This window comes from Nyctibius grandis, chromosome 8 (genome assembly GCF_013368605.1).
Source record: "Nyctibius grandis isolate bNycGra1 chromosome 8, bNycGra1.pri, whole genome shotgun sequence".
Lineage (NCBI taxonomy): Eukaryota > Metazoa > Chordata > Aves > Nyctibiiformes > Nyctibiidae > Nyctibius > Nyctibius grandis.
The window spans coordinates 33,448,042-33,694,724 of NC_090665.1; the positions used below are offsets into that span (position 1 = coordinate 33,448,042).

The window sequence follows — 246,683 nt, forward strand, 5'->3', positions numbered from 1 at the left end:
CCATATCACACAGGAACGCGTCCAGGTGGGTTTTGAATGTCTCCAGAGAAGGAGACTCCACAACCTCTCTCGGCAGCCTGTTCCAGTGTTCAGTCACCCTCACCGTAAAGAAGTTTTTCCTCATATTTATGTGGAACCTCCTGTGTTCCAGCTTGCACCCATAAGCTTGCATCCCCAAAGAACCCCAGATTTTGAGGAATTTTTACATTTTCCAAACACAGGCATATGTCAGGAGCTGAGTGATCGTGCAAGTGCACACACACAAGATCCAGTTAATATCTTGGAAAATGTTGGTATAATAATTTGTCATTCAATACAACCTAGTGAAAGATTTCTATGATCTTTTCAGCTGTGTGCTAGTGTCAGTAGCTCTCTTTAAAATGTACCTCTAGTCATCCAAACCCAGAAACACAGCAGACTAGGAATGAAACTAGATCCCTGTGGCTGCTTTTTTGTTACTCTCATGCCTAAACATCTTGTTTGTCGTGGATTTGCTCATTAAAGCTACTATTGCTTTCTAGTCATCTCTAGTCTGCCTCTTCCACAGTCACTTCTCTAACAGAAATATTCACAGGGGCAGAATCATTTTAGAGGTGTTAATAGCATGTATCCACAGCAGGAATCGTGAAAACAACCAACTTTGCCATAGAGGTATGACAGCAAAATGCCTCCAAAGGGCACTTGTTTGATTCAGTTTCAGGAAAGCATTTATGATGTCTTTGGGCTGCATACTTCTCATTTTTCTGCACAATATGAGGGTTTTACATCGTTGTGATACTTAACGGTAGCTTATGCAGGAATATTCTTGGTAGTATTGTTTTAGTACTATCACCGGAAATGGGGGAGGAAATGAAATGAAGCACAGGATGATTTTCTGTCTTTTGTCTGCATGAACTCTCAAATCAGGTTGAGTCTGTTCAAATTTCTAAAACATAGTTGCTCTCCTATGGGTATCACGATTAAACTCTCTAGGCTGCTATATCACAGTATCCAATGAAATTAATTATAGTCCCATATTATTAATAATTTGTGATAATAGTGGTACCAAAAATGGCCATAACAGCTCTTAGCTGTGAAAGTTTGGCAGCTGTAACATCCATGGAAAGGTCTCAGGGCAAATGGAAGAAAGCTTGGTTATTCTCCATTCTGCATTACACTATATATCAATACCTTTCGTATAGTAAGTTAAAGCTGATTCAGGCTAGATGTGATTTATGTCGTTCATTTATACTAGATGTTAATTTAAAAAAATCATTTACTTAGTATCAACAAGTGGTTCCTGTGGACTTCCTTTAACCATCATATGCAATTATATATATTTTCATATATCTATATATTCAGAGCTCATTCCCATGTTTCCCAACACAAAACAAAGAATGCATTGATGTGAAAAAAGTCCTCTCAAGAAGCCCAGAGAATACAACTATGTTAAGCAGTTCCCAAAGAAGGTGTAGGCTCTCCATTTAGATTAGTATTCAAAGCAAGTGCTCACATACATGTTGTATTTTTAAGAGCTTTTACACATTTCCTGCTACAAAACTTTCAGGTATTTTCAGCAGCACACAATTTTTGAAGATGTATGTAAGCAATGAAGAATATTTTTTTACACCAAATTCATTGGAAATGAAATATAGCCCTGACCAGTTCCTTATTATTTACTCATTTCTCTCAGATCTCAGAGTCTGAGCAGCGTGACAGCAGGACCTCAGCCTTGGAGGGCCTTTGCACTCCGAGCCAGTGGCTCCCTCACATCGGGTTCTGTACCGGCACTTTGGTTTCTCATGAACCCCCAGCTCCTGTTTGCAGGCAGCTTTTGCAGAGGTGTTTGACTGGAAATGCAGTCACGAGTGGGTTTTTGCCACTACACCCAATCAGTGTAGAGGCACATCTATGGTCCTTTGGCAGTCAGCTGGGGCAGCTGCATATTAGATGAAACTTGCATCTTTTTTAAATGTCCCCGATGTCTTGCTTCTCATTTTGTTTCTAGCATTCCATAGTAAAATGCTGATTCTTATTCCCACATGTAGTGATGATGCTCCTAGGGAAGCCTAAACATTCTTGTGACTATATATGATTACCATACTTGCTGTTTTTATTAATGGATATACTCTTGCAGGGATTATCATAATCAATAACCATATCTGACTGAATCATAGATATTTAATCCAGTGATGGCAACCAATTTCTGTCTAGTGTTAACTTTGAACTTCTGTCAGTCTATAAAACATAATGAAGCATTTGTGATCTCATTCTGGTGGGGAAAAACTCCAGATCAAAAGACACTCGTTTATGTTTCCTTCACTTTATTATTCACAGTTTTCATTCTATAGGCTGTGGTCCACTGGATGAAGATGCTTAATTAACAGTTAGTGAGCTGTGCTTATTTCAGTGAAATCATTAAACAACTTATTTCAAAGATGCCAGATGGATTATGTTTACAGCTAGATTAGCACCCTTGATATATTTTTAAGTGAGGAACCTTAAAAAATACATGTACATTTGCAAGAGGGAGTTAAGAATAGGCTGTGATAAAATTAAAAGGAATGACAGTCAGTGAAGTGTCCCGCCGCACTGCGCTTTAAGCTGAGCATCGCTGACTCTATTTTACTAGAGTAAAGGTGCTCTCTCCTGCCTACCAGTTATGGTCAGTGATACTTGAAATAAAAGAATTACATTAGTATTATCATATTCCACTGAACTGTGAATAAAAAGACTTTGGTCGATAAATAAATATTTACCTCTCAGGGTGCAGGTGACACTGGCACAGCCTGGGCTCCCGTCCGCGGTGCCGGCAGGGCAGCAGGGACCCTGTGGGTCATTTGCACGGGATTTTTAGCCACCCTCCGGCCGATGATGGTGCCAGGGCTGCACGGCGCTGGCCAAGGCGATGCCTGGCAGCGAAGCAGGCGAGGGCGAGGGGCAGCCTGTGGAGCAGGGCCGTGTCCCAGGAGCCAGTGCAGGGAGAGGGAAGGGGAAGGCAGAGCCCCAAGGTGAGGCTACGCACCGCCGGGCACCATGGAGAAACCAGTGCTCCCAGGGGGCCCAGCACTGGCATGAGGACAGACCTGTGCCGTTCCAGTGTAACCACAGTTACACTCAGGTGGGACCTTTCCCTTTTTCTAGCCCATGGTTATCCTTTTAGCAAAGCTAAAATGTGAGAGAAATAACATAAACTTCACACCCAAAGGTAATTTCCACTATATATATTCTTTTGTCACAGAGCAAAGAAAAGGGACCATGCAAAGGATTTTGAGACAACCTTTTTCTTGTTTTTATCTTTTGTTTTGCATTTTTGTGTTGACCTAAACCCACCAATGCACTTTCGTTTTTGATTAGCTCACAAACATTGCTCTCAAGAACACCAGGAGGAAAAAAATTGATTTATTTTACAATAAGGCAATGCCCTGCACTGCCTGGAAAAGTGAAAACTCTGGACAATGTCAGTCCAAACAGTCTTCTCACTTCTTTCTGAGTGAGAACAGTGCAGAGGAAGCAGGCTCTGCACAAAGATGTGATGTATAACCAGCAATGGTAAGTCCAGCAGAAGTGTAAGCAGAAAAATCAAGCTGAATGTTTTAAATCTGGCCATTACAAGTGCCAAGTTTTTGCTCACTGGATGAAAGACCATTGTCAGGTAAGTGGGAAGACAGTAAAAGCTGTGTAGAAACACTTGCCATCAAGCATCAGATCAACACTCACTGTGGAGGTAGCCTGAACAACCACTTTAGAAAAATATCAGAAAATTTCCATGTTTACTTGTTCTGAATTGTATGCCTGATTTACTCACTGTTGGCTAATTGCTGGCCCTGTTATTCCCTCCAGTGACCCAAAGGCTCAGCTTCCCTTTTATTCACATATGATTTTAAAAAAATCCTACTGGATTATTATTAAACATTCAACTGGTGTAAAAAGTAGGAGCCACTCATTTCCCACAGTTATTTATGCTGCATGGATACCGCTTGATAATACATTAACTAATGGAAAGGGCCAGTAGAAATACACCTCTGTCATACATGAAGGATTTTTGAAGTATTTGCTGTATCGCAGAAGTGAAATCTCATTGAGAAATGCAAGAAAAGTGGTTCCTTGGACAATCTAACATTTCAATCATGTCAGATCTCTTCCCTGTGCCTTTGTGGCTTACTCCCTGATTTTCCACTGTATGCCAAAATATCAACACTCAATCCCTCCAAGGAGAATAGGAGAAACTTAAAAACCCTTCTGCAGTGGCTGACAGTTTCAGCCCTTCACTTCAGACTATTTATGACAATTTATGCTCACTAATTTACTACTGCTGCTGCAATCTCAGTATGATTAATAACACAAAGCATGCTTCTTTTTACTAAAAGACTTACTGCAGAGTATCTCAGGCTATCAGCTGGAAACAGCCTCCAAAGGAGGTTTTCTCCCGAGATGAATACAGAAGGCCATTGGAAAACCAAATTAATGTTCCGTGTTCCATGTGTGCTCTGTTCTGTCAGATGAGGTTTCAGTAAATCAGGCTCATCAGCTGCAACTTTTCTCTACTGCCAGAGACCAGATAAAAAATTCAAGGGGCATGTTACTAGTTACGAATTGCCACGGAAGGACAATCCCAGCTGTAACGAAGGGGTATGTTATGGGGGAAGGAGCAGAGCTAGAAACTCTAAATAAGAGAACATACGGCACAAATTATACCATAAGCGCTAAACAAATCTTAAACTGTAAACATCCTCTTGGGTTAAACCTTCTTAGCAACCTTCTGCTGTCTCTGGCATAAGCTGATGGCTCCAGTAAATGTTATTTTACTAAGGCAGTTTATTTTGTTCGGGAGTTTTATGTAAGAAAAGTGACTTGGTTGCTGTGAGAGGCTTCTCGGCAGTGGCACTACCTGCACGTCCCCACGTGTAGGAGGAATGACCAGCCCAGTCTCTGTCCTGAAAGGCTTCAAGCAAATGGGTGGTTGTGTGACAGTAGAAGACGCCTCAGCTCCAGCTCTGCTGGAAATAGTTTGCAGGAGCTTGTCTTTAAGATGGAGCTGCATCTGCGAGTCAGATATGACTTTCTATGGATTATGTCCTCCTGTGCAGAGGAACCTTTCTCAAATCTTTTAAGCTGTTGCCAATTAACTGCAAATCGTATTCCTAACATATGTGGAGGTCCCAGCTGGACTCAGCCAAATAAAGGCACTCTGATAGTGTCTCTGAAGGGCTTTTGATTAACTAAATGTGTCCTATGGTAAGCAGGATCATTACCTGCGCTGTGCATTTTATCTAAATACTCTCGATTTTCAGCAAAATCATCATTAAAATTTACTAAGGGCAGGGAAAATTTTTCTGTGGAATCTTTGCAGATCATTTAGATTTAGTAACATCTCTTTAATAAACAGCACAAACCAGCTTCTGTTGATGCTCTTACTGACTTGAATGATTTAATTTTATGTTTAGAGCACTTTTTTCCTCATTAACTATTATTTATTGTGAATAAAAATCTCATACATGGCACAATACCTCTATACAATGTTCTGAAAATAAAAGACACATGTTCTCTTGACAAAAAACTTTACAGCATAAGGAATCCCTTAAGAGTTTTGTAGCCTGTAAAGATAAAAAGAAGAAAATGTTTTATTTCTGAGGTGGAAAAAAAGAGTTTTTAAAAAAATGTTTAAAAAAATAAGCTAAAATCTTCAGATACTTAAAAATGTGGTTCTCCAACAGACATTAATAACTGTAAATGTGCTGAGTCCTCTGACATGGAATACAAAGTTAATTTCACTAGACAGATAGTAACTAATGAAAAACAAACCTAAGACTATGAGAAAACAAGTGAAAATTTCACATACTTCGTACTATTCATCAATTATTACTGACAGCAGAATGATGTATGAAATGACCATGAACGTCTCGCCAAGGCCAGACTGTGATCTCTACTTCACTTTGATTAAGATGTTCATATTGCTTCTATCTTCTATAATTTACTTTTTAAATTAACTTGTGCTTTAGTTCCATCAGACTGAGTCCCAAAGGGCCTCAGCTTGCAGTGAAACACACCTTTGGAGTATCATGCTCAGGGTAGATGCTCTCAAGTCCTTGATGGTGAAACATGAAGAGGGAGGTCCACCCTCAACCAGGTCCTGACACACGGCTACTTCCCCAGGGCCCCACAAGCAGGAGCCACCACAGTGGTACCAGCCATCGCAAATGCATCCCCAGAAACAGCTGGGCAGACTCTGACGTAGCTTTTTGCAGTCTGACACGAGTTCATCCCCTCTTGCGCACATCTGGTGTGTATTTATGTGCTCTACAATGTGGAAAAGTAAAAGCTAAACATATGGACTTAACCCATTTCACCTAAAGAGGTGAAAAGTGGGTGTTTAGATATTATCAGGTCTCTAGCTGGCAGGCATATATACACTGTGTAAATCTCCCTACACCGGAGGCACCCGTGTGGAAAGGCATCCTCCTAGAGCAGCCAGCAGAGCCCAGCAGATGCATAGGTGTGCTCAGCACCATCAGACCCCAAGGGCAAGCGGTGCGGGAGGAGGACAGACACACGATGTGTCCGCGGAGAAGCCAATAACACCCCAGCATGAAATATTCTCACGCTCTTTCCATGCGCGAGTGCACAAAGATCCAGAAAAACAAACTCGGGCACAGCTCCTTTGGTACAGCGTGTGTTTCAGGTTTTACTGATCACTGCACCTGTTAATAGAAGAATCTCCTCACTAAATTATGTTTTGAGTAAGGATGTCACCTTTACTGAGACAAACCTGGTTTATCAACCAATTGTCCTATTTTGGCCTCAGACTCCGTTTAGCTAAGCAAACCCAGGGCTGGACCTTTCTTTTTGCTGTCATTCAGCACAGTGCAGTGTGCTTCATCCAGGAGAAGCATTCTGGATTTCTGCAGGTCCCAGAAAACCACCAGTTCCACAACATATATCATATTGGAAGATACTGTGATGATGCCCGACATCGGATGTAATTCTGAACCTGCTTTGAAACGTGCCATTTGCAATGACCCACCTCACCATTGCTGCAGGGCGTATCCATGCTGCGGACTGAAGCAGAGCTGCACCTGCTCACTCCCATGTATTTATCCATCTCTCTAAACAGCTGCTTTATTAGCAATTGATGATTCTACTTTAAAAGGTGCTTACAGGAAGGTAGTTTTACCTCATAAATCACTTTAGCATAAAGATGGATGTGCTTTATACAGAAGTGGAGCTTGTGCCTTCTTTTCTTGCTTACTCATATTAACAGGAATGTGTATGCAGATTTTCTATCTCCCAGCAGCTACAATAAATTGCTCTTGGGCACTTGAACCCCTTCCAGCTTGATTTAGAAGTTCAAAGGAAACGTAAATATATATATATATATATTTTTTTTTTCCCCTTCCAAAAGCTGGGTAAATGTTTTAACCCCATGTTAGCAGTTTTAGAAGGTGCTACGGTTTTGATGAGACAGAGCTGTCCTCCCCCGACCCCCTTGCATGTGGGCTGCTGTTCAATAAGCAGGAAAAATGTAAATAACACAGATATGAATAAGACATAAAATACAGATTGATGATTAAATACATTATGGCCCTCTATATGAGAAACAGCCTCAGCAGTAGCCCTAGGTAAAGCTCCAGCTGAGCTGTATTGTCTCTAATTGCAATTGTCAGTCCCAAACAACCAGCTGGTTTCCCTATATCTCCCCCAGGCCTGGGGCAGCCCCCTGTGCTGCTGGGGGGAGCTGCTGAGATGTTCCTCTGCACCACAGCTGCTCTTCAGCTGGGGGAGCGTTGGCCCTGGGCAGTTATTTTGGGTGTCTCTGTAAGAAGCGATGTGGAAGTAAGGCTGTTATTATGTGTTGTGGCTGGAGTGTCATGCTTAGCAGGGTCATGTTTTAACAAAGTTGATTCTTTGTAGAATGATGTTGTGGGGTATTTTTTGTCTTTTTTTGGGCAGAAATAGATGTGCTTCATCCTGCAGTTTCTGATGGTTGGTTAAATGCAGCTGCTAATGGAGATCTTGCACACGGGTAGGGGCTTTGAGTCCTTATTTGGTTCCTCTTTACTATTCTGTTTCCTTTCTCGGCTATGATACTCGCATGTGAATGTCCAGAAACCCATTCTATGTGGTTAAATTGGTTGTTTTGCTGTCTCAGTACCCTGCCACTATAGGTGACTGTACCTGTAGTCATATGTGTGAATATTGCAAAAATGTTTGTACATAGACTTGTGATTGTGAATGTGTGCTTGGGCTTTTTTACTGTCCTTTCTCCCTTACAGTCTTAGTATAGAATAAGGAAAGAAAAAGAGCATTACTAGTTGGTTGTAAAACTTTGGAAAACATCTGACAGAGTGCTGCACTTGTGTTGTGCATGCTGTGTTACTGCCCGCGCGATGCACGGTTCATTCCTTCCTGTCAATTGCAGGATAGTTGTGAAAGGAAATTCAAATATAAACTTTGGTTTCTGTAGCTGGTGAAAAGCAAAAAAAAAAAAAAAAAGGTCCTGTAGGTAAAATACACTGGGCACAGTGTTGATTCCAAATTCTGCCCACTAACTACCTTAGCACATGGCAAATGACTGGTAGATGAAAGGTGACTTTCTCTGCCCGTTCTGGCAGTGGGCAGCTTCGTACCCTGAATTTCCACCACTGAAATCAGTCATGCTACACCAGACAGAGTTGAAGTTCTGCATTATAACTAAATCCCAGCAGTCTGTCATGAAACTCAATCAAGGTGTGTCTGTGTCTCTAGCACAGACCCCATGCTCGAAGGGGGATGCACAGGATCAGAGCTGTTCCCCCAATTCTCCAGTATCTGAGTGATTTACCTTTGTGCAAACAGGAAAAGCATTTGGACTTCTGCCTGCTGAAATAAGTCCTCATTTTTCACATCTAACGTGCCTTTGCCTCAACCTGCATCATCATGAGAATTAGTTTAAACAATTTAAAGATTTCTCCAGAAATGTCTCACTATCTCAGCTACACGTTTTTAGGTGCTGAACAGCTCAGCTTGTTGGGAGCATTCTGATATATTAAGGACCTTCTTTGCCATGTTAAAAATATGGAATATATTCGAGTGAATACAGTATTAGGAAAAAAAACACTTTTTTTGCCTTTAAAGGCAAGATGTTCTTGGTTTGTTTCAGAAAGCTGATAGGCATGTGGGGCCAAATTGGCTGCTGAGACAGACACAGGAGTAACTGTTTTATTTAATGCAATTTTACTCACTAGTAAGATCACCAACTTTGTCCTGCAAATTTATAAGAAATGTTAATGAGCTTTTACAGCTTTCAACAGAAAACTCTAAGGGAAACTTAGAGTTCTGAGAAACTTCTCTGAGAGCAGCTGGTGAGAGTATGGCATGATGCAGAGTATTCCCCATCTCGCCTCATGCCATGTCCTCTGTGGAGGGGCAGACAGACCAACGCCGTGGCCTCTGAGGCACACAGCTAGCTTACTTTCATACTGTTGCAACAGAACAGGCAGTGTTCGATGGCAGGGTAATCAGACTTGCCCTACTGAATCTGTAGCAGATGAGCTGAAACACTGGCATGTAGGTGCATTAAGATAATCTTGGGACTGCTCACTAAATAGTATTAACTTTCATCCCTGCTCACCGCTGGCAGTATTTCCATTCACTGAGCTGGTAATAAAAATATCTCCCATGGTCTTGAAAAGGCAGGAGAAACAATCAGTGAAGAACTGCAAAATAACTAACCCGCTGAATCTGGAATAGCAACATTATTTTTTCTCTCTCCACTGCAGGGAATAAAACAAGGGTGAATTTACCTCTTCCTCCTTTAAATTCATTGCTTAGCAAGAAACTGTATTACAGGAAAGCATTCCCACTGTTTTGGCATGGCTGCGATACTACTTGCTTGTTCTGGGAGTATCATTTTGGTAACATAGGAAAGGAGGAGTGTGATCTTTGGGGAAAGAGGAACTCTAAGGGAAGGGGAGCAATTTTCAGTGTTGTGTTTTGGTGAAAGGAGGCTTTGTCCTGAATGACAACTTGAATCATAAAAAGTTTACTTAAAGATGGCCTTTCTTGGTAAGTAATGCATGCCTTCTCTTTGCTTCCTGCGAAGGCGTCCAAGCACGCTATTTAATTCTCTCCCGCAGTACAGGGGATCGTGTAGGACTGACCCGGCATTACCTGTCCTGGGCATAGGAAGAAATTATCTAAGTAGTGGGGTTTCTGCCCTGCTCTGTGCCACCTGCCATGTTCAGCGCCGGAGATGTCTGGGCGATGGTGCAGCCACGGCTGTGGATTGGGGGAGGCTCTGCTGAGGGCGAGGTGCAGAGCCATGGGCATGTGCTGGGGCAACCCCGGGATCACGGAGGGGCAGGAGGTGGCCCCCACTGCTGCCAAGTCGTTGCAGCACAGGAGCAGGCATGAACCACCATGGGCTTGTCTCCTGCTCCCTGTCAGGCTTCAGGCAGGGGAGAAACCCAACTTTTATTTGCTTTTGATTTAATCAGAACTGCCCTCAAATTAAAGGAGTGTTTTGAAAAAGCAAAGCCTTCAGGAAGAGGCAAAGTGCATACCGAACAGAGCAAAAGGCTTTATTAAGTGCAATTCAACAGTGTGCCTCTTACCCCTATTTGCCCAGGGGTATTGCCTGTTCTTTCACATCCAACCCGTTTAAAAATGCTTTGGGAGATAAATATGCCCATGTCCCCTGTGCCATTGTTGGGAGCAGATGGGCTCTTCCAGAAGCTCCAGTGTACTGAAACCGATATCCCATGGCAAACTGGAGCTGCCTGGTGTGTCACTTAGTGTTCACTACAGGTGTTTGATTTACTCCTGGAACAGGAGCAAAAACAGGATTCAAGGCTAATGGTTAACTTGCACAGAGCTCCTCTTTCATCCAAACCAAATTCCTTCAAACGTTGCAAACTTTGGGATGGCTGCATAATGTAGGTTTTTATGTAAAAGAAATTGCTGAAGGCTCTCTCAGCTTTGATGCTTTCCAGTGGCCCTGTCAGCTTGCATTGACACCTGCATAAAGGAGGAAAATGGCAAATATCTACAATTTCTACCTTCTCACTGAGTGAGACTTGCCAGGTCTGTTAAGTGTCAGAAGGGCTGCACACACAGTTTCTTTGTAGCTGCATATAGCGACTACTATGCAATGGGATTTCACTGAAGAGTGGTGATGTACCAGATGTGTTTGGAGCCTGGCAGGAGTGTGGGTGCCGAGCAGGACCGTGCTGCAAGCTGCAGCCCCACTGCTGCCCCCACGACTGCACACCGAGGAGCTGGTTACTGCTCGGCAGCAAACCTGGGCGAACTGCCCCTCTGCAACTCCTGTCCCGCAATGAAACACAAGGTAATTTGAACTAGTTTGTATCACAGTGAAAATGGATATGCCAGTGATCCACTTTTCTCCCCCCAAACTGCTGTATGGATTCAGTAAGCCTTGCATTTGAGCCTAGACCCTGTCTGTGATCTCCTCACTGTCTGTAAGACTCTGGGAAGGTGTGGATATGACATTTCAGCAATACACAAGCCCCTGATCGCCCTATCCAAATGCAAAAGGTTTTTCTTCCTGTCCTCCGACCCTTGCCAAGGGCACCTGGGTGAGGGCAGGCTCTGGGCAAAGACTGGGGATGCTGGGAGGGGGAGAACGTGCCACTTCTGTAATGGGGCCCACTGCAGGTGCAAGGCACTGCCTGATCTGTGGGCAGACGTGCCATGCCCCCTCCTTCCTTCCTTCTATAAATGGTTTTCTCCTTGATTAGTGGTCTGTCTCACCACTTCTGTTTCGATGGCCTAACTTAGAGCAGGGCTACAAATTTGCACCCCTACAGCCAGCTCAATGTCCTTAATTATATGTGTCTTTATATGTCTAAGGAAAATTTCAGGTTTGAAAATGGATGGAGAGAGGAAGGGTTGCTATATTTGTAGGGCTATGCATTTTTCCCATGTACTATTTCCCATACAGGCATCTGGGGCTGATGCTCCTTTATGGTAAGGCTGCTTTACATGAACACAAAAGGGAGTCTGAAATATGAATAATGGTGTTTTCTGCTAAAGCAATGCTGGGGGTCTGGCAGAAGCAGGAAACCTCCCCAAGTGCAATGGCCCTGTTGTGAGATACTGTCACTGGAACCACCTGCACCCTCCCTCTGTGGGATGCTCAGATGTGCTTCTCATGGAAGTCACATTTGTAACACTGAAGGAGACATCTTGCTTCTCTTGGTTTTGAGAGAGGGATAAAAAGGGAGAACCCCCCAAAAAAAACAAGCCAGTAGAAATTCCTTGCTGTAAAGTGTTTATTCATTGTTCATTACAGTGTTCATTACAAGCTTCCTATTGTACCTGGCCCTTTGTGTAGTTTTTGACATGCAAAAAGTGTCACAGTAAGATGTGGCTTAGAGTCTTGTCTCCTGTTAGTCAAACATCATCTCTTCATGTTCCTCTCAAACATGCCATGTTTTCTGGGCTTACTTACAGTACCTGCACAGATACTTTTTTCCTTTTAGTTTTTTCCATAAACAATCTGTGCAAAGGTCACCAGCCACAAACTGTTGCTGTTTTCAGAATATCTGTAATATTCGTCTGTTCCAATAAGCTTCCTACAAGAAAGTCACAGTTCAATGAAGAGGAAACATGACAAAGCTTTCTCCTTGCTTTTAATGCATCAACCACAGTCTTTTCCATTTCCCCTTCTAAAAAAAAGGCTGGAAAAGTCATCAAGAAGATGCATTCATTCATTTTAAAAAGGCTGTTGAATCAGGAAATGAAATAGAAAAGTAATTTATGCGAGATACTTCCTGGTGTCATTTACTATGTAACATTCTGTGAGATGTTCCTTTGCTTTGTTACCAGTTCGGTTCTGTCCAAGTCCCAAGCCAGACATCAATATTTAATATGCTTTATAGATGTCAACTGTTTTTGTTGGATCATTTATTGCCCTTCTATTAGGGACATAATATCCTAGCAAATGATGAAAAGTACCTGCTGGGCTAAATGAAAATGCCAGATGCAAAGAATTCTTGTTCATTTACAAATGTATTGTAAAGAATGACAATATTTCCTTCGATTTTTCTTGTTAATGTCACTTGTTGGCCGAAGAAGTGTTCCTGAGGAAGTCTGCTCCATGCCTTGTTACTAGATGAGCTGGGGAAAAAAAAAACCTCAGAATGAAGACAACTTGAGCAAAGGTATGAATCCTAGCGCAACTATACTGGCAGTGTGTTCATCTGTAACACGTGCAGCTGATTGACCTGTCCCACAGAGCAAGGCATGAACTGGAGTCCCTGTCCAACTAACTGTCCTGCCTCCTCTGCCCTGTTCATGTCAGCACAGCTTCGTGCCTTGGCCCTTCAGACCTCTGCCATCAGGACTGATGCTGTTGTAGTGCCCGTGTGTGTACTCCATTGCGATGAGGTTAGAAACCAGCAGTAAAACAATATTTCAGCACAGCTGCTTGGTGCTTGCATTTGTCAGGCACAGTGAACCACTCATGTTGGGGAAGACAACAGGGCCCTTCAGGCAGGACATGTGCTGCTGAATTTGAAGAACTGTGATCCTGGTGGAGGTTTTAGACTTCCTCACAATGCTGACTGCTGTTACCCTGAGGATGGCACGGCAACATGCTTTACCTTCAGGCTGGCATGGAAAACAACCCACCAAATCTTTCACCCAAAGTAGCCCAAGATGCAGGAAGGTACAACAGGCTGATACCCCAAGTTTTCCCGTTTCCACTTTTATGTTGGCCTGATACAGTTCTGAATCTTCAAAGACTGAGGTATTTTGCTTACTGGTGGCGTTCTCTCTGTGCTGTTTCACATATACAACTTCCATGTTCAGCAAAAGGAAGGTCCTGGTTCAGAGACTCCAGGTGAGGAACAGGCAAAGGTCTTCTGTGGCGAAAACACAGCTCAGCCCAGAGGCTGCTGAGAGTGCAGTCCATCTGTCTCTGGATCTTCACATAAGGAAGCTGTAAAGAAACCCTGACTGCAAGGTCCTGGAAGTAAACTGCCCATGCTTCATCCTCCCTGAGAAAGCAAACAGTGTCAGGTTCAGGATGAGAAACGTTCTTTCTTCATGAAGAGATCGATGTCCTCCTAAATACATGTGACATTGCTAACTTACAAGTTAGACATGTATCTTCTTCCAGGTTTAAAAGGGTTTGAAGCTGTTTGTATAAAGTTATGGAGTCTATAAACTAACCTTTCAAAGGTTTGGGGCAAACATACTCTCACAATTTTTCTTCACTTGCATGACAGGTCTGCAAAAAAGGCCTGAAAGGTTATTCCAGTACAGAGTAACACCTAACAGTGGAATTAACTATTCTCTAAAGCAGTCACATGTAACTATAACATCTATAAAATCTTGTCTTTGTATCTGAAAAATCAAAGAAGGAAATGTATCTTTTCAGTAAATATTCATACTTGGATGATCTCTGAGATCTTCCCAAAGAAGCTGTTTCAACAGCTAGCACTTTCAGGCTAGTTTTTTTTCCCCTCATGATTTCTCAGGATTTTTTTCCTATTCCTGTCACAGGCACACAAATATTTCACGAAAAATCTTCTTGCACTGAAATGCTTTCAGTTTTAGATGGTGGTGTGTTCACAGAATCAGAGAATCAATCAGATTCTGTGGCTGTTCACAGAATCACAGAATCAATCAGGTTGGAAGAGACCTCTGGGATCATTGAGTCCAACCATTGCCCTGACACCACCATGTCAACTAGACCATGGCACTAAGTGCCATGTCCAATCTTTTCTTAAACACATCCAGAGATGGTGACTCCACCACCTCCCTGGGCAGCCCATTCCAATGTCTAATGACCCTTTCTGAGAAGAAATGCTTCCTAATGTCCAACCTGAACCTCCCCTGGCAAAGCTTGAGGCTATGTCCTCTTGTCCTATCGCTAGTTGCCCGGGAGAAGAGGCTGACTCCCACTTTACTACAACCTCCCTTCAGGTAGTTGTAGACTGCAATAAGGTCATCTCTGAGCCTCCTCTTCTCCAGGCTAAACCACCCCAGCTCCCTCAGCCGTTCCTCATAGTTCAGACCCTTCACCAGCTTGGTCGCCCTCCTCTGGACTCGTTCCAACACCTCAACATCTTTCTTGAAGTGCGAGGCCCAGAACTGGACACAGTATTCAAGGTGCAGTCTCACCAGTGCTGAGTACAGAGGGACGATCACTTCCCTAGACCGGCTGGCTACACTATTCTTAATAGAGGCCAGGATGCCACTGGCCTTTGTGGCCACCTGGGCACACTGCTGGCTCATGTTTAGCCGGCTGTCGATCAGCACCCTCAGGTCTCTTTCCGCTGGGCCGCTTTCTAACCACTCTTCCCCCAGCCTGTAGCGCTGCATGGGGTTGTTGTTGCCAAAGTGTAAGACCCGGCACTTGTTGAACCTCATGCCATTGGTCTCGGCCCATCTATCTAACCTGTCCAGATCCCTCTGTAGGGCCTTCCTACCCTCCAGCGGATCGACACTGCCACCCAGCCTGGTGTCATCTGCAAATTTACTGAGGGTGCACTCAATCCCTACGTCTAGATCATCTATAAAGATACTGAACAGCACCGGCCCCAGAACTGAGCCCTGGGGAACACCGCTAGTGACCGGCCGCCAGTTGGACTTTGCCCCATTCACCACCACTCTCTGGGCTCGGCCACCCAGCCAGTTTTTAACCCATCAAAGAGTCCACCCTTCCAAGCCCTGGGCAGCTAGTTTGTCTAGGAGGATGCTGTGGGAGACAGTGTCGAATGCCTTACTGAAGTCTAGATAGACTACATCCACAGCCCTGCCCTCGTCTACTGAGCGGGTCACTTTGTCATAGAAGGAGATCAGGTTGGTCAAGCAGGACATGCCTTTGATGAATCCATGTTGGCTGGCCCCGATGCCCCGATTGTCCTGCATGTGCCATGTAATGGCACTCAGGATGATCTGTTCCATCACCTTGCTTGGCACCGACGTCAGGCTGACAGGCCTACAGTTCCCTGGATAATGTTCCCTGTTGATAACGTATTGGCAGCTATTGCTTCAGTCATGATGGCACAAAGAAATGAAGAAGTAGTTACATCTCCTTGGTTTTATTGAGGTTAAATCCAAAACACAACCAGGAAACACTTGACCCATCATTCCCCTTGTGGGTATTTGCTGTTTATTTTAAGTATTTGTACATGAAACTGCAAAAGAGCTGAGACATGTCCCTGTGAGATGCCTCTACAGAAAACAAGTTACAATCTGTCTTTCTGAAAAGAACACTGTAGACTGCAACTTTTTTCTTAAATATTCGTATACGTGAAAGCAGTAGGCAGCTTTTTGCAGGTAGAAATACTGAAGAAAAAAGGATGTGTTTGCCCAACTTGACTAAACTTCAAGTAAAACAGGATAGCATGTTTCAGGGTAGCTGCTTACAAGGAGCTGGAGCTGTTAATAAATCAGCAGCTTGAAGTATTTTACTGTTAGCTTTGGGTGCTGGAATATTGTACACAGTCCCTTGATCTGCACCTCCTGGCTGAGCTGCTGCAGAGGTTTGTCCGAGGGTGCCACCAGAGTCAGGGGACAGGCGGTGAATGTGGGGAACAATGGATACCTGTCCCGGCTCCTCGCCTAGGGAGGCAGCTGTGTACCCCAACACAGCCTGGGCATGGCAGGGCAGGGGCGAGCTGCACGTGGTGCCTCTGGCTCCTCTCTGAGGCATCAAAACATATAAGCTTCACTCTCCCATCGCCTCTCCTAATCTATTTTGTGGTAGGCTTTTCTCTGGAGAGTCTGAAATGAGCCAACTTAAAGCAGATCTTTCATCATTGAAACAAGGGACTCATGAATATATCTTGTTTAGGCAAAAAATGAAGGATTCCTAACCACTCTTGATGAAGAGAAGACTTGCAAAGTATGAGCCATATTTCTGAGTGTCATTCCAGAGCAAGGCTTGACTTGATCTACTGAGAGACTAAAACCAATCCCCTAAAACTTGCTTATTTGTAAGTACTTATTTTATTCCTTTACGTATGAAACAGTATCCAGATAACACAAGGTGTCTGGTGGGAAATTTGTAAGTGATTTGCTATTCCTCTCTCACGGTGAATTCCTACTGTAGCACATTCAGGATTGCACAACTGCAAGCTAAAATAAAACTGAAAATATGACAAAGGGAAGCAGACCAAAATAAACCCCTGATGTGAGATGCCATTACCTGTCATTGGGAAAGCAAGTCAAGATTTTCATACAATTGGCTATAACATTTCCTGAGCTAAATTATGCTGCCAACAAACCACATAAAAGTAATCTAACAAATGTCAGAACATCTTGGAAAAAAATAAAACCAAACCCAAACCCCATAAGTACTAGGGCAGGATAGAGCTATTCTATGATCTGTCATGAGAACCAGTGAATGGAGAGCTGTTTCTAACACTTAGAAAGCATCTTGGGCAGCTACAATCTGTCTGGCTAAGCTGACTTAAATATGCTGGCTGGGGAATGGGGGAGGAAGATTCCCTCCCACCCCCAATACGACGGGGAAAAAATTATTTTTAAAATGTTGTCATAGTTCTCTTTGTGTTAGCCATGGCATGTTTCAGCCTCTGAATGACACCGTTGGGTTGCATGTGAGTTCAATATTTTTTATTAAAATGCATATTTTTATTAAATTACTAAAAATATTTCGCCTTTCTATTTAAAATCTCTGTATGCAGTGCTATAACCTGGTATATATTTGAGAAATTTTAAGACAGATGGGTATGCAACATAGTTTAAGAAATGCCAGTGGGAGAGCAAAAAATATCCACATCATTAGAATATGAAAAAGATGAAGTCTATACTTGCATACAACCAGGAGGTAAAACACTGGATCGGTTTGCCAAAGAAACCTTTCCTGATTATGCTGAAATATTTTATGAGAGGTTATCAAAGCATTCCAATGAGGCTATTGCATAACTATTGCATATAAAGGACCACATAACTTAAAACCAAGGCCACATACAAGGTGCAGCTGTATGAATTGCTGTTCAGATGTACAGCATAGTTTGGCTCCCATAACTACCTCTGCGTGTGTTCTTCCCCTCACGGGGAACACAGGAAAGCTCAGCTGTCCATGAATGTGGTGCTTAGGGATATTGTTTAGTGGTGGACTTGGCAGTGTTAGGTTAATGGTTGGACTTGATGATCTTAAAGGACCTTTCCAACCAAAACGATTCTACGAAAGCAGAATACCAGACAAGATGGCAAACAATCTGACTTTACAGCTTTGCACAGCACAAACGAAGGGGGAAAGGGCAGAAAGAGGCACGAGGCACAGGGCTGAGCCCCATGCAGGACATGCGAAATGCAAAAGAATGAGGTTCCCAGTGATTCCTGGGACATGGTCAGGAGGTGCAGCTGAGTTAAATGGGAAATCTAAATGACATCCTATTAGCAGACTATTCCTGGTTTTGTTTTAAAATTGAGCAGGAGTATCGTCTGAGTGTAGTATACTCTGTTTGCAATTCTTTCAGATGCGGGAGCTCAGGCAGACAACAGCAAGCCTGCGCTGTAGAGCCTGGTGTGGTGGTAAAATGTCAATCCAGATCACTGAAGACTAAAAACGTTATCATAACCCCCTGGTATTGTTTGGGAGGATAATTTCTTCACACTTAGGGACTACAGGACAAAAAAGAAGCCCAATGCAATTTGAAGTGCCACCATCCATCAAGCTTTTTGCATTTGCAGCACTTGGAACTACACAGTAACAGACCGGGAAGGAAGCGCTCCCTGCCACAGCACTGTGGGAGAGAGAAAATACAGGTGCAAGGCTGCAAAGGGCCAGGCTCTACTCTGGTATATTTATCTGATATTATCACTGTGGAAAGCAGTTCCTGGGGCAGATGAAGAAGCTACCGAATGAGACAAAACAAGACCACAAGTCTCGCATCCCATGGAGAACCACAGAGTTACTGATAGTGCCTAGCTGAAATCAGGAATTTAGGGGAGAGATTGAGAGCACAGCCAGCATCTATCTCCATCTGCCAGATTTACCTCAAGCTCTGAATGGCCCTCTGCAAAAAGTGCATTTCTGAGAGCAAGAAGGGATCTCAATCGACTGAAAAAACATTGAATTTCCAAGACGATCGCCATATTTTATGGTAACTATCAGCATTTGTTATGTTTTGCATGCATTTGATACTCTGCTTAGAAATAACCGAGTGATACCAAGGGCTGGGGGATAACATACCCCTGCGCTGTGTGCACTTCCCTCTGCGGCCAGCTCCTGTGTCTGCAGCTCGAAAGCACTGCAGGCTGCTCTTACTACCGTGCATTTAGACTCTTAGAAAAACAAAATGGTTTGAATGATATAATTATGAGGGGTTTTTCTGTATTATATTCTTCTGGGAAATACAAGGTGGGAGGATTAGTTAATATTTTAGACTACAGGAGGTAAATCAACAGAGAGGCGTGTATAGAGTGTGTAAGTTCTGTGTAAGTCCACTGCTGTTTAACGGACTGCAGTGAAATATCACAGCACGTGTACACGTAATTATCTCCCAGGCTGGAGACTGGATCCTTAAAGGTTTCCTTGCTACACATTACTTCTCTAAACAAGAGACGGAAATATAATACGATGTTACCAAAGTAGATGATTCATTCTGATATGCTACTTAAAACACGCCAAGGACATCAGCTACAGCTCAGCCAAAAACTCCCTGTCTGAAATAAACATTGATCTGATGGGAGTCCTGCATTAATTTTTAAAACATAACAGCAGGGGGCAAGGAGGGCCAGGGTGCTTCACTGCAAACTGGCTGCTTACACAATAGGAACGAGGTATATTTTCAGTGCTTACTGTTATTGTACTAAATAATTCTCCCCAGAAGCTGTATTTGCAATGGCAAATTTCTGAAGAGTTCTAAGGTTTTTAAGCCTCTTCTTTCAGAATAATTCAGTTTTCAGTAAATAGTCTGGAAAAACACATCCTGCTTTGCACATTGCACATAAGATTGCAGAAAAGTATTTTTAGGGTCATGAGCTAAATTAACATCTGGCTCAATTGATATTTCAGCTGTATTGCATGCATTTGGTCTGGATGTAGCCCATTGCTTATTTTTTGCCCTCAGATTATGCAGTGGCATTTATTCTATATGCATGTAGCATGCAACCTATTCCTAACATCTGAATAAATCTTGGGTTTTCAGTCATCTGGCATACTTGTAAGTTCTCCACATTTTTTATTACTTTGCTTACAACTAATTACTCTGGATACAGCACAGTCTATTTATATGCTTTGTAAACAATCCCTCTTCCAAATACTTTGTGGTATCGTTTTCTTCAGTGTCTTTATGGAAGATTGTCAAATGAGGGAAGCAGCTGAACTGGAGAGGCATAGGAAAGAATGGAAAATAAATCGCCTAATATCAACAAGGAAGTGATAGTCAGTGTTAGCAAATATTTATCTGATAACTATTCTGTTAAATTATTTACAAATTTGGAGTAATATGTTACCTGCTGCTATGCAAAATGAAGATTTGCTTTTTTTCCTGTCAGACTGCCAAGTGAAGTCACTTCAGCACGTACAATCCCACAGCGCAGAACAAGCAGCTTTGGTGCCACGGGGATTCTTCCCGCTACTCGAAGATGGCCTGACAGCAGTGATCAGTCTTTTAGCACTCCTGCAGGCACCAGCATTTCCTCAAAAGTATCATTTACATAATCAAATGATCTTTTTCTTAAAATAGATGCATGTCTTCATCTCTACGGATTAATGCATTGTCTCCAGTTCTGCAGGTAGGACAAGGGCATGCTTGCCTGGCTAGTACATGACATTTCTTCTGTCAATCAGTATGAAGCCCAGAAGGAAGTTTCCTATCCCGAAGTTTGTTAAACCAAAGGCCTTCAAAATCTCTTCCATCCTCCAGAGTGCAGAAGATGGCATTGAGTGAAGGCACGGAGCTGCTGCCGGTTGTCAGAGGCACGTGGGAAATGCTCCTCTTCCCTGTGACCAAGTTCCTGAAATCTGGAGTTCTTGCACAAAACCCATGGGTGCATTTGACAGTTACTGGGATTTTGCAAAGGTAAACTTGCACTATTTTTGGCAATATTTATATTGCCAAAAATGTAGGTTATTTTCATATAAAGAAGTGTGTAACTGAAATATCCAGATGGATTTGAGGAGAGGCTTTTATGTCTTTGAAAATTTAACACTTTTTGATTGCCACTGTTTCCTCAGGAGTCTGCTTTTACAAATGTGGTGTTTTAGGACCTGTGAATATTCCAAATGAGCTGCCCAAATTTTACAGGAAAGCTCCATTTTATAATCAGCCTCATACTGCCCCAGCTATCCCAGTGAATGACAAAAACTAAAACCTCAAATCAAAAAAAAAAATACCCCACCAAAAAAACCCCCAAAACCCCCCCCGAACAAATTTTAAAAACGCACAAAACAAAAACCAAACACATACAGCACCAAAAAAAAAAAATCTAAAAAAAAAACCCTTGTAAAGAATATTAAGCTTAGGGAAATAATTTTCTAATCAATAATGTCACTTCAAGAATAATGCAAATCTTCTGAAAACATCTGGGGTTATTTATCCAACATATTAATGTGTATTTAAACTATAAAAATACTTTCTGAGATAAGAAAGGTTATAGCTGCAGTTCTTTGTAAAGAAATAAAATATTATTTTTTTTTGCAAATTTTTATTAAAATCAATTTTGTTCCAATTCTCCAACAGGCAAATAAGAATGCTGTTATATTTACATATGTAACTTTGAAACCATTGCAAGTTAGCTATCAAAAGAGAGTACTTTGCTTTGGAAAAGAGCAGTTAGCTTACATGTGTTGGCCAACCAATTTAAAGCAAAGCTAAACATCTGATAACCATAAATGCTATTTTTTGTATGCACATTCTAATACCATAAGTACTTAAGACAAAAAAGTGATCCCCAAACTATAAAATAGAAAAAGAACAACCTATAGAATTTTTATGGGTTTTTTTTCCTCTTACTGGTTTTAGAGATGGCTACATTTTGGTCTGTGTGAACATCTGTGTCAGCTGGATGGTTTCAGAAAACTTTAAACAGCCCCAGTAGTTTCTGAAGGGAGGTTAAAAGTACATTGTTGTGCCTGTGTTTGAAAATGGAGACAGAGGTAAGGTTTGGCATCTCCTGCTTCAAAGAAAATGGCTAAAATCTGGCAGTGCAGAAGGTTGTTGTGCCAGCCTGGTGTCTCTTGCCCTGCCATTGCAATTCACACGGTTGTGAGCTTCTCAAAAAGAAGCAAGTTCACTTGTGTCCAGGAGAGACACCTCAGATTTCACCGCTGGAGGTCCTGGGGTGCAACACCCATCTGTCTGTGGAGGATCTGGAGCACCAGAAGGTCGGAGCCCTATGAAAAACAATCCATGATCCTGTAAGGACTCTAGTGTGCAATGTGAGGTTGCAAACAAAAGTTAATGCTGGTACTTTGACAAGTTCTGGACTTCTCAACCTTGATGATGTTCATTCATTAAACTTGCGTGTGTGTTTGGGTCAACATGGTGCAGTTACTCACGTCATCTGTTGTTCAACTTTTGACTATGCCTAAGCCAACGCCAGATAACTAAACAACCATGAGGTTTTTATGGCTCTCTGTAATAAGAATAATCCAGGCACATCTGGCTTAATGAACTTGCCTGATCCAAGCAGAAACAAAGACTCATCTTTCAGATGTATTCATAATTTTCCTCTATTTTTTTTAATCAGTGTTTATAGGAGGATTTTATTCAGTTTTACTTTTTTACAAGACATGAGGGGGGAAGTATTGCCCTGAAATAATTCTGTGCCTGGTGAAAGACCTAGTCCTTTACTTTGTTGCAACAGTAGTTCTTGCTCACATATCTAATAAATTTAAATAACTGAAGAACAAAATTTCATCTCTAAAAATAAGGTGATGAAAATAGCCTATTAAAAATACTATGCTATATTGGTGGTACAGCTGTAAGGGATTTACAAAAATTAATTATATTACTATTGTAAAAATACCAGCATTGAAGTTAACGCCAATGTATTTTGGTCTTGGATTCCACATATTCATCTGTCTGGTATTTTCAGAAAAAGCAATCTACTTAAACTCTCTTTCTCTATAGAAAATTTTTCCTGCCATTGTACATGCCTGATCTAGAATTCTTAATTTGGAAATTAAATGTTCATCAGACAAAAATACCATGTTGTACTTTACAATACTTTTGGCTTTCTTCTTATATCCAGAGATTCCAAGAAAACAAACAACAATAAGCCCTATTTTTTTTCCTTTATTGGGAGCTAAAGAGTACTGGAGAAGTCTGATGATGACTTACTCGTGAAAGAAAAAAAGGTGGGAAATAGTGCAATTTCCGTTTTCATTGATACTCTTAATACCTACTGTGTCTGGAAGCTCCTGTTTTGATGAACGTAATCAACAAAAGTTGTCACATTTAAATTACTCCATTGTTCTGCATGATTTAGGTACACTGTGTCTTAAGAGACTCAGGATATTTAAAAACCACTAGAGAGAATTGGTGGGAAGTTGGAGGAAACTTTCTGACATATCAGAGCAATCGTTTTTTGTTAATGGTTGAGATAACTATATGAAGTTGCTCAAATTATTTATGTTTTTGTGATTAAATTTATCTCTTCCCAAAGATGCAGTTCATAAGTATTCATAGTGTTATGACATTATTTCTCTCTCTTTCAAAGTTTGGGCAGGGAAAATAGAGTTCTTGTGGCTGTCTCAACCAACCACATTTTGCATCATCTTGATGGTCATAAACTGGAGTCTCATGGAATTTTCTGTTTCTATAACTGAGGAGGAAATTCTGGTAAGATTTTTAATATGTGAACAGGTCCTCTTACTTCAAGGCAGAATTTTAATGTGGTGTTAGCCACTGAGCATCAGTAGCTCACCTCTCGTCAGGTGAGAAAGTGGAGGACTGAGGCTTCTGCAAACTCCCCTTGCTGTTGCCAGAAGCTAATTTTGCAGAAGCAAGCCAAAATTGTATTTTAGTTGGTGCAGAAGGACTATCTGGGAACACATTTTTTTTGGCTGCAGGGCAGCACTGTGAAAACCTGCACAGCCCCAGGGCTGGAAGCCGAGATGGTCAAGAAAGACTTTTCCAGGACTAATGAACTGCAGAACGAAGCATCTCCCACAGTTGCTGAGAAAAGGAATGTCTTTAAAAAGGACTGGCCTAATGCGGAGCTCTCTGCGGCTCGGGAATGAAATACTTCTCAGATGACTGCACTGGTTCTTCCAGATGTGTGAGCAATTTTTAGTGCTGATGAGATTTTGCTAGTGGGGTGAGAGCACCATATGAGTGTGGACAGTTTCACTCCAAATGGGCTCCATTTTTATTCTTTTACAGAGAGTTGTTTTCAGGAAATACCTGCAGATTTTATCCTGCAGAAAGATGTCCTATAAGATGTCCCTAAGGGTTTTTTGACTCATCCTTCCAATGTGAAAGGGTGCTATGGAGCACTACCAAGGAGGTCAAGTAAGTGTCCATGGCTGCTATGAGCTAGTGTTTTTTCACATAGGGCAACCATAGCTTTTTATTTTTTTGCAAAAATAGGCTTCTGCTTCCTTTTACTGATGGAGACAGGGCAAGATTTATACAATGACAGAGAATCAGGGCCCTCTGGGGAGAGTTCCTGCCATGGGCAGCAGGCTTTGGGGAGACCTGCTGGGGAAGCCCTGGTGCAGGGGACCCCACCAAGGTTGCTGAATGCCCATGGCAGGAGGTCACAGCCACAACTCCAGTGGAGGAACGCTGGTTAAACACACCTGCTGAGGCCTGTCTTGCTCTCTATCTCTCTCTCAGCACACATCAGTAGAGGTGGTGATTTGGTCCTAGGAATACAGACTCTAAGATGTATTTATGGACTTCACCTACAAGGGGATTTTCAGTTCAATGAGTATCCCAGAAAATACCTCATGTCAAATACATCTTCCCGCCTGTAAGAGTGGGTGTCTCCACTTCCTGCCTGGATGGCAAAACACTCCATCAATGATGGCATAAAGATTAACTAAAAATTAGTGTCATTGTGTTTTCTCTAACTACTTCCCTGTTTTTTCTTTCCCCAGTTGCTCTTAGGCTCCAGAGCCCCTCTTTGAGATGGAAATTTACTGTGCTTTTCTCTTGGCAGTTCGGCCTATTTGGTAATTGGAGTCTTCTTGTTTGGTGAGCCGTTCCCATGGTTCCCACGTTGCACTCGTTCTTGCTCTCGTATTTTCCGTTCCCTTATTACTTTCCTAATAACTGCTTCTCAGGCTTCTCTCTTCCTTTAGTATTTTCTTGTGTGTTTGGCTAGGCTTTTCCTCATTCTTGGTATGGCATACGATGTGCCATCACCGGAACAAGACGTCACAGCCTTTCAGCTGCTAGGTGTGGGGTTGCTCCTCCAGAAGGCTTTGCTTCAGTCGCCCGTTTCAGCTCTCTCCATGAGAGTTTTTACTCTGCTTTATGGTGTGGCTCTGCTATAGCAGTGATTTTCTAAAATGGATGATACCTGGTCTTGTAAATAACTGCAAGTATCTTGGCTTCAGCGAGACACCTTTCTCAGTTGGAGCCGCTGGAGCCTTGTGGTCTGGAGCCTCTGCTCTGTCTTGCGGTTCACTGAGGCTCTCTTCTATTTCTCGCTCCTGGCTGGATATATTCCCCTGTTTCCTTTAACTAAGCATCTTAAGGAATCTCACTAGTCTCTACGGTCATTTGTGGCTTGGCATGTCAGTCCTGACTCTATCATGCCATTTTTTTGCTCTGTGTGCCAGGACCTCTTAAGTTTGGTCCCCTGTACCCGCAGCATCTCTCTTTTCATCTCTCAGCCCCTTCCCCTCACAGGTTTTTGTGTGTTGGTCTTGTAAGGCAGAAAAATCCTCTCCACTCTGAATTCTTCAGAATGGAAATTTATGTTAATTATCTCTTTAGTCTGCTAGTAGAAAATTAGAAGGGATGGGATTAATCTAAGAAGTCATCAACTGTGCTCTTTAAACTCATTTCCAGATTTTTGGTATACTCAAAACTGGGGAACACTGCTTCTGACTAATTCCTTCTATCAGAAGGTAACAGGCAGAACTGGAGAGAGAAGGCAGGTGCTCGTCATTACAATTTCTTTCACTTTGTACAAATACACATGTCTAACGGATTCAGATCTGGAGTCCCCCTTTCTTCAATTTTAGCCGTTTGTTGTCAAAGACATGCTGTAATCCTTTCCATTTCTTGTATTTCTTAATCATATTTGATAGCTTGGTAACTTACTTTAACCGGAGCAATGTGTTAAACTTTTTTTTGGCTGCCACAGAGAGAATTCTAAATAATTTTGCTGAACTAGGTTCCAGCAGTTTTGGTACGTGGCCTAACACCATATATTGTGGTGTGCAGGGAAAATCAGTTCTCCAAAGGGAACTCAATAGCAGTGTGCATCTTCTGCCAAAAATTCCTGATTCTGGGACTGTACCAGGAAACTTGTGTGGGTCCCGTTCTGCTCCTAGTCAAGTCAAAGGTAGAGCTCCAACTGACTGCAGTGGGATAAGGCTCAGGCTCCAACACTCAGTCCTCACATTCCCATTTCGCACATTTTCCTTCAAATTCTTATTAATTTTTTCCTTTATTTTTAGGCTCTGGCAATATACTAATCATTGCTCTCTCCTGTACATTTTCTGGAAGGAGAATCACGGATAGGAACCATTTTCCTCACCTCTTACACTGGTTAAGAGTAGCTCCTGTTCTGTGCCTCAAAGCGTGGCTGGGACTCAGCAGCTGCAACCTGGAGTGACAGATGAGCAAGTTAGATCATGAAAGGAGGAAAAAAAAACGCTGGAAAAGGAGAAAACAAACAGAAGAAGAGCTTGTAATCATGTCAGAAAGGCAAGAAGTGATATCTCAAAAGAATTAATTTTGTATTTCAGTAATTCCTGGGTTTACTTGGAGAGATAAGAGAAATCAAGGGTAGGCTGTGGTCAAGCAGGAGACAGCAGACATGGAAAAATGGGATCTCAGGGCAGTTACCATAGGAAATGAAACTCCAGCGTCACTGTGTTGCAATGAGTGCTAACCCTTTGGGAGCTTGACCATGTCTTTTGGTGTGCCTAAGTATACAGACTGCTATATATAGCTCTGGAAATAAACACATGTAATCTGATAGCTTTAAACATAGTAGGTTTTGCTTATTAGGCTGTAAGAACACTTGGAAGAAGCAAGCATAAGAATAAAACTGATACTGATTTTTGCCATGAGGCTTAGAAGAGATTTGGAGCTCATCTAAAACGCAGGGTGATGGGCAACAAGTTGGGGACTTCTGGACCATTTCCCACAGTGCCACACCCTCACCGGCTGACATGGGGGACGTCACTTCATTTCCTTGTGCTTTTTCATTTGCTTTCTTCATCTGCATTAGATGGTGCTAATTTCTTCTGTTAGGAGCTTCAGCAGCTCTGAAGGATGTTGATATCAAAGCAAAGTAACTAAGCTGCAGAGTAACGTTAGTCACTTCTCAAAAAAAAAAAAAGAAGTGCAAGAGCTGCCAGGCAGAGAGACACAGGGAAGGGAACAAGGAGCATCCCTTGTACATTCCCAACCCATTTGTGGACACATGGCTCAGAGACATGTGAGCTGTGTGCGGCGGGGTGATGGGAGGCCACAGGTAATCCTTCCCCTGCCTGTGCCTCCCCACAGCCTGACCAGCCCTCTGGGCTCCTCGCAGGAGAATAGCCAAGGACCCTGCCCAAACAGCCTAAAGGCTGGGTTCAAATCACAGCAGGGGCTCTAACAAGGACCCAAGGAGCAAAATGCCAAACAGGAGTAAAGTGTCCTACTTTGTGAACTTAATTTTGTAGTTTTGGATATAGAAAACTGAACAACCAATGCTAATGTTTAAACTTTATACTATTTTAAGTCACTGCATAGTCAGGGTCAGCAAAGCTTTATTTATACCCTGTATGTGCAGCTGGCAAGAATCTCAAGTTGTGCCTTCTTCAGTGCAAACACTGCTAGAAAGGGAGAGCTCGGCACGTAATGTCCCCAGCCCATCTCGCCACGTGCTGCAGGTTGGCTCCTGTACTTGTCGATGTGCACTGAAATGAGGGCAGAATTCTCTCCATAATAGCCCTAATGCTGATGCTAAAGGGTTAAGAAATCAACAATATATCTACTGCATACAAGACATCTTATTTAAGGGATTGATAGATTTCATGGAATTGCACCAAACCATTCCAAACCAAATCTGCAATGTACCCATTTTAGTTCATCTTAATGCTAATAAACAAAAACTAAATGAAATATAACACTGCAGTTGTTGGAAGCCATTCAAGTGTGGTTTAAAACAGAACTGCTGACAGACTTTATTGCAGCAGTGTCCAATACCTCCCTGGGCAGGCACTGTGTTCTCTTCAGTGAACCCATGGCAGCCAGTGAGACTCTGTAGATTCTGAATGATTCAAGGTATTGAAAATGAATTTGAGTTTCAAATTAAACTATAATACACTCCGGTGTGTTGCCTGAGAGTAACTTGTTCTCCTATAACTTTGGCTTCTGTTATCCCCAAGAAAATTCACCTGTCTAGGTTTGCTCTTGGTTCCCTCACAATTTCCCCCCCCCCGCCCCAATTTTCTGCCTGTTCCCAACTACCTGGATCACCCAGAAAAGTCCTCCTCAGCTGAGTGGGGCATCCTCAGTGAGAACAATATAAAATCCTTGTCACGTACAACCTTTATTTGTGCCTTATCACTTGTCTTGTTTTCTGCTGTTTGGGAATATGTTCGGGTTTATTTCATGTTGCCTTTCTCCATCTTACCTACAACCTGAAGGTCTTTGCTGCAGGTCTGATGTGAAATCTTCGTTCTTGCAACACCCAGCAAGAGCCAAATACCACAATTCTAACTCACATCGAATTTCTGCTTAGATCAATGGAAGTTTTGCCTAAGTAATGCTGCAGGATTTGACCACAGGTTTGCTGTACAGTGTGTATTACAACATCTGGTATTGTTTAACTCTACCTTGTTTGTTTTGAGAGACAGCTTGCATAAAGATATCTTATGGGATAAAGTTACCTTGTCCCAGTAACACAGTCTATTGTAAGAAAACTGAAAATTAAAGCTAAAAAGACCTTTGTGTCTTTAGGAAGAAGACGGTGAAGAGCGTCGTGTTTCTTTTGGCATTGTAATGCTACCAAATTACATCTGCTCTTCAAACATTTTCCAGAGGAATGATTGCTGGACCCCACTCTAGTTATACTCGAGATGCAAAACCTCCAGCACACTCAGCTTTTTCTCCTTATACCATTTCATCATCTCTCTTCTCCCCCGCCTCCGTCCCCACATTTTAATTTCACTTGCAGCTTCCTGCCGAGCCTTCCCAGCTGAAGCCGAGCGGGAACCGGAGGCGCTCCTCGCCCTTCGGACGCACTAAACGCCATCACCTGTCTGCCTCTTCCCCCCATCGCTGCCAGCCGGACCGGGCGCACCTGGGACGCCGCACCGCTCTCCCTCCGCGGCCCCGCCGGGGCTTCGGCGGACGGCGCTCGGCTCGGCGCGGCACTGCGCGCCCCGCGGCTGCCGGCGGGTGCGGCTCCGCGCCCGGGGGGGACCTGCGCGGGGCAGCGCGCCCCATGCGCGGCCGGGGTCCGGCCCGCCTCGGGGGCCGTGTCTGCTGATGTAATCGCCAGGCAGCCGGCGCTGAAACCCAACACCGAGGCGGGCGGGAGGACCGCCGGTGCGGGGCAGGCGGCTCCAGGGCCGCTCCTCCGCCTGACTCCGTGGGCAGCCGCGGGGCTCCCCTGCCGCCCGGCCCCCGGCGCCCCCCCCCGCCCCGCCCCCGCGGGCCGTACGCTGGCCGCCGTCGGGCTTGCGCGGAGCTCGGCGGAGCGCTTGCGGCCGGCGGGGTTCCATGGACAGGACCTGAGCCTGCGGCGGCGCGGCGCTGGGCTCCGGCTTTCCCTCGGATCTCCGCTGCCCGGGCAAATGCATACAAATGCATTTGGGAGCCGAGAGGACAAGGCGAGGACGCATCTCTCCCGCGGCACGAACGTAAGCGGGAGCCGGGGAGGCGTGACGGCGGGCCCCGCTCCTCCGGCCGGCGGCGACGGGGCGCACCGCACCGCCAGCCCAGTGCGAGGCGGGGGGCTCGGCCGCGGGGCTGGCAGGGGATGGGGCTGCGGCTCAGCTCTTCTCCCGGGGGCAGAGGACGGTGGCCCGGGTGGGCTGTGCCCCACCGCTACCCCCCGAGCTCCAGCTGTAGCCCCGCGAGGTCCCGGGTGCCCCGGGAGGACCGGCGGGGGCTGCGGGGTTGCCGGTGGCTGTGCGTCTCTCGCCCTCGCACGGCCCTAGCCCTTCCAGGTGCTCGCCCTTGTCTCTCCTGTCCCTCTTGCTTTCCTGGATGTTCCCGGTCCCATCCAGCACCCTCGTGCCATCCTTCCCCCGTCCGAGCCGACGCCCCGGCGGGCAGCCTGGCCATGGGGAGCCCGCCCCGGGGAGGGTTACGCAGGTGTGTGGCCCCCGGGGAGCGGTGGCAGCCTCACCTGAGAGCCAGTGCAGCCCTGCTCCCCGAGGGGGGGACCGGGACCCCGGGGGAGAGTGTGCCTCTGCACCGCCAGTAACCTGTCTGCTCGTCCTCCCTGTTGGTACCTAGCTATTAAAGCGAAGAGACAAAACCTGCAGAATTTACGTTTAAGAGCTGAGGCTACTCTCTTAATAAGAGGTGACCAGATGAGGTGCCCTGTATTTACGTGCTTCTGCAATAGGCGTAGGTATTTCTAGTGTGTGGTCATCTACGATGCAAAGGCAGAGCTCAGCTCTCCTCTAAAGTTTGCCTAAAGGCAGCCTAGGCAAGATGATTGTGAGCTTCTGATAGTTGTAATGATATTCTAGAGGTATGTGTCTCTTTTTTTGTAAGGTGCTTATTTTCTTCTGGCTGTGGCTTCAATTAAGTTTACTGTGAGCTCCGAGCAGGACAGAGAAGGATTTGTTTTGTGTTATAGTGAGGATTATGCTGCTCAAGCATGGCTCGTGTATAATCTGGGTGCGCTTGAATGCTTATGAGCAGTTTGGTGGCTGCCTGAAGGTGGTCTTCCTGGGAGATCTGTGTGTTTAATGGCTGTGTCTGAGGGACTTCAGGAATTGTCGGAGTGCAATTTAAAAAATGGTTTTATTTGATATCTGTAAAAGGATATTGCTGATAGAGAAACATGAATTACAGTAAAGTAGTACAGTAGCACAGATGCAGTTTACCCAAGTTCAAGATCTGAGATCACGTCAGACTATATATCTATGTGCTTCTATATAGACAAAATTAATCTCGTTTACCTAATTTACTTGAGTAGAGAGAAAGCAACCTGGTTACTTGCCTGTGTTAAGAAATCAGAAGTCTTCGCAAAAGGATCAGGTTTCCTTAGCATATATGAAACCAGTCAATCCCTTGCAGCCTAGACCATCTTTTTGTGGTTCTAAAATCACATCTTTTAAATTAATTTTCTCCTTTTAGAAATACTAACAGAGTTGACTGCTCTTCTGGATGTGGTAGTTTCTCATCTTAAGCCAAATGCTGCCCAGAGAGTGGCTGGGCGTTTTTTTTCTCCAAAGCACAGCACTGTTGTAGGACTCCTCTTAGGTCACTGCTCCTCAGGGGGAAAGGGCAATATATCTGTTGATCCTCTGCCTCTCATGTTATCTTGTGTGTCTCCCTTTTTCCCTTCTTTCAAATTGTGAACGTGCAGCAAAGGATTCAGGTGTTTCTCCCTCTCTGGTTAGGTGCACAGTGGCATCCGTGCCCAAAGGACATGCAGCTATCACCTGGGAGAGGCTGTGGAAGTTGTTGTGTCCCCTCAAACCAAGTTGACTGTAGGTCTCTTAAAACTTGGAAGCAGCACTGGCCCTGCTGGCTGATCTCATTATAGCACAAAGGAAGATATCTTTCTTTTCAGATCTTGAAAGATAAGGTTTTGAACAGTTTGGGGTCTTTGAGAAGCCTAGGGTATCTCTGTCCACAAGGTGCTATCACCTTTCCCAAAACTCTCCTCAGACCTGACAGACACAAACTGGGCCATTCTCCTCAGCAGTCCTCAGAGGAGATCTAATGAAGTAATGCATGTGGGGCAGGTGCTGGTATTTAAAAAATCATCACTGATGAGCCTGGAGTTGAACGCAGCCCTTGAGTTTAGTGTGTTCTGCATCTGTGCCAGTTACACTGGGAACAGGTTTCCTGCCTTCCCTAGCAGCCAGCTGGTGGTATTTCTTCCTTTTAAATTTGAGGTTTAGCAAACTGGCCTGGAATGAAGAGGATGCTGTTACCCTGCACCACTGTGCACTGACCAAACCTGAGCTCTGTACGCTGCTGAATAGTCTTCAGAGGGCAAATTTTGCATCGTTGCTTGCCTCAACTTGCTTTGAAGCTTATCAGTTTCCTCATCCATCTGTCACCCTAATGGAAAAACATAAACAGAGATAGTCGCTGTCCACTCATAGGAAGAGGCAAACAGCCACAAGATGTCAAGGATTATCAGAAAGAAAAGCTCTATTTTAAGTGGTAGAATAGCTCAACCACATTTGATAGTGCCTTCCTCCAAACACTTATATAGTTGCCCTCAGCTTGTGCTTGCATGTAAATAGGAGAGAGGATGAAAAGGTAGGAGGAGGGGAGGAAGCTCAAGAGATACCTGGCTCTAGGGCAGGACATAGCCAAGGGGTATTGAAACAGCTTCATGTGTGATGTTAAACAGGGAAAAATAGCCACCATTTGAATCAGCTGGAGTCTCCCTGCCACATGCTTTTGCATTTTTCTATTGTGTCCCAACAGTGCAAGTCTCCTCAAGAGCCAGGGGCTCAGCTGAGGCAGGCGGTCCAGGGTTTCTGCATGCTGCTTGCTTTGTTCCTTGCAGCTATGGCAGATGATGGATCAAGCCACTTACACATTGCACAGCAGGGAGCCTGGTGGCTTAGTGGCAGTGCTCCTGTGAGAATGGAGACTGAGAACTGGCTGCTCTGCAGCTTTTAGTGCAAAGAGTGGTGATCTTGACCAAGAGGGAAGGGTTTGCATGAACAGATTCTCTCAGAAAGACAGAATTTCATTTTTTCGTCTTCAGCCATGGAGGACTCCCTTGTACAACTTCACTTTAGCTTGCACATGGTTTCATTTACAAAAAGGTTTACTTGTGAAAAAAAGTAGAAGGAAGACTAACTTTTCCCACGCATTATGGGACCTCCAGCCCCATGGTTCTCTCTGGTCCCTGTTTTTTCTCTTAGCTGATCACTCATCTGTTCTTGACATTAGCTGGGGAGTACTGTGTAAGCCAGACATTTGTCTTTACCTCGCACTAAATGTTTCTGTATATCCTTTACATCTGTGTAATTTACAGCCCTGGGAGCATTTTGGAATTTCTTGCCTTCCTACAACATTTGCTGGGAGGTGACAGAGGCAGATACCTGACACACAGCTTGTCCCTGGCTAACGTTGCAGAAGAGGCTGTTGTAATGTTAAGAGGAGTAACCTCTGCGTTTTGGGCTCTGGGGTTCTTTGAACATCCCGACTTCAGAGTTAGCTAAAACGTCTATTACTGCTTTTAATTGTGAATCTATTTTGCACCCATGAAAGTCAAATAAATAAATAGTTGTCCTGAGTTTTAGCTGATACAGTGCAATGCCTGGGCTTACTTCCTAACGCAGCTATCTCCTGTCACTGATCTTCTCATTACATCAAAAGATGATGCATTGTGTGACACAGAAACTACTTACTTGTGAAATAATGCCAGAACTTGAATTCTGGTCTTCAAAGCTGAAAAAACGAAGCGAGTGTCCCGTTGCTGATCTGCTGTTTGGACAGCAGTCAATATTAGGTCTTTTGCAGGAGTGGCAGAACTGCTCCAGTAGACGTTTCATGGCTGTAGCAGGAGTAAGCCTGAAGACAGGAATAGCTAGGGACTGCAGGGGTCAATTAAAAAACATGCCCTTACAAGCATGTAGGGATTTATAAGGTGGAGTTTCCACCCCACTCTTTCTGTGATCGGAACTGGAGCAATGATGTGTATTTTTGAATATCCTATACTTTCTGTGCATTTTCTTCTGAAAAACATGATGTATCTACAGTTTTACGGCGGCAATACCAGTGACAAAATATTACCCTATCATGTCTTACTATTCCTTAAATTATTCATTTGTTCTGGTTGCCAAAACTTAAGCAAGTTTTGAAGAATGCTGCCGGAGATTCTTTAAGATATATCATAGCAGGAAAAATGTTTAGTCTGATTTTTACAAAGCTTCTCTTCCCTGCCCCTGTAATTTGCAATCCTGTTTAAACAAGTGCTTTCCCTGAAAATCAGCGTGGCAATGTGTGAATTCAGTCCAGGCTGCTATCAGCTGGGAAAGGAAAGGACAGCAAAGAGGTTTGCCGGCTGGAGAGTGGGTGGTACTGGATAGTGCACTTTTTTAATTGTTGTTTGAACCAACACACCTGTAAGGAATGGGAATTGGTTGGGTCTATAATGCTTTGTTTCTCCTCCCAGCATTTGCCATGGGTGTTTTTCCTTGTAACAGGAATTGGCTCAGCCAGTGGGTTTTGGTGGGGAAGTGTCTATCAAGGGCTGGGCTTGGGGAGGGTGTGGTTGAGAACTACCTGCTGCTTGGGTTGGACTGGACTGGGGAGGGGGCCCTCAAGAAGCAGGGGCAGCAGCTGCGGGTACCTCCTTCCCTAAGGGGGATGTGTTTTGAAAACTGGGGTGAAACCCCACAGTAAAACTGCCGAAGTGAGAGGAGGGTAAGTAATCAAGCCCATCTTCTGCTAGCTCAGTGAATTTTGACTCTTTTTCTTTATTTCACTGAGGAAATTGAGTGATAAAACCAGATTTTTTCCTTTGTGGTTTTCATGCACTTGGGTGTTTCTGGAATGTTTGAATTGATTTTTCAGTAACTACTGTTCTATATATATGTGTTGTATACATATATATAAAAATATTTAAATCATAGCATGATTTCTTGTCATTGTAGCATTTACGCATATGTTATCCTCTGAGCTGAAGGTAACCTGGCAGTGAACACTCGATGGAAGGAACTTGTCTGTTATTGCTGTTTGAACCACATGTTCCTGTCTAAAGTGGTGGGGTTTTCTTCCTGAATGTTTTATGCTGTGCAAACCTGACTAATTAGCTGGCAAAGCTACCTCATATGAAGTTACAGGTGTTTAGTTGCAACTGTGTTACTTTCAAATACTGGTTATTCCAGATATTCAAGTGCTCTCTGGCATGGTCCAGCAAATGCTTTTAGTGAGTCTGATGTTTAATATTATGAAAAGTCAATGAGGTTACACATGTTAATGAGCAAGAGGGCTGAGCTGAGGCTTGAGCGTGAGTCGGGTAGTCAGTATCAGAACTACATGTCTGATATTTTAGAAATATTTATTCTTAGCGCTAAATAGATATAGGTTACTATTATTGTTACATACGTCTGTTTCTGTGCCTGGAAGTCCAACATTAACAGAAAACACATGTCTCATTTATTAAAAGATTCAGTCACTGATAAGAGTGTGATTAGATGCCAATCTGGCTAATATGACAATTGAATGAAAATTAGTAGACAGTCTGTTTTTAACCATGGTGAAAATTTATTCCTTGCCCAACACCCAACACTTTGCCAATGGTGTCTTTATTTAAAGTCTATTTCGAGCACATGATCTATATCAACCTTATATATGTTCATTGGAGTCAGTGGGCCTATGGTACCGATCAGTAGTGCACTTTTCTATCTGAGCATGAAGTTTTAGCTCAAAATGTAATGGGATTTTTTTACTTTTTGTGAAGAGCATGTCTTGTTTGTGACATGACAGAATTTTATCATACAGGAACAAAAGTGTGACACAACATTTTCATTTATGGTAAAATGGTGTGATATACTGACAAGACTGATAGCAGGTACACTGGGACAAAAGTATCTAATGATGTCTATAGGCATTAACTTGTCATTTGTTTTATAGTTTCTTTATAGTAATGTTTTTTTTCTTTCCAGGAAGAAATTTACTACATAGCAGCATTCATATTTGAAGGCTGCTGCAAGAAAATATAAACCAGATGCAGTTACTTTATTAATAAAAAACAGTGTAAAATATATGTACTATATATGAGGGCATACATAATCCTTGATCTTTGTGTAAAATGCCTTCTCAGCGTTCATGCAAAGTTGTAAACTTTGATGGCTTTGATCCAGGACTTGCTGAATGGTATCCTGCCATTGACTTTGGACACTGAATCAAGCTACTAATTCCTGGGAGTTCTGAAACTTTAGATGTTTTCTTACAAGTTCTTTTCTTTCTTTCCCTTTTAGGAAAACTCTCCTTTTTATTGCAATATGTGTAGCTGTGGGTGTTGCACAAGTACCCAAACAAGGTGAGAGCATTTTTTTTTATAACAGGATATTTGTTACTAGATTAAAAGAGTAAACGGCTATTGTTACAAGTGACCTTAAGTTCAGTTCCTTAATGGTGACTTAAAGAAAATACCAACTACAGCATAATGAGAGCAAAAGTTTAAAGTATCCAGTTTGGAAAAGATGACCTTTTGAAAATTACTCAGATTTTCTGTCTATGAAATTGCTTACATATTTAAGCAAGCTCTTCATAAAAGAGACGCCTTGTACAGTGAAAAGGCTTTGATTGTGTCTTCACTGCAAGTGGGTGTCCTTGGGGGTGGCAAGCTATGACTGAGTTACCTTTGCACTTAGGGCTGTGCAAGCAAACCACTGCATATAATAAAGGCTTAGTCTAGGCTGGCATCATTAAAGCAAAAAGTGAAATTGTGTGTTCATTTGGTTTTGCATTCAGATGCAGATGTTAGTGAGGAAATAGGGTTGTCTTGTTTTTAGTTTCTTTTTTGATCTGCCAGCTGTTATAACTGCAGCAGATGTGCAGCTTGCACTAGAGGCTGCTGTGGGAATAGTAGTGTCCTGAAGCGGTGGAGGCTAACATGCCATTTAGTCATCTCTTATCTGCCAGGAGAGTGGCAGTGTCAGTTCTCTGCCATGTTCCTTCACCATACAGGTGAAGCAAGAAATGGGCCATCCTTGGCTGGTATGTTAACTGCAACTGCTCAGCTATTCAGCATTCACAAACAGCTGGGTTGCACGGTTAAGACAAGTCTCGTTCCTGATAACGTTTTGCTAGAGCTCTGTGGGATATCTCAGCAGCCTCCCACCATTATTCTCACCAATGCCTTTTTCCTTCCCATCGTTCCCTGTGGCTGGCAAAGCTTGCTTTTTTTCTTCAGGTTTTTTTTTTTCCTATTTTCTTTGTGGTTTTGCCTTCCATTAGTTGCTTGTTGTTTGCCTGGTAAGACTGGTTGTTGATTTTTCACATTCAGCTCAATGGGGGACATATGCTTTGTGATGATGGGATTTTCCCAGATTTTTCTAATAGCTGAGCCAAGCTCTCATCAGAGGAGGGGCAGCACCTGCGTGCAGCCTGCCCTGCTCCAGGCCTGCAGGGATGGAAAGGGAGAGGCTGTTTTAGGGTGGCTGTTTGCACTTTCCTGCTGCAGCGGCAGCAGGTGAGGGATGCCGGAGACAGGTGCGCAGCGATGGTTTGTTGTCATCCCTCCAGCCCACCCTCCTCCTATGCAAAGAATAAACAATTTCCCTCACTCCTTATGTGCCTCAGCCTGAGAATTCTTTTCTAATGAAACTTCTGGTGAGGACTGTGAAGGCTACAGGACTGGGGGGGTGGCAGTGGCAGTGGGTGCAGTCTGAGGGTTATTTGCCTCTCATCTGAGAGCACTTCTGTGCACAGAGCTTCACAGAAAGGGGGTAAAGCCTCCAGACTTGACATGCTTATATTTGATTATTTTTTATTTTGTGACCAGCAGATGAAGGAGCTTTCCTACTCTTTTTTTTTTTTTTTTTTTTTAAATTACTCAACAGCATTTCTAGATAGCCATATGAGAAACCTTGCTGATTGGAAACTCCCATCCACCCTCAGTGCACAGATCCCGTACACAACTTCATTTTCAAGTACTTGCTTGGGATCAAAACGATGCGTTGAACCTTGATGCAACTTTCTGTCCAGGGGTGAATTTGTCCGTCATGCGCTTTATTTGCACGGTGTGTAAACAAGGTTGTAAAAAGCAGTTCAGAGAACAGCAGACTGAGGAAACCTCCTTAAAAAAGAAAAAAAAAAAAAAGAGCATCTCAAGTCTTCAGTCTCAGTATATAACCTGCAGAGCTATCATTATTCCATTTGCAGTGCTTAGAGTTTGTCCAGGAACAGGATTGTCTGCCCATTAGGAATATGTTAACACTTACGTTGTTATTAAAACTTCCTTGGCAGTTGTATCTTGAAAAAAGAGTATTCTGCCAAATATGAAGATGCTAGCTAGAGTAATGAACATTCCTTCTCTCCTGAGCTGATGGAACAGCCTGTGCATGCTTTACTTGAGAAGCTATGCCTTGTTCATTGTGGTAGGCTGCTATGAATTGTGTTCAGTGAAATATATGTAAAGATGCAGCCTCAGCCTTTAGGAATAGTACTTTGAGTGTGGCTCAAGGACCTATAGAATCAATGTATATTGTTCGCTTTCCTATGCCAGTCACTCAGCCTGGTGTCCGGGAGAGCATTGGTTGCAGCCAGGTATCTTAATTTACCCAACTGCAGATGCAGCATCACCTGAGAAACGGGCAGCCTGATGCGTAACTACTCTCAGTTCTGGTGGAGCTGACTGATGAATGACCCTTGTCTTTCCCTTACCCATACTGGTAAAGGGAAATTGAGTAATGTGTATACTAGGATGGCTGAAATGGAGAGAGCACCCCAAATAGCCTCCCTTCAGGGTAGTCATGACTATGGAGGTATGTGGAAAATGAACAAGAGAGGGTGAACAGAATAGGACTGTGGAACGATTAAATAGTCAAATCCCCTCATCCCTCCCCAGTTCCTTTTTGGGCTTTTTTTGTGCCACAAGAGGGTCAGAAGATTTTTTTTTACCAAAGCCCATGTTAGGTTTTCCTTCCCCTCATGATGCAGTAAGGTTGTGAATTTTTAAAGTCCTCCTAGAAAGTGGAAGGAAAGCACTTGACACCAAAAAACAAAACAACTTTTCCTTCAAGAAGATGAGCCATTACAATTTGGGGGATTGATGGGTTGATTGAACAGTAAGTGAAGACAGATGTTGTGCAGACATGGGTAAACAAAGACAACTGACTACTGATAGATAAAGAAAATAGTGGTTGTCATGCTGGGAGGAACTGTTGAGGGGGTTGCCTGCTCCCAAAACCCTGTGTACTGCCAAGAGCTTCTGAAAGCCTTAAAATAAAATAAAAATACATGTTGGACCAGAAATGAAATGACTGGCCAAAAAAGTTTGGAACAGCCTTTTGGCTTGACGGTGGGTTAACAGGCAGCAAGTCAGCAAGGAATAATTAGTTGATACTTAATCTTTTGCTGTCATTTTTCACACAGCATTTCTTTGTGTTTAGCTGTCTCAAGACCTGTCATTGTTCACAGAAATCTGTTTGCAGGGTGTGGAGAATGTTTTTCCTTTACATAATAACTTTTAAACAATGTGCTGTTTTCAAATTGGAACTGCCAAAATTTTGGCAATTTTGCTTGCAGTTGGAGATTTAGTAGTGATACTCTTGAGTGTCATTTTAAAATTGACTGTTTTAAGCCAGTTTAAGTTCAAGCTTTATGTGTTATACTTCAATTTATAATACTTTGGACAGATAACATGCATTGTTATTTTTAAATACAAATATATAATTACAAATATTTTAAAATACAAGAACTTGCCAAATATTTCAGGTTAGACTGTGATACTTAGGCACAACCTTAGGTTAGGTTATTAGCTATTCTCCTCTGTGCAGTCAGCTGGCCCAGCCAGCACACAGAATTGCTGCAGTGGTGTCCCCAGCCTTGGGATAATATTTGCATGCAATGCTCTGCATTGCCCAGAGCTCAGGACCTGTGTTTCTTCTTAGTTTACACAAGGGCAATACAAGCACAGCTTTCTCTTCCATAACTACATGCAGAGCACACAGGACCGGGGTCCTGGGAAAGTGTGGTGGTTCATTAGCAGATGCATTGTACTTCAAAGCTCTACTATAGCCTGACCTCTGTTATCAGTTTGACAGATAAAAATACAGCCATAGTAAATTCATTGCTCTGAGGCAAAACATCTTGAGAAACTGGCGTACACGCGACTTTCTGCAAAGATATGCTTTATCCATACCTCTGTCTGTGCTGGCTGCCCGCCAGGATAATCTTGGCACGTCCATGAATCTCAAGCATGACTAGAAACACTACAAGGTGTGTAATTAATTTTCAAGATGTACAGTGCATTCAGGTTGATGCTTTTGGTTCCAGTTTATAAACCACTCTCAAGGAAATCTCAGGCTCTTTTTATAATTTACCACTGAAACTCAGCCAACGTCTGTCTGTTCTTAAAAGTTTGCTGTGAATACATTCAGTAAACAGAGAGAGGGAAGAGTGGGAAAGGAAACCTTTTATCCACTAAAAGAGTGAACATCCATTTGTTTCAGCTGCTCTTTTCTCTCAATATAGCAGAGAATCCTTTACTCTTCTTTCTTACTCCAGATTTCTGTTATGTGATTTAATAGCTTTATTTAGTTCATATAAGCACAATGTGCATAGTAAAAGTACCCTCAGCTAAATGCTATGGCAAGTGCCAGTCTCTTCCCAGTCAGGCTTGTTAGATCAGTGCAACTGTTAGATACTACTAGTAATTTTTAATATAGGTAGTTCATGGAAGCTTAGGCCAGCCAGTTGTTCCGGTTAGGGGGAAAAAAAGATGATATCGTATGCGTCTGTGCAATGCTGTTTATGAAAACTACAATGTTCAGTTTCCCTTTGTGCAGAAAATGGGAAAGTTTAGGTTAGAGGGAACTCGAACTCATCTGGTCCTACCTCCTGCTGAGATCAGGGTCGCTGTCGAAGTTAGTTCAGGTTGTTGGGTCCTGTCCAGTTGGGCTTTGAAAATCTGTGAGAATGGAGATTACGCAGTGTCTCTGTCCCCTTGGTCCAGCCCTTAAGAACTTTTGCGGTGAGAATGCTTTTTCTTTGTATGGAGCTGGAATTTCTTGTGTTGCAGCTTGTGCCCGTTACTCCTCAGCTTTTCTTTGTTTTCCCTATAACCCCAAGTCAGATAATGGACAATTGTAATTAGATTCCCCCAAACCTTCCCATCTCCAGGCCAAGCAAATGTAGCTCCTGCAGCCTTTTCTCTTGTGTGCTTTAGCCCCCAATCTTCTTGTCTCTTATTTCCATGATTGCGTTTTGCCCCAGTCTCTGCAGTATTTCTGTGGCACCTTTCGCAAACACCCAGACAAGGCAGTTTTACCAATCAGTGCCGTAAGCGCTCTCTTATGTTGCGACCGTACAGGAAGACCCCTGGGGACATGCAGTTTAGCTCTTATTCAAGCCTTTGTAGTGTGTCTGTTTCGCTGCATCATAAAGGATCTAACAGTGTCTTTATATTCATCCTGAAGGAAGAAGGTGTTTATGCCCACCAACTCCAACATGCCTAAATCTGATTTAGGCAATACCAAATGTATTCGGTCATCTTTGACCATTGATATACCCTTTAGAAGGAAAGTGGCTTTGATTTCTTACCCCAGGTCAGATATGATTTCGGTTTATCAGGGGGCTAGATAATTGTATTTCTACCCATTAGGTATGAAGATATTTATCCAGGTAAAAGATGGAGATACTTTAAGGTCCAGGCTAAGGAAAGGGCTAAAGCACAAAGCTCACATTATACAAGACAGTAGAGAATCCAACAGTGAAAACACCAGTGCCCATTCTGCTCTGTAGGAAGATCTCCTATCTGGACTTCTATATGCCAAAGCCAAATCTATAGGACATAAATCAGTAAGACAGCTGGTTTCTCTGTCTGCTTAACGTCCACTGCTGTCTCCTGCTGTGGAGTGCACTCTTAGTTCAATATCTTGTCTGGGTAGCTGCAGCCTTGCATTCACTGGGAGGACAGACAAGCCAGAAGATGGGAGCACTGCCCCTTGGGTCCTGACATTTCTCCTTGCTCCTCACCACTTCTGCTTCTGCAGAGTTCATCTCATCCCTGACCCTAACAAGTAAACTGTGTTGAGGGAATGGAGGCAGCGGCACACTCAGTTGCATCTCCCCTTGGAAAGATCTTTGTTTTCTTTTTGTCTGACTAACTTTGGCACAGATACATTCAATCAAGGGTGGTCCCACAGGGAAAACAATTCCCGTTGAAGCCAGCTCTGTAATGGCACAGGGCCTTGCTTGGCAGGAGGAAAGCTCCCTGGTGGAAGCACAGGAATTCTTCCCGGGTACCAGTTGCATTACTTCTGCCAGCACATAGTAGCTACTACGCAAGGCTCAGCTTTGTATTTTGCTTTGAGCCAGTGGCTATCTTCTGGTGCTCCACTGAGATTTTACTGTGTTGTAAATAGCTTGTCCCTTCTTAAAAACAAAGCAACCCTCCCCCCAAATACTTTCCTTTTAAACTTTTTTGGTAAAGAGGAAAAGCATGGTTTTATTGCAGAAGGTTTTTGCAAAAGAAAAAGTTAAAAAAAAAAAAAAAATCATCTGCTCAAAGAGTAGGCAGGATTAGCCAAATAAATAAGGAACTAAGAAATTGTGTTCGTTGACGACTGTGAAAAATTTGAAGACAGCAAATGGGGGATTTTCAGTTTCGTAATTGAACTAACCTACAATGGGCACTATGTGGACCTTTCTATGTGTGTTTCTTTTTTTTAAAGATGAAAATTTTGTTCTGGCTTTAATTATTTGTTTGATTTATGTGAAAGATTGGTGTGCTTTACACTAGGGATTTGGTGGCCTTGCTGTGTGCAGTATATATGCTCTGGGAAGTACAGATTTGTTAAGATGTTTGGCGTACATTTGTTTATATGGATCTGAATTTATAATTCTTGTAAACAGAATCAACAGTATGCCTTTATTTCTTTTTACAGCAATAGATGTTCTTCATCAACTAGGCCTTGTGAAAGATGTTCAACAGCCCTCAGAGACGACAGTGCCCTCAGCATCATCTCTGTTACCTCAGGGTGTTCGTCTAACTGTATCGGGAGTTGTACTAACAAGTGATGCACATATTGAGTCCCCCATCACTCAAGTCATACCATCAAATCTAGGGCATCAGTTCACCATATTAGTTGGGTTGTACTCTTACAGAGTAAATAATGCTTTCCTTTTCAGTATTAGGAACAAAAGTAGACTGCAGTTTGGTGTCCAGTTGCTGCCGAGAAAGGTAGTAGTGTACATTGGAGGGAAGCAGTCTGTATACTTTGATTATAGTGTTCATAATGAACAATGGCATTTGTTTGCCATTGATGTTCGAGACAAGACTGTCTCAGTACTTGCTGAGTGTGGAAAGAAGTACTATAGCAGGGAAATACTTTCTGAAGTGGAGACATTTGATTTGGATGGTTTATTTACCCTGGGAAGGATGAACTCTCGCTCTGTCAGCTTTGAAGGAGTTATATGTCAGCTAGATATTATTCCTTCTGCAGAAGCCTCTGCAAACTATTGCAAATATGTGAAACAGCAGTGTCGCCAGGCTGAAACGTATCGATCTCCACTAGGAGCTCCACATGTGTCAGATGGGCTGGATGTTTTTTCAAAGATGATGATTGATGAGAAAAACCAGTCAAAAGGCATATCGGTTTATAGAAGAGAAGAAACATCAAACATTCCTGTTACCAGTGTTGCTTGGATTCACTTTCTGTCAGAATACTTTGAGTCAAGAAACGTCTCTGCATCGGAGTTTCCAGAGGCTAAACCTCTGTTGCTGGAAGCTTGGCTTGAAACCGAACTCCAGGAGAATGTCAATCTGCCTCTTCATCAGCAGGAGATGAGCAAAAAAAGAAATGTCTCTAAAACCCCCGCAGGATCATATCCAAATACTTCAGATAATACCACAGAAGATTCAGGCAGACAAAGTGAGCCTTCTCTGGTCTCCCCTGTAAAACAGAGTAAAACTAAAAGCAAGGGAATGGACAAAGCTAAACAGCATTTAGATGAACCAAGCAAAAAGCAGCAAATCTTCAACACAACCCTGTACAGTTTGCCTGCTGACCTCTCTCTGGATAATCAGCTCAGTCCAGGGCAGGAAGGTGCATTTGATGCTGATGGGACTTATCACACGGAAAACAGTTATGACATTGGTATTGATAATTATGCTTATGACTATGAAGATCTTGACAAAATGTTTGAAATGGGAAGTGTCAGAGGTCCAAAGGGGGAAACTGGACCTCCTGTAAGTTATCTTTACTACTCTTTTTACTATAGTGCAGCAACATACATTTAACAGAGGCTTTGAAAGAAACTTCACAAAGCATGCCAAAGCTGTGACTGCAACTTCTCCTGGCTATACTGTACAAATGCTTGTCTGCCTTAAGTGTGTCTCTTTCCCGCATGTAACTTTGGTGTAAGTGGTGTATATTTTTATTTCCTGGCAGAATACGAAGACATTCAAGACATATTCTGGTGAAGTGGTAGGCAACCCAGACTTCTTTAAAATTTTAAATGCAGCCAGATGTATGTAAGTGCTAATTATGGAGACTGCTCACTTAATGAAATGACAGGATAAATTAATACAGTACACAAATGTAGACACTGATTGATGAAAAGAACAACCAGACTGTTTGGAAGACTGACACAATTCTCTCAGTTGAGCAATGCTATCAAAATTCATAATTGTAAAAAGAGACCGATTGCAGAATCTGGACTGGTAAAACCATTTGTAACCCAAGGTTAGTGGTCATGCAAATCTGCATGTAAAATGAGTTTTAGAACAGTCTTACAAATTTGTGGCATTTTTTCAGGTTGCAGGGTAAGCAATCCCTGAAAAAATTGCAAATGCGCAGTAGTGCTTTTAATAGCAGCTTGTTTGTCCTTATTGTGTGCACAGGCTCAAACCTTTTAAGACATAAAAATGGGAACAATATATATGAAGCTACAGACAAGAAAGAACAGCAGTTCCTGCTTAGCCTGGGAAATATAATAGTTAGTGCTTGTTTGTTTGGTTAAAATTTTTAAACCATAGCATGGAACAGATAATTCCACTTACTCCCTTTTTTTTTTCTGTGTGTGTGCATTTGTGGTTATTACTGGAAAGCAATTTGATATGTGTTAAGCAGCTCCTAATATATATTTGAACATGCCCATAAATGTATTGCATGTATTCTTTCATCACTGAAATATTTTTTTCTTAAGGTAGTCAGCAAGTGAAAAGCTATTTAAAAGTTCAATTTTTACTCTAAACGGATCCAGATGCAAAGGGATTGTTACACAATTGAAAAATGTGTTAACAAGTAACTCACATTAGTCCAGGGGTGCTCTTGCTTCATCTTTTCTGAATGTGAAGTCAGTAATTTTTTTCTATTTTTTGTCCCTTATGATAGTATTTATGGGGACATATCACTAAGTACATAGTTGTCATCAACATGAGGTTAATTTCAATTTTTGGAGCTCAGGATGTTTAGTAACTGCTAATGGAAGCTTTTAATTTTGGCACATAGCTTGTACGTTGTGATTTCAGTCAGTTACAGCCAACAAAGTTAAATCCATTCTTTTTTATGTGGCACAGAAATGGCTGCTGATAATGCTGTTGGTTGTTTGCCTTACTAAGAAACTCCAATCGAATGCCGTGGGGTTTTTTCTAGGTGGAGGCACTATACATACAGTGTTAAAGTTGTCTATATTGCCATTTTCTATGCTTCTCTTACAGACTGGGAACGCAGAAGTTTGTCTCGTCTAGGAAGGCAGTTAGAGCAGACCTTGTGTTTGGTATAGTCTGTAGCAATGAATATGGTGTATTTGTGCTGAAGTGTTTTGCTGGGTCAGGATTTAAATAATGTCCAAGGTCTTAGAGGTCTGTGGCAGAGCTGGGAAGTTGATCTAGACCTTTGTAGGCACTAGTTTGGCTGAAGGGGCCAGCAGCACCCACTGAAACAGAGGCAAAGCTAAAGCATTGTATTGCCAGAGTGGTTGATGCTAAAGGGAGAAGACGCCTCTGCATGGCCTTTTCCACACAAGCTTTTGTCAAGAATTGTGCTCCGCGGAGGCTGTGTGGCACGCTACCTGCCACTGTTGTTGGCCACAGACTTGAAGAGGTGGTATTGGTTTGCTTTCTCACTCTAGTACACCCATGTAGAGAAGACCAGAGATAATCCAGCTTTTATCTGTGTGGCTCTAACACTTTAATACATACGTACCCACAGAGTCTTATCAGTGGGAAGCCTAAAAAAGCAACACTGAGGAACTTGCAAAGTTCCCTTGCAGCAAAAAATCCTGATAAGGCATGAATCCCCCCCTTTTTTTTTTTTCTTCTTTCATTATGTTGTGGTTGGTTTGAACCTTCTTTCAAGATTTCAACACAGAAATAATGTTCGTTCTATTGGAGTTGACAGGCAAGAACTAGCTTTTGTGGTTCTTAAACTCCTCAGCTTAGTTTTAGCTTTTAATCACCTACCAGAACTGATTGTTGCCTTATACAATTAAGCTCCTTGTATTCCATGATCCCACATCATGGGAATTCACCCACCACTGCAAAGCAGGGCTCCAGAATTCAGGCTTTCATTTATTGATAGCATATGGAAAAGGGCACCCATTTCTTCAAAACTATTAAGACCCTGATTAAAATTCTAGCAGTTGCAGTGACCGAAATCACCTACAAAAATATAAAGTGAGTTTAAAGTGGAACAGTGTGGTCTCCTGAACCACTAGTTTAGAGGGAAAGCTGCTCCATTCCTCTGATGAACCACTCCTTTTTGTGCTGCAGAGGGTTTTGGCACTCTATAAGGATTTAAAAAAATAAATGTGGTGTGTATTTTTAACTATTTAACTTTCAAACTGATATTTTTCATTGCACAGTCCTAAAGCAGTTTGCAGTAGCATGATACATAGTCCCGTACTGGTAGGAGGAGGTGTTGATATGAGCCGAAGAGCTGATTTAGGTTAGTTGCTGGTAGGTAATTGCATCTGCAGGACTGTCTGCATAGAATTTTGCTTCCTGTGAGAAATGAGCTAGGAATTAGTTTTCTCTATTGGAAAAGCTTTCTGGATTATGAAGACACTCAGCCAGGAGGAGAAATAGTAGAAGACCAAAAGGTGGTGTTCCTTAGGCTATCTAGTTGGTAAAGAGAAGCAGTCTGGAGATATTGCCAGGAGAAATTGGAATTGCAAGCCCTGAATTAGCGAGAATTGAGTCCTGGATGAGACGTTCGTGTTCCAACCAGGAGGTGTGAGGGTGAGAACTCAGAGAGGGTGATTCAGAGATCCTAAATGTGGTGCTGAATAAACAGCAGTAAGGGTAGCGTCAGCAGAGTTTTCACTCTTAGTTTATTTCTCAGTTGAACAAAATTGCTTGCTGAGGCTCTCCCTCGCCACAGGAGATATATTGGGCAGTTAATCACTTTCTTGCATTTTAGCTCTGCAGGTAACCCTCACATTTCCCTACCCAGGCTGAGAAATCTATCTTGGTATCTGCTGATGCAGATAAAAACTTAAGATTCTTGCTGATTTTTTTTTTTTAGTAGCAAAAAGATAATGTTAGTCTTAAATATTTAAACATTTCTTTTAATTCACATGAAACTGATGCAGTTTCCCTATCTTCTGCACAACAATATTGAAAAGCTTTAATCCATAACCTGATATATTCCTCTGATGTTGATGACATTGCTTTGGCTGTTGTAGGAATTCTGAACGGAGAAAGGGAAAGACTTCCACAGCTGTAAAGAAAGGTTAATCATACACGAGTGACTGCCTGCTCTAGGGCGTTTGGAAAGAGAGGTGTATGGGGTTTTATCATTTCCAGTGAAATGAAAATGAAGCAAGAAGGAAAAATAGGTGGACATTCATGTTTGGTAGGATCCCTGTTGCTCAATAATTAAATTAATATCTGTATGAAATAATGTTTTTAAAAGGTAGACAAAGCATTCTAGGAGTAGGTAGAAGAACTCTTGAGTGACAGAATCGAAATTCCAGATGGCCTGAAACTGATGGGATGAAACTTAGTGCGATAGTACAGAAATTAAAAGTACAAATAGAGAACGGGGGAGTTACTGGTTAAGCAGGCAGATGAGGCTAATGGTGTGATGTTATAGTGCACTAGAGAATAAATGCATCTTATCACTATGATGCTTGATACATTACTAGGAGTGGTGAGTATCAGAGGCTGTTTTTCTACTGGCTTGGGTATGCTGAGGCTGCAGGTTGGAGAAGTGTCCTCAGTTTTGGATGAAGAGCTTTAAAAAGGGTGTAGATGGACTGGAAGGATTGCAGAAGGTTGCAGTAACAGTGGCACAGTTATAGAAAATATGATTCTGAGCAAAGGTTAAAACAAAAGTGTGTTTAGTAATGAAAGTAAGGGACAAATGTTATAGTTCTGCAAAGGGTGAGGTAATAAAGTCACTTTTTTTGCTTGTTCACAGAAAGCATGGTGAGACAGAGTAGGAAAATTTAGGTGGGACATAAGGAAAACGTGGCTAATCAAAGTGATACCTGCACAACAGAACAAGTGATATTAGCAATGTTAGAAGTGGAATTTCCTTTCATGGAGAGTTTTTTGGAAGGGGTTTGGAGCCTGTTGTTTCTATTTACTTCCTTGCTGTATTTCAGATATTTTGGTGATAATGTGCAGAAAGGTTCATGTCTGTCTTGTTTTGCTGAAGGACTGCCTGCCTTAGGTATGTGATGGATCAAGCGTTAAACTCATGTTTCTTTTATTTAGTCTTTTAAAAAAGTGTTTGAGGTGAGCTGAGGTTGAGGTGTAGTCAAATGCCTTTTAAAGAGAAACTTCGTAGTTGTTTTGCAAGAGAAACTTCAGTGAATGATTTGGGTATTGAATGGCAACAGGATCAGCATATACCTGTGCAGAAGTTCTAACTACTTAATGCAGAATTTACTGCTGTGCATCTGAACTCTTAGGGGCTTGTTATATGTAAATGAAATGCTTCCTATTACCTCTGGCATAGGGCAAGTTTAAAACACATGCATCTGTAGAAGGGTTTCGGTATTCTAGAAAACGTCTGTGAATGTTCATCATTACTTTCATCCCAATGACCATTTGCAAGGTAGTGAAAAATTCTGGAAGAGTAGCGTCTACTTTTATTATCTCAGGATTATGCCGTGACTGTTTGGAACTTGAGCTTCTCCCCTCAATAGCTAAGTGAAATATTTACTAAGGACAGTAAGTGGTAATACCTTTCTTAAGGTACATATGATCAGTTTTGAGCAAACAGATCTTATTAAATAAATGAATTTAAAATTTGCATCAGTAATATTTACAAGAAGTCACTTCTTTTTTTTTGGTGGTGGTTAAAATGTCAAATGCAAAATCCCACATCAACAGTTTCAATTGCTTAAGGTTTGTTTAATTACTGTTGCCAGTAGTTGGAGGAAAAGCTATTCAAACAAATGACTAATTCCTTGGTTTAAGAGAGATTGGCTTACTCTCAGAAGTTGACTTCTGTGGCTTACATGGGTGCCTAAGAGGCATAAATAGCTTTCTAGCTAATATAAAAACAGTCACGCGGATTTAAAGTTGTAGTTGCTTTCACAGGTTGAAGTACATAGGGTGGAATAACTTCTCACTAGTCAGAAAAGCATTTCCAGGAAGACTTACGTATGCTCTACTAAGTCTCCTGCCAGCAGAGATGTTGCTTGAGTTCCAGGGAGGAGTCTAAGCTGGAGGTTAAGGAGTGACGTACTCTGGTTAAGGAAAGTCCTTGTTAATACTTTGATCAGACACCTGGATTGCTGGTGCTAATTGCTAATTATTGTTAACCAGAGATTTCATCTGCAATGGTTGACTTTGTTTTAGAAAACCTTGAGAAAGCATTATTCATCTCTGGTTGCATAGTTCAAAATATATTTTACTGCTTCTTTTAGGGGTTGCTGAGGGCTTGGTTGTGATTAGATTTTCTAATCACAGAAAATGAGAGAGAATTACTTAAGAATTAGTGTAATCAAAGTGAGGGGTGTTTTCTGGTGGGTGTTTTTTTGCAAAGGAATTTTAAAAAATTTAAAAGGCACATAGGGAAAAATGTTCTCATTGCCCTCATTCAATAAATCAGCAGCAAAGATCAGGGATGTTAATAAATACTAAGATTTCTGTTAGAAAACTGGTGGGGTTTGTCTATTAATGTATGTTTAAGGAGATGTAGAGCGCGTCTGAAACGGGGATAGAGAAAAACTTTGTACCACAAATCACAAAAGAATGCACAGTAGCTGCAGCTATTTTACTTAATAGAAAATGTTTCCCTTTGTAGTCTGAGGATAATTTTCTAAGCAAAGTGCACGTCTTAACTTACAGTTTGAGAGGAGAGATCAGAAAGCATACTACTTCAGCAGTGGCAGGGTGGGAACGCTCTGTGCCGTTTCAGGTACATTTTTGGACCTGGAAAAAGAATGCCAGGTCAGGAGCTTTCCACGTGTCTGCTACATTTTTTTTTTTTGTTATTAAACACAGTTATGGTCTTTTTACTCTAGAAAAATAAGAGGATGCTAGTGAGCATTTATGCAATCATGGTAAATAGCAAACCTCCTGTGTTGAAAGTATGACATGTTATGGTTTGACCTAAAGACCAGGACTGTTAACAGACTTGTGTCTTCTAAATTACGCAGAAAGGGAAGCGTAGGTATGAACATGCAAATATTACCAACTATAAACAGGCAGTTGCACTACAGTTAGACTCCTAAGATTATTACGATTTATTGGAGAGGAAAATATTTTTTTTTTCTTCCTCAGAACAACAGTTTTCCCCAGAATTATCCAAAGTGGTCTGTATTTTGGCCAAATGTATGTTATTGGCTTGACAATGCCTAAGCCCATAATCAGCACCATCTTCTCAGCCAGTGACATTCTGTCTCCAAAGAAAAAGAAATATAACTTCCACAAAACTTTAGGTTTTTAAAAATGCAACTTTTGTCTTAATAAAATGGTTTGTTGATTGCTAATAAAGCCCCCCAAAGGGTGTTTGTCTTTTTTTCCCTTCTCCCTTCCCCTCCCTCCCCCCTTTCTTTTTCCTTTTTTGCAAAGCCTGCGAGTTGGCCATTTCAGCCATCATAGTTGCCCTTCTGATTTCCCTGGTATCCCTGCCAGCTTTTAGCAGTGTTTGGTGATGGGCAGTATGATATTCAGTGTTTTGCCTAGTGCCTCAGCTGAGAGGCTGTAGTATATACAGAACATGGGAGTGCAAGGAAGCCTGGTTGAAAAGGGAAGCTGAACCCCTTCCTGCGATCATCAACTGACCTCCTTTGTGAGGTCTGACTTTCTTGATGCCCATCTTTCCTTGCGGTGGGTGTACTTGGTTTCTGTTAAAGCTGGGACTCACTCTGCTGGCATTTGGATGGGAGCTGAATTTACCCGTAAGAACATTGTATGCCTCCTTAGGACTCAAGTGTGATAGATGAAATAGAATATAAATTAGTGCAGATTTTAGTCTAGAGCTCTCATTTGTATTTGAGTACAATGAAATAGATCCTGGGGTTTTGAATGTGAACAGCAATCACATACGAAAAAGGAAAGATTTCTATGGTCAAAACAACTAGATCTACAGAGGGTGGTACACTATCTAATATTCTTATAGTTACTAATAATCTAATTTGTTTGCAAAAGATACATCTGGTTACATACTAGCATTTTTTTAAAAATCTGCATTTTTTCTTTAAAAAGAATGATATTCATTATATACAAGGGTGAACATGCTACCAGTTATCCTTATCAAAAGCTTTTAACAGGAAACTGAACAATCCTTTGTCCATGTTTATTTTCTTCTATTTCATGTCTCTCTTTTCTGTGAGGTGGTATCTCATTTTTTCAGTTACCCCTGACTTTTCTAAAATGTGTTTCGCATGCCAGCATACTTATTGAAAAGGCTTAATTATTCTCTATTCTTTGTTTTGAAATACAGTGTGCTTGCTTGTTTCTAATCCTGAAACTTGATCTCTTTTTCCTGTAATACAAATACACTTAAGTAAAAGTTACTATCTAGATCGTTAGCTCCAATTCCTCTGACACAAGATACCTTCTAAACAGAAATCTGATTTAAAGCCAGATTAAAAACACATGAGCTTGTAGTTTGGGAATTGGTTTTCAAGTTGAGAAGGTCTGCACCAGCAGAAGGTCATCAGTTAGAAGATCTGGTCTGATTCAGACTTGTGATACTGTCCTTGTATTGGGTTTTAGCCTCAACTGTTTTGATTTTCTGTCATCAGGGTCCTCCAGGTCCTCCAGGTTTACCTGGTCCATCAGGAAAGAGAGGTCCTCGGGTGAGTAAAACAGCTATGTTCTTCTGTAGCTCTAGGCAGGTCACTGATAATCAAGTGGAGTTTGCATCATTTTGTTTTTCTCAACTTTATACGCTTTGTGATTATGAAAGTGTATGATTCTTAATATTTGACAGGTTAAAGTAAGGCAAAGCAAACAGGTTTTTTTCTGCTGTGAGCCTCCAGCATGGTTCATTCTGTGTATGGGTGCGTACAAAGAGCACTGTTACGTTTGTACCTAGCTTTTGCTGCTCACAATATTAACATTTAGTTTTTCCATGCTGCTCCCATCTGCTGCAATCTAAGGTCATGTTCATTTGCTTTTGTAAGGAGGGGGAGTAAGCAATGCATGCCACAGCCACAGAGGAGCAGGCAGTGGATACAAAATTAACCACTGCAAGACAGACGGGGAAAAAAACACTCCCAAAAAATCTGTTTTGGTCTCTTGTGTTACAGCAGTGTAATAAAAGGGGTGAAAGATATCTGGGTAGTTTGCCCAAGAAATGAGCTACAGTAGCAAGCATTGACTTATTTTGTGTGACTGGGTGCACCCCAACATGAGCAGGGACAGCAGCCTTGCCATGTGCCAGGGGACAGAGCACAGGCTGTGCTGCAGTGAGCAGAAACCTGTGCCCCAGCTGCTGAGAGCGTGGTAGAAGCCTGCACCACCACAAGGACTAGTTGGCAGGGCAAAAGAGGGTAAATCCCCTCTGGTAAATCTGTGCTTGCACAATTACGTACAAAAAAAGTGCTTGAGGAGTCACTGAGGTCGTGGTTGATTTGGGGAGTTTTAGGGGAAGGGTGGCTGGAAGGAACAGGTTAGCATTTGTTATGTAGAAGATTTTGGGCCATAGTATTTGGGAATGTAAGTTGTTATGGCTGGAGTACGCTCATCTAGGGAAATCGCAAGTGGGAGATAAGGAAATAGTTTATATGAAAGCTCAGCAGACGTGTGGGAGGGGTTTTGACTTGGCCTTTGAGGAACATTTATACAAGCTGCTGCTCAGTAGTGTTGAACATCCTGTGCTTTGCTGGCTTTCAAAACTTGGTCTGACTGGGTAGGAAAGTGCACTGGTCAAAGGAGCTGGAAACCAAACTGGTGCTTTAGAGCAGTTGGAGATAAGGGAATGGACAAGACACATTTAAAAGTATAAAATGAAAAGCATTGCTTTGAATCCATGTCTTCCTGACTTCTTGGGTCCTTTTTTCAAATTATCTTTCTACACAAGAGCTGACAGTTTCTACAGTTCTGCTTTTTATGTTGCAAAGCGCCTCTGTTGAGGGTGCTTCTGCATTGCAGGCAAGATGCCACATACCCAAGTCGGTCCTCACAAGTGGGAAGCTGTCTTGGTTTAGAGAAGGCTGCCCGTATGTTTAAAGCCATGCCTGTTGCTGAGATCTCTTATCTTGTTCTGTTTTTGGTGTGTGGGTTTTTTTTTTTTCTGCAGGTCTTTTTTTTACAGGTATAGAGTACTTAAGAGCACAGTGCTCTACTGCATGAGTTTTCTGAATTAATTACTGAGTAGCACATGCTTTCTGATGTGAGGAGACAGCTTACAATAGGGTGCCTGAAAAAGCATGGAAATGTCCAAGGTCAATATTTACCAGTAGCTCTGAGTTTAAAATACATACTTATATGAGCCAAGAAAGCCTGTAAACTATTTGATCAAAGAAATAAATTTTTTTGAAATGCCAGTGCTCTTTGGTTTGCACAATACTGATAAATCCAAGCAAGTACAGCTAGTGAAGATATATGGTATGATAGAGGAGTTTTTTGAGCCAAAAGCACATAATACCCTGTTGATGCAAAGTTCATCTCCATATCTACCAGTCTGCCCTGTGATGTCTGTCTTCCTTCACATGAGCTGCCATTTGTGATCCTGAAATGTGACTTGAGGTGTCAAAGGGAAGTAGCAGAGCTACATTGCCCAGTCCTTCTTCAGGGTCTGTTGGGTGTGTGTCCAAACCTGATCCTGACAGATTCACATGGGTTGCATACTTTGGGCATGGTATCAATGCCTGATTAATGGTTAGAGTTTTCCATTAAAAACTGATTTTGATCTATGTAATTCTATGGCAGAGAAGTCTACATCTGACAGTTAAGATTTTCTAAGTGTCTTGGCTTGTTCTGAGTTTCTCAATAATGAAATTTCAGCAATTTCAGCATTCGTCAGTGATGAGATGAAATTCCACTGATGCCTGTCATTTCACAAGGATGCTTTTGCACCTCTATGTTGCAGTACTATGCCCCAAGACAATAATATTGCAAGCAGCAAAAGCTAGGAGCCACTTCAGCACTACGTTGGCACTTTCTATGTTTCTTTTATCCTAAAATCCCTGAGAATGCCTCCGAAGTTGCCAGTGTGCAAATGAATCTCTCAAACAGCACATGGGATTAGCATTTCTGTGGAGTTATGTTAACATTGTCATTAGTGAAAGGGAGCACTTAACAAATACAGCTTTCAGTGTTACTGCAAGGCGTAACTGGTAAATTCAGTCTCATGAGGGAAAGACAAATACCAAGTTTCTCTGTTGTAAGACCACTGAATACATGAGAAAGCTGAAAAGGATTATTATTTTTTTTGGTATTTGGATTAATTGTTTGGATGAAATTTTGACCTTAGTGAATTCAACAAAAGCTTTGTTGCTGACTTACCAGGCACAGGTTTTCACCAGTTTGGTCCTTCAGTGTTTGGAAGATGAGTAGCTGCTGACAGCCGTTATAACAAATATTTTCCCTAATGTGCAGTTTGTCAAGGAGTGAAGATTGCTGAGTGTATTGCAGGAACAGAAGCTTATCCTGGAAGGCATAGATAGTCCTGATAGCCTCTTCTATTCCTGGAATGGTTTAAGTCCAACACTTGCAGTAACAAGCCCATTTTCTACACTGGCTGTGGGAGAATCTGTTTCATGAAGGGTTTTTGTCTGTGATTTGTTTAGAGAAGGTGGAATACACTGCTTTGAGTCATCTTTTAAGTCAGCAAGAACTGATCCACTTCCTTCTCTTTGCAGTGTGTAGCTGGGTACCTCAGAATGTGATTTTTCCAGTTTTTATCCCATGCCTCCAAGTTTTGTAGCTGGAGAGCAACATTGCAGTGACTGTGTGCCAAATACCTGTTAAGAATTACTTGGGAAGACAATAAAAACTGACATTTTTAAAAGAAAGGGAAGTACTAAACTTCACTTTAAGTTTTTAAGATGATGTGCGTGTCTTATTTTTTGAGAATCCTTTAAAAATCCCAGCCAGTTCTTCTAAAAGCAACAATGATGCAGTAAAATGATTCTGTGCAAACTGTTCACACTTGTTCAGTGGAGTATTGAATAATCCCACTCTTTTTTGGTTTTCTTGTTTTTTTTTTTTATAGGGTATTCCAGGACCACATGGTAATCCAGGTTTGCCAGGATTGCCAGGTCCAAAGGTGAGTTAATTTATCCATGTTGCCTTGTAAATACATGAACTTCTTAATGACTTCTTGGAAGCCCCAAAACTGTTTCCTATAATAGAAGGAATTTGCCTTTTTTGGTTTACAGATGGAGACTGTTACTGTAAACATATTTTAATGAAATGTAATCAATCAAATTGAACTTCAAATCAAAACAAAATAGCAGTTTATTTGGGGTGGGGTGGGGGGGTACCCTGTGTGTGCAGAATGATGACCTGGAAACTCTTATCCATGCAAGTAGTCTGTACTTCCCAAAAGAGTTCCTGTAAATCAGCTTGGCCTCTTTGAAGAATTTAAGTGAGAATAAACATTTCATTGCTGTAACCTTTTACCTTGCCTTTTTTTTTTTTTTAAAAAAAAGGAAGAAAAATAGACTGTCATTGTCTATAATTTCCTTTTTTTGTTAGTGCCCAACCTTTGATATTTAAATATTCTAATATTTTAGACATTATCACTTGATTAATATGCTAGAATAATTTTCTGAAGATTTATGGATGTGATATTTGAAACCAAAGAAAAAATACTAGACTGGAAGCTCAAATAAAATCCTTCAAACTTGTGTAACAGAGGCCCTTTAAATAGATTTGACAGATTTGTGCAGTTGCAGAATGCCTTCAACTCATATTTAGTTTGGACAATTTGATAGATATGTTAGGAAAAAAACAGCAGCACCCATGATTTGTTTTAGTACGATTCCTAATGGCAGGAATCTGACCTGTCATGACAGGTGTTAAAAACTGCTTGAGGACATAAAAAAAAAAATTTTAATAAAGCTTTCACTGTCAAACACCGTAAAACCAAGTGACTCTATTTTGTGTGTGTGCTTTTGTTCTTGTCTAGTTCTATAGGAACAGTTAAACTTAGAGATTCATAATTAATTTTTACAGTTATGCTGGCTGTATAATAGAATACATTGATAGGAAAATAATTGTAACCAATTACTCCTAGCATTTGTTTTATAAGGTATTTCCTCCTCCACTGACTCATGATTCTGATCAGTTCTGTCTCTGTCTCCATGATTTTAAGAATCGAAGAATTGTATATGTGTATATGTACCTATATGTATATTTTATATAAAATATGTATATATTACTAGGTGCTTAGCAATCTCATTTCTGTTAGACTGTAAATTATCCTTTCAATACAAGTATATTCTGAAGCACTTTTACATAAAAATCAGCTAGGTGCTAACCAAGCTTAGACCGTGAAGATCCAGTTGATCCACACTGACTGTGTAAGCTGAAACAAAACACACTTTTGATTTAAAACATTGCAGATGAGTTACAACAATTTTCTGGCAGTAAATTAGGTCAGAATTTTATTCTGCCTTTGAGATCCAAGTGTTTTTCCCTCCTGTGCTGAAGCATCCTTTATGCATTTGCTTTTGAAGCATGGAACAACATTAGCTAATACCCTTACAGTGTAGTATCCAGCCCTCAGTGTGTGCCAGCAGTTCCAGCTGATAGCTGATGTCCTCAGCGTTTAATTCCTGATAAAGAGTTGATGGGTGTTTTTAAAGTATTCATGAGGTTTGGCTGTATTCCCACCTCTCTGAAAAATGGATTAATTAAGAAAATATAGTTCGTGGATTCTGGCACTGTTATAACTACACTATAATGTTACATAGATTAAATAATGAAGTGGTTTATTTTATCCTCACATCTTGACCTGTGATGATGTTAATCCACAACTGAAGGCTATGCATAACTATGGCTGTTTGGTTTTTAGATTAAAAATAATAAGGAATTAATTATGCTTTTAAGGGAAAGGAAAGGTGATGCATAAGTTATCAGGAGGCCTGTGTTTTAAGTAACCAAGAGCTGATCACAATTTTATTACAACTCTTAGTTTAATATGCCTGCGTTGGAAAATGGAAGCAGAGGACAGATTGGAGTTGTTCAAGGAATGTAACTATTTACCTTGCAAAAGGTAAATCAGCTGGAAAATACTCTGATAACTCCTGCCATGGTGAAGAACTGGGTGTTCTCTGTGACCTGACACATCAGTTTAACACAACAGATTCATTTTGCCATATTTCCAGTCTTTATTTAGTATTCAAGAAGTTTAGTTACTCAAGTGGCCTCACGTGTACAAACCTTAACTGCAGAGGGAAGGATAGCCCCGGATCTGCAGTACCGTACGCAAGAGGGGGATCGGGCCCCGTTGCACTTTGAGTGAAAGCCCTGTGTGTTATAGCTGTGCAATGGCTGACTGTCAGGAAGCCTCGAGCTGCTTGTCTTGTACGTCCCTCTGAGCATCCAGTGTTGCCCTTGAGATTAGGACTGTGCTGTCAATGTCTAAACAGCTGGTTTTTTCCAACTTTAGCTCTCCTTCAATGAAGGGTATGTATCATCCTTAATCTAGCACTGCTGTGAGATAACTGTAGTAGTAACATTTATTTCCTTGGCTATGTAAAACGCATTTTTGAGTGAGAAGAGTAGATCTTGATGCTTGTGAGTAACACCCAGTGTTACTCCGCAGCTTTGAAATCAAGAGCACTGTTGTGGCCTGTGCCATTTATATGAGCAGGTCAATGAAATGTTAATGCCTTTTGCACACAGCTTTTAGTCTGAATTAGGCCAAGGTGTTCCCCATTTCCTCCTCAGTTACTCTATTTTCAGTTATTAGGGCATGAATGTGGTTTTAGGCTCTGGGAACTCCCCAGGTGGCCGCTCGGTCAGCGTGAAGCAGTTCACCCAGGGCTGTCCCAGGAGGTGCCCTTTGCTGTTGACTCCTATTTTAGGGGCGGTGAATTCAAGGGTGCGGGTTTGCGGTGGCAGAGCTGCCTGTAGCTGATAGATCTGCAGGGCTGGCTGCCAGCCCCAGCTGCTCCTGGCCAGCCCCGGCTCCAGGCCCATGGCAGCCCCCAGGCCTCTGTGGTGTGTCGGCCTGCGGTGCCTGGTGCTTCGTGTGGCAGCGGGATTTGAAATGGGAGAGATTGATGTTCCAGTGCCCTTCCCCTCTCTGCGGCCTAGTCTTGGATGCAGACAGTAATTCCCGGCCAAGAATGATGAGCCGTCTCATCTGCTAGGAAGTAATTGGTAATTGAACAGAGGCCTTTGCTGCATGTTTACAGCTCTCTCCTTCCCAGCCGTGATGTCGGTGCTGCATGGGGCAGGTACCGAGTGTGAGGAAGCCTGGACAAGATGATAATCAATGCAGTAACACAGCCTGATAATCATGCACGGTGTTTGGGGAATAGGTGGTGTCCTGAAGTCATGGAGACACGGGGAGAGCATTTCAGCTGGGGTGTCTGCTGTAATCCTGCTCTGATTTACCAGTAAAATCTGCTTATCAAAAGTTTTTGTGACATTATAAAATTTGGAAAATGTAAATCTCATTTTGATGTGAACTCCCGCTAACATTTTGTTGTAGTTCTTTACTGAAAAAAAAAAAAGAGGAAAAAAATCTGTAATAACGTGCATTTTATATGAATATTCCCCCTCCTCTTGCCATAACAGTAGACAATATTTGTTTTCACATGTATTATTAAAAACTCTGATGATATTAATGAACTTGATTTCTCTGTGACAGGGCCCTAAAGGAGACCCAGGATTCTCTCCAGGACAGGCAAAACGTGGAGAAAAGGTAATATTTTCTTCATTATAGAAAAATGTTTTGTCTGTCCCATTCTTTTGTTGAAGTCTTGTTTAATATTCAGACAAGTTATAACAGCAGAATGCTTTGTATTTACTGTCATGCTGGTGTATTTTGACACTTAATTATGTGAGACTGACCAGTGCAGACACAGGTGATGGAATGAACCGAAGACAAATAAAAAATTACATTCAAAGCTGAAACTTAAGTTATATATTTGATTTCATTTATAAAAATAAAAAAATTAAAAGGGAAGTACGTTTAGAATAATGAAATTGAATTCTGTTCACACTGATATAACAAAGTACAGATTTCAGTTTTCTTTAGTACCTTGCATTAGTCCAGAGAGTTGTGTAAGACAGACAAAATTTGGTGATGACAAGTGCACACATTAAGTGTTGTGTTGTATTTAACCACTTTTTTTAACAGACTCTTGATGCTAAGATTTGTCCTTTCACTTCAGACGCTTTTCCTGCTAGTTCCTCCTAAGCCACTTTAGCCAAACTAGCGGTTGCTCTCTCTGCTCGAAATATTTGAGTATAAATATTTAAAGTGGTTCTTCATAGAAACTGTGGCTTGAAAGCTTGTAATTATTTAATTTTTAGCTTGCAAATCTACTGACTATGTACAAAACTTAAAAATCAGTGTGATAATACTAAAAATGTAATTGTATGTTTGCATTCTAATGGATTAGCCTATGCTATATCTTTTAGAATATCTTGTATTTATGCTAAGTTTTATTAAGAGCCTTTGCTAGTAGTTCACTTGTGGAACATTTGTGCTAAGTAGAAAACACTGTAGGAATCCAGGACCACTCTCCCTAATGAAGCAAGTATTAGCAAATAACTATTGTTTACCAGCTGCTGATGTGTACATAAAGTAACGTAGTTTTTTGATGCACACATTCTGTCAAACCCTAATATTCACAAATATGTATTTTCAATGTTAAAGAGTTCCTGAGCAAAATTCAGAAATGTGCCTGTTGATGCACTGATAAGAAACTGAAGAGCAAGTTTTGTAGAAATAGCAACATTATTTTAATCTAAACAGCTTTTGCTTTTGGAAATCTAATCATAGTGTTGTGAGCTATACATGTCTACATGAAACTCAAGGTATATTATTTGTCATGAGCCCAAGCTGCCACAGAACAGTCTAAAGCCCACCCATGTATATGTATAACCTACACCTAAATACATATAAAATGCATCTATAATCCAAAAATATGGCATTGATATGCATTTTTATAGTTCTCACTATTTTGAGTTCTTAATTTTTCACCCAAGTCAAATTTGCTTACCTTAAGTAATGGACCTGGATTTACTTTAATGCTAAGTCACTTCCAGGATCTGTTCCTTGACTCATTGAATTTGAATTTGGGCACTAATCCTGAAAGAGTGAGACTCTTCATTGTCAGTCCTGAGCAAGAAAAAAAAAAAAACTGGAACAGCCTTCCCTCCTCCCCCATCTACAACAACCATAAAAAAAAATTATCTTTTTCCATCTTCCTAGCATTTGAGATGCTCTAATTCTCATTCATGTATACCATAATGTAATTCTGAAGTGTAAAGAGCTTGAATGAGAATAGCCGTATGCCACCATAACACCTTTGTTTGTATGCATCTTTCATGTTGTCTTTTACACAGATTAGATTTACACCATGTTTTATGCAGCACATACCGTAATGGTGTCCTGATTTCTGTTTGAGGATTGTTGGCATAACAGTAGCACAAGCAATAAACCGTAGTAGTTATATATTAATTTGAAGTGAAACCACTTACTTCTGAGGGAAGGATTATCTCAAGAATTGTCTAGCTTCTGCACACTCATTAATTTGGCTAAAAGTAAATGTTGTGAGGTTGTGAACTAAGTCAGTTCTAGCCATGATTTGGCCATGTTGTGTGATGCAGAAGCATGCATGTTGCAGCAGGTGGTTGCAATTGAGGAACTGTTGCGGTTTCAGGTTTTTCCTTCAAAAAAAAAAACCAAAACACCACAACAAACCTGTGCCTGATAAAACAACATTAGCTACTTCTTCACATTAAATGTTGAAGAATACGGAGAGGATATGAAGTCCTGCATGTTTATAGGCCTGTGTCATGTTCCAGTGAAACAATGATTCTTGATGTTTTTGTTGTATAGGGTGATCTGGGCCCCATAGGCTTTCCAGGCCCACCTGGGATCAAAGGCCAGAAGGTAAGATTCTGTTTCCATTTTCATGTAACCCTCCCTGGCTCAAATCAATGGCCATCAGGTGGATGTCTGGTGGTCAAGAGGTGATAGAAGGGCTTTAGGCTTGCTGTTGGTACTGTGACTGTCTACTGTGTCAGACTCCAGGGCCAACAGTGCAAAACCTTCCCTTGCAACTAAATATAAGTCTGCACTACTACAAAAAAAAATTGCATTACACCTGTTAACAGTTAAAAGTATTTCATGCTCAATGTTTTTAATGACAACTCCACAATTTTAAATTAAAAGCCCATCAGTTTTAAATAACTGATCTTTAGTCATTGCTTTTCAATGTACATAAAGACGTTAACACACTGTTAGCTCATTGTGATCTCAGAAATTATTTGCAAAGGAATGTGAGAACAGGTAGCTGTGAAGTAAACCAGCTGCAAGAAAAAACTGCAGGAAAATCAAGTACTTCCATTTTTGTTTTGTACCCCAGTACTACTGGGGAATTGCTAGAATATTGAATAAATAACAAATTTCCGATATTCTTTCTCATCCAGGTAAAAAGGAAGATTAAAAAATACTACATATGAGTTAATGGTGTCCCAAATTCTATTTGATTTTGACAGTCAGCTTGTGTTAACTGAGTATTTCTAAGCAGTGAGATATTTGATAGCTAATAAAAACTCTAATGTTCTTCCAGATACTTTTAATAGTGTAATACAAATCTATGTTCATTTCATGGCAATTACTTTTTATCATATTGACTTTTGTCAGTGTTTTCCTGAAATACCTAGAAAATTGAGGTTTTTTCTTTATGGAATTCATTTCCCGTTAACTGGAGTGGTGGCTTTGGAGAGGAGGATGCGCTGTAATGCCTGCTGCCCTCTGCTGGGTGTGATTGCCCCACTCCAGGGCGGCTGTGGCTATGGAGGAAACTGTTTAACAAGTTTTCTAATTAGAATTTGCCTGGTTCTGAACTTCCTCTGCAACGTTATGTGGTGCTTATACAAAAACCTGTGTTGCAGAAGTTTGAGGCAAGTGTGCATATTGTTTTCACTTTTTTTGACAAGAATGACTTTGAGAAGCCATATTCCATGTGCATTTGGTTCTATTTTTCTGAATATCTGAGATAACGTTAGGAGAGTTTCTCGGAAACTCTTCTTAGAAACATTTTACCCCCCCAAAAAAAGATTTTTGAAGCCCTCAGTGCAATAGAACAGCACTAGTAAACTACTGTTTTGGATTAGAACTATAAAATGATGTGTTTCTTTTTATAAAGCTGAGAATCTACAGATTTTTTTTAGTGAGATAGTAAAACAAACGTATGTTAATAATAAAGACTCTGGGAACAGATTATTCTGATTGACTTTATTTTTCATTACATGCCATGTGTTGAAGTATGTATCCTTGTGGTTGCATATAAAATAGGACATATTTCTCATGCCTGTAACAAACATTGTAAAAAGCAAAATTTTGCTTGGGGTAGGGCTCCAAATTTGTTCTAGCGTAAGAACAGAAAATTGAGTGTTTATGAAGTGTTTAGGGGCCTGTTTCTTGCAGGCATCTTTTGAAGCAGAGAAGCAATGGCAGATAGAGTTAGTTTGAGGAGAGTGCTGTTTCCAGAGCAGTTACATGATCTCATATCTGGAGCTGTCTTGGCAGGACCATCTTTAAATGAGCACTCAAAACTTCCCTTGTATCAGTCCAGAGACCTCACAGAGCAGAAGCCTTCTCTTTCCTCCTCTCCCCAGAAAGGGCCTACTTCATTGTACAGACAGGCGAGTACTTGCCTCTGCTAGCCAGAGTACTGGGGGGTAGATTGTTAGCCAAAGGACAGCACACCTGGGTGTTAACTTGCCTGGGATCATGCCAATAAGTTAGAATGGCTGTAGTGCCTGTGTGGTTTGCAGGTACTTTACAATGACATTGGAAAAGATTTTTAAAAAGATTGGCTACGATTTTTGGGCTACCTTTATCCCCCATCTAATATGTGTTTAACAGTAAATCACAGGAATCTGGATCTGTAAAATCCTGATTCTTATCAGAATTCACATACTAAAGTATGGTAAGACGTGTTGAAGGAAAAAACTTGGTTGCAAGCTGAGAAGGGCTCTGTGTTTCCTTTTGTCTTTACTTTTGCATTCTGTAAAGGGTAAGGCAGACAGATAAATTTCAAAGCAGTACTTGTGATGATGTTAACATTATACTACCAAGTGTCTCCTGCTGCTTCTCGTAGAGAGGGCAATTTTCCTTGAGCAGGAGGAAGCTTCAATTCTGTGAGAGAAATTCCTCTACTGAATTAGATGGAGAAGATGTCCATCTTCTATATGTATGTTTGGGGGTTTTTTTAAGTGATATTTCCATTCCATAGGATATTTGGGCTGAGAGATGCTAGGTGAAATCTTAGTTGTGTTAATAAACATCAGCAAACAAGATAGAATGGAGCTATGAAGAAAAAAAAGAAAAAAAACCCAAACCATTTGCTGATGAAGACGTTTTTCCAAAACTGGATGCCATGTGGTGACAACGTGGAGCTGATAAGTAAGCATTGCAAAGGCTACTGTGACAGTGCTTGGAAATCTGTTTATATGCTCGACTTACCCCATGCCCAGAAAATTTTTTTTCTGTCACTTTTCAAAGACTAATATCTCTCTGTAGTTGATGGTTGTAGCATTAGGTATAACACTTCACCTACTGATTTTTAGAGGTTACAGAAACTTCTTGGCTCTCTAGAAAAGTTGCTGGTGTTGTGCCCGATGTATTTTAATAACAAATGCATAGAAATTCTAATAAAACTCAATGGGCACCAGTAAGATGGAAAGACTTGGCTTGAACAGTCGTTGCTGTTATGATTTAACATCTACATTTTGCTATATACAGACTTCACTCAGTCTGGGTCCCACTGTGCTAGGCACATGGTAGAAGTCAGACACTTAAACTTGCTATGAAGTCTTTTCTGAGTCGTATTAGTTGGCAGTAAAGTTTTTTCTCTCACGCAGACGAAAGTGTTCTTTCAACTTGCTGTGTTTTTGTAATGTGCTTGAAGTCTGTATTGATGTAATTGGAAGCTTCAAACCTTTCTCTTCCACATTGAGCTTTTAAATCAGAGCATTAATCTTCATTCGAAATTGGGAGGTATTTCATTTTGCAAACCAGTGCATGTGAACTTGTGTTCTTGTTTACGTTCATCTTAGCTCAGAGCAAGATGGGTCTTATTTATAAGGGTATGCTCAAGAATACCAACCCAAACTAATAAAAAACTAAGAATTTTAAGAGGATTAGCTAAGTCACAGGAAAGGAAACCCCTATGTGAAAACTCTCTCTTTGGAATGATACTAATTTTAGCATGGTTTAGCTTCATTTCCAACCAGCATTAAGTGAGTTAAAATGAATTATGGCCATGTTAACTCTGAATAAGAATATGGGCATAGTACTCTAAAATATGAGATCAGAGCAGTTTTCCTCTGGCAGAAGTAAGATGCTGTTGTGTAGAAACATGCGTGCCAGTAATCAGCTCTTCTTCATATCACAGTTCCTTGTGTGCCTTCTTTTGAGATTGTCCATGCAGGTGTTAATCAGCAAAACTGACTCACTTTGAAACTAAATTGTGATAAACTTCTCTTTGAGTGTTTCTGTGCTTAACAACATTTGATTTCCTTTTCTCCTTGTACAGAAATAATAAACTACTGAGAGATCTCTTTTAGCAACACATACTTTAGTTGATCATTTAAGCATAGAGAGAGAGAGGATAAAATTCTGAAATGGATAAAACTCATGAAATAGAGAATGAGCTGGGACTGTAAAAAAACTGTGTGGCTTTCTGAGGCACATTTTGAAAGCTAAAGGTGAGTTACTGGCTTATGCTGGCATCTTTAGTTCTGCTTTAGCAATTCAATAAAAAATTTGGCTTTAGGCATGTGTTAATATAGTAAATTGGGATATTTCATATTAACTGGTTTGTCCAACGTCAGCTCCTGGCTATCTGTGACAGGTTTTTTTTTTTTCCCCTCCAACAGTAATGCAGACCTGCTTCCTTAGATACAAGATAACATGTATAAATTAGTTAGACTTAAGCTGCATGAGAGGATTGAAGCCAGAATACATTATAATTTTGCAAACTGGCAATGCCCCCTGTGTGATTAGCAAAATGAAAGGACGCACCTGCTGTGTTGGGTTTTGAGAAAATGAGGCCTTTGAGTTTCTTAATGAGTACATCTCTTTTGGATCAAGATTCCTCAAGCCAAGCCTATAATAGCAAAATTGCAAATTTTGAAGCCTTACAGAAATCATTCTCTTCTATTATCTAAAATTATCACCAAGCAAAATCATTCCATCTTTTAATTTTGTATATGATAATAAAATTAATTTCATGCAGAAATACTCTTATGGTCACACAGAAGCTTATCCAAAACTTTGGCATACCTGATGTTCTGAAATCAGTTGCAGAGTTCCTTCTTATTACAGTGGGTCTCAAGTCTCTACTGACTAATGAGTATCATCATGCTGCAAGGCAGCCAGATGTTTGACATCAGCCAAGACACTCCTGCTACTCAGTCAATGTCTTTGAGGCCAATTTTATGATAGATTTCTGTCCAGAATAAGGATTGTTTTGGTCTTCCTCTTTCAACCTGCAGCTTTTGGAACTTGTGTATTCCCAGTACCTCTTGCAAAGGTGTGGAGACCAGACAACTTGGCGTCTGCATCAATCATGAAACTGTTACAGCCTCCCTTTTAGGCCAGCTTGTCTGGGTATGTTTAGTGCAGTATAAAGGCATCCAAGAAGGTGGTTTCCCTTTCAAGTGTACTGATGCAGATGGCAGGTTCCAGCTTCATTTTTAATTATGTTTTTTCTTTAAGAGCTAAAATATGCATGAAATGGTCAATTCACAGGGAGTAAAGTTTGATGGCTTCATGATTCCAGCACCACAGGGAAGATTTCTGGTATGAGGAACAGGCTATTCTCCATACTGATATAAATTTCATCATATAAGGGCTGGAATTTGTTCATTATTAATTTTAAAAGAGATATCATGTGTCCTGGAAGGTCTGTCTGTCTTGAGAGTATCCTAGAATAGTTTGGGATGACTCTTTACTTATACCCCTCCTCTGAACTGCCTTGTTCAGAAAGGGCATTGTGACAAGGATTTGGAATGGGGAAATGTACTGCACTGAATCCAGTTCTTCAGTTTCAGCAACAACTGGTGACAGCATCCCATGTACTCTTTTATTTAAAAGAGTACAAGTCTGGAAGTGTCTTTAAGCATGTTGATATCTTGTATTGTCCAAACTGCCATGAAGATTTCTTACTCCTTTTCTATAACTCAGCTTTCGTATGCGCTGCTAAATGTAAACCACACTAATGCTGCAGGCAAACAAGCTTGGATAATTTTTTTTCTTGATAAACTGAGATTGGAGTAGGAAAAAAAGGTCCATTTTGTGTGTTTAACTGTATTTATCACATATCTATTTCTCTACCTGCAGGGTCTTAAGGGTTATCTGGGACTGCAAGGGCCACGGGGTGAGCAGGTAAGTGATGAAAGCACAGTACGCTATACTCTACAGATGAACAATTGAGGATGGAAGAACACATAATCCAATACAAGTGTTCAGTGTAAGCAATCAGTGTAAATTACTGTCTGCTTAAGGAAATACTTGATAGCTTTAAACAAGAATTCAGATTATTTAGAGATCGGTGTGGTAAAAAATAGTCTAAATGAAATGGAAAAAAAACAGTTTGGTTTTCTTCAGCTATCACACTGGCTTGGCAGAGGCTGGTGTATAATTCTTGTTAGAGGCACAGTTCGGATTCTCTCAAAACCTCTACTGATTTAATGCATTTTGAATCTCCTAGCACGCAGAAAATGAAATGGTTATTTAGTGCTTTTTCTCACTTCCATGTCAGTTCAAGGAGCAATCTGAATGTAAATTTCAAAGGCATCCAATTGCTGATGCGTCTTGTTAGCATTAACAAGGCTCCTAATGGCAGTGTAGATGGAAGCATGGGTCTCCTTTTGGATGACACTGAAAGGGAAATGGTGATGATAACAGATGATAGACACCTGCAGGGAGATGAAAATCATTAACATCATCCATGACTTTAATGAGTTTTATACACAAATCTTAACTGAATGAGTGGTGATTTTTATGCCCACAGGCATTTTTTTGTGATGACTATAATTTAGCAATGAGATAGAGATAGCCAGTGGGAAAAAGTCATTCTTAACATCAGGAGAAGAGTGTCTCAATCTTTGAAGAAGTTGCAGGTAAGGAGTAATCAGTTACCATGGAGGGGAAAAAGCGAAGCTTGCAGTGAAAATTCTGCTCGTTATTTGTGCAGTCAAGCATATAAGTTCCTTCAAAGGCAATTCATGTTCAAGAATGTGAAAACTGGTGATGTGCAACGATTTGATATCTCAGTGTTCACATACTACTTCATTATTATCACTTAGAAAATACTCTGACATAACTTTTAAGAGAACTCTTTGGGTGAGTTTTATTTTGCATGTAGTTCTTACTGCTGGTATTTTCAGGCCTGGCTGGTGAAAGTGATGAGTTAGACCGGTTACTTGTCAGCTGTAGCACCTACCTGTGTTTGTAGTTTTTAGAAGCTTGTACAGCGAGGATTGACATTCCTCTGAATTTGAATTGTGGAACTCCTTGAACAGCTGGTAACAAAGGAAAAGTTTTGAAAGATAAGTTGTAAATGGAATGATTCTACGGCTTCTTTAGTTTTTTCATATATGCATATTTTGAGGTACAGCTGAGCCAAAATAGGAGACCATGGATCTTAGTTCCATGACAGAACATCTGTCAGAAGATGAATCACTACCGGCTGAAAGCATGTGACAGAATCATCTCAATGGCAGCTCATTTAAACAAAAAATACTGCAATCCCTTTTTGCATCTGCACTTCTGAGTTCTGCTTCCTGAGACTGCTGTTTCACCATAAATCAGCTGTGAACAGCTCAGAGAGGAAGCCCTGATCCATTGGTGTGGTAACACTGACATGTGACAGTGGGTGGAAGGGTCAGGCTGGGAGACTGTCCAATTTATGGACTTGGCTTGTTTAAAATAAAATTAACTGAACAGGGGTAGGTGGAGCTTTCTATGTCTTGGTAATGGGCCTGTGGCATTTGGCACCATTTCAGAAAAGCACATTTTTCTGAAAATAAACAGTCAGATGCACAGATGTTAAAAAATAAAAAAAAACAACAACAAAAATGACTTGGATTTGATTAGGAGGAAGAAGATGGAGAGAAGTTCTATACATTCATGACTAATTCAGTCCTATATTGACCTGAATCTGGAAAAAAACAAAAAAAAATGGCTTTGAAAGGACATAAGGATTCTTCTTTAATGAAACATTTAACACATTTGTTCAAATACAGCTAAGACCAGTGCAGTTACTTCATTGTAAGGACCTGTCTCCTATAGTCCTCTTCAATTACTTTTTATAAATAGCATCAGTGTTTTCATTATGAAAATAAAGGGTGCACTGTTGTATTTCACAAAATCTTAATTACTTTTCTTGTTATGCTTTTTAAAGGATATGTAACTGAAATTGGTGGAGTTACTTATGTATGATGAGTACATTTTAGGGTGTTGCTGTGTAGCTTGCTCAAAAAACAATTTTTCCATGAGCTTAAGCTGTGTCGAATGACTAGATGTCGAAAGAGAAATGATAAAACAAATAAACTCGAAAACATGATATTAAACCTATTTATTATTTCCTTTATTTTTCCCACCTCTTTTTCCACTTAGGGAATTCCAGGAATGGCTGGCAATATTGGGGCAGTTGGTTACCCTGGCAGGCAGGTGCAGTAACTATACTAATGTCTTTGTAGTTTTGGGGGTTTTGTTGTTTGTTCTTTTCAAAAATACCATATCTGACTCATTTGGAACTACTAATAGCATAAATGTATTTGTTTACATCCTGTCACTGATCTTGAAACAAACCTCTTTCACAGGTAGTGCCCTTTAGGTAATGTTGAGTCTTGTGGCTTTTAAACTTGGATGGGTTAGATGCAGTAATGCTGTACCTTTCTGGAATACATAAATGACATGACCAAAGTACTGAATGTCTAAACACTTCATGCTCCTTCATAAACCTCTTGTTTCTGTGTTTTACCTTCATATTTCAAGTCCAGAAGCAATAGGAAACAGCCTGTTGTAGAATAGTTCCTCCTGATTTTCACCAATGTATTTATTTCACTGAAACTATTTCTTTAGCCCTTTGGAGAAATAGAACATTAAAAGATTTTCTTTATCTTTCCCATTCAGATATTTGAGAAGGAGAACCAATAAAGCCAGAAAGCATCTTTCTATAAACACAAGCACTTACATAAATATTGATTTTTTTTTTTTAATTTAAATATAAGCTAACAGATACCTCAGTCCAGTAATACAAATAACAGTCCAGTAATACAAATAAGACATAAAGTAGAAATAGTCTTTTTTTTTTTTTTTTTTTTCCCCATATAAAGGTATATGAGCCAAATTCAACAATTGCTTTTGTGGTTTTGTGTCTGCTTAAAGGGTGAATTTGACCAATACTTCAGTGTTTTATTGGGTTAGGTTTGTAATGGCTATATATTTTTAAAATTCCATTACAATATTTTATATAGTAATGGATGATAATATGTTTGTGTTGAATCACATAAAATGTTTGGAGCATTTGGACTACTTGTGCTATTCTGACATTAGCTTGAAAATAATTGGAAATGTGTCCAAATACAAAAGCTTTTAAAAAATCCTGTGAAATTATGTCACTGTAATGCCAGACCACTGGGTCTGGAAAAAAATTTCCTCCCAGAAGAAATAGTTTTAATGTAAAGGAAGTTTCAGTCATTGTCTAAGTTTCAGCTGTGAATTAATGGGAGACCTTTCTGAACAAGGTTCCAAGGGACTGCTTGATGACACCTTCTTCAATCTTAATTTTAAGAATATGTTGCCAGTTCACAGTTAACAAATGCTGTTACGGTTCTTTTAAATAGAGCATATCTGTTGTTTAAAATGAAGTACAACTCACGTCTTTTTGTAATAGGGCTTAGCTGGACCAGAAGGTAACCCAGGTCCTAAAGGTGTAAGAGTAAGTAAGCATTTTAAGCGTTTTGGCATGCATGTATATTTTTACCCATAAAGTACTTAAGAAAGGGGATGAGGAATTTCATTCAGCTCTGCCAGTTGTATGCCCGCTGAACCACTCTGTCTTTACAGAACCTACAAATGAGAAAACATAGTGTTTCTTTCAAAATACATGTCAGGATTTAATTTTTTTTTTTTCCATGGTGAGCAGCATAGAGCAGTCTTCCATTGTCACCCTTCCTCTCACGTGGAATGCATGCAGGCAAGAGAAAGAAAGCAATACTGAATGTGGGTGTGTGAGAGCTGGGAGTGAAGAAGAGCAGACGTTTCCTGCCTGAAGCATTATTTCCATAAGGGAAGCTGTCAAGAAGGGAGACGTATCTGACGTTTGCAATCTGTAACAGCTACAGAAGTTGATAAAGGGAAACTGTCTTGTCACATAAAAACCATAAAAGTGATCTTGAGATTTTACAATGTTGTAGTTGTAGTCATGTATATCCCAGGGACTGAAGGCTCTTAATGCTCTGCTGATTCAAGGTTTGCTTTTGATAATTCTTGGAGGTAAAATAGGTTGGCTTTCTTCTGTTTTGTTTGTTTTGTATTTTTTTTAATAGGCATATGTGCATGCCTGTGCATGCCTAGACATGCTTATGAGTGTATAAGTATTTTTTCAGACTGACTCTCGCCATCAGGCAGTAGACTGAGTTTCCAGAAACTTGCATGTTGCTGGATGCATCTAGGATTTGAAGGAGCCTTTTGTTATGTGCTTTCAGGCCCTCAGCTCATGTTGTACAGGTTGATGAATGGTGTGCTGTGTTCCCAAGTATCTATTAAAATAATATTATTGTGTCGCTAGATTTGCTTTTGTCCAGTTTTTTTTAATGTAGTTACTAAAGGTCTTCACCTGCAGCAGCTTCTTAAAACATATGTCTGTTTTTTTTGGAGTGGGTTTTTTTGATGTCAGCTTCATTACAGTGATGGGAAAAATTAGTTTGTCAGGATCAAGCTCCAACAGATATTGCACCCTCAGGGATTGTATCTTTTACATCAGTTTATTTTTGCTCAGATTCTCAGTGCATTTTGTCTCATTCTACCCTCAACCAACAAGACATTAAGTGATCCCAGTCACTTCCTGAAAAGTTACTACTTCTCTGTTTACACAAAGCTAAAAATGGCAAACGTATGAGTAATTTTAGGGAAAAACACCTGTCAGGTCTTAAGGCTAAGTCCTGTATATGAATTCTACAAGCAACTTCTAATAAAAGTGATGATGCAGCCCTGTTGAGACCAGCTACTGTGCCATGGAGGTGTGCAGCGACATGATACAAAGTATCTTCAGAGCTTTAAGTTTAGAACATTCCAGCAATCAAACTACACTCTGCTTCTCAGCTGTTTTAAGAAACTGTAGAAAAAAGTGCCTTTGTTTTCCTTAATCTCATTAGGGCTGGATGACAAGATGGGCACTATCTGTCATAATTTACACAAAAACAAAAAAAAAAAAGACCACAAAACCCCAGGTCGTTACCATCAGAGGACTGGATTGAGAGACATGGAGGCAAGGGATTCTTTTTATAATAACTAATAACATTTTTGTTCCAATCTCAGTTTGAATCTGGTAGTGCAGAATCCATCTCTACTGCTTTTTTTTGTAAATTGTACTATCATTTCTGCTGAGTCAACAGTGTGTTTCTATGTCCGTACAACTGATTATATGAGAGGATCTATTTCTGACTTTCTGAGGGGAAGGTGGGAGAGAAATGCGTTGTGACTGAACTTTAAGAAAAACATTCTGCTTGTGACAAGGTGAACTTTCTAGGACTCTTGCATATAGCAGTGATCATACAGTGTTATTGAAGGCGAGAACATCTTTTCTGATGTATTTCATGAATAAGGTTAACTTCAGCAGCTTTTTCGTATTTCGTTTAATAAATAAGGTCTCCGATGCAACTTCGTCTTACTGAAACACTTTCTTAGTACTTCTTTATTAATTGATTCTGTACCCTTATAATAGGAAATTGGTTTTGCTGTTGGTTGCAGAGTAAATCCTAGTCACATTTAAGTTGATTGAACTTCACTGGTAATTTCAAATGAGCCTGAATTTAATTCCCTGGATTTTGATCCCACAGCTGGCCAATACTGAGGGACAAGCAGTGTTGGTGGGAGGCAGCCTTGTAATCAAGAATTGTTCTTATGTTTTTAGGGTTTCATTGGACCTCCAGGTGTGGCAGGACAACCAGGACCTGAAGGCGAAAGGGTAGGTTTAATGGAACATTAATGAAATACTGATGTTTGGGTGGTAATGCAATATATGTTAGAATGGGGAAAAAATATACAAAGTATAACCATTCATTTGAGCCTTTGTCTAAAAGCAAAACTGATGTGGAAGAAATTAAATAAACAGATCATATCTAATTAGTCTAATCAATTAAATGCACTGGTGCTAAAGATAAGTGGGGAGCATCTGTAAATTATTATTTGAATTTAATCTAGAGCTGCAAGGATTAGGGGTATTTTTTTCTTACCACCACGGTCCATAATGAGCATTTTTCATTGAAGCAATTTCGTTCAGTCAATAATTAATATTTGTCGGTTGTCAGATGGTGTTTGCAATAAAACTGGTCATGGAAATCTTAATTTCTGTCACTCTGTGTTTGAGCTTTTTCTTGCTTCTCTTGAGCACAAAGGACATCTGGCCATGTACTTTGATGGAAGCAGGTATGGCCCTTCTTCATAGCTGTTCTAATGTGGCCACAGTAAAGACAAGTGAAGTTTGTGTTTCTGCCCTCCCCGTTATAGGACATTGTCTCTATGATTCTTTGCTCAAATCTTTTTTTTTAATGCTGCTGCTTCTCACACTGTCTTCTCCAATCAAATGCAGGTTTAATTACTTGAATTTAGGCTATTGAAGAAAAGAAAACCTACTTATAATGGGTTATTTTTTCTCAGGGCATCCCAGGCTTCCGTGGAAAAAGAGGTCCTAAAGGGAGACAGGTAGAGCTTCTAGCACTTGTTAAAATTTCTGCTGCCAATGTAAATGCACCTCTAATTCGCTCTGTAACTTTAATCAGCTGAAAAATGTTAGTTTTATGTTTTCCATATATGACTTTCTATTGTTTCCACTTAGTACTTTACAGTACTGCAAATTTTGTGCCGATTGTAACTACTAGATGTTCTGAAGTAAGGAAGACTTAATATGATGAGCTTTATGGCTAGTTACTGATATCAGCTACCTGAGGGTTAAAAGATTACAGAAGCACATAAATATATTCTGTAAAATTAGTGTTAGCACAAGGTACAGATACGATGCAAGTTTCATAAGTCTGATTTTGGTGTTGGTTTGAATGAAAATCAGCTGCTTCTAACGTCTGATATTTCTGGACTATTGTAAATTAAAGCTGTCCTCTACTTAACATATATTTCTACAGCTGAGAATAAACACAAATCTGCCAAGTATACATTATGAATGTTTACATATTTCCTGTGGTATATCTTCAATGCCAAGTGTTTAGTTTTCTGCTGCAACCTTATTATTTTAGGTCTTTGAAGCTATCCAGGAGTTTCCACTTTTAACTTGCTTGTGGTTTGAGATTGGAAACTCCGATAGCGTTCTCCAGTCGTGCAGTCCGTTGCGCTCAGCAGTTCAGATGACTTCTATCTAGCACGTTGAACAAGCTTGTTCCATAGTAGTTGTGTGATTACCATCTTTTGGCCCTTAACGTATGCTATGAAAGTTGTGGAGAATTTTTTGTTTTGTTTTCTGTGTGATCTAACACCAGCCAAAAAAGGCACTAGCTCAATAGAGTTTCTTTTGATGTAAAGAAAGGCAAGCAGAGAAAAGTGTCATTAAGTTGATAGCCTGCTCTTTCTGAAGCTGCTATCAAATTTTTAAGGTATAAAATCAAAGTAAGAATCTGTTTTTTAATTATTCAGCTAGCAGGACAGGGTGTTCCTGTGCTTGTTGACCATATTGTAGTTTGCTTATGATTAGAATCAAACACTGGTTTGTGCATCTAAGTGTTGGACAAGAAAGGGGTCTGTGCCATCAGTACCTTGCAGTAGGTGGCAGTGTGTTGTGCTGGTGAGTCACATGCAGCGTTTAAGAAGAACCACCTGGATGGAAAGCAAAGGCTTGTGCTCAGTATGGAAAAGGAAGAGGAGGTGACAGCAGGGTATTCTGAAAACATGTTCTGCATTATAATCTCATTCTCAGTGGCAGGTTTCACTGAGGCTTCTGATTGCCTGTGTAGTAGTTTGTTTCAATCTGTAACACTTGGTGCTGTGCATGCTGTGGTAAGCAGTTAATTTTCACCTACAATAAAAGCACATCTTCTATTAGTGCCAGGCTATGCTCTGATACGGACTTTTATTTATACAAATCAATTCAGAGAGGTTTCACATAGGTGACAGAGCACCAAAAGCACCTCTTCACAATGTCCATGGTTACCTTCATTCAGTACTGACTCCTCTGTAATGTTGTCATTTCCTTGATCCCAAGGTTCATTCCAAATCCTTCCTATGATCTATAAAGTACTTATTTGACCAAAGGCTACTAATATAGGGACCAAACCAGGAGAGCAATCATGTGGGAACCTGGCTTAAAGTACTTTGCTAGATCACAAGCTTAGAGAATGTGTGTTATTTTAACCCCAGACAATGATAGGTGTGATGACACAGTCTTTCAACACAGTGTCCCAGAGTTAACACCACTGGTGCTTTGGGGCAGGGCACTGTCACTAAAGGAAATTTGGCATTGGAATTGCATAGTGCCTGAAGTCAGGCTCCTCACTTTGTGTTCTAGGATGTAGCTTATTTCTTTGGACAAAACTTCTGTCAATAATAATACTTAGGGAAGAAAAGAAACCTGTCTGACTGGCAGAGATCCTTCTGAAAGAAAACAGATCCAAAATACAATCTCATTCTTGGAAAGTATTATTAAAGTATAAGAAAAGTGGATTGTTGTCCTGGTTTCATTGGGATTTTGTTTCAGTTTGTGGACAGCCGTGGTGATCAAGGCAATTAGCAGCTAAATCCAGAGCAGTTTACCCAGGCTGGCCCACAGGTGTATTCTATATCATTAACAATCAAGCTCACTATAAAAGGGAGGGCTTGCTGGGGAGAGAGGGGGCTGATTTTGCTCTCCTCTATTCTGGCCTCCCTTTTTCCTCATTGCTGAGGACTGGTATTCCTGGACAACCTGCTGCAACCCTGTAGCTAAGTATACTTTTGTGTGTTTTGTGTTAGCATTTATATTGGTTTCTTTATTTTATTAAATCTGTTTAATTTTAACCCACGAGTCTCCCTCTTTTTCCCAATTTCCTTCCTCTGTTGAGGAAGGGACACTGGGTGAGAGAAAAGCTGCTATTGTTTAGCCCCGGGTGTGGGCTAAATGAAGACAATTGTACAAGGGACTGTAGACTTACAATTCAAAATGCTACTACTTAGCAGGTTTATTGAATAGTTATTAATATTTGTAACATCTCTGGCATATTTGAAATGAAACAAAGTATTCAATTACCAAGATATTTATTGTGAAGATTATAGAGTGAGGATTTGTTTGAATTTTAGGTTAGTTTTGCATACAATATGCTTTAAAGAAAATACTTCATAGTAAAAGCATATGTATTCAATTTCTTTGCATTGTATGGCTGTGATATGAAATTTGGCTAGTTCTGCAGTATTTTTAATGTGCTATCTGTTCTGTTAGTATGATGCATAGTGCTTTTATGTACCTAGTTTGACCACATTTGGGGGAATGTTTTTACATAGTTTTCTTCTATATGGGATTAGTTACAACCAGTGGTCAATGTGACAGAACAGACCTTGTAAATTATACCAAGAATTTATTAATAAAGTCCATTGTAAATGTAAGAACAGCTCAGCTTCTGTTTCATATTGAAATTATGACTAGTCATCCTTTATATGCTTTATAGTAATGTTCAGTGATAATATTGATGTAATAAAACACTTGTTGCACAGTAGTATTAATAGATTATTTCCAATGTTAGACTTTTCTGACAGTTCTATGTTGCATTTTCCTTTAATTTTTCTACTTACTAAGATAGTTTTATCAGCATCAGTTAGAAGACACATGCTCTTGAGAATGGGATTAGGATGACTGTGGGTAATCTGTCCCTTTTGTAACTCATGCTATGCTGGGTTCCTGCTGTATATAAACCATCATCTGTGACCTGCATCTATGATCTGGTGGCTGGTAAAACTGTCCCATTGCGTCCTCCATTTCACTTTTGATGCCTCGTTTGTGTGTTTTTTAAAAAAAAAAAAATTTACTCATTATATTCTTCCAACATCTACCAATGGTAAGCAGTACAACCAAAATATTATGCTATTACGGAAAGGGTAGTAAATTAATCTTTGTCTACATCCTATCAGCTGGTAGCTTTTAACAACATAGGCACTGTCAAATATCCATTTTGCATGTGTGAAATTTTACAGTGTGTTTTCAGAGTTGTGCAAAAATTTGGCCAATGGTGTACAGATTGAGAATCAATGAAATCTGCTTTTTTGATCATTAGCCTATGAACCTCTACTGTTTAAATAATAAGACAGTAATGATATAAAGACCTGTACTGTCAGATCTTAGAGTTATGCCTATAGATTCTTATTTGTAAGTTCCTTGATCAGATCCTGAATAAAAATTTCATTGTTGTGAGATGCATTTCCTATCTTTTGCTTTCCTGAATATGCAGGAGAATGCAGAAAAAACTCCAATCAAAATCAACCCAAAAGATGGTACAGGGAATGTTAAGCACATCTCGGATTAATTCACATTATCATGCATGATGATGGGAATTAAGAGCCTATTAAATTGTTACAACATATTGTTTTAGCAGTGTCTGTGCATATATATACACACATAAAATGCTGCCTTAACTTTTATAGAATTTTGGTTTAAGTTATTACTAAAGCCAAATATGGCATAAGCAGTGCTTAAACTACTTTGGTTTATTATATGATTTTTCCACCTCCTTGCTGCAGTTTTATATTGTCTTCCTGACTGCTGTTCATATAATATTGTATGATGATGCATATTCCCCATTCCGTTAAGGAAAGACACTGCTGTACTAAGTCCTGAGCCGGACAGCTATGTGGATGTCATCCAAACAAGGCAGATTAAAAAGGCCAAACTAATTGTACCTTTGACCTGCAGCAGGTTTGAACACAGTCTTACAGAGGTGAAAGGTTAATGCCTTAAAGTACTGTTCCTGATACACAGGGAGGGGTAAAAAGACATTTAAACATTGAAAAGACAAAGAGTATTTCATGTAAAAATTAGTGTAAGGATGGAATTTGCTCCTTTTCCCATGGAAATGGACTAGTAATGCTCTGGTGCTTTGTGGCTGATTTCTTGAGGTCAATGCATTTATCTCAGTACTCTAATACTGTGCAAGATTTTTCAGTTCCAGGAAAAGTCTCTTTCCTGTGAGTGCCTTAGCTTGGATTTTTTCCAGGCAGAATCCCTTTCCAGCTTGGTATTTTGCAAATTTTGTGGTACAAGTGTGGTAGACACTTGCTCTTCTATGGACCTTACAATGTAATTAAAAAGGATGTTGACTGCTCTGGAGATCTGTGCTCCATTGTTTCTCCTAACTTTATACAGTGATAGGAATCATGAAAATATTGCATGGTGCTGCTTCAAAGTAGTAGTGTGAGTTTGCTATTAGCTTCATATGGCTCTTCCAGAGAAACAGAGAGATCTGCCTGGCAATAGTACACTGATAAAAATTAATTTAAAAAAACAAAACAAAACAAACCGCTTTTCCTCAGGAGCTCATGTTCTTCTACAGTGGGCAACACTAGAAAGAAGTAAAACAATTTGTGAAACTCTGAGAGGAAGCAGGAAAGGTTAGAGACACTGAAGTGGATTTCCATTTCATTTTGCTTCTCAAGCGAGAAATGGAAATTCTGTTTCAAAGTTTGATGATTAACTTGGCTAGTCAGATGTCTTCCCTGTCCTGATAATATAGTCTCTGAAGTCAAAACTCTGATAAAATGAATGAGGCTTTTCCATGTCTTGTTTGCGTTATTGTTTCAGTCTCTAGATGCAGACTAAGGCAAGTGTTCACGTTGGTAAGGACAGTGTTGTGAAAGATGAAAAATTTGATTTCTAATGAACATGTGTCACACTGAGACTGCAACCATTAATATTTGGGGAAGAGTAAGGCAAGAACAAAAGCCAGATGTTTTAGTGAATGGTGTAGGTAACAGGAAAAAATGTTTGAAGTAAAAATACTAAATAGGAAAAGAGACTCCCAGCACACAGTTTAAGTAATACTTATTTAATATTGCTCTTAAAGCATTCAGTCATCTGATTTTGCTCTATGCTTACATTGTGTATAGTTATATCTTTTTTGGTTATGATTTTAGGAGACAAATACCACTACTCTATTTTATTCATTTGAACTGTGCAGCTGAAACCTTCTGCTTCTCCCATTCCTCCATCTCTCTCCCTGAATCCACTGGCTGCTGTCTTAATTTCTAATATCTATAGGAATTCAGTGTTCAGACCACCCTTCATGTCTTGGATAATAAAGAACAAGTGATCTCTCTTCTGCTTTAGGGTTTTCCAGGTGACTTTGGAAATAGAGGCCCCCCCGGTCCAGATGGGAAGCCTGTGAGTATCAAATTGTGTGTTGATTAACATGATAAAATTTGTAACATTTAATATTAAGTCCCCTCCCAAATGGAAAGTCTTTTGCCTCGGAAACAATGTCTTGAAGTCCGCAGGAAGATTTTGGACTGTTAACCTTTCCATGGAAATTGCTAGTATAGTACTGTAATAAGCAATGGTATAAAAAAAGAGAGAAAAGAATGAGAAAGCTGCTGAGAGAGCACAGTTTCCACTGATGCATCTGCTGACTACTTTGAGAATCAGATGTCTTACTGTCCTCATTGCATTACTGATGAATGTTTTGTCTTCAAAAATTCTTGCATTGGATATGACTTTGTGTTGTTTATGTAAACCAATATTCTAAGATCACCTTAACAAAATGGGATTCTGCACGTGTGTGTGCCAAAACCCTAGCTTTCATATGATTATGCATTTGATAGTTGATTTCATCCTTTGAACTGTTACTGAATACAATTATGCTAGTATGTCATTTAGTGCATTATAATCAGTATGATAACAGCTTTGTCCTTGGTAGCATGTGCAGGCTAAACTGCTTTCGTGGTATGGTATTCAAACTGTGGGACAGTCATGTCACTTCACTGGCTGCCCTCAAATGAGCTTTGCTGTCTTGTATTTGTAAGGAAGCTCTGGATACAGACTCCAAACTCAGGTTTCCTTTGGTATGAGAAATGAGTGACAGGGCTTTGGGTCAGACAGCAAAGAGCAATAAGTGCTGGGCAAAAGAGCAGCTGATTGAATCTGTTTTTATTGTTGGATGCTCCTTTGGAAACTGCTGTCAGTTTGTGTCTGGAGGTTGCTCTGATATGGACCAGTCAGCAACTGGGCAGAGATAGATGGTCTCCTTTTTGAAGGCCTGCCCTTTCCTGACACCCATTTTAGAAACTTATTTTAGAAAAGCTTACATGGATTTTGCTGGTGGGTTATTGACGTTTGGTGTCAACGTTTTGGAACACGGGGAAAAAAAATATTTTGTATTTCTGGTCTGTGAGGCAAAGTTCCCCTTGTGGGAATGTCAAGTGATGTCAGTATGGTGCTTTTCATCTTGAAAGCCATCTGAGGGGTTGTGAGTGTCACCAGCTGCTTTGCAAAGGTGAGTTCTTCCTTCCCCTCCTGGCACTCCCAAGTCTCCTTCCTTTCCTGATGAAGCAAATATGCTCTTTCCGTGAGATCTGCAGAACAACAGTACTTTAATAGAAACAAGCTTAGAAAGCCTGGATCTGAAATTAGACTTGTGCTTTACAAAAAAGCCTGTTTAACATAAGCATTTCCAAACAAGTTCCTTCTAATCTGCCAAGACAGCTGCTGATCTTATTGCCTTCTCAGACAGGCAGCAACCCCTCTCCCCTCCTCCCCAAAAATTGCCCTGCAGGGCTCTGTTCAGGCAAGGAGCTGCAGCTGCAGGGGGCTGCAATGCTAATAGGATATTTACAGAGTCTGTTTGTGAGCTGACAGTGGAGAGTGGGGGCTGCCTGGGAGGCCTGTGGTGGCAGGAACTTGAAGGGAAGATGTTTAATCCCATGTGCTGACTTGACACTAATGACATTTGCCTCCATGCCTAACTTCTTCTGCTTAACAGAGTAATGCTATCCTTCATTTCCACAACACCCTCTCAGCTCTCTGAGGATGTAAGTCTGCCTTGGAGGATGTTCCTAGAACATTCAGCTTCCCCTGTGCTTAGTTTGGAGCAGGTTGGAGGGAGGTAGGCACCAGAGGAGGTAAGAGAGCACAAAGGTATCCTCTGTGCCATGCCCAACAGCCATGCCCTGTTGGACAGCTTCGGAATGGGCTCAGATTTGCTTGCATCAAAATTCACCTTCACTGTGGATGCTGATGGCCTGCAGTGAACCCTATGTATGATTTCCATTGAGTAGCAGGTCTCAGGTGTTGGGACAACCTGTGTGAAGCATGGTGACCTGGAGGGCTGCAATACTCCTTTCACACAGGGAAAAGAGACTTGGCATCTGTTTTCCGTGGTATTCAGAATTTTAGTCTCTGCAGAGTATAACCTGAGTGCAACAGAGGCAATAGTAGAGTACTGTTGAATTTGTTACTTCTACATAAAGTACAAATACTGTAGTTTGTATCAAGAAATAATTTTTCATAAAGAGAGTGTAGCCTTTAATTTGCAAAGGTCTTTCTATGAACTGAGCCGGTGTTCTATTTATCTTCCAAAGGAATCTCAATAGTGGGTCTTTTCTATCCCCCCAAAAAATTCTTTTTTCTTCTTCCCACTTGAAATATCATGGTAACGAATCTCATATTCCTTGGTAATGCAGAAATGATTTCATGATGCAAAGATCTCGAGATTAATTCCACAATCAGGGATTTTAATAAGCGTGTTTCCCTATACAGTGATAAGCTGTCTTTCTTCAGGAACTCTCTATAAAAATCCCAATTGACTTGCTTTGCAGATCACTTTTGTTTATCTTATCACTGGGAATTTTTTAAGATGGTAAAATTCAGGTAATCTAAAATTAATTTTCTTTGAAGGGAATTGTTGGTGGTGTTGGTCCTCCTGGATTTCCAGGACTAAGAGTGAGTACAATTTTATAACTTATTTTAATATGGCTTCATTAGAGTATTTGTCTTGTATGTTTGTGATATAATAAAAACAAATAGAAGAATCCAGGGATGTAAAGAGATTTTGTTATAGTTAGCCATGATTTTAATTAAAGTCACTGTACAAAACTGCTGTTATATTGCTGGTGTGGAGTACCTTCTATACTTGGTTTGGATTTGTATGCTTATTTCTGATCTGGTGTGTCTGGGTTTTTTATTTGAAGTAACCAAGTTTGCTAGTTTATACCCCTAAAGCCAGCGTTACTTTTTGAAAAAGTGCAATACTTCCAAAAGGTTTAACATCCATAGCCCTCATTCATTCCTGTATATGGCTACCAAATTCTAAGCAGAATTAATTCCTTAGCAAAATTACTTTATCTGTATACAGTAGCATATTCAAATTTTTTTTATGCGATGCTCATTATGGAGTTGCAAGCTGTAGTTGTATAAATACAGTTGTGCTAGAGAAGCTCTGTGACACTAATGAGTCCTACAGGAGGTGGGAAACACTGGTACTCTCATACCATGTAGTCTTACTCACTTATTTTAAGTAATTCATGTGTTTACTGATAGAGGACCTGGATTTGATTCTTGATGTTGGCTCAATCAAGGCTGGCTTCCCAGCTGTGTTCATAGTTCATAACATGTGGGAGAAAATAGCATGTTTACACTTGAATTAAGAAAGCCATGATTGTCTCCAGTGGGTTTTTTGATATCTGGAGATCTGAAACATTCTTGATAAGTTTGTTAGTTTACACTGATGGTCATCTAACTTTTCCTTTGAAGAATGACAGTTGAGTTCCATTATTATTATCTTTTTAATGATATGTTGATAACAAAAAATATTCCTATAAGAAGTCCCTTGCTGCCTGATTGGGATTGTTATGGCATTGCTATAGTGGAGACACACAAGCTTGTTCAAGGAACCCCTATGGCTTCCAGCCTTCATCATGCAAATGTGACTCATTGTGTACTTGTCAGTTGACATATTTGAGCCAACTGAACAACTCATGAGACTAGAGGTTGCACTCTGGAGAATTTGTTTTGAATTGTAGCAAGAACTTTGATAATTGTACAAATGCATCTGAGGTTTTTAAAAAAGCGTTCTATATATCACTTCTAAAAAGATACTGTTACTGATTATTTTGACTAAAACTTAGTCAGCAGTTTATCCCTTCCTAGAATTCATGAACATAAATATTTGCATGGTCAAAGCTCCATTTGCCACGTTGCTGAGTTGCAGTCACTTACACAGAGAGACTGAGTGTCAGTAATTTTTTGTGAAATACAGAAATTATTTTCAATCACCAGGCCAAAGCCTTTGCCACTTGTACATAGCCAAAATACAACCATAATGAGAGCTATTTCTTGGAAAAAAAAAATTTGATGGCATATTTAGATTTTGACCAGCATGAAATCAATAGTTGTTTTGCCTGTGGACTCTATAGAGTGAACTGCCATCTCTCGTTTATATATGGGACACTTTTGCACAGTTCCAGCTGTGTAAAAGAGCATTGATTGCGTACCCATGTGCTCTACATAATTTGTATTCAAAGTAAGGACAAGAAAGTAAAGTATAGAAACTGACATTTCTTTCTTCATTATGTACAATTATTAAGCTAATTCTTCCTATGTATAGTTTTTAGTTTCACAATGTGGCAATTTGGAATGGGACTTTTACAGGGAATGCGCTGATATTCCCATCTTTTATTGGAAAGAGAGTTTGACCCCCAGAACTGTTAGAAAATTTTACATCATCTGCAGCTCCATTTGACTGCAAGGAATTAGGGGTCTTTTATGGAGCAGAGAGCTCCTTTGATCCCTACACTTGTGTGTTTGTAGCTGAGGTGTGTGTATATATACTGAAAAACAATGACATTTTGGGAGGCAGAAATAATGTTGCAAATGAGCTTCGGTCTTAATAGAGTTTAGTGCTTGGGATGACAAATGTGTGAACAAAAATAGGTATGGACAAGTGCTTATGATGTAGAAATGTGGCTCCGTAAAGGTAAGGTCATTGTACATCCTTCTGACAGCTTAATAGATGTTATGGATATGTTTGGGTGTTTTTAAAGGTATCTTCTTTTATTTAGCTAAGACGCATTAGCTTTGCTGCTCTGGGGCAGTTAACTCTCTGTGGTTGATAAGACCTTACCAGTACAGTAAGATTTTGCAATTGCGGAAAATGGCCCAGCAACTTTTCCTGCAGATTTCTGAACGCCCTTTGGAAGGTTCCAAAGCATCAGCAAATCTAGTTGAGGTTTTGAAATAACATCGGAACATGGCTAAACAGGACTTTAGTATCTAGTGGCATGAGTCTTTTGTGGATACTGACAAAGTGTATAGGCATCAGTAAAATTTACTGCACACCTCTGTGTTGCTCCATTACATCATACTAGTTACTCTGGTTCCCACTTTTCCAGTCAGTAAGATAATTGGAAGAGCTGTGCTTTGTTCCAGAGTTTCTTTACAAGGGACCATTACGCTGTTTAAACTGTAGCAGAATTTCGCCAAGACCCCAGAGGAATTTCAGGTGACCCCAGCATCCCCAAGTACAGCTTGTGTGGTGCAGCCCTGTTCCTTGACCACACCTGCTCTCCAAATGCGTTTGTGCACCCTGGCCTCTGTTTTCACAGGGCTCTTATTCAGGCAGATGCTAGTGGTCATCCAAAACGGAGTAAAGAACTAGAGACCTCGATGTTTGTTCTAAAATACTTAGTCAATTATAACACATTATACTATTACAAGATGCAATATTGAACGTGAGATTAACTATATTATTCTGGCACAAACCAACAGCATTAATTGAAGTAGCTTGTCCAGCCCAGCTATATGCAGTGTCAAGAGCTAATTGTATTTTTGTGTTTGTTCATGAGAACAACGGCAAAGTGAGCAGCATCAGCAAGCTGAGTCCAAAAATTCCTTCCTTCCGTGATTATTTTTAAATATACAAAGCTGTTACCAAGTTAAGAGTTTTGACTGGCTGAGCAGTCAGTTTCTCAAGATGCGCAAGGCCATGAGTTTTAATAAGATGAAGACTTTCAGAAAATTTACGACTACAGTTATAAGAGCTAGCTTTGCTTTTTACAGTTTTTTTTTCTTTAAGAAAAAATAACCCCTAACACTAGGAAGCATTATTTTTCCTTTTCTGGCATATTATCTTTTTGACAGGTAAAAGCAATTTTGTTTAGTCTCACTTGTCACATAGAAATGGTGGAAAAGGTACACTTTATGTAGCTGAAGTAATTTTTGTTTTCTATCTGTCAGCAAGTTTTAACCAAACTGATAAGCATGTGCTAACATATAGCAAGGCTATTGTAGATGGAGGACAATTTTAAAAACTGTCAGACTTACTAATTCAACTCTTTTCTTACCAGTGAGATCATTTTTCAGTTTTATTTTTGTGTAGTTCCAGTTATTTGCTGTTAATTAGGTCAGCCAATATCTCTGGAGACTGTGACAGGAGTTTCATTAACCTGAATTTTGGACAGCTGTTTTTGAACTTCTTCCCATTGCCTTTGTAAGCTAAATTTCCCAGCTTGGTATCCCTCTGATTTTTTCAATCAATGCTACTGTTACAATAAGTATGGATTTCAATGTACAGTATCATTAGTACAGAAATGCCTTGCTGAACTAAAATGCATAGCACAAGTAAGAGACAGCAGTGTAAACAGTTTATCTTGACATCAGCTAACATGACAGAATATATCATTTAAGCAGTCATGGAAAGCTAAAGCAATATAGAGTGACAATTTTCCTGAGAGCTTTACCAAGCACCATTGAGATGCTAAGTCATCAGTCTTCCTTTTTCTTCAGTGAGCCATGAGTCTGATGATGGCTGCAGAAGAATGTTTTTGTTAACGTAGCTGAAAGAGTCTCCAGAGAATAATAACGTGTGCTGAACTGGAAATCAGTAGGGGTTCATCTCATCTTTTCCATGTCACTCTCAGCAAGTGGTGAAAGATTTCTGTATTCACATTTGTTGCTAAATTCTTGCATAGCCACAGAGGTATAACACCACCTTTTTTTTTTTTTTTCCAGAGGTACAATAGGCAGAAAGTAGATAAGCTTTTCCCTCTGTAATAGTTTTAGCTATTGCTAAATCATTTCTTATGTTTAGCTCACCATCTTTCATTAATATTATTGCTGTTGTGGTGTTGATCTTTTAAGAGTCTTAAATTTTTTCATTTCTGGTTCACTTTTCTTTTTCGAGTCATAAAACTGTCCATGTAAATCCCAGAAAGCAGAGATGTAGTAAGGGCTTTGAAGGTACATGAGAGCAGAAAAAGTTAGCCTGCCTGTCAGAACTTAGGTTAAGTTTGCACACTTGATATTTTGGAAGAATCCCATCTCTTTTTTTTTTTTTAACTTGTAGAAGTCACTGAGAGATGAGAAATCCTAGTAGAAGTCACTTTTTATGGCACTACTCATGGTAGAATAATTCCTTTAAGCCAAATTCGATTCTTACAGAGTAGTGATGTCATGTAACCCTAAGGACAGAGGGAGTAGCCACCGAATGTGCAGCTGCAGTACAAAAGAAGGCTTCCGTATTCTGCATTACCTAATGCACTGCTATCCTCTCTTGAGTACATTATCTGCAGTAAAAGAGGGAAGTTTGGTTTCTTGTGTTTCTGCTGATGTGGTTGGGAACTGTAAAGGTGGAAGGCTTATAATATGGATACTTTTTTTCCCAAGAAATTAGCCTGAAAAAGATTCTGGTTTCTCTGTGGTGCAGAAAATGCTACTTTCTGTTACCAGTCTTTAAATTACTCCATTTCATCAAATGTTTAATGCAGTCACCTTTCTTGCTGTCTTGTAGGGAGGCATTGGGCCAGCAGGACTGAATGGACCATCAGGAATTCCAGGGCCCACGGTATGGTGCTAAATGATCCCGCAGCCCGGTGCATATGCCGCTTTCCAAATTATAGACAAACATTGGATTTTTGTTTTCTTCATTTTAATAGGGTCTCCCAGGGAGTGTGGGACAGCCTGGAATGAAAGGTGATCAGGTGATTTAAATATTTTCATTATGTTAGAGATATGTAGTTCTTTCAGACTCCTTTCATTAAATTTTGAGCAAAATAATGTACTTAACAAAACCATTCCTTTTTCCTTTTGATTTCTTTTCTCTTCTGACTTTTATTTTTTAAAATTACTTCAGTCTCACAATCCGGTACTTTAGACAAACTTACTTCTGGACAGAGCACTTGCTACTGGGCATAACAATATCCAGTGCTGTGTCTATAGGGTTTCCTGGAGGGGGTGCTTCTGTGCAACATCTTACATTGTCATTCAAAGATCTGTATTAATTTTAAATACTAAATATTGAATTCATCTTTCTCATTCTTTAATTCTGATAACTACCCCATTTTAAGCCGCATACATAAAATAATATGTTGTTTAGGGTGAACACGGCCTTCCAGGAGAGCCAGGAGACCAGGGGTACCCAGGAGACAAGGTAATTTATAATTGCATTGTTTTACAAAATTGTCCAATTTCAGCAACTTTATCAGGATTCTGAGTCTCTTAAAATGCAACAAGTCAGTTACATAAGAGTAGAATGCAGTAGTAAAAGTTACCGGATACCACTGAATTAACATATTTTTTAAGAAATGCTGTGCTAATTAAAGCTTCCTTATGGAAAGTAGTGAACAAGGACGAGTAAAGGACATGGGCAGAATTCTGGCTGCTGTATGTTCAGAGATGCATCAAAAAAGAAGAGAATTATGGTATGATCTGAAACCTGCGAAGAAACTGTTGTAAAAGATATTTTTCCCTTGAACTTTGAGGTTCATCTGCAGCTCACCTGGACCAACTGTGTTAGCAACAGCACATGGTCTGGCATGCTCCTTCATATCATGAAACTGAGATAAATAAGTATCTGCTTTCCCGTTTGGCTAGTACATCAGAAGTCACTGAAATAGCACATCCTGTGAGAACTCTTGATGAACGTTAAATGCTCGAGACATTTCTCATCCCGCAGAATTGTCTTGAAGCCTGTTTCAGGTGGCAAAGTGTAGCAATCTGTTGCATCCAACATAACACAACAATACGTTTTCATGTGTATTTAATAGCTTGCTTTTTTCAGGGTGCTCTTGGTTTACCAGGACCCCCAGGGATCAGAGGAAAGCCAGGACCCCCAGTGAGTATACACATTGATTTTTGCTCTCAATATATCACTATATGTTGTTATATTTCTTTGTATCTTATGTTCACACTGCATGTAATCCTCTAGAAGCTGCCTAATTCAAAATGCACAAAGAATAAGGTCTAAGCTGCTTTTATTTCTAGTGACTGGTTAGTGAGTGAGTCAGATCGTAACATATGAGATTTTATTACAGAGAACAATATACGTGTCAAATTTTAATACGGGAGTGCTAAGGATATTAGATATTCTGTGACAGTCGCTTTGTAGGGGAATAGACATGTCGGTAATGTTTGAAACAAATACACTGAGAGCTTTGGGAGCTGCCAAGATGACCATTTGGGCTAGCTGGATTTGGAGAGAGTGTGGGAAATCTCATTAATAATGGCCAGTCATTTCTCACAGGGATGGGTGTAGTCATGAATTCCAGTACTTACTGATTTTTAGCAACTTTAAAGGCATATGTGCAGTGCTGCCACTTCTGCTGGGTGGTTTGTAAATGTTGAGGCAGAAAAGGCATTGCCCAGGGTTACCTGGCTTTTTCCTCACCTGTTTTTAGCACTATCTGCCTCTTCGGTGTATAATTAAAAGCTGCCAATACTTAACACTGTCAAAGAATTAATCACTCCAGTGTCAGCTTTCTTATATGCAATCAAGCCACTATCTGATAAACCTGCTTAGACCTTGTGAATGTTATAGGCCCTTAAACTCAACAAAAAATACTCAGATAATTTATGATATAAACACTAATCCTGCAAAAAACTTAAACAAATTTGCTTAAGCTTAGATGGGAAAACTCTGCCTTTTTGCCTTCAAAGATATAAACATTTTCATTCATGTGAATTAACTCATTCCTGAACAGTTGTGGATTTTAAGCACAAACTGAATGTGACCAACTTCTTGACTTATGTTAAATTAAGATATGAGACCTTAGTCCTGCAAGTAGTATAATATTTAGCTTTGTAAATACGTTTACGGTAAAATCATTTATGTTAAAAATTAAAAAAAGATTTTCCAGGTCAGGCTTTAGTTTTGCTCAAGGAACTCCTGGTTATGGCAGCAGGAGCAGAAAACTTTTAAAAATGTGGAAGAACAGATATAATTTAGAGAAATATTTTGGTCAGTTTTTAGATGTGTCAGTGTTTGTATATAATGAAGTCACTATAACATGTGGATAGAACCTAATTTTATTATTATTAATCACAAACCCGACATTTCTTTGGCCATGATTGCATACTTAAACTATATAGGTAAGTAAGTAAACCAATATCTGTAATAGTTACTTCCTGGACTTTTAAATAATACATAGTTTTTATTGTGAAAACAGCGATGTATTTCAAGGTTTTTTATATGACTATTTGGACCATCTCGAAACTCCTAATTTTATTTGTCTAAAGCTAATTTGCATTTTTTGTTGTGATTTCAGAGTTATGAAGAACTAGTCTTAATTGAATCCAAAAAGAGGCAGTTATAAAATTTCCTATTTAGTGAAAAAGTCAGCTTGACACTTTTGTTGATTTCTTATTGATAAATGTTTTTTAAATCTCCATAAAAATCTGTTGTTAAAAAAAAATTATCATCAAAAATCTAACTTTGGATTTTTTTAAGGGGAAAATTGGAGATCCTGGATCCAGTGGACCATTGGGTCCTCCAGGACCTGAGGTAAGAAATTGCTTGATAGAGGTAAATTGAACACCATTTAGTTCTAAATTGCAAAAATCAGAGGCAAATGGGTTTGCTTCACAACAGATTGTTGTCTTAGTTGAATTAGAATGTACTTTTTATTTCATCATATCCAATTAATTCATTCTCCTACATAAAGTACAAAAGATTCTAGTTTATAATTTTTAATGCAAAATATTAATACACAGGATCTTTGAATATAAAGTAGTTCCTCATTTGCCTGTGTAGTTAGGATTTACCCTCTTTTGAATCCAAGTGTTATTGAGAACACCTTGAATGAGGCTCATGTGATTTCTCAGGCACACTTCCATTCATGAATTCTACAGCATGTTTACAAATGAGATTTTCTAAGCCTGGTTGCATATTTATCTCTTACAAAATAACTTTATTTTCGAGGAATGCAAAGAATGAACACCAATTGCATAGGAAACATTGCCAAGCAGTTGAATCTAGCAGTGCAGTTGCCTAAGCACTGTAAAGTACTGTGGAAGTGTACACAGAAACTAAGTCAGTCTCTGGTTTGTTCCATTTCGGTGCTTTTTGGCATTTATACCATGGGCTGTAGGAAAAAATGCTGTGGACTGTACAGGAAAGACATATGCATACACAGACACATGTATATTTGTTGGAAAGATGAAAGCAAAAAATGCAGATTTTTCTTTGTAATCAGCCTCCTCCAATGGACTTTGGTTTTGGTTTTGTTTTTGTTGTTTGTTTTTTTTTTTAAATAGTACTGGAAGGTACATATTAGCAGTGATTGTTGTTCTGGCACAAGATACAGCAATTCTGGGAGCGTGTCTCCTCAAACCAAGGCTCAATATTCCTACCTTTTTTTTAAGAGGGAGCCCAAGTCCTCTAATCCGCAAAGAACAAATTATTTGGGTTTATTACTTTGTTGTTATAGCTCCTCTGAATCCTAAAGAACACACTTTCTTATTGGACATGAGCCCTCATTGAGAGAAATCTCACTGGGAAATGTGTTGTAGGAACACAAGATGGTCTTTTCAGAATCACAGAATCACAGAATCAACCAGGTTGGAAGAGACCTCAGGGATCATCGAGTCCAACCGTTGCCCTGACACCACCCTGTCAACTAGACCATGGCACTAAGTGCCATGTCCAGTCTTTTCTTATGACTCCACCACCGCCCTGGGCAGCCCATTATGTTTTAGTCAATGGGAAGAGAGTATTTTCACACCCTTCAGATAGAATGAAAAAGGCACAAAGCCTGTCCATGCTGCCTACAGCTGCCTCCATCTGTGGCTCAGCATTTTAGATGTTGTGAGCCTCTTTGCTGTTAGCAAAAGAGATCCTTGCATCATCTCTTCGTATAGCTTCCAGCAAGGGAGACCTGTGGCAGCTTAATATCAAATTGCTGGTCTTGAAGCCTGTGTCCTGATGACTCTGACGCCTATCGTGGTAGTCCTTCATAGTTCCTTATTCCAACCCAGGCATGCTATTCATTTGGGCCTGGGGAAAAATTCATCATTTGGGGCTAGTACCCTCAGAGCAGATACAGATGGGAAAACCTGCTGTCTGAAAAGCTCAGCATTTCCTTTTGCTCAGGGGCGCAGAATTACTTCAGCCATTAGAAGGCAAATAAAGTGCTTTATGTTAGGTAATTAAAGCTTGAGTGTCCAGGTATTTTCCTTTGAATAATTGTCTGCAAAATGTCAGGTTTAAAACTACAAAGCAATGTTTCTCTTAACTTCAGTCACATGGGACAGATCCAAATAAGGTAAAAGAAGCTTTGCCTTCTTTTACTTCATAAAAACATGGTCACCATATGGCAAAATAGCAGAAATAGAAGGGAGGTAGGACAGCAGTATACCAGAATCTTGAACAAACTGGAACTTCTAGAAGTTCTATAACAAAAGGAATAAAAAAAAAAAAACCAGCTTAAAACTGAAGATTGTATCTTACTCTCCTGTTACTTTGTCTTATAAAAATAAGCTAGTTGTTGTGACCAGAAGCTATTTAGACACAACTGGATATATGAAGTATGAACAATTAGTGCAGATTTTCCTACAAGTAAAAGCCTGCTGTCGTATATCTAATCATGTTTCTTCTTCCAAAAACAGACAGCTAGTAGGTCAGACAGGGCTTCTTTCCTTGTTCCTATTTCATTATCTGAATGATCAGACTTCCCATGAACCCATGTAGAAACCAGACTTTACAACCTATACTATGTGTTCCTCTTGATGTTTCTGGAAAAGACAGAATGTCACAAATTAGTGTCTTAGAATCATAGAATAGTTTGGCTTGGAAGAAACCTTTAAAGGTCATCTAGTCCAACCCCCCTGCAGTGAGCAGGGACATCTTTAACCAGATCAGGTTGCTCAGAGCCCCGTCCAACCTGACCTTGAATGTTTCCAGGGATGGGGCATCTACCACCTCTGTGGGCAACCTGTTGCAGTGTTTCACCACCCTCATTGTAAAAAATGTCTTCCTTACACCTAGGCTAAATCTACTCTCTTTGAGATTAAAACCATTACCCCTTGTCCTATCATAACAGGCCCTGCTAAAAAGTTTGTGCCCATTTTTCTTACAAGACCCCTTTAAGTACTGAAAGGCTGCAATAAGGTCTCCCCGGAGCTTTCTCTTCTTCAGGCTGAAAAACCCCAGCTCTCTCAGGCTTTCTTCATAGGAGAGGTGCTCCAGCCCTCTGATCGCTTTTGTGGCCCTCCTCTGGACCTGCTCAATAGGTCCATGTCCTTCTTATGTTGGGGGCCCCAGAGCTGGATGCAGTACTCCAGTTGGGGTCTAATGAGAGCAGAGTAGAGGGAGATAATCACCTCCCTCAACCTGCTGGTCACGCTGCTTTTCATGCAGCCCAGGATACGGTTGGCCTTCTGCGCTGTGAGCACACATTGCCGGCTCATGTCCAACTTTTCATCCACCAGTATGCCCAAGTCCTTCTCAGGGCTGCTCTCAATGCCTTCATCCCCCAGCCTGTATTGATACCAGGGGTTGCCCTGACCCACGTGCAGGACCTTGCACTTGGCCTTGTTGAACCTCATGAGGTTCACATGGGCCCACTTCTCCCCCTTGCAAGGGGAGTACTTTGAATTTGGTATGGACTTGACAACCCATACCATATGCCTTTTAGGAAAGATTTTATTAAAAAGGAAAAAAAAACCAAAACAAAACAAAGGCTGTGTTGGGATTTGTTGGGCATTGCTGTGAGCAGGAGGAACAAGGCTGTGTCTGCCCAGTGGCAGAACCTGTCAGATCCTACTTCAAATTGTGTCTCCCTTCTTTGTTCAAGACTAAGACAATGGGATTTATAAATGTGCCCTGTCCCCATGTTCAAGTTTGTTTTGGGTACATGTGAAAGAAGAAACTGGGAATTCTTTGGTCTCTCCAATTACCCATTTGAGTATGTGTTTCATTTCCAGTATAAAGAATAAGCAGTCATATCCCTAATTTTCCTCCTGTGTAAACAGCTGTAAATCAGGCACTACAGCAGCTGAAGTCTATAGTTATCTCTGCACACAACAGTGGGAGCAGGCCTGGCAGGCTTCATTCATCCTCTCAGGTTTTTGGCTTTTTATATGCAGGTCAGCAGTGAATTGCTCCCTAAATCTTTCCTCTGCAGCTGTGCAGCCTGGGTACACTAGATCAGAGTTGAAATAAGCCACCCACTCACAGCCAGGGTCTGTTTGAGAACTGCAGTGCTGATGGGCAGGAGTGAGTAGAGGGAGGGACAGAGGTCTCATGCTCGCTCTCTGGGCGGCCATACGAGGGTTGGCTGCCAAGTGCATTTTTTTCAGTGCAGAAGTCCTGCGGAATCAAGCCAAATTCTCTTCTGGGTATGTTGCTGCAGAGCCAGGGTCTGTCGCATGCCTGAATGTGTGCTGCTCACAAAGCATTGGATATCTTTTGTGAGCACTTTATGGAGAATATTCTTCATCAGTTTACACATTTTCCTGCTTTGTCATGCATCTAAAAATGAACAGCCAAATTTTCAACTTTCTAGAGAGCTCTATTTTATTGGTACGACAACTGGAAAGTGCTGGTCTGACTGTTAACCCACAACGCCTGTGTTTACTGTGCATGATGAAGTATGTAATGCTTATTGTTAATGTGAATGAAATTAGACAAGGTTTTAACAGGTTTCCACGTGTCTTCAGAATATTTTATAGTTAAATTTTGCTCTACAAATCGCGTTTAATTATCCCTCAAGAATGAGGGTGATAGTTTCCTTCAGATGTGCCTTCAGATGTGCTCTGACCATTATAAATAGGTTTCATCTGGAGCAGAGGGAGCATTAGTCATTATCTTCAATAGAACTTTTTTCATCTGTGCAGCATTTTGATCTGAAGTTGTTAGCTTATTCTTTCAGGAAGGTACTCATGGGATTCAGCTGGTATGTTTCATGCTCAAGGCAATAGCATTACAAAAGAAAGGATACATTCAAATAATAGCAAACAGTCAAAAAGGCACGTATTTTGTAAGTGAATCACTGGCTTCTTTGACTTGTTCATTTAAAAAAAAGAATTTATTTTTAATGCATGTTTTATTTTATCACATGATGTTTTGAGGTTGTGTAAACAATGCGATGAGTGCCATGATAACGTAGCCTTCTGTTTCAGTACTGCATCAAATAACTTGCATGCAAATGACTTGATGGAAATATAGAAATACAGTCTCGCATATAAATTTGAAATTTCTGCCTCACTATTTCAGTCTGGCCTTAGTTTAGACATGGTCTGATCTGTATGGGCACGCAGTTGTTAGCATAGAAGCAACACGCAGTGAAATAATCCTCGTGCAAGAGAACAGAGTTCCTCTTGCACGGCTATTATTTCACTGACTGTGGGTTACTAGTCTCTTATCTAAGGTTTAAAGTTAGGAATACTTGATTTTCAAAATGCACAGAATTGTTCCTCATGACTTTTCTCTGTATTCAGGCTTTGCTGAACCCTTCTGTCACTTACATCATTAGAAGCATGCCTGAAAGAAGACCTGTTCCTCAGACCTTAGTCATTTAACTGTTATTGGAGGACTTATAAAATATTCAGGCTTGGTTTTGTGTTAAAATAAATACATAATTGGTATTTCTGTCCATTATGAAATGCCCAAATTTGGTGCTTGTTTTCACCATAAGTCAGAACAAAATTTTAAAATATGTCTCCCTGCTTAGCATTTTTATACGTATTGGAAAGTTCCACAAAAGTATCCATTGATGTTGAATGACTGGCTTGATTTGAGTCTTGTGAAAGTAACTGATCAGTTGGCTGAGGTCTACCTGGGTCATGATTACCCAACAGACCACCTCTTCTGGGGTGCACCTTGTGGGTTGACTACTGGAAGTCTTCAGAGACTGTTAAACAGAGTTCAACAGCAAGCGTAGCTCTAGCCAAACCGTGCCCAAGCTCCCTCTAGAAATCTTGTCTGATCCTTGGAGCGGGTCTGCACTGAAGTTCTTACCAAAGCTCTTAATTTTTCACGTTGTAGATTTACAGAATGCTTCAAGATTTGGCCCTTAATATGTTGATTGGTGGCTGGTGCTGCAGTACTGGTCAATCACGTGAATCACCAGCCACCTTCTTGGCTATCAAGCAGCCAAGCAGGTCAGTGAAGGACATTTTGAAAGGTTGGTGTAGGGCCTTGCTATATAGATACTACTTGTTGTAAATACAATGATTCTAATGTGTGTTGCATATAATATGTAGATGCACTAGATGATGGCTTTAAAGAATGATGTGTCACATTTGGAGAACTGATGACTTTAAGTCTCTCACAAGAAAATCAATTACTAGTGTTTCAGTGAGCATGGCTGAACAGATCTGCCACGTGCAATTATACAAAAGCACAAAGCAACATCAGCATCACTTTACTGACATCATAGCAACAGTAAATTGCAAAGCTTTCCTGTATTGCATGCTGTAATCCATGATTGCCCTTTTTTTCTGTTCTCTGACAAATTGCAATTGTACAGTTGTAATTTGTACTGTTAGATTCCTTCCTCCACCCTTTCCAAAATCAGAATTGAAGATTTGTAGGAAAAAAATTAAGGTTTTGTCTCTGCCCTTTAAAAATGCTGGCATTAAACTTTGGCTAGATTGGCACACACAGAAGAAAGCTCATTTCAAATCTTTTTTTTTTCTTACTGTTTTCCTCTTTGTACTTGGCATTTGCACTGATACTGTCACACAGTTGTACAAATGGCAAAGAGAAAAGTCCTGTAACTGTGAATACTGACGTTTCTAAAATTATGTAGAGAAAAAAAATAGATCTTTTTCTTAATTGAATTGTATCTCTGCATAGTGTGTCCTTTCAGAAGAATAATAAACACTTCTTATTTGAGAGTACAAGATCACAGTTCGTTTTCTCAGTTTAGAGAGATGGTAGTTTTACGCAGAAGTCTTCCTTTAGTAATTTGGTAATTAGTAATAATTAATACCTAATACCTAATAAGGTATCTTGTTGAACTTCAGTAGCTGTATCCAGTCAGTATTGCTTCTGAAAATTCGTTCTAAATTCTCATTAAAATGAAACACAGCATGTAATTGCATGAAATAATATCGGAGCAGGGAAACCTGGCAACTGAAGGGACTATCACAGTTCCTGGAGAGGTTTTTGCTCTGTGGTGCCCTTCCACCAACGCTTGTGTGCTGATCCCATTGAGGGCTGCTGGGGAGCTAGAGGGCATGAAGGTCAGTGACTAATAGCAATGCTGGCAAGTATTGTGTGGAAACAGCTTGGAGTGAGTGGGATTCTGTAAATGTAAGAGAATCCCTAGTGGAAATGGAGTGTAATTTCCAAACATTTCCATGTTAGCAGCAACACAGGAAAACAAACAAGAGAAAAGCCACAGCTTTTGCAGATCCCTCATTTCTGAGGCACTGACTTCAGGACAAAAAGACATGCCCTGACATAGTAAGAGTCTGATCATCCTGCATTTTTTGTTAATTAAAGATTATATAGATAAATGAGAGCAATAAATATGTTAATTTTGTGTTTAAATATATTCAGTATAAAAAGCAACACTTTCACAGCAAGGTTAAAGTGCATTTATGTTGAGATAGTTGGTACTTCAGGTTTTTCTGACACCACCTCTAGTTTGATTAAACTGAGTGAACTCTAAAGTGCTTTGCTGGCAAAAGGCCACATTTGCAGCAAGATTTTGAAAATAATTTGTAATCTACCAGCTGCCAGGCTTCTGGCTGATGGGAAATAAGAATCTACACTTTGCATTTCCTCAGTAGACGTCATAATATTGAGTGATATTTTGTTCCAGATAATCTCTGCTGAAAATTATGTTGCAGCTGGAAACTGTACATTGATCTCCTGGACTTTCACTTATGGAAGAATAATAAATGTTTAATCTGGAGTAGCTTCACAGGAAGCTGTCTGCTGAACAACTCTTGGCAAATTCAGATATAGGTAGAAATGTATGCCACTTCCCTACTCAGAATCTGAATGGCAAACGCCATTGCTGAGGTGTTTTAAGAACTCCTTTCTGGTTCATTCTTTTTCTGGAATTGTCTTAAGTGTCTGTGTTCTGGATTATTACAGTTATCTCGTGGGTTATTAACGTGAGAATGTCTTGGAAATAGTGTTCTAATGCTGCCATAGCATCTGCATTTTCTCCGTGGTTGTGCTTGAGAAGAAAAGACAAAATCCAGCTTTACAGCAAAGACAAAAATGATGAAGATTTTAAACTTTTAAATACATTGCTAGTGTTGATGCTCTCAGGCCAGTAGCTCTCTCTCATCCTAAGACTTTGCCTGACATGGAAAGGTTTCCAAATGTCATAATTGTTCTAACTGTGATAGTGTTTGTCAATACTTATATCTCATAGTTCTTACTGAATTCCTTCTAGAAGTATTTATGCAAATAAATAAATAAAGTAGACATATTCCCTTATAAAAGTATAAGAATCTTTCTAAATAGGCATTCTACTTGGCAGATTGTTTTCTGGAATGTTTATTGCCATGAGGGAAATTGTCTTTGTGTCAGCATTTAGCACTTGTTCACACATTAGAAAGTTAAAGATTTACAGATGTACAAAACTGCCCACCCCTAAATAACTATTTAATGTCTGTAAATAAGCAAATTTTAAATTAAAAAGGATGAGTTAGCAACTTCCAAAGAATTGACCTAACTCTTCAGGGTGTTTCAGTAGATAAGCGTGGTCAGGATTTTTTAAAAAATCCTCTTATGAACTGTATAGAAATCTACGTTGATATAAGGGGGTACTTCAGATGTCAGTCTGGGTGCCTTGGTCACATGTAAATAATATGCTCTGTGCCACCTAGAGGCATGCTGGAGTTGTTGCACATCTATACTAGTAGTTACTGCTTTATGGTAAAAAGAAATTACCACTGTGATGTTTTGTGAAATGCTGTGTGTAAGGGTTGTTCTGCTTACTCTGAAAACTCGGATCAGTTCTTTTTTACTCTTTAGTGGTTTGCTTTAGTACTCATTAGGATTCAAGTGCTAAAACATTTTTTTAAAGAAATCATAATTCTGTTTCATGTTTTTATACATTTTTTATTTAATATATAGACACACCTAAAAATATTTGCATTCCATCTGAATCTCTACTTGTAAGTCTCTCTGCATCCTGTTAAGAACAGGTTATAGAAAGCAAATAAAACAAAGCCCTACAAGTAAGAGCAGTGATTCCCTAAATACTTTTAAAATTTTATTATAATGTGGCAGTTGAGGGTGAAATAATATTTTTCTTTTAAACTTCCTGCTTTAGTAGGATTTCTCTTTCCCTTTCTTATAAGTTTTTTTGTGATTAGCATCAGCTAACTATGAATAATCATGAGAAATGTTTATTACCTGTATTTGAAGCTTAGCTGTTCTGGAAGAATAGAGTATGGTTAACTACTCTTCACCTAGTGAGGCTTTTTTTTTTTTTTTTAATACCTCTTTCCTGCATAGAGAGCCTAAAAAGTGACTCTTGAAGCTTTAATGATGACATGTATTAGCCTGCATTAGTATGGAAGGGGTGCCAGAGAGAATTTCATGCTGGAAGTTCTTTGAGATGTTCTTTAAATTGTTCTGAACATGTATGATGCTTTCATTTCCATTATTGGAAAAGTATGCATGCAAAGAGTTAATATTTATAATTTTTTTCACTGAATGTTTATGAAATTTAACTGTATAAGGGTTAGCAGCATCATTTTTGTTTCCTTAAAATACACTCATTCCTTATAAAGAATCTAGTTGTAGCACTGGATTCCTCTGACATAGACATATCCTCATGGTGTCCCACTCAGTGCCTACTGGGCAGATGGTTTGGGGTGATAATTTTAGTTGATTAATTTCCTTGGCATATTCATTTTTTTCTTTACCAACAGCTGGACCTGTACCACACTTATTTCACAAAGGCATATTCTGAATAACACTACATGCTGGTGACCTTCAGTTACTGCCAGCCAGACCTGGATTAGCACCTGCTGATTTGGAGGCAAAAGGCTTTCTACTCTTTTCTTAATCTTGCATTGATCTCGTCCTTAAAGTGCAACCAAGGATCAAAGGGCTTCAGCTGCTCTCTGTTTTAAAAAATAGTTGAACTCATGAGTACAGGACCTGGTGCTGGCTCCTTTGTGGGTTTTTTTGTGCATCAAGACCAATCCAGTGGTTTAATTTCAAACGTTGCTTAGTGGATAAAAAAATCATATGCTAAGAGAAATGAAATCCATACTGACATCTGCTAAATTGAGTTTAATGAAAGCTGCCTAAAATCTGTCACTTATCCAAGTCTTTTGAAGGAAACTTAATGGATTTTGACATTTTGGGGATGGTAGAACAAATCTATTTCTTGTCTCAGTGATTCAGGTTTGTTAAATGAATGAACAGAATCAAAACAAGTACATTGGAAACATTCCTACACTGTAAATCATTTGTCTGTATGATTTCTTTAGGGTTTTCCAGGAGACATTGGTGTACCTGGATTAAATGGCCCTGAAGGACCTAAGGTAAGACTATATGAAAACTTATTCATAATAACAATAAACACTATAAATCTCTGAGGAAAAGCTCTGAGATGGACACTGGCATTATGAGAAAATAATCTTGCTGACAAAATACATGTTCTTTGCCTCAGGTATTTATATGAGGAAATTAATCTGCTGTTTAATGCTGTCCACACAGTTATGAAGGTAATTACTGTGTTAGATGGAAGCATGTATGGCAAGTTAAGTGCAAGGAAATTTGGAGAAAACACTGTGTAGCTAGGAAGTAGCATATATTTCAGCTATATTAGTCTCACCTGAGTAATACAGAATTTTTTTTAACAAATTTTGAAAGAAATAGTAGATAAAGATATGGAAAAATGGATAAAATTCACACCCCAGATTAAATAATGGATAAAATAATATATATTATAATAACAATGGATAAAATTTATCTACCAAAAAATTACTGTGCCAGGTTAATTTAGCCTCTGTTCTTTAGTAGACTAATATTTTAGACCAAGCTTGGGAAATAATTCACTTGTATAGAGTTTTCAATGAAGCTTTGGATAAAAGCACATATGGGAAATTTTTGTTTTAAAATGGAAAAGGTAGAGACTAGTACAAAGAGTGCAGATGGGCCATAAATTAACCCAGAGGAAGGTGATTGAATAATATCTAGAGATTCATTACTTGTTGTTGAAAGGCAAGTACCAATTAAATTCCTCGCTCACCAGCCTTGAGACTATTCTTGCATTGTACTTTCACTGGTAAATAGACACAAGAATGCTGGAATTAAATTTGTATATGAAACAGAGTTGAGCATCTTTAGATAATCTTAAAAACTGCACTTTGTACTAATTCTTCCATTTCTGTTACTTCAGACTGATGCATGCAGGGACTAAAACAATAAATCCTACTGTAAACTTAGAGCTTCACGCCTGGCAAGAAGAAAAGCACTGCTAGATCTCTCTGAAATAAAAGCACAATAAGGCAGTTAGAAATTCAGTGAAATTCTAGAACACGTGAGGCAAGGTGTCTCGTTAATGCCACTGCACAAAGTACAAGAAGACTTTATTCAAGTAGTACACACAGTTCTGGGCATTTGTGTTCCAGAAGGACTCAATCAAGTGGGACTAGATGCAGAAAAGGATACTTGAATGACTGTATTCTGAGAGGCAGTTTATTTGTCCTACCAAAATGAAGGGCCTTTTTGAGCTTTGTAAGTAAACCAGAGGGCAGAACTGTGCAAGACCAACAATATCATTGCTCCAAGGACAAAACATGCAAGTTGTCTGTGAATAAACAGAGATGGAAATTATAAGATTTTCCATCAACAGAGTTGTGAAATGCTGTGGCAGACTACTCAAGAAAATATAGGACAGGGAGCAGTAAATAGTTTAAAGATATAGTTTTATCTGTACTTTGAAGATTGTAAAAATCCCTCCATAACCAAAGTTAATCATTCTTGAGAACATCAAGAGCCTTGTCCCAAAATAGCTCAGACATGAATTTACTAGGAAGGCTGAGAACTCACTATCTGATGTAGTAAACTGGGGAGAAGTTAAAATACATTTCCAGACAGGTGTGGACTTTTTGTTTAGTTCTTATTTATTGCTTTGCTAACTTGTTTGCATGTATGTAATGTTAGCAGCCTTATATGAATAAGTGTTATCTGACCATTGCAGTGGTAGTTGCTCCTGTGTTTCTGAATTACTAGGGCACTTAAAAAAACCTTTTGATGCAAGACTGTGTCTAGGGTCTAGGGGAAACAGAAGAGAAATACAACAGTTCTTGAACTGCAGATCAGATTTAATCCTCCAAGCTGATACATGGATGATGTAACTGAGATCTAGTCCCTGCTACCCAGTTTCTTCACAGAGATCACATTATTCCACATTATATCCAAAGTGTTAAATTAGATGTTTTTGTTAGAATTGGGTTGATGTTGAAGGCATACATTACTGATCTATTGCCTTTTCACAGATTCCAGCAAAAAAGTACTAAAAGGTAGCCTACAAAGTTAAAGATTCTGTATTCCTTTGATACAGAAATTGCATAGCTGAACAAGGTTCAGTGGTCTCTGGCACATTTGGTCTTAGAGACAAAAAGCTTAGACAGCCTGCTCTAATCAGGGAGAATTGATGGCTTACATTTGAGAACGAAGATTACCAAACTGGAAAAATTCTTACACTGCTCCTAGTACAAAGGAGAAGGGCTGCATAACACTGGAAATGTTTGGCTTTTGGGATTCCCAGCTGTCTTGTGTTGACTGCAGTTTTAAAAATTTTCCTTCAGCTTTTATTTTTAGAAAACTGTTCTTACTGTGCTGCCTTTTTCCTCATGTTTTTGTTTATGCTTCCTCAGAAGCAATACCCATTTTATAAGCCAAGAAAGCAGGGTAAGCTTTATTTTTTAGCAGTTGGCACAGGAGAAATTCAGCCTCTTGGTGGAAAGTTTTAAGCTCTGTGAGTGTGATCAGCCATCTCTAAATACTAGCAGAAGTTCTGGATTGTCAATTTTCACTAAATTACTGCAGCAATCAGCAAATCTGACCTCTCTAAAATAATGTTGAAAGGATTCATTACGTAATTTGGTCTACAGCACATTACTCAGCTTGGAAACAATATTTTAGAAGATGTTTGATCTTGATCCACCACTTTTTTTTGAAAAAAAAGCATACTTACATTTAAGAGAAGGGAATAAAAATGGTTTTAAGAAGCTCAGAAATAATTTAGTTTGTTTCCTGTGTTATTCTGGCAAGTATTTATGCTCTGTAACAGAGAAAAGTGAGAGGAAAAGGTGGTCAGAATATGCTGACTACAACTGTAGGTTTTCCAGGAGTGTGTGTTGTACCATGGAAGTAGTTGAGAACTTCCTCTGCTCATTTATGTTTGTTTGGATAACACATTTAATAGAAGTGGCTATTAGGAGTTACACCACTTCTGGAAAGGATGGTCAGCTGGGAAGTTATATATGTGAAATACAGGATACCCCCATTTGCTGACTCCCACAGTTTTTTCCAGACACTTTGGCACATCTCTGATGACTACCTTCATTTTCTGTTTGTTGCCTAAAACCTGAAAGGGCAGGTGGAAATTTCATTTAGTCTTAATATTCATTTTACAGTCTGGGACTTTTTTCCAGATCCAGTTAAATGCAGTGGAAGGGTGTGTACAGTAGCAGTGTTGCTAACATTTCCACTGTGCAATTACGTTGTCCTCAAAGCCGTATCTCCTAATGTGCTTTGCTGTTAGAATAAAACAACAGTTCTGTCAATGAAAAATTTTCATGACTAACTACACAGGAAAAAAAAAAAGCCCTCCTGTCACTGCTATGGTGGTATGTCAAGCAGCAGTCCACCCCAGTCTTTCCCAAGACTGATGGGCTCTTTGATGAAACTCAGTACCTTGAGGTGACTTGTTCAGTTTTCTGTTCCATTTTACTTTGCGTGCTAAGTAAACTGTTACTGGACCAATGCCTGCACCTTCTGTCTAGACTTCAGCTTCGTTAGTAAGAAATTAATAAGGCTTACACTTGGAACTTTCTCACCATTGCTTTCTTCAGAGGCTAATCATATCTCTCCTAAAGGGCAGTTTCTTTGTTCTTGTTGCTTTATCTGATATTGTTAAGATTAGCTTTCCCAGAACATTAATATGTTTACACAGATATTTTTTTTGTCCTACGCCAGGTCAAGTGCTTTTCCCAATTACTACCATTCTAATTGGGATAACCGAGATTTTTGACACACTGCTAGCTGTGAAGTCATTTAAACAAAGTTATGAAAATGTTGGTGTGAGCAGTCCTGAAAACTCAGAGTTGGCAGAGGATAAGGTGCTTTATCTCTAGGAAGCTGATTGTAACCCTGACAGAAAAATAAGGGCTGAAAATCAAAAGTAGTTTTGGACAAGCTAGTAGTTTAAATTCACTTTGTAGTTAATTTCCATTGCAATGTTGTCGTCACATGTTATGCTAAAGACTACCTAAATCAAAGACCTACAAGAGTTATATTGGTTCTGCTTTAATCTTAATATGATGACACCATGTCTTTATGTCTTCAAAAAAGAGGAATTGTTCTTTTATGAGCTCCAATATTTTCTTATTTCCTTTTCAAAAAGACAAAAGAAAAAAGCTTCAGAAAAATCTATGCAGTAAAGTTGGTAAGATACTCAGTTTTACAGCAGATGTTAAAATTCTGCTGCATCTTCTCCTGGCTTCTTAAGGGAAATCCTAAAAGCAATGGTAAGAAATGAGGTCTACTTCCTCAGTTCTGTATCTCTGTCAAGGTTTGTAAGAGGAGAGAAACTAGACCAACCTGACTGTTAGTTGATATAAGTCCTCACTGTGTTTATTTGGGTCTTTAGGGACTTCTGGGTGACCGAGGGCCTCCAGGGCCACAAGGCCCCAAAGGAGTTGAGGTAAGATTGAAAAATTATCCAATCAAGACATTATGTTTAAAAGAAAAAGTCGTGAGGGATAAGGGGGGTTAGACAACAATGGTTAGCTGTTTATGGTGGTGTCATGCAAAATTTCAAGTTTCTTTTGCATTTTGTCAGGTGTTGCAAAGAGGTTTTAGCAGCCTTATGGGGCTGTGCATCCATTATGTGGTTTATTTTAGTTATTTCAGTGGAATCTCAGATAGTATGTGTCCAGAGTTGGATATGTTTTTTTTAGATAAACTGGGGAGATGGGAGGTGGGGGGTGGTATGGGGACAGAAACCATACATCAATTTAATTACAGTAGCCTAATACACTTCAGTAAACAGTTAGACCCCTATTAACTGAAGGGGGAGGACGGGGCGGAAGGCAGCTCTTCATCTTATAAATTTATTGAGTATTTTTAATTCATCATCATAAAAATAAAAACTCATGTCTCAGGCTAGAAGTAATTAACATTAGAAATAATTTAATCCGTGATTCTGGGGATAGACCTCTAGACTTCCAAGTATCTTAATTATGGGCTTCTGTGACAGATGTTGAGCGAGTAAAAGCTAATAGCGGCAAAATGAACTGTTTAGTTAGAAGCCAGGAAGCTGCAGAGAGGATTTCTCAATTCCTCTGTTTCCTGTTGCTTGTAATTGAAAAGGCTGTGTACCACTTCCTCCAGAACCTGGAGAAGATCTTCCATATGGAGGAGAATCAGTGAACCATAAAACGATCACAGCATGACATCCTGGCATGGCATTGATATAAATCCATACTTTAATATAACTGTGTAATGAGTGAACCCTGAAGAGTTAATACTGCAGTTCCCCATCATGCATAATTATATCAGTGCACTGTGCAGCACAGGCACAGTGTCTAATGTCTTCTGTTATGCACCTGCCAAGCCTGACCCCCAGCCTCCCTCCATCCCTGAGAAAAGACAAGGATAAACCACGGCAAAATGGCTTGGCTAACTTAGTGGCTGTGCCATAGCAGCATGGAAGAGAAAAGCAGGAATGTTCGTGCTGCTTTTGTAATCATGAAGTGTCAAATGCTGCTAGAAGAGAGCAACTGCAGGGCAGAGAGGTTGACCCGTCATTGCTTTGTCTCTCCTTGTGCAAAATTGTGAATATATTGCTATAATGATAGGTATACGAACAGTTTCACAGTCTTTCTGGCTGCATCTAGTGGCTATATAGGGCATGGCTTTCCGGCTAATTAATTTGTGTGAAATCAGATTTGTCTCTCTTATAGTGTTTCTATCAGACTTGGACTCATACAAATACATATGAAGCAAATTTAAGATGATATAATAAACATTAAAAGTTATCTGGAGATTTTCTTTTTTAAAGCTAGAGTTGGCATCAAGATTATTGAAGTCCTAATTTCTTTTAGGGAGAAGTAGGACCAGCTGGACCTGTTGGAGGAGTTGGCCCAAGAGTAAGTATAAGTAATTTTATTAGGGCAGACTATTCTTCCGCAGAAGTACAGCTTTAAAAGGTAAATTTACTGAGAGAAGTGACGGTGTTAAAATGACATCTCCTGAATAAATGTCTCTTTCCTCAGCACATGCTCAAAGCAGAGCTGGGAGGAGAAATGGATTTCCATACAAAAGATTTGAAAGGAAATCACAGCCATGGTACACAAACTAAAATTTTTGAAAAGGAAAGAGTCAATAACAAATTACTTATGGTACTCCTCGGAGACAGATGAAACCACCATGCACTTCCTAGGGACTGAACCAGCGGATATATCAAAATACTTAAATTGAGGAAGAACCCACCATGAGACTTGGCTCACAGGGAGAAATATAAAGGACTGATGCTTTAAGAAATCATTTTCAAACTGATCTGGTAGACAGTTGCTGAAAATAGTAAAGCTGGAATGTCACAATGCTGCTTGTGCTGACATGTTTTAAAAGATAAAATTTTAAAACTAACAACCAATTTTGTTAGTTATAAAAATGTACTAATGTCTAAGAGTATTTTAGTAGACTTGAAGCTTATTTTTAGAAGAATTCTAAGCTAAAAATGAATACTAGCCTGCACAAGGGACTATGGGAGTGTCGCTAAGTTTATTGAAAGCAATATGATCTTCTGCCTTTACTTTATTTGCTTATGTGTGGTAATCCTTGGCTTGGTCTTCATTTTGGAGGACTTCCTATTTCTTGCATGAACTTGGAAGGTCTTTCCCATTGTTTCCCAGTTCTAGAGTGGATCTATTCCTATGTCATTTTTTCCTGTTCATTAGCTAGTCAAAGCTTGGAATTTACTTTCTGTTAGAAATAATATTAAAATGCTTATTTGGCACATGGATTAGGTGTTTAAAACAAAATGAAACAAACCCCAAACAAAAAACAACCCCAACAAGCCCAGAAAACTTTTTTTTTTGGCTGAGGAAAACGTGCAAAAAATTGAACAGAATTTCAAAACACTTTGTGACTCAGTTCAATATTCAGTTTAATCTGCCTGAGCTTCTGCCAAGAGCCTCATGGAAATTTTTATTTTGGCTGCATCATACTTTGGGTCTCCTTCTTGGGCAGGGCTTCATGGCTGGACAGCATCTCCCATGTTGTGCTGTGGCAATCAGAAAAGAAGAAGCTGCAGCAGGTGACTCACGGGCAGTGAGACACCTATCTTCACATTCTCTGCGTCATCGGGCTTTCACAGGCCACCATCAGCTGGTGTCAGAGTGACCCAAGAGGAAAAGTTTCTGTGTAACCTAGCAAACTGAAATATTTTTAATCTATGTTGGGTCAGCTTGACCTAAATTATTTTGGTTTTGATTTCTCTCAATGGGGAATGTGCACACCATTGGCATGTCTTATGGCTCCCTGGTTTCTCTCTCTCACAACAAGCTGTTGAGAGAAAATTGTGTGGGCCACAGGGCTGCTGTCTCTAGACGTTTTTTAGTAGCTTGCTGGCTAACATCCCCTCCTGAAATGAGAGGTAGTGGAAATGGGAATTTTGCTTGATGAGAGGGAGCCCTGCCTGTTCTTTCCCTCTTATCTCTCCTGGATTCTACTGCTTCTGTTGGCTCCAGCTGTTTCACAGCTCCAGGCCAACTTGTTCACACTGCTGCTCTGAAGTCTGCTCCCATCTCTGCTTGTCCTTGTTTCTTCACTCCCACTTGTAATGTAGACTGTGTGATTGCACTGGGGAGAGAGAGTCCCAATCATGAAGTTGTTAAATCTGATATAGTTTAGCAGGACTGAGTCAGTAAGCTGCTGAACACATCTGTCTTTTTAAATTATGCTTGCTTGATTGCAATTTCACAATCATTTGATTTACATAGGCTTTGTTTCCATTTGAAACATCTACATCTGAAAGTAAATGCTATCAGAACTGTGTTGTCACTGTACTAATTAGCCATGGGGGCAAGGGAGATTTCTGAGAGGGACGCAAAGAAGTGGTCTGACCATGCATGGCCCTGAGGCACCATCAGCTGTCAGCTAATGCCTTTAGCTGACAGGTATGTCTCCAACTTGTTTTTTGCAGCCTCAAGGGGTGGGGATTTTTCATTCTCCTTGGCAATCTGCTTCAGTCCTTTCCATGTTTTACAGACTTTCTTTCCTAATGTCTAGCCACTGTTATCCTGACTTTCTTAGGGTTTGTCTAAACTAGATAAAGTATCCTTGTAGGTGATGAATTGTAAACCTTTGATTATTCTTATGAAACTGTTCTAGTTTTCTCTTGGACAGTAACGGAGCAGGTTTCTAGTGCTTCTGGAATTCCTCATCTCTTCTATTGTGTGGTTTTCAGGTCAAAGTGTTCAGCCCCCACTTCAGGTTTATGCATGTGCCAAGCAAGCAGCCATAAATTTTCACCTCATTTTTCTCCCTCCCCTGCCCTTGTTTGACATTTGCTTTAAAAAAAGTGCAGGAGACCAAGAACCCCTGGGACCCACCTGACCAGTGCTGCCAGCAAAATAGGTCATCCTCTACAGAAGGTGAATATGAACCTGCGCTCTGGTTCTCAGGTCCCAACTTGGAAAAGAATTCCCATATATCTAAAACAACTGGAGCCAAAACTGAGGATGCTTCCCTGCTTACTCAGGCTGTATCTCAGGTTCCACAGAGCTCAGCCTGTTTCAGTTTAGGAAGAGGTTTTTGAGCTGAATCTGATCACACGACTTGATTTTTTCATTCATTCCTTTCCAAACGTTCCCACCCATTCTATTCCAAAGCCAAATACTTACAATCTCATAAATTAATCCTTCTAAATCAAAAAATGGTGATTCTTTTTATTTGTCCTGTGAAAATACAGTAGATGCCACATTAAAGAAGTGACTGTGTTTATTCAGTTTCCTCCCAATTAACTCTTTCTCAAAGGCTATCCAAATATTAACACTGTAACTGTCAGTGTAGCTCAGCTCAGTCACTGCAAGCATTGCTGCATTTTATTTTTTTTTTTTGTATCTTCATTGCTGGAGCAGAAAATGCCTTTAAAGGAGGGGAGGGAGATTGTTTTAAACCAGAATGTAAAAAGGAATTGTTTGGAGCTGATTCCTTTCTGAGATAAGTGTGTAAAACAAAAGCTGGTATTTATATAGTTATAAGGTGAGCAGTTCTTCCTGAAGACGGAGGAAAGTGCATTCAAAACTGCCCCACTCCCCCAGTGCAGTATTTTCTGAAGATGGCATATAGCTTTCTGTGGGCTGAAGGCATGTGTAGAGCTTGTGGAGGGATGGGAATAGAGTGATAGTGAGAGATATTTATATTAAAATATACATGCCTATATCAACCCATTTTGAGATGAAAGGAAGCACAGGTGGTTGCTGCTCCCTGAAAGGGAAGGGCAGATCTTTCAGCTCATATTTTAGGAAACAGACATTTCCTTTGGGATTACCCTGCCCTGGAAGAGTAATTTTCTCAGGGGATTGCAAGCAGAAAAACAGCAATCCCTAGTTTAAACTTCTGTCAGTGGCTTTTCCTCCACGTGTAATTTACAGTTGTATTGCATTTCTGTTTAAAGCCAAATCTCTGTGTTTCAAATTGCTTTACCAGTTAAATCCACTTGTCCCATTTTCTGATCAGCTTGCATCCGTTGTGTGTGTCCTTTGCAGCTAGTCCACAGCAGGAGTACTACAGCTAAGAAACCTTTATAAGTTGTAACTCCAATTCAGTTCTGATAGGACTAAAATTATCAAAGTAGTTAATAGGGGCCACTAGTTTTCTTTCAATTAATTTAATTTAAAACATTTTTATGTTACAGTCTCACTCTCTAGAAAGACCTTAAGGTTCTTGCTGCAAAATAGTTAAACAGTGTGTAGTAACCTGCAGAAGCCCATCACTTGTTTTTTGCTAAGCCTTGTGGAAAGACATGACTTGCTTTATCTGGGTCCCTCAGAACTTCTCTTCACAGTCTTTTCTCCCTACATTCCTAGCTGTGCTGTGTTTTAATCCATTGGCAAAAGCAAAAGTCTATTCCTAAAGCAGTGATATTTATTGGAACTTGTAAGGCAAAATGAAATCACGCAGGCAGGCAGAGAGAGAACAAGAGAGATAAAAAGGATTAATATGAGAAGTCATGGGACCTACTAAGACAATATAATTTTAAGCCGTATAGAGAATTCTCAGATGCCCAGAAACTAACACACATGTTGTGCTCTGAAAGACAGGCACAGAGCAGCCAGAGCAAAAAAGCCAAATGGAAAAATCCCATCTTTTTTGAAGAAACCTGTTTGTTACCTGTTGCTTTAGTTGATCTTGTCTCAGGACAACTGATGTGGAAAGGAAGGCTCTCATTACAGAGTCCTGTGATTGAAATTACTCAGTCTGCTGAAACAACAGCTGATAATTTCCTTTTAGCAGAAATCTGCATCTTTTTGATACTGAATCATTAAAATGTTGAATTAATTTTCTTTCTCCAGTTGTCAGGCTTCAGCGATCTCGTTAGCAACTTGCTCAAGAACCAGATCCAGTCCATTGGACCTTTACTTCTGGGCTAGGGTCTTTGTCCCAGAGCAGATGGGGAAAGTGTGTCTGGGCAGGGCCATGCTGTTCAGATAACCAAATGGTTAGGCCATGTTTTATGTTGTAGAGGAAGTAAAGTGTGCCTGGAGGGAAAACGACCTCCTAAAAGTGAGACATAATTAAGTTATAAACATTTAATTGAAAATTCAGGAGAAAAGCATTCTGGTTTTTATGCCTTTATGGGTGTGTGAGTGACAACAGAGGGAGGGATGTATGTTATAAAATGCTTCAAAGATCTTGTCACTTCATGGCTGCCTGTTCTGATTGATGTTACTGTATTTCTTACAGGTAACAATGTTATTAACTGAGTATCATAGCAACAAGATCTATCAGCAGCAAAATGCTAGTGGAGGGAGATGAGGCTTAAAATAATCAATTTGATGAACAAAGAGGAGAGGGTATTTGAGCTGATTTTGTCTGGTTGAGGAAGGACAGTTATGACACCAGTCCTTGAAGACTAAGCTTCAAATTCTGTTAGTGTGAGTCCCTGTTCTGCTGGAATTAGCTGGGAGAGAACATGACCTTGCCTTTTGTCTCCTTAACATGTTTTTTAAAGCAAAATTTAAATGTGTTTGATTTTTGGATTGCGACTGGTTTTCCTCACTGTTAACCACTGTAACAGTTAATACAGATTCTGCTTACTGTGCTAGTATTTGCTGTAGTGTATTTTCAGATGTGGATTTATAAATACACTAGCTTCAAATGTTGGTATTAAATATTGCTAAAATGTACATTTTTGAGTGCACATATTTTGATAAATACAGAGATTGGGATGAAATTATCTTTTAAAAATAAAATATTTACAATATTGTATTCTAATCATTATTTTAGGGAAAGCCAGGACAGAAGGGTTATGTAGGTGATCCTGGACTGGAAGGTTTGAAGGTAAGTGATGGTTTTATATATGAAATAAAATGTGTTTGAAGTATCAACTGTGTACAATTATACACTGCTAAATACAGTGGCATGCCAGTGAAAGGATATGAGTACACATGCTTCCATGTAATATAAATGTATATCATACTGGTGATTCTGCTTTCTTGCAAGATCTCATTTTGGAAAAGAAGGAAATTATGCAGCTCCAGGAGACAGGGATGTGCGAGCAAAGACAGCACCTACTAAAATGAGATCTAGCTGCCTGGGGATGTGAGGGTGGCTGGGCCTGGGGGGCAACAAGGGACCCCCGAACCCCCCCCATTGCACTGGCAGGACTTCGGGGGTGTGAGGGGGGGATGAGATGAAGTGCTGCAGTTTGAAAGAGGAGCTTGTGGCAGCAGAATTTCTCAGTGCCGAGTTGCAATTTGAGTAAACAGTACCCAGATCACTGCTCATCGGGGCACTGAGATTATAGTCGTGGTCAGATAATTAGTAGTGCAGATATACCCAGCTTCCACTTGTAAAATACATAGCAAAATGTTCCAGAGTTACATAATGTGACCAGCAGTGTTATTAAGGAGAACAGAGTTAATCTAATACTTAATGCCAGTTACAGGCTTTTGGGGAGAGGGGGAGAAGCTTGTTAAAATGTAATTCAAATGTCAATTTTCCTATTATAATATTTCATAGCAAAATTAAAGTTATCAGTAGTGTCCACAGGTAACATTTACTTTTGAAGCAGTTGTGAAATAATGAAGGTAACTTGCTGAAAGGAAGATTTAAATAAAACTAAATAATTCATTTATAGTATTTTCTGACTTCATGTATTTAGTGAGCTTTTAATACATAGTCTTCATTTTTGTGGGCAAGTCCTAAATAGATTAGGACAGAGCTTACATCTTTTTACAAAATCAAAATCAGACACTGACAAAATTAAATTTTTGCTGGTTGCTTTATTTTAGCGTTTAAAGTTTTAAGTGGCAGATGTAATTTAGAAAATAAAGAGGATCCTAGGAAAATAGAGGACTTTAATATGCACATATGAAAGAAATTAATTTTCTAATGAACTACATCATCTGTTTTCTATATTTAACAGGGAGAACAAGGAGACCAAGGAAACCTTGGAAAAACTGGTGAAGCAGTAAGCTTGAATTCTCTTTCTGGATTTATTTTTAATTCTATGTTTATCTGAGAGTGACCGTGTAATTTGTTGCAGTAACTTTCTGCTGAAGTTTGCCTTTCTTTGAAGATGTAGTATGTTGGCTATACCTTTGTACTCTTTCAGAATCATACTATTTAAAGACATTCCCCATTTTAAGTATTTTCCAGAGTTAATTCTGCTTTTTTCCTAATAGGTCGAGTGAACATTACAGGTAGTGGTAGGGATCTTCCAAAGCACGTTTGAGTGAATGAACCTTTTCCAGTGAAATCATTTGAAAGGCTACATTTAGCCTGAGATGTATTTTGCAGACTTGTTCTGTCTGCCCTCCATAAAATCACAGAGCTCAAGGTGACCTTGAGGTGACACGTAGTCCATCCTTGACTGTCTAGGCAGCATTGGTTATCTTTATATCACTCCTGACAAATATTTGGCTAACCAGTTATAAAAAGCTCTAAGAACGAAGGCTCCATGACCTGCAGGCAGCCCAAGGCTTCTCTAATTTTAAAAAGTTGTTCTTATTGTGTAACCTGCCTCCCTTCTGCTGGAAGGTGGTTAAGGCCAATGGTAGAACACCAAAAGGAGAGAGCCTTTCAAACATATTCAGCAGAACTCCCAGGAAGACCTTTCAAAATTCCTTCCCTTCACTTTATTCACCACTGTAATCTGTAACAGTTAAGATTTCCCCCTAAGTAAATTGAAAAGTACTAGCAGGAAGAGGATGGTTTTTCTCGTATGCAGAAATGGTTTTCCAGATGTGAGTCCTGATGCAAAATACTCACCTCTGTACACTTTGGACACAGTTTTTACTTCCAGCTTCTCACCAGCTTCTGTTTGTAATAAGTAATTTTTCTTTTCCTTGTTGTGCAGAGAGAATACAAACTTCTTAATTCACAGATAAATCCACTCCCTGCTATTCAGTATTGGGTCTGGTGGCATACATGATGTCTCCAGGACATCTCTGGAATCAAACACACCAGACCAAAAAAAAAAAAAAAAAAGTTTAAAACCAGAAAGACAAAGTACAAGAGCAAAGTATAAATGCTACTAGCTGCTGTGACAGATTTTGAGGTGGAGCCTAAAAGAAGGTATGGAGTAAGGCATCTGTCTTTATTGATGCCTTGTGAAGTTTGTGTTACCAGTTGCTTGGTGACACCAAACACAAAGAGGGGTTTGTACAAATAGCACTAAACAATGTGCAATTACTGTACAGTTTATTTAATAGTAAAAGCAAAGAGAAAAAGAAATTACTAAAAAGTTGATAGGAAGTGTAATAAAATTCTGTGTGTATGGTTTCTTCCTTCTGCACCACCACCTTCCCCCCCACTTCTGGCTTATCTACTGTTTGTTGTTTATTCATGATCTTTATTTACCAAGTTTTTCAAATTACAGAATCTGATGCATACTTTCAAGCCCATGGTTGAAATATATGATACTGTTTTTTTAGCAATGGGGAATCCATCACAGTATTCTAGTTCTCCAAAAGAAAACTAGTGCATTTCTTGAATAAGCTGTCAAAAGAAGCAATTTTGCAATAATAAATCCTGTAAATGTTGAATTCGTAGCAAATTATTACATGAAGCACATGTGCGTGTCTGCTATTGATACCAAAGGGTTGGACCAATATTTTTCTTCTGTTTCTTTCCATTTTCTTACTTTTCCTGGTATCATCCATCTTCTGTCATTGACTAATACATCCGTCACTGCTGCCTGAGGTGCCAAAATAGTTATTGCTTTTCTGGAGCAGCTTTTCCAGGTCAAGTACTGCTTAATATCTGCTTAGAAAAATACAGATGGCAACTGTGCACAAGCAGGGAAGTTTCAACAGCAGGAGCTTGGACCATAATGCTTGGTTATTCAGTCTAGTAAGATGGGATATGTGCTGAAATACGCAGCACATTGTCAATAGGCTAGAAGCCATATTGTCCAACATTTCTTTAGTCACACGAAGCTGCTGACTCTTCAGAGCACATTTCTGCTGAAGTATTTCTGGATGCTTGTCCAGTGTGGAAACTGAGTAGACTAAATTTATAAAATGTTGACTGTGCATATAAGCTTAAAATGGCACACATATTAATACTAGATCAGGAATGTGCCTAAGATCAAACTTCAGGCACTATTCCTTAACCAAGTCCTACAACAAAAACTGTTTCTCTGGCTACAGCATATGCGCTGTTTAAAGGGGAAGGTGGGCAGGTTCAGGTGGTCCTGCTTGGCGAAGCAGAGCCCAAAGCTGCGGTAGGACCCAGCAGCTGTCCTTTGCTGCAAGATATTCAGTTACCTGCAGGACATCAGATCCAATTGAAAAGGAATTGGTTAAGATAGTGAGAAGTAAGGGACAGCAGGTGGAGCAAATTTTCACTGCTGATGAGACACAATCTTTTGGAAGTCATGCCAAAGGAAACAACCCTCAGTTACTGAGAAAATTGCCCTTATATTGGGGGGGAGGAAAATCACACTTTTTTTGGCATGTGCAACTGGATTTTGTATGCTTAGATCAGATGCTATCCAGTGATAGACAGAAAACATTTGAAACCAGTTTCAAGCATCTCATACAAATGACCTGTCTGTGTTAAAGTGTCAGGGATGATTTAAGAAAATGATTCATTGCTCAACTTTTATGGCACAAAATTGAATTCATCTGAGCTTAAAACAGTTGTTTCTCAGGATTGTATTACTGTTTGGTAATACTGATGTTCACACAGACTGGGCCACACTGAACAACTAAGTGCGAATGAATTCCAATTTCTCCTTGCCAGCTCCATGACAAAGATTCAGCCCTTGGCCCATACACTTCTGAATTAGAAATCACTGACATTTATACACATATTGAGACAGAGTGCAAGGGTAGAACTGTCAGCTGCAGCATGTAGAGCTGGTGTCAAAAGGACAAACTAAAATCAGCAGAGTTCATGGACACAAATACTGGAAAAATAATCTTCAAAGACCCAGAGAAGTTACATGTCAGCAAGTGTGCCCATTTGCAAATAGGTTTTGAAACAGCAAAAAAAAAAACCAAGCTGAAATGAGAAGTGCTTCTCCCCATAGTCTGCCTCAAAAAAAGCTAAAAAGAATCAAAGTTACGGTCCAGCAGAGAAAAAAAAGTGAGATTCAGGCTGTCAGTGGCAGGTCCACAGCAGGCTGAAAATGGTCAGCCTGTGAGAGTCTGTGGGAAGGCAAGAAAACACTGCAGTCAGGCCATGTGCCTAGGAGTTGAGTGGCTTTTGAGAAGAATTCCCATAAAGCAATTACTACATCTCCTGCAGAGGTAAAAATTAGGTGGATTAGGCACCAGGGATGCTTAATTCGTGGAGAATGGAAACTGCAATTCCTCCTTCTTGAAGAAAAGATTAAATGAGCTTTAACTGATGTTTTCAGGATGCTCAATAGAGGTTGTTCTTTGAACTATTGTGGAAAGTCGGGGCTTTGGGGATATGCAAATAAGAATTGTAAGCCATAGGCCAAAAGAAAAGTCAATTGAGGAAAACCTTTTTTTTTTCAAAGACTGGTGAGTGCATGGGGCATTGCCAAGGGCTTCAGAAGAAGGAACTAGTTCAGCTGCTTTCAGAAACCTCTTGGGTACAGATTAATGTAAGTTCTATGAAGATCTTACAGTGAATGGTAATAATGATACTTCATAGAATCATAGAATGGTTTGGGTTGGAAGGGACCTTAAATATCATCTAGTTCCAACCCACTGCCATGGGCAGGGACACCTTCCACTAGACCAGGTTTCTCAGAGCCCTGTCCAGCCTGGCCTTGAACACCTGCAGGGAGGGGGCTATTTTAGCAATAATCAAGGATAAGTTGTTCCAGCATGCTTTAAACTTATTGAATAATGGTGTAGGTATCAGCACACATTCAGTCTTTTCACTGTTTGTCCCTTTTACTGTCTATCCGAATTTAACTGAAGTATTTAATGTACTCTAGTGGTTTGGGAAGAAAAATATAGAGGAATAGTATCTGCACATGGCATCTGCAGTTTGGCTTCCAAGGTTTTGCCAGTGGGCACATCCTGCTGCCACTTCATAAGCTAGCTTCCTTTAAATGCAAGTGTTTCTCTGCGTAACGCGTTCAAACAGAATTACCCTACCTTACACTGATGTTACTGGAAGCAAAATTCAACCCATTTATTTCTTTCCTAAAACTGTAGTAGACTAAGCAACGGTGCCAGTATATTTTGCCTTTTAAATATCCAGGTAGTTGCAGTTTTGACTCCTTTGAAAAACTGAGTGAAGCATCAGCTGCAAGGTACAAATATGGTACGTCTCTGCTTTCACTTGTCTTCTCCACTGGCAGTAACAAAGCATAGATTTTCACTCAGATTATCGCCACTGGTTGACTACCAAGTAACTTTCTTAACAGACAGAAAATGCCAATGAAACAGTTGGCCAGATCTCAGTGTCAAAAAGAAGAAAACAGCATCTGCCTTTCAAATATCATGCTTCCCAATATAATCCTTGGTAAAGCAGCTACACATCTTGTGGTCAATTCATAACAGTTTTAGTACTGTGGTTATGAGGTAGGAAATAGTTTCTAAAGTTTGGTGGAACCACCAGCTTGAATAATAAAAAAGAACCACACAAACAAAGCCAGGATCGCTATGTGGCATATGTACTGCAGTTAGCACAGCTGTCAGCCAAGAGCTCCTCATCTGTGAAGGTCTGACATGGGACCATTTTCTAGTTCACATTTTGATAATTCAAACTAACATGCCATTAGAGGTCAAATGTAGTATTAGTCACTAAGGGATTCAAAAGTAACTAATTCAGTAATTGAACTGGTAGTAAACTTTAAGTAAACTGGCATCAGTTTACTTCATATTCTTTATTTAGTCTTTCAAATAACTCAAATCATTAGAGTTTCTTCTTTCTGTGAGAAAATACATCCTCAAAAATCGATCCTATTTCCTAGTGGTCTAGAGACAGGGCTTTCTTTAAAACTTCTGGTTACTCTTACCTCTAAGTGCACGATACTAACAGCTGCTCCATTCAGTTCATACCTGATACTGGTACAGTAGTAAGCAAATATTCTACACAAAGACTCTATTGAAAGTCTTTGGTTTCAAAAGCCTGTCTGTGGTTCAGCAATATACTATTTTTGGTGAGATAAAAAATAGTCACACAAAAGCACTGATCTGATACAAATTCACCCAGAAATCTATGACTAGCAGGGCTTTTTTTTTATTCCAGAGCAGGTGTCATCTGTCCATGACACCACCTTTCTCACAGATCAGCTACCTTTTGTTCTAGAACAGATGATACGAAGCCCAAATAGCAGCTAGTGTAAGCCCTGGATCATGCTTTCTTCATAATTTTTGTCCAGGCCTGATCTGGGTCACATCTGTTATGACTATGCATGCACAGATCCAGTATTAGTGCCTATGATACCAGGGTCCAGATGGGTTGGTTTAAAAAAGTATTTGTAAGTACTATTACGTCTGGCTAGCAAAACTGAGCTTAGATTAACATTTATTTCATAGAACTTCATTTTTATAATATTATGAGTTATAGAGGTATTTTTCTATTTATCAACTGGATATGAAATAGTAGAAGTTGATTGTTAGAGCATCTACTTTTTTTCCTCTTCTTGTCCCTCCCCTTTGGTTGTCTTTTTAACATAGGTAGTTGGCTTGAATCTTCAAGGATCCTCAAGTAAATTTTGATCTGCTTAAATCAAACCTAAATGTTATCTCATTTTGGGTTTGTTTGAGTATTATGCCAAAATGTATAAAGTCCTTCACGAAGTATGAAGCTGTTGGGCTCTTAAAGAAATGTTTAAGGAGGAATCTTAATGAGCAGGCAGCAATTATGATATCGCTGAATGCTCGATCTGGAGTGAAGTGATTCAGCACAGAGTCAGGACAAATTTTAATGAAAATGAATTGGAAATACCAAAAGAAGTTCATAGAGAAATGTTAATATGGCAAGATAATATTTTTGAATTATTTGTGTCATCTCATTAAATGTTGTTGAATAAAAATGTTTGAAAATGCTAATTCTACATAACATTGGGTTGCAAATTTTCAGTTAACACAGAAGAACGTGTTAATGTACAACCTGACAGGTAACTGCTTCACAGAAATGTTTGAAACCAGCTGAATATTCATTTCTCACTACCAAGCTTTTCAAGGATTACTCCATACTTGGGTTTGCATTAAGCAAACAATGTGTTTTCAATTATTCAACTACAGTCCAGTTTCTAACACAGAGCATATGCTCTGGCAAGATGGTTTTGTCTTTCTCGGGCGTATGTTGGTTGTGAGGTCTGGTATCTGATTAATTTTCCGCAAAAATGCTCCTGTGAAGAAGGTTTCTAAAATGCTGTTATTGTCACTGAAGAGTTTTATGCAAATCCTTGTAAAAGAAAGTTTGACTATTTCTTTAATAAGGTTTAAAACCATGATGATTTTTTAAAAAACATTTCAGGGTTTTTCGCTTTACTTTTCTGTTGCTTAATACATTCAATTTGATTTTTGGAATCCACCACTGGTCCCCAAAGGATTGAAAGGATGCTGGAAGACACTGACTCAACAAACCTGCTTTGGACTGTATTCATCCTCTTATGTAAGAATGAGAGAGAGTTGAAACCTCAATCTAATCTCAGTGGCTGGTCTCTATAATGAACCAATTCAAATCTGAGATTTAAGGAGCCACATGATCTTTAGGAAAGTCCATAGGGGAAACATGACTTTATGGCTAATGTATTGATGGAACAAGGTGTTTTGCTCTCTGATTGCACTTTCTCTTCACTGTATACTACTAATTGTTTTAAGGACTAAAATTATATTCCCAAGTAAGCTTTTTCACACACAGACCCCTTACCTTTGCATGTACCTGCCCTAGCTTTATCTCGGTCTCAGACACTTGCCCTCTGTTTTGGGTGGAGGAGTGGAAGAGAATTTAGTTAACCTGCCATGAACTACTTTCCCCTTCATTCCTCTTGAAGTCTCTCTTGCCTTTACCATTTTACTAACTTCAGTTCTTGTCTTCTTGACTATCCCTACATTTCTACTTCCACTCATGCGGAGGTTTTTTCCTATCCTTTATATCAATAAAAATCCACTTTCTTCTTTTAGCATTTTTACTGTAAATTTTCTTTATTTAACTGCTTTCTTCTGAGGAACAACCAGTGTCTAGGAAACTTGCTACTTAATAGCCAACTTTTATCCTCCCTCTGGAAGGTGGTGTAGGCTGGACCTAATGTGCTGGGTAATACAACAGCACATTCACAATCACTGCTTCCTAGTCATTCCTTCTCTTTCAGACCAGAGTAACTAAGTCAGAAAGACAATACGTTTGAATTGAAAAGGAGACTTGATCAGGGGCTGTATAGTAAAAGCTTCACTGCTGGTGCAAGGCACAGCTACCTATCTTTCTAATCAGCATCTTCAGACCTGTAAACAGTGTGGTGTTGGCTGGGAGATCAGGAGTGTTTCTGTGGAAGGAGAACAGATCTGAGTTACATCTTGACTCTGATTACATCTTCTGTCCTTTCTGGAGTAAGAGAATCAAAATGATTAGGCTTTAGCCTTTTGAAACTGTCCCTCCACACCCCTTATCTTGATGAGCAAGAGTAAAGGGTAATTCTTTGTCTCACAGATTTCTGCCTGGTGCTGAGGCCCACTGTTGGCCATGACTGGTAGCAGTGGTAGCTCTCGTTCTCAGAGTTCGTCACAAAAGTCCCTCATTCCTGCCAGTGACGTCTGGGCATCACCTTAGTGCCAATATCGCCAGGACCAATCTTTGGCCGCTGCCAAGAGACATCTCAGTTCTGACATATAATACACAAGTTCTCACACATAATACATCAGTCCAGCAGCCACAGAGAGGCCTGTTTATCTCTTTAGCCCCTTCCAGAAAGTAGTTTGTGCCAGTGTTGTCAGCCTCAAAGGCAGCTGTATCAAGGGCTTATTGCAATATATTTAAATGATGAGATTTCTAGAGGAGCTAGCAGTCCAAGAAAATAGGATGCCATCATAAAGCTTAGTTACTTTGCACCTGTTATGTTAAAGTACTTGAGGCTGAACTCTATTGAAATTATACAGGTAAAAGCTAAAAAAATGCTGGGTTTTTTTTTCAAAGGCAGAGATCTCAGACTAGAATGTCGTCTTTCTGCTGTGACATTATTTCTATGGAATAAACTGCTACTAGGCTCTTGAAAGGAATATGAGCTGTCTAGTGAGCTCAGAAGTAACGCTTTTTTAAAAAAAAAAAAATCACTTAAGTGCCAAGGTAGTGCTGCTTAAGCTAGCACGTTCCTACATGTGTGGATATAGTAATGCCAATATCTGAATTGCCATTTTATTTGCACTTTTTAAAGTGCAAACGATTTTTGCTTTTTAAAGTGTTACAGACGTGGTACAGTTGTGTATTATGTCACTACTAGGAGCCTCCACATTTCTGCCATCTTTCATGAGCAGTCATGCGATGTACTCTGCGCACCTATTGCTTTTTATTCAAGCTCACTTCTTCGTATTTTTCTCAACTGGGGCCTTGCACTGTAATTTTTTTTTCTTTTATGTTTAATAATAAAGGGAGTGTTGCAAGCACTTGTGAATAAGCTTTTTAAAAGTACTTCCTCTCATGTTTCCTATTCCATATGGTGGTACTTGTTCTATGCAGTGGAAATTTGTGGGAGAGCCTCAGGAGAGAGTTACTTCATTTTTAAAAGGACTGGAAGACTCTAATCCCTGACTTCAAAGGCATTTGGGGCTACAACACTTAAAGGGGAAATTCTGACAACACCTGATCCCATGTCATTTTTGTTTTGACTGACTTTTACTTGGTTGCACAGAATATATTCCCCTTGAAATCTGTGGTCAGACTGAAGCACTAACAGAGCAATTATCACCTTTTATTGTATGTTTCTAAAGCTTCTAGCACTGCAAGACTGAGCTCAGTGGCAGACCTTAGGTGGTAGCACAGTATGATGATTAAATTAACGTAATTTCTTTTCAAGCAGTAACCATTTACTGTTGGTGTGTCTAGATGCAGTGATCCTCCCGCATGGATTGGAAGCCAGGTTAGCTTGTGCAGTCCTCACTTCCCCACAGGAGCACTTACACAAATAGACCAGTGGTTCTCTGGGATGAAGAAATGTGCCGTGCTCTGCTGCCGGGTGGCTGGGGAGCTGCCAACCATGAACTGGTATGGATATTGTACTAACAAAAGTCTGCTTACTTTTTGTACAGGGGTCAGCTGGCTTACCTGGAGAAACTGGGCCATCTGGAAGCCTTGGTGAAAAGGTATAATAACGTATCTGACTACTTAGCAGCAAAAATCAGCTTTGAAAACTATTGGGGTGATAAAATACTGGTGAGAGATTGTTTACTGACTACTGACAAAGCTAATATTCATGCAGCTATTTCAGAGCACAGGGATGTAATAAATGGTAGCACAAATGCTGTTATTTGAGGTATGTATCTGGTATCCTTGATTTTTCTTGGCAATGAATTTAGAGCTGATAGATTTGATATCTTGTTCGTATTATGGCACTTACTTTACTATCCACTGCTATTGATTCACAGAAACTGGCATAAATTATAGTTCTTTTATATAGTACTCACTGGTCGTGCACTGCTACATAATGAAAAGACAAAAGTAGAAGGGTTAAAATTTGGCTGTATGCATTAACTGAGTAAAGAAGACAACATTGTTAGTTTTGTCTGCTGTGCATTAACAGTTGTGTTTATGAAAGTAAAGTCTGGCAGACAATGTGACTAGAACAGTATAAATAGCCTAAGCATATTTGACATGATTTTATTTAGGTGAAGTATTTTAAAACTGAAAAACAGGAAACTATTACTGGACTGCATGTCAGCTTCAGTTATAATAATAACATAATTGTTTGTCGGAATGATCCAGCACCATTTATATTTATTCCCTGCAGGGCTGAATTGTTTCACCTAGACTGATGGCTGCTATTTAGATATTTTATTGTGAAAGTCTTAATAATGTATTAGAACTTCCATGAAAATCTGATGATAATTTATATAATCTATGAAAGTAAATATATCAGTGGAAAGCACTGCTTGTTAAAACTAAAATTTAGACAAGTCTCGTATGGTTTTAATCATAATATCACCTTAGAATTCAGTGTCAAAGGATTCTTGTTCTTTATAATTATGCTTGGCCCAACAAAGATTACCTTGGGATACTACTGCTAGTTTAGCTAGGAGGGAAAAGGCAGTAAAAGACTAATTAATCTATCAGCAAATGGAAGCAAACTTCTTCATGGTGCAAGAATTGTTGTCATTGCTATGCTGTTTCTGTAGAATTTATCATCTTCCTCTTTCATGGATTAAACAGTACAATGTAAACATGCTATGTGGATTTAAATGACAAACATACTTCCAGCATAATTATTTTAAAGATATGTGTCGTAACAGTATGCAACATAAAATATAGCATTATCACTATGTCATGTGTACTATCTGCAATAAAAGTGTAATATTTGTATGGCGATGGTCTACAGCCAAGCCTGGTGTTTGGGCTGGATGTTATATGAATAAAAGGCGAGAAAGTGTGTAAGACAAGAAAGAGACCCTTCCTACCTCCCCTACTCCAGTTGCTTCTGCAACTGCTGAAGGGCTGGTCTTGCTTTTGGATACGAGCTTTCCTAACACATACTGAAGAAATGAGGAACAAAATTTTGGTTTTTGCTTTTTTTTTTTGTGGTGAATTTTATGGATTAAAGAACATAACTATAAATGTGATGCACCCAACAGAGAGAAAAGGGATCTGCTAGCTGCAGTTTGCAAAGGCTGATGTACCAAATCTCTTCTTCAGTCTTTTAGGAAATGGGAAGACAGAGAAATTCAGTTTTAACATCTTTTCAAAATATGGGCGGGCTTGTAGGAGGAAGGAGTACAGAAATTCAACAAAAGTTATTTTCTTTTTAATTTTTTGTTAAAGGGAGAGCGAGGCAGTCCAGGACCAGTAGGTCCTCCTGGAGAGAAAGGTGTCATGGTAAGTCACAAACAATGTAGAATCTGTAATTATGTTACTTACAAAGGCACTTTCCTTTCCAAAATACTAATAAATTCTCACTCTTCTGATGGTGCAAGATTTATGGAAAAGAGTAGTATTTATGATGTGTTGTTCCTAGAAAGTTTCATTTAGCAGCTTTATCCCTTCTGTGGAAATGACATTGTAAGGTGATCTGCTGAATGAAGCAGCCGAGCAACTGCATTTTTGAAAAATGGCTCTAAGCAGACTCAAATAAAAAATTAAACACAATTAATTGAAAGGAGACATAAATAAAGGAGGGAAAGTAAATGAATGATCTCCTGTGTAGACTGGCTTAATGCATGTTATTCTAATAGACAGACTGGTAACCAGCATCACCTCTAATTCCAGTGCACAGCAGTACCCAGACAGCCCCTGGGTGCCACTCTGGTGGGAGGACAGGCTTCCTGACAACACCACTTGTCCTAAATCAGGACACAACATTTCATGCAGCATTGGACAATCTAGAGGCAACTGTCATGTTAAGCAGGTTGTTGGGGCACAGAAGTAAAAAGCTATACACATGTGCCCATTGTCACATTCATGTTGAAGTCCTCAAGGAGGAGTGGTTAGGGTTTGGTTGTGTGTTTGCTAGCGAGCACTGTGATGGCTCCAGAATGTATAGTGAATGCATTTTGTCTTGGCTAGTCTGCCCACACCAGGATGTGTCCACTTTCTGTTCCCGCTGTCACAGCCTTGACGTGAGGATTTTGAAATTCATCTGGAACTCAGCAGCAGATTGTTTCAGTAAATCCCTGTTAGATAGTGCCTGTGTAAGGGAAAATTTCTTAGGTTGCTTTAATGATTACTGTGATATATCCAAACAAATATCTGTTTTCTGAACAAAATTTTGGGAACAAATTTTGCAAGATTAAACACTTTATTAATTTACCTCCAATTTTTCAGGTAAGTGACTGGATTTGTTATTGTTTTTGTAATAACAATTTTGATAAAAATGTTCTGTCTTTTCTATATTTATTTCAATTCTAGGGCTACCCAGGACCTCCAGGAGGCCCTGGACCTGTGGGACCAGAAGGATTACCTGTAGGTATAGAGTGGTGCTTTGGTTTGACATAAAATGTACCATTTTCAAGTTGTCTTTTTGCTCTGTAGAAGCTAAGAATGGTTTCTAATTTGTACTGCAGTCTATAGAACTGTCATGAAAACTTACCCACCCGGACACAAATCTGTTCATCTGCTCTTTCCCAGGATGATCCATGACAGATGGGAAAACTAATTGTATCGTTTACTCATCCATTTAAAAATTACTCTGTTGAGACAAGTAGGGAAATAGAATTTTTTAAGGACGGTTTATAATTGCACAACAATTTTATTATTAATTCTTTGATGCCTAATATAACTTAAATATATTCATTATGTGTTTAGTTTCATTGTTAAAAATAAATTCTATTCTAATTTGCTGTGTATAGTTGTGTTATAATTGGGCTACTATGGGTCTTCAGTACAGACAAAAACTGAATCTTTTATCACAAATTACTAGGTTTTTTTAACGTAATGTTGCTGAAATACAGGTATCCTTTAGCAGTTTTGGGATGTTGGACAGCAGTAATTCGTCCCAACTGTCGTATCATGATTTCTCATTCAGAATAAAGTTACATAGAGTCTCTTATTTAGATTTTTCTAGATAAATTATACTAACACAATTAATTGAATTTGAACCATGAGTGAAAGTGATTGATCTGTATTGGTTGCATTGACTATTGCTCGGTGTGCGTGAGCCTTGTGATTTTCATAAATCTGTGTACAGAAGATAATGAATAATGAGTTTATTTGACATGTAGGGACCTTCAGGGACAAGAGGACCACCAGGGCCACAAGGACCGAAGGGAAGAAGAGTAAGTAACATTGCTGTTTCATGTTACTTAGAGCAGAGAGTCGTGTGTGTTGCCAATATGAATCTGAAGTGTAGCCCATGTATAGTTGCTTCCTTTGAACTCTGTTCTCCGGTCTCAAGCCATTTGTACTGAAGTCAGACTGATAATACTTGTGTTTCCATGTAGGAAGCTATATGAATCTTCATTTCTCCTCACATTACAGTTAAATGGGGTTTTGCCATTGATTTCAGCTGAGAGCAGGACCAGAACCAAAATGGCTGCTAGCCTTATTTTCTGTATACATAAATAGGCAAGTGTTGGCATTTTTAACTGCCATTGGACTGTTTCAATATTTTACGGACTATTTTCTTTATCTACATGTCATTTATGTCTTTGGAAAGACAGTCAAAATCACCCAAACGTAGTTCTGAGAGAGGAAGAAGCAAAGTCAGAAGATCGTGTAAGGTAGAATCTCAAACCTCTGGTTAGATTGTCATTTCCATTTCATGCATTTTTATCAGGGAAATGGGAACCATTTTTTTCACTGTATACAAAACACTAATCCAAAGCCCACATAAGCAAAGAGGGAGTCTGTCCATATCAATTTGTGTGAGCATTTGACCACAATGCATAAAATCAGCATCAGTGAAAGTATTGCAGTTTGTTACTTGGGGATGGTTGGCTACATGGTTATCATACACACTTTTCTTCATAAACCCCACCAGTCACTTGCACTTCCTGTCTGGAGTTTTTTTGGTCATGTTTTTGCAGTCTGAGCTCAAGGTGGCTGCAGGAAGTGCTTGCAGTTTGTAGTATAGATGGGTTTGGTTGCAGCATGAGCAAGTGCATTCTAACTGGATTTATGGAGCTTGTCGAGAATAGCAGTGAAGATGCACCCTTCTAACATCGGCCTCACATAGCAGTTTGACAGCATATCCAGGCTTCCTATGAGATTTGTACAACTCGTACTAGTGTCTGGACCAGTACTTACCACTCATTGCTGATAAAGTCCCCTGAATCCTTGTCAGTGAGATGATTTTATTGGCTTCTTTCTGTCATAGGAAGCAGAAACTTTTGTTGCTGCTACAGAAAAATGCAATTATAGCTTTCCTTTATCCTCGTTTGTTATTGATACATATGTTTTCTCAGAAAATACACAGTAAAATTTGAAACATTGTAAGATCTGGAGGTTTTACTCCAGTTAAGCATTTACTCCAGAAGCACGCATTGCATTTTAAATAAGGCTTTAAATATCTTTGATCTTTGAATATTTATTGTATCTGAAATAGGTGATATTTTGAAATATACAATATTTTGAATATTCTGTATATTCAAAATATACAATGCTTAGCAACTTTGCAGTACGCTACAGGATTATTCATAAGAGAAGCTTCACGTGTTTCAAATGAATCTTCCTTCTTTAGTATGGTTTCCTCCTCCTTCAGAAGAAATCTGTTTTAATTTACCTCTTTGTTCATGGTGCAGTTTGTAGGAACAATTTGTGAAATGTAGCATATGAAATGTATAATTTCTGTTAAAAGTCTGCAATAGTGGTTCTGGGTTACCCTGTATTAGAGAGGTTTCCAGCTGGCAATGCCAAGTGTTTGGGTTTGGGGATGCTTTTTTTTTTTTGTTTCAGACATAGGGTAAAATTTATCCCAGACTTCAGTTTCCTTAAATGAGTGAAGCAGATTTGAGCATATATCTACATACACTTCGAACTTCTTGTGCTTGTCTGAAGTACCTATTAGTAGGAGATTTGTCCGAGTCTGGGTTTTGGGATTAAGGAAGCTATTATCTCAGCATCTTATGCAAAACGACAGACCCACCATCATCAGAGAGAATCTGTATGGCCTTCTGAAAATAGCCTTCACTTTTCCCTTACAATAGATGCGTTTTTGAAAAGTGTACTTAAAAGGATATATTAGTAAAAACATCTTTCTGGGGAATTAATTTGCTAATTTAATAATAGAAATTTTAATTTAATAATGAATTATCTGAAAAAAAAACCACAAAACCCACAAATTTGTATACAGTAAGAAATATTCAGTATTACTTTGATAATTTTACAGGCAGAAATAGCAAATGCTTCCCACATCTCACAGGTCACCTGCTTATTTTCTGAACTGAATATGTCACACATATGTAATCTATCAGTGCTCAGAAAAGTGCGTTTATTGAGGCCTGTTTGTCAGGCAAAGCTGAAATGCAGATATATTTGTTTATGCAACGTATCTAACAAAGATATGAAAAAGAAACCTTAATCAGCTACAGAAGGTGAGAATCCACTCGCGCTGATAAGCACAGTGAACTACCAAGAACTGGTGTAAGCGGGATCGTCCAACCCCAGGCATCAGGTAGCAAAGTAGCTCCTGAAGTGTTCAAAAGGTGCTTATAGAAATGTGTTCAGTGGAGAGAGGCTCTAGGGGCTCCTGGGAGCCCTATGTTAGTAACTAAGGCAGCCTTCTGACAGGAGTGGGAATCTCTGCTTTGGTTTAGAGGCACGAAGGGAAAAAAAGCCTTTTTGCTTCACAAGCAGATTTGAAAATGTAAATCAAAACAGAAATTGAAAGCAATTGTGAGGCTGAAAAGAAGTAGCAGCTTGGCACCACTTTTTCTTCAGTGGCCTGATTCAGTGAAACAAATGGGTGCCTTGCCCCTCTGTGATTTCAGCAGGAGCATGGCTGAAAGTGAAATACATGCTGAAGAGTTATACTGAGTCAGGACACGCAAGCCAGGGCATCAGATGAGGAGTACGCATATGCAGTCATTTGCACTGTAAAATGCTGATGTTTGAGCTTCATCTAAAAATGAAAATCCCTTGGGCCCTATCGGTCCACCACAGTTTGTTTGATTGGTGGCCTGTAGGATGGCAGTGAGTTAGAAGGCTAGCTCAGAAGTAATTTGGTGTAAATAGTTGTCTCCGAGATTGGTACTGAACTGCTACAGGTTGTACATTTTAATTCCTCTGCACATAGTATTCCCCTCTAAACTCCTCCTCTGATCCTTCCCTCCTGGCAAGTCTGTCTGCCAGCATCACCAGAGCTGGTGTCAGAGCCAAGCTACTGACATGAACGTGAGTCCTCTCCCTGCAGGCTCTCCTCCCTCCCAGCAGCATCTGCTAGCTGATGATTGTTCTTACAGGGGAACGACTTATTTTCATTTAGATTCTATTTTGAAGGTAGGAGATAGTTTTTATTTAAGGAGTGTCACATCTTCTGCCAACTGAGACAGGAATCTTTGAGGGAGTCTGTGTCTCTGATTTTGGCAGCACATCATGGAGTACATTGCTTATAATTAAAGATCACTCAAAATAAATCCCAAACATCCCAAGTTCTGTGGAAGTCCCAGTTTGGAGCTGTGGTTTATGCCTCCATCCAGCATGACTGGGAATGCTTCATGGAAGGGGGAGTCTCAGAGCAGACTCAGATCTTCAGGCTCTGCGAACAAACTCCCACTGAAGCCACGGAGAATTTTGTCTACTCTCAGACCCAAAGTGGAATCTTGCATGAGGCAAATATCTGGGGGCCCCTGAAACCTGGGGTTTGTCATCACTGGATTCAGAAAGAGAAGTGTCAGAATCACGAGCTCTGTGTGGCAGGCCTTGGAAAAATGCATACCACAGTCACATACAGAAGTTAAATAGAAGCATATGGAAATTCCCCTTTGTTGTGTACTGAAACAAAAACGTATCCCGTCTTCACAGCTGGAATCTGCAGGAAGTCTTAAGAGCGCTGACCCTCTACTTCTGCACTGTCACAGAGTAGAATTTCTCCATCTCATAAATTCTGGACCTTTCAGCAACCAGTTCACATCCAAGATTACCCAGCAGCCTATTTCTGCCTGAGAGTATCCAGCTCTGTCTCTAGTACACCCGGGAGTTCTGGCCAGCTGAAGGCAGGCTGTCTGGGAGTCTATGGAGTATCTCGCTGTCAGGGAATTTGGGGGGATATGCCACTGAGCACAGTGCTAGCACAGAGCTTCCTCAGCTCATGCTCGAGACTTGATGCACTTCAGCTGGAATCATGTGAAAGGTTGGGTCCTTTTGTGACCCACATTTTATTTTTTAGTGTTAATTTCATGAAAACACAGAGGGGGAACACTGCTTTGTAGATACTTCAATGGCACAATGCCACTCTGGGTGGTGGGAATATCTGTATCTAAGAGAAGGAATTTCTCTCCATGACCAGAAGGAAGAAATACATTAGTCTGGAAGGCATGCTGGTAGCAGTGTAGGCAGCCATGAAGCCATTGCTGCATGGTTTTTTGTTGTTCTTGTTTGCTAATGTATGGAGGAGAAAACCACAATGACAGAGACTGGTTCTGCTTTTAGTTCATGCCATAATCTCTGACTAACACAACTGTAGCTTTTAATTTGAGAGGAAGAGGTCCTGTATCATTAGATTCATTTCATGAGTGAGACCTACACAAAATTCTCAATAGCTGCTAAGATTCTTAGCAGTTAGTATTCTTCAGGCTCATGCTTGGTGTTTTAAAGCTCAAAAGCAATAATTTTTCTGCTTTTACTTTCCTTGAATGCAACTCACGAAATTCAATTTTGAAAATGCAGATAAATGACATAATGAAGTGCTGTAAGTTTGGGGTCAGGCAACAGCAGCTTATGTCTGTGGCAGCCAGGAGGGTTATCTCTGCTTCAGTTGTGTCTGTACTGGCATGAAGAACCTCAGTTACCTAAGGACATCAGCCCTCAGTTTTAATGAGTGATATCTTTCATACTTCTCACAGCAGGGAATAGGGAACCTAGAAAAATGTGTGCACTTCAGGGTTATGTGAAACAAGTGGCCAGTGTGCTTTGTGATACATCAATAGCTGAGTGTGTTTATCTGTCTTAATTGTTCAAAGGAAGTGAGACTAAAATTGATGTAATTTTCTAATATTCTTCCATGTCAACCACCAAAAAAGAGAAGTAGCTACATAGTGTGTTTGTTATTTTCACTCTTCTTATATGTAGGAGGCAGGATGAGAAAGAACAAAAAGAGTTAACTGATGCTTCTTGCCTTCTTAGATGAACTTTTTCTCAGATTATCATCCTAGAGTTTTCAATGTAATATGTTCCATTTTAGAAACAAAGCTGAACCCATGCCAAAGAAAAAAAGTAGTAGCAGTCGTTTGGCAGCCTTACTCCCCAGCTCTGTTGCAACCTAAATTAAATAACAGCAGGCAAATCGTGTGTATCTCTTATTCTGTACTAGCTACAGTAGGAAATGATACAGATCCAATTAATCTGTGCCAATAATGAGTCACACCATACTATTTAGAGGAATGTTATGGTGTGCTTTTGTTAGAATATTAAATTGCCTTTCCCTCGGATTCACGCAGTCTGTTCTGTGGATGGCTAAAGGCAGGCATGGCCCAGAGCCAGAAGCTGAGCATCGTGTTGGTTTCTGTTACTTTTTTTTCAATCAAAATTATATAGTAGAACACTGGTGTTTTGAATGGTAGGCCTTTTAGCATGGTTATTAGAGATCAAATCAGTTGTCATTCTCTTCCTAATGTGTTCACAGAATTTATCTGTTAATATTATTAATGATAGAAGATAAAACCTAGAAAGAAATTTCTTTATTACGCATATCTGTACAATCAAAATGTGTCCCATTTTCTCCTTGAATATTTAATTTTGAGATTCTATCCCCTGATCAGCCCTGTGGAGGACGCACAAAGACAAATGACAGGTCACATATCTAAAAAGTCTGAGAAACACTAAAACTATCCTGCAGTTGCTCAGCTTAACACTTTCAATTTCCCCCTTCCTATGTTGCCCTTGGTGATTCCTCCACAGCTCTTCCATGAGCTTCTCTCCCATTCAAACCCCCCAGCTTAATGACCTGTCCTCACTCCATCTCAAAGTTTCCTCCTGTCCCTTCTCATCCTGTTCTTTGAGACATTTCACGTGAAAGGAACATCAGATCATGGGACTCTAAACCTGCTTAGTCTGCCTTGCATTTTCACCACAACCCATTTTGTGTGCATTATAGATAGCAGTTACAGAAAAAGTGCAGAGCAGTAACCTGACAATAATTTGATCAAGATGTTTAACTATCTTTTAATTATGCTATATAATAATTCAGTAATTGAGCTTACACAGTTACATAATCTTAACGTGAGGCCCAGTCTTGTTCTTATAAAGGCCTTCATCACCCTTGAAAACACCATTAGTGATTTGGTTCTGATCTCTGAGTGCATTGAAGTCACCAGGAGTTTTTTTCCACAGACTTCAGTATCCTTTGGCTTGGGACCTTTACTTTGAGAGCCATGCAGCAACCCAGTGTGTTGTCTTCTGTAGCCTCTTTTCTCCTCTAGCTTTAAAAAAATGCCTGTACATACTCAGTCCTGGCTTAGACCAAAACAAGAAAGGTGGTCAGGCTAACCCAAGGATTGCCTTGCAAAACCTGTGTCTCAAGCTACTGAGGTATCAAAAGTATTCAGACAGCTTTCCCTGCCTATTCATTTTCCCTTTCCTATGGTTTCTATGTGTTCCTCGTGCTGGCCAGAAGCAGCAGTGCTGAAATGCTGATGGGTAAGCTTGTGGTGGGATATTTCTGGCTCTGCCAGAGGTTGTAACTATATATCAGCTCACAGGAAAGGCCTTTTCTGGAGAGATTTCTGTTTCAGGAGAAAAGCCTAAATGATTCTGGATACACATTGTTCCTGGGTTACCAGTCAGACATTTCTTTCACTGTAGCTCCAGTGCTTACCATCTGTTCTGGTAGAGGTTTAGATGTGCATCAGTAAACACAGCCAGAAGGAACAGAATTCTGCTATATTTTTGTCTCAAAAAATTCAAGAGGGACATGGAAGTCACAGACGTTTTTGAGGGGAAAGTAATCTAAATAAAATCAGATGTGCTTCCAACAAAGTCATTTTACAAGCCCCTGTTATTACCTATTAGAAAAGTATTACAGCTCCCTGGAAATCAGTCATGATTGCTTGCCCTGAACTATAAACTGTAGCCCGAGATGTAAGGTTCTTTACAACTCAGAAATGCACTCTGAAAATGCAGATCGTTTTCCTCTAGGCACTGCCATAGCAGTGTACTAGTTCCCTCTGACTCCAGCCCAGCTCAGATGCCACCAGGAAAGCTGTTGTGTCTCATCCTTCCACTGCATACTGCTGTAAAGAGCCTGCCTCTGTCTTGATACTTATGTAGCTCTTGCTTTAAAGCAGTCGTTGGTTTTAGGTCGTTATTAACTGGTTTTAATTTTATTTTCTATACCCAAACAGTCATGGTGTTTAGAATTATGGAAATAATCTCCTAAGTCAGCATGGATAAAATATTCTTTTCCATTTTGCTCATGATCTATTTTAAGGATTTTTCATTTGCTTGTAAACTAATGGATTTAGATTTCCAGTCTTAAATAATAATTTCTGAATGTTTTGGCAATAAATATTTGTCATATTGTAATACAATAATATAACAGGTTATCTTTGTTCATGTATTGGTTATAAAAAGTCAATTTACAAGAGACATTTTAGTCTAACAATAGAGCAGTTCACTATGCAAAATTATAGATTCCTTTTAATCTTGCCCCTTAATGGAAGAACTTTATCTACCTGTTTTAGAATCTTACTAGCAAGCTGGATTTTTGCATATACGACTTATACTATGCTCAAAAGCAAGCACTCCTTATAACCAGTGCTCATCTAAATTCTTCTAAATATGTGTCTGTTGCATGCATACAAGGTGGATGGAAAAAGAGAGCAGAAAATATCAGCCTGCAAGCTGGCTCCAACATTTTGTTTACATATTTTTCAAAAAACCTTTCTTATTAAATTCATATTTCAGCAAACCAGAAACTTATTTTATTCTTTGAAGCTTTATTTCAAACTTAACATACAATGAAAATTGGCTTTTGTGCTAGCAAAACATGTTTCCCCTCTCCTATAGCTTAGGTTGCATCTCCATGATGATAACAAAAAATAATGCATGATTAATATTCCAAATCACTTGTTCGATATTCAGGGGCCAAGAGGTCTAGACGGTCCTCCAGGAGAACCAGGAACACAAGGCATTAAGGTGAGTGCTTGCATTGCTCAGTACTGTACAAAACATTGAGACAGACCATAACAGATAAGAAAACAAACAAACAAACAACCCAGCATGCCAGAAGCCATAAAGTTCCATTTAATCCAGGAGATTTGCAAATTTCTGCCTTCTTCAGGTACTTCCTTATTATGGTATTAAGCCCATCTAAGCCTGAATCTGCACTTTTTGCAGTTACCCAGCATTTCAACTGACAGCAACTGTATGCAGCTTACCTCACAAATGCACATAGAATTAACACATTGTTGATTATTTATCAGGGAGAAAGAGGCGATCCAGGAAAGAAAGGAGTTCCTGGGCTCATTGTAAGTATTGGAGCCAATATTTGTAATAATCCTTAACACAGTTACTGTTAATTTCTGAGCTGTGTTTGGAAATTATTTGAAGCCAGCATTGTCTTTCAATATTTCTCTTTGACCAGGGTAAAGCTGGAAATCCAGGAGAAAGAGGAGATCAGGGTGCACTTGTGAGTATGAAATTCTCTAGTATTTCTACCAAAAAAAAAAAAATCCACAAAATCTCATACTTTTTCACACTCGGATGAGGCAATTTGTCTACTTTAGAGCAGCTGGAAAACTGACAGTGTGGTTTGCATTTATTCATACAAAGAATCAGGGGCAGAAGTGAGAGTAAGTGTGAACATGGTCTAGTTTGCTACAAGACCAGTGTTTTCATGGATGATGGTCCACAGAATACAACATGATAGCAAATTGCAGCAGAAGAAATGGCCATTGTAGTTAGTAGGAAGGTCATAGAAGTTGGTTTGTTTTTTTTCGTTTGATTGTAGTTTTAAGGGAGAAAGTCATTGTGACATGGAAAAATAAGTCTTCAATAGATTTTAGAGTAGATGTGTACTATCAATGTTGGGATAAATGTAGAAAAGTGTGTAAAATGTATGTCATGTAGGAGAAAAATCCTCCTTTTAGGGCTTCTTTCAATGGAAATCTAACATGTTCTATTTGAGGCTTTCTTTTTACAAAGGTTACCAGTCAGTCCAAATTGTATTGGATTTTCAATAAGGAAGAAGGCAGAAAAGCAGAAACAAAACATTAATGGTGGTGATTTTGAGCTAAAATTGAGACTCAAAATGTTGGTTGTCACTGTACTTCTCTTACCTCTTCTGCTCAGATTTAGGAGCTTGTTGTGTCACCTTTGACATGATGGGTTTTCATTTCCTCTTCATTCACTAGGACTTTTAGATGGATTTATATATGCAGAAATTAATGAAGCAAAACCTCATTAGGTTGAAATGATGGGAATTAGTACATTTATTGCAAAGTACAAGATACTGCTCTATTTCTCCTACAGCTACAGTTTCTAGACAAGAGTCTGAGACAGATACGCTGTGAGCCAGGTTGAGCAGAAAGAAAAGTGGGCTGTGAACCTTACTGATGATCTCAAATACAGTTTGTAGAGCAGAACGCTCATAACATTGTGTTTAGGCCCAGTTTGTGCACACAAGCAGTGTGTGAATCTAAGGAGAATGATGAGGAACTAGTAAATCGTGGGTCAGCTAAGATCCATCCCCATGTAAAAGAAACTGAGGAAGGGTTTACTCAGGGCTCCCTTACCTGCCACAGGAGCTAGTGATGTGGTAATGCATGTAAACCAGAAGAAAAGGCTGCACATATTTCTTGGGTATTTCTGAGCAAGTAATTGAGTGAGCAGAAATAAGGGAGGAAGTGGCTTTTCACAGAATATGAAACAGCTTGTTTCCAATGGTTTTTGTATTTTCTTTTAATCTTCCAGGGTTTGCTTGGGCCTCCCGGAACCACAGGAGACAGGGGACCAATGGGAGAGCCAGTAAGTTGATCCTTATGCCTGCTTAAGAATTTTTCCACATATTATACTGAATTCCCTAGTAACTCAAGTTCCGTTTTAACAAGATTCAGTGTTGCCAGCTGTGGTTAGATAGGAATTGTGGTGTAATTGTTCCAAAACTGCAGGGCTAGAGTCTGCCTCCCTTGCTTAGCGTAACGTTTCATAAGGAAACCTGTTAATCATGTTGGGAAGCACTGTAGTAAGGGGTGCACAACATAAGAGAGCATGGCAGAATCTGGACCACAATATTATGTGGCTTTATGCTGCATTGAGGTAGACATCTACATCGTGGATTTTGTAAATGTATGTGCCGATACAGATATTAGTGGTATTTTTTTCAGGCAAATGTTAGGATAGTAATTCAGGAAGAGACTGTTATAATAAACCTCAGACATTCCTCTGCTGGATGGATCCTTGTTCTGATTGTTATTATTTCAAAGCCATGCTCACTTTATGTGGCTAATATTGTGCCAGAAGATCATGCAGAATCTGCAGCAAATATATGCAAAGTGCTGCAAGGTGTAGTCATGACAGTATTGCATCAACATCTCTGGGGGTAAATCAGATTACGTAAATACAGTGAAAGAGTGTGTGCTGTCCTAGGGGAACTTGGGAGAAGGCTGCTCTTTTATAGTGCAGAAATATAACAGAGTTGTCAAAAACTGTGTTTTCATTGCTTCTGAAAAGTTATTTTGCACATCAAATGATATATAGTTAATTTAAATCTTGAAAGTGAACTATTGATATAAAGTATGTTATTTCTACTAATTATTATTATTATTTCTAATATTATTAAATACTATTTCTACTAATCCATAGGCTGACATGCTTACAGAAAGCCATTGCACATTTTTGGGGCTAGAAAAATAGCAACATTTATTTTGGTAAATTTCCTTTTGGATATAATTGCCTACTTAACTTGACCTGCCAACTTGTAGGAGTGGTATTTTCTAACAGTTATTGGATTCCTATCACTTTGTTTCTTTCATTTATTTTATCTAATCTTCATGTTGTTACATCTGAGAGAGTCATACAATGCAAGGCTTATACATAAAATTCCTGCCATTTTCTGGTCAAGTGTGAATTTTCATATATATAGAATGACTAGCAGCCTTATCTAATCTAAGTCGTCTGCTCTTGAGCAACCTACATTTCTGTTGTGCTCATCATCGTAGAATCTACATGTGCAGTGTCAGGAGTAAGAGAAGTTTATCCTGGGAACAGGGTACCTTTTCTTTCAAGCGCTGAAAGAGTAAAATATCTTCGGAAAATGGTCTGTGGAGCTAGAAAGAAGTGAGGAAAATGACACAAGATGTTATGGAATGAAACGTGTGGCTCTTTTTTTAACTGCACATCCAAGCACCTTGATTTCATCTTCTGTCAACTAGTCGCTACATGAAATCCAGCTGCTGAAGCAGTTTCTCTGGCCCTCTCACTAGTTCTGCACAGAGCAGAAAAACTCTAATTATTTGTGGAGGAGCAGAGAAACGTAAGCAATTAGAACTATTTGTAGTAATGTGCTTGATCCAAATTACACTCTAACTTTACCTACTTGTCAGACATTTCAGTAGAAAAAGGAGTCCCTATATTGCTATAAATTTTTGGCTTCTGAAATTCCCTCAAAGTCTCGGGGGAAAGATAGATTACCAATCCAGCAGACTTAGCTCTCTGGTAATATTATGAAGAAATGTTTGACTCATGGGTCAAACTGAAGCTTTGTGACACTTGCCTAGTGGAATGCCATGGAGTTGCTGAAAAAAAACCCCAATGGACTTAGTGTAGGGCCAACTGAATTCTCAATGGAAAATTAACTGCAGTTTCAGTTGTTCACACCTAAATTAAGCTATAGGGTAAAATATATGCATCTGCTGAAATCCTCTCAGTAATATGCAGTTTACTTTGTTGTCACAAGGGACGAATATACTCACATTATCACTGCCAAGTCATCAGGAGGAGCAAAACCATATGCATAGTCTGTAAGAGGAAGTGAAACAAAAAATGAGTAAATATTTGCTTAAAAGGCTTATATATATATGTATATATATAAAAATATGGGTAGCAGCATCTTTCTTTTACATAAGAATAATAGATCAACAACATGTTTTGAATTTAGAATGTACTTAAAGACAGATGAGTCCTAAAGGGGTAAATGGATATGAACTTTCTGAAAGTTCAAAGACTGGATACATCCAGAGGGTTGATTTGTCTTGACATACATTCATAGTGTCTGTGGAATCAGCTGTAAACTGTTACAGGCAACCTCTACCCCACAGCACACAAATCCTGCTCTGTGAGCAGAGATGGACAATCTAACATGCAGAGAATTCGAGCATGCTGCTTTAGGAAATGACCCCTAGGTGTTACTGCAATAAATTTATTACTTAAGGTAGGGCTTATAAGAAAATGCTCATAGTATAGTTGCCAATATTACCAAAAAGGCTCCAGCCTTTAGTCCATTACACCTCAGTGACTGTCCTGTATAAACATTGCTAAATCCATAGTGAAGCACACAGTAGTTGTTTTCAGTTAATTCCATACCAGACTGTAGGCTTTTCCACAAAGCAAACCAGACAGTCTAACAAACCTTAATTAAACAAAGTCTCAGTTAATCAAGAGGAGAGCTTAGTTTAGATAATAATTTACTTTTGGTCTAAAAGAAGAGACATCTGTGCTATTATTTGAAATCTGTTATTTCAGTGTGTCAAGATTGGCAATGAAGTCTTCAGTACTGTATGCCGTCATGGTACTTATACACACTGTTGGATTCAGGAGGAAAGAATGAAATACACTTCTTTATGCCAATTGGAAGAGTTCTGAAGAGACAAAGTCAAGACTATACAATGTAATTTAATGTTAATTGAATGATGCATCCAAAATTTTGTTTAATGCCAGGGTCCAAGAGGACAACCAGGGGATGCTGGCCCTATGGGAGAAATGGGTTTTGAGGTGAGCTTTTAATCATTTCTATAGTAATTACAAACACCCAAGCAACTAAATGAGCCTGGACAATGTATTTAGAAACTACTTTTTTAATTATCTGCAGCTGACTTAAATACTATAAGCTGCTGAGAGACTCTCTTACTTAAAACTGTTACAAAAAAAAAAGGTCTAAAATAAGTAGCTTTTTATGTTGCGAGCACTGTCTTTGGGCATACGTTCATGACATCTGCACCTAGAAGATGAATGTTTAGTTGAGCAAATGACTTTTTTTTTTTTTTTGGAAACACTATTCTCCTTGCAGTTAGACAGTAAAACAGCATTAATCATATGTATTAATCATATGTCCTTGCAAATGGTAGATGAAGCAAAGCAGCTGCAGGCAGTCTTCTTGCTGACTTTTGCTTCTATTTTTTGCTTTGTTTTTAATATCTCTTTGAAAGAAATATGATAGAATGTATTAGCCACATTTGCAATGAAGTAGCTGAGGGATGAGCTCACTTAGAACAGAAGGGATTTGGCATATTCTAAGAAACGTGCTTCTTCAGTTACCCAAAATCGAGTCTTCTGACTGACTTTGAAAAAGGTTTAAATGTAAACTTTACAAGCAGCAATCTGGTACCATTAACTCTTTAAGGGCTGAAGACTCCAAAAAGAGCTTTGTTCTCCAAAGGCTGTATCTACTTGGCTCCAAGCCTAAATAGCGATGAAGTTGTCAGTCAGATTTACAAAAGATAGACCCACAGCGCAGTTCCTGAACTCCTCCTGTACCCTCCTTTCTTGTCTTCTGTTGGACTCTAGTAAGAACAAAGAACTGTGTTGTTTTAATTTGATTTTTCAGACACACATCTTTCTTAGTGTTCTCATGCCATTTTTCTGCTTCAACTTTGGCTGTATTACTTGATGTTTGCAGAATTATTATTGGTGACCATGTGTAACAGTAGCTCTTGTGCCATGCAGGGACCTCCTGGCCATGAAGGAGAACCTGGCCTTCAGGGAGAACCAGGCGCAAAGGTAAATGTTGAAATTATTCTCTCTTGTGCTGTTTAAATTTTCAGATTTCCCTAAAAGCAAATCGGAGTTATCTGATTCATTAGCCAAGTAGGTAGTGATACAGGAAATGAGTCATTAAGAAATATTGTTATTGTCATGATGACTGCATTATCTGTAAACCTCATCATTGTTAGGAATATTGTCCCTTAAAATCCAATTAATTATTTTTCTTGTGGTATTCCAGGGAGACATTGGACCTGCTGGGAAGGCTGGAGAACCAGGCGACCAAGGTTTAAGGGTAAGCTATGGATGCAAATCTTCTTCCAAAAAGGAAAGTATGTTATGAATGTGTCAGAAATGCAGGTTGAGAAACCTTGATTTGTCAGAAGAATTCAGTAAGAAGCTAGTTTCTGATACCTTTTAAAAAAAATTGTAATATTGTAGCAAGTTAAAAAGAGTATTGAATATAATGTTGAAATATTTCGAAGTGCCTCATGTTACTGAGAGACGTGAACGGGTGGTTTGATCATGAAGGTAAATCCAAGGGTGTCCAGCCCAGCTGTTAAGATGACAGCACACAATAAAGCTGTGTACGGATACCCAGTCTAGGTGAGATAATGGGAACATTGCAGTCTCAGCAGAGCAGGGTTTCTCTCTGTACCACCATCGAAAGCAGCTGATTTGCTTCTGGTGCTGTGGATGGCTCATTCAGCACTTGGTTTTACCAAGCACTTGTGCCCCTGCTTACTCTTCCTGTGCGTCTTACCCCCCTACATCTGGCCCAAACAGTTGCATACCTTTCAAGGCTGAAAAAAACCTTTTAAAGTGCTAGAACCAGATTTTATCCAGGACGCTTTTAAAAGACCGTAAACTATCTCCTTTCAGACTTAAGTCTTACCGTTGAGCTCTCTTGTTCCATTAGCTCCTTGCTGTCATCTTTTCCTCCTGCCAAAAATCTCCAGCGAGGTTCTTTCCCCAATTCTGCCTGTCCTTGGAGAAGAGTAATTCCTGGTACTGGTCCGTAGTGGGTGCTCTGGACTTAACCATACCACTATGTCTGAATAGTATGTTATTAGTATAGGGCAGCTCGTGTTTGCTTTTTTACTGTCTGCATCAAAAGTTACAAGTTGTCAATGTCTTCACCTGAGAAAGGCAAAGATTCTAAAATGTCACGGTGCCAATACTGTTGGTAAATGAGTTTTTCATGGCCCTAAACTGAGTCACTAAACATACCAATATAGTAGTTATCCACATAAACATGGAAGCTTCAGGACAGAATAGGTATATTTTTGAGGTTACTGTAATTACATGTTGTATACTCTGAAGCCAAACAATCTCAGTGCCACTGTCCAAATCTCCAGTGTTATATGGGCATAGTATTGACTCATTTTTCTAATGTTGATCATCTTTTATGTTTTCCTGTGTTCTGTTACTCTCTCACTGTAAATTAGTGAAAAATTAAGACAGATCAACTATAACAGCAACATAAAAGTTGTCCAAAAGAAAATAAGCATGTGTAAAACTAGCCTAAGTTCTTCCAAGGTGGTACTTCGATGTCGAGTTTAGGCAATAACTTTGTTTTCAAATGTTACTTTCTATAAGGGTGAACCAGGACCTCCAGGAGAAGATGGTGTTCAAGGAAAAGATGGCCCAAAGGTACATTAAGTTTCTGTAGCAGATGCAAAGCAGTCATATCAGCTTAAGGACCCAAATATCTTTTTTTTTGTTTTTCCTCCTATATCACCAGGTCAACAGACCCCAGTTGAGTGCACTTAGTTTTAACATAGGAGTCCCTGTATATTATAGGCTTTCCTCTGCCTTTTAAGTGCATACCCACCCTGCAAAGGCTGCAAATTTGAATGGCTTCATAGAGAAATGCAAGCTGGAGAACTGAGTACAGCTTATTTTTGTGGTGACTATCATGCTGGAGAGAGCAAGCCCAAGGCTGCTCTGCTCCCTGCGTTGGATCAATGCTGTGCCAGGGACTGTGGCAGGTGCCAGGACAGGGGATGTCACAGAGGACACCCTTCAGGTAGTTGGCAATGAATGAGGCAAATTCTGGCTGTAGGAGTGTATGAATGAGGTAGAAAGGGCTTTATCCTAACTTGGAGCCTGATCTGAATTTGACTGGTGAGATTCCCATCAGTTTTAGTGTCCTTTTTGTCAAACTTGAAGACTCAGAATTCAGTTTCCTCAAGAAGTAATTCTGTAGCAGCAGTTTGACTAAGCTTTTTTTTTTTTTTTGCTTTGTTTTAGGGAGATCCTGGAGACCAGGGACTTCTTGGAGAAGCTGGTGAAAAAGGAGAGATGGGATTACCAGGTATTGCTGGACCCCCTGGTGAACCTGGCATAATGGGCATTCCTGTAAGTGTTTTCCAGTTTAAGTGGACTTTTTGTTTATTTGCTTTTTGTAATTATTCTTTTTAACTTTCCTTGCTTCTTTTATTTTTTATTTTCTGATTTTTCTATTGCAATTAGAGATGGCTGTCTTTAAATTAGCTTGCATCCCTTTTCTGTGTGCTTCAGCTTTTCAGGGTTGGTAGAGAGAAGAGACAAATGCTTTTCCTATCTTTAAATCTGGGACCTCTTAGCAGATAGTGATTCCTTACCACTTGTCATCCAGACACATACAGCACACAACCTGTAGCCTCTCACTTCAGATCTCTTCTCTCCAGACAACCTTGTCATTACTCTCTATCCTCACCTTCATTTGGAGACTGTGAGCAATCTCAAGGTATTAAATCATTCTTTAAATTTTAAAAACAGCCAAAGAAATTGGCAAGATGCTTAAACTAGCATAAATTGTGCTGTAAGATCTTTCATTGTTTTGTATCGCTTTCCCTACTCATGGCTTTGTTTACTGTCCCAGGGCTATCTAGTTTTTAGTTTAGATTAAAAGTTCCTTGGGGCAAAGAACTGCAATTTTGAGCAGCTTGTAAATGATGAAGCGTTAGACCTTAGAGCACACAAGATTTGGCTTCAATTTAAGATTTTGTGCTTATGTTCTTACCACATACATGCTTAACTGTCATTCCTTTTAATAAACCTTAACAACAAAAGGAAGGTCTAAAAATAACATTTCTAGAAAAAGTGACATCCTGAACTTTGAGGTTTCTTTACTTACAAAATTGCAGCACAGACACCAGCAGCACAGGATTTCTTAAAGTGTTGGGGTGGATTATAGTGCCTTCTCTGGTAAGGAACACAAGGCAGGTCAGCAGTGACTTAAAACCAGTATCACATGATAGATATCAGATAATCCAAGTGATTCCTGCTGTTGATTCCTGATCAGTTGGATGGCCTGCCTTTCCTAACAGTGGTCTTTCTACACTGCAGCCAAGGTGTTGTAAAGACAATGTTATGGATGCTGTCCATCCTGCGTTGGAACTGACTTCCAGAAATTAGGGTCTATCATGCTGGGCAGCGCTACTTCGGATGACAGTTCTGTGCTGTGGTGTGATGTCATGTCTTTGCTGGACCTTCTCTTTTTATCTTGTCAATCACCCTGTAATGAGGCATATGCTGTAAAAAGTAAGGAGAGAGAAGAAAGGAAGAATTTCATTGTTCCGTTTTGTTCTTAAAATACATTTATTCTTTAACTAACCTTCACCAGCTTTGTTGCCCTTCTTTGGACACGCTCCAGCAGCTCAATGTCCTCCTTGTAGTGAGGGGCCCAAAACTCAACACGGTATTCAAGGTACGGCCTTACCAGTGCCAAGTACAGGGGGATGACCACTTCCCTTGTCCTGTTGGCCACGCTATTTCTGATACAAGCCAGGATGCTGCTGGCCTTCTTGGCCACCTGGGCACACTGCTGGCTCATATTCAGCCAGCTATCGATCAACACCCCCAGGTCCTTTTCCACCAGGCAGCTTTCCAGCCACTCTTCCCCAAGCCTGTAGCAGTGCATGGGGTTGTTGTGACCCAAGTGCAGGACCCGACACTTGGCCTTGTTGAATCTCATACAGTTGGCCTCGGCCCGTCTATCCAACCTGTCCAGATCCCTCTGCAGAGCCTTCCTACGCTCAAGCAGATCAACACTCCTGCCCAACTTGGTGTCATCTGCAAACTTACTGAGGGTGCACTCGATCCCCTCATCCAGATGATTGATAAAGACATTGAACAGAACTGGCCCCAACAACCAAGACAATTCTGTGATTCTGTGATTTTGGTGCCTCTGTGAAAAGAATTAAATAAACATATTAAGAGGGCACCAGTTGCCATAGACAACTGAAACAGAGATTGCAGATGGAGAGAAATGGCAGCAAGCGTACATAGGTCAAACAGTAAACGAGCATTGGGATCTGTAGTCAACATTGTTATATCAGTTCACGTATTTGTTCTGGCATCACTCCTAGCAGTCAAAAATCCATCTATAAAATCTGTTTTGCTGAAGTTTTATGCAACTTCTTAACGTGAACTAATATTTTGGAGCACAGTTTCCAAAGCAAGTATATAGCCTCAAGTCAGACATCAGATTCCCTTACCAAAAATCACCATGTTCTCATTCACAGTCCTCTGGCTGCCTTCTCTATAGCTCTTGTGTGATGATGGAGTCTGAGTAAACATTAGTTGGAGAGCCAGCTGTCAACGGCTGTGAGCACTGTCCCCTCTGTTCTCTAAGCATGTGTTACAATCTGCTGTCTTTAGTCCTGGGTTCTTCACAGTGAACTACTCTCCTAGCGAAGGAAAAAAATGCTCTTTTAGTTGTCAGCATGTTTAGAGTGCTACAATTTTGTTTCTGATACAATGATATCACCCTGACTTTTTTTTTTTCCTCTTTTGGGTTGGCAGTTCTGGAGAAGCTTGAAAGTTTCATACATTGAAATCATCATAAAACAGCTCAGCCCTGGCATATCTACATTGTATGTAATTATACTTGCATACAGTAAACAACATCAGGAGTGCTGCTGTGCCTCAGTGAGACAGGCGGGTCTGGCAATTCGATGTTTGGGAGGATGTGGTTAGCGGGGGATTTTTCACATTTCTGTTCCACACATTCCAAAGGCGGCTGCAGAGCTGCCTCCCTCCCCACTCATCCTCCCTGGCGTCTGGGAGTGTTCACATCATGGTTTTGGTTTGACCTCCTGCTAGGGATATGGACAGATCATAACATCCTGGTCTAAACATGGAAATCACAGAATCATAGAATGGTTTCCTATAATTGTTTCGTAGAATCAGTTTCCTATAATCCTAATTGGATTCCTAATATTCCTAATAATAATTCCTAATTGGTTTCATAGGATTAGTTTCCTATAATCAATTGTCTGAGGGTTTTATTGAGAGTGAGAGTGATATTACATTTTCCCTAAACAAAAGCTTACAAAGCAACAAATAAGCTTCACAAATCAGTTTAAACTGTATTTACCCTGAGGTATCATCACAATGACTCAAAAAAACCCAAATATATTTCCCTTTATCCAAAACTGAAGCTAAATTACCTCTTCTAACTCACAGAGCTTTTGGGTAAATTGAAACTGGTGAGCAGTGGACACATCCAGCCCTTTGGTAGGGCAGTTTTTGAAGTGACCCAGAGGGCAGCGGGGCTGTAGCTCCATTGCACCCTTCATCTGCAGGCAGCACACCCAATTACACAGTCACCAAGAGCTGGGCAGTGGTAGGCACCAGCACTTACTGAGTTAGGTCTCTGCTCCACAAAAAGTTGTGTCAGGGCTCTGCTCTTCACACTTGACAGCCCTAAGTTTTTCTTAGTTTTCCTCTGGTTATGTATTGTATTTCTCTAAATCCAGTGGTTGTCCTTAAGCAATTTTATTCCTAAAGTAATATTTTCTGTGTAGACAAGACTTATTGGGTTTTTTCCCCCTATTTTCAGTGCATTTTCATTAGTTGGATAAGTGATCCCTGATGCTTGTGCAGTTGTTTCTGCTGTAACTTGAAATAGTCCCTACTAACTTGCTCACAGCCACAGTTAATGGGAATTTTTCCTCCCACCTATCTGCATTACAAAAGCCTGCTAAGTTATGCAATTTGGAGCATGGTTTAAACATGTTTCTAGGCCTTTCAATCATTACTTTTTCTCTCTAATAAATTTACAGGGCCCCGAAGGAACACCAGGAAATCCAGGCCAGAGGGGCCGTTTAGGAAAGAAGGTAGTATTTTTCATCTTCCTCAATTCCCTTCTTTTTATCTGAAACTCGAATTTACATCACAAAATAATGCCATTGAACCAAGTCTATCCTGTTCTATGCCATGCTTCAAGCCAGGTTTTTTTTTGTTGCTAGCCATAGCAATTAGAATTGTCATCATTCTGCAATCAATAACATTCAGGACCTTCAGAAATTTAAATTTGTATCAGGATGTGATTTTGCAACTCAGAACTGTTTCTGCTGCTATCAAAAAGTGTTAAGCTTTGGCTAAAACAAGACAAAAAATAATAGAAAGGCTTTAGCAGAGGGTTTTTTTCACTGCAGAGTTCTGGTTTCAGACATTCTAAGAACCACAGTAAATGACATATGTAAATGTAATACTCCTGTTAAATAATGCTGTTACACACTTTGGTTAAGTGTAAACTGTGTTTTGAAATTTAGTATCAATCTCTTATTATTTTTAATACAATAACACCAACAGGGGGAAAAGGGGCAGCTTGGCCCTCCTGGAGAAATTGGACCTGCTGGTGACTCTGGCCAACCTGGAGAAATTGGTCCCAAAGGTGCAAGAGGAACTCGAGGTCCCATGGTTTGTACAAAACTTGCTGATTTAAGAGCTCATGTATTTCAGGTTTAGCAGAATCATGTTTCTCCATGGGGAGAGGCAAGTCACAGCTGTAGCATGTATAAATATTTTTTGAAGTAGCTGGAGATGCAGGCAGTGTCCTTCCCAGCCTGTGCATCCCTATTCATGCCGTGGTTGTTCAGCATCAGAATGAGACCTGTGCACCTTTCTAGACAGAAACCCTGGCCATGGACCTGGAAGGAGTCATCTCATGCTCTGGTCAGGTTCCTGATCTGACAGTCAGAGGAGCAGGATGGCAGGGCATGCCATGGAATACTCATGCCCCCTGTATAACATGTATAACGTGCCCCCACATATAGTCCACATATAACCTCACTGCTGTGGTTGTTTCTTAAGCCTTTCCAGTTCCAAGAACAGAAATCATGGGGTTTGCTATTACATAAAATAAGCCTTAGCCATGGCTGAAACAAAGCATTTCAGATGAGGTCTGCTACTCCTGTTGAATGGGAACCTCATCCAAAGTTAACTGAATTAAGCATATTTCCATTAACTTTGAGCTCCTTTCATCACAAGCTCCCCAAGCTTGCCCCACACTGTGTGACAGATGCACAGACACATGCAGCCTCCGCACTAGTGAGGCAATGTGCCCATCTCACTGCTCCAGGGCCCAGTCCTGTGGCCACTGAATGCAGCACTGTGTCCCTGAACACATTTAAGTACAGAAGTAAAGTAACTATCTAATGGCCAATATTTTAAAGAGAAGGACTCAGCTTCCTAAGATGAGGACTATCCTCAGCTTCTTTGGCATACTTAGCATTTATAAACAGAGTTCCTCCACACCTCTGAAAGCTTGGTTCCTTTTGATCTTAACTACGCACAGGGATTATAAGGTTAGGACTGAAAATATTGACCATTTTTTCCACAGAACAGGGAAAAGCCCAGTATTCTTTATGAAATGAAGTTGGACCTAACAAGGAAGTTGTCTGTGGTTCTCAAATCTCAATATTTGAAGATTTTTCCAAGTGATAACTTTATAAAGTAGGCATTGTTGTAACATTTTACAAGGGAGCTCATTTTTCTATCACTGATTATTGCATTTAACAGGGACACCTAGGAGGAATGGGACCTGAAGGAGAGCCAGGAATTCCAGGTTATGGGGTGAGTTTTTCACTGAATTCATGTACACATACATCCCTAAGTCTGTGGTACTCTAAATAATTTCAAATGTCATGGAGATCTGTATAGAGAATACACAAGTATCTTCAGGAGTGTCAGATACTCACATGTTTATATGACACGTGGTTGCCTACTTGGAAATGTTAGCCTTAAGCAATGATGACCGTTTTTGTGAGTTCACTAGCAGTTGTTTTTTACCACAGATTTGAAACCCTTGTTTGTCCAATGTATCTCACCCCTTGTGAATAACGTTCCTATAAAACTACTACAGCTATTCATTATAAAGAGAGTTCAGCAAGCACCACCACCTCTGCTTACTGTCTGGCCAGGCAGTTTCCCTTTCAGTAACAGAAACCCATTGAATGAGGTTAGTTGAAGGACATAAAGATATTGTGGCTTTCACTGAAAAATAATTATGATCATCATCATAGATGGATTGAGTCCTGCCCTTACAGACCAGACTGCCATGTCCTTTTTCTGAACAGAAACTTCCATCAGTGGCCTTAACCCTGAAGCAAGAACCAGTCTGTCTCCCCTCATGTGCATCAAGCCCTGCCAGAACGTTTGGTTTCCCACTGTGCACAGAACTTTTCCTGCACACAATACGTTTTCTGTCTGGCCCATTAATTTTGTGCCACATCACTATTTAACATTATTAGCAAGCAGCAAAAAAATAATAGTAACAAGCAGCTAAAAGAAAGTTTGGAATTAATTATTTCTTTAATTATTTGTTTTGGAACTGATTTTTGTTTTGTTTGCTTCTTTAAGGGTCACCAGGGTCCTCCAGGGCTCCCAGGGCCCCCAGGACCCAAAGGAGAAAAGGTATGAAGATGGACTATACTGTCTTACAGTTTGAGTAATTATAAAGGGAGAAAATGTTACTGCATGCTCAGTTTTCCACAGCATGCAGCAGAAGCCACTGTTTGCAATATTTGTTAGTATTTTGAGAGAATATGCAAAACTAGGGAAATGGATCATTCAGAGGCAGAGTTCCAAATTATACAGTTGAAATGTTTCAGGTTTTAAAACACAAGGTACCCATTGTGAGAAACACATTCTATTGTAGCAGATAGCACCACTGCCCTTAGCGAGCACTGCTGACAGAAATAATCCGTGCGGAACCAGCTAAGTGTTTACTTAGCTTTAAGCCTGTGAGTACACCCACGGATTTTGCTGAAACTCCAACTAAGATGGACAAAGGTCTGTGCTTAATATAAAATGTTAGGGGCAGGACGTTGCCTCAGTGCTGCTATTTTAGTGTCAAATTCACTGTTGTTCTTTTAAGCCTCAAATCCTGCAAACAGATTTGTATGCTGACTGAAGTCTTTGTGGCCTCAAGCAGGTACAAGGATTCCCTTCATGAAGATTAGGTTGGAGTTGTACCAGACAGAGAAATACATTCTTCTGTTAGAGCCAGTTTTGCAATTAATACTGCTAACAGGCAATTAGTGGTTGATATTATAAATAGGTTCCGATAAAATTTTCAGAAACAATAACTGAAAACTAAATTGCTGGGAGCTAGGTGTCTAGTTTGCATGGTCACTTCTGAAAAAGCACTTTGATGCACTTTGGAAACCTTTAATCATATTTAAAATGTGACCCGCTTTGCATTAAATATTGGTAAACATCATCTGGAATAGATAGCTTTTTGTCTATTACTTTGGATGACAGTTGTTTTGTATTTAAAATTTAATAGAGTTCAGGCTGAATGTTGGAGTCTTTCTGTACACTTGTTAGTCTGTATTAAGTATATTTCTGAAAACAGTGGAAGAAATTTTCTTTTTTCCTCTTGTCAAATACCCTGTTTATCCTTTTTTTCATTAAAAAAAGAAATGATTACATGGACATTGTTCACTTTTTTTTTTATAGCTGCCTTTGAGAATAGAGCAAATACTTAGCTTTTTTAGTCTTAAATGTCTTTGGGACATTTAAGTGCATGTTAAAATGGAGTTACTATTTCCACTGTATTAAAACCCATAAGCATCATATTCACTTTTAGCATTTATATAATATACTCTCTGGGTGATTATTAGCATTTGAACATGTGTGCATAGTAGACACGGTTGAATTTCCAAGTTAATATTTTTTTAATACTTTGTTTTAGGGTTACCCAGGCGAAGACAATACAGTCCTTGGACCACCTGGGCCCATAGGTGAACCAGTAGGTCTTTCTTTCTCAAAAAAATTGTATCAGTGCCTCTCAAGACAAGAGACTATGCAGGTTCTTTCTGAAACTTTATATTACTGTCTCAAGAGTCAGTACCTCCTTGTACAAAAATGTAGAATCATAGTCCTTTAATCAGTAATCCCTCTCTGAAAAATGCAGTCATGTGCTCTTTCTTGCTTAAGAGTATGTGCCCTGTGTTTAATTACACTAATGCCATTAGTCTGTGTTTAGACCAGCACATTTTGGAACAAAATTTTACCCTCTCTGTTTATCCTGAAGTATACCTAATTGCTTTACTAACCAGAATCACAGAATCACAGAATGTTAGGGAAGGGACCTCGAAAGATCATCTAGTCCAATCCTCCTTCCGGAGCAGGATTACCTAGATCATATCACACAGGAACGCGTCCAGGTGGGTTTTGAACGTCTCCAGAGAAGGAGACTCCACAACCTCTCTGGGCAGCCTGTTCCAGTGTTCAGTTACCCTCACCGTAAAGAAGTTTTTCCTCATATTTATGTGGAACCTCCTGTGTTCCAGCTTGCACCCATTGCCCCTTGTCCTGTCAAGGGATGTCACTGAGAAGAGCCTGGCTCCATCCTCATGACACTTGCCCTTTACATATTTATAAACATTAATGAGGTCACCCCTCAGTCTCCTCTTCTCCAAGCTAAAGGGACCCAGCTCCCTCAGCCTCTCCTCATAAGGGAGATGTTCCACCCCCTTAATCATCTTCGTGGCTCTGCCAGAACAGAAATATGTTTTGACTTATTTCATTGTCACTACAAAGCTAATATAGCTGCTTTAGAGAGACCTGCATTTTGTAACCATTTTTTTACTGAATTCGTATATGGGGTATCTCTCTGCAGCAATTACGAACATGTCCAAAAAGAAATGCCATCTCAAAATCTTATTCAATTATTTCATGTTCAGGCTTTGATTGTGCCAGAAGTAATACTTGTACAGCCTACTTCTCTTCAGGTTAATCTTAATATTTATACCTCATGTCCTCAAAAGGCAGGACTATAAGACCCTGATATAACTGAAGACAGAGTCTGGACTAGGTTCTTAATTATGGTAACACATGAGAGAAGAGACTCCAGCCAATTCTGTTGTAGCCAAACCGGCTCTGTAACGCTGTCTGCTCAAACGTTGCAAGCAGGGCCTTTCCACCTTGTGGATTCCATCTAGGAAACGTTCCATGAGGCTGCTGAAACCTTGGAGCATATACAAGCAGTTGCATAATAGTATCTATTGGTGGATATGCCCTAGAAGTGGCTGATCTATTCATTTGTGAACTGTAGAGATGCATTGCAGTTACTGGTGCCTGGCCAGTTTTTCATTATGTGCCTTTACTTGAGACAGGTGGGAAAAAGACAGTCCCTTATTATTTCATGTAATGATTGGCTGGATGTCTTTCGGAAAGTCTTAGCCACTCTTACTTTCTATGGGCATGATTCCCTATCCTGTAATTTTTCCTTTGACTGAGATTTGGTCCATTTGCTGCAATAAGAGTTAAAATTCTGGGGAAAAATCTCATTTCTTGTGGGACTGGAGTAAGGGCCTTTCCCTAAAGTAGAGCTAGCGAGGTGTCTGAATGCAGCAGGAAGAACCACATGATTCACAAAAATCACTCTGTTCCCTCTCCTTCTGTGCAGTCCTCATATGTGTGAGGTGTGCTGAGGGATTGAAATTGCCTTTTTATTAGGACAAACTTCAAAATTAAAGCAGATTCTGAGTACAGCAAGTCATTTCAGAAAAGAACCCAATTTTTCACGTGTTGTCTTACAGAAACTGTAAGAGTTTTCCTCACATCTCTTGAAAACAGTCTCTCTTCATTTATTCATGGAGCTTTTTAATTCAAATATCATATATATATGGGTATAAACCTGGAGAAGTTCTACTGAGGTCAATACTCCTGTTTCAGTTATGCCCACGTGAGATTTATGTTTTTGCTTCTAGTCTTCAGTTGCAAATATTTTAGTCAGTGGCTACTGTCTGACTGCAATACATTTTGTTTGGAAAAAAATCATGTTTATTCCTTTAGACAAGCTACCTTTAGTATTTGTAATCCTCAGTTCCTTCTCGTTGGTTAGTCTGTTTTGAAAGAAATCCAAGCTTTCTTTTGGAAAGAATTATTTCAGTTCAGCTCTCACATTTTGCCCTTTGGTTTTCTCTCTAGGGTCCTAGTGGTGAACATGGAGATAGAGGAGAACCTGGTGATGAAGGCTACAAGGTAATACCTCTTGCTTTTTATTCTTTTAATTTGAACATGGTGTGCTATGCATACATGTAGAGTAATGTAGCAGAAGTTTCATCTTCTTTCACAAGTGTGCAGAGATGTACTTGCTGGTGCTTCACTGCACTGACGAGCTCTTAAAACACACTGGAGCATGTCCTTTTATGAGGAGAAGTTGAGAGAGCTGGGACTCACAAGCTGGAGAAGAGAAGGCTTGGGCGATTTTAATGTGTATAAATATGTAATGGGAGGGAATGAAAATGAGGAGCCAGACTCATCTCAGTAGTGTCCAGTGACAGGGCAAGAGGCAAAGGGCACAAACTGAAATGCATGAAATTCCTTTCAAATGCAAGAAAATGCTTTTTTACTGTGAGGATGACTGAGCACCAGAACAGGCTGCCCAGAGAGGTTGTGGAGTCTCCATCCTTGGAAATACTCAAAACCTGACCAGACAGGGTCCTGGACAACCTTTTCTACTGGGCCCTGGTTGAGAAGGTGGGAGTTGCACTAGATGATCTCAAGAGGTCTCTTTCAACCTAAACAATTCTGTAATTCTGTAATACTGAATGAATTAACATTTTTCTCTGAAATTGAACCACTATTTCTTTGTAAATCTAATCCTAATAATTATTCATTAATTGTATTCGGTCTTTCAGCATATACAAATTGGATGGTAACTCATGCTAATCACTGATGCAGTTTGTTTCCTGAAATATAAAAGAAACAGTCCTTGACATGGAATATCGTGTTTAAGTTACACGGATAATACAGATAGACATAGTAACAAATCAATGAACTGAATATGATCTTTGCTTACAGAAGTGCAGAAACGTTTAAACAATATGTAATTCCCACTTGCAGTTTGGAGTAGAGAATTTAAAGCAGAAAAACTCCCTAAGGTCTCATCTCAGGAGAGCTGAGCATACTTTATCTAGGTAATGTCAGTGAAGCTGGGGCCACCCAGCACCTCGCAAGATGGGCTTTACAAGGAAATCTATAGCTCACTGAGCGTGACATCCTGAGTTACTTGTGTTGCAATATGTTATATTTTCTGCTTCCCAGGGTCATATAGGTCTTCCAGGGCTTAGAGGACCTATTGGACAACAGGGGCCTCCCGTAAGTGTTTCAAACAAGTGAGATTTCTCTATTGGCTGTTGAAAATATGTTTTCATCTGCATTCAAATGATTCTTTTTATTTATTTAATATATGTTCTTTCCAAAGGGAGAGCCAGGTGAATTGGGAGAGCAAGGACCAAAAGGAGAAAGAGGTTCAGAAGTAAGTAGCAAAAAGTAAAGCAAAACTGCACTTAATTGGAATTTGTATGTTTTTACTGTTCACTGACTATCCTTGGAAAACTGTTATATAAGGCTAAAACTCAGTGTTTGGGTTTCCTTTTCGCACCTGCAGGGAGAGTGAAAATATAGAATGAAAAATTGCATAATGATCTGGGATAGTAAATATGTGTTATTTGATAGGTAAGTGGGTTTGCTTTGGAGTGATACAAAGCTTTACGAGAGGCTCTTGTGGAAACATTTGAGTAATATTCAATTATACCTTAAATGGAGTTCCTTGTGGCTAAGTAACTCAGAAGACACCCAGGATTTTACTGCTCTAATCTGTAAATGGAGCCTCCTGGAACTGCACTGCACTGAATTTTCAGAGACCTGGAAATAAGGAATTTGCTACAGAATAGTAGAGGAATAATGACAGAGCAAGTCATGAAAAAAAATCAAAGACTAAATCTTTTCCTTTAGAAAGATTAGTTCGTCTTGGTGGTGTGTTGAAAATTGCCAGAAGTATTTTATATTCTCCCATGGTGTGAATTTCATTGGCTTTTGAGATTTCAAAAGATTTAGGCTAAAAGATTTCTTACAATACCAACTGCCATTGCAACCTAAATGAGATATTTTGTCTGAGAAGTTCCATAGCGCAACTCTAATGTTAGAGTTCCAAAATTTTCTAGGTAAATACAAGAATCTGTAGTAGATTAGGAATGGGGAGCAACAGAAAGGAAACCTGATGTGAAGACTTTGTCAGCATGTCCTCTAGCCATGCACTCAGATGTATTGCCTTTGACAAACTACTCACAGCACAGGATAGAATTTGTCATTCCTCTGCCTTTCCCTTGAAGAATGTGTTCTTTGTATTGCAAATGCCCCTCAGATTAAAACTGCCATTTGCAAATATGGAACCAATATCCAGCCTGGATCAACCTACAAGAGCCTGAAGGTTTGCGCAAAAATGTTAATAGTGAAAATATTCATACGGTCTTAACTCCAGTGGCACAACTGGTGCTGCTATAGAAAGCCTTACAAAGCCAATCCAATAAACTGCAATGCTGAATCATCTGGGTTTACTTTACATGCATTCAGAAATTTTGATGAAAACAACATAAAGTTCTTTGAATATACACGTTCCAGTTCTGATTGGTGGACTTTTTTTATGCCTTTCTTAACAAAAAGGCACTAAATTAAGGAATAGAACAAAATTTTGCTGATTTTATCGTATTTACATAAATTATAAAACATTTACACTTACAATGACCTTAGCTTTTTCACTTTATTGCATGTTATGTAATATTGTAGCACAGTAGTTTAGCATCACTTTTGCTTTAAGAACAGTGTTTAATATAATTAATCCAGAAAATCTTGGAAGCTTTTTTCTACTTGATCTATGCTGACAAGTGTTATTCTTGTCCCTGCTGTCCAAGTGGTTGTATCTTTTAGAGGTAGGATAAAATTCACACCATAGATCTTTATATTCCATGAAGAATATCTTATAAACAAAATTCTCTGACATGGTTTTGACCCATTCTGAGCTTTTCTTCCTTGGTGCTTGGCCTTCTGTGACACTAAACCACTTAAGAGAATGTTACCTGCTATCAGCATCACTCAGTTTTCTAACACTACAGATTCCTAGATCAGTCAAGACAAAAAAAAAGTCTTGTTTTAAGTAAATTTTATCTTTTGTGTACATCTTAGATAAAAAGAACGTTCCCATATGTGACGCTATTTTTTTTTTGAGTATTCTCTTCCACGCACACTCAGTGCATCTCCATTGCCTACTTTTCAGGACTTCCCTTTTTACAAGGAACGGGATGTGCTCTAAAAGCATACTTCCTTTCAGAGGAGTGGCTGAAAGAGGAGAAATTGCCAGATTCATAGTGAAAAACTTTTTATGCCTATTGTTGAAAAACTTCTGAAAACTACACTTTACCAGTTGGGGAAAGGGAAAAACACATACAATTCTACCAAAAATGTATTCACTTCTACTTGAAAAACTTTCTGCTGTCTCCTGAAATGGAAATTATCTGGTCCAAAGCCAGGCAATGTGAACATGTGTACTTGAGGGGAACAAATCTCAGCTGCTCTTAGGGTATTGAGTTTAAGACATTTGTCGGTTCACAAGTATTTGTAACTTTTAGGGACCCACAGGGAAGAAAGGAGCAACAGGTCAGAGAGGCAAACCTGGAATTCCTGTAAGTAACAAAATTCTACAGTCTATCTACAGGTTATAAAACAAAGAAAATAATAACTAATAAAACCAAAATTGAGTCGTGCCAGTGGTACCAGCAAGTTTTATGCTCATGCTAAAGAACCTTCTTCTTATCCAGGAAGTGTAAAGGAACCCCTGTGAAAATAATAATAATTTTTGAAATTATGTTAAATTATACTGAATTCTAGTCAGTTAGTACATGGAAGTGAATTGCAGCTAATATAACAACACAGTCCTTCCCACTTGTAAAGTTACTTAGTTAGATCATTTTTGCATGTAGTCCATGTGCAAGTTATCACATTATATTGCACAGAGCTCCCATCAGTTCTGTGAACAGCTGCAGCCTGCAGAAGCCTGGATCCATAAGTCCATGATGGATATGGCTGGCAGATCCCTTGAGGCTTACTTCTTTCTCTCGCTTGCCCTGAGCTGAAAATGTAATGCTCTTTCTTGAGTTACTGTAGAGAAGCTAACTTGCACCTCTTTCTCCCTGAGGGAGAAAAAAGAGCAGGAAGCAGTAGGTGTTCTGTAAACATAACCAAGAACAAAATGCATCAAGCTATTTTGGTCCCCTAATAAATACCACACAAGCACATATTGTAAATCTCTTTTACTACCTTACATCAAAACATTGTCAGTAACCAGAGAAATGCAGCTGCTTCACAGAGCTTGTACCTGCTGGGCAGAGTGCAATAAGAGCCTTTTGAAGGCAAGGAGACTGTCTTTTGTAAATACTCAGCTCTTCCCTCTGGAGGACTGCAGAAAGCGTGCATTTGGCAGGCAAAGGAAAAGAGGGAAAGGCAAGACATACAGAAAAGTGAGGAGGAGAAGACAGTATAACTGGAACTTGAGGAAGTGTCAGAGCACATCTTAAGTGCAAGATAATTCAACAACCAGAAGTTAGAAATAAGATTAAGATGGCATGTTTTCCTATATTCTATATGGCTGTTGTTAACTATACTTTTTCAAAAGATATGTGTTGTAGTTAGCCTATTTTAGATTTCTGAGACATGCGTTCATATGGAGATAAATGCAGAACTCCAAGCCTGTTAAAATAGCCTATGTTAGTCTAAAGGGAAATTATTGTAAAGAAAAAATCACTGTTCCTTTGATGGATGTGGCATTAGGCTTTTCCATGCAAGTATAGCAACAGTTAGCACAAACTTGTCTAATTAGAAGTTTGTATGTGTATTTGATATGTACAAATTTGAACAGCATAATTGTGCAAATGTACAATGCAGAGTGTCTAGCAAAATGAAGGCCGAAAAGACATATGGTGGTTTTATTACAGGGATAAATAGATTACTGTTAGGTTTCCTTGCTTCATTTTAAGAATCAACACTCTCAGCCACCTTCAGGCCTGGCATGCAGAGGGGCTGGCCACATGGTTTCAGCTGAAGTTGCTCAGAGCCCACAGCGCAGCAGATCTAAGGTTAAGCCAGTAGCATTTCAAACCAAACATCTTAACTCAGAGCCCCCTCTGTGAGTATTCATCTGTGTCACTGGGTCTATTACTATGGAGGGTTTAGGAAATCCTGTGACTGAAATCTAGTTCTGTGATGGTGAAGATGAAGAGAGCCTACAGTGCTGTATTTGATTTGAATCTGTTTCAAGGGAAAACCGGGGCCAGCAGGGCAGAAAGGAGCAGTTGGGTACCCTGGACCAGAAGGCCTTCCTGGGAACCCTGGCAAGCCGGGGCTGTCAGGGAAGCCTGGCCCTAAGGTAAGTTGCTTTCCACATTGCCCCTCTTTGTGTCATTTCGCATTACAAATTTTCTAAGGTTAGGGTATTTAAACAGAAGGAACTATCCTCAGTTCCTTGAGCATCTTGAAAAGGCTATTAGCCCAGTTCTTTGTTTTCTTTCTCTTTTGCTCCTGATATTCTGGCCAGGATGAAAGGTTAGCATAAGGGAAGTGTGCTGTGAGAAGAACTATTTCATTAGCATACATTAGTAGTAACTACAGCTAAGTGAAAATGCTTTCTTAATGAGAGAGGCTTCACGGTTCTGTTCCTGAAAATGTGTCATAGACCCCAACTGAGGCTATTTCCTCTCAGGCCCTGAGATAATCCCACATTTTCCTTATTGTCTTTGAGTTTGTAACCCGTGTCTCTTTACCTAACCAATTCTGAAGCTTTGCCCAAAACCAGTGAAGAAGAATATTAGGTACCCGAGGTAGCTGGGAATATTCTTGGAAACGGGTTTTTTGTCTCTCTGTGCTTTGCTGTGAACCAAGGGTGGTGACCTGCTGCCTGCTGCTTCTGGGAGCAGAGACACAGCTCTTCACTTGTTCACTCTAGAGAGGAGGGAGCAAATTCCTTTAGTTGTTTTCATTGTTGAAAGTCTGATCACTTTGATTTCAGGTATGGTATTTCTCAGTAGTTATACTTAGAAGGACTAGTAATTGTTATAAAAGGATGCTAAGTTAGATTTGGTGTTAGGAATTAATCAAGGTGCTGAATGAGGCACCTCTATTACAAGTATAAATTTGCCTATCTGATTGAACAAAGAGACAATTAAACAAGTTACCTGTAGGGAGCAGATGTATCCTAGTCGAGCCTCTCCAGTTTTGGATAATGTCCTTCTCTTTCAAGTACTTAAAATTCTTTGGAGTTGGATTTAGGATTATCGCCCCAAAGAATTCTTACATTTTTGCCTTTCCACTCAAAATGTCATCTTTCATATTAAAATCTATTCTATTACTCCATATTAACAATATATAGTAGCATTACAATTTGTAATAGAGGCTTGTAACTTATTTTTGCCACAATGAATAAAAAGAACAGGACTTTTGCTATCAGTTTATCAGTCCATCAGGCTATAAGCCACAGTAGCAAAAATATTCAAAAGCTCTTAAAATCCCATTTAATATAAAAATCCTGTTTTCTGTAACCCTTTTACTTCTATGAATGCTTAACAGAATGTCATATGAAGTAAGAAAGAAGATATATATATATATGTATATATTTTTACTAAATAACCACAAAAACATTCATTTGGATGGTAGTAAATTTCCATTTTATATTTTTTAAAATGTCAAAATTGGCTTAACTCCGTGTACTCAGTAACTTGTCTTTTCATTAAGAAATAGTAGCTTTTGTTTATTGTCTGATGTTCTCATACATTTTCATAACAAATATTCTGCTCTTTCTTGATGTGGTAAAGTTATTGTGTATTAATCCCTACAGAGTGTACACAATCATACTAATATTATCAGTATGGCTGGTATTTATAAATAAGCAGGTTGAATTTTGAATGTTTCTGTGGGAAGGTAGTCTCATTTTCTTTCTTGGCATGGAGTTCCTTCTTTAAAAAAAATGAATACTGTGAATCTCAACTATATTTTCAGCCCATCTGTAGTGAATGAATCCAGCATCTTGTTTTTATCAGAAGGAGCTCCTTATTGTAAGCTCAGAATCCTCAGACATCACACAACACTCATCCAAGAACTATCTCAAGGAGTCATCTTCTATAATTAACAGAGATTAGTGCTCTCTTCCTGCATATTTCAAAATAGAGTTAGAAAAGAGTTAAATAGGGATCAGTGCTAAAGGCTATTAATCTGAACATGCAGATTTTCAGATTTCGGAAAAATTTTAGGTCTCTCATAAACTCTTCTGTATGATTCCCTGTGGGAGGTAAAAGCGGCCATGCCCATGAGTGCTTCCATATATACTTGAATGCACAATTACCGTGGACAGAAGATGGCTTACTATCCAACTGGGCAACTATTCCTATTTAGGAGGGTGCTAATAGGGAAGATGCCTTGCATAAGCCCAAAGAGGCAATTGATTCTCTTGAATGTTCTCAGAAGTCTTTCAAGGTCTAGGTAGGTGATCCCACACAAATGACATCACGATATATTTAAGGTAGGACAGAACAAGGTTTAAGATGAATACTGAGCTTAACAACTGCAATGGGCTGTGGCATGGTTAGCATTTGCTTTGCTGATAGTCAGTGACTTGTTAAACTATAATAACCTGACTCCTCGGGATCCTCAATCCACCCCACAGTTAAAGCACATGTAGCTTTGTTGCTAAGTGTGATGGGGCTTTGCTTTTGGAATATTAGCAGAAATCTAGATAATACTGCTGATCATTGTCTTTCCATATATTTTGATGTACTAATAATGTGTGTCCATATATACAGAAAGCATTAAGTGGCTTTGATTTTACGTTATATGCCTTTTTTAGCATACAATGAAAAAACATGTTTGGCTGTTCTGCTTGTAATCAATTATTTTCAATTTAAGGGTAATAAAGGAAACTCAGGCTTACCAGGTCTGGCAGGTTATCCTGGAGCTCGAGGTCCCAAGGGATTGCCAGGCATGCCAGGGCCCATGGGAGCACCCGGACTAAAGGTACACACATGAGATCTTGTTGTTTAATACAGTGCTGGTGATATTGCTTAGTCTTCATACTACATCCAGTGATTGTGGAACCACCATGCTACTGTTAATCATATGAGTAATTGACATCAAAACTTATTTGAAGGGTAAGACTGCAAGTTGTGCTGACCTTGTTTCTATAAACTGTAATTTGAAAACAGAGTTCCCATCCATCTGGATGCTATTCCCAACTCCAGAAGCCATTCAAAATGCTTTGTATTTATTCACCCAAAGCTTTAGGGCCAAATATTTCCTGACTTTTCTTTTCAAACTTCTGTAACTATTAGAACAGTCCGGATGTTTTGAACATCTAAGCAATCTGTTAACAGAGAAGTACTGTAATTTCAAGCCTGAGTACCAAGGTTGGGAGCTAACAAGCATGTCTGGGATGTTCATTTATCATAGGACTTAAACTGTTCTTGTTCAGCCCTGTCAGAAAGAAATAAATCTGAGAGTGCTCCATTTTCCAGGCAGTTCCAGGTACCCAACACTAGCATATCCTCAGCTTCTACTGATAATATTCATTAGACTTATTTCAGTGGTAAAAGAAGCAAAGAATGGAAACATTACAGATAATTTTCTCTATTTAGAATAGGATTTTTCATCTAAAGTAATGATTTGCAATGCTCTGATATTTTATTGGTAAGCAGTTTTTAAAACCTTAAATTACTTGAAAACTGGGGGAGGGAAATACTGTCTGTCTTTGTTATCTTTTCGTGGAAATATGTTAGTATAAACTGTATTCACTATTTGTAGTGTTTATTGCCAGTGCTCCTAGTCTGGATTTTACTCCTTTGTCTAGACGATGAGCCGTAGGAGGTAGTTCCTGCTCAGAAATGCTTGCAATCTAAAAAAGACAAGGAATAGATGAGGTAGGGGAAAACGGTTGCCACATTGTGCAAAATAAATGTTAAGAGTGGACATACCAAGTCAGTCTGTCAGTCAGTCTGTCGTTGTTAAAGCAGAAAGGTAATACCTAGGAAAGAGCATAAGCACAAAGCAAGCATGCAAGGTGTATATTCCCAGCCTTAATTGCAGCTCAGCAACCTCCTGAGCTAGACATGGTTTCTACGTTTTTGATAGTCCTCAGAGGATTTCTCTTGCATGAACTTGGCTAGTTTCCATTTGAATCGATGCAAACGTTTAGTCTAACAGCAAGGAGTTCCACAACTATACTATGCCTTGCTCAGAGGATTACTTTTTAAATTTACTTCTAAGCTTCCTGTTCTGTATTTCATTTTGTATATTTTAGGTCTTGCACTGGGAGATACCATACTGGATATGATCCAGTATGTATGGGTTTTGTATGTTTCCAAGTCAAGGAAGAGTCAAGTCACATTTGCATTTTAGTGAAAGTATAATTATTGAAAGCATTCCTGATGGAAACAAAATTAATAGAGTAGGTTTATTTCTTACGGAGAAAGCATGTTCCACACTTCCGCCAGGAAACCAATCTTTACATTTATAACTGTCATAATTGTAATAAAGGATATATTATCTTCTTATTGACAGGGTGAGAAAGGGCTTCTGGGTCATCCAGGAAAGCGAGGCAAAAGAGGCCTTCCAGGACCACAAGGTGACCAAGGACCAGCAGGAGACGCTGGGCTGAAAGGACAGACTGTATGTAATCACAGCTGTTGATGCGAAACAAACCATCCAAGAGTTACCAGCGTGACACGATAATAAGGATGCCTGCTTCTATTACAGGGAGAAGATGGAGATCAAGGTCTAATGGGGTTTCAAGGATTCCCAGGTCCAAAAGTATGTGCCCATTATTTTCTGTTAGATCTTAAGTCATTTAGAGAGTGATAACATTAGGAAAGCATAGAATTAATCAGCTTTAACAATAATTTGTTCAAAATCTGTCTGAACTGTTGGAACATTGTAGGCAGAACTGTATACTCCATGTCCAAAGATTAATGTTCTGGGTCAGCGCGCTTGGTATTTTCACTGTTACTGCTCTTAGAAAATGATCTTATTTCCAATGTTTACAAGAGATTGAAACAAGTGGATATTAATGTTCACATTTGACTAAACTGTTCCTTTGCATTTTCAGGGTCCTGCAGGAGACATTGGCTTAGTTGGAATTCTGGGCCCAAAAGGTCCAACAGGCCAAGTTGTAAGTGTTTCACTCCATGAGAGAGATTGTCAGGATGGCTTGCAAGTGGCACATGTTTTTAATTTAGGCAATCATCTTTTTTCGTATTAACAAGGCCGGAACTCCTTAGCCAAACCTTTCTGTCTGAGACTATGACTTCACTAGAAGCCCTTTGCCTGGACTGCGACACTGCTGTGGTTGCAACATGGGTACACGTACACAAGCAGAGCTGGGCCCTCAATCTTGAAGGAAAAAAGCAAGCTCTGCTGACAAAGTGTGGCTCTCCTAGTATGGTTTTATCTATACAAGTATCCTTATCGCTGTCATATCTTTGTCTATTGGGGTTGGAAATTCTCTTTCTTCTTACTGGCAACAATGCTGGTTGTATAGCTGTCCTACCGCAAAACAAAAAAGGGTCAAACTTTGCACGCAGTAAGACAGAGTGGTGCTCGGGCAATATTGATTAACAGGTAGTCTTTTTTTAATAAATATTTTCTTTTTATCTATAAGGTTACTAACTTGCATTAGCTTATCCTTCATGACACCATATTCATGACATTCGACTTTGCTACTCACCAAAAATGTGGAAGCATCTTTAGTATTTTGTAATATTGGGGAGTGTGCATCCAGCTTACAGCATCAAGTGAAAAAGGGGGAAAGGTTGCAGCATGGAAGGCTTTACTACAAAACGTTCTTCTCTTACTGCTGCCATTGCCATCACAAAACCGAGTTAGTTCGGTTAACCAGATGCAGAGCACTAGCTTTAGGGGCCTGTTCTAATAGCTGCTTTCTTTTTCTAAACATTCCTATACAAGATAAAGACTGGAAATTAGCAGTTTGCTCTAAGTGAAATGGAACAGGAAAGTAACATTTTAGCAGTACTTACTGGCAGCCTTACAAGAGTACTTGTGGGCAGTAATAGAGCTCAAGATATAGTTGATTCTATAGTAGCTCAATAAATATGTGGTCTTTGGTAATCAGAGTACTTAAGTTTCCACTGGTTTTAGTGTATCAACTTCCACATAAAAGAATGTGTGTGGGCGTTCCAAGCATAACTATTACTAACTATTAAAATAATTACCTTGCTGATTTTTTAGCAATGTACACTCAATATTCAGAAAGAGAGAATCACCATGATCTTTTGGCTATTCACCAGGGCTGTGCACTGAGCAACTTTAAACCAGGACACATCATGAGGATTTTCTTCATTTTGAAAACATGATGGACTAATAAATTCTTTGCTTGTTTACAGGGATATATTGGCCCTGTTGGTCAAGAAGGCATAACAGGCCCAACTGGCAGGCCTGTAAGTTTCCCTTCTCTTCTGCATAATTTGGTTATTTCTCCTACCCTTATTTTTAATAACCTGTTTTGCAATGAGCAACCTTCTCATTTTTCTATTTGCAAATAGCAGACAGCAGGACTATCTTCATATTATATCATGCTGGTGAGCTAACATATGTGACTCCAGCATCTGTGATACAAACAAGAAAAAAAACACAACAAAAAACAATGACAAAAAAGTCATTGCAATGGCCTTCTGAGTAGAGTATACAGAGGGCATGTCTACAGGGGCAGTGGGTGAGTCAAGGTCTAAACCAGCATGTAGTAACTACCACCTGGATATTCTTTCTCAGCCTTAGGTCTGAGACATCTAGAGAATATCCACACTTTGTTTCAATGTAGTTTATTTTTTATGTGTTGACTGGGCTAAACCATCCAGAGTGCTCCTCTAGACATGCTAAGAGTGACCACAAGGCCTGTTGGGATGTCCCAAGTGCTGGTGAGGTCCCTCTTACAACTGAAACATCATCTTTGCCTTTCTGACAACCTTCAGTGCTCCCCAGGTTCCCTGCAGTGGGGGAGCTCTGCCCTTATCCCTGTTTCCATCCCTTGTTGCACTCCCTGTGCCAGAGGCAGAGCAGTGTTCTGCCAGGGCACCCTCTGGCTCATGTCTGCAGACTACCCAGCCATGTAAGGTAGTTTTTAGAAGCTCTTTGTACCACCCAAGTTCCTCTGTCTGATCAGCAAGACTTGGAGTGAATGAGAATGTCTAAAAATTGAAATAATAATCATTAAAATATCAGGAATATATAATAAAAGTAATAAATACAAATATTTACAAGGGAAAAAGAAAGAAGTGAAATGTTCCTTCTATAATGATTCTTTCCACCTGTTGGGAAAAAGTGCTTTAAGTCTTGCTGCTCTCTTTTCAGTCCCACTCACGAGGAAAACTTTACAGTTGCCTATACTTGTATGAAGGCTTTTAATAGACTTCATATTGAATGTAATAGTTTGCCATTATCATTTAAGAAAGCATTACAGCTGAAGACTACTTTTATGTATTATGAAATGCTGCCATCAAGATGCAAAATTATTCCAGAGAAGAATTGTAAGATTTTTACTGTCTTTGGAAACACAGTTTAAGTGCAAAACTAGCTAAAAATGCCATGGAGACAGAAAAACAGTGTCTACTCTGACTGTGAGAGGAGAACTAATGGGGTAATAATAGCAGATACGTAAGCGATGGATTTGTTCGGTGATGTGAGTGAGTACAGAGTTTTGTTCTCAACTATCAAGATGGTGAAGCACTGATCTATTACTGTGGATCAAATTGTAGAGAGTACAGCTGATTGACAGGGAGAACACTGACGGTTAAAATTACTGAGAAAAAACATATTTACAGTCTGAAGTCAGTTTTCCACATATAGAAATTAAAAGTTGTTTTTAAGTAATTTATTTTTATGATAGTACAGAAAAATTAAAGCCCCAGACTTGTAAATACTTCCACAGATGAGACTGGACTTTTCATGTGAGCAGAATAGCTCTCATGGATATTAATTTGCTTATTTCAGTCCTAGGCAGCCAGAAAGCATACTGCATTAACAGCTTCTCTTTCTTACAGGGACCGAGAGGTGAAAAGGGCACAAGGGGCGAAATGGTAAGATGAAACAACTTTTGTGCTTTCATTTTTTTGGCTGTGTAAAAAGTATTCCTGTGTTACTCTGAATGTACTCTTGCACGCTCTGAACGCCAGAGAGTCGTGTTGTGCTCCTGGAGAGTGCTGGCCAAGAAAGCTGGTAGCATGAGTCAAAAGTCTGACCTTTTCTTGTTCAAGTTGCCTTACGTAGATGTGCCCGGTGAGTGTGTGCTGTGGGCTTCTATTCCCTTATGGGAATAGAAGAAGATTGGAGTTTTGGCCTCTGAACTTCTGTACTAGCCATCAAATTGAGCGATTAAAGAATTAAAGAGCACACTATATGATGGCCCCTGATCATATAGCAGTCACATACTTCAAATCTGTCCCAGTTCAGATCTAAAGGAAAAATCCTTTGTCACGTTTGTCGTCAATGCTCCAGTGCCTCACAGCACAGCATGCATACACATGTTCATACGTCTATATCATCTTGTAGAGGGAGAAGCTCGGGGGAAGCCTGGAGCTGAGGATGGGTGTCTACGCAACACATGCCAGCTGTAGTAGCAGTAGGCAGCACTGACAGGTTATGAAGTTGCTTGCTCTCAGTAAGAACATTACATTAGTTTTTGTACATTAATGAATGCTGGATTTTATTTTTTAAAAATTGTGTTAGAGCTAGTAAAGCCTTCAATTAATAATGACTATGTGAAAAGCCAGTGTCAATTTATCATATTGACAGAAAATATGAATACAATGATACCTATGGCATTACTTTCTATGACAGGTTTATAATTAGTTCCTTTTCCACTAACTGGCCAATGTCATCTTGTTCCTGTTGCTGTTACTCTGCCTTCCATCCCACTTCACTTAAAATCATTTAGTTTCTCGTGTCTTATTGTATTTTGCTTTTAGCAGCCACCTGTGTGCAATTCCAAGCTAACTGCCGTATGAAAGTTTTGAAAAATAAATCAGAAATATTAAAAATTGCTTAAAGAATTAAGGCTTGGAACTAAGCTTGCTGTACGTGTCTTGGGGAACTTTCCTCTCATTCTAATCCTCTTGAGGCCATTCCTATCTCAGAGTAAGGAAAACTAGGTTCTTAGTTTGTGCTGTATTAACCATCTTAACTGTCTTTTTCTCCTGTTCGTTCATAAAAATTGCTATAACAGCATAGAGCTAAAAATGCTGACACTTAAAAAATAATAATACAAACCATCCAAAACAGTGAACAAGAAACACCTGTTTCCATTATTGGTGCTAGTGCTTAAGAAGTTATTTCCTAAATAAGTTCTAGAATTCATCAAGATGAATTACTCTCCTAAGACCGTCTTCGGAAGAAGAATGTTTAATTTTAAATCATACCTAGTGGCATTAGTTTATGTTAAGTAGCCAAGAAAAGGATTTATTTCCAACTATTTTCAGATACAAAGGAGAGAAAATTATTTTCATCCAACTGTGTATTCCCAGCTTGCATTTCTACCTTTAAAATTAATACTGGCATTCTTCCTAGAATTACAAAGATTTTAACTTTTTTGTGGCAGTCCAAGTTTTAGTTACAGTTTTTAGTCTGTCAGGGATACAGTGTTCATTGCTAGAAAGAAATATCCTTTTATCCCTGAAAAACATGGAATGTAAAATCTTATCTCCTTGTTGAAGTCCGTGGTGAACCAAAGTTCAGGTCCTGTAGGCTATTTCTGGAGAAAAATTTATAGACTCAGAAACAAGTTTGTTGGAAAATTTTAATCAAAATTATTTTTCAATTCAAAATATTCATATCACTGTGGAACATTTAGAAAAATATGGAATACATTTTGGAATATTGTTTCAGAATTCTGACATTTCTGAAAGTGTGTTTTCATTTTCTTATTTTTTTTTTTTAAATTTCATGGCATGTCACATAATGAATGATGATATAGAGTCACAGGATAATCGAGATTGTAAGGGATCTCAAGACATTTCTAGAGCAACCTCCTGTTTACAAAAGGGTCAGCTCTGAGATCAGACCATGTTGCTCAGGGCTTTATGCAGCCAGGTCTTGAAAACTTCCAGGGATGGAGATTGGATAATCTCTTTGGGCAGTGTGTTCCAGTGCGTGACTATCCTCAAGGTGAAAAATATGACATGATAAGGCATAATCTGTAATTTTCTATTAGGATCTCTTATATTAGATTTACTGTCATTAATGGCAGCTACTACACTGTATTGTGTACCAGACTGTTATATTGTAGGGTTTTACTATGCTTTACCCATTCTGAGATATGGTGACTTCACATCAAAATGACAAAAATGGTCAGGGAAAACTTAACATTACTTATTCGTGATAAAAATAATTTGTTTCTTGGAAAATTTCAAAATTCATGGAAAATATGGAAGTCCTCGGGATTGCTCATGTTTTCAAAGTTAAGCATATGTATCATTGCACGTAAAATCAAGGCCTTATGGGAATAGAAGAAGATTGGAGTTTTGGCCTCTGAACTTCTGTACTAGCCATCAAATTGAGTGATTAAAGAATTAAAGAGCACACTAAAACTAACTGTTCTATTCTCTGCTTTTGTTATTATGAACTGGAATTACACCTTTCTCACTTAAATTCTAATGTGATGAAAGGGTAAATTAAGTAGATTTGTAAAGGTAATCCTGTACATTCCAGTAAAACATTTAGCAATTAACTTAATCCATGAAAAGTGTAATTTAACCTTATTTTGCTGCTCTACAACAGAAGGAAAGAACATTTAGAACTTCTCCACAGGAATTTCAATACACTATGTGCAGTCTCGTTATATTTTAAAGGCTTGTAAAGGTTATTGATATAGCCCTGTGAAGTTTCAATGAATTTAAGAAATGTAACATCCCCAGAAGTAGTTTATTATATTTAACAAATATTTACCGTTTTTTTTCACATGGGTTTTATTGGCAAGGAGACAGTGAATCAAGACAAACACACTCCTCATTTGCAAAATACCTTAAATTCATTGGAACAGTGCAGGTTTTGATTTTTTTAAAATATTCAGTTCTATCTCAGAAACCACTATGAATTTGAACTGTTCTCATCCCAAGACTTTTGGAGTCTTAAAATTGTGACACATGCCAAGAACACAGAATATTAAGTGAAGCATTCAGTCATCTGAAAAATCCCCTGGAATGTCTAAATCTCAGCATCCTCAGAACAAGGACATCTATTCATTAGAGAGCAGCCGTTACTTAGGGACAAACTGTTGAAGACTTTGTGCCTCGCCTTGACTTGGTATTTGCATTATCAAGTCCTGACCCAAGATAAACAAGTATGTCCTTACACTGTCAAATTCATTTCTCGAGTTTCTTTTTCCACACTTTCTCTTTCATTTTATACCAAACATACCTCACCAAGCACGATCATACAGTTCAGTAATATATTCACATGGGATTGAAGGTATCCTGCAGCTGTCTAACAGCACTTGAGTTGCTGATCTGATTAATTAAATGTGGAGGTCAGCCTTCTCAGCTGGCATACAACCGTGTAGCGTTGTGAAACCCTGTTGATTTGCAACAGCTGAGGGACCACCCCAAAATAGTGAATGTCATCGCTGCAAACTCATCTCTCATCAGTTTTGTGATAATTTAATAGCAACAATATTATTTGGTGCATATTTAATAGTAACAAGATTTCAAAGAAAATTTCAGGCTGGGCAATAATCAAACTCAGAAGAGTGAAGGGAAGCTAGGTTCTTGCCACAAGTAAGAGGGCTTTTGCTGGAATAGCTTATTGTGCTCGAGTAATTGGTACAAGCAGCACTGGCTAAGGAGTGTTTTGCTTAAATTAACTCTGGTATGTTAAAAGGTTTTACTAATACCTGGTGCAGGTCTGGCATATGCCTTTCATTCCTCTTCCTCTTTTACTCGTATTAAGGCACTGCCACCTTTTCTTTTCCTTGTCATTGTTCTTGCTATTGTTTATGTTACAGCAGCTCCTAGAGGCTGTGAGTATGTAGAGATTGAAGAAGAGAATCTAACAGAAACACAAATATCACTGTATATTAATAAATATTAATAATGATTCCATCTTAATGTGAATAGTTGCTCAAAGAAAGGATAATTCAGATGGAATTATTGTTTTTAGGAGGGTCTGTGTCCAACCCTAAGGCAAGTCTAAAACTTAGATTTAAGACTACGTGCATTGTAGGCACCACAAGCTAGGGAAAAGCAGCCATTGCTTCTCCTCCTCTCCTCCCCACTGCATCATCCTACACACGAAAATGATGCCACTTACAATGAGGAAATAAGGCCATAATTTCTTGAATATGAAGGAAGCCTGAAATATCACTGTTCAACAATGAAATAACATGTTCTGGCTGAAAACTGACACTGTTAATAAATGCCTAGTAGGTACTCATGGAGTAAAGCAGAATGGTTAGTTTTTTACAACTACCCATAACATTATTTACAATGCTTTTATGACCATCCCTTGTGGTACCGGCAACATGCATATAATGCTGGCACAATGTATAGCGCATTATATATTAATACTTTGTTTGGCTTGTAGTGTTCCCTTAATATCAAAAGTAATTGGATAAACAAGTAACCAGACAGCCCAGCAATTCTAACAGGAATATTCACGTGTTAACAGAGTACGGTACAATAGTAGCTAGTAATCTACAGCTTTACCAAAACCGGTCTTCCTCATTCTACCTGTTGTGGCATTTTTTTGATTTTAAAAATACATTAATATAAAAGCAGAGATGTTCATCTATCACTGTTGCATTTTATCTCCATTTATTCTAGGGGCCTCAGGGACCTCAGGGCCAGCCAGGGCCACCAGTAAGTGCATAAAAAACATGAATGCATTTTTCTGTTGTGATTGCATTATATAAGTAGGTGAAGCACCTAATATCTGGTTTCTCTCATATTGCAGGGACCACCTGGACCACCAGGACCAAGAGTACGTTTAGCAACATCCTAAGTTCTGTAACAACCCTAACCTACAATACAGTCCTTTTTTGAAAGTGAAAATAGCAGGATCCTCTTCAAATGCATTTATTGTTCCATCACTGCAGATGAAATGCAAATACATTTTTGTACAACTTCCATCACTACAGTAATACATTTTTTGAACCTTCCATCTTACACTGTCAGTTCTGTTCTGCCATGCTGTTGAGCCCTCAACAGGCAACACTCATGGACATGCTCATACTTTTGACATGGGTTAACTCTGTCACACTCTGAAAGGTTTTTCTCCTGTTCTGCATTTGAACACTCTGAAAGATAGCAACAGATATTTTGTGCTATTTCTGGCCCAGATGTTCTCCCTATATATGTATATACACACACAGAGATTTAGTTTGTTAGGGGACTGTGCCAGTTAGGACAGACTCAGTATCTGAAGTGACCTAAAGCTATACTGATATATGTAATCTGAGAACACAGTGCAAGAACTAGATGCTTGTCTGGGTGACTTAATTATTTAAAAATAAACAAACCTGTTGTCCGGGTCTGGTGTATATGTCACACAAAGTGCAGAGAATGAAGATACGCAAGAAACAGGCTTCCTCCTTCAGAGGCTTGTTTGTCAGTCTTGGTATTTGTTTATGCATCATGAAGACTACTTTGATCTGTCAGCTGCTGATGGCTGATTGAGATATTCTTTGTGTCCTTCTTTGTAAAGGAATAACGCCTTTTCACACTTGCCTGGATTGGTTTTCTTAAGTATATAAATTAAATGGCTGGGAGGAATAAGTTGGGACATTAGTCTGTAACAACTATTATAGTATCTTTTTTCCAGGTTCCAGGAGTATGATCATTAAATTGGTTATGAGGGTACTAATAAAAAATCAAATATGCTTTTTCTGTATGCATGCTTGCATTCTTTGGAAATGGAAGGGAGGATCCTATTTTAAAACTGAGTGTTTACAATGAATTATTTTCTAAAATGACGAAATAATGAAGCTATTGTGTATGTTGCTATAGTGCTCAAAGAATTTACCACCTGCATTTTAGAATATTCCTGTTCATCTTTTTATATTCTGAAATATCTTTTTTCAGAAACATGTGGACATCAATGCTGCTGTTCAAGCTTTGATTCAGTCAAATGCTGCACTGCAGATGGAGGTAATATGTTTGAATGTATCTACATTGTCATACAGGGTAGGTAATTATAATTATATTTTTTTTAGGACAGAACAGGACTTCTTTAAAAAGACTTAATTTAAAATGAATCATGGATAGCAAGTAGTTACTGTAGAACATAATTGAACATGCTAGGATTTATAGGATACAATTGAAATGAAGTTAAGAAAAACAGCAGCATTTCTCATTTATTGTCATGATCGGCAGTAATGGAAATTTATTGACTATCACACATAGCGGACTGCATCTGTTCAGCCACAGGTAGTGATAGTGGCATTTAGGCCTTGATCTGAAAAATACTGACATATATGTCAGTATTGTGGTCTGGATGATTGGGTAGTGAGGTGGATTGTGAACTGGCTGAAGGAAAGAAGCCAGAGAGTGGTGGTCAATGGGACTGAGTCCAGTTGGAGGTCTGTGTCTAGCGGAGTCCCTCAGGGGTCGGTACTGGGACCAGTACTATTCAATATATTCATTAATGACTTGGATGAGGGAATAGAGTGCACTGTCAGCAAGTTTGCTGATGACACAAAACTGGGAGGAGTGGCTGATGCGCCGGAAGGCTGCGCAGCCATTCAGAGAGACCTGGACAGGCTGGAGAGTTGGGCGGGGAGAAATTTAATGAAATATAACAAGGGCAAGTGTAGAGTCCTGCATCTGGGCAAGAACAACCCCATGTACCAGTACAAGTTGGGGGCAGACCTGTTGGAGACCAGCGTAGGGGAAAGGGACTTGGGGGTCCTAGTGGACAGCAGGGTGACCATGAGCCAGCAGTGTGCCCTTGTGGCCAAGAAGGCCAATGGCATCCTGGGGTGTATTAGAAGGGGTGTGGTTAGCAGGTCAAGAGAGGTTCTCCTCCCCCTCTACTCTGCCCTGGTGAGGCCGCATCTGGAATATTGTGTCCAGTTCTGGGCACCTCGGTTCAAGAAGGACAGGGAACTGCTAGAGAGAGTCCAGCACAGAGCCACGAAGATGATTAAGGGAGTGGAACATCTCCCTTATGAGGAGAGGCTGAGGGAGCTGGGTCTCTTTAGCTTAGAGAAGAGGAGACTGAGGGGTGACCTCATTAATGCTTATAAATATGTAAAGGGCAAGTGTCATGAGGATGGAGCCAGGCTCTTCTCAGTGACATCCCTTGACAGGACAAGGGGCAATGGGTGCAAGCTGGAACACAGGAGGTTCCACATAAATATGAGGAAAAACTTCTTTACGGTGAGGGTGACTGAACACTGGAACAGGCTGCCCAGAGAGGTTGTGGAGTCTCCTTCTCTGGAGACATTCAAAACCCACCTGGACGCGTTCCTGTGTGATATGGTCTAGGTAATCCTGCTCCGGCAGGGGGATTGGACTAGATGATCTTTCGAGGTCCCTTCCAATCCCTAATGTTCTGTGATTCTGTGTGATATGTAAATGTGTTGTCCCATTGACTGCAAGAAAATTCCTTACGTGGATGAAGTCAAATATATTTGCATATATTTTCTAGGTTAAAACTAAGAGTAGATTTCACTGTTCAAAATCTTAAACTGCAAAGTATGGTTCAAAAATGCACTAATTTTTTTCTTTTTTCTTTTTTTTCCTGTATCCACATTTTTATGTCAACGTGTCATAATGACATATTTGCATGATCTTAACCTGCCTATAACTTCACTGCTCTGATAATTTTAATAAAATGTACTAATGTGTTCATTGGCATGTGTTATTCTTACCCTGTTTTGTATGGCTGATTGCATGCATTATAAATACTTCACTTCTGTCTGGCTATTCAATGGCCATTTGACTTTTACTGCGTATACTGTTGTGATACTTCTTTGTGGTAACACGTTTGCTAATGGTCCTTGGCAGAAATACCAGAATACTGAAGTAACTTTACTAGATCACAGTACAGAGATATTCAAAACGCTGCACTACCTTAGCAATTTACTGCACAGCATCAAGAACCCCCTTGGCACACGGGATAACCCAGCACGCATCTGCAGGGATTTGCTTAACTGTGAACGTAAAGTGGCAGATGGTAAGTGTCCACTTCCATTAAAGCTTGAACACAACTAGGCTTTGAAATGTGTTGCTTCCAAATGTTACTTTCTACATCAAAATTTTAATGTGTAGATTTTTTATTATATTGTTGCATTGCACCTGTCACGGCTATCTTTATCTTTGTTTAAGACAAAATTTCTGAATTTAAAGATGAAAGGATGTAGCTACCAAATATTATATAGATATTAGAGACATATTATATATATAAGCAAACAAAAGCGTCCAGAAAATTTGAAACTGAATCCAATTTTGTGATTAAAAGTTTCCAGAGTATTTATAGCTAATCTGTAATGAATTTTGTGTGGATCAGATTCTAGATTCCTAATGAGAAAATTGTATAGAACACACTACACTCTCAGATACACTGACAGTTCTTGTATCCCAGAAGATCATGAATCAATATTTCAATTCAAAAATAATTATTTAAACCTGTAATGTCAATACTGTGATATAATACCGTTTGTGACTGGCTAATAAAGTAAGAAATACCTGTAAATATCCCTATTAACAAGCTAAGGAGGAAAGGGGAAATGAAGTTAGAAGTTACAGGGTAATTACTGGATCAATTCTTTAAGACTCTAGTAGAGATGAGCCTAACTCTTATTAGAACTGTGCTCTCCTAAATAAATCTCAGTCCTTTGGGGCCACAGCAGTCACTGACACAGTCCTCCACTTCAGAGGATTACACACACCCATATAAATTGTAGAGCACAGGCTTGCCCATATTTAACCATAAACTAAGGGAAGCTAAATCCTGGTATAATTTACATGTGTCCTGTTTCTCTTATTGGACCAAATCGCATGGATTCACAATGGCAAATATTCCTTATTACGATCACTGGATATGTCATGTAGAAGGGCCCAATGGGAGCAAGGTAGTGGAGAAAGAAAGGATCTTCAAGATCCTGTGAGAGCAAGAGAATTTACATCGGTATTTTACATTCCTGAATATATTCTCTGTATAAAGTCAAGCCCGAAGGAAAAAAGTTAAGTGTTGATAGAGCAGACTCAAATACCGTGTGTTCTCACTAGTTAGCTGTAGAAAGAGAAAACATTTTTGAAACTATGACAGTATTCAAAAGTCATTGTATATGAAATCAAATTGAATGGTTATGATAATTTTGCTCAGTATCTGTTATTAGTAGAATTATAATAGTGAAAAGACTTTCATATTCCTTTTCTTCGATTTCCTAGTGAAGCTATGGTGATAATGTATCTAATACTTTTTGGCAAGTATGAATATTTTAGCAGATTGCTTAGTAACAATTATATTTTGGTTTTATTTTTCATCTGGGAATATATACTAATAGGAAAATACTGGATTGACCCAAATATTGGATGTTCTTCTGATGCCATTGAAGTTTTCTGCAACTTCACTGCAGGTGGTCAGACATGTCTAACACCACTTTCTGTGACAAAGGTATGGATTGCTTCCAGAGAGACTGTATCTGTGCTGGAACTCCGGACAAATGAATGCTTATTGACTTAACTCATGAAAAGATGTTAGATTTCAGGGGTTTTTTAATGTGCATCTTTGTGGAAGGACATGTTATATATTCTGTTACAGAAGTTACAGATCTTCTGGAGACAATGTATGTTAGTGTAAGTCTCACTTTGTTCATTTACTCACCTTCCATGCTGATAGAATTATTTTGTTTTGCTTTATACTTTTCTATACAAAGCATAAAAATAACCCTGAAATGCTTCTAAGCTACATTAGTAATTCATCACTCAGCAGTTAAGTGTAGAGACGCTGAGGTCATTGCAATGGGAAGGAAGAAAATTATGACTACTTTTCAACACTTAGCTACTTTTAAATGCCATTAGGCAGAGACTGGCTTCCTTCATATCATTATTCCTTGCTCCTCTTTAGCATGTAGTCCTTAAACCCTCGAGAATAGAAATTTTGTATTTCTGGAGTTTTGCATATACACTGTAGTCATTGAAGAGCATCAGAAATACCATAAAGTTCCCATATGCATTCCTACATTTGGAAGATCCCTGAATATGATCTAGTCTTCGAGAAATTATTGTTGAGTAATGAGTAACTATATTTTCTGTCTAAAATCAAAATATACTTACGAATTTTTAGATTTTTAATGGGATGTAGGTATTGCCAGAACCTGTGGTCTGAGATGACTAAACAGCAGAAGGATGTGGCCACAGTTAAAACACTGCTGCTGATAATATCTTTCTTTGAATCACAAAATCATTTGTTTCAGTTTCCTTATTTAAAAAGTGTTTTCTGCCTAGCTGTGTTTCAACAATGTTGTAAGCATTAGCAAATGTTTATATTTAAGCTTTGAAAATGTCCTATGAAAGCTCCTGTTTATAGTAATCGCTATAATAGAACCGAACAGCTCTCCTGAAAACACAAATCGGGCTCTTTGGCATCAATCCCAATGTATAAACATGTATACACGCTCCCGTGCCTGAACAGCACACATGTATGTCCATGTCACTTTGTGCTGTTGTGGCCATTCAGCATAGCCCAGCTGTAAGCCTAACAATGCATTTCTCTTTGAACTTAGCTGGAGTTCGGCGTTGGAAAAGTGCAGATGAACTTCCTTCATTTACTGAGCTCAGAAGCAACCCATAGCATCACAGTTCATTGTCTGAACACACCAACGTGGGGATTAAATAAAGCAGGTGGCCAGAAAACATCTGTTAGCTTCAAAGGATGGAATGGTCAAATATTTAAAGCAAATACGCTACTTGAACCGAAAGTGCTTATGGATGAATGCATGGTAAATACTTTTTAGCAGTAGCATTATTAAAACCATAATAGAGTTACTGTTTAGACATTATTAACTTTCTGCAACTAAATAACAATCAATTAGATTCATGTCCCTTGAAGCTTACTTCTTACATTGTTCTGCATATGTCTTTATATGCCGACCTTTTGATATTGAATTCAACATCTACCCAAGCATAAAAGCAATTGCAGTAATACAGGGTATCTGTACTTGCTGTTTGCATTGAGTGTCATGTATTTCAAGACTCTACTAAGACAATGGAGAGAGATCAGAACAGAAACAAGGAGGTCCTCCAGGAAACTTTAGGAACAGTTATTCTCAAATGAAAATTCAGGCTTCTGTAAGAGTTCTGTTGAGGTTATCTAACACAAAATCTCAGGTTCAAACAGGCTGGAAATTATTTTTTGGACAACTAAATATCTTTAAATTCATTGACTATGAGTCAATTGTTTGGTTATTTAATAAAATAATGATGATTGGTAATGGACTCCATGGCTAACAAAAATATTAAATCGTATTTGTATTTAGGAAAAATTGGAAGAGCTTATTAATTTTCTAATGCTTATTAGATTACTCCACTCAGCAAGTTGTGAGCCATTTGGTAAATGTCTTGGTAGCACGCTATGAAATACAGCAGCCAAGCACTTTACACTTTCAGTATTTTATAGCTCTACTGTCATTTACAGTAACGAAAGACCTGAGACAGGTTCCATATTGATACAGGGGTGTCAAGTGAGATTTTTAATCTCAAGACAGAAAGTGGTTTTATTGAGGCACTTTGAAGCTGTTATGCTTCTGACCTTTATTAGCACATGCTAATGAGATGCTCTGGCCTGTGTCATGCAGCTAAGGTGCAGCCATTGAAGCCCATTTTCCCCACCTCCTAGTCTGTTTGGGAGTGTTTTAATCCCTGAGAAAAATTAAGGCATACAGTGATGGCTATTCAGAAGTGCTATTTTTCTGTGATTCCAAATATCAAGACACTCCCAGCCTCAGACAATGTTATAATGTTATTTTATGATTTGTATAAGGTATCAATTTTTTACTGAGATTTTTAAAGGATTAGAATAATCAATATGAAGTTCATGGCAAAAATGCAGCTCTCATTCTCTACAGTTATTCTTCAAGGGCCTACAAAGTCATTCAAGTGCCTGTAGAGTTCTTAACCTGAGACCTACTGTTCCAATTGGGAGGTGAATTTAGCAAGAGATCTAAGAGTCTGTATGAGCTCGGGACTGCTTGCAGAGTGACAGGCACTCTGCTCTGAGGCCTGTTGCACTGTGTCTGCATCCACTCCAGCTGCATTCTGGGCTGGGCTTTTTTTTACAGTTACAGTTTTGCCAGGAGTGCCCATGGTGTTGCATGGGAGAAATGGCATTTGTTAAATTACACAGGTTTTTTTAGAAACTGCTGGGAGAAGAAATGTTTCCATACACTTCTCCTCCTCTTGCTCTTTAGGCAAAATTTTCCATTTGTGCTTTGAAGCTCATCTTTGATATGAATCTAATATTCAGCTTATGTATGTTGCAGATTGAAGATGGCAGCTGGCATAAGACACAGTTCTTTTTTCACACTCAGGACACTAATCAGCTTCCAGTTGTTCAAGTTAACGCACTTCCTCATCTCAAACCAGGACAGCAGCACTTCATAGAAAGTGGTTCAGTGTGCTTCCTTTAAGGTTTCTGCCCTGGTTTTTTTTTTTTTTTTGCATCAACATGGAATTGCTGCATAGATTGAATGCAAAAGTAATGATCCATTACAGGCCTAATTACTAGGAAACTGAAGAATCGTTTTTGAACAGTGTTGGTTAAAGAACCTCAGGAAGAAAAAGACTTCCTCCTAAGGAGAAATGGCATTGAAAAGGAAAAGAAAGAAAGAGAAGACTACAACAATTTTCATAAAGTATTTTTTTAAAAAAAAAAGATTGGTGCTTTCTTGTGTAATTTCCTGGAACTGAGTATCTGAACATGGAATTTTTCAGGACCTCTAGTGTTCTTAGCAACCTCTTTAACAGCACTGCAAAAAAAAACATCCCAAGGAAAGCTGGAGACATACAATACTAAGGAGCAATACTGGCTAATGCTCCTAAATGTGCAATAGCTTATATATGAAAAGTGAATTATGCCACAGTACAATACGTCTGCTTAAACATTGTTCTATTTTAGTCCTTTGTGGACACATACATCTTAACAGATGGCACACTACCTCTTCTGTGTTTCCTGTCCGTGTTGCCTTGGTGCTCTTTGTAACACAAGGTGCTTGTGGCTTTATCAGAGATTGAGTCCCATTTTATCTTTCAGACTGTATGTGCTGGTTACATCAGGATATGTTTCTGTTGTAAAGGTACTTATTTTAAATCGTTGGTCACATCCTTCACTACAATGAAAACATTATTTAAGTGGATTTCTTGTTTAAAATATTTTTGTGTACTGTTGTGGAAATGGTATATGAGACAGCACATTGTATATTATGCATATAGTCAGAACAGTTAGCTTTACAGCCATTGTAAAAATTGTTGTAGAAGAGCTACCTACAGTAGTTTTGAGTTTTAGATTCTGTATTTCAGTTAACATTTTGAATGCCAAAGGTGTCTTAAGATTATATATTGTGTATATATTTTGTAACTTGTGAAGAAAAGCTAGTACAGCATGTCTTCTGAATGGCTGCTGTTAAATTATAATCAGCATTTCATCAACCTAGAAATTCCATTTTTTGCATTATTAGGTCATTTCAAGTTTTTTAAATTAAGCCTAAAATGTTCAACCATCTTTTTTTTTATTAAAAAAACAACAATTTTACCATTAGGAAAAGCACTCTTTATAACGAGGTGTCTCTACCTGTTATTAGTCCAAAGTTTGTTCAGTAGTACACAGCAAGATGACACCAGATTATACTGGGAAGCAGGGGAGTGTTCAAACAACTTGTTTAACTGTCTTGATCCGCAGCAAACCGTACTTACTAAAGTATAATAAAATAAGCTTCCAAGCTCGCTGTTTGTCTTCTGCTATTCTGTTTCACATTGTATAGTTCATTCTTAGAAACAATGAAAATCCTCTAGAAGGGCGCTTGTTAGCTGGTGATGCTTCCTTTACCAAGAGGGGAACACACAGGCTTCGTGCTGTGGAATACTGTGAGAGAGACAGTGTTTCCTTTTACAAGGTAATGTACATGTACATCCCATTTTACATTTTATATCGAAGCATCAGTTTTGTTCCCTTTGAGAAAATCTGATAAAATTAAAGACAAAGCAAGCTTACAGAGTGGTGATAAAGGTTAGAGAAAATGTCTCACTTTTTGCATTTTCAAGATCATTACACTCTGGCAGCATCACTTGACATTTGCTCTTAGTTTGGCTGTGGAGCTGATGTTGTGACAAATGGAATTTTTTTTTTTTTTTTGTAAGAATGTCATCTTTTAGAAAATGTTCTTCTTTGTGTATATTTTTATTAGTCTTATTGCCCTATTTTTTTAAATTCTTTATAGCCTGTATTTATGGTTTATATTAGCATGTCTCAGAAATTACCTATTTAAAAAAAAATAGCTTGAAGTACTATAAGGCTGCTCAGATGTAAGTATGTGCATTTCTGTAATTGAGGCAAAAATGCACACCCCATGCAGACAGCACAATGAACCTGTGCAGCGGGACACTGACCAATAACACCGTACCATGTCGCTGGAGTTGCAGGTTGCTGGAAACATCTGGCTGAAAGCACCCTGTTTGACAGTATACATGTCTAGGGTGCAGTGTGGGTTCTGGAAAGCCTCTTGTATTCAGACATCTTTACCAGCGCTCCTGAAAGCATTGGCGGGAGATCTCTCACAATTTTGTCCCACCATCTTAACACGTACCTGTACTCTGCAATTAATATTTTATTGTTTCTGAGGTGGTCACCCACTTTGTTACCCTTAATTTTAGAGCAAGCCCTGATCTAGACTTGAGTCTTTGTCAGAATCCTTTTATCCCTTTTCCTTTTATTGTTATTTTTCATGGTTAAAAATCCATTAAAAAGCACCTGGCAAGTAGGGCTTTGAACCTGCCTAAAGCCGGAGGCATAAAGCTTAAACGCTTCTCCCCTGCCCAGGGGCAAGGCCCGGCGCTGGCGGCGGGGGCCCGCGGCGCGGCAGGGTGCGGGTGCCGCCATGCAGGAGCCGCCAGGCGGCGCCGCCACCCAGGAAAGGCCGCGGCCGCGGCCGCGCCCCCCCGGCCAGGCCCCGTCGAGCACCGCGTGTGGAGGCGGTGCCGCCACCCAGGAAAGGCCGCGGCCGCGCCCCCCCGGCCAGGCCCCGTCGAGCACCGCGTGTGGAGGCGGCGCCGACGCAGCCATGGCGGAGCAGGAAGGCCCCGAGAGCGCTCGGCGGTCGGCGGTCGGGCGGAAGATGTCCCTGCAGAGGTAGGGGCATGGGCAGGGTGCGGGACTGCACCCCGGAGCGTCTTCTGGGCTCCTGCAGAGGCCCGTGGCTGCTGAGCCTCACGGCCGGCTGGGCTCCGGGAGCGCCTTCCTCGGGCTCCGCGAGAACTCGGGGCCGCCGAAGGGAGCGGCTGCGCCGGCCTCTCCTCACGCAGCGCCGCCGCCGGGGCCTCCGCGGGGCCTGCTGCGGGCCAGGGCTGCCCCCTCTCCGCCCTCGGGGCGCCGGGGCCCCAGGGAACGCAGGTGCCGGAGGCGGGCGGCATCGCTGCCTTCTGCCCTGCAGCCCCCGCGCGTTCTCGTTCCTCCTCTGAGTGTCCGGAGAGGAGTAGCCTTCCCTGCGATGGGCGTTACCGCTTCGGTACTGGGCGGCTTCGGTTCCGTATCGGTGAGGGGCCTGTTCGTGGGCGGGGGGGGGGTTTTGTCCTGGGTGGTGGCGTCTGCTGTTGCGTGTTAATCGGGGTCTGCACGGGGGTGAGGCGGGGCAAAGCTTTCTGGCATGGCAGCTGAACCGCTAACGTGCGTTGGGCGCTGTGGAGGCATTTTAAAAAAGAAAGAAGGCGTCCTTGTTCAGAGTATTTCCTGTTTCTGTTTTGCAGTGTATGAAACACTTTTTTTCTGTTCTTATAACACTTCGTGCTGCCAGTACACAGAGCCACCTTCTCGTCCGGAGATGGTACTGCTGAGCGTGTCCTTCGCGCCTCCACTGTCAGCTAGCAGCGAGCGTGTGGTGGGGAGAGAAGGAACAATATTTTGAGGCTTACATTTTTTCTCTAGTAGTTAAAAGTGGTGGATTTGTGCCGTTCTTGAAAACTTTATTGATGTGGGGGGAGGATTATTTCCCTTCCCTATTTGTCAGAGTGCTGATTATTTAAGTTAATATATCAAAAACTTTTTCCTAAGAATAGGAGAAACGCCTGTTGTAATAGCCTAGTCAAAAAGCAGAACGTTATATTTGTAGAGGAAATTTTTTTTAATGTAATAAGGTAATATTTGTTAGCTATGTTTATAAAGCTTACATGTTGATCCTGAGAGGTTTCTTGAGTTTGGGGCTTGCACTGCTAACAGCCAGAAGTTGTTTTGCTGATGATATTGTCATTGTTCTTCTGTTTCATTGAAAAAATGGGATGCAGTGTTCAGGTTTTAGTATGAATCCTCAACGTTTATTTTCCATCTGCCTAAAACTGGGAGCATTATAAACTGGCACGGTACGATGCATGTTATAGGTGGTGTAAATGGAGAAAAGCATGATGCAACTGGGCCACAAAGCATAAACTGATACAGCCTTGCTGTGCTTCCAGCTCTGCAGTTAGCATGGGGTTTGTCTCTTTCTTTCAAGTATCTGCGCTGTGTTTTTATAGGCAAGACCCCTGCATGCATTTGGAGGTATTCCCCATAGCTCGCGTTATTTTGTCTGTCACCTTATCTAATCCAGGGTATTTATATTTTCTTTTTCTCCTTTCAAAGTGCAGGTGACATTTTCTGAAAATGCCAATGATGGCATGGTGCCTGGTAGTTGAGCAGGCACCTTCCCAGGCCAGTCAGGCATAAAGATGCTGCTTTATTAAGAGGTACTTTTTACTTCTTTCAGATGTGAAACATGTAGTGAAGAGGAAGCTAAGTACAGATGTCCACGATGCATGAAATATTCGTGCAGGTATCTGTTATCTGAATTAAACTGTTTTGGTTTTTTTCCCACTCGTGTGCTGAATGTGGCATGTTAATATTTTTATTTTTGTCATTTCAGTCTGTTGTGCGTAAAGAAGCATAAGCTTTCACTGAGCTGTAATGGAGTCAGGGATAAAACAGCATTTGTGTCTATAAATGAATTTACTGACTTGAACCTTCTGAGCGGTAAGAATATTCCCTGTGCTTTTTGAAATGCGTTGTTTTTTCTACGTTAGCACTCATTTTTCCTTGTTCTTTTTTTACCTTCAGATTATCGTTTCCTGGAAGATGTAGGAAGAACAGCTGATGCTGCTGCTCGACATCCTACTGTGCATGGTCCAACAACAAAAAAACATGTAAGTTTTCAATTAGCAGCTTGGTCTGTTGGAGTTAGGGTTGACTACCTTGAAATTCCTACTGAGGCAGTCCCAGTCCAGATTTCAGAGCTGATACCTCTCTTACAAAGGTGTGAATGACCCTGAATTTTAGAGCCAGAGATCAAAAGAAGTCTCTAGGTTTATGTAGTAATAGAATCGATGTCTATGTCCAATTGCGTAGAAGAATAGATTGCTGACAGTGTACATTCTTAATATTGATGCATGACCACTCGTGCTGTTTGATGATAGATGTGTGTTAAGAAAGCCTGAATGTTTCCTTCCACCTCCACAACATTTTTGAATTTTTAAGTACAAAATTCCCAGGTAAACAATGGATTTGTTAATTGCCTAAAAGTTATTACATGCTTCCCCATATTCCAAATGAAGGCAACTAGAGTTCTGCAAAGAATAAATCTAAGCAACAATGAAGTAAAAGCCAGCCTTCTAAGGATGAGAGCGGATTTTTGTTGAAACTCCTCCAATTCCAGTAAAGCATTGTTGAGGTCACAGAAATGTATGGCATTTCCTGAGAGTCCTATGATGATAAACTGTGAAGACTAAGATCAAGAAGGAAAAAAAGCAAAACCAAAAACGGTAAAACAAAATCTGCTCCAAAATACTTTGATTCATTGATATGTTACAGAAAGGCATCAGTGCCATGTTGTTTTCCAGTCTTGTGAAGCTGTCTTTAAATATAGCATTAAACTTGGTTGGAGAAAACTCACATTGATGAGAAAGTAAATTCAGAAGACTCCAGTTGTCTCTCAGGCTGTGGGTGTACATAGCACCATGATGTCTTGAAAACATGTGCTGAAGTTGGCAAGATGCTACATAGGTAGCAGTTTTTAGGGTGTGGTAGTAGGCAGGTTTATGGGATATCCTTAGTGCTACCTTCAAATTGGTATTTGTCGGAGTGGCTGAGATGGTGCTTGTGCATCCATTCTGCTAGTGGGGTTATAGCCCAAAAAACAGCTCCGTGGGTGGTATTACACCCACAATGGCTGGCTGTGGCTTTTACGGTATGTTAAAGAACTTTTACTGTAAAGAGGTCATTGGCATGTTGTTTCTTAAGCATGGAGAAACTTCACCTGAAAATGTTTCAGACGGTTTCTAGGCTTACTTTATTAACTTTTTCATTCATGATGTTTTTTTAAAAAGTCAAAGAAAGCACTTCATTGAATGTGGCCTTTTCTACAATTTTCCTGTAATCCTGTCAGCATTACTCTTTTATTGTTTAACTTTCAGGTTTTGAATATATTACTCAGATTTAAAAAAAAAATGTTTTTATTTTTTGCTAGTTATATTGTTTGAGAAACAAAGCTCGGAAGTGTGATATTGACCTGAGAACGCTTCCCGTCGGATTTACAAAAAGAAGAGAAAATTCAACCACCTTCAATTCTGTGTGAGTCTTTAGTCGGTTATAGTCAGCAATATTTTGTTTTCACTGAACGCATAATGGTGAGAATCTGAGTTCATACCGATATGCTTGTTTTTAAAATCTGTTAGGTGCGCGATTTTTACAAAAGCTATCTAGATTTTATATTTCATGCTGTAGGTTTTCATTTCGTAGGCACTTTGAGCTCAGTTTAACAGCTTACGCAATTCATGCTTATTTTGAAAAATACCAACACTGAGTAACAGGAGGAAGAATCAGCGCAGTTGTGTTTCCATCTTTTAATTTACGTTGAGTTTTGCTGCTGGAAAAAGAAGACACTTCTTCGAAGGTTTATGATAGAGGATTGATATAGAATAATTGCAAAAATCCCTCTCTGAAAAGGCTGACTTCAAGTCTGGAGAGGGGCTTCCAGTACAGTTACATCTGTTGGGTGCTATATTAGGAGTTGCTGTGCTGGAGGATGTGGATATTTGATATGGCACAGCTTGGAGAGACAAATGCAGGCAGATATGAATTCAGGAAAAAAGCTAAGAAGACTTTAAGCGTTCTCCCCTTTAACCCACCCTGTGGGCTTTCTCTGATATCCAGACCTTGTATTTTAAAGTATTTTCGCGGTAAAAATAAAAAACTTAATTACAAAGTATTTAGTTATGGCAGGAAACGGGTCTCGAGTTCAGCTTGATGATCTGCTGGGAGCAAATACAGATGCTGCTGAGCTGCTCACGGCAGCCAGCGGTGGCAGCAGCCCGGTGGCCCAGCCGCCTGTCCCCTCACGGCCCCGCCGCCTGTCCCCTCACGGCCCTCGCCATTCTCCCGTCAGGACGCGCTTTCCCGCCCTTCTGCGAAGCGCGCGGGGCGGCGCTGGGCGCAGACCAGCCAGCAGGTGTCGCTCTCCGACAAGGCAGTGACCGCCCTGGACGTGGCCGGGCGGGCCCGCCTGTGTCCGTCCTGCGCTGGGGCGAAGCACCGCTGTGTGGTTTTGCAGGTGTCTTAATTTTTATGAGAACATAAGGCATAAAACAGATGTGTAGGTGTAAAGTTTTAAAGTTACGTATTTTACGGGTTGTGCTAGAGAAAACCCAGGGTGGACCAATGGAAAGGAAGGAAATCTGGGGCATTTTCTCCTCCCTCTACCCCAAATTTATGCATCACTGAGGTTCTCAGAACAGACCAGGTCATAGCCCCAGACCTTTCAGGTGTTTAGTCATGAGGCTGTCTGCCTCTGCACTGACTTTTCTTTTCCTTGGCCACATGCTCTGCCTTTTACAGGTATCTTGTGTTTGTCTCATGCTGTTGGAGTACCTCAGGCTTAGAGCTGATTTTAACTTTCCTGGCGAATTTCCTTAATGTTGTGGATAAAACAACATAAATATCCTTAGGAGTACAGGGTAAGGAGTAGTCTTAAAGAGTCAGAGTGAGAGCAGAAAGCCCAGGCATGCTGGGATCAATAGCTAAGAGGAGGACAGAACAACAGAAAAGGAACACATACAGGGGGGTTTGACACTATTGGGAAGATCCTGGGCATGGTACAGTACTGAACTGACAGAAATTTGCCTTCATGTACTGTATTTTTCAGTTCTTTTTCTCTAGAAAGTCTTTTTGGGTACATACTGAAGTGTAGCTTGCATTGGGAACAAGTTAAGCTTTGAGCAGATTACGTTTTCACACCTATCATGCTTTATGTTGTTTAACAGAAGCAGATTTAAAAACTAAGAGGATGGCACAAGGAAGGTGACTTATTGGCAAACAGGCATGGAAATATTTCACAGGCTGCTGGGAGAATGCCTTACAGCTTTTTGTCAACCAGAGTCTTGGGGTATTTTGTTGTTGTTTTGGAATGCTAGGCTGTCTGGGACTTTTGCATCCCATCAGAAAGAACGTGATAACGTTCTCTGTTCTTAAGAAGATAGGAAGTAACTGTATCTTTCCTGTAAATGCTGTCTAAGGGTATGGAATACGCTCAGTGAGTACTACACAAACGATGTGTTTCCTCTCTTTTGCTGCTACTGTTATTCACGCAGTAGTGGGCTGTTTGAACTCAGTGATGCAGATTAAAAATTAACCTTTTGTTTTGGTTTTTTTTCTTTAATTGGCACGTTTTGCTTATTCTCCTTAAATGGGTTCCTGAGGAATCAAACCTCAGGTTTGATCAAACCAGTGAGTATCAGCCATTTAACACCTATCCTATGTGACTTCATGACACCCATAACATTTTGTTGAATATTACATTCAAAGGGGGTAAAGCTGTGCAAATAGTTTCGTTATACAAGCTTAACACCTGACATTGGATAGGGTCTGGTGTGTCTACTGTTCTCTGCATCTGAACCCCTTCTCATGCTGTTTGTCAGTCGAGATTTGTAGAGGGGTTGCTCCAGAGGGTGGAGGTTGGAAGCTGCTCGACGTATGTGCGTGGAAAGCTGAGAACAGCCTACCTTAGCTAGGTAGGGAAAATTAAAATTAATTGTTTGAAGTGTTGCTGATCTTGAGAATTTACCAAGGAGTTATCTGAGCTGGGTTTTGGGCTAATATTGCACTGTCAGAGCTGTTAAACTTGAATTTAGTTGTTACTTAGTACATAGTTTTGCTTGCTTTCTAGGACCCACCAAAGTAAGTTCCCAGGCAAAGGAACACTACTCTGGAGTGATCAGAGAGCAGGATGTTCATGCATTTCAGTAGATCAGTAGCTTTTCAGAACATCCCCACATGAAGACGAGTACTGGCTGAGTTCTCTACCTGAGATTTTTTTTTTCTTTAAGCAATTGAAATGTTTCATTCTCACAGTGAATCTGATGGTAATTTCGTTTATTTGCAGAAGTTAAAGAGGACAGTAGTTTTATTCTTTAAAGATTATTACAGTTTGGGTTACTCAGCCTTGGCGGTTTCCCTTTGATTTACACAGGACTCTCAGTTCAAGCCTGGCGTGTTTGATTATTGCAACACATATGGTTAGTAACATCTCCTGCTGTTGGGAGGCCCCTTGATAGAACACCATATGCGTACAAAGAAAGCGTGCTTCAGTTTTTTCGTTGATTGTCTTGCTGTTTACTGTAACTAGGAAACATATGAACTTTCAGTAGAAATATGTCAGTTTTGCTGTTCATACGTCAAATCCAGGAATTAGCTTGATGAAGATGCAAAAAAATGCAGACATCCTCTTTTGTGTGCTGCTGTTAGAAGTGCAACAAAGTCAATTTGGTGCTGTGGGAAAGACTGTGGATGTTGTCTACCTAGCCTTCAGTAAAGCCTTTGACACTGGTTCCCACAGCATTCTCCTGGAGAAACTGGCTGCTCATGGCTTGGATGGGCATATGCTTCACTGGGTAAAAAACTGGCTGGATGGCCAGGCCCAAAGAGTTGAGGTGAATGGAGTTAAATCCAGCTGGCGACCAGTCACGAGTGGTGTTCCCCAGGGCTCAGTATCGGGGCCAGTTCTCTTTAATATCTTTATCAGTGATCTGGATGAGGGGATCGAGTGCACCTTCAGTAAGTTTGCAAACGACACCAAGTTGGGCAGGAGTGTTGATCTGCTTGAGCGTAGGAAGGCTCTGCAGAGGGATCTGGACAGGTTGGATTGATGGGCTGAGGCCACTGTATGAGGTTCAACAAGGCGAAGTGTCGGGTCCTGCACTTGGGGCACAACAACCCCATGTACCGCTACAGGCTTGGGGAAGAGTGGCTGGAAAGCTACCTGGTTGAAAAGGACCTGGGGGTGTTGATCAATGGCCAGCTGAATATGAGCCAGCAGTGTGCCCAGGTGGCCAAGAAGGCCAACAGCATCCTGGCTTGTATCAGAAATAGTGTGGCCAGCAGGACTAGGGAAGTGATCGTCCCCCTATACTGAGCACTGGTGAGGCTGCACCTCGAATACTGTGTCCAGTTTTGGGCCCCTCACTGCAAGAAAGACATTGAGGTGCTGGAGAGAGTCCAAAGAAGGGCAATAAAGCTGGTGAATGGTCTAGAGCACAAGTGTCATGAGGAGCAGCTGAGGGAACTGGGGTTGTTTAATCTGGAGAAAAGGAGGCTCAGGGGAGACCTTATCGCTCTCTACAGCTACCTGAAAAGGAGGTTTTAGCGAGGTGGGTGTTGGTCTCTTTTCCCAAGTAACAAGTAATAGGACAAGAGGAAACAGCCTCAAGTTGCGTTAGGGGAGGTTTGGATTGGATATCAGGAACAATTTCTTCACGGAAAGGGTTGTCAAGCATTGGAACAGGCTGCCCAGGGAAGTGGTGGAGTCACCATCCCTGGAGGTATTTAAAAGACGTGTACATGTGGTGCTTAGGGACAAGGTTTAGTGGTGGACTTGGCAGTGCTGGGTTAACAGTTGGACTTGATCATCTTAAAGGTCTTTTCCAACCAAAACGATTCTGTGATTCTAGGAACACAGAGTTGGGGAAGGGAGGGGGATGAAGTCATCACACTTCTGCATGGTCTTTTATCTTAAACTTTATTTTCTTTAATCTGTAAGAGAATCTAGTCACTTACTGTGACTGAATCTTCGTTGCTTAAGAAAGTTAAGAAAGGCATTATTATCCAAAGGTGTAGATAGTGAACGCCCAGTATTTCAATTAAACTTCAGTGCGTTAGGTGAGAGTACTGGGTGTTGTCAAATGAAAGGATAACTGGTCGTTCATTAAACTTCTTTATGTCCTTTTCATCTCTTCTAACAATTCAAAATAACATAGACAGGAAGTACCTAGAGTATTTGTGCTTTGATGCAAGATGTCCTGTATACTATTTTTAGAACATTTTAAGAATATGAATTGCTAAATAGAAACAAAATAATCAGTGAATCACTATCTTTGACAGGCTGTCAGTGAAGTACTTCTGCAGAGCCAGAACTGGGATTGGTATCTTAAGATGTGATGAATCTGGAAATTTTTGTCAATATATATTTTATCTTGCATATATATATACACACACACATTTTAAAAGGTTTTATATAGATAAAACCTTCTACTGCAGTCTAGGCAAAATTACCTGTTCAGAAGAAACCTAGGTAAGAAAGTTAAGCTTTATGAGATATTTCGTAAATGTTTTAAGAAATACATAAATATTGGACCCTTCTAAAAATCTGCCAAGGCACTTAACTGATATGTTCAAGTCCCAGACTCCTTTGTCCTTTAATTCCCAGCAGCTGTACTGCCTACACCCACAGTACTTGGAGCATCTTCCTAGGTACTGCATTAACTATAAAAGATGGTGAAAATTTTTGCAGTTGTCCTGAGAGCTAGCTGAAGGTAACAGCCACTTTGTATATACTGCTGCTGTCTTTGTAACATCAGAAATAAAAATCTTCCAGTTGTTGCTGTGGAAAATTTAAAAATCGTTTACCTGTTGTTCTGTGAAAACTACAGTTGATGGTAGAAAATATTTTTTTTTAAGTTTTAGGAGAAATGAAAGGGAGACAGTTACTTTGATTTAGAAGAACAGCAATTGCAAAACAGCCTGTGCACTTCTGAACATAATTTGCGGCTACATCTCGGGCAGGGGAAGAGGTGCTTGGCTCCTCTTTTTCCCTCTGACCAGTTTCCGTGCTTCTGAAGTAGCCAAAATAGGATGTGAAGCCAAGCAATGCAGGAATGGGCTATGATGCTCCTTTTACTGACATCAAGGATGTGCTTGTGCCTCATCCAGATCTCTGCCGTTTGGTAGTCCTATAGTTGGTGCCTTGGTATTCAAGAAAACCGTGGAGTGGCGTTACATGGCAGCTGAGCGGCCTGGAACACTTCATGCAGTGAGCTGTTACTCAACTGCAGATGACTTGCTTAATAAAACATTTTCATTTAGAAAATGAACATAGTACATGTCAGTTGTACTTGAAGGAAATACCACCCCAATGAGCCGTAATGGAAAATGAAGTCAGTGGGATCTGGAGCCAGGATATCTAATTTTAATCAGAACTTGTTGTGAAGCAGCTTTGATAGCATCTACAGTTGACATCAAGTTCTCTAACTGGGCAGAGATCAGTGATGGTGAGGGATGCTTCACTTTAATAACAGGCAGGTTGTTTTTCAAGACTTCATTGTACAGTGAAGAGTATGAGACTATTCCAGTTCTAAGCTGCTTTTTTCCTTGCCTCCTTCTGCCCAGTTCTTAATCTGTCTTCTTTCTGCTTGCCATTTACTTTCAGGCAAAAGTACTTTGAAGAGAGATTAAGTAATTCACTGCAGTTTTGGTGTTAGCATGCTGCAAAAAAAACAACATTTCTGTTTTTCCAAAGTGAAACTTTTTGACAAGTAATGATCTTTTTAACGTCAGTGTTCAGGCTCCCTGATTTATAGCTCTTTCGTGCACTATTCTGAAGACTAGATTGTGCCTGGAAGGGGGAGGGAGGGCGAAAGTCTGAAAAGATCCCTCTTAAGCTGATTATACAGCTGCAGCGATGAGCTGAATCTGCCTCAGTGAGCCCACAGGGAACTGGTCTTGCATGTGAAATCAGGATGTGCTGTGTGACGACCGTTTCTGCAGACACAAAAGAGTATTCCTAACAACAGGCAGCAGATAGCTAGAAGTACTTCTGGAACATTTCTTTTTCAAGTGCCTGTGTTAGAGCCCTCTAGGCCACATACATGTTTCTGTGAGCTGTGTCATGGTTTGTCTGTTTCCACTTGGGAGAGGAAGATTTGCAGTGCTCCCATTGCTTTGTCTGTCTTGATTTAAAAATTTGACAGAAAGAAAGCCCATATCACAGGAGAGGTTGGTCACTTAGAGTAGGTAAACATGGCTTGTTTGAAAGAAGATGTACTAAAGTCTCCTTGAGAAGGTACTTTGAATTAATACCGTGTTAAATGCCAGATATTAACATATGTCTGAAAGAGGAATCACAAGTTTGTAATCACAAATCAATTGAACTGGTTCCACGACCCCGTTGATATTCCAGTTTGTTCTATGCATACGGTAGCGTTGATGCTTCCTTCAGTTGTCAAGGTGAAGAATTGCAAAACCTTGTTTCACTCATCTTGCAAAAAACTTCCAAAATTCCACTCACTGATTTTGAGTTATTTCAAAACCTTTTCCAGTTTGGTAATTTAAGACGGTATCATACCAATATGCAAAATAGCATAAAATCTGTGAGGCAAGATACCATGTCAGCTTCTGGTTATATACGCTATGTAATTAATAATGTTTTCTGTGTTATCCTCCGGCTCTGGTCATACAATCTTCTTAACCTATTTCAGACCTAATGTGCTCTGACTTCACCTTCTTATTTAAGGAAGGTTCTCTCATTCTCAGCTTTAACAAACATGACCAGATAGAGCAGAAGAATCACAAGGCGTTGTTGCACACCTCTGCTGAGTCACATGCTGCTTTGGGGAGCTTGGCCTTCATTAGTTCTTTTTATTCTAGTTATTAGCTCCTTGGAGCTAGGGTTCTTGCTTGCTCTTTTCTCAGTAAACACTAGCACTTCTGATTTGATTTATACCACAGGAAGTATAATTCAGCTGTAAAGCTCAGTTTTCTCCTAGGAATAACTAGATAAGGGAATGATTACTTATTCTATAAGAGCACTTTTTGTAAAGTGCTTGCATTTAAAAATTGGTATGATAGTTAATTGAACTTAGCAGCTAACTTGTTTACTGTTTTGCTACTGGATGCACACGTACTTGTCTCTGCAGCCAGCTAGAACCTGCTGGATAATGTTTCATCTGCCTGATAAACAAGTTAAACAACGTGTTGGAACAACAGTGTTTCCTTTTAATTGTAGTACCAGAATCTTTGCATAACTGATGGTGATTATCCTGGATATAATGATTCCTTGGTCTTAAGTAGTGTAAAAAAAAAAAAATAATAAAAAAGGGGGGAGGAGTACCATTAGATATTGCTGTGCTTCATATAGATGTCTGGCCTCTGATTTCTAAATGGTAGTAGTTCACTCCTTCTTATTCCAGATCTTTAGTGTTTGAGTGTAAAATTCTGAACCAGAGCAAAGGGCCATGCACCTCCGTTTTAGACTGTGCTTTTTCTTAGAAGATTTCTTTTAGAAATAAGGTGTTACAGTCACCATACCAAATGGGAGACTTTGGAGCAATGAGAGGAAAAATCCTTTGTCTTAAGTTAATATTGGCTTCCGCAGCATTTCTGCAGATGAGTAAAAAGGCAAAAAGAGATTTCCTAATCTAGCGAAGTATCCTCTAAGTAATACTGCCTTTCTTAAGATGATATTGCACTGGAACCATGATTCAATAGCTTCTATTCTCAGGTATTAATTATGCTAGCTGGAAAGGGAAGATGTGTCTTAAAACTAACAAACTGGAGAAGGGAACATGATATCAATTTTGGTCTCCACAGAAAGCTTCCTGATCTTTCTGTAAAACATCTTTCTAACTTCAGTTCTCCATGTTATGCCAAAATGTGTGATAATGTCCCTGCCCATGACACGCTTTCTATTTAGGCAATCACTGCTGTGAAAAATCGAGTCCCCTATTTTATGTAGAACCTGGCCTCAACTGGGACCTCTGGCTATTATTGTTGCACAGGTTTGGCAATCTGTCCTGGGTGATGTGCCAAAAAGCATTTTCCTTTTCTGAAAGTAAAGGGCAGCTATACATCTAGAAAGTCAGCTGGAAGATATTCCCTTTTAAAATGTGAAATGCTGTTGATCAGTTAATTGATCATCTTACCTGTATTTATAAGGAACAGATTTTTATCCCATGAGGACTTGAAATTTAGCAGGATCTGGGAGCAGCGCATCTTTCAAAGCGCCTCTCAGCTTCTCTGCATGGCCCTTTTACTCTTTGAAAATGCCATTCAAAATCTTGACTATATATTTTCTTCTGCACCCATGTCGTAGGCTACTGAGCTTTATCGTAGAAAAAAAAGTAGTAGTTACCAGCTAATATTAAGAATATGCATTTCTTTTTCTTTTTAGGGAGAAAAAGTTCTACTGGCATTTGAAGCTCCTATTTCCTCACTGTAATGCTGAATACACTTTAAAAAGGTACAGAGCTTGAAAAACAGGTTTTTATAAAGTTTAAATTATTCTGCTGAAATTGAACTGCAAAATATTTTGATCAGTTCTTATCTATTTCTGTTACATAAGGTAAAATCTAATATTATTTATAGTCTTAATTAAAAGGGCATTTAAATTGAAAAAAATACTTTAAAGTTGTGTAGTCCTTTCCTCTTTGAAAGCTATCAGGCTTTTCAAATCGGGCAAAATGTTTGATTGCTCGTCCTTTTCTCTAGGTAAACAGAGCAGCTTGTATATTCATGACAGCAATATCCCATACACCTAACATACTCTGTTCTCATGGAGCAGATGTTCAGCAAGATTTGCCATCCCTCCTTGCCCGCACACTGGAGCTGACCTTCATATAGGATGAAATGGTTGCGTTGTTTGCTTTGTAGGAAATCCCACAAGCACATTTTGCAAAGGCCAAAAAATAAGCTTTTGTTGACAGATCTTTCTCCTTTTTTCCTAGCCTGAAGGGGGATGAGAAGTATGCCTTGTCTGCTTCTAGCGCTGTAGGAACAGCATGTTTCTGCTGCAGGGTTAGAAACTAGAGATACGCATCTGTTTACTCCATGTAGATGCCATTGAAGTCCCAGTGTTGAAATTGAGATAAAGCTGTCAATTAGCTATGCTGTATTGATACACATTTATGATCTTCCCGTAAACTACTCAGTTGTGTCACTGTAGCATGCAAATATACAGCTTCCTCCAAATGACTCGGATAATAGATTTTTGTGTACGTGATGAACCACGTCTTATGTATTTGATTTTTATCTTTGGTGAAAGGGTGCCTGATGATAAAACACTCGCTGATATCCTTAAGCCGTACATTGATCCAGTGGAGTCAGATCCTGTAGTTTGTCAAAGGTAAGTATTGAATAACTTTTCTATCTAGTTCATCAAATGCACTAATAAAAGAATGGAACGGTTCTGAATAAATTACTTAAACTAGCTGCAGTTTCAGCATGCAGAGCTGAGTTCCCAGTCAGCAGTACATCTTTAATTCCTATGATGAAAACCATCCTAACATTCACCAGCCAACTAACCCTGGAGTACAGCCACCACATTTAAACCAGGAAAAGATTAAGACATTGACTCATGGCATAAAGATCAAATAAAGCAACTGTAATTCTAAAAAATGTAACCATAATTAAACTCAGTGGGGGTGACAGTGAACCTTTTCTTTGGAGTAATTAGAAAAACATACTAGTAATTTCAGCCCTCATTTATAGGAAGTACTTAGTATGTGGCAAATTATTGTCTTTATGAAGAAATATATACTTTTGGCTGTTGACATGCAAAAGATATCCATCTCTTAAGCATGCTAGGAAGAAAAGTAATTGTGCATCATTTTTTCTTTATCTTTGTTGCATATTCTTTTTTTTTTCCAGATTAAAAATCTATGCAGTGTCTCCTCAGTCAGATGTACAAATTTTAATGAAAATAGAAAACAGGAAACAAAACTCTGTCAGGTAAGGTGGGTCTTCAGTTTGTGTGCTTCTTAATTAAAAATAGCAAAAAGAAAGAATACATTTCTTAGTCTTCGATATTACAAATGGAGATTACATAACCTGATGGATTAAACTTCAGTGAGTGATTACCAGCCATCTGAAAAATTATTCAGCAAAAAAGTTATTTCTTTGTCTTTTAATATGTCAACACTGAAGTTTCTGTGCAGTTACTGAGTAGGAAATTCAGCTGACTCATACTTGGACAATTTAAGAAGCTAGGGCACTCACAGCTACATTGGTCGAGTAGCGAGTGTGCCTGTACCTGAGCTGCTTCAGCAGCAGTCCATGCAAATGTAACAATGTCTGCAGCGAAGCTAGGTTTGTGTTAAAATGCGAAATTACTGTATTGACCAGCAGAAATGTAGACATCCATTCCCTTCTGCAAGTTCCTCTATGGATATGTTAACCTTCCCAAGAGAGTTGAAGTGATAGTTGAGGAGAGCTGTCTTTTTAAATTACTGCAGCAAAAATTATGTGCTTATCAGCATCCAGTCACTACATTTGAAATAACACATTTTTCTCCAAGTTACTAGCTCATCACTCTTCATGTTACCATATTTCTGGGTGTGGGCTTTTAAGTCTCCAGAATTCATACTTGTGCAGTATTGTTTTCTTTGTTTCCAGAACAGACAATAATCTTGAACTTCAGAATTAAACTTTAAAGAAATAATTTTTGTTGGTATAAATACCATTTTGAACACTCCACCCTGTTGTCATTGTTACTGAAAAGGATATGTTCCAGCTTAATATCATAGCTTATTGTGGTTGACCAGTGATTTCTAGTTAGGGTTCTTAAAAGTACATTCTTTTCTTCAAATGTAACAAATATGCTTTTCTTCAAATGTAAATAATATGCTTCCCTGAAGCATGGTATATTATTTCTGATGGGGAAAAAAAGTATATTAAAAAAATTTTAGTTGTAACTGAGCTTCCTGTTTGCACTGTATTTTTTCCCAGTAAATACTATTCAGAAATGTTTAATGTACTTTGAAATTCAAGCCCCAAACTCTTCATGGTTTTGATTTTTTTCTCTTTGCAATCGTTACTTGAATTGTGGTTATAACATTTGCCATCAGAGTTGTCAGCTAGAAACCTGTTGGTTTTAAGTGAAATGTCTGGACTGATTTCCATTTATTCAAGAATAGCTAAATTGTAAGTGTTTAGGGGGAAAATATAGAAATGCTGGTATTGTGAGCTGCCCTGGAAAAAAGTTCATTGCAGAAGCACCTGGGCAGATGAAGTTTTCTCACTTCTCTGTCTTTCTACTGTGTTTCCCAGTGCTCCGTGAAGGGCTGTTCAGCACAGGCTGTATGTGCTGTTGCACCCATGTAAAGAAGCTCTTCTAGAGCTCAGCTCCGGGAAATGAGATCAGAAACAATTTCCCATTTTTAAAATATTTTTAACAGACTATTCTGCTCATCTGTTAATAGTGGTACTCTGGACAGGTTCCCAGAGCATGAGCAACCTCTGTCCCTTTCTCAAGTAATTAACTCAAGCTAATGCAGCAAAACCTGAAAATGCATTCAGTGTTACTGCTGTACATCTTCCTGCCGTACGTGATTGGAAAGGCACTGTTCAAGCAATGATACTGAATATTCGCTTGTATTTAAAAAATACAGTAATTTATACACAGATGGGTTTTAGGTGTTATTTTAGTGCTTGGTTTTTCATATTTCTTTTTTTAGAAAGGAAGAAAAAAATTGCTTTTGTAATAGCAGGTAAGTTCACCTTTTAATCTTCTGAAGTAGGGTATGTAAGTTGCATAGAAGGCTTGGGAAAGAAACCAATTCAGTATCAAAGTGGAGCATCTCCTGGGCTGATCAATTTCTTTTGTTACTGAACCATTTTCCTCTTCTGAAATCTGTGTAATGCTTCCTTAGCTCACGGGTTTGTTGAGAGCTTAATGAATTCTTTTTCATTAAGCTTTTTAGAAGAATCTCAGGAGTTGTGCTACACTTAAATATCCTTAGGTTTGAGCCCCATCTGTATTCCCAGAATCAGCTATGTTGGTTGATAACAAAGTCACAGTCATTAGTATTTATCCCACTTAGTGAATGTAAAGTTTAAAAAGAACTGTAGAAAGTTCAAATAGAAAAGTTTTTTGACTTGAGGAATGCAGCTTCTCACTTGGAAATTACGTGAATCTTTTCATATAAGTTGGTGGAGCAGGCTTGGCTGTGGCAGTGCAGACAGGTCAAGGAAGCAGCATATTGAAAGAAAATTCCACTTCTGAAAGGAAAGAACAAAGTTTGTTTGAAACGGTGGGACTGCTATGTCAGCAGAAAAGCATCTTCTGTCGGCATAAGCTGTGTCTCTGCCAGCAGGCGCTCTCAGCGCGGTTATGCCAGTGTAGTTGTTGTGACAAAGGCTCTATGAGAGAATTTAAATTTTTACTGTAGTTGCATTACAGTTAAGTAGTAGAGAATTTATTTTGATTTCTTCTCCTTTGGCTACTCCCCAGTTAAATTAATTTGAGGTTTATGACTCTCATTTTATAAATCAATATCTGGAGTTGCAATGGCAGTACTTGCGATTGAAAGGGGACCGGCTTGCAGCTTAGCGGTGTTGGTGTGGAACAAAAGCTGAGCGCAGACAGAGCTCTCTCACATTTCTTTATCCACGTTTCTTTAACAGCAGAGAGCTGTTAACTGCTGGTTTGTGTAGCCTTTAGTGCCACTGTCAGCTCAGAGTAATTTCTCATCCTGTGCCACCTCATTCTGCGTGATTTTAGGCTGTATGTTCCTGTATGGCAAAATCCTCTTCCATCACTCTGTGGGCAGACTGGAGGAGTAGGATTGGTGTAGTCTACTAATCCATGCAACTCTACATAAATGTTGTGTTATCCAAAACTTCCTCTGTGCCCACCAGAAAAATTCCTTCTCCACAAGAACTAGATAAAAGAAAGGCTGTAAATATACGTTGTTGAATCGGATGTTGTTTTTAGGCTTAGCAGAACCTTTTGAAAAAAATACTTTTCATAGTTACAATTACGTATTATTGAGGAAGTGCAGTGGTGTTTCAGAGAACATCTAAGCAGGATTATTATGGGTTATAAAATGTTAGTCTTCTAGTTTTAAGATAAGTATGTTACAGAAGGATTTTAGTATTTCCTGCAATTGTTTATGAAACAGGAGTTTGTGGTTTAGTTCTGGCTGTTTTCTGTGTTTCACAGCAAATGGCCCTTTTAGTTTGAAGGTCCTTTGCAGAATGCTTTAAATTTTTTGGTTTTTCTTTTTTCCTTTCTCCAGAAATATAAATTAGCCATTGTGGTACAGATTTCTGCTTCTTTACAGGAATTCTGCAGAACTTCAGAAAGCAACTGGATAAATCCACTGTGTGCAGATATCATGGAGAGCTGCCAAACAACGTGGTGCTTGCTTGCTTCTTGCTAGGTGCAAGGGTTATAATAGTTTTCCATTTTGTGGTGCTTGCCTGCATCACCTGTTATGCAATATTTAGTTGGTGGTTAGTGTCCATTCTTTCCTCGGCTGTAACTGTTCCAAGAAAGGTTTAACTGCTGCCTCTTGGATCACTTTTACAGTCCACATTCTTTTATAAAGTAGACTTTTCTTTCTTCAGGATAAATTAGTGTCCTGACTGTCTTAAGTCCTTTATTTGGGATGCCTTCAAAGTGACTTCATATGGTAAGAGTATTGCTTTTTCCACTAAGGAAACGAAAGATGCAACTGCCAAATTATACAGTCTGGTTTGGGAAATACACCTTATTTTCCTGAGAATTGCCTTATTAGGCTTTGTGTAACAACAACAAAAAAAAAAGGCCAAACCAACCCCCCAAAAAAGAATTCTGAAATCCAACAGACCTTTGATATTTGTTATAAGTAAGTTAACAGTCAGAGTTGGCTTTTTCATAACTACAGATATTTAATGAAAAAGTTATTTACTCATCTTTATCATATAAAATGATCCTATTTCCAGAAGAGCAATAACTGCAGCAGACTTGGTTTATAGTAAATATTTTAATCTAAGAGACAATTAATTAAATAAATCTTAATGAGGTTAAACCACAAACAGAATATCTCTTTTATTGGGTTCAGTAATACATTGCATGAATCTAGTTTAGATAGTCACCTGTCTTTAATCACATGCATTTAGTTTAATGGAATTTAAAAATAATGCCTTCTTAAACATCAATGTTAGGTCTTTTATATAGTAATTTTCTTTTTTGCCTGTTGATATATTAAGAATGTCCTGTGAATGTTGTTTCAGAATAAGTTGTTGTAGAAGACGGTTTGGGATTGAAAATAGCAGTAGGCACTGACAGAATATTTAGGTGCTTGGAAAATTTAGTCTGGGTAGCCGTAAAAGCTTTGCAAAGCCCACTGCTTTCAATGGACCATGTCCTTCAAGAAGCTGGAGTACAGAGCAATACCAGACTGTATCCTGTAGCTTTCCCCTTGTAAAACTGCCACACTGTACAGGGATGCGTATAGAATCAGTTGTAGCATTAGTTTTTATATCAGTAGTACTGGTGCAGCTCATGCTTCATTACTCAGAAAGCCAAAAATATCAAAAGCATTTTTGTACCAGCTCCAGCATCAAGGGGCTTCTTACTCTCTGTGGTGACATTGGCTGGTGCACATGAGAATACTGGCATGTTTGCCACTTAATTCTTGTGGACCACAGGGAAGAAAATCTGCTAAACAAGTATCAGAGGTTCTTCTCTACTAAATGCCATTGCTTTATGGTGGTGAACCCATATTTTGCTTTAACTGATCCAATGCAGTTGCTTCCCAGAAGGCTGGATGATGTTAGTAATTTTGGAGCACTTCCCTGTCTCAAGATCAGCTGGCAGAAATGAGTTATTTCCTTGGATGAATGAGTTCTGTGCTCAAAGAGAATTTTCTTTTGTAGTCTATTGTTTTTAAATAACTAAGGGTTAGATCACATTAGTAGGTCGCAGTAGTCACAGTAACAGATTTAGGAAGATGAAGTAAGTTTTTTGCTTTAGTGTGTGCAGATTGCCAACAGACTTTTAGAAAATCGTCTTGAAATTCAAAGAATAATATAAATGTAATGGAACCAGATCTCTTTATATGTAGTACTTACATTGGATTATTTCTTTTCCTGTCATTAAAAATGTCTATCTGCTTTGTCAGCAATTTTAAATATTTATATGCTATATTTAAATACATTGCAGATAGCCTCAAATATTGATAGCATTAATTTTTTTCCTTAATTCTTCATACCATCTTCCTAGGGCACTTCGTTCTGCATTATCATTTGTGAGTAACTTCATGTAAAACCAACAGAGCTTATAGTCTTTGCTTTCTGCTTTTCATACATAACTCAGTTGCTTTAAAAAAATCACTGTTATTAGTGTAATGCATGGATCAGTTCTTTTTATCATCATATTACAACCTCATTTCAAAAATACTACTTAATCTAGCAAAACAAATATACTGGAATTGGCACATTTCAAGCATTTCCTCCTCTGCTTTTTCTGCAAATGTTGAAAAGTGTGGGGTGGTTTATTTCAGATTCTCTAGCCTTACGTAGGAAGCAATTTCTCTTCACATTTGTGTAGTACGTGGTATACATGAGACAGGAACTAAGGATACAAATCCCTGGCTGAACTGCTGGCCTTGGCATGAGTTGGAACAGACCCCAAGCTGGCTTTAACCTATGCCAGCAGAAGATTGACAGTAGAATTCATTACTCCTCTGTAGCTCGCAGCAGCTGGCACAAAAGCAGCTCTGCCAGCTTTACAAAAGCAGGGAGCTGGCTTACAATAGTCATTCTTCACTGCACCGCTGTAGTCAGGCTCTGGCGACTTTGTGCTGTTCAAGGGGAAATAGAATTTGGTCTGTAGTCTGTTTCTTAAACACAGTGCTTCTGTGTATTAATACTTGCTGCAGTTTTTTCCCAGAGTGTTGGGTTTTGTTTTGTGGGATTTTTTTATTAAAACTTCAGCTTTTCTTACTGAATACTTTGTTATGTTTTCTTGTAGGTCATTTCAGGCTTTCTAGTTTTGTTACTGCAGCCATTTCAGTGTCATTTTTCACTTGCTCCTTTATCTGAACATCACTCTCTCTGCTGACAAAAGTGATGCAGAGCAACAGATGCCAGGACACGCAGCTTTTACTGTAAAAAATAGTCACTTTTCCTTCCGATCTACTTACAGTTTTCATTGAAATCCTGTATTACACAACATAGATGGAAGTCAGAAAACTAGTCATTGCTGAGTATGAGAAGTATGTATGGTCTGAATCTGTAGCATGCATAGCTAGATGTTTGTGATGTCTGACTACAGTTACTTGACCTTTGAGAAGATTTTTGGGATGATTCCAAAAAATCCTGAATTTGTCCATCTTACTATCTTGAGCAATCATTCATTTTTTTTCTTGAAAGGGATTCCTTTATGAACCAGTAGGCGCCTGTTTTTTAAAGTAACAATCCAGCGTTTTGTAACCCATGCTGAATTCTTTTGGATGAACTGTTTATAATTAATGGCATTGCATTAGAATTTCTGGAGCGTCCAAGCTAGAGAGTCACTGAGCAAGACATCTATTGCACAAAGATTTATTTGAAATTATAGGCTCCGCTCCAAAATTCTGCACTCTGTGTTGGAGCAAGTTAGATCCAGACCACTTACGGAGGAGAAATTTGTGAGTAAGGTGGAGAATGAGATAACAATAAAAGTGTTAGTGTTGGCTTCAGCCAGTGGTTTGTCCTGTCTAGTCATCTAGTGGTGTTCTGTAAGCACCTCAGGCAGACCTGAAGACCTTCAGACCCTTCACACTTGCAAAGCAGGTAGGCAGACCCCAAATTCTAAAATATAAAGAAAACTACACAGTAGCCTCTTTTCTGCATCATAACTGGGCTTGAAGCATGGGAGCAGCATACCCAGCATATGCACAGCCAGATTTTCTCTCCTTTCTCTGAGGAAGTGTACATCTAGGAAAGGCTGTTTTAAGAACAAATCTTACAGTTTGCTCCAGCCTGATATCTCTCCTAGGGAGCAGAGAGGAACTTGCCTGTATGTATGTACTATGTAACATACGCAGAGTATGGAAAATGCCTTCATGGAAGTCCGTGTACTGTGTGGCATGCACATATAAGGCAGACTTGAAGCGAAGAAGACAGGCCATGAAGTCTAAGTGAAGTCTGCAGTTGGAAAAAACCCATTGAATAATCCGTTGCCTCTTGGCTGGGGGAAGGAGCTGGTAAAAATGGGCTGCAGAGAGCAGAAATAATGTTCAAATCGTTTGTCCTATTCCAGTCTAGCATAAGTGTTGTGAGATGTATCAAGGGGTTTAATTCAACTGTATCTGTCTGGGTTGCTGTTAAAATATTTTTCGGAAGGAAAAAGGATTTGCTGCTAGTTTCTTGGAAGAAAAAGACACAGTGAGTTGCTGACTTAAAGTTAGCTGAGTTTCTCAATTTTGGGGACCAGGCAGCATAGGGAGGCTGGAGTAAGAGGCTTCTAGAAGCAGATACAAACTCGTTCACATTTGAGGGCAGTTGAAGGGATAGGCTGAGCTTGGAAGCTGCAGCGCTGTGAAACATGGCAGCATAGCCATCAGCATTTTCACAGAGGCGGAGTGGAGGAGAACCTCTTCATGTTCCAGTCAGGAAGGAGAAAACTTGTTATTTCCTGCTGATGCTGCCAAGGGGAATCCCTGTGTTTTTTCTCTTTCTTGACGGAAATGAGCTAGGGCTGATTGTTTCGACCTTGCCAAGGAGGGAATTGACCTTCCTGCTTGTTTGCCAAGAAAATAATTTGTTTCCTTTAGTTCATAGCTTTTCCTTTTCATTGTAAAGCACTAGTAACCCCTTAATGGAATGTTTCTGGTGCTGTGATTCCCATGCAAATAAGTATAAATTTGTGGATATGTTTCCACCATTTAGTAGAGAGTGTTAGAGGTATTCAGGCTATCTCCATATGAGCTAAATTTGGAAGTTAGAATTTTCTATCTAGGGATCTGAAATTACAGAAGTATCAGTTCTTCCTGTTCCTGAAGTGGAGGTTCATCAGATTAACCCAAGTGTAATAACAGCAGTATTGCCAATTTACAAGGACTGATTTCTCATCAGTTTTATATTTCTGTTTATTTTATCAGTGCACTGCTTACTTATGTTAATTTGTCAAATGAGATTTGACCTATTAGTTTTCTGAACTTGATGTATTAAGAGTTTTTCTTTGCATCCTTTGGTATTCCTTGGTACACCCTCCACCTCTAAAATTATATACAGTAATGTTTCATGAGGCTGTGTAACAGAAGTACTATAATTAAAGTAGACTTGCAACATTCGTTTTTTCTCCGTGATCATGCCAGTATTTTATTAATGGTACAAGTTACATATTTTGACTTCACTGTATTTTTGGGGACTCACCCACAGCTTTCACTTGTACTAAAGATGCCACTAATATCTTTTCAGTTTTTGAAACTTCAAGCACTCATCTTCAGTAGTCAATTCACTCTCTTTTTAATAACTTCTTCCTTGTGAAATCTCATATTCCCTTTAGGCCTTTTGCTGATCATTAACTCATTAGGCTGTTTTATTTCTTTATCTCGGGCATACAGTAGCTTTACATGATTGTGGTATACCCTTTTTCGGTATGTCTGCTCTATACCACTTAAAGATTTGTAAACCTTGAGCTTTTTGAGCAGTTTGTGAAGCTGCCTGGCTTCGCAAAGTAAGTGAATTCCTGTTTGGGTAAGGGGCTAATGCTGTGATGCACTTGAATTACAGCATCTTTACTTGTTGATGGATTTTGTTACTACTTTTCGTTATGTCTTATGAGATGGGGAAAGTATTTGCTTTCTTGAAATTCAATATCACTTCTGTATTCTTCAAACCAAATTCTACTGGATCCAAGAAGCTGACATTTGCTAGTTTCACATTTTCCTTCTGTTTTGTCATACTTTCTCCCGTAACTAAAAGATGCAGAATGGTTTGTACTTCAGTTAATCTTTACATCTTTATTGTGCATCCTGAATTCTTTTACCACATCACTTAATGCTCAGTCCACTAAATTGTTGCAGCAGATGCCTTATCTGCTTTATGGGTTTTGCCATCAATTGATATATTTTTCCATCATTGTCATTAAACTACTTTTACTGTGTATTCCTCTTTGTGCAATTGCCTCATTCTCAAGAGGTTTAAACAAGGACAGCCTTTGTGCTTCTATGGTGACATACTTGTAATATTATTTTGCTTGCCTCTTCTTTCCATTAACTATTTTGTATATTTTCTAGGGTAAAAGTGAACAAACCATTAAATCTTTCTGGACATCTACTATTCTGACACATAATTTATGTGACAATTGGTGTTCCTGCTGTCTTCACCTGAGTGCTACTTTTCTTTTCTTCCAGGATGTTTTTTAACTCCCTGAAATGCATTTGTAAGAAGAGGGCTTTTGTGGTTTGTGGGGTTTTTTTGTTTGGGGTTTTTTTTTCCACATTTTACACTTTAGTTTTCAGCAGTTCTTAGATTTCCCTAGTGGAGGTGTCTCTTGTGGCCCATAAGAGAGAGGAGACCATGGGTTGTTACAGCTTGTCTTAATACGGTCTTTGTTTGAGGATGATCTATGGCCAAAATGTGGCAAGGAAAAAGGAACAGCTTCATGGTTTTCTTGTTATTTGGAAGTGCCTTTATGTATTCTGTGTATGTAGGTGATGGTGATAAAGGAGGTATTAGGAGATGATGATAATGTATAAGATGTTTTCCTGGTATGGTGGCAACTTTTCTTCCTCTGCTTTTTTAGTTGGTTCCTGGCAGGACTTGTGGGCCAAATGGTTGATAAGAGAAGGTTTCTTGTCCTAATTTTACTTTTTTCAGGAAAAGGACATCTGTGATTGAACAGGAAAGGACATCTGTTACTTAAGATGGGGATCTGACTTGAAAAGGGATTGGCCAGGCAACTCATCTGTATTGGTATAGGTTGAGCTATGCAGGTATCGACAGTATGGAGGAGAGGTTAGTGAACACTTGTTGAGGCAAATTATGGAGGTCCTAGACTGGGAGAAAAACTGTAGACCAAGACTGGAGGGAAGAGCTAGCAGGTTTTAAAATACTTGTGTAAACTGTAGTATAATTTTCTTTCATATTAAAATATTAACTTGAACTTGGTTCTTGTCCCCCTTCCTTAAAAGAGTGTTCAAGCAGAGTAGTCTTTCATATTGTTCAGCTGTTGATAAGAATTAGGTGTAAGGGAAGTGTTATGGCAAGTCATTTCCTTTTTTTGTTTCTAAGGTATCTGCTTTTTTACTCATTGAATTTTCTAATTCTTTTTCACACATACGGACTAACAAAATTCACTGTGTTCCAGATTTCTAGAATGTCAAATTCTAGTGACAAAATTAAATATAAAAATTGTGGATTATTTCGATACATTGTATTTACTTTCTGCCATATGACTTTCCTTTCATACCTAATTCAAGAGTGCATTTCACAACTTCCATGTTCACCAAATCATAACCACACGAAGAGGTTATTCACCACTTAGGAATGAAAGTCCATCTGCTAGTTATTATCTTTGCTGTGCTGCAGCACTTCAGAATGAGTGCTTGGGAGAGACTTTAAATGCTGTACCCAGTCTTTGCTCTCTTCTAGGCAAATGCAGATGCCTAGGAAATGCCACCCTCTTTTGTTTGACGGGGAAAAAAATCTTTGTTCTTCCCATAAGTTAGCAGAAGTTTGGTTGTGGGTTTTTAGGACTAGGCCCAAGATAGACAGCATGATTTATTTTATCTGAATTATGCCAAGTAAATACCTCGATGTTTCCACTCAGTTCTAGAAAGAAAAATCATCTTTGTTTGAAATATATGCAAGGGTTTTAGTTGATCTCTCTCACAGGAAAATTATTAACATCATTATACAAATATGCATTTTAGTAATATTTACAATTATTTAGTTAAAACTTGTTTGTTCTCTTTTCAGTGTCTAGAAGACTAAAGCAATAACATGGTTACAATTTATCTTTAATTCCCAGATTGCAGATTTCTCTCTATTATTATTAAAATCAAAGTTCCTGTAGATGACATTCAGGAAAACCTGATCAGCAGGGAATTTCCTGCTGTCTGAATTCATGGAGACAAGTTATGCCACTGCGATGATAGCCACAGGCTCCATTTGAGGGGAGCTGCTTGTGATGCAGTGACCTAATGCGGCATTCCTGCCTGTGGGAGACAGATTAGGAGACTGAATTGTTGAATTCCTGGAAGGTGGTGGAATAACTATAGATAGTGAAACTATCCTTTGCAGAAACTCATAGATGCTATCAGAAGTACAGAGCCACATTAATTTCAGCGTTTTGTGAAAGGTAACAAAGCCATTCGTGGAGTGAATATAACAGAGTATATGGGAACTGATGTGGGCTTGTTAAATTTTCTCAATTGTCACAATTTTTGTAGGCTTTTAAACTGCCTGCTGGCAGGCAAATTTTATTTATTTTTTTTGTCCCTTAAAAAGCAGTTATTGTTATTTCATTCCATCTAAAATCAAAAGGTGTTGTCTGCCAAGATTGTCTCTTTGTGGTCCTTATAAATGGAGTCATCTCATTAAGAAGAAATCCAGGCCTATTTCTTGCTTTGTGACATGGGCATAAAGCCTTGCTTAGGGCAAGAAAATGATCAGGAAAGCGTATTATTAGATGGTGGGTGTTGGACAAGGAGGCTGAGGGGAATGTATGGAAGGGAGAGAGAAAATATGTGGGAAGTAAATATCAGGGAGGGAAGAAGACGGAGAGAGAGGGTGCAAAGGGAAGTCCCACTGAATACAGGGATCAGGAAGCTGCAGCGCAGATAATTTGTATGAACTGGGCAGTGGGAGAAAAGGGAAAGCAGGGGGAGGGTTTAAAAGAAAGATGTGAAGATGGGGTGTTAAGGCAGTGGTTCTGTCAGGGTGATCAGTTTCTTTGGAGCCAGGCTTATCTTCAAATCCATCGTGTCATGAAGGGCTGAAGGAGCTTGTTTAGGATGGCAGCCTTAGTTAAGTTGGTTCTTGCAACTGGCCTTGAAGCATGGAAGAGTCTGAGTGAAAGGACAGGCTTACTCTGGTGGTCATTCATTTTACTGGGTTGTCACTTGAAATGCGCAGTGAAGGAAGGGCCTGAAGAAGGTTGCAGCTCGTTACGGGTTCTTACTGAGCAGGCTACGCAGTCCGAGTGATACAGGACAAGTAGATAAAAATGGTGATAAAAGAATATATGGTAATACCTGATTACCAGGTTCTCCCTGCTCTACCTCTGACCTGGGGTGAGACCAGTTCCCTGCAAATACATAGGAGGACCTCCATTCCAGTGTTACCTTGCATCCTCACCAGCTCATCCTGGTGACTAGTCAGTACAGAAAGTTACAAGACTTGTAAAAATGCCATTTCATTTCATTTTTCTCCAAACAGGTCTAGCCTTTTTGTAAGTAAAAAAATTGTGTGTGTATATAGGCTTCTGGAAAAGCCTTACAGGGCAGTCTTCTTTTGCCCATAGGTCTGTGTTGTTCACCCCCTGAGGTATGACTTTGTTCTAGTTCTGGGATAAAATTGGGAAGGTTTTTATCGTGACTGAGTCTTTCAGAGAGAACCTGAAAAATCAGTCTTGCTTAGGAGCCATGCTGTATTAGACTTTGGAATTGAGTGACGAGTATTAGTTTTCTTCTGAGATCTTTTGAGCATGCACAGTCAAGGAAGAGATTGGCAGGTGGATTAGCAGAAAACCTCAACTTGCACTTGTGTATAAAGTAGGGAATGTGGTAGACTGAGGTCTTTTGGATAGCACAGACACTAACAGCGAAGTTCAAAAAAGAGAAGCATTAAGCTCCTTTGTTGTATTCTCCCTGAAGATTACAGCCCACATTATGCACTAAAAATTTAGATGTTTTCTCTGTCACTGTCAACCAATAAAATTTACTTGAAAAAAAACAAAAAAAATATGATAAAGCTCTGACTCGGTGATCTAACACTCCAGTAATTTACTATCATAAAATAGTTTTAAGTACAAATGTTTTATCTTATGCCAAGCTGGACGCTAAAGATGTTTTGTCTAAAACATGAGATAATGGAAAGTGTATTGTGGCATGTGAATTACTTTAGCCTCTTGGTGGTAAATGTTTGCTTAACCAGAAAAGAATGTGTTGAGGTCCTTGCCAAAGGAAAGGTATTGCCATACTTTGCATTTAGAGTACTGTAAATAAAGCAGTAAATATGTTCCTGTTCAGTAAATATGTTCCTGTTCATGTGTGTTAATCTACAAGTTATGAATGCATTCATTTAATGAGAAGTGTAATATACTGTTATCCCTTTTAAAGGGTTTCAGTAAGAAGAGGTCATAATTACTTCGGGTTGAGAGAAACATGAGACCAAATTTTTTCATGATGATTGAAGTTGAATATGAGAGAGAAATAGTTTTTACTCAAACGAAGTTTCCCATAAATCCCAAGTACTCAAATCCTGTTTACCTTCAATATTCTTTTTGTGTGCTGACTCCTCTGATGTACTGTTCTTAATCACACATTAGTGTAAATCATAAAGTATATAATTTCCTTCACCCATCCGGTGTTGTTTTTGGCAAAAGAAAACCCAACTGCATAGTATGTTAATGATCAGAGAAGGCAGAGCAGCTATGGGAAATACTCCACTTATTGCCCACGGTGTATTTTGGTTTTGAACTTCATTTGCCTTTAACTGATACAATAGCTTAGTAGTAATTTAATAATGCTGATTACAGAAAGAATTGCATAACTGAGATTGCAGTGTAATAATATCAGAGCATATGTTGGATGCCGCAGTTACAGCAAGTGAAAGCAACAGGGTTTCTCTTACAGCAGAGGGCTTTGAAATATCCCTTCTTTTCCCCAAAATCCCACATCCAGGTTTCCAGTTAGAGAGCTGGGAGAGAATATTACAGTTCTAGGAAATAATTGTGGAGAAGATGCTAAGTTTACGTTTTATTACTGTAGCATCATTTGTTATGTACCTTCACGTAGGTGAAGAGGAGCCCTTTTCTGGGAAAGGACTGCGCATCCGAGGCATGTGCTCTTGTAGCACACACATATGTGGGGATTCGTACAGGGAGTTTCTTGCAGATGGTGCTGTAAGCAGAGATTTTCTTAGGCATAAATGGGGATATCGTACCATCTTTTAGAAATTATTGCCCCAGTGTTCTGTGTATCAGAGCCCTTACTTCTACAAAAACTCTTAAGTGCTTTGCTTTAGTAGTTGTTCAGATATGCTTTTTATTTCATCTTCCCAGTACTTCACTGATAATTGATAAGCAAACGTGATAAATAAGGTACAATACTAACCATGTAAGTTAAACCTGTAGTGTTAAAGCCCGTAAGTAGAACATTAAGTGTTATTTTTAATTTATAATCTGATTTTGGTAAATATATCCATTTTGATTACCAAAATCAGATATGGACATAGGGTTAAGAAATTCATTAAGAACTTGTAAAACATTTCAGCCCTTAGAGAAATTTGACTTCGATTCTCCTCTTGTTCTTATGTTTAGATATTAGCATGGGTTTAAAAAATTATGTAGTTGGATAATAAGACCGGAGATGTAATTTGAATCATAAGATAGTTCTTCTGAACATGATATCATCTGAAAATCCTGTGAATTGACAGAAAGCTTTCTTCTCTCCCCCCCTGGACAGTGTATATTATGGCCTTGGTAGTATTAAAATCCAAAATAAACTTCCCTGTTATTTTTAAGGTACAATGAACTGGATGCCAGTAGAAGCCTCCTAGACAATTTGAAAGGCAAAGTAATAATTGAGTATCCAACGTTTTTTGTGGTCTTGAAAACATTGAAGAATGACATGGTGGTTCTTGGCCAAGGTAAGCATATATTTATTTCCTGTTATGCTATACTTAGCTATTTTAGTTAAATAAGCAATAATTAAGGATACACCTATTAATAATGCCAGGAATGTGCAGTATGTCTTGTATTTCCCTCTGAATCTAAAAGATTGCTATAAAAAAGCTGTTATGATTGCTCTGTCTTAAAACTGCTGGCCGATGGCTTACATCCATAAGCTGTATTTTATGTGTTTTCCCTAACTTTGTTTACTGGTGCTTGATTCTTTTTTTGTATATTTTTAGCCACTAAAGAAAAACAACGCTTCAGACTTGTGCTAAATTTTGTATGTAGCAAAGTTTGACAGAGTTGATTATTTGTAAAAGATCAAGCTGTCAGGGAAGATGAGTTTTAAGTTAAGCCTGCTAATCATACAAAGGAATCATTCTCCATTATTTCCTAGCATAACTCCTAACATTGGACAAATAATTCTGATTACAGGATAGTTATTATAAATCATAATGGCAAAGTAGCTTTTCGAGTGGGTTAAAAGCACAATGTTATCTTTCAAAAAGTACTTAGTTGAGGGGGAGCTTTCATCTTGGAGTTAACTTAGATGAGAGTCCAGGTCTAGCAGGAATTTGTACTTCAGTTTTGAAGTTAATTTCCATCTTTCTCCCCAGTGTAAAGGCTTCATGTCCCAGCTTCGCTTTCTGCAGCTGCTGATGCAGGGAACTGGTTCCTTTGTCTCTTAGTCCCCCAGCTAGTCACCTTAGTTACCACATTCCATATTTGTCAGGGATGAGCCAGTCTGTTCATTTTTTACAGATTTCTGAGGAAAAGCTTTATGAAAGAAAATGTTTTGCAAAGAAAAAGAAATATGTTTGCAATGGCTGTTCCCTGCAACAACTCAATCATGGCTCTATGTGAATGTAATTTGACTGAATAAATATGAGACTTAGAATATTGTACCAGCGATATCAAACTTCCATGGATCTTTGCTGTTCTGACTAGATGACACTAAGTGATCCATTGGAGCAGTCTGCTCTCAAAGAAAAGGCATGCAGATGTTTCTTGTGGTATGTACTGCAAGAGCTTCTGAGGGCGAGACACTGCACCAGGGGATGAGGTAGGAGTCTTGTCTGAGCAACTAGGTCCACTGATATTCACCCTAGGAGTGCAGATGTGTATACTGGAATACAAGGAAGCTAGGTACTTTCAGTTTATCCATTATTTCTTGATCTAGGTCCCTTGCCTTTCAGTAGGCAGCCATACCCCTATGATTTAGATGTCAGGAGGGCATTACAATTGATTGACTCATAAACTTAATCTGAATATGGTGGTTGTCATTGTCTCCTGAGCTAGTAGGGAGATTGTCCTTTTAAGGGTATAGATTCAAATAAGTGTTGACTGAACGACTACATTTTGAGGTCGTGCTGCCGCAGCAACCAACTGATTCTGTAAAAGGCAGAGTAGAAGGGCAAAGGGAAGAGAGAGCCAGTAACAGCTGGGGAAATGCCAATAACTCTGTCACAGGGCAGTGCAAGTGTGTGTCTTCAAGATGATGACCTTCCTCTGCTGCAGGGATCATTCAGTTAGCAGTCATCCCTGAAGCTGGTATTCAAGGAACACTGGCAGCTATTTCAGGTTTTGGGAACCATTAATTTCCTTATTTTTTTTTTATCTGTTTCTATAGATTCCATAAAAATCAAGTGCATAGCTCTCTGTTGAGGTGTGTTGGATACAAGATAGCAAAATATTATAGCTAATGGCAAAAATAACGTGATTTACACAACTTCTATCATAATTTATTTTTGTACACCTTAGTTAACATATTAACACTTCAGCTTTGAGTTTGGTTTAGACCCTGTGTTCTTGGAGCTTTTACTGGTAAGAGTGGAAGCCTGCCACAGTAACTCTAGATTCTTTCAGGAAAAGCGTGTTCAGAATGTGAATATAAAAACATGAGGACTTCTTTGTTGCTGTTACTCCACTTGCAGACAAAATACCACTTTTGTTGAAGTGTGGCAGAATCATTGTACTCTTGTGTGTCATCTTTAAAGAATAAAGGAGAAAAAACAGTATTTAGTTTGCTTTACCAGTTGTATCCACAGATAGTTGCTAAGAGTGGAAGTCTTGGGTTCACCTCCAGACTCTCCAAGGAGAAGTCTGTTGTAATCAGAGAGGTGCTTTAGCCCACTCCCGTCTCCCAAGAGGTGACCTTTCAGCTGCAGCATCTTGTGTGTTACTTGCAGTCCAGCTTCTTGAACACATATAGCTTTTTGTGTCAGTTGCACGCTCCTCCTAAGCCATCCATCCTGCTCTTGCTTATCCTGTCTCTGCCAATACTGCTTTTTCTTTCTGCCTGCCTTCTCCATGCGCACCCGGAGGGACACTTGTCTCGGAGTGCCTGTCCGGCTGACCTCCCCTTGGCATTCCAGGCAAACAGCTGCTGCATTGATGAACAGATGTCTGGCAGGGTGTCTGCTGGAGCACAGGGGCTTCGACTGCCATAGCCCTCCAGGGTCTGTTTTCAAAGGACCCAAGCTAGAACAAGAAACAAAGTCGCTAAAATGATGTTTCTTTAACTGAGCAGTCTCAGACCTACCCCCTTCCCCAGGAAGAAAGGAGGCAAGTTTTCATAGCCCCACCAACAGGCACGTGCTGGGGAAAGATCACCATTCTCCTCTGCGATTCAAGTTACTACCCGCAAAGACTCAGGGAGAGCTAGAGCTGGACACCTTCCAAGAGAGACTCCTATCCTTGTTCTCAGAAATGGCTGGAGTATTTTGGCTGAAACTTTCAAAAAAATAAGGAAAGTAAGGATTGAGGAAGGAAACTGGCACTGTAAAATTTAAACCCAGAGTTTAAATTTTTACTTCATAAGTAAACTGCAGACAGTTTTATGGTGTGAAGTACTGGGCAATCTTTATTTATAGGCAGTGCTATCAAAACCATAAAAATACGTTCTTTTTGAGTGAAGACAATCTATAATTCCTGTTAAATAAAACTTACTGTAACAGACTAAACTAAAGCTAAAATTTGTCTGTTGAGCTTCACTGTGAGTCAGAAGATTGCCACATTCTTTTATGTGATGTTTTGATGGTTGACTTGCTTATAGCAAAAACTACAGGTGCTCTGATTTCAGCATACAAGGTCAGTCATGGCTGAAGATAGTAGGGGATTATAGAAGCTTTCACAGGACTTAGGGGCAAAAACAATCCTTACTTTGTGCATTACTCAGTACATATCTGGCATATAAATGTTAATTGATTATACACTAGATTTAATGTAGACAAAATGTGACCTCCGATGCTTCTGGGTGAAATGCTTCTATTTTCTTGAACAAATTCCATTGAAACTGTACAGGTGCACACTGTGTCCTATGTATTATCCATGTTTCCCAGCTGTAGAACTTCTCTTGACAACACAGTAGCTATACTGCATCAGCTCCCTTTTGGTAACGTTTCCTTAATGAAGCATCTGACACTAAATGCTCGAAAACTTCTTTAAATTCATAGTCTGATCAAATACTGAAAATAACAATGAGAGCAGAGTGTGAATCATGGGCCTACTTTGCTGTAGTTTATTTTTGTGCTGCTTGAGTGCCACCGACCAGTGGCATTTGGTGACCTCACCACAAGGTGACCGGGGTCAGTGCTTGTTAAAAGGAGGAGTCTCAGGGTGTGAGGCTGAAGACCAGTTTGGGAAATGAGTGTTTCACAATATGATCTCGGCAGCCCACAACAGCCGTGTCCTAAAGCATAAGTTATGGTGCAGCTTTAACCTCATCAGCCTTAGCTCATGGATTCACGCAACTTAACACCATCTTTGGGATGCTGGGACATGTGGAGGGAGTACATAGGTGCATGATCTTAATTTTCCATTTTCATTTAGAATTTCTCAGTAGTTCCCCATCTGAAATGCTGATAAAAGTGTAGATGATTTATAACTCATTACAGTTGTGATATATATGTAGCAACCCAGAAAACAACATTTAAAAGAAATAAGCCAAGAGAACAATTTTAAATTCTCCGTGGATGAAGAGGAAGAGTGTGTGGGATACGTACAATGCTTACCTACCTACTTGACTGAAAGACCAAGATTTAAAAACTAAAAGAAATTCTCAGCATTGTCTTGCTTTCTTCTTCAACAACAACACCCTACCCAGGGCTTTATCCCATCTTATGAGACTGGTTATGTCTTATGAAATAGCTGTCTTCAAGGAAAGTGTGATTAAAAGGAAAAGAAGATACGAAACTGCTTCTGTTTGATGAGCAAACAGCATTGCTGAAACTAATTGCTTGCTTGTTTGTTTGTTTGTGTCCTACACCCTCAGATGCCAGTGAACCTGCAGAGAACTCGGACAGTGAAAGTTCATCCCTTTCATCTATGGAAGAAGGGGAAATTCGGGACAGTTCATGACGGTTCTTTGAGAGAAGAGGGTGGAATGAGCCTTTTATTTTTTTTTTTTTAATTTAATTAAATTTTTTTTATACAACTGCGTTCTCAGAGGTTTGGTTTGGCTTCCTTTACTAAAGGCAGCACTTCCAAACTGCCTGCCTATTTTTAGATGTAGGAGTGCATATTTAGGGATGTAAATGAAGAGATGGGGAATTGCTTGTTCCAGAAAAAAATGATATTCTTATTTAATTGCACCCTTTTGTGCATGTATCTTTAGTAAATCAGAGTAACCCACATTTAAAGTTTCTAAGTTAGTTTCAACAATATCTTTTTTCCTTTTACCCTAACAGCTCTGATTTCTGAGTTTTAAATATCACATATTTGTATTTTTATGTGGACTTGAGTCTTAATGCTTAAACTTACTGAAAAAAACACTGGTGTTTCATTAGATTAATTTTCTTTTAGGGTATTTCTTTGTCATGCTGAGCTGCTGCAAATGATCTTACTTAACTTTTGACTTTAAGCTTCTGTGATGACATTTTGGGTGCCTGATGCAATATGGTTTTTTTTCTTACTTGGTTGCATCTTGTTTAATGTGTTAAGGACAGGTCAAACCACGTTTTCAGAGTGGCGTGTTGCTGTATGTTTGATCTTCTACCCTAATCTTGTAAATTAGCATGGGTTTTAAAATCAACAGAAATGGACACATAGTGTCACTAGTGCTAATATGTTGGACTTCTAAACAATGCTTATGTTATGCATCTGGTATTACTAGTTTACCTACTGAAGGCAAGTATGGTAAATATTTACTGGAATATCAACTAAATTTACCTACTTAAAAACAAATAAACCTTAAAAAAAAAAAAAAGCCCTGTACTGTATCATCTGCTGACAGTAGAGATGTGTTGTTAGCTTCTGAGAAGATTGCTAGATCCCAGACCACTTACCACTCTAAGTCCCCCATGTCTGTGGGGTCTGTTGGAGGATGAGAACAGCGTGTGCTGCGAGCGGTGTGAGACAGGTAGGCCCGTCTGCACACTTGCACTAGGGAGTTCTCAGGGATCAGCATAGGTGTTTGGGGTTAGTTTGCAAGGGTCTAGCTAAGTCAGCATTTGTAAAGTCTTAAGGACATGATCACTTTGTAGACAGGTCTATGAGGTTGTTGCTGCCATCGTTGTTACCCCAGTCGGTTTGTCTCCTGCTTGAGACTAGCACCTTTGTGACAAAAGTTGGCGGTATGAGATGCACGCTAAACTACCATGAAGGTGATTTTTCAATCCTAAGTGTCCTTCCTGCCAGTGCTGACATTGTGGGTAGAAAGACAACAGAAAGCAGTGAGGGAACTTGTTAACAGGAGGCTGTGACATCAATGTGGGAGAGGGCTGGGGCTTCCAGACTCTCAGTCTAGGCTTCAGGGCACCAGGTTGTCGGCACCTCACCAGTCATGCTGCGTGGAGAGGATTTGTGAGATGTTCAGTTTTAGAAGTTATTTTTTTCACACCTTTGCAAACAAATTGTCATTAAAAAATTGTTCACCATGCCATCCAAGTACTGAAGTTTGGAAAGAGCATCAGACCTCTGTAGTCACATACTACTTTTTCTCACAGCAGTATCACGTGTCCTTTCCCTTGTGTGTTTTGCAACCCCTGGTAAAACAGGGAAGTTTTTCTTCGTGCCTGGCAGTAGCCACCTGTGCTCTATTTTCTTTTTTAGTCATTGTTGGTCCTCTGCCCACCTCTTGTTTCAATGTTTGTTTTTTTAACGCTTTTTAAAGGACCAGGATTCCTAGCTATAGGTGCTGCTTTCATATTTTTGCAGTTCAGTGAAAGTGAATAAACTTTTCCTAATCAGTGATTACTGCATGCTGACTTGGTAGCCACAAATTACTTTAAACCAGTCTTGAACCCATTCATAATAAGACCGATAAAAGAGCAGAACAGCAAAACTGCCACAGTTCATTTGCCAGAAAATGTTTCATCTGGAGTAAAAGCGTGGCAATTCTGTTAAGATTCATAGCACAGTGGAAATTAGAGTGCTGCAAGTATTCGTGTTGATCTGCATGTGTGTGTGATTAGTCTTTGGCATTTTGCATTACTCTCCTACACTCTTGGAGGTTTTCATTAATTGTATGAAAGGGTTTGCCTGTGGTTCTTTTTTCTTACATAAATCTAGTTTAAGCTTCCTTGTGAGTCAAACGCAACCGTAATTTGTTATTTAAATTAAGATGCTGTTAGATCTATCCTTCAGATTTAAATCTTTTCCTACCTGAAAGAAGGTTTTAAAAAATGATTAAGGAGCATTCCTGTGGTGGTTACTAGAACTGAAATTTCCCAAACAAAGCTGGGAATCAGCTTCCGGAGTTGAATCAAATTGAGAGTAAAAGGCCTTGGTAGCATTTGCCATTCATTCCCAGGTTACTATTTACCTATTTTTATTTGGTTTTGATATGGGTTACACTAGTTTGAGCAATGGTGATTCATCAAATGCAAGCCAAGATGAAATTCATATATTCAGTTTTGCTAAACTTTTTCAATATTTGTTTATAAAAATGAATTAAAATTATGGTCTCTGGCTAAAAGCACAGCCTTACTGATGACAGGTGACCAGTGCAGGCCCTGCAACAGTAGTAGTTCTTCATAATAATAAGGTTACTGATATAATGAAAGTTTATGCACTCTTTGGATAGGCAGATGGTTTTTAAGACTTTCATAGGCAGTTAGGGGAAGTTTTTTATTCCTTTCTGAGTGACTTAACCCAGAACGAGCATCTTGTAGTAAACTGAAGAGAGAAAATGTCTTCTTTAAAAGCCATATTTTTAAATTTCCGGTCAAGCACTTTGAAGACACGGAGCTGAGGCTGCCTGGAAGACTTCAGTTCTGTCTGTTTTGAAAACATACTATTGTAATCATATTATACGAGGATCCCTAGAGGACTTTGCCTTGATTCAGCGCAGATGATGTCTGTGAATCAAAACTGTGCGATGTTGTTTTAATCTTCATCATTCAACACCAGCTTGCGCTGAGTGCTTGATTTTATGCCTACTACGCTTACTCATTTATTGTCCTCTATAAACTACTTGTCACAGAAAGAACAAGCTGTGTGTGTGTAGCGTTGCTACGGCATTTCTTTGAATGTTTAGACTTCAGGTTTCAAACCCTGAACCCTCACAGCGTGCTTGAGCTGAAGGACCATCAGCTTACAAAGCAAAGAGTAGAGTCTCTTGTGCTGAATGAACATGCTACTTAAAAAAATTAAGAGCTTAATGAAGTAATCCCTTTCACAAGCCATGAAGGACAAAAATAGAGCATAGCTAAGTGCATAGCAATAGCTGAGAGGTAGGCTTGAGTCAGCCATGTGAGAGAACTTGGTTCTTTTCCTTTTTTGTATAACTTCCTGGAGGTATGAGGCATAAGTTACTGAGTTATCATGGGTAAACAACGTTATATCCCCTGTCAGTGTAACAGCTACGTTTTGAATGAACACATCTGAATTCTAGGTTTTACTGCATTTATTTCCACATTAGGAATTGTTGATCGGTAGAGGAAAAGAGGGTCGTGCCGCAAAATGTGTGGTTGGCGCTAGGTCTTGGAGGCATGCCGGAGCAATTGTTACTCCAGTGGAACACTGCATTTTATTTTGCATTAGGAGTAAAACTGTTTACCATGCAGAACACACACTCTAGTCTAAAGAAATACATATTTTTTTTAAGTTCACTGTAGTGCTGATAGGAAGTCCAACCTACAGGTTGTGTATAAGCAGAGCTGAGATTCAGACCTTGCCCTGCCAGATACGGCTGTTCTCTATTGACATCTGTAGGAAGTGAGAACGTATAACACGTTGCAAGAGCAAGCTTTCAAAGAGTAAATACACAGCTGTGATGATGTAACTTCAGGCCATATTTGGTCACACACATTTCATTCTTTCTTAAGTCCCACGCTCTTTTCCTGAAAACATTTATTCTTCCTCCCTCCAAAGGAAAAAATATCTTGAATTTGTGTTTATGTTGTTGCTATGACATTCAGTTAAACTGTATGCAGATGCAGGTTCTGTTAATAAGAGAAAAAAAAATGAACTGTGTACTTCAGTGAACAAAGATTACCCTGTGTTTGTGTTAAAATGTTGCTATGGCAGTGCATATGGTTTTATTTGGTGGAAATTTGTGGTGAAATGGAAGGAAGTCACATGTATGCAAGACAAACAAGAAATGGCAGCAAAACCAACACGAAATAAATACTGAAACTGAAAGGGAAGTTGCAGATGACATGTAAAACCAGGAAAAAACAAGGATAGTTGTTTTGCTGCCTGTGTGTGATTTGACAACAGAAGTATGTTCCCCTGTGTCTTGCTGGGTCTCAGTGACCCGGCGGACAGTGACTTAGCTCTAATGATGCTTTTATGGCGAGAGGTTCTTTCCCTTGTTGGCTCTGTGCATTGTCACACTTTTTTGTTTTGGAAGCAAAGTTCCACTGGCTTGGCCTGATTTCACCACTGCTAACTTTTCCTGCTGAAAAGCATTTCCAGGCTATCTCATTGCAGTAGGCTTTTTAGCAGGAAAAGTCAATAGAGTGATAAAATATGGAAAGCTACTAGAGCCTTGCCTACCTTTGGGGCAAGGGGGAGGTCTTTGTGGACTTAACAGTCCCTATTAGTGATAGAAACAGTGGATTTTTCTTTCTTTTTAACTGGCACGGTAGTCCTCATATTTACCTAATCCTTTTGCATTAGGCTCCTTTTTTGCATCAGTTGCATCACTACAGCTGTTTGTGGGGTTGCGTGACAAATCAGAGCAGGTTAAAAATAATCTGCCAAAGCAGCAGGGATAGAAACGAGAGGGGAGAGGGAGTCTTGATTTAGAGAAGAAATTACCAGACTGGGAGCTGACTGGTTCCTGTGTGATCCCAGCTGGTGGAGAAAGCAAAAGTGGTTTTAAAATCACATTGCCACTTTCTTCCTGTCATCCCAGTTCTGCCTCAAGAAGGAGGAAGATGTGACTGTGAAAGCTGCTGATTGTCTTTCCACACCTTGCTTCCAGGCTTTCTGCTGAATCGTATAGTAGCCCCAGAACTTGCCCATTTTGCGAAGAGTGCCAACAGGGAGTAGAGATGTGTCCAAGTGAGGTAAAAATTAAGTTGGTGGATGAGGTATAGATATTCAGGAAAAAGAGCAGATGGGGTGGCGTTAAAAGCTTGCCTGAGAAATCCCCATCACGTTCGTATCTAAACTCTCAGTGGTATCTCTTTGTTGACCTTTCTTCCCAACCTCTGCTTTCAGCTGTGCTTGGGCATTCATATTGATTGTAATGGGATTGTTCCACTACAGCATGAGTATCCACTTCTGTAGAGTAAAATATATTTTGCTGGTTTAAGTTCTTGTTAATAGACTCACTCATTATATAGCCGTGACGTCTTGATGTCTGATTTTGACAAATTCATGAGCTAATTAGGATCTAACCTGGTTGGTTTGAGATGCTCAAGGAAATCAGCAGCTTCTGAGAAGCTGGTGTCTTTGACTCAGACGATCTCCTGGGCTCCTTGTGATCTGGTGTTCAACCAGTGTTCTCCAAATATTGCTGGACTACACTGCTGACTGTTAAACTGATACCTATAATGGAGTCCTTCAGTCATTCTTACTGAAACTGCATTAATCATGAGGTTAAGTTGTTAGCATGTCCTAGCTAGATTCCCATGTGGGCAAATCTATGCACTCTACCATTTCTTCTGTCTCGTAAATGAAAACCGTACAAAATCTTGTGTAATCTTTTCCTTCTGGATGGTTGCTACATTCCATCCCATAAGTGTACTTCAAGACAGATGAAGTTGCTTACGTGAATGGTGCCTTGGAGTCTTTCAGGATCTTCTCCAATATAAATTGTGTATGCAGAAGTCATAGCTCTATAGTTTTTCTGGAGGAAAAAAATTGTAGCGTACTGGATACCATTTATTCAGTTTCTTGGTGTTTGGTCTTTACAGGGTAATAGACACAGATGCTTATTGTATCATTTTGTTGGTTGAAGTCGTCTTCTACAGGATTTATATTTTCAAGACATCAAGTCTCACTGCAGTTCAATACAGTTCAGTCATTCATGAGTTGAAATGCATGTATAGGTATCTCCAAAGCTAGTTGTATGTTATTGCTTTCACCGTGGCACCTCCACATTTGTATGTGCTATTTTATACATAGCTATGTAACGTGGAGAAAAAAATTGTGAAGATGAAAATAGGGACATGTCTGCGTGAAAAAAACAGGCTTGAGGCAGAGCAGCTGATAAAACTACACAGCCTTCCTGTGCTGTGTGCTCAGCACTCTGGGCACTGCATGGAAATACTCACACGGATTAAACAGGAGTAAACTAAAATGTGCACGTGCATCAAAGTGCTTTTCTGCAGGATCAGCTCAGAAGGGCCAGCATCTGGCAAGAGCAAGCCTCTGGTGTGACAAGTTTAACTGCTTCTGTGTAGTTTTGACTGCAGGTAGGTTTGACTTCCAACCCTGAATGACTGCTCACTGCAAACTTCCTTGTTTCAGTCCTCAAGACCTGTGCAGCTGTAGCTCAGAAAGTCTCCTGTGTACCCAAATCTGTGGCAGAGCTCCCTGTCTGGAGCATGGGGGGATTCATGCAGCTCCAGTGGACTGTGAGCACGGGAAATCCTCGTGCAGCAATCCCACCAATCCACAGTGTCTCTGCCTGTTCCCGCACAGCCCACATGCTGCCTCGGCTTCCCGCCAGCAGCGGGGAGATGGGCCTGATTCCCAGAAGGTGTTCACCCGAGGGTCAGAGAGACCAGTGGGGACTGCTTTGCTTGGACTCCACAGTAATTTATGTATGGAGCATAGAGGTTCTCATGGCTCAGCTCAGCGAGGGTTAATTAACAGCTTGGCTGTCCCACTGTCAGTAAGATGTTAGCTTTTCCTCCACCCGCTGCTCATTCAGGAGAGAGAGCTGGCAGCATCCCATGAGAGAGGATTTAATGTCATTGTGGAAGTCTGTTTTCTGCGTACTCCTGCTTTTATTTTCCTTCCTGTGATGCAGCACGCACGGAAGCAGAAACTTCACTGTGTTGTGTTCATTAGTAGGGAAGATGTTATATGTAACCCTGATACTATAGTGGTTACCACCATCAAACCCTTGTAAATAAGCGTGCTGAATACAAGGATATGCGTTTCTTCGGTCCCAAAGCTGTAGTTTGACAATGCTCCTTTTGGCGGCAGCACCAGCTTCAGAACTGCCCCATGCCACCACACTCCATCCTCGGGTGACCCCAGCACTTGCCGCAGTACCGCTGGGTCGGGGGGCTGCGTGACAAACCGGAGCAGCTTCAAATTAAACAGCCAAAGGACCAGGGGCAGACAGAGGGGAGAGGTGGGACAGCTGAAGCAGGGGCTGCTGTGGAGAGGAGAGTGCCTGCAGGCTTCGGTACCGTTGCTCGTCCTGGTGTGCCAGGGCTCCCCAGAGAAGCCCGGGGGTCTCCTGGAGTCTGCCTGGCTTGAAGGAGCTGCACACAGTGCAGGGGGCTTTATTTTCAGGGTTTGAACTGCTTGACAGCCTGGCATTGAAGTGTGCTGAAAACTTACTGTTTCTTGTCACGTACATTATTTATTATGTTCCTAACTCTTCATCTTTCAGTATTCATCTTGGAGAAGGATTTTGATATTTTAGTTTTTGACCAAGAAGTAAAATTATAGTTGTGCTCATTAACCTTACCTATAAGCCCTGCTGATTGCACTTCAAGGAACTCATGTTTTTATCATTTATGTTTTCATGTCTAGTATTTAGGCTTTTTCCTCCTGGAACAACAGAGGGGTATAAAGATTTCAAAGCAAGGGCAATGATACATAAAAAACTACACTGATTCCTTTTACAGCATTGCAAATTGTGGGTTTGAGTAGTTTTGCTGTGTAATTGTGAAATGCAGAAAGTGAAGAGAGGACTAATGGATGATGATCAGCTGGTGCGAGATCCCAGCTCTGGAAGACTTGCAGTTCATTTTAGCGGGGTTCATTCCCTCTCTTTATAGCAGGATAATTTCATTTAGTATGTTTTACTCTTAAGTTTGCACGAGCTGCTCCTGCAGCCCTTATTCTCCCAACAGTACGTTTTTTTCTAGTGAGCAGATTACAGAACCGCCCCTCTACTTGATGAAACATGGAAAGCCCAAAGTTGCAGGTTGTAAAATCCAGGGCCTGGTGAGAGCCACACTTGAGGCAGGAGTTGGAAGGGCCACTTTTGTTTGTATACGGTGCGTGCGTTACAGACATACAGTCTACACATATAGTATAGTCACATGTATATGTAATTTTTCGGGGAGCTGTTACTTACGTTGTTTGGAGATGGGTGTCATTCAAGTGTGACAGTGGGGATGGCGAGGAATGCGCGTGCAGCTGCTGTCTGAGCAGTGTGCTCTGTTCCTCTTCCTCTCTCTGTGCGGTAACCCAACAGGTAAACCCGATGCTTTCCCAGTGAGCGGCTGAGGTAGTGACGTGTTCCCTGCGAGATGGAAGTAGAAGCCAAACAAAAGCACTTCACTGCATTTTACACCTTTACTGTCAACAAATATTGTACAGACAAGTTTAAATACAGCTCAGAGTGGTGGCCAGGTGGTGAATTCCAAAACAGCTCAAGGTTTGAATGCCTTCGGGGAGAGAACTTGACTGAGCAGAAGAGAGACGGCTGTAATTTCTCAGGCAAAGCATCAGCTGCCAGAGATGAGCTGCTGAGATATTTGGCTGTTTATTTTATTGAAATATTTATGTCTAATGAAAAGTTGACTCTTAACCACTTCTGCATCTAACTATATGGCACTGGATGACACCCTTCAGAATTCTAAAACCTCAAAAATCAGTCTCTATTGTTGATGAGAAGTAGCTTTCTTACTAAAGACTATGGGAGGGTATTTTGCCAGAGAACTAACCAGTGACAAGGAGGAGGGAAAAAAAATGCTGCTGCAGGTTTCCTTTCAGTCTTCTCTGTAGCACAGCTTTATGCTCACCAGCATAGTACAGATGTTTGTTTGATGCTGCTTTCTCAGATCCTCTAGTTCATTTTTTTAAATGTCATTTTCTTACTGCGTGCCAGCTATCTATCTTACGATTCCCTCAGCCAAATGTCATCCGTGTCCCACAGTATAAAGTGTAATTACACATTTAAAAAGTGGGAAGGGGAGGTGAGGAAAAGAGTGGCTGCTTTGCCTTTTACTCTATTGGAGAAGTACTTGAAATTCCTCACATTCTTCTCCTGTTAACAGTATGTTTACTTTTCATCACTGGGTTATTAGGATTAACAAAAGTCATTGCTTCAAGTTTATTTAATTTGAATTTAGTAAAAGCAACCCACCTCCTGCAGACTGTAGGAAACATTCTTCTGCCACAGAAATGTATTAATTTGCAAAAAGCAGCCATCAAAAAATGCGAGACCTGTGACCACTTCCACCCCAATGTTCAACATCACCATGCATGCACTGCATTCTAATGAAGTACCTTACGGTGCAAATTCCAGGATGGTTTGAATAATCTGACAGTCTAATTAACATTTCAGTCTCCCTATCAAACATTTGCTTTCAATGCCAAGAAGCTTCTTCTGTATATACTTTCCAGAACATGTGGTTGCAGACTGCCTGCACCACTTCAAAACATCATTTACCCAGAGAATTAGACTCAGCTTTCTTGTTCATTGCTGCAGCTAGAGTAGAGCTTGTTTTAATTTTCAGAGAATCTAAGCTTTTCAGAATTCAGTTTTTACAGAAAGCTCTTGCATTTGCTGTATTTAAGTCTGTTGCCTAGCAGAATGCTCTACTAAGAGTAGCTAGGTAAATATTTCTTTATTAAATGATTAATTCCATAAATAAATTCTTTTAATTCATTGAATATAAAATTAAAATCATTTACAACTTATTCCAGTATTACAGGGGCTGGAAAGGGTAAAAAAAAAAAAAACAAACCTCAAAAAAAGCTACAGTTTGATAAATAAAATACTCAGCTTTAAAACAACTGATTTCTGTTTGCTATTAAACTACAGTTGGTACATAATAGCTGCCACTGTGAACACCCCACAAGTGCCCACCTCAGGAAGGAATGTAACTTCCAACTTGGTTGGGAAAGGGTGGGAGAAGATGGAGGGAGGGTAGAAGCCTAGTGTTAAATTGAAGAGGATAGAAAAAGTTTTCATAACCGGAACAAAACATTGATCACTTACAAACAGAAAACAGTATATAATTAGGTAAGGTGCTCCAAAAAGAAGCAGTAAAGTTGCTCCAGTACTATGAAGCTTTAAGTATGCTTAAATCTCTGCTGCATTAGTGTCCAGTTGCACAGTGCGCTCCCGTAACATCTCAATGTTGCCCTCCAATGGGCAAGGCACCATTTCCATCAAAGGTCCTTTCTCCGTGGCTGGTTACTTCAAAATTCTCTTTCGCATCCCACCCCACACACAACTTAGTCCCTAAATTTGTGAATGTCATTGACTAGTCTGTAGTAGGGATAAGCTTCATGCGCATGTGGACAGTTGTAGTTGCATCTGCAGGACTGGATCATCATGACACTCTTGGTGAAGGTTTCTCCATCATCGCAGCGGAACCTGATCTTGACAGTCCTGGTATGCTGAGGCGTACAGCACCTGCCATCCACGCAGGAGCCACAGTACTTGGGGCGGTACTTCTTCACGCTGGAACATCCGGCATAAGTAAACTTCACTGGGGATGGGGACTTCTTAGTCTTGGTACATTTTTTCCCCTTCTGTAAAGGAGGGGCAATAGTATTATTAGCAGGAGATTCTTCTCCAGCCTTTACCCTCTACCCAAAGCAGTTTGGAAAGAAGAGAAGGCCCAGAAGAGTGTGTATTTACCTTTAGGGAGGCATAGCTAGGCTGGCCACATGGCCTCACTTCACATATCCTGGTCTCTTTGATGAGCCTGCAGTGAGGATTGTCGTTGGTAACCCTTGTGGAGATGCCAGTTCCACACGTCTTTGAGCACTGGGACCAGGAGGTTGTTTGCACAATGCATTTGGGACTCTCAAAAGCTCGGCTTTGTGGCTCAGATCCAAAAACTGAAAAAGAAAAGGAGGGCTTAGCCTAAATACATCCTCTCACGGATGTATTTCTTTCCATTGGGGTCTAACCAGTTGCATAGCCATCCTCCCACCCCATCCCCTTAACTGGCACTGTCACACAGATTAGCCCATACTCACCAGGTAGCATTTTCAGGCCTCCTTTCACAATGGCAATTAGCTCATTGTTCCTGGTTAGTTCGCCTTCGGAATCATCCAGGCCAAACTCTTTGCTGAAGAAGCCTTCCAGCTCATCTAGCACATCCTTGCTGTCATCACAGACCCACTCTTCACAGCACTGCCCGGGGACTTTGACCAGCCGGGGGCTGGGACAGCCCAGGTTAGGGAGAGAGAGCTCTTGCGGGCAGAGCGGGATGCAGCCCACAGCTCCATCTATGCACGTACACTGGTGTTTACAGTTGGGCTGGAAGCTTTCGCCGTTCTGGTAGATTTTGGAGTTATATTCACACGGTCTCCCCTCGGATTGCGCTGCAGAGATCAACAGAGAGGGAAAGGGGGGAGTCAGCGGTGGGAACCGCTTGTTTAAGCGCAGGTATTTGCTGGTCTGTTAAATTCACTTTACGGTGGAGCTCCCTACAACCCCCCGGAGACGCGGGGCCAGAACAATAAGTTAGTCAGGAATCACTTTTCCTTATGTGCGTTTAGCGGAGCCCAGACATACTGAATCGCATTCCAGACTGCTGAAGTCATGTGCCTTTCTGCCAAGCTACCAACAACAAAGCATCACCATACATGGCCTCGAAATTACTAAACTTCGGCACCGCGGGGACCCGGGTTTCTCCCGCGGGGCAGGCAGAGGGCCGGCCGCTTACCTCTGCAGATGCCCTTCAGCGCGGCGGGGCTGGCGCCGAAGTTGCACTCCAGCCCCTTGGTGTGGTCGCACGGCTGCGCCCGGCTGCAGTCCTCGTTCAGCTGCTTGGCGCAGACCTTGCAGCAGCCGCAGCCGTCCGGCACCAGCCCCACGCCCGGGGCGCACTGCGGCACGGCCGCCGGGCACTGGCAGACGGCGGGGCAGGGCGAGCCCAGAGCCTGCGGAGCGGAGCAGAGCGGCGGCCGGTGAGCGCCAGGAGCGGAGCGGCGGCCGGTGAGCGCCAGGAGCGGAGCGACCCGCTGCCCCCCCCCCCCCCGCCACCTCCGCGCAGAGCCACGGCACTTACCAGGCGGGCCAGGCAGAGGAGAGCGGCCGCCAGAGCGGGGCGGGTGCCCGCGGAGCCCATGTCTAGCGCCGGTGGTGCGGGAGCGAGAGGCGACGGGCGCGGAGCGGGGCCGGCGCGGTCTGAGGCAGCGGCGGGGTGCGACCGCCTTATATGGGGCGCGGGGCCGCCGCGTGCGCCGCGGCGCTGACGTAGCGCGTTCCGGGCCGCGGCCGCGTCCAGCGCTCGCGGCATCCCAGGAATGCGGCTGGCGCGCGGCGCGGCCGCCCCGCCCCGCCCCGTCTCCCGGCACCGCGGCCGCTGGCGGCGGCCCTGCCGCGGGGGGTCCCCCGCCCCCGCCCGCCCCGCCGGGCTCCCCCGCACGCCGTGGGGGGGGGAGAGGGACCGGGGAGCGGGGGGTCTCGGCGGGGGACGGGCTTCTCACGCGGGGCGCGCCCTGGGGCCGCCCCATGGCCCCGCCGCAGCACGGCGCGCCCCGAGGGCTTTTCCCCGTTAGGCGGGATGCTTTCCCCGTTATCCCGACAGACGGCCCCAAGCTCGGGGATGTTGGACATCAGGAGCTTTTTGCATCTGAGGCCGTGCCGGTGGGAGCCCTGCAGGAGCTGGCCGCGGGCCGCCCCGCCGGCTGCGCTGCCGGCAGCGGCGGCGATGGACGCACATCGGTGCCCCCCGCCGGTGCTTCGGGACCGACCCCGCACCGCTTCACGGGGCATTACACGTCCCACAGGGTAACCCGGCGGTACCGGGGGTTTTGTCGTTAACTGGTGCTGTGGGAGGGAGAAACGAAACGTTGGCCGCCGTCGCCGCCGAGCCCGGGAGCCCAGCGATGCCCGCGGGGCACATCGAGGTGCCCGGTTTTCAGGCCAGGAAGGAAATCTCAGGAAACGCTGGGCCCTGCAGCGAGCAGCCCTCCGTCCTGTTTGCCACCGGCTTTAGTGACACTCGCTCAAGTTGGGCATCCTCGAATAGGATTTCCTTATTGCAGTTTAGGATTTGGGGTTGGGGAGGAGAGCTTAAGCTTCTGTTGTGGCGTCTTTTCTTTTCATGGCTGTAAGTATTTCCAGATGGGGATTTAGACACCAGACGTAACAATATTTCCATATTTGGTATAGCAGTAGCCTGCATTTTTCACATTTTTCTGCTCTGTTATCCAACCACAAAGCATTCTTGACAGCTTCAGATGTTGTTAAATATAGCCTTAACTTCTGTTCCCAGGGCAGGAAATTCTTTGGAATTCCTGGTTTTCACGCAATGTGTCTATCATGATTTAGGAGGATTGCGCTGGAGGAGCCAACTGGCCTTCTACTGCAGCTTGCTCCTTTATTGAAAAAAAGCCCAGCAGTTGAGTCTGCGACCCAACGGCGTTACAATAACTCCCCATTCCAGGGATTTTTCTTTGCAAATGAGATTATTGTTCCTAACACAAGTTTGGGGTTTCTTTTTTTTTTTTTTGGTTGCCTTCAAGGCTGGAAGGTGGAGGAGCAGATTCAGAGGAGAGGTGAAACTTTGCAAAAAACCTTCCAAAGCCCCTGAAAAGCGGAGGGGGCGAGGGAGACAGTGGGGAGGGAGGGGATGCGGGGGATGTGATTAACCTGTCTGCGTAGCATTTCCATACAGTGAGTGTCTGTGTGCGCCGCTCGTAAAGGATGGGCACGGAGGGAGGGGACGCGGCGGCCGCCCCGCTGCCCAGAGGAGCGCAGCCCAGACGTCTCGTCGCCTGCCCGGTGCCACAGCCGAAAGGGTTACAGAAAAGACCGTTTCACAGGACCGAGTGGGGACCGTGCCCAGGGCTCCGGTAAGGTAAGTGCTGCTCCCCCTGCGCGGGGGCCCGGGACGCGTGTGCCTGCGTGCTGGTTGGGTTCGGATTTTACCACCAGCAGGAATAATAAGGCAGCCTTGTTGGACCTTGCCGGAGCCGCAGAAAAGGGGGTTTGTTGTTGTGTTGGGAGCGCTGCTCCTGGCCGTGGCTTTGGCCGGAGGAGTGCGGCGGGGGGACGCGGGCTGCCGGGGGGGGCACAGGCTACACGAGAAGGGGCGCACACAATAGGGCCCCTGTCTGCGGCCAGGCCGGCGGCAGCCTCAAGCCTTACGGCGGGCTTTCCAAAAAACATACACCATGTTGTTTGTCTGCGCCAGCATGCATCTCTCTCTGAGCGACTCCAGCCCCGGGGGGGTGAGTGGGGCTGATGGAGAGAGCCCAGCTTTGGTGGCCCTCCCGCAGAAAAAAAACGCCGCTCTGCGCAGCAGCACTGGGGAGCGGCACCAGCACCCCAGGATGGGACGGGATGGGGTGGGATGGTGCAGGATGGGGTGGCCTCTCCCCGCAGGTGGATGCCATGACCCCAGGGACGGAGGTGGGGGCAGTGCGATGGGTGTCCCCGTTGGAGGGACACTGGTGCTGCTTCTGGCCCAGGCTGTGGAGCCTGGCCCCATCCTCCTCCTCCTCCTCCAGGGATGTCCTCACGGCAGTGGCTATGCCGGGCAGAAGGGCTCATGTCCCCAGCACTGCCATCCCTCCTCCCGGCAGTGGCCAGGCCTGTGCCCACGACAAGCCTGATGGAGGGTTCCCATTGTGGTTTGGTTTTTCCCCCCCCCCCACGATTTATTCTCTTTGTGTTTTTATTTTCATTTGAGTAAATTAGATCCACATTTTACTTTGTGGTGGTTTTGTGGTTCAAGAAAGGTGATGGGATAAAAGCTCCAGGCCCTCTTTGCCTAGAACTTGCTCTACAGAAGGCAGCAGTGGTTTTCTTCATCACTTGTATGCCTTAAAATTTGACCAGAAAGGACAACAGCTGAAAGGGAAATTCAGTCTTTAGTTACATGCAGCTATCTCGCAAGACTGCCAACATATACCATTTAGTGCCATTTCTGATGACGGGAGTTATTTTATGTGTCCATTAAGAATTGGACAGAGACCACTGACGAACTTAGATGGTTGCCAGTAATGGTAGTAACAACTTTCCATCCCTACTGATTTGGCTGAGCCCCAGCCAGTGAGGAGGAGCGAGGCTCGGTCCCGTTTCCAGACTCCAAGCTATCTGGTGTGCCGGGCTTCCCTTGGTTTTGTAGGTATATGGTTTTTTCTGTGGTACTTCAGTTTTAAAACTCTTAGCAGTGGTTTTTAGATGGAGAATCTGACTGGTACTTTTTTCCCAGGACGACTCTTTACACAGCAGCATTGTGATCAGGAGGAACAAGTTTGTGATTCAACACACCTTGAGTAATGAATACTTTTGAAAATTTTGAAAATTTTTCCAAAATTATGAAAAAGCAGAAGGAACTGGCCGACCAATGCCTGGTTAAATTGGCCGGTTTTGCTTTTCAGGGATGTATGCAAACACTTGCTTGTTTTATTACATCTAATTTAAGGACACGCACCAAACGTTTTGCTTTGATCTGTGACTTTCACAACATTCAGCCAATGCCACAGGAAAAGACGATGAATAGTGCCTTTTCTCACTTGGTTTCGTGTCTTACCACACATTCACACAACGTTGATGGGAAACTGTAACTGAACCTAAAGCTGCTCAAAAAAAGGTCACTTCGAAAGCTTTGAAGCACCTTTTAACAAACCTGTCCTGAATTTCAAGTAGTTGACAACACTTGAGATGGGTTGAGTTTCTTTGGAGGTCACGTTAGACTGTGACCCTTTCGTAGGCTTTCCCTGCACACTTTTCGCTGTCACAAACCGTGACCCAGCGTTTACCTTCCAGGCTGTGCCTGCATCTCCTGGATGTACGTCAGGAAACAGGAAAAAGTTTGGAGTATATTCCTTTTTTAGATTTTATTCAGTGTAACGTACTGTTCCAGACCTTCGTTGTCCTAAATGAACTGGGAAATACTCCCTGCTTCACGTCATGAAGGGTATTTTACTGGCTCTATGCTTTTTGTGCCGTAAGCAATCGCTGTTTGTCAGGTAAAGTCTGTTGGGATCTTGGCTAATGTGAAGCAGGAGTTTGAAACAGTTGGCTTACGCAGCAGGTATTACAAATTTACTGAGTATATCCTGTTATTTTCACAGGCCTGTGTCGCTCCAGGGAAAGGACTTTCCAGCAAAACAAATCAAGAAAAAAATAACTGAATGGTTTACCTTCCCTCCGGCCAGGGTCAGTTTTCCGTGGCCGCGCATAGGGACCGCTGGGCAGCACGAAGCGCTGTGTAGGACAGGGCTCCTCCGGCTGCTGGTGCTCCCGCTGGCAGTAAGTATCCGGCACCAAACCGGAGCACACCAGAGGTGTGCAGCCATGGGAATTATGGGGAAAGATCTTGCTAAACCCAGTGTCCAGCCCTTTTTGTACTGTGTTTAATTTCCTCTTTCTCATTCTCTTTTTCCTCTGCCCATCCTTTGCTGCGTGTTTTTTCCGTCTCTTCTCCTCTTTCTTCTCCTTTTCCCTCTTCCAGTCTTTTTCCCTGTGGCCTTTCTCTTCTAATGTTTACCTACGTGGGGCCGGGCCTCTCCGCAGCCCCTGCCAGGCCGCCGGTTCCTGCCGCACTCCATCAGTCCTCCCAGAGTCAATGGCTCCTCTCAGTCACTCGCAGGAGGTGCAAATCCAGCGGGGCGAATTAAGCACAGCAGCATGCAGGCAGAGCGGCTGAGTAGCAAGAAGGCTTCAGCAGCTAAAATTCAAGTGGGTTCAGATATTTTTTTCCTTGCTTTGATCTGCTCAGAGTTTATGCTGAATTCTTTGAGTATGGCATTTCCTATTTGCTTTCTTCCCCTTCCCTACTACCCTCCTTTTAGCTGTGCTCATGCCTGACAGTTTTTATATAATCTGTGCCTTGCCTGTGGTTTCTAATATTTGGGGGATTTTTGCTTTGCAGTATTTGTGCACTGAGAGGCACTTTGCTTTGTAGATGTGCTGCGTTTTCCTCTGGCTGCTGTCAAGGTGTCACAGAGGTTCCTGTTGTGTGAAAGTGGAAGGGGACTCGTGAGCCTCCTTGCTCTGCAGGGAAACAGAAGGGGGGAAAAAAAGAGAAATACTATTCAATTGTGCTCATTGCTGCTTCAGTGTGTGACCCACGCTGCTCTACAGATTTACCTTACACAGGTATAAGGGATGTAGCAGCCTAACAGAGGCAAGAAGCATCCCTGCTGACGGCCAATGTGTTCCTGTTGAACCGCTGACCGTCAGTATATACAGCACAGCTTTCTCACCCCGAGTTGGATGCAGAAATGCAAAGCAGTTACAGCCATCTCCTGCTTAGCTCCTGCCCTGTCAGAGGCTCAAAATGCCCTCGTCACTGTCACTCAAGGATCTGGCATTAGCTTGATTTTGGAACCAGCCACTACCATTTCCTCAGTGAGACAGGTGGATTGCTTAATATCTATTCACCTATTCTCACACCTGTGTACTTCAACACTAGGCTACATTCAGAAGATGCAATTTGCATCAGGCACATCCCTGTAGCTGAAGTTTGCAATGAAGAGGCTATTCTAGGCTTTGGCTCTTCTTGCTGCAATAAAGAAATCAGGTGGTCCTAGCTAGCACCTGGCTGCACATGGATTTCTTAGTCATGTCTATTGTTTTTATCCCATGCAGTGATGTCACTTGCGAATGATAGCAATATAGCCTGAACTCTATATATTCTAGAAAAAAAAATTTCACAGCTGTGTCTCATGAGTTTCGTGAAGGAGGCTGAGGCCTGAGGAGCACACACAGGTTCTTTCCCAGCATCAGCTGAGATGAAGGTCCTGGACAGAGATCCCACCCCAGAGAGTTAATAATCCCAAATGACCTCAGTAGAAACTTCTTCTTAACTTTAAACTTTGGTCCTCAGAGTGCAGCATTTCCTGGTGGAGCAATGCATGCGAACTGACTTCTGTTAAGATGAAATGAGCAAGCTCAAAAGAAAATTGCTCATGATCACAAGTAGTTACTGGAGCTAGCTGAACCTGATTGCGATCAGTCGGGTTGTGCCCCAGAAATCCTTAATCAGAGCACACTTCCAGGCTGTGGCCCATAATGGTTGTCAGCTGCTGTCTGCCTCAGTCTCTACAGCTCAACTGCATCTTGGGACAACTGCCTCCTACTTTCATTTGTGTTACAGGACTGCGTGCCCCAGAATATGCTCTCTTCGGTATGTTCAGGTTTGCTTGCTTGTTTGTTTTCTTTTTCTACATTTGAAATACACGGCAAACTCTTCTTTCCCCAAAGGTGTTTCCTTATAGTTGATAATCACAGCTATGTTTTCTTAAGGTTGGCCCGTGTCAAAGCCACGAGAACCCTCTGCCTTCCTTCTGATGCTTTCCCTCCCTCCCTGCTGTTCGTGACCTGATGGAACAGTTTCTTGTTGCTGATACATGGACATTCAAAGGACTTGCCCAGCCTTTGGTTTTAAGAACACATTTTTGTAGCTATTTTCTTGAAACAAATGAGTATTGATTAATATATTTTTTGGTTTGCATGCAAATAGAAGGGGAGGCCTGATTTGGCAGGATGCTGAACGTGCTCTGCCACACAGTGAATTCTGTCCCTTACTGTGCTTACCAGGCTGTCTGCTGGAAATGTCACAGGAGTAATTTCAGAATCCCCTGAGGTGCCTGTTGGCTTTGTCCAGAATCATTACTCATTCTCTGCTACGTACACAAGCTTATTAAAACACGGTGAGACCTTAATTGTGTTTGCTGCGTTACTGTTTATTTCCATTCTGTTCCAACTGGGCTCTTACCCTTTGCCTACCAATGTGTTACGTGAGCACCTTGCAGTGGCAGCCAGCTTGTGCTCTCCCCTTGTGCATGCTTATTTCGTGGCACACATAAGCTAACCGATGCAAGGAAGCCAGCCACAACCTCTTCAGGGCTACTCTGCTGCTGGAGATCAGTTACTTGCGCCGTTCTCTGGCTTGTGCCCCTTGCTTCTAGTCTGTGATAGTGTAGTGAAAAAATCGATAGCAGACAAATAAGTAGACACGATGTCATCCTTGCAGATAGAGAGGACTTGGAGGCAGCCAACAGATCCTGTATGTGCTTTAAGAATGTTTGTGGAGACGGAGTTACAATCCAAGAACATGCACGTAGCTGCCCGTCCCAGTCTTGTGTGGCTGCGATTAGGGAGAAGCGCTAAACCAGCTCTAGGCTTGATTAGCATCCACATCTGAAAGATGTGCCTTGCGCTGTGGAGCTGGTTGGGGTGATTTTTCTAGGGGAGTGAAGAAGCAGCTATGTGAATGGAATCTCTTCCTCACCTTATCTCTGCTGGGGGCTAAAATGAAACCGGAGGGAGCCAGCGGGTGAGGGCTGGTGGGCTGCTCTGTGAAAGGGTCCTTGCATGGGCTCCAGCCAGCAGGCAGGAGCCTGGCGGCTTGCACAGCCCCACGGGGAGAAGGACACCTCTGAGTCAGCCAGGAAGCCTGTCTGCTGCCCACTGCTTTCCCAGGGACTGATGTCCTCGGGAAGTAAAAGGTTAGCAGGGGCTATCAGCAGGCTACTTTGGTGCGGAGACTTTTTTACGATTGCATTAAAGTATCTTTTCCTGTTGTTGTACAGAAATTTATGACCACTAATGTCAGCATTGATATGAAAGCAGAAGTTCTTTTGCATGGAGCAAGCATTAAAAGCTAGCTGTTATGTTAACCATAAAAGAAAATCAGTGCTGGCTGGCGGCTATTTACTTTCAGAGAAGTTTGGTTTTGTGTTGTTGTTCTTTCAACTCTTTGCACTCATCTGTATCCTTTTGTACTCGGCCAACTACGTATCCGTCACTCCTACTGCCTAACCTGGGGTTTGCTTCTGAAACTCCCCATGAGCTCAACTTTTAGAGTTACGGGATAATTTGGAATCAGAGCAGAAAAATGGGAGACAGGATGGGTCTTTCAGGTGAGCAGTGTGTGATAACACGATAATGTTTGGTTGTGAGAGGAGAGCCCCTGGTTTCAAGGAGTGGTTTTTTTCAGAAGGTACCCGTACAGTGTTTAACAGTGCCATGTCAAAATAAAAATCATTGCTTAAAAGTGTGCCTTACTCGTGCTGCTAAAAGCACTTCTAGGTTATACACGCTGAAAACAGTAAATATTTAAGGTACAGGTTTACTTTTCCTGGTTTATAGAGAGCTCAGTGGGCCTGACAGAGCAGCTAGACAGATGTGTTTATAGCGAGCTCCCCAGGCGGGTACAATGCAGCAGTGTTTGGCCGGCAAGCACCGCAGGGGCATGCTTAAAAAAATAAAAGTGTTCCATTTACATTGGGGGAAAAAATCCTGAGAATGTTTCTATTAATGTTAGCTGGTGTAAAACCCCAAATTCTACATTTCAGGCCTTACATATCTCAAAAATAGAGGACTAGATGGTGGTTGGTGAGGATGCAGGGTCAGAAGCATTCCCTCGCTTATGTAGCCAGTGAAAGGGATGGTCAAGATGGCAGCTCTTCTTGCAGAAGAGGGTTGTTGCTGAAATGCCCCTGATGACGGTTGGGTGTGAAATGAAGAGTTCAGCAGTGAGCAGAGTGGGGCAGCAAACCCTGCGCACAGGGAAGCGTGGGTGGGTGGGGGCACAGGCCAGCATGCCGTGCCTGTGGTTTCCCACAGACGGGGAGCTGGGGCTCAGCACCACGGTTGAGAGCCTGGACACTGTCGTTGGGTGTGTTCCTAAAAGGTGAGAGGCACCAGGTGCTGTGGGGAAAGCAAAATGTGCAGAACCCTCCCCACACGATGGGATGCACACACCTCCCACACCGGCAGGGTGCTGACGGGGACGGTGGGAAATCCACATTCACGGAGACTTTTTTACACATTAGCTTTGGTCTTGGCTGAGGTCTTACCTGAGCACTACCTTCTGATTGCGATTATACTGACGTTAAAGCTGATGTAGCTGGTCAAAGTTAATGGAATTAATTAATTAGCACACATTAATTAACTGAAACAACTGACATTTGAGTTTCTGGAAAGCTCCCAGGAATGGGTGGCTGCATCTGCATCTCTCTGATTTCCTCAGAAGTTATCCTCAGCTGAGAAGGAAGTTTATTTCGATAATCTGATTAAACAGCTGGCAGCTTTTTAACTCTTGGAGAAGAAAGATTAACTTTTAAAGGGAGTCCTGGGCTGACTAACTTCTCAGGAAAGTTTTCTGTTGAAGAAAAGTAGAGTTAGGAAGTAGAAGTCTGTATTAGGGCTGGCTAAGCAGTCCATGATTAAATATAGCCATATATATATATATATGAAATTTAATAGTCATCTCAGTGCGCGAATAAAGCCTGGAGTCCTGGGGAGGTGGTTTTGCTTTCTCACCAGCTTCGCCTGCAGAGCACATCTTTCCCTGACTGCAGGTGACCTGCCATCCTGGTGATACAAGAGGATGGGGTCATGCCATGGGTACCTGCTGAGCACAGGACACCATCATCCTGGTAAAAGCATCTCAGCGCCTCTCCTTACTGGGCCTTCCAGCACAGGGGCACAGGGCTGCCTTTGCCTTGGAGCCCTCGCTGCACCTTCCTTGTTCGCATGCTCCTTTTCTGACACGTACGATGCACAGATCACCCCGTTGCACCTGGGAGCATCACCAAAGGAGGGTGCCAAGAGAAGGGGGCTCCTGTGCCGAGCACTGGGATTGCCACAGCAGCTCTAGGGCTCATCGCACGTCCGGGAGAAGTGGCAGAATAATGCAAGTCTGTCTTTGCAAGCTGAACTATGTTTCAGTATGGCACACTCACACCTCTTTCCTGTGTGTTAGTTGTGAGCCCCGATCCAAGCAAACCCAGCCACCTCGGACCTGAACTGAGATTCATTGATTCCAGGAGCAGCGCTGGCCCGTGGCACCCTGCTCTGCCTGGGCTGCTCCCAGCGCCCCGTCCCCCCGCGTTTATGACCTCCTTTTTGCTGTCAGAGCGGCACACGGGTCTGCAGTAAAACAAAGCCTCCAGCCCTCGTCTCCCAGGGGCAGCAAACCAGCACATTAACCCACTGCGCGACCTGGCAAGGACTTGTGGCTCTCTCTGGGTTTTATGGCAGGAGACCCTTGCCCGAGTATTGCGCATTTAGGAGGCTGCACAGCTGATGCTCAGTCAGCTCCTGACGGGCAGCTGGCACGATGACAGTACACTTAAAAAATGAATGAATTGTCAGCTTCAGCCTGGATGTCACCATCATTTTAATGCTAATGGACTTTTTCCTCAGCCAGCCTCCTGTCTGAATGGGGAGCACAGAAACATCCCGATATTTATGGGATTTTAACTAGATCAGTTAGAAACCTATAAAGCAAAGAAAGAGACAGTTCATCCAGTATTGGGGAGGGGAGTGTTAAAAATGCCACCTCAGATAAAATATTATGGGAGTTGAGTAACTGTAAATAAGAACCTTGCCTATGAAATAGCTTCTTATGTGAGCTTGGGATGAGGGCCAAGAGAACGTCTAGGGCTTGGGGAAATTTATTAGCCCAGATGAACAGGATTTCTGGGGCTCAGGAGATGGGGTGGCAAAGAATTTGCCTGTTGGAGTCTGCGCTTCCTCCATTCATGCCTGCAGCAGGAGTTTCACTTATGAAACTTTCAAGATGGTTCATTTGCATTCTTTGAATTTTCTTGGTTCTCATTAGCAGCTGCAGTTCTGGCCTGGGACTTGGGAGAGCTGGGTTCAGGCTCTGAGTTTCCACAGCCTGCCAGTGTGGTCTTGGACAAGTCATTCATCTCCCTGTGCCTCAACGCCACTCTGTAGAGAGGAGATAAACATGATTTCCCGACTCACGGGGATGTCAGGAGGGTATGCTAAGGACTAGGAAGCATTCAGAGACCTGAGGTACGAGTAAGAGTACTGTGGGTGCTTACAAATGACAAGAGCACATGCAGAGCAGCTGCAATGCACAAGTTGACCCCTTGCAGGGGGAGGAATGATGTTTTGGTGGGGGTGATGGGTCTTCCCTTTGATCCCAGTCATTTTAGTCACTGCCATGATTCCCCCTACACAGACACCTTTATTTTATACCCTCTGCCAGTGCAAGCTGGCTGTCCTGACAGCATCGTTGGTGTCCTGGTGGTATTAGGGTCATCTTGGCTACGCATTCCCTTAAAAAAGGGGCACGTGCACATCAATAGCACACACCTTGGGAACTCGCCGCCTTTTGTCTGCCCCACTTTTCATCTCTCTCATTCCCATTCGCACCCTTCTGCTGCTCCTTACGCTGTTCCTTACCTGTATTCAGCTTTCTGTCCAGGTTCTTCCAGCACGTGTGCCCCCTTCTGCATTCGCTTCGGTATTTTTGCCTCCACCTCCAACCTCACTCCCACATTTTGTCTGTGTTTTATTTTTCTTATCTTGTTTTTGGAACCCAGCCTTAGCCTCTCCTATGTATTTCCCTCTCCCCCCCTCTAGTTCCAGGAGCTTTTCAGAAAACAGCATCCCTCTCCTATTCTGACTCATTGACCACTGGCAGTGGAAAGATTTCATCATGAAAGCGATGCAGAGATCTCCCGTTTTAGAGTGCGGGGTAGGTTAGGATGACCTCACTCTGCCTGTCAAGTGAAGAGCCGCAGGGTCTAATTCCTCAGCTGATGCTTATTTGCCAATTTATCTCACGGACTTTTAAGACCGTTCAGTTATTCTTCATCCCCACACCAGTATAAGTACCTGTGTGCGTTAGGGGGATGCTGTATCACGCCCCGTACCGTCCCGCTCCCGTATGATGGCAGGGAGTATATCAGTGGCTGTTGGTAATGTACTTAGCCAAAGTGTGGGAAAACTCTCAGACTTGAACTTCACTTTGTATTTCCATGCCATATGAAACTCAACTCGTTGAATGTTTGTCCTTCCCTTCACGTGGCTGCTGCCTGCTCTTGTATTGCATTGACATATGTGAAATCTATTTGGTCCCCTTTTCAGTATGCTGGTTACAGCATAAATACAAAAGCAGACAGCGCTTCTGAAAATAAATAAATGTGATTGTGGTGGTCGTTGTTGTTATAAATAGTGCAAAGGATTTAGAAGCTATTTAGTCTTTCGGGCAGGAATCACAAGAGTTCTGTGTAATATAATCTGAAGGCTCTCGTATTTAGCGGTCAAAGTCTTCCCAGTAGTGATCGGCCCAGTTCCCTCATTCCCGATTGGCTTCAGCGCAGGCCCGATGATGCTCTGCTCTTCACGGGAATGAGGCTTAGCCTCCAAAAACGGGGTGTGCTAGATCATACGCCCGACCTGTACATGCATATAGCACCGTTATTCATGCAAGTCAGGCATTTGCATTTGCAGCTGTCCCGTTTGCATAAAGGACCGTGGTATTCCACACATGAATTTTTGAGGTTGGTTCCTAAAATCAGCGCTGCATTTTTCCTCTGCTGGAGTGAAATGCAAATATTTATTTATTGACAGAGCTGGAGCTGATCGTTTTCCCTGTCCAGGTCTGAGCTGTCTGTTCCGTCAGATGAAAACAAGTACTATTCTGTTTTCTTTTTAAAATGCATTTGTTCATAACTGCATTAAAAACAATTGGTGCCTGCTCCTTGCCAGCCCCGGTAAAGTCCTATATATATTTGTGTGTGTGTGTGTGTGTGTGTGTGTGTATGTATGTATGTATATGTATATCAAAAGGGGCTGAATGCCCAGAAATTCTCTTGGCAGCCCTGCTGTCTGGTTAGAAAAGGAAGTGAGCTACAAAATTTGAACATTCAGTTCTGAAACTTGAAAGCTTTCTGGATTTTATTACTGACTCAACAGGGTTTTCATTATGTATGTGGCCAAGAGGAGAGGTTTACGTAAGAGGAACATATTGTAGTTAAATATGTTTGTAATTTTACACATTGTTAAATAATTGAGATAACTAGATGTCCCCTAAATGGACAAAATAAATCAAGTGCTAGCAGCAGTGTCACTGTGGCACAGACAAGTCAATACAAAAGAGTGGCCAGCCCCCAGCCGAAAGCTGATTTCCAGTGCAGAGGGGTCCTGGTCAAGATGCTGAGTGACATTTTGCTGTGGATGTGAATCGAAGCCATCTTTCCCTCAGCGTATCTGGAAGCCTCTTGCTGTCTGTCAGTCTCTTCTCTTTGACTCCAGATGATAGCATCTTCAGCTTGCTTTTTTTTTTTTTCTTTTGCTTTTTAGTAACTCAGTGCTATTTAAACAGCAGTTTGAGGCTAAGTTTCTTCTGCTCTCGTTTTCATGTTAGTTTTAGGAAGGAAAATATTTTGAGAAGCAGATTATCACGCCAAGAGAGAAGGTGTGGGATGCAGGGACTAAGCTGTAAATACAGACCAAGGCCGCGTCCCGCTCTCCTGGTCACCTCCTGCAGCAGGGGTGGGCTGTCGGATCGCACCCTGTGGCCCGTCAGCTCTGCCGCAAACCAGCTCGAAAGCAGAGTGAATTCCTGTCCCACAGACAACACGCTCCCAGCTAATTTTGCACTTGTTCATGTGATGGGTATTTATTCTTCATTGTCTTAAAAAGGTATTTATTTTCAAACCTCTGTGGTCTGTGGTGCCGTACAGTCTTAGTGCATGTGTTCTCATGAAACTGCTGTCAGTGGGAAGCGCTGTCTGTGTGTGCCTTTGCGTTTTACACGTGGGAAGCCAAGGCACAGGGAAAATGTACGATCGCTGGATAATTCAGGATGCAATTCTGAACCCAGCCTGAACCTCTCTCGCTCCCGTTCATGCCCAGCATCTCTCCTGTGCGCACCGCCGTGAGCAGCCTGGCCCTGCCTTCTGGATAACAACCCCAGAGATGCCGGGGCTGCTCTTGGGCACCCTGGAGCCTTCCTGGCTCCAGGAAGCCTGCGTCCTCATCGCTCATCACCCCCATTGCAGCCACCACGTGCAGGAGGGAGAATCGTTGGTTTCCTTTAACGGGCACCATGATGGTGTGCTCGAAGCTGTTCTGCAGTCCTACTGCTGCCTGCAACAGCAAACTCTGTGGTCACTAGAACGTGCTTGCCTTCGTTTTCAGTCTTGCTTTAAAAAATATATAGCATTAGGGCATAGGACCCCTCCAGCAGTGTAAATCAAGCTGGGTAGCCTCTCATTTTTTGCCTTTGATTTGTTCCATTTGTTCTGTTGTGTATCTTCATGGAGAAACATCTACACTTACTGCTGTTGCAAAAGATCAGTGTGAAGCGGTGTTTATTGCAGCAACTGCACTGAACCACTTCACGCAGGTCAGTGAAGTTCAAAGGTGTTTCCTTGCCGCTGCTGCATAATTAGTCTTATTAAGGGTAAACACGTATGCAAAATAGATCCCCTTTTAATGTGGGAAATGCAGCGTGTGCCTGCCCAGCTGTGTGTACCAAACAGAGGCTTTTTCCCCCGTACCGCTCTGTTGCTGTGCTGAGTGACCCGTGACAGGGCTGCGCAGCCCTTGGGATGCTCGCTGGTTCTCACGCCCACAGCAGGAGGTGGGAGAGCAGGAACTGCACTGCTGGGCTTGCTGGGGACACGGCGGGGGGGCCCGGAAGGCAACTGGGAGCCCCTGTCATGGCTCCCTCCCTCCCTCCCTCGCTGTCCTCAGCACTCGAAGGTGTGTGGTACATGCCCAGTGCCTCCTGGCCTTGAGAAAGTTCTCATTTGTGGCTGCCAGACTCAAGACTGTGGGCTGCTCCTGCTTTATAGTACAATGTTTTTGTGAAGTTGTTTTGCTGACTTTCTTATTAAATGCATTTTTTTTAGTCACTCTTGCCTGCTAGTTTGCCCTCTATTTTTGACTCCGTTGGATCAATGTCAGCCAGCCAGGAAAAGAAGGTATTTGTTTCCGAGAGATTAAGCTGGAGGCAGAGCCCAGGAAGGCGAGCAGCCGGGGGAAGGAGCAGGGGTACCCTGCCCATTCCCTGGGAGAGCCGGCGGCCTGAGCATGGTTCCAGTTAGAGGCTGGAGGAAGAATCCATGGTGGGGAGACAGAGGGAGAGGCCATGAACACCCTGACTGCAGAAAGTGCCTCCTTGGTGCTCGTATGGTCTTCAGACACCAGAAAGTCCAACCGCAAGAGACAAATCCATAGGAAATGAGGTCTCAGTAGTTCCACTGCCCACAACTTGCTCATGGCTCCACCAGCACTTCCAAGCATTGGGTTTGGTCAAAGGGCTACTGGAAACCTGGCGGATGCCTCCCCTAAGTCACCCTGCCTTTCTACCTCGAGGTGCTTCGCAGGCCAGGGCGCTGCTAGAGGAGGTGGTGTCCAGCCGCCCATCGTCATACAGGCATCCAACCTGCGTCTGGTGTGCTGGCGCGTTGAAATCCATCTGGGTCTTCTTCATGGTGTTGCCAGAGATTTTACTAACCAGAAAAATGTGGCATTATAAGAAGGCTGTACCAGCTTGTTATTCATATCCTCTCCCTGGTGTGAAAGAGCCAGAGAGCATGTTTTAAATGTAGCCCATGGTCAGATGGTGTGGTGAGCACTGGAAGCCTGGGATGGTCTGGCAGAAAAATAATTTCCCTTTTTAAAACCACTGAACAGTCCTTGTTCCTCCACGCTCCAGCTGGTTACCTTGGCCATGCAGCCCAGGCATGGAGACGTGGCCGGACCCACTCCCAATGCCTCCCGGCACCCTGGGTGAACCCTTGTTGCAGCCTTTGCCACTGCCAGTGAGGGATGGGCTCTGCTCCACTTTTGGCTCCCATCGAGGGGTTTGGTGCTGCTCCGTCACGCTGTCCCAAGGGGAGCGGTGGGAGGTGGTGACGCAGCCCCTGGGAGAGGCTGTGCGGCACAGCATGCAGTTTAAAAGAAAAAAATAGCCCTTCCAGAGCATCACTAGGGAAAAATTACCTGAGTGCTTGGGCAGCCGCTGTTCAGTACGTACTAACAGCAGCTCAGATTTTGTGGAGCTGAAAGCGCTGCCAAGCCTTTTCCTCCTGCCTGGATAACACTGCCCCTCCACCTCCCATCTTCCCTCCCAAACCACAACAGCCCCATGACACAGAGTTTTCCAAATGTGATACATTTCTCTAAAATTGCTTTCAAACATCCCTAGCAAGAAACTGCACTACTCATTTTGCCCGTGGTCCTGCACAGCTGGCGGCAGTGTGGGTGAGCATGGCGAGGCTGTGGGTACAACCCTGGCTCAGCTGTACCATAACCACAGCATCCCCAAAAGGTGGGTTATGGCTGGGGAGGCACCATCGATGCCCTTCCCGGTGCTGCCCGAGCCGTCCTCCCCCACCGGCCACCTCGCTGCTGGTTTGAGTGCCATGCCCAGCTGACACGGGCAGCCGACAGCTCGGTGGCCAGCTGCAGCCCAGAAATGTCACATCTGGAAAGGACGTTTGAGCTGCTCCTGGGGATGAACCCGTGTGCAGCCCAGGGCTGAGCCAGCTCAGCTTGCAGGAGGGATCCCCGTGCTCCCCGGTGACGGGACGGTTTGGGAGGCAGGCAAGCAAAGGTGACCAGAGTGAATCCGCAGAGCTCAGAGGAATTGGAGTGAAATGCCGACGCCATCCTTCGATGCTCCCGCCTCGCATCCTTTCCTCCTGCCTCTGTAAATAGGCTCCTTCTTAAACAGGAGGGGAAGGCAGCGCTTCGCTATCAAATCTGTTCCATTAAAAACAAAATGATGGAGAGATTTACCTCCTCTGAGCCCACCTGTCAGTGTTTGCAGTTTTACTCTCATGTTTTCCAACATCTTCCCAGTGTTTTTCCCTCCTCTGTTGCTGTACACAGAGGCAAAGGAAACTTGCCTGTGCAGAGGAAAAAGTGAACCAGGCTTTCTCAGATGTTCTAATAAACACCCTGAAAAAGCTTTACACGTTGATCCTGTGCCATTTTAGTCATCTAGGTCTTATTTACAACTGTAGCTCACTTAAAAAAAAAAACAAAAACACCAAAGCAAAACCACTGTAGACTTTCTGTAAGTACAGATCACCTGGCTGTCTGAAGAAAAAGATCTCGAAAGAAAATTGTAAGTAAGTTCAAAAGAATATTTAAAAAAAAAAAAATTAGTATTGTCTTTAGGAGAAGATGGTACCATTTAAAAATGCTGAGTGTAACAGCCCTAGCACCCTCTGCGTGTCTCCTGGCCTCTTTCCATGATGCTCATATATATTTGAACCCTTTGGTGCATTAATCCTTTACAGCAAAGCTGTTAACCTAGAAGGGGTGCAGCCATCTGAAACTCAGTGGAATAGTCGGATAGTTCACAGGTACGGAGGTGGTTTATTTTTTCATTTTTTTTTTTTTTTTTTGCCAATGGGGATGAGTGGAGGGGGACGAGAGGGATGCGCAGAAGGCAGCGGTGCCGGCAGGACGTTGTGTGGCTGCCCATCCTTGACAGGCCCCCACAGGGCTCTCCTGCTGCCCTCGCAAACTGCACGTGGCATTTCTTGTTTACTTGCCTTGTTTGAAGGCAAAAATTAAAACAGCTTCACCGGAGAGGACTGAGGAGAGGGGTTCCGATAGCCACAACAACGGCGCAGCAGGGAGGGTTAAGCAGCCCCGGAGTGATCTGGAGCAGCGCTAAGACTGCTCTAAATTATTCAAGCTATTAACAAATTGTAGGAGCTGCCATCCCGGAGTGTGCTGGGGTCCAGTCAAAACCTTCTTGTGTCCAGTGAGTTGCTGGCAGGTTCCCTGCTCGGTGATGGCACAGGAACGCATGCAGTAGAGCATCACCCCAGTGTGGGCCAGGGACACCGGTCATCTGCCTCGGCTGCGCCGGCTTGCCCCAAAACTTCCCAGTGGGGAGGGTGACACGGGTGTTTTTTGGAACAGTTTTGTTCTGGTTGGAGGAAACAAAAAAGGTCAGAAGCCAAATGGAAATGGAAATGCAGCATCTCTCAAAAAAATGAGGGGAAAAAAAAAAGGTAAGAAGGTGAGGCAATCACGACATGTTTGTAATCAGCTGTCACACTGAAAAGATCCAGCGTGAGGCTCTGAGTTCATCTGGAGTACAGAGCAGCAGAATGATATGCAAGTGTTTTATTTCATTAGGAAAATCAGTATCTAATCTGTGTGGGAAATGGTAAACTTTGTTTCCACAGAAGTCCTGCTTTTTAAAATTTATTTTGTTTGTTTGCCATCATACACATTGTGTTAGTTAAAGAAAAGTATTTAAGTCAAAGAAAATATGACGCAGAAGATTCAGGCTGCCATTTGATAAACAATGGGCTGCAAGTTGTCAAAAAAAAAAAAAAAAAAGGCAAGTCTGGAACATGCTGAATCCATTCCTTTCTGTGCAGGAAGAAAAATAACAATTTATTTCCCATACAGACGAACTCTTTCACAATCTGCATTGCTCAAAGCTCGAGTAATGGCCAGCAGCAGCAGGGATGTTTGTCTGTCGGGACGCTCTTTGCAAGCCAAGGTAAGTCGAGTGGTCCGCCGCCGAGCTCTCGATGACTCTCTGGCTGATACAGTGGGTTAGAAGCAGTATCGTCTGCATCTTGGTACAGGGTTAATTAGTTTTCCCTGCTAAATACCAGTGGGCAGCATCTGAAGTATGCTGAATGGTTTTCCATTTGGGCCAGGTCTGCTCACAGTGCTGCTTTGGCCAAAGATTTCTTATGTGCCTCAGATGCCTAAAATGAGTTCTTTTACAGCATTACCCATTACTGACTCAAGATGGTGATACAAACAGTGCAAAGTTTGGATTTCATCTTTCTGGCTCATGTTGGCTGACAAGTTAATCTTAAAATAGCAATTATCTAATGGGGAAAATCCCACAGATCTAGACAAGTGGCTTGTAAAAATAGCCACCCTCACTGGTAAGAATCCCAGAGTAATTTTTGAACCATGCTGTGGCTAAGGGCCGTGGACATGTACCTGTTATCAAAAAAAAAAGGAGCAAAAGGCTGGCAAGAATTCTCCTTTAGTCTGCTTGGCATCAGTAAATACCTGCAGGTCAGCAGAAGATGTATTTATAGTTGTAACCACACGAAGCGAGAAATCCTATACTTGCCCTGTATTTTTCCATGAAAGAGGTGAAGTGATTCAGGGTTTGTGAATAGATCACTGTTCCTGGACCTTCTCTTTGACGCTGATTGCCTTTATATAACAGTCTTCTGTTCATCCTGTGGATATGTTTTTTGCTGGGAAAGTTATTTTTGGAATGATGGTTTATAATTGATGTTAAAGCATGCAATAAGGCTTTTATATATATTCTGTGTGCTCACACTTGTTTTATGTAGTTGCCACCAAAATTCAGCCCACTTTCTTTCAATTTTCTTTCCATGTTTACATCTGCTTTTGTTTACTTCCCATTATTAAGTTTTTCCAAACACATTCTTGGACATCAAGGATTCAATTCAAAGTCCAGAGCTGCAATAATATCTATTCTGTTAATGCAAAAGTATTGCTGTCTTAGTAAGTTAAATGTCACGTCATCTACTTAGGCTTTTTTTTTCTGAGGGGGAAAGCTAGTGAGCTATCTAGCTTTCTAGAGATGCACTCAGACAAGGTAATGAATGAATGTATATTTAGGACCTACGCTGCTTCCCTTTAAGGCCAAGAGGGGAGGGGTAGAGTGGGGAAAGAGAATTCTTTTTACTCAGTTTGTGGAAACCTAAATCTGGCCTTCCTACAAATAAAGACCAGCAATCCTAGTCTTAAAATACTTATGTACTGAAACAGCTGAAATTTTACCAGATAGTGACTTCATAGCATAAGGTGACATCGTTATTACGTAAGAGTGCTCTGACTATCTGCATTTTGAGAGACTTTCAAAACCCAGGAAGGAAAATACATTCTGGCAGAAAGACAGAGACTGGAAACTTTTGCTGGGAGGGTGCTGTTGAATAGATGCATGTTTTCTTTGCATCATTTCTCTGTTTCTTAAATATCTAATAAGCAAAGCTAATTTTGCCGAGGGAACAGATACAAGGTCTTCTTGCAAAGGTTCTTCTTTTTTACTGTAAACCATACTCAGACTGGGATGCTTGCCAGTACTATTATGCTGCTAAAATCTGTTTAGGCATACAATCAGGCTGGCCTTGCCTTTTGGAAGTGTTGAGCGTGTAGGTCTTCCAAATTCAATATGGGCTTCAGAAGCCTTAAAAATCTGTAAAATTCTTAACTTCTGCTTACATGCCTGAAGGCCTGAGCCTGGAAATTAAATGCATGGAAGGCTCTGTGTTGCTCCTAGTCAGAGGAGTGCCTCTTTTGAACAAAATCACGTTTGGTAACCCACATTTGAAAAAGCCCTGGAAGTTTATGGTGTCAGTGACTCGTCCCGGGTGTGAGTAGTACTGGGGCTCATATTGGTTTTCTTTAGGGGATATTTTTACCCTTGTTTTGTTTCCCAATTCAAGAGCTTTTTTGTGGATGAGATAATCTGTTATTTTCAAAACTACAACTAGGTGCTTTTCAGACTGTTGATTTGATGCCATTTTTGGTACCCATTATGTCTTTCCTGTAACTCATTCCCAGATCCGAACAGATACTCTCCAACATGTGGTAAAGTAATTTTGTCTCTGAAGTGTATATAGATCATTACAGACTGCATCCCAGAGCAGGTGTCCGTGGATGGGGATGACCGTTTTCCATCTGTTTATTTTATTCCCTGGCTTATTTGTCACTGTTAAATGATTACTGCAGTGACAGAACTCCTCAAGTATGCATTACTGAATTTCTGTTTCAGCCGGGAAGCAAGATGATAGCCCTTTGGCATGCACACAGCCAAGGGAAGACAAATATGAACAAATTGGGGCTTTCAGTTCCCATATCTTTGCAAGATCAGTTTTTTAAAATAACCTTGTAAGGCTTAGTATGAGCCTCTGCTAACGCAGGCTCAGCTGCAAAGCCATCGAGGTCAGAGGAGAAACTAAGCGGAAAGTGGGGCAGAAGAGGGGTGGCCAGGAGAGCTCTGCAGGTGACGGCGTGCCCAGGGACCGCTCAGGGGACCAAGCAGTCGGAGCTGCCTCCTGCGCTGCCCAGGTCGTCTCCTGCCAGCGTGCCACGCTGCGGGAAGCAGCTCAGCGCCGTGCCTGCGCTGGGGAGAGGCAGGGGCTGTGAACCGCGTTCAAAGTCCAGGTGAAGGCAGTGAGCGCAGGCTCAGAAGACCAGTTAAGTTCAGCTCATCATGTTTATTAAGCTAGACTGATCAGGCAAAATCATGTGACCAAGCACTACTTCTTTCTTGGTCACCGGTACTGACTCAGTTAAGAGCATAAGCTTAACTTATAAAGTGTATTTTTATTCCATTGCTCAGTTCCATTTAACTATAAATATCCCACAGTCTTAAATAAATCCCATCAGAATCTGAAGGGCTGATGTGAAAACATGGCATTATTAGGGGCCCATCCCAATCCCTTGTCCCTAAAAGCATCTGGTGCTCCCAGAGTATAGGTAAGAAAGAAGCAAGTTACCAAAACATGTGTCAGATTTAGAGAGCAAGCTTTCAATTAATGGTTTGACACATCGCTGAAATGATGGGGCTACAGGTTGCAACAAGTCTAGGCAGGTCACCGTCCCGACTGGCAAAGCGCTCCAGAAGCCATGGGTCAGGGCAGCGTTAGGGCCAGGAGATCAAAGAGCACAGGGGCTGGAACTGGGCTGCTCTTATTTTTAGGGTCCTGACTCAGCGCAGCCTGGAATGGTAAGGGCTGGGAGGTTTCCCACCGACAGCTGCGGGCTCCCCATGGGAGAGCTGGTGGCTCCCCGTGGGCAGGGTCTGCTCCCCCTGGGCAGGGGCTGCCCTCCCGGGGGCCAGGGCTGCGGCTTGCTTCGAGTCAGGAGCAAAGCATCTCAGAGGAGCGTGAACTCTTCCACATCCCAGAGCACCTCTGGTACCCGGGGTGATGGTACTGGTGTTGCAGAGTGGTGGGAACTGTTGGCCTTACACCCATCTACAACTCCCTGGTGTATTTCTGCTTCCAGAGGTGTATTTTTAATAAATCTTAGGTTTTTAGAAATTGCAGCATGAAGGTTGATCTCTGTGCAGCAACCCTCTTTTTGTGACCCTCTTCTGTGCTCCGATGAGTGTGAAAGCTGACAGGGATCCCCCAAGGCGGGTGCATGGGGTGGCAGGAGGGCACTGGGCCTGGGGGCCAACGTCGAGAGCAGCCATCTCACGCTGGTGGCCAGCACGCACCTCTGACAGGAGAGCAGGGAAATGAAGGAGCTGTGTGCCCTGGCCCGCCACGCGTTAGAAGTGAACGGCACTGAGGGAAAATTCACTGGGAAAGGTGTTTGCACAAGACACCTAGAAGCCTTTCAGGCATTTTTTGAGGTGGGGACAGGAAGGTATTGGGGAAAAAGCTGTGGGTTGGAAATGTATTTCCAACTATTTTTAAAGTAAACAAATTCCGTTTGAAGTTGTGGGCTTGTTGCATAAATTGGGCATTTGACAGAGTAAGTGGTGGGATGTTATGGTAGTTACTAATGTCCCTTGAATATTTGGTTAACCACTATATATAATCCCACATGCAGAAGCCTTTCCAGGGAGAATTTAGATCTACCCTTTGGGCAGGATTAACTGTTACTCTCTTGTTTCAGCAACTTTTCAATTATTTGATTCCAGCACAGGGAGTTTTCCATTCTGGGATGAAAAAAAAAGGTGTCCTTTTGACATCT

The 246,683-nt window shown here is 40.6% G+C and overlaps 3 protein-coding genes and 2 long non-coding RNA genes across 9 annotated transcripts; 3 read left to right on the forward strand and 2 right to left on the reverse strand.

The window, feature by feature from the left end:
• Positions 1 to 12,971: 12,971 nt before the first annotated feature.
• Positions 12,972 to 26,999, reverse strand: LOC137666569 (uncharacterized). 2 transcript variants are annotated; one of them, XR_011048662.1, is made up of 3 exons: positions 26,937 to 26,999; positions 26,626 to 26,694; positions 12,972 to 13,098 (listed from the first exon to the last, which is right to left on the reverse strand). It is a non-coding gene; the product is annotated as an uncharacterized lncRNA (long non-coding RNA). The 2 variants fall into 2 exon arrangements; XR_011048663.1 differs by lacking the exon at positions 12,972 to 13,098 and adding an exon at positions 21,611 to 22,300.
• A 2,783-nt stretch (positions 27,000 to 29,782) lies between these two features.
• COL24A1 (collagen type XXIV alpha 1 chain) lies at positions 29,783 to 177,572 on the forward strand. 4 transcript variants are annotated; one of them, XM_068406150.1, is made up of 60 exons: positions 29,783 to 29,950; positions 36,227 to 36,288; positions 42,863 to 44,166; positions 52,131 to 52,184; positions 55,547 to 55,600; positions 59,159 to 59,212; positions 61,361 to 61,414; positions 66,878 to 66,922; positions 69,158 to 69,211; positions 70,440 to 70,484; positions 72,681 to 72,734; positions 73,427 to 73,471; positions 79,059 to 79,112; positions 81,621 to 81,665; positions 86,509 to 86,562; positions 86,654 to 86,698; positions 87,094 to 87,147; positions 87,778 to 87,831; positions 89,443 to 89,496; positions 99,405 to 99,458; positions 103,799 to 103,852; positions 105,255 to 105,299; positions 110,665 to 110,718; positions 111,806 to 111,850; positions 121,062 to 121,115; positions 122,785 to 122,838; positions 123,868 to 123,921; positions 124,680 to 124,733; positions 132,694 to 132,747; positions 133,035 to 133,079; positions 133,196 to 133,240; positions 134,524 to 134,577; positions 137,488 to 137,541; positions 138,493 to 138,546; positions 138,770 to 138,823; positions 140,128 to 140,181; positions 140,782 to 140,889; positions 144,582 to 144,635; positions 145,114 to 145,221; positions 146,323 to 146,376; positions 147,163 to 147,216; positions 148,499 to 148,555; positions 150,742 to 150,795; positions 151,861 to 151,914; positions 152,021 to 152,074; positions 154,224 to 154,277; positions 155,909 to 156,016; positions 158,545 to 158,652; positions 160,192 to 160,299; positions 160,387 to 160,440; positions 160,736 to 160,798; positions 162,030 to 162,083; positions 163,683 to 163,718; positions 168,453 to 168,488; positions 168,583 to 168,609; positions 169,710 to 169,775; positions 171,636 to 171,804; positions 173,138 to 173,247; positions 174,359 to 174,574; positions 176,114 to 177,572. In XM_068406150.1, the coding sequence occupies exons 1-60, from the start codon at positions 29,895 to 29,897 to the stop codon at positions 176,258 to 176,260; spliced, it is 5,076 nt and encodes a 1,691-aa protein (XP_068262251.1). In that variant the 5' UTR covers positions 29,783 to 29,894; the 3' UTR covers positions 176,261 to 177,572. The 4 variants fall into 4 exon arrangements, with proteins under 4 accessions (XP_068262251.1, XP_068262253.1, XP_068262252.1 ...); XM_068406152.1 differs by lacking the exon at positions 137,488 to 137,541; XM_068406151.1 differs by lacking the exon at positions 69,158 to 69,211.
• Positions 177,573 to 178,855: 1,283 nt separating this feature from the next.
• On the forward strand, positions 178,856 to 212,913 carry ZNHIT6 (zinc finger HIT-type containing 6). The gene is made up of 11 exons (XM_068406857.1): positions 178,856 to 178,974; positions 180,581 to 180,646; positions 180,737 to 180,843; positions 180,928 to 181,013; positions 182,333 to 182,436; positions 191,300 to 191,368; positions 192,170 to 192,250; positions 192,775 to 192,855; positions 194,580 to 194,612; positions 207,569 to 207,693; positions 211,992 to 212,913. The coding sequence occupies exons 1-11, from the start codon at positions 178,907 to 178,909 to the stop codon at positions 212,075 to 212,077; spliced, it is 906 nt and encodes a 301-aa protein (XP_068262958.1). The 5' UTR covers positions 178,856 to 178,906; the 3' UTR covers positions 212,078 to 212,913.
• A 7,723-nt stretch (positions 212,914 to 220,636) lies between these two features.
• On the reverse strand, positions 220,637 to 224,380 carry CCN1 (cellular communication network factor 1). Its single transcript, XM_068406056.1, has 5 exons — positions 224,275 to 224,380; positions 223,930 to 224,146; positions 223,238 to 223,585; positions 222,894 to 223,096; positions 220,637 to 222,784 (listed from the first exon to the last, which is right to left on the reverse strand). Exons 1-5 carry the CDS (start codon positions 224,332 to 224,334, stop codon positions 222,485 to 222,487), a joined length of 1,128 nt encoding a protein of 375 aa, XP_068262157.1. The 5' UTR covers positions 224,335 to 224,380; the 3' UTR covers positions 220,637 to 222,484.
• Positions 224,381 to 225,927: 1,547 nt separating this feature from the next.
• LOC137666737 (uncharacterized) lies at positions 225,928 to 230,890 on the forward strand. Its single transcript, XR_011048686.1, has 4 exons — positions 225,928 to 226,071; positions 228,296 to 228,473; positions 228,676 to 228,902; positions 230,472 to 230,890. It is a non-coding gene; the product is annotated as an uncharacterized lncRNA (long non-coding RNA).
• The last annotated feature ends 15,793 nt before the right edge of the window (positions 230,891 to 246,683 follow it).

What these genes read in the sequence shown, in the direction of transcription:
- COL24A1 (XM_068406150.1), top strand. Translation starts at nt 29,895, where the DNA reads ATGCATTTGGGAGCCGAGAGGACAAGGCGAGGACGCATCTCTCCCGCG. An exon ending in AAGGATTCCCAGGTCCAAAA is followed by an intron (nt 160,441 to 160,735) that starts GTATGTGCCCAT and finishes TTGCATTTTCAG; the next exon opens with GGTCCTGCAGGAGACATTGG. An exon ending in AGGGCACAAGGGGCGAAATG is followed by an intron (nt 163,719 to 168,452) that starts GTAAGATGAAAC and finishes CATTTATTCTAG; the next exon opens with GGGCCTCAGGGACCTCAGGG.
- ZNHIT6 (XM_068406857.1), top strand. Translation starts at nt 178,907, where the DNA reads ATGGCGGAGCAGGAAGGCCCCGAGAGCGCTCGGCGGTCGGCGGTCGGG. An exon ending in TGACTTGAACCTTCTGAGCG is followed by an intron (nt 180,844 to 180,927) that starts GTAAGAATATTC and finishes TTTTACCTTCAG; the next exon opens with ATTATCGTTTCCTGGAAGAT. An exon ending in CATGGTGGTTCTTGGCCAAG is followed by an intron (nt 207,694 to 211,991) that starts GTAAGCATATAT and finishes CTACACCCTCAG; the next exon opens with ATGCCAGTGAACCTGCAGAG.
- CCN1 (XM_068406056.1), bottom strand. Translation starts at nt 224,334, where the DNA reads ATGGGCTCCGCGGGCACCCGCCCCGCTCTGGCGGCCGCTCTCCTCTGC. An exon ending in TCCTCTGCCTGGCCCGCCTG is followed by an intron (nt 224,147 to 224,274) that starts GTAAGTGCCGTG and finishes TCCGCTCCGCAG; the next exon opens with GCTCTGGGCTCGCCCTGCCC. An exon ending in AGGCCTGAAAATGCTACCTG is followed by an intron (nt 223,097 to 223,237) that starts GTGAGTATGGGC and finishes TTTCTTTTTCAG; the next exon opens with TTTTTGGATCTGAGCCACAA.